The 288,358-nt window shown below is 38.6% G+C and overlaps 3 protein-coding genes across 12 annotated transcripts; all 3 read left to right on the forward strand.

The window, feature by feature from the left end:
- Nucleotides 1-727: 727 nt before the first annotated feature.
- ARHGEF10 (Rho guanine nucleotide exchange factor 10) lies at nucleotides 728-117,558 on the forward strand. Of its 2 annotated transcripts, XM_071548437.1 has the most exons (29): nucleotides 728-880; nucleotides 14,240-14,315; nucleotides 34,051-34,221; nucleotides 35,484-35,780; nucleotides 37,348-37,411; nucleotides 38,415-38,494; nucleotides 39,588-39,644; nucleotides 41,741-41,904; nucleotides 45,110-45,226; nucleotides 46,432-46,546; nucleotides 49,558-49,670; nucleotides 52,825-52,902; nucleotides 53,127-53,306; nucleotides 54,436-54,552; nucleotides 56,529-56,621; nucleotides 58,039-58,209; nucleotides 60,002-60,147; nucleotides 63,070-63,245; nucleotides 78,792-78,907; nucleotides 80,512-80,639; nucleotides 81,126-81,226; nucleotides 82,601-82,722; nucleotides 86,059-86,145; nucleotides 86,923-87,146; nucleotides 88,323-88,480; nucleotides 97,913-98,055; nucleotides 102,373-102,547; nucleotides 109,050-109,172; nucleotides 111,130-117,558. In XM_071548437.1, exons 2-29 carry the CDS (start codon nucleotides 14,279-14,281, stop codon nucleotides 111,642-111,644), a joined length of 4,068 nt encoding a protein of 1,355 aa, XP_071404538.1. In that variant the 5' UTR covers nucleotides 728-880; nucleotides 14,240-14,278; the 3' UTR covers nucleotides 111,645-117,558. The 2 variants fall into 2 exon arrangements, with proteins under 2 accessions (XP_071404538.1, XP_071404539.1); XM_071548438.1 differs by lacking the exon at nucleotides 45,110-45,226 and having other exon boundaries at nucleotides 111,130-117,557.
- A 1,834-nt stretch (nucleotides 117,559-119,392) lies between these two features.
- On the forward strand, nucleotides 119,393-146,525 carry KBTBD11 (kelch repeat and BTB domain containing 11). 9 transcript variants are annotated; one of them, XM_071548440.1, is made up of 5 exons: nucleotides 122,181-122,380; nucleotides 122,450-123,178; nucleotides 123,599-123,775; nucleotides 137,780-137,912; nucleotides 138,353-146,525. In XM_071548440.1, exon 5 carries the CDS (start codon nucleotides 138,419-138,421, stop codon nucleotides 140,183-140,185), a length of 1,767 nt encoding a protein of 588 aa, XP_071404541.1. In that variant the 5' UTR covers nucleotides 122,181-122,380; nucleotides 122,450-123,178; nucleotides 123,599-123,775; nucleotides 137,780-137,912; nucleotides 138,353-138,418; the 3' UTR covers nucleotides 140,186-146,525. The 9 variants fall into 9 exon arrangements, with proteins under 9 accessions (XP_071404546.1, XP_071404549.1, XP_071404541.1 ...); XM_071548445.1 differs by lacking the exons at nucleotides 122,181-122,380; nucleotides 122,450-123,178 and adding an exon at nucleotides 119,393-119,874; XM_071548443.1 differs by lacking the exon at nucleotides 122,450-123,178.
- Nucleotides 146,526-183,548: 37,023 nt separating this feature from the next.
- Nucleotides 183,549-250,165, forward strand: MYOM2 (myomesin 2). Its single transcript, XM_071547814.1, has 36 exons — nucleotides 183,549-183,655; nucleotides 184,673-184,792; nucleotides 186,434-186,572; nucleotides 186,733-186,890; nucleotides 187,778-187,870; nucleotides 197,058-197,146; nucleotides 197,226-197,276; nucleotides 197,553-197,717; nucleotides 201,915-202,076; nucleotides 202,542-202,683; nucleotides 204,256-204,455; nucleotides 205,163-205,216; nucleotides 207,772-207,899; nucleotides 210,644-210,827; nucleotides 213,927-214,101; nucleotides 214,843-214,964; nucleotides 217,120-217,307; nucleotides 219,794-219,920; nucleotides 223,375-223,553; nucleotides 223,704-223,818; nucleotides 224,408-224,564; nucleotides 224,669-224,775; nucleotides 226,640-226,684; nucleotides 227,154-227,290; nucleotides 231,576-231,720; nucleotides 231,830-231,889; nucleotides 233,373-233,440; nucleotides 237,172-237,285; nucleotides 238,644-238,731; nucleotides 241,751-241,789; nucleotides 242,457-242,562; nucleotides 245,306-245,469; nucleotides 245,803-245,839; nucleotides 245,956-245,978; nucleotides 246,891-246,946; nucleotides 248,847-250,165. The coding sequence occupies exons 1-36, from the start codon at nucleotides 183,549-183,551 to the stop codon at nucleotides 249,171-249,173; spliced, it is 4,371 nt and encodes a 1,456-aa protein (XP_071403915.1). The 3' UTR covers nucleotides 249,174-250,165.
- Nucleotides 250,166-288,358: the final 38,193 nt, after the last annotated feature.

Raw genomic sequence — 288,358 nt, forward strand, 5'->3', positions numbered from 1 at the left:
GGATGCTGAAATCACTTAATAAAATCACTACCTCTTTTTTTAATAAATGCTATTAACCTTTTTTTCTCCTTATAAAATAAAATAAACGTTGATTTATCTAGCTAATGCCTTGGTGCCTATAACACCAGGATAAGGATTCCATGCTTGTGTGGCACAGGCTTTGGGTGGCCGTGTGGTTGGCTTGGTCGGTGGTCTGCAGTGATGCTCAGTGAGAACCATCACACGAGAAAGATGGGGAAAGAGCGAAAAGGTTCGGTGTGAGGTGACAGAGTCTCCAGTCAGTCTTTAATTTTGAAAATAGCGTTTGAAGTGATAAATGAGATTAAATTCCAAAATAGCGCCATGGCCCAGTGTGCACCCTGGCGTGCTCAGGCGGCATCCGTGAGCATGAGGCGGAGGCGAGCAGAAGTGCCGTCACTCGTGTGCCCAGTGCCGCACCAGGGACCGGCTGCCCTCCCGGAACAGCTCCGCTGTCCTCCGTTACCCCGACCCCCTGGGGCCGCCCCCTCCCGCAGGGCCCGGGATGCGCTCCCGGCCCGGGCGGTGTCACGTGCGGCGGCAGGAATGCGGCGGGGCCGGGGGAACACGGGCTGCCCGCCCCGGCCCGCCCGGCTGCGCCAACCGGGAGCCGGCGGGGCCGCAGGGCGGGGGCCGGGCACGGCGGCCCCGGGCGGGCGGTGACGGCAGCGGGGGCCGCGGCGAGGCGGGGCCGGGCCGGGCCGGGCGGGTCCCGCCGGCGCTCAGGAGCTCCGCTCGGCGGCTGGAGAGAGCTCCGCGGCGGGGCAGTGACGTGTCCGGGCAGCGGGGCAGCCGCCGCGGCCCCGGCGCAGCGGAGCGGAGCGGGCCGTGCCGGGCGGCGGCTCCGGCCGCGCCGGAGGAGGTGGGTGTTCGCTCCGGTCCGGGGTCTCGCTCCGGTGTTAGTCACGGAAAGTTTGGTCCTGGGAGGTGGGCTCGGTGTGCGGTGCGGAGACGCCCCGCGGGGGCCGGGGCTGCCTGGCTGAGGCTGCGGGGCCGGGGAGGCAGCACCGCGGGGAGGGGAGGCAAAACCGGCCGTCAGGTCTGTCATTGCGCAGGTTTTGCCCGAGCGAGGGGGCGAGGGGTCCCCAAAACGCATCCGCGCCTTGTCCGGACTTCTCGCTCTTGAACTGCGGCGAAGGTTCTTCCCCGAGGTTTTCGCGGGGGTTTCTCGCGTGTACGCCGCCAGCTCCTGCTCCCTGCCCTCCCCATCAGGTACGAACAAGGCTGTGGAAAATCAGCCTCCCGAGAGTGCTGGAGTTTCTTTCAAAGCTTGTCTTTTTCCAAGCTGGTGTTGACCACATTTTCTCAGTTGGTATCTGCAATTAAATTGTCTTTCTTGACACGAATGAAAATGTACTTCCTTACAATAACAACTGTGCTTTTATCTATTTTTTCCAATGAGGTTTTAAAATTGTCCTTGGTTTCTTTGTAATTCACGGTGCAACTATTGGAGAAGTTACATAGTTGGTTGTGGTGATCCCTGACTGTAGTTTTTGCAGGATGCTCTGTGCTTACAGGGTACGGCAAGAACAGCTTTCAGAGATTGCCCAGTCATTCACCTGAGCAAGTGAGCAAGCAGGCTGTGTCAGTAGATAGTACCAGGTGCTTGGAAAAGCAGCTATTAATAATTTGCCCACAGCAGAGTCTTATTTTAAAGGCCTTGAAGATGTGCTTGTATTTTTGACTGAAACGATTTGTTCCATTTTAAGTTCTGCCCTCTTTTATTTACATATTAGATCCTTTTTTAATCGTTTGTTTATTTATTTCCCAAAGCTGCTAATATTATGACTTTAACCTTGTGCTGATAGATTTGAAGGTGTTTAGTTGCAATGTAAAGAGTATCTTTTTCTTCAGTCATGCAATTTAACTATTAGCATCAAAAGTGTAGGGTTTGTGTGGAGGGTTTTTTGTTTATTTTTGGTTGGTTGGTTGGTTGGTTTGTTTTTGTTTGTTTGGGTTTTTTTGCGTGACTCAAGAAATAAATAAAGATTGCTTAAAAGCTCTTTCTTGATAAATAAATACAGTAAGGTTATACCAGCATGTGTTAATTAGTGGCTACTTTTATTCTAAAGAAAATAAACTTTTCCACTATGCTTGGTGAACCCCATTGAGCATTCTGAGCTTCTGTTTTCTTCATTTCTGTTCTGCAGTAGAATTGAAGTATTACAGTTTTTGAATTTTCTGTTGCTTGGGAGACACAGATTTATTGCCTGAACACAGGACACATTGGGAGCCTACAAGTTCAAGCCCATTATTCAGGCAAGGGTTCTGGCTGTTCAGCTGTTTTCTTCAATGGGCCCTTCATTCTTTTCACTTGGGTGATCTGTTTGATCTTGATAATCTGTCTGACTTGCTTTGTTTAATCCATCTTGTCTTTTTTTTTCACCCTCTGGCTCAGTAGTCCATGAACTAGTTACATATGTTTATCTGGTTATGAACAGTAGTTCTGTAGACACTACCTTGAAATCTGATACTTCTGAAGGCTTTACAGTGAAATTTCAGGATTTTTATAATATTATTCTCTGGATTTCTTAGCTTATCTTTGGCATTGTATGTGTGATGTGACCTCCTGTGTAAGGGATGACAGGTGTCTTGTGATGGCACTGGGTGTCCAGTGGCGTGGGACTTCTGTGTCTGATACCCACAGATGGATGTGGTGGGAGAAGGGACCACAGAAGCAGACAGATGCTTGAGAAATGTGCTGTCTGTGATCTCCTGCTGAGTGCCTGGAACCAGCAGGATCCTCTGGATTGGACTTCAGAAGTTCATGCACCACAGGCTATGGAGAGGAGTCCCAGTGTCACAAGACAGGTGTGTGCGGGCTGGAATCGCAGCTCCAAGACGTGGAGGCCAAATGTGCAAAGCTTGTGCTATTGGCTCTGACAAGCCAGGGGTGAGCATGCCAAAGTACTGGAGAGGAAGTTGCTTCCCTTTCCCTATGCCCAGGAGTTCTCTCTGACCCTATAGGCTGTAGTTTCATGAGTTGGTAGACGAGCATAGCATAGAATACTGTGCAACAAGCTTCATCTTGCCAGGCTGGGCTGGATGGGGCTGTGAGCAACCTGCTCTTGTGGAAAATGTCCCTGACCCCTGCGTGGCAGGGGAGTTGGAACTAGATGATCTTTAAGGTCTCTTCCAACCCAAACCATTCTATGATTCTATGAAAAAAGCACCGAAGGAGTACTTCAGTTGATTCTGAGCTGTTTAGAAATCCTTGGATAGTTTATAAACATTTGAAGGAAAACAATCAGGTCTAAAAGTTGACAGGCTATTGTCAAACTTCATAATTGTTAATGGGATTTAATGCAACTGGGAATAGCACATTACTCATTTGTAAAACAGGAAGTCTATCAACTGCTTCTATATAAAGTAGAAATTATTTTTAGAATCTGTTGTAGAAAATTTGTAAACTTCAGTCTATTTCTGAAGAAGCCAGGAAGCAAAATCTGCAGTCGAGAAGGAGGAGCAGTTTTGATTCAGACTTTGAGATTGAACTTTATGTATTGTGCAGAGCTGTAGCCAGTTTATCTGTAGTACTATACTGCTCTTAATTTCGTATGTGATGGAGAAATGAGCAGTGTGTAGCACTTATTTTCCTCATCTTTTTTTAGTAATTCTTAATGCTTATGTAAAGTGTCTTCTGTTTCCCTTTTTTCCTTTAATTATGTATTTCCATTTTACAGTTTTAGTTTAGAATTATAGAAAGGATCTCATGGAGTTGTCCTATCGCCTCTAAATTTAAAGGTATTCTAACGCAATCTTGCTATAAGTTCAGCTGTCTGAAGCTTTTTTTGAGCTGCAAGTGCATTTCCAGGCTATCCTTGGATACTTCTTGTGGGATATCTGTTGCAGCAGTTGTATTTTAGAGAAACTTCTTTGGAGTTACACACTGTGAATGCAGTTGTTCAGTGGGTCCTACTTTTTAAATATTTTGTATGTTACAGTGAAGCAATAAATGAGGCTTCATTAATAGTGTTATGAATTAGTCTTTCATTTTGTGTATATTCTACATGTGAGGGAGGCATTTTTCATATCCAAGATCACATTTTGTTAAAATAATCATTCATTGCAAATATCTTTTCCCATTCCTATTCATACAAAGTCATTCTTGTTATTGCTTCTGTTAGTGGGAAATTAATATTGATAAATTAATTTCTGAATCTAGAAGTATTTTTAATGAGTGGAAAAGCTACAAGCCTGGATGCTTGAAAATTATCAGGGATTCATGCACTGAAGCCTCAGAATTACTTAAGTAGCCTGCAGGTATGTTATGAAGGGGTAGTGCTGTTTATAATAAGGAGGGGAGGCACAAGAGCAAGGTAAAACAGAATTCTCATTATGGACCTATAGAACTATGTCTTAATATTCTTTCTGTGTTTTTTTTTTCAAATCTTTCTCAGTAATGTCATTGTATGTGTGCATATGTGGTTTGCAGAGAGGAGAATCTCAGTGACTCAAGTTCTGTCACATATCCATGGAAGGAAACTGCTGACTTACTAATGTCTTTTGAGATTTAAATCACTTGGACATTTTCTTACAGTAAAGAATCCAAAATACTTTGGATTATTTTGAAACCAGCAGCATGTAAAAGTATGACTTGTTTTTAAAGGGGTGATGACAAGTAATGCTAAAAAAGATTTGAAAAATATGTTTTCAAACTTGTGTTTTTAGATCAAAAACTTGATTCATATTTTATTCTGAAATGCCTGAATCAGCAAGACTGTGGGAAGCGATGCATAACTGCACATCGATTCATGTCCTACATGTTCACTGCTCAGTCAGGAAGACTGAAGCTTAATGTCAAATGCGTGGGTGAAGCAGTTAAGCAGAGCAAAATAAATTGTTCTACTTACGTGCTGCTGAATAGGGGCATTATCTTGGGAAAATCTGTTTCAGTGACTTACTGTACTGTAGAATACTTGTTACTTGGGACTGAACCATGAATGTGAACTATTAGGATCCAATCTCAAGGTCAAACATTCACTCTTGGTTTTGTCCTGTAATCTCTTTTTTTTCTTGAAATGCATTTAAAAATTGCAGAAATCATATGAATATTTTTTCCTTAGAGATACAGAATATACATCTCAGAAACTTCAGGAAGGAGAGTAAACATTATTTCTTCATCTCTAAGGTGGGATAGTAAGTTATTGGGAAGTGGACAATATCTAGATTTCCTACTAGGATCACAGTGTGTCTTGAACTTATGTCTCTTGTCTTTGTGTTTTTCACCTTTTTACAGCACTCACTGACTCATCCTCAGTGTTCTTTTAGAATATTATACATAATATTTATATTGTTGCAAACCATGGACTGACTTTTGAGTTTTAAAACCTTCTCTTTCAAACTGTAGAAGGTTGAGAAGAAAGAGTTCTACTAGATCATTTGCAAATGAAGGAAAGAGCGGAGACTGCTGATGTTAGGACCAGATACACAACTTACACTTCCATGGGAAACTATCTTCCATTATATGGTTTTTGAAGACAAGGGCTGTTCTTTGCATGTGCTATTACTATTTTTCTTTTATACTGTAATTGATGATTTTACAGTTGCATTGTGTGATTTCTGATTTATGTGAATAAATTTTGATGTTATAAAAAGAAAATAAAGTTGTGTTGTTTTTCTAGAGCATGCATTATGGCTTTGTTATTAGAAATGAATTTCCATATTTTGCTCCAAATATTTTTGAAACTCAGAAATAAGACTCTGTATTTATATTCTTTATATAACTTTATTCATAGGGTGAAATAAATTTGTTCAATTGGATGCTTTTGCAATGGTCAGATGTAATGGGTTGTCCTCAATGAGAAACAACATAGTTATTTTTCCAAGAACAGTAGTACCCAAAGAACTGAAAATGTTTAGTAAAAGTGTCTCTGTCAGAACTTAGTTTGCATGTAGCAGTAGTAACTGAATATTCATTTCAGTGTATTCTTTCACTTGTATCATTGGAAAGAACTTGGTGGAATTCTTCATTAGTTGTCATCAGTATCTTGAAAGACAACATATGCCTTGTAAAACTAGAATGCATGATTTTAATGCAATTGTGAACAGGACTTTCTGCTTTTGTGGTGGATGTGTCACTGAAATGCAGTTGGAGGGGAAAAATGCTTTGTTGACTGTATCCATAAAAAAACGTTTATGCCACTTTTAGTTTTGTTTTGTTTTTCGAAGCTAAGATGGTATTTTGGCAGTCCCGTGGTGTAAAGGAAAGCACTCTGGACTCTGAATCCCAAGGTCCTGAGTTCGAGTCTCAGTAGGGACCGTCCTCTGGCAGTTCAATGCCTCCCTGCCATCCAATCCCATCAGATCTCGGATGCTCAGCAGAGTCAGCCCCAGTTAGTACCGGGTGCTGTGACAGTCCCAAGGACTTCACTGTCACTGTCCAAGCTCGCTCGGCCGTGGCAGATGGACCTTTAGGACTTACACGGTGGGGCCAGTTCTGCACACTCTGTGCCTCACCTAAAAAATCCACTGCACAGGCTGTAAGGGCACACCCACACGGGGAGAGCCCTTCCCAAATCTTCGTTCACGAAGTCTGGCCATACAACAATACAGTACAAGATGGTATTTTACATGTGAGGCTGAGCAGAATCACTAGAGTAAGTGTTATTTTGGTGCATTTTTTAATAAACATTTCTACAGTCTCTGTATAATAATTCTAATTACATGTATATTAATATGTATGGCACTAAACCCTGTGCAGGTTTATATCACTATTGAAGTGTTGTAGTATGTGAGGATCTTCTCTGACTTAAAAATAGAAATGTTGATGAGGATATTTCCAATTAAGGTAGTATTTGATATTCAGTGTAGAAAGGGACTAATTTGAATTAAGTTTTAAAAAGGAGGTTGCAGAAATAAAATTGGTTTTCCAGATGAAGTTACTTGATTGCAATCAAGTTATAAAGCAAATGAAAAATGCTCTTACTATTGATATATTTTTATTTTGCTTGCATGTGCGACATGGAAGATCACTGTGTTGACCCAGTAGCACAGTCCTGTAGTTTGTGTGGCACGGAACAAAACAAATCAAATCTGTCTTGACTTAAAGCATGTGATGCCAATGCTCACTTTTAATTCTTCAGATTCTTGCCATTTATTTGTACTCCTGACCTCCAGGATGGCCTCCAAGACCTGGGGAGATGCCTGTCTTCTTCCTTTGGGTATTCAAACAGTTGCCAGGACAAAAGACAGAAGCAAGGCTTATTCACTAAAAGTCAGGTGTCTTATATACATGTTCAGAAACATCTTCCCTTCCCTAGTTTCAATAAGTTTTTATCCATACTTTTCTCATTCCTTAAAATTCTGTAGGTCATAGCTTTTGTATTTGTAAATGAGGTATATTCCTACTGAGCTTAGTAAAACCACATGCTCGTGTTGGGTTCAGCAAGGTCTTTTGCAAAATGTCATTGTAATCTGGGTGGGTGTGCTACTAGACAGGTGGAAACCTTGTGGAATGGTTGCTATTAGAGATGACTAATTGTTTATAACTTGAGGTTGGTAACCAGTGGAGTGCCCCAGCTGTCTGCCATGGGATGTGTCCTTTGTAATGTTATGCATGACGTGGAAATCCACCAGCCCTTGCTCATGAAGTTTGTATGTGACACCAAACTGGAGAAAAGGGGTGGGAGATGGATGTCCTTGAGATCTGGGTTGTCATTCAGAGGATGTGGGCAGGTTGGAGGAGCTGGCTGGCAGGAACTCGGTGGAATTCAACAATGATGAGGGCAAGGTTGTGCCCCTCGGAAGGAATGTCTTCTCTGAGGGAAGGACTCCTCTTCACTCAGCACTTGTCAGGTCACACCTGGAGAACTGCGTCCAGTTGTGTGTCCACACCCCACCCTGCCCTCATACAAGAGAGATGTGGATGAAACTGAGCAAGTTCGTCACATGGCTGCCACAATGTCAGGGAGTGGTAGCACTGCCTCGGAGCAGAGTCTAAGGGAGCTGGGCTTGTTCAGCCTGGAGAAGAGATGCCTCGTGGGGGCCTGATGGCAAGCTGCCAGTAAGGTGACAGAACAGCAAGCTATGGTCATAACTAAAGTAAGGGTGCTTCTAACTGGATTTAAGGGCAATGTTTTTTTCTAAGACAACAAAGCAAGCAAGACAACAGGATGCCTGGCAAGGTAGTGCAGTCTGTCTTTAGAAAAGTGAGAAGTAAACTAAAGTGTGTTTTAGTGCAATTAAAATTTATCTTCACTGATAATCCCTTTAATATGCTTTTTTTAAGAGATTCAGCAATGGCAAAGTAAAAAAATATACAAGTTCCATTAGTTTCCAGTCAAACTTCTTGGGATGAGAGAAAAATCACACAATACTTTATCTCCTGAGATTTTCAGTATCTCAGGAGGTAAAGCAGCCTGGACTCACTTGGTAGCTGACCTGGCTTTGAGCAGCAGGTTGGACTACATGACCTCCTACCAATCTGAGTGAGTCTGTCAGGCAGTGGTTCTGTACTTTGCCTTGCAATAATAATCTGTAGAGGAAAAGAACATAAATATCAAAAGTTTAATAGTTCTTTCTCATTGCACTGTGATCAGGATCCCTTGCACAAATCTACAAATGCAATCTTTGCTTTCTTCTTTCCCTTCTTCTAGATGATGTACTAAGCAGGAATGCACTCTAGATGAAGAAATGTTGTAAATAATAGCCTTTAAAAAGACTAGAAACCCAGTGTTCAGCCATGCTTTTCAGGTGTCTCTGTAGATTGCTTCTTGTTCAGGGCTTGCTGCTATTGGGTTGTTCTGGCTTGGAGTGGGATGCTGCTTGGTGTAAGAGGGTAACAGAAAAAGAAGCCAACTAGATTTTGGGGAAATGGATTTTCTCTACATTCTGAAAAATGTGCATCTCTGCAGATCTGACCTTGTTTGAATTGCTGCAGGTAATAGAATTTCCCCCAACTTTAACTGAACAAGGAAGTGAGCTTCATATTAATTTTCTACCTAAACCTGTGTACTTCCTTTATTATTCAATTGTCCATGATTTGGATAATTTTCTATGATAAATTTAAGAAGGAAACTTGTATAGAATAGGACTGTTAGCTATTAATAAAACCAAATATACTTTAAAAGAAATAATGATCCAGTCTTGATACAGATTTCTTCTGTGGCTTACAACATGTGATGGGAAGCTGTCATAATATGAATGCCTGCTTCAATCATACCCACTGTAGACACCTCTGGAAAGAAATCTACATTCTGTGTTTCTTAGGAATAACTTGTATGGAGAACAAACTGTACTATCATTTTTTGGGGTTTCTGTGTAGCAGAGTTTTCTTGTGTGTCCTTGATTCAGGTTCTGTTTGTGATTATATAATGCTCATTGGCTCATTCTCTCTTCAGTGTTAAGAATGAAGAGTCCTGATGTTGCTGCAGTTACAATGCACACACCCTAAGGAGAAGGTATGTCAGTCATCTTAGAGTGGTAGAGCTGAAAACACTTGGCAGCACGTGTGCCCTTGGGAGCTCAGTGTGTAGATACTGTGTCCCCAGACTGGAATGCTGCACTGCCTCATAGTTTGGCAGAGTTTGTGTTGGTCCTGTTTCTGTTACCTACTGACCTCTGCACAAGTAATAACTTATGGAAAATAGTTCTGTTGAAGTGGAAATACAGATGTTGATCAGTATTTGTAGTCCTGTAGCTGAGAACTGATGGTCTGTTGTTTATCCCACAATGAGAGGAAATCATTGAACAAACTGTGATGTACAGACATAGCTGAGAAACCTAGTCCTGGAGGCAGAAGGAATTACAAGAGGTTAGGAGAAGGGGAGACTGAGTCACAGAGAGGAATGCTGACATTCTTCTGTAGTCTTTGGGCAAGTATAAAGGTGCCTTTGTTTCCTTTGCTGAAACTGCCATTTGCAGTGAAATCAGAATTTCAGTCTTATGGATTATGCAGGCATTAGCCCTCTGGGCTACGAGGTCTGCTGTGGAACATCAGAGGCTCCCACTTCCTTCCGTACCAGCTTTCCAAGGTACCTTCAGTACCATGGTCAAAGGTGAGCGTTCTTGGTGGAAAAACTGAAGTAAATGCTGGGAGCTGTCCTTGGGGATCATTTCATACTTGGACACTTCTGGTTTCTTGTGTGAGTACCATTGGAAATCTGAGTGCTTGGACTGTGTGGGGCTTCTCTGCATCAGAAACATTGCCCAGGACCATCTGATATTAATATGGCAGTTTAATTATTTTTTTTTCCTATGTAGCAATTTAAAATTTAGAAATTTAGTGAGGAACTGAATATATTGCAGTATAATAAAGGATATGCTTTTCTTTTTCTTTCAAAATTCGTGCATTTAATATGATTAGTCCTTATTTTTAATGCCAAACTTAGAAAGTTACTATCTAAACACCTGGAATGAAAGCATGCTACCCTGCTATAAGTAGCAGTTTTTTAACAGAAGTAGTCTCCTAGGCTTGGAATAATTGGGGTTTGCCTAGATGGACTGGTTCAGTTACAAGTGGGCAGGTAAACTGTGTTAAAAGATTGAAAAGCTATCTTTCCTGTTTGAGTCTGTGAATAAGAGTAAGAATTACATGTTCCTCCTAACAGTTTCATAGGAAAGAACCAGATAAAAACATCAGGAAACAGACATGGGAAGTGTGGGCCGATGTTTTGACCAGAGAGGGTCAGCTGCTTTTGATAAAAATGTCCAGGAGATTCTTGGTCTCTCTCTCTCTCTGCACCTGATGTACACTGGACACACAGGGTAAATGTAGGGGAAGAGAGGGAAAGGAGGCAATCTGTAGATCACCACTGTGGTCCACACGGTCACTGCTACCTCTACCCTCTACATCTGAATTAAAGGAGGTGATTAGCACTGAGTCAGGTGAATTGGTCACGCATCTGGATGCCAGTGGGACTCTGGGTGAGGTAACTTCAGTAGCTTCTTTCTGTCCCAATGTTTCTGTGATTGCTGTGGAGCCTGCAAGGGTGCAGTTTGAGTCATTAAATAGAGGTTATATCATGTTTATGAAATCAGTTTTATATGGGGGGAAAAGCTCCATATTTTTATAACCTCGGTGTCATGTCCAGTAGGCCAAGGAAGTTGTTCAGTTATTCAGATTCATAATTTTGTAATGGAATACACATGAATATATTAGCATACGTGTTTCATGTTTAATAGGGAATTTTTTTTATTGGCAGTTTTTAAATACTTTCAGAACAAAATTGTATTACTCTGTCTTAAAAGCATTTAGCTGTTACATTTTTTATATTATTTTATGTTAAACCAAGTTCCATCTAGTCAGTGGTCTTGTTATTGCATCTAGAATTCAGTGTTCAGTGTGGGGCCCCAGTAAAAGTGAGGGACTGGCAAACTGGAGCAAGTCCAGTGAAGGCCACTGCTGTGGTCAGGAGTGGGAACAGGTCAGAAGAGGCTGAGGGAACTGGGTTTGCCTCTTTTTGAGAAGAAAGGACTGGGAGGGATTGAATTGCAGTCCTTTGCTTCCCAAGGTGGAGTTAGAAAGAAGATGGAGCCAGACTTTTTTCAGAGGTGCACAGCAGGACAGTGAGAGGCAATGGCTGCAAGGGTAATTCCAGATGGGCATATGAGAAAATCTCTTCCTGGAGTGGCTGGTTAAGCACAGGAGCAGAAAGCTCTGGGAGATGGTAAAACCTCCACCTTCATGGGGTTTCATAACTTGGAGGGATAAAGGCCCTGAGTAACCTGATTTAATTTTAAAAACACCAGTCTTGAGTGTATGAAGGAACATTCAGAAGTCCCTTTCAGGTTAATTTGATCTGTGATTTCCATGGTTATTATCTGAATGCACCTGTTCAGCTCTGTTCTGTGTAACTCTGTTAGCAGCAGAATCAATGGGGAAAACACATGAGCTACAAGTGCAAATATATCATATGCTGCTAATCAATAAAATCATCTGCCTTAATCTTGATTTAAACATCTTTAACTTGAATTAGTTCTGCTGCCTCTCAATAGAAGAGTGAAAAACTTCTCTTTAAAATATGGTCCTATTAGAGATTGTTCGTAAACGTGTGTCTGCTACATAACATGACAATTATTTTAATTTTGTGGAGAGTATTGATGGCATGTATAATACACAAGTGCTCTTTGCTGCTGCAGGGTTTTTCTCGGCATTGAAAAAATAGAGAAAATATGTGGAACTTCAAGATGAATTAATGCAATGTATAAATCAACCTCTGAGGCATTCTTAAGTGAGACAGTGTATCTTTCTTCTTGTGAATAACTGCACTGTTCAGATAGGAGCAAGCAGGTCAGTGACTAGAACTCTAACACTGGGTCTGTGTCCTTCCTTGACACAATTCTTGTGTAATTTGAAGCATGTTACTGTGAGCTAGATCAAAATGAGAATAAAGTTCCATAGCTCAGCTCTGTGTCTTCTTCATATTTGGTTGTGAGGAAGAAATTGGTTTTAAAAAAAACAGTGTTGAAGTTAACTTTCATAGATGCCTAAAAACTTGCATCATATGTTTAAATTTAAAAAACCCAAAACATTCTCAAAGCCTTGTAGCTACTCTTAAAGATGCATTTGGAAAAGGTGCTGAGTCTCACTTTCAGAGATTTGCTGGTTATTATGTTTCACACTTGAAAACCTATGCTCCAGTTAGATGTAGCTTTAAAAGAATAAAGAAAACACCTTTTTTTTTTTTTTTCAAACTGTAACTATCACTCATTCTGACTGCCAGTTTTGGTGTGGCAAGATGCATACCAGACATTTATAAGCAGGAACACGCCTTGGAGCTCTGCTGATAGAAATTGTAGAGAGGCTTTAGAAGGGGCACTGTATAGTGAAAGTAAATAATGGAACTTTTTCTCTGATATGGACAGATGTTGTGTACATGGGTGAATCATTTCGGAGCCTTAGCTCTGCCACTTGATTTTATTCAGGACTCGATTAGGAATTACCAAAGCTTAAGAGACTTTAAAAGAGAATTTTGTATGCTTAATTCATAACAACTTACATTTACTGTTTCATCACAATAGGATCTTATTCTACCAGAGCTGTTACACTTTTTGATACATCTGTCCTGATGATTTGCCCTTGCATACCTAATGTTAGGGAGGTAAATTTTGGGCTGGATCCTTTTTTGAAGCATCTTCTTTCATTCACTGCCACTTCTTCTGTCACTGATGATTCATTTGACCTCTGCATCTTGATCCATTTAGTTTATTATTTCTCCACTGTACCTTGAATTTCACTGTCTCCTTCAGCTTACTCTTTTCATACTTGGGCTGTGGAGACTTTCCAAGGGCTCCATCTGTTTTGTGTGCAATTGCCAGCAGAAGTGGTAGCTTCTTCAGTTTAACATCTATGGGCTACTCAACAGTAGGAGAGAAAATTCAGCATTAACTCTTCCACTGTCTTGTGAGGCTTTTGGAAATTCACTTTTCCTCCTCAGCCTTGCTCTAAAATCTGTCTTTTTGGCATGCTGTCTTTTGAGTTAGTGTGAAAATGGTTTGGGGGCAGAGTATATGCATTGCTTAGCACAATGGATTTTCCTTCTAGATGATACTGGAATGTCACTATTAAACAGTGTTATGGAGAGGGAAGGAAAAGAACTCATGGATTCTGGGCTTTGCTCTCTCCCAGGTATTCAGGACTGAAGTAAGGGAATGCTTTGTAAGGTTATTCTTTTTCTTAAAACATGAGATTGATGCCGTTTGAGAAAAAAGGAGGAAAGAAAAGGTGCTCAGGAATCTGCTCACTGGTACTTCATTCTTCTCAGGAAAGGTGGAAGTAAAGGGGCTCAAGTAGAATTTTTAAGATTGGGGAGGAATAAAAAAATCAAAGAAGCTGTGTACAAAGTGTATAATTAGAACTTGTTATTTTTGATTGCCAGATGGAGAAAAGTATCATCAAAACTGAGTAGCTTCCTTGAATTTTTATTCTTAGCCCTTCTTCAAGATTTTGAAACAGAGTATGTGCTCCAAACATGGAAATAACATGTTTTAGTAATCTGCTTGTGATAGTCACAATGGGAGCTGCAGAGTACTGAATGGTTTAAAAACTTCGTCTTTCGTCAGCTGGCTTACTGAGGTCATTAAAAGAATTGGCTCCAATTCTGAGGGCTGTACACATAAAAGTTTGGACTGTATTCATATTGAAGCAGAAGCCAGGCACATTTCTTCTCTTCCATAATGGCATTAGCTAATAGATATGAGCTTGGCCAAAGTGAAAAGGAGTGTCTCAACATTTGGAAATTATGTTCATCTACAAAACATGTTCCTTTCATTTTTGCAGGGTTTTACAGTCTGCTAAAGCTGCAGTGGATACATTAGGATGGACACAGAGGATTTCCCTCCCCCACCACCAGAAGGTAATTGAAATAGTTTGGAGTTAAAAGCCAATGTTGTTGTAACAATTTTATTATCTTTCCAAAAGTGTTTTTACTTCTCAAACATTCCAGTTCCCCATATCACCCTAAGGCTTAGTCTCAGTGCTATTCTGCTGAAACATGAGCTCCTGTCATCTACCCAGCCTACCCCTTACTGCTCTATGCTGGTAGCTTGATGGCCACTGGTGTAGCCCAGGTTTCTGAGGCTGCAAAGGCAAGATCTACAGACACCATGTCATTGCCTTCTGTGTTTATGCTCTCTCTAAGAGAACATTGCATGTAGTTATTTTTTTATCCTGTTCGATTTCCTGTAAGCACACCACTGTATAGTGCTTGTTATTACGTATTTTAATTCTTAATAGGATTTGGCTTTTGGTAGTTGGATGCTGGGGGACTTTGTAGAAGTATTATGTGCTTGTTCTGATCATCCCAAAGCACAAATTTATGGAGATGTGGGTTATGGAGACCTGTGGTTGAACCCCGTACAGTTGCTCTTATTTTGGTAAAGTTGCCACTAACGTTTGTATAGATAATGATTTTTCCGTAAAATTTTACCTTTTTCTTATGTAGGACAATATTACTTATGGGCTTGTACTCTATTATATACATTGATGTATGTATATGTTAATGAAATGCCCTATAAGCAATAATGTATATTCACTTACTGTTCACACAGAGCTTAGACAAAGCCATTTAAGTATGAAAGAGGATTTAATCATAGTTTTTTTCAGCTGTAACTCTTAGGAATTTGGAAATTGCCATCTTAGATCAGAACTGCTTTCTCTCTAGTTTAGGCACTGCCACAGTCTGTTACTAGATACTGACTAGGAAATTTGGAATGTAAAAGAAGCAGGAACCTGTGAAATCAGCTTTTAGTGGATTAGATTTCTGGCCAGCATTACTGGCAGTTTCATTAATGCTCTGAGATGTCACTGAGGTTATTGTTGGCAAAAATGTTTTGATTCTCCTTGTCCTAATCCATGTGGTCAAGATCCTGAGTTTAGCTCAGTTTTGTTTAGTGACAGTTACTGTGAAACTATCTCTACTGGATAATCCATCTCCAAAGCAATGTAGTGCTGTGAGGGAAGAGTCATCCCTAAGGAATCAATATTTCCACTTGAGCAGGGGCTGCTCTTTTTCAAAGACAGCCAGTAATTGCAGCCACAGCTCAAACTTCGTGCAGCATGTCAGTTTGTGGCATACTGTGACAAGATTTCATAGTAGTTCAGTATGATTCCAGAATTCAGGTTCTTTCTCTTCAATGCTCTTTGTGACATGTGAAGATATATGTGTTATGTCCTCATAGACATGTCACTGCTTAATAGGCTGGAATTAGATTTATTTAGCACAAATCGAGATTCTGCTCTACCTGATATTGTGTCAATTGATGCCTTTTTTTTTTGGTTTGGTTGGTTTTTTGGTTTGGTTTGAATCATAGAATTGATTAGGTTGGAAAAGACCTCCGAGATCCTCCAGTCCAACCCTCGATCCAACTCGTCCGTTTACCAGATCATGGAACTCAGGGCCATGTCCAATCTCAGTTTAAAAACCTCCAGGGATGGTGAATCCACCATTTCTCTGGACAGCTCATTCCAATGTCTGATTACTCTCTCTGGAAAGAATTTTTTTCTGATATCCAACTTAAATTTCCCCTGGCAGAGCTTGAGCCCATGCCCCCTTGTCCTATTGCTGAGTGCCTGGGAGAAGAGACCAGCCCCCACCTGGCTATAACTTCCCTTCAGGTAGTTATAGACAGTGCTGAGGTCACTTCTGAGCCTCCTCTTCTCCAGGCTAAACACTCCCAATTCCCTCAGCCTCTCCCCATAGGACTTGTGCTCCAGTCCCTTCACCAGCCTTGTTGCTCTTCTCTTGACCTGCTCCAGCATCTCAATATCCTTTCTGAACTGAGGGGCCCAGAACTGAACACAGCACTCAACGTGTGGCCTCACCAATGCAGAGTACAGGGGAAGGATCACTGCCCTGGTCCTGCTGGCCATGCTAGTTTTGATACAGGCCAGGATCCCATTGGCCTTCTTGGCCACCTGGGCACACTGTTGGCTCATGTTGAGCTTCCTGTCAATTAGTACCCCCAGGTCCCTTTCTGCCTGGCTGCTCTCCAGCCACTCTGTGCCCAGCCTGTAGTACTGCAGGGGGTTGTTGTGGCCAAAGTGCAGGACCCGGCACTTGGCCTTATTGAACTTCATCCCACTGTTTTTTTTTTCTTTTGGAACAGGGTCCCCAGGAAGCAGCACCAAGCCTGACAGAGTTGAAGAAGTTTTGAGTCAACATTTTCAGGCACATGGTGTGATTCCTGGGGCTGACCTGTGCAGGGACAGGGGTTACACTTTGATGATCCTTGTGTGTCCCTTCCAGCTCAAAGTATTATGTGATTTTCCTTTCATCCTAAGGAGTTTGTTTGGAAACTAATGGAACTTGTATATTTACTTTGCCATTGCTGACTCTCTTAAAAAATATATTTAAGGGATTATCAGTGAAGATAAATTTTAATTGCACTGAAATACACTTTCTAGATAATTCTCATATCCCATTTTCAAGAGGAAGTAAAGCGAGGATTTTAGGGCCAAGTACAACTGCAAATACATATCACAACTAAAGGAATGCAACATACAGTATATTTTGTAATAACTGAGGGGTTTTATTTGCATGCAAATGCACTGGCCACCCATGGGTATGTTCAGGAGGAATGAGCAGGACCTGTAAGTGCTTTCAGACAGTGCGTACGTGAGTGAGTTATTGGAACTTGTAGTGAGAGTGTCTTGGTTTGAGATAAGCAACTGCCAACCCCCCCAAGCACAGAGAGAAAAGCCTCCCTCCTAACACCAGGGAAAGGGAGGAAAAGAGAGGGGAAAGAAAAAAAAACACTTCAAACTGCATTTATACTAAATCTACATATATTTTTCACAGAAAGAAAGAGACAATTAGAAGAGAGTACAAATATACACTCACACAAGTCTACAACAACAAGTTCCCCACCTCAACTTCTTAACGAACACACAAATTCTACTATCTTAACTACACATTACTTAAGAAGAAGCTTATTCCCCAGGGAGACAAACCCAAGCAGAAAGGAGAGACCCAGAACAACGCAGTTTACTTTCCTGAGGTACCCTGTGAGCCAGTGGTGGGCCTGGTCCTCTCCATCCCCCCTGGGACAGCATTGTGCGTCCTCCCAAGAGGAGGGCTGAGAAGCGACTGCCTTAACCACTCCCACACTGGTTCCTCCTTCCCTGGAGATGATGTCATAATGTGGTATGGAATACAAAATTACTGGCTAGAAGAGGTCAGCTGTTAGCTCAGCCCAGCTCAAGTCAGCTGACAGCTTCGGCCTAGTCCACACTTCAGGGCCCAAATCTAGGCCCACCTAGGTGAACCCATAACATTCTCCACCCCTTATTCCATACCATATTATGTCACTCATATCTTAGGTTCTCATGCCTAAACATTTATTGTTTCAGGGCTGATTTCCACCCCTCCATAATGTGGCTAAGAGTCCATTAGGATGGGGTAGATATTTCAGATGGAAACAAAGCAGGTCAACTCAGGTTATCTCATCTGATGGTTCATGTCTTTCAGTAGGGTTACCATCCTCTCTTCAGGAGTCTCTAGTTTCCCACCGGGGTTAAAATAGTGTTCACAGTCAGATCCACCCCTTGGCCTCATCCACCTACAGGTGGTCTGAGGCATCATAGGCCCACTGAGCCAGGAACAACCCTCCCCCAGCCAGTCCAGGGTGTGATGTTCTTCATTGGCTCGGCTCTTGGGCACATCAACACTCACACGATGGGTTTTCAAAGATTCAACTCAAACGGCAGTGTCCCACCACACGTCAACAGCTTACACAAGCTTCTCTTCATGTCTTTCTCCTCGGTCACACAGCAGTACTACAGTTCACCATGTGACCCATCCCCCTTAGCAGCAGTCCTAACAGCTTTGGCAGCCTCGGAAGCAGCCCCGACAGCAGCACAAGCAAGCAGCAGAGGCAGGAGCAGCCCCGGCGGCTCGCCAGCCCTGGCTCGCTTGCAGCCCTGGCTTGGCTCGCAGCCTCTCACGGCTCGCGGCCTCTCATGGCTCGCAGCCTCTCATGGCTCACAGCCTCTCACGGCTCATGGCCTCTCATGGCTTGCTCGCAGCCCTGGTGGCAGCCCCGCCAGCGACAGCTCTGGCTCCTGCGGGTCGCTCAGCACTGCGGGCGCTGGTTCTGGGCGCCGCATCTGTAGGGTTCTCTGCAGGGGGTTCTGCGGCACCTCTTTTCCTCATTCACTGGGGTCTCACAATGGCAAGCACGCTTCACAACTGTGGATAACCTTAAGAATAGTGTTCACGGTTAAATCCACCCCTCGACTTTATCCACCTGCAGGTGGCCTGAGGCACGATGGGCCCATCAAGCCAGGAACACCTCCTCCCCATGCCAGTCCAGGTGAGATGCTCCTCATCAGCTCCTGGACACATCAGCATTCACATGATGAGTCCTCAGGGATTCAACTCAAACAGCCGTGTCTTGCCACACACGAACAGCTTACATGGGCCTCTCTTTTCTGCAGTGGCTGCATTCACAGCAGGCACCAGTCGAGCTGTTTGAACTCACAAAGACAGTGAAACAGTGAAAACGAGCATTCAACAGCAAGGGAGAGTTGTTTACATTTTCTGTTCTGGATGTACTTAAACAAGGCACTTATCAATCTATGTTTCTACAACAATCCTCCCGGGAAGCCTGCTAAGATTCTGGGACACCTGCCAAGGTCCTCCGTCGCTCCCGAGTTTCCCGGCCAGCGCACCATTAACTGTCTTGGTTTGAGATAAGCAACTGCCAACCCCCCCAAGCACAGAGAGAAAAGCCTCCCTCCTAACACCAGGGAAAGGGAGGAAAAGAGAGGGGAAAGAAAAAAAAACCACTTCAAACTGAATTTATACTAAATCTACATATATTTTTCACAGAAAGAAAGAGACAATTAGAAGAGAGTACAAATATACACTCACACAAGTCTACAACAACAAGTTCCCCACCTCAACTTCTTAACGAACACACAAATTCTACTGTCCTAACTACACATTACTTAAGAAGAAGCTTATTACCCAGGGAGACAAACCCAAGCAGAAAGGAGAGACCCAGAACAACGCAGTTTACTTTCCTGAGGTACCCTGTGAGCCAGTGGTGGGCCTGGTCCTCTCCATCCCCCCTGGGACAGCATTGTGCGTCCTCCCAAGAGGAGGGCTGAGAAGCGACTGCCTTAACCACTCCCACACTGGTTCCTCCTTCCCTGGAGATGATGTCATAATGTGGTATGGAATACAAAATTACTGGCTAGAAGAGGTCAGCTGTTAGCTCAGCCCAGCTCAAGTCAGCTGACAGCTTCGGCCTAGTCCACACTTCAGGGCCCAAATCTAGGCCCACCTAGGTGAACCCATAACAGAGAGTGAGGCTGGGTGCAGAACCCTTTGTGACATCATAAGAAAATATTTTTAGGTTTTGCATAATGATTATAAAATCCTACACTGGGGCCACAGATTAAATCAATGGCTTTTATTTATTTTTAATACATTCTTATGATATTATGGGAGTTTTTCACTTTTCCCTATTTGCTGTCCAAACAAAGGTAGATGTAGTGCTGAAAGTTGTGTGGGTGCTTTTCCATTTACAAGTGTATACCATGCACTATAATTCTCAATTTTATTCTTGTCAAGTAGGTTTTACTGTGGTTTTGAGAAGTAAATTCCGCAGGTTTATTTGTATCAATCCTAATGTATACAACAGGGAAAAATGATAGTGAACTTTCATCTTTGTCATGCGGATGTTGTGAGAATGAATTAATTGTGTAGCTTTCACATGCAATGTTAAATAATGTCTTTTCATTAGCCACAGCTATCCGACACTAGACCTTGTTTAAATTAAGATGCAGTTAAAGTCCCTAATAAAGCTGCTTCTGCCACTACTTGATAAGGAAAAAACTACATGAGATGAAAGAATGGAATGTAACATATTTATTTAATTTATTATGCTTATGTAACATATCTTTTCTTTGGTGTTTGGACATTCTATTCATGCATAGCTAATTAGGCAGTAGCAAGTCTGTGCTAGTTAATTTCCCTACCTCAGAGCAAATTGAAATACTGAGTAACTTGGAAAAATTAATTTCCTTATGTTCTGTCCTCTAGACTGCTTTAAAAAGTTTCTTCTTTTAACCCATGATTAAAAATTCCCTGGTGTTTTCCTCTGTATATGTTGAGTGAATGTATGTGTTAGCACCCAGGAAGGAGCTGGAGTGGGCTAGATGCTAAGGCTTCCTTGGCAAAGAGTAAAATCCAAAAATACTTCCAAAATGGTCAGTTGAGATGATATGTCTAGTTTGTGTTTCCTTCTTTAGTATGTCTGTGCATATGAATTTATGCATGAAGAGTGGATATTTAATATTTCAAACATGAAAGATTTCCATGGGTATTTTGTGAAATAAAATAGGGCATTAATCTTGTTCTATCAACAAAAGAAAATCCTTTTTTAAAATCTAAATGGAAATGGAAAATTTTATCATGGCTGTAAGTTCTGTTTTTAATTGGTTACTGTAATGGAGTGTCCTTAACCAAGCCTATTTAGATAAGAAAAGGATATGCTGCAGACTATGCAGGGAGGGGGAATGGCAAAGCTGGTAGTTCTGAGAATTGGGGATCACATTGTGTCTTTCCTATAAAGGACCTACCTTCACACTGACCAACTAGGACTGGAGATTGGATCTTTAATGCTAGGATAGTGTTCACGTGTGATGGCCTGTGCTTGTGCTGCTACTTTATTAGAAGATGTTGTCTCTGGCTCTTTTTCATTCCTTTTCTTGGAAAACACCTGGTTATCTTGCAAAGTCGAAATCCTTTCCTTTAGGTGAAGACTTGAGGGGTGTTTATCCGGGCCTGTTTCCAAAGGAAAACCAGCTTTGTTTGCTTGGCCGGATGGTTACCTGACAAATACCTTCTTGCCCAAGGGAAGATGGAGAATGGAGAGCAGAGTGTACTTTCTGTGTCAAATAGGCTACGTTTTGCATTTTCATCTCTGAATCTCTCTCTCTCTCTCACTGTTTGTGGTACATGGCACTATGCCTCATGATTTCTGTGTGAAAATTATTAGAAAGCACTGGGTGTATTTCCTCATATTGAGTATACTTGCCAGCAATTCATCCCAGTTGCCCTACACTGAGTTGCCTTTTACAACAGTTTTAGGACTTAAAATAAGTTTTAATCTCTGTTCTGTAATTAGTTGAGTCTATCAAGGTAGTTTAATATATTGTGATGAGATTTGGAGCATGGCTGCAATGCAGTATGGTTATTGAGTCATGAATGGGTGATATGTTTTGTTTCATATTTACAGAAAATTAACATATGATTTATGTTAAAATTTAAAAGTCAAATACTGAAATTTCAGTGTCTGTACAAGGACATTATGAGAATTCATTTAAATGCATAGTCTTCATATTACTGCCAGTACACTCTTTACCTGAGAGAGAATCAATTGTAACTCTTTATTTCAGAAGTGAGAGGTGTTCTTAAAGACCAAATGTAGTGGAGTGCTGGGTGTCCATCACCCACACCACTGTCCCCAGTTCCTTGGGAGAAGCTGGGTGAGAAACCTTGTTATGCTGAAATTTAGGATTTAAAATGTTCTTCAACGACGTGGAAGTTGTTCTTTTTAAACTGAAAATAGGCTGAGGATATTTCCTAGGAACCTACTGTAAAAGTATTTTGTACACATTTTTATGCAAACGATCAGCTCTCTAGAGCTGTGACTGGGATATTTCCTGATGTGGAGACACACAGAGCAAGGAGGCCAAGGACTTAAATCTGGATATCCTGTATGCAATTCAGTGCTGTGATTGTATCTTTCCATGGTTATTTTTTGTCATTTGCCTGCCAGTGCTGGAACACTAAAATAGTCCTAGTTCCTCTGTCCAAGAGAAGGAAGTCTATCTTGAGTCTGTGGGTTAGAGTGAAGTTGAAACAACTGTACTCTCATAAAAGTTTCCAGTGGGATGACTTTACATATTCTATCAACAAAAAACAAACAAACAAAAAAAAAACACAAAAACCCAAACCTTATAAGAAGTTTTTGATTATCTCTACTAGAGCTGCTAGACAGCTGTTGTCCTAACCCTAACCCTAACCCTAGTTGCTGTAGAGACAACTGTATTTTTCTGCTTTGGGAGATGCTTTTCCTTCTTTGTTCTGTACGTATTTATTTATTTAACTTTTGTGCTGTTTTTGGAATGATTTTTTAACTTAAACTGTAAGCTGTTTTAAAAAGCTAATTTTTGACTGAGAGAAGTGGTGGTTAAATTTTGGCTTTTATAATATCAAAAAGATGTTTTATGATTTAATTTATGAAAGGGGAGAACACTGGCCCGAAAATTGTATTTACTTACTCTGATTGGGGGGTTGAAATAGGAACATTGCTTAAGTTAAACTGTATCTATGAATGGAGTTGGTCTTGGGCTAAGCAACCCTGTTAGGTATCTATTTTCAGCATACAGACAGTTACAAATGATGCTAAAAGGAGAGCCAAGATTTCAGAAGAATGAGAACAGAATATGAATTGTAGTTATGAATGGTTCCTTGTCTTTGAAACTGGCAATAGCTTGCTGGTGTCTGCTATCCCATCTGTAAAAGAATAGTTTATTTATTTCTGAAGGTCACATTTCTCTCGGTAAATGAAGGAAAATGCATTGTTTAAGGTAAGGATCAATTATTCATTGTGACAATTCAGACAAGTTGTGTAACAAAGAGTAACAAGAAAATTCCTATTGCTAAAACCATTTATGGTGTCACATGTCACTCCTAATTATGTGTTTTTTCTTCTAACCAAGTGTATTTGAGTGTTGGGGAAAACAAAATAATAGAAAATAAATAGATTAATAAATGGCTTGTTTCTGGTTTTAGCCTCCACAAAGAAAACACAGTATACATAGATACAATTATATCTTATTTTATTTTGAAGAAAAACAATAAAAAAACTTTACTAGGTGTATATAATGTGTTAAATGATCAAATATGATTTACTATTATGGATTTCTTGAATGTTGACTTTATTATTGTGTATTACTTGGTGTTTTCTTTCTGAATAACAAGTTATAGTTTGTTTTTTCTTTCCCTGTTTACTCAGCTGCTCTGTAAGGTGATTTTACTGCTGAGCTTAACTTGTTAGCTCTGTGCAGGGACAAGGCCCAGACATGTTGATCAGAAAGAGTACCTTGATGATGAGATAAAGGCCTTTCAAGGGTTTGCAACAAAGCTTGATCATTGATCTGGAGTAACTAGTATTGATTGCTTAAAAAACCAACCAACCAAGCAAACAAACAAAAAAATAAAGGAATTTGTGCTGAGTTTTAGGTATTCTTTTTATGAAAGTTATCTAAGCTAAGCTCTGAAATTTTAATTTCAATTAGTGAGCCAACATATGGAGAGGGATGAGTTATTTTTTAATTTGCTTCTTTTGACTGTTTGGGGCTTATATGTATCATTACCTGGCTGGGATAAATTGCTGGCAAAGAACTGAAGGATTTTTATTTTCTTTTTGGGGTTCTTTAATTCTGTTTCACTAATCCTAATAAATACTGACTAACTATGCCTAAAGCCTCTGTAAAGATTCTACTCTATAGTTTACAGAAAGATAAGCTTTTTTAATACATTATTATAACTTTCTTATCTTGTGCATGAGCACAGGTAAAAGCTTGTTTGCATTATGATAACCTAAAGTGTCTGAATTGTTCAGTGAAACATATAGAATCATAGAATCATAGAATCGATTGGGTTGGAAAAGACCTCCAAGATCATCGAGTCCAACCCTTGGTCCAACTCTAGTCCATTTACTAGATCATGGCACCCAGCGCCACGTCCAATCTGTGTTTAAAAATCTCTAGGGGTGGTGAATCCACCACCTCTCTGGGCAGCCCATTCCAATGCCTGATTACTCTCTCTGTAAAGAATTTTTTTCTGATATCCAACTTAAATTTCCCCGGGCAGAGCTTAAGCCCGTGCCCCCTTGTCCTATTGCTGAGTGCCTGGGAGAAGACACCAGTCCCCACCTGGCTATAACTTCCCTTCAGGTAGTTCTAGACAGTGATGAGGTCACCTCTGAGCCTCCTCTTCTCCAGGCTAAACAACCCCAGCTCCCTCAGCCTCTCCCCATAGGACTTGTGCTCCAGTCCCTTCACCAGCCCTGTTGCTCTTCTCTGGACTCGCTCCAGCACCTCAATATCCTTTCTGAACTGAGGGGCCCAAAACTGAACACAGTACTCAAGGTGTGGCCTCACCAATGCAGAGTACAGGGGAAGGATCACTGCCCTGGTCCTGCAGGTCACGCTATTTTTGATATATTAGGTGCTGGTTGCTTTTGCTGCAGAGAGGAACTGAAATTATCCCTAATCATCTGAGGAAAACATACTTGATAAACATTTTTGGGAGAAAACTCCTCCAACCTCCTATATAGATTTTCTTTTTTTTCTTCCTCATTGAAATAATCTTTCGAGGAAATGTGACCTTGTCATAGTTTCATTAAAATGAATACAGAAGACGATTTAGTCTGACAAAGGAGGATTGTTGCAGGAATGCATCTCATCGTTAAATAGTCTGTTGTTGTTGAGCTCAATAACTTTGTTTAGGTGAAAGAATGATGGTTTCTGAACAATCTTCTGTTAAACTGGTGCAGGTTTCTCTAGGGGCAGTGTGCAGACCAAGGCAGAGTTTTCTTCCCACTCCATGGCTAACTAAAAGGAGGTAGTGAGTAGGACTCTGAGGCTGATGGACTGAAAGGTCCCAAGAAAACACCATTGTTGCTCAGCTTAAGCCAGTATCCACTAAGGTGGTACAATTTCTGGTAGAAGCTGTGCTAAAAGGGTGTTGTAAAACAGTATTTCAGAGAGTTCAATCATGTAACAATTACTGTTTTGATGAGTTTGCTTGAATTCCACAGGTATCTTTTTTTGAGCTGTAACAGGACCCTACTATATTAGGGCAAAGAAGAGCAAGATGTATTAAAACAATAATAAAAATGCTGAGAAAGGGGATACTATTAAACTCCCTCCCCATTACCTGCTGGGATAATGGATTTGTTAAATTTTGCATATATTGTACTTTGTTTACAATTCAATCTATCTGAATAGTTCTCTTTAGGCGGGGTGAAGTGGTAACAATAGAAATGAGTAGGTGAGAAGCCAGCTGAAATGCAAAATATTTCCAGTGTTGTCCTGGATTTACTGAACGTAACCATTCTGCTCTATGTATACATTTTTGTGTAGTAAAAGATACAGTAAGTTGCTGTAAAAAAATTAATTTCCAGCTTGTTTCTTGTCCAGAATACAATGAGGAGAAAATAGTTGAAGTTATTTTTAAGTGCGTGAACAGGTTGCATGTGGTGCTTTGGGTGTTAGATGGAGTTATCGTTGGGAATTAGGAACTTTTGTCAGTGTATCCAAAGAGATAAACGGATCCCTGAAACTGTGTGCATCTTCTGAGCCCCACCTGGGCAATCGCTGTGGAAGGAGGCTGAACATATGAACAGTCAGTGTCAGCATCTGTTGGAAGTCAGATGCTTTTAGATGTTCCAAGTTCTGCTTTTGCAATGTGCCAGCAAGTGCTTCAGTTCTGACATTGCTGGAGAAAAGCTTGGACCAGTGACCCAGAATTTAGGCATCTCCTTGCCTAGGTCATCTGAAGGTTCAGTCTAGGAAGTATGTAGGGTTGCTGGAAAGGTATAGGAAGAAACATGATCCAAAAATTAAGTCAAATCTCTTGCTATTTCATATCCAGAATGTGTCACCCTGGTAAAAAGATGTTGCTAAACGCAATCCAAGAGCTAAGATAACTTGCACTTTTGCTCTGGTTGGGTTTCAGCCTCCTTTTTAGTACAATAATCAGTTTGTATACCTGAACTTTATGTTTTCTTTTGGTAGAACTGGGATCTCTTGCTCCCTGTTTCAGGTCTCCAGGGTGTCTTTTTGCAGCTTTCTGCTTCATGGGACTCCTAATTACTCTTAAAGAGCTTTCAGGCCAAGGTATTATCAGATGATACAACAGTTTTATATTGCTAATTAGAGTTAAACAGACTGTATTAGAGAAATGTATATGTATGAAACCATTAAACAGAAATTGTTTCAAAGTAAGGGTAACTGTTTTGAAAACTAAATATTTATACAGGAAATCTGATAGGTAAAAGAAGTGTAGAAATAAATAACAAGCCAGACTGGTCTCACTAGTGGAAATTTCCTTAAAAATAGTTACTTTTTCACAAATATGTCAACTATATGGTCAAAACTACATTTCCTAGAATTTTTTTTTTCTTCGCATGATATTCCTGTCATTACCCAGCACACTCTGTCCTTTCACTGCCAGGGCTGGATACTTCATTTTCTCAATGACTTTGCAGTTTTCTGCCGTTTGATTTCTGTTTTATTAAAGCTCTCTGTTTTTCCTGTTGCATTTGACAGCATGTTGTAGGTGAGTTCAGTGCTTCATGCACACACAAGCTGAGGGTGAGCTCGGCAGCGCCTCTGTCATCAGCACTGACATCACCAACAGGCACATCAGGCAGTGACGTGGCTTCTGTGATGTGACTGCTGTGCCTCATGTCGGGTGTCTCATGGCATTTATCCCAGTTCAGACTGGTGGCCTCGGTATTAAGTGTATTGGTATTCCTTTAATACTAGTAGAAAGTTAGTAGCCTTAATACAGATAGATGCCTTTCAGCACAGAGAGGGATCTCCCATGTATTTATGCAGATTTCCACATAATGTCTGTACATGGTTTCGTTACAGCATCAGCAAAATTTTTTTGTGAAATTTCAGTGTCAGTATTGACTAATAAGGTGCTGAGGTGGAGAAGACCTGCTCGGGACCAGGCCCAGCCTGTGTTTTTGACCGTGCAGGCAGTACCAGTGTCACCAGTGTCCTGAGTATGGAGGCAGCTAAAGTAAATGGTCATAAAATGCTGATTCTTACATGGCAGCCTTTCTGGTTATAGCATAGCCAGCACTGAAACAGTCTTGAGGAGTTACAAGGGAGTGCAAGTCTGCTGGTGTTCCTGCCACTACTCTCTGGACAGTCTGGTTCGTGTCTAATGTTTTATTTTGATATTTTGATTTTTTTTTGCAACTTGGTTCTTTTAATTTTTAGCTAACTAAAGCTTAGATTTTTAGCACTGCAAGTAGTTTGTAAAGTTCAGGGGGTTTTGCTATTTGTCAGTCTTTCCTAACATCCAGAGATCTGGGCTTGATTTCAGGGAATGCAATTTTTTAGTATTAGACATGCTGTTGTTAGCAGTCTGTCTGAAACTTGAGCTGGCAGACTCATCGCTCTTTTGACTCTGGTTTTGTTTTTTATTCAGAATAATAATATCTGTTGTACATGCTTGACTACATAATTAGTATGTAATGTGTGAATTTGTGAAATACTAAAGAGGAATTTGTACTTATTTCTTTGTAGTTTATTTGCAGGTAAGTCTTGTTAATTCGTGTGGTTTTGCTTTTGTTTCCATCACTGGAAACACTTTTTGCATGAATGTGTACTGTTTAGTTTGGTTAGGGTTTTTTAGTAACTGTTTTCCACAGAGACTTGTAGCGCTGACGTTGCGGTCATGCTTTGGGTGTGTGTGCAAGCTGTGTGTAATTAGCAGCGTGCCTGGACCGCAGGGACCTGGGCTTCCTGCAGCAGCAGCTTAGCACAACTTCAAGTGTAAGGGGAATGAAAGTCCTTGGCTCTGATCTGCTTCCCATGGGAAGGAGTGCTCAACGCATGTGTTTTTGCATGCACAATTTTGTTTTAGATGTTTCTTTTTCCTCAGCAAAATAGACACTTTCCACCTGCATGACTGTGTGAGGAGCTGATTTTTGGATGCCAAGAGTATGCTGGTGGATGTCAAACGTGACTTAGAAGTGTCAGTAAAGGGCAGCATTTGCAGAAACACTTACTCCTAAAAGCCAGCCTTCCTCCTCTGGAGTTCCTCTTGCCCTGCACCTTGTGCCTCTACCTACCTGTGCATGTGCCAGTAGAGGAGTGCTTTGGGAAGGGCCTAAGAGCAACGTAGCTGGGTACCAGAGTGAAGAAATGTTTAACTTCAGTTTTCTCTCCTGATACTGAAGAACCAGTGGTCACAAGTGGGAAAGGAGAGTGGGTTGAAAATAGCGTGGTGCCTCCTACCTGTAGCAATGCAGCCTAAATCAGTGCTTAAAAGCTGGGAAAAATGACAGGCTGTCCAGTGGTGACTGAATTTCTTAAAATCTGTCATCGAGGTTCCTCTGTATATGAAGCAGTTGCCATTTTCCAAAAGTTTACAAGTTGCCCAAATTGGGGAACTTCTGCAGGCATGAGTGTTTCTTAGCACAAGGTTTACCTTCCTGACAAATGTCCAGCCTCTTCTATGAAACTTCACCTGAAATGAAAGGTGAACAGTCTGAGATCCTGTTCATTCTGGAGCACAGTCAGCATGATGTATTTGGACCCAAATGGTTAGCTTTACAAAAGTAATTATAACTTTAAAAATTCAGTCATTTCCTGATATCTGAACACTTCCAGTTCTTACTTCTATGTAGTGCCTTGTACACTTACTTTTGAGGAGCTGGGCAGATTTTCATTGTCTAGAAATATGGGTCGGTAAAGGGAAGCGTATCTTATCAGAGAAATAACCAGATATATCAAGGTTAAAAAGTACTCAGATTGCTAAGCCTGCTGGTTTGTTTTGACTTGTAAACTGTATGTTATCGAATTTTATAATTACTAAAAGTAGTATGAAATGGTAAACTTTTAAATATTTCTTTTACTGAAAAGGTTTGTGTATTTCAAGGTGCTCAAGTATTTGTAGAAAGTTGAAGTATTTGGGGAATTCAGTTTGAAGGAAGGTGTGTCTATGCAGTCCTAAGTGTCTTGTTGCAATCCAAAATGACATAAGTGAAAAAGATAAATGTTTTAAAACTGCACATTGTAATAAGAGCAAGCAGGTCCTGCCAGTCTGCTTTAGGTTCAGTGGTATTCATATTTTTTCATTAAAAAATAACCAGATGTGTTTCATTTGAAGCATTGTACACTTACTTTGCTCAGTCTGTGTAAGGTATTCATATGGTAGAAGTGACTAAAACTGTTTAGTGAGTCTTTTAAAATATGATCGACACACTTCCTCTTCTATTATTTTTATTGTTTATTTTCATTATTCTATTTCTAAAACTATTTTGCAAACCTTCAAACATAGCTTAAAGTATTCACGTTTCTTGATGGCCATGTGCCTGTTCATGTCCACTGCTCCCAGGTCTGTTGTTGCTGGGCTCCAGACTGCTGAACTGCTTGTGCCTGAAGTTCTATTTCTTTCTTCCTTTATTGTGGTTTTGCATTGAAGTAACTCAGATGACTTCTTCAAGACCATCTCTGATTTATGCAATTGCAAGGTTGGATAGAGATTTGGGGTGCTTTTTCTTGCTCCCCCTTTGAGTTCACATTTGTATTGAAAGTGCACATGATAGTAAGTGCAGAGTTATTTGGTTTTACTTCTGTGTCACTAAAATAAATTAAGAAAACAATAAATGAAGCTTCACTAGCCTAATCTGGCCTTTAAAATTAATGTCACTCTTTTAACTCCTCAGCTGTATTACATTGAACTATAAATAATCTAAGGATAATGAATGGAAAAGCACATGGTGCCAAGAATGCTTCTCAATTGGCAGAGTGGCCAAAATTTGTTTAAATTTGCTTATGCCCCAGCAGGTCTCTGTAAACAGAGCCTAAGTGAGCTTGTTTTTGAAGGAAGCGTAAGAAAAGTCATTTTACTGAATAACATATCACAGAAAAAAGTCATAAATCTGTGTGTTGTGCTAACAATTTTGAGAGTATATATTCCTTTTTTAAATTCTACATTAGCACTTTCACACTTAATTTAACTTGAAGACAATTTTCCCATTATATCAGATTTTTTTTCATGCTTTAACACTCCAAATAGAAATTTTTAGAAATGCAAGAATTTCCCTGAAGCATTTGCAGAGCTTCAAAGGGGTATTGGCATAAGATGAAAAAGTTTAATCAATTACTGTATTCTCATTGCTCTGGTTGGCACACATAAAGTCATGGATGCGAGTAGTGGTAAAAGGGCAAATTGGATTTTTAGTAACTAATTTAATTATTTGAAGTAATTCCAGACAGATTCTGTAATGCTAAGTAGTCTGTGATTATTACATTTTTTAAAAAGTGAATTTTAATAGTACGTTAAAAAAAAAGAAAAGAAGGTTGTCCTTTAGGTGTTTTCTACAGGGGAAAATGCCTTTGAAATTTCCCCCCTTCACACAGCCCTCAGCCTCAGTTTTTTATTGCAACCACTGTTGCCCTGAAGTGTACTTTTTGTCTTGATCCTTTTGATTTGCAGGTAAAGGTTAGGTGGAACTGGGGCTTTCTTCATGAGCATGAAATTTTGCAAGATTTATGGTGGGGTTTAGTGGCCAGATTCAGCCCGACTCTAACTCTGCTGTTTTCCTAACTGTAGCATTTCACAAGTGCTTTTGTCTGTGTGGTGGTGTGACATAACACAAAGAACGGTGGGAAAAGTACATATTTTTAAAAGAGGAGTTTGTCTTTTTTTGAATGACATAATCTGTATTTATCTTCAGTGATAAGCAGCTCTTAAGTTGAAGCAAAAAGCCCCCACTTTGTTTTTATTTTTGTTGTTAAAACACTTTTTCTGTCAAATAAAATAGTATGCCCTGGAGATTAAAAGTTTAAAGGAGAATATTTTTGTTAAGTATGAGTGGAAAGAATCTGCAAATTTAAAAGTTTAAAATTTGTACCTGCAGAATTAAGCAAACGCAGAAGTGATGTAAAGCTAAAATCAAGCTTTAAAACTTTCTGAAATGAGGATGTTTGTCTCAGTCTGCCCTTTCTAAAGGGCGTGTAATCTGAGAAAGGAGTTTCTCCCTTTTTTCCTTTTCTCTATCTTTTGTAATCTTGACCTGCTGCTCCCTAGGTGAAGTGATTAGAGGATCTTTCCAGGTGCTGTGTTCAGTTATAGGGTTTTGTGTCTTGTTTATGATGCAAAGGAAATGTTTTGGAATGAATGAAACAGGGCAGTGTTAACAACCATAACAGGAAAAACATTAGGTGGCACCTCCAATTTTTGTTTTACTCTAGTTGAGAAAATCAATTCCAATGTTGAGATTTCTTTTCACCATTATGAAACATGGGTTGGTTGCTTGTTTTAGAGGAAGTAGGGGGGGGCATGTTGAAGGGAAATTATGCATTGGTTGACCAGATTTTGCTCCTGGGTCCCAAGTCATTAGTTTTGCTTGTAGTGTCTCAAATTACCTCTTTTTTCCCTAGTGCCAGATCTTGGCTGTCTGACAAACAGCACTGCGCTGGACTTGGGTGCCTGGGGAATTGTATCAGAGGGAAAGTGTTGGAGTGGAGAGTTACCAGGCACCTGATACCTAAGTTACCATTATATACCTAAGTTACCTTTTATGTAGAATCCAGATACTCTCTAACCTAACAGTCCCAAAACCTCAGAGGTGTCTGCTGCTCCCATGATGTTCCCCTGCATGGCTCAGATGTTTTTTCAGCATATACAACAGTTTTTCTTTTGCCAATGTTGAGAATTCACTTCCACTGAGCTGGGGGGTTCATGCCTCTCAGATGAGCCTTTCCCCAGCAACGCCCCAGTTTCCCAAGTGGCCTAATCCTGCAGATACGATCAACTCATTCCAGTAGCCTCTTCTTCCCCCTTCTCCCACCATACAGAGCTACTTCATGTATTTGAAGTGGTTGTTGCTGTGGTTCACTTACACAGTACAGTGAGAGGAGGGGCAGAGAGCAGCACAAGTACATCCAAAAGGGTTCTCAAGCACTGGAAGAGGCTGCCCAGGGAAGTGGCTGAGTCACCATCCCTAGAGGTATTTAGCAGGCACGTAGATGTGGTGCTTGGGGACATGGTTTAGTGGTGGACTTCATACTGTTGGCTTAATGTTTGGATTCAATCTTAAGGGTCTTTTCCAACCTAAATTCTATGATTCTGTGAAAAAATGTGGCTTTGTGTCTCTTAACTGCTTGTATCTGCCATCTACTTATTTATCTGCCTAACCTGAGTGAGTAGCCAACACTTCACACACTGGTAATGTCAGAAACCACTTTACCTGGCATTTCAGGTGTTTGTGTTTTCCAAATTTGAAGTAGGCAATAGGCATATTGAAAACATAAAAAACTGAAAAAAACCCCTGGAGATAAAACATTATCTCCCCCTTTTCTTTCTTTTCTTCATTACAGTCAAGCAACAAGTAGTACAATCTAGTCAGATGAATGCTGAATCAGGAGAATGCTGTGTTTGTCTTTAATCACTTCGAAGAGCTCTGCAGGATTTCTTGCATCTTTCAGGGTAAAATAGAATTGCTAATGAACAAAAGCAAAAAATGAGAAGCCTTAATCCAAAGGCTGAGTTCATACAGAGGGATTTTTAAAGGGCATCAAAATGAAATTAAATGTCCTGCTGCCTGAGCTGTTAACCATGACAATAAATGCAGAATAACTCTTTTTTTTGTTCCTTACTATTTTTTACAATTAATTCACTTTTTCTCCTGCAGAGAGCCTGCATGAAAGATCTTGTTATTTGTGGCTATGGTAAAATATGCTGGCTCAGCCTGCCTGAAGAAACAGAAGCCTTGGCTGGAATGCTGATTACCATGACAATCTAAGCAGTCTAGAGCTGTGGTGTGTGTGGGTTTTATCATAAAGATAAAACACATGTCCTGGATGGTAGAATAGCTGATAATATCATCATGACTCAGGAGATCCAATTGCCCTTGCAAGACTTTTATTTTTCATTTTGTTACCTGAAAGAGGAGGCAGGGAGAACCTTTTCAACTTCAGGTATATTTTAATAACCCATTAGTGTGTTTGCGTCTTTATCTATTTTAGTAAATGGTTTTATGATGTAGATACATGAGGGGGCTTAAATATTTGTGGATTTTCCACAGTAGCACGGAGGGAAACTGCCTTGCACTTCTACCTGTTCCTACTCCCCAGCCCCATGTACAGTGCCAAATCTGTGCTACAGTGTCTTCACAAGCAAAGACAAAAACCCTCCACATTCGTACTTCCTACCTATACTAAAGTGTAATTATTTCAGCCATTATTTCTTGAAAGGTAAGAACTGAAAAGTCAGTCCTCCCCCCCTTCACCAGAGTGAACCTTGTGGTAGTAGGGCTGCATGAAGTTGTTGGTTTAAATCTATTGCAGATTGGAGTAGAAAAAACAGTCTGCTGGTGTCATGAAGTATGTGAAGAAAATTACTGTCCCTGGCATTGGACACTGTTAAGAGAGAACAGATTTAGGAGTTTGAGTTAGAAAGGAAAAACGAAGTTATAAAGTCCCAAAGTCCCTGTACAAATAAATTGACCTGTGAACTTTTCTCATTTAAAGAATTGGCTGTTAAAGGGTTTTCCTGAAAATGTTTTGGGTCATTACAACAAAACCAAGAGTATTTGCATTATCACATCTTAGTTGCTTTCCAAGTAATTTTCTTGTTTACGCTGAAGGATTTATTGAAAACTGCATGAGGTTATCAACACGTCAAGGAGCTTTTGTTCTGTTCCAGTAACCCAAAAATCTGAGGGTTCATTGTATAAGCTTCATTTGTAATGTGGAGCACTTGCTCCCATGAAATCATTATTAAGAATAAACAACCAAAAGCATGACTTTCTGCTCAGTTCTAGAGCGTGAACCAAAAGCTGTGGGTACGAACAATGAGGATGAGGATGAGGGAGAACAGTTCGACTTTGATAGTGGAGATGAGATACCAGAAGCCGACAGGCAAGCCATTGTGCTGCCCCCTCCTGATTCTGGAAATAACATAGAGCACCAAGAGGCTGATGCCACAGGTAAGTCAGCCTGTCAATCTGCACCTCTACTAGGCTAAAGAGCCAAGACTGATCACAGGATACCTTTTTTTTACAGTGCGATAAAAATACTATAAAAAGAGGTTTCCATGCAAATACAATGCAAGTGTTCTGAATATTCCTGCCAGTTACACTCATGGTAGATTTGACAAGGCAAATGGCCATCACATATAGTTTGTGAAGTTTCCCATCCAAGTGAGACACCCAAACCAATGGATTGGTCACAGTCACAGTGTCATGCTACAGTAAAGCTTTATGCCCTTGCAGATCTTAAGGCATTTTGCTGATTGCTGATCTTAAGATGTTGTGCATTAAACTAAGTGGAGTTTGAATGTAAGAATTTTGTTCATAAGCAGAAGTCTTACTAAACATTAAACCATTTGTTACAACACTTGCAGATGTTCCCATTGCTGAGGTGCAGTGTAGAAATTGCTGTATTTCTTCTCAAATCACTAACAGCTGGTTTTACTTACTTCGATCCAGTTTCATTTTGTAGGCAGAGTCATTGTTCTAATGGCAATTAAAGGTTAGATAACTCTTCGAGTGACTATGCACTTTGATAACCTGGAACTTCAATGACATCTTTTCCCGAAAATTTGTTGCTTGCTCACCCATTTGTGAAGTTGTGCTTACAGCTCAAACTATGTGATTGCTTAGGATGCAGTTCTGCAGCTCACTTCAGAGGGGCCTTTCGTTCTGCTGTGTCTCAAAAAATACCAGGAACTTTTCATGAAAGAAAAAAATTACGTTTTCAAAGATGAAAACTTGGAAAATTATTTTTTTCCTTAACAGAGTGTTTTCAGAACTGTTCTTTGAGGAGTGTCCTCAGTGAACTTTTTCTGTCCTCATGCCTATTCCTAAAATGTTTCTTATATGTGTGAGATCCAGATAATCTAGAATCCAAATTTTAAACTTCAGGGTTTAAGCCTGTTTTGAGCCATGTGCTTATGACAAGCAGAAGAGGACCTTGGCTACTTGTCAGATGTTCTCCTATGCAAAATTTGCAATCCAGTTATTGTTTTTCCATGGACGTCCTTGAAACTCACCTTGTTTTGCTACTGTTGCATTACTCATCTGTAAAATGGAGAGGATGGCACTTCTGTTTGGGAGTTTTGAGCCATAGATTGTAAGCAACTTGTATGGTAAATATCAGGTCAATGTTTAGGATACTTGCAAAGAGTGATATTAGGACAACTTGAAGAGGTATGAAAAATAAAACATTATCTTTTTGTTTAATTTTTCAGCTAAAGGAGCTGATCATTTAGAAAACAGTGAAAAGCTGCAAACATCAGAACCTGCTGTGGAAGGTGCTCCAGCCAAAGTAAATCCCTACTCAGTCATAAATATTTCACCAATCCAAGAAAAGGATCCATCCTCATCACCAGAACCAAGTCCTCAAGATGAATGTGCAAGTCCAAACTTGTCTGCTGGATATTCTGTTCCTGTCCCTTGTGGATATGCTGTGCCATCTAACTTACCTTTGATCCTGCCAGCATACTCCAGTCCTGTCATAATTCGCAGTGTTTCTGTAGACGAAGAAGGTACTGTATTTAGGCACCTTACTTTATTTGAAGGGGAATTCTTGTTTAATTTCATGTACCTGTGCTCCTTTGTTAATGCCTGTATAGCATTCAGCCTGGATAAGTGTGGAAATGATTAATGCTAATTCCTTTTTAATGTCATGAAATAATTTCCAGAGCCATAGTTAAGTGTTCAAGCCAAATGGCTTCTTCTTGTACCTTATATTGCTTTTTCAAGGTTCTGGCAGAGTTCTCTCCCTTTTACCTTTTCTGTGTGTGCTTCTCTTTTGTTTATTTTCAAGTCCTCATGGATTTAGAATTGCTGTGGGATTTGATGTATTCTGTTTGCCTTTTAGTACAATTTTAAGACAGAAGAGGAAAGTAGAGAAGGAAATAAGTATGGATTACTACAGAAATAGGAGGTCACCTGTTTTGTAGAGTTAGCAAAGCTGGCAGTTTAATGTCAAGAGAGTACTAGGAAGAGAAAGCTCCCTATATCTTCCTGCCTTTTCCTTTTTCTTGTATTTGGAATATACTTTTCTCTACCTAGGCAGCAATTGTACTATCATTCCAGGCTTTTTTCCAGCTGTTCTGGGTTGAGCTGGCAAATCGCCAACTGTCCAGGACAGAGTGAAAGGGTTCCTCCTCCCCCCAGCCAGCCAAGGGAAAAAGAAGAGGGAGAGGGAAAAAAAAAAAACTCAAACCAGGTTTATGCTGAAACTAACTACATGTATTTATACAGAAAAGAGAAAATTAAGAGGAAACTACAATATAACACACACTTACACAAGTTACATATATATAACAAGGCATAACTTCCCACTCCCCAGTTAATACAAAGCAAAGTCTATTACACTAGATCTGTAAGTACTCTAAGAGACACATAGCAAGAAACAGAAAGAGTAACAACAAAGATGTTTCTACTTCCCTGAATGCAAACAAAATGCAAGCAGAGGCAGCAGGGGCAGAGCAAGGCTTGCTCCAAGACAAAAGCTGGGTCACGTCCGGCTTGTACCTCGCCCATGGCAGAACTGACCAAGCCACTCCCACACACTGGATTTTACACCCTTTGAGATGATGTAGTATGATATGGAATATAATATTATTGGCTGGAAGAAGTCAGCTGTGAGCTAGCTCAGCCCAGCTTAAATCAGCTGACAATCCTAGGCCTAGCTGAACTTTAAAACCTAAGTTTAGACCCACCTGGCTAAACCCATAACACCAGCCTTTGCTTTCTACCATCATTAGGAATACTGACAAGTAAAAGCAAATGTATGTGTGGTTGTTATTTCCTGTAGAGGCATATGTTTGAGAGATTAGAATTAAATGCAGCAAGTAATTGTCATTTGCTCTTAAGAGCTCTTATAACAAATGGTTGTGTCTTTGAATTATTTAATTTTCAAAAATTGATAGAGCGAAGAAACTTCTAAATGGATTTTAGACACATTTAAGAATAAAAATATTGTGTAGAAGTAGATTATTCATTAGCAAGGAACTAGTAAAATTGGTTTCTTGAGCTTAAATGTGCAACTTGAACAAAAGTGACATTTCAACCATTTTCATGTTTGTTTTTTTTTCTGCTTGACAGGTATGCAGTCAGCAACTGAAGAATGTAATTATAATTCTGTAAACTCAGAGGAGCCTCAAAATAGGTGATTGCCAGTTAGCATTTTTTAGTGATTTGTAAAACCTTAATTCCTAGGGAAGCTTGCATTTGATAAATATCTTATTTTTTCTTGTGTGATGTTTCCATGTTTGTTTGGGGTTTTTTTTCATTTTCTTAACTGTAACTGGTTGTGTACCAAAATCAGCACTAACTGAGGTCTTCTATGTGTTACTATGCATGACATTTTTTAAGAAACTGAGTTTAGTTTTTGTTGAGTGATAGCGATGTCAGCTGCAACAGACTGCCATAGTCTTCCCTGCTGTACTATTTTTATCCCCCCAAAAAGTCTACACCAAATCTTACGATGGGCAGTTTGACCATTCCCTCTTCCTCTGGCACTGAGAAAAAAATGACCCCAAAAACCCCTGAAGCAAACACAAACAAAAAAATAACCCTGATTCCATCACCTCTGTAGTTCTCTTTCAGATAGCTGTAGCTGCTGTTGAGTCACCCCATTTCGTCCTTTTCACCAGACTAAATAAATCTCCATGACTCTCCTTTTCTTCCTTGTAAGCCACGTGCTTTAGTCCCTGACTTTAGTTTCTCCATATCTCTCTAGAGGTGGTTTCAATTTTTCCACAACCCTCTAGAAGGGGAGTATTGGGTAGCCAAAACTGCTCATGCTGCTGCAGGTTCAGCTTCACCAGCACCCATCAGAGGCTGGTAACAGCCTTGATAAGCCTGATTGGCTTAGTCCTATTTACTATGAAAAAGCAGCTCTCAATTTGCTGCTTTCTAAGACAATTTTGTGTATTCTGATAGAACTCAAAAGTGAAGTGTTTTCAATTTCCTGACTAAAATTGTCAGACTATTAAGTAGAATAGATTATTAATATCCTAACTACATGCTGAAGGGAAAGTTTTGAATAATCAGCAACCTTGGAGTAGGAACTGGAAGGCAGGTAGATATTTATTGCCTTGTCTTTGCAGCTGTTTAAAAACATTGTGTTGTAACTTTTAATGCTTTTATTTTATGGCCTTTGTTTCAAGTGAAGATAACCAGACCAAGAGAGAGGATGATGCCCTGGCCAAATGGGTTGCAGATCCTGCAAATACAGCATGGATGGAAAGTGAGTATCATTGGGCACTGAAGTACAACTGTAGAAAAAGTCCAGTTTTAAGTTGTGATCCACAGATACGTGTGTCTCTGTGTACCAGTACATTTTGCAGGAATGTCCATGTTCCCTTTTATTGTATTTTTTCAGATATGTTCCAGAACCAAGTCGTACCATTAAAGCATTCAACAATGTAATAAAATTGTCCATTTTAGAATAAAGTTAACATTCACTTTTCCATGGAGCACCTTTTGGAGTCTGTGGAATTATTTGTCACTGTCCTGTGGAAGTCATTTGGCTCCATCAGTGTGTGTACAGTGGAAATATGCTCCAGTTCAGAGTCTGTTCTGTGGCTGTATATGAAATTTCTCTTCTCATGAAGTAGTTGGCAAATAAGTACTTGGAGAAAGTGGAAAGGAAGGAATTGCCACTTTTTCTTGTTGTGTGCCATTGGCTTTTGACTGAGAACTGCATTTTAAACCAGAACAGAGACTGTGTGGTTTGAGGACACGTTATCCTGCCTTTTCGCAGCTGTTTGTGCTGGGCTGGAAGTTTGTCTTGTCTCACTTGAAGAGACTGAAGAATATGCACCCTCATTCTGCCTCTTAATGTACTATGATATGCTACAATTACATTATTTAGTTTTGATTATTTAAAAAGTCTATTACAGCTACTATACAACCATTTAGTATGGCAATGAGCAGCCTTTGACAGGCACAGATCATACCATACTGCTGTAAAAAGGAGAGAGAAATGTTGGCTATAGAAGTGGATTTTTGTTTTCAGACTGCCCAAGGTCATCATAAACAATGCAGATAAAACTGAAATTTCACAAGTACTAAATACTACTTTGTGCATTATTGCATTATTTGAATAATTAGATGTACAAGCAGAATGCTTGTGGAGAATGTCATATCTCCATTGTATTCATATGTGCCAATATAACCAAAATTCTTTAGAATAGAATATTTCATTTGGAGGGGACCTACAGCATCTCAACTGCCTGATAATTTAGGGCTGACCAAAAGCCAAAGTGTTTTAAGGACTATTGGTTCAATTCCAGTTTAAGGAAGTTTCTCATTTGTTTTTTTTTCTGTTTTGATTTTAGATACGGATGAGGTAATTTATGATGATGTACCAAGAGAAGATTCAGACTCTGAACCAGGTTTGAGGTCTTTGTAATACAGCTCACACTGATAGCAATGTCATATGGAATTATATGAATGTATACTGAACAGATTTGTTCATTAAGTACCTAAAATCATTTTGTCAATAATTGATAGGTCTTAGAAAGTTCAGAATTAAACTGATGCTTGAAAGACTTTATCTTATGAGGTCTCCTCCACTGCTCTTCTCAGAAGCTGAGTTCTGCTTTATTCTATAGATACTGTCCTAACTGCTTGAGTATTCTGCATAATAGAGAGTTACGGTGTTGGGCATTGTAGCTATGGTGACCTAAACACGGCAAGGGAGGTAGGAAAAGGGTGTTTTAAATAGTTAAATTATGAATGATAATGCATCGCTGTCATGACTGTAGAAAACTGCTCTTTTCTTGAAAGTCCCCTTCATCATAAAAATGCTTGATAGATGGAAGAGGAGATTCAGAGAGACTGTTTGCCATCTTGACTGTAGCTCTGTGAAGTATTTTATTTCAGCTTTGGAGTGGTCTGCTCCTGATGGTGTGACCATGTTTGGAGGGAGCAGAATAGATCTCAAAGTAGTTGCTGGAGCCAAGAGTTTACTGGGAATGATGGAGCTAGGGCTCAAGAAGCTTATTTCAGTGAGTTCTCGCTCAGATTTGTTGTACGGTTTTTGGTTATAGTGAATTCTGTTTAAAGATTGGTTGCTACTCACTGATTTTGTGTTCGAGTGGATCAGCTTATTAGACATTCAGCATCTACTCATCATGGCTCTCATAGGGTGTAGGCGTTTGTTACTGAAGTTGTTAATGATTCAAGAAAACACTTAAGCTTTCTTGTGTGAAACCACATCAATATTTAAAGCTGTAACATTTTAATTTCTTGTCCTTACTGGTGTTCAGGCAAGGTGTTACAAATTACTACTGATTTTTTATTATCATTTGTTATTGGAAGGTATTTTGTTACATTCATAACTTGAATGCTTGTGTTACTGGAAGGTCCCTCAGTGGACTATGCTACTGTGTGTGGGGACATCTTTGTGCTGTTGCTACTCAGTCAGGAAACATGTAAACCAGGCCCAGGAGGCTGAGCTGGGTGGGATATGGGATATGGAACAAAGCTCTGCTGAGCAGTTCAGTCAGAATTTTTAGCTTAACACAGAAGACATCAATATAATTTCAGCTTTCATTTTTTCACCAAGGACGTTGAAAGATTCAGAGAAAACAGGTAGTAAGGGAAGTTTCATCTTTGTACATTCATACTTTTGATGTTTATTATTTGTTTATTTTGTCAGTGAGACACAACTATTCCAATAACCTCTGACTAATGATTCCTGGCAAAAGTGTCCACACTTTTCTACTTGTAATGACAAGTGATGCTGCATGTAAAGCACATTCCTGATAAGTAATTGGCACTAAATTTTCCATTTTGTTTTGAGTCAGTTTGTTGTACTTGACATTTGTGCTGGTGAAAAGACCAATGTCGTTAACAGGAGGTGCTTTTGTCAGCCTTTGCAATACAGCTTTCCATATCTTGAAAAGGTTAATACTTCAGGTTCTTAGACTAGATTATGAGCAAGGTAACCTTCAGATGTGGAAGACTTCTAGGGGCTGGTGGAATTGCAAGAATGATGAGTCATAAAATATCATAGTGCAACACATGTCTTGCTACTTTGGTCTGATCTGTTTTGGTTAAAGTAGTGACATTTTCGTTTGATTCTTGCAATTGTCATTTGAGCTGATGATGTTCCCAGGGACAAATGGCAAGCTTGCAAATGGAAGGATGGTGCTTTTCAGTGTAAATGTTTGTTCGCAGCTACAGTTCAAACTTCCTTTGAAGTTCTAAAATGTGTTGTGGGATTTGTTCATAACACTGTTGTTTGAATAGTGCATGTTTTTAAAAGGATTGTGGTGTGTACCCTTAGCACTGCCCTCTTTTAGTACTCTGTTTCAACAAAAACAACCTACTTTGGCTGTTTGAATGTTGGTTTTAATTCAGAATTTTTCATGTATGTACAAAATTGTGCACAGTTCTTTATAGTACACCCTGAAAAAGATTTTTGATATTGAAACAAAAATAAATTTCAGTGTAGCTTTTTTTAATTTTGGTTTAATTCTTGCAGAGGAAATGATTTATGATGATGTTGAAAACGGTGATGATGGTGGAAACAGCTCACTGGAATATGGGTGGAGTTCAAGTGAGTTTGAAAGCTATGAAGAACAGAGTGATTCTGAGTGTAAAAATGGGATTCCCAGCTCCTTTTTGCGAGGCAACCACAAGAGACATGTATGTATCCCACAGTGCTGCTCAGTTGTTGAGGTTATCCTGGTTTTCAACACTTGTTTTTCTCACCTGTATTTCTCTTCTTCTCAGTTTTTCAAATGCCAACAGCATCTTTTTAAAGGAGATGTGGATCAGTGTGGAAGGGACAGTACACAACAAAATGTAACACGGAAAAGAAAAGATGAAAATATTAAACAGAAGCTCTTTTAAAAGGAGAGAAAAAATTAATTTGGATAAAAGTGAAACTAAAAATGAGATTATTTTTGCTTTTGGGTTGTTCCTTTTGCTGCTGCTGGATTAGTGTAAGTGGTGAATAAATGTGGAAAATAATGTAAAGAACAAATGGGGATAAGCCTGACAAGAATTGAAGGTTTGGGATCTTTAGTGGCTCTAGTCACAAAACTGTTCACCACCTTTCTGTTTTAGATCGGTATCACTTTTGTTGTTTGAAGGTGACAGAGCTTAAAAAAACTCTGAAAATAAAAGAGTTTTGTAATCAAAGAGAACTCTGTTCCATTTACTAAGCAGAGAAGAGAGGTGGCATGATTAAAATGATCCATCTGTGACACTTCTCTGGTCTAGTGTCTTTGGATACATCTGTTCTCTGGGACGCAGGAGGACACCAGTGACATGAGTGCCTGCCCTTGCTACATCTCTCCTGTTTCACACTGGGAGGAGCCCTGAACTCGACTCCTTTCTTCCTGCCCTTTTGTGCCCTCTCCATGAGAGGAAAGTCTTTTCTGACACCTTGGCAGTGTCCTGAGCCCTGCCCTGAGTGCTTGGAGTAGGGAGTGTGGTGAGCAGTGGGGACAAGCAGGGCCAGACTCAGTGCATGGAGTCATTGCAAAACCCTCACTGCTCTCCAGTGTGTGCTGACTAGGGACAGACCCCTAAGAGCCGCTCCACAGCTGTGTGCTGTGAGCTGTGTCAGCACCCCATGGCTGGAAAGTATAGGGGTTGTGGACAGGGTGTTATTTCATGGGACCCTTATTTTCATTTTGCAGGTTTCTTATCTTGGTGAGAATAAAAGCCTCGCTGTCTGTGTTTCCCTCCAGAACATGTTGTCTACTCTCCCCCTTCCTACATCCTTGCTGGCTGCCCTGTGGAAATCAGGGAGCGAGCAATTAACTGCAAGACTTGAGCCCACCCAAATCTGCACTTTGTAAGCTGAGTGCTCATCCTTTTATCTTGGTTTTGTTCTGACTAGAACAAGTTTAACCTTCTGCAGCTGTTTGTTTCTGGGGAGTTTTTTAACAAGACTGAAGAAACTGAGTTTGGTTATTTTTTAATTTTAAATATCTCAGAAAAGACTAGGAAATTACTTTGCATGCGTGTGTTTAAGTTTAACACGGCTGCTGGTTTGTTCTTCTTCTCTAAATCTTTTCCTGTTATCCATAGCTTCAGCTTTGGCCGAAGTCATAAGGATTTATTTATACATATGTGCAAAGCTAGCTTTAAAGACATTATTTTTAAACACAGGCACAGGAAACTGTTCTTAGTGGTTGAGCCTGATGGTGCCAAAATGAGGCACGAAGTGTTTGAGCAAGAGGTTGAGGAGTGGTGGAAGGAGAGAGGTGTGCTCCTGAATACTGCCTTGCAGCTGGCTTTTCCAGGCCTGTGACAAAAGGTTTTAGGGATTGCCTTGCAGGGATGGGCATGAGGAGCCTAGGAACACTTCAGTGGGTAGCTGGAGAAGTCTGAGAGGCTCCCGCCTCTAGATGGGTTAGTGGGAGATAGAGAAATCAGGAAACTAGAGAAGGGTTTTGTCAGAGAATGAAGAAAGACAGAATCTTTAGGACTACTGAAAAAACCCGAACAACTAAAAAGCCAAACCAAACAAACCCCCAAAACCCCAAAACAAACACACACACCCCCTCCAAAACCAAAACAACCCAACCAAAAACTCCCCAACAAACCAACCCCAGCCCTTCCTACACTGGCACTTCAACACAGGCAGAAACCATTCCACTTTATATACCTTTTCTCTGTATTCATTCCTTGCACTCTCAGTTCTCCTCAGGTCTTGTGATGGATATTACAGTATATTTCCAGCACATTGCCTTGTGTAGCCTTTTAGAACTTGTGAGGGACTTGCCTTGCTTATTATCTTTAGTGTTGATTGAAAAGTATTGCAGGTTGGAGGTGGGATTTTTAATTTAGAGTGCTGGTATGACTTCTCTCAAAGTCACTTTTTTCTTATGATTCTTATTCTTTTATGTATTTACTAATATAAATTTAAGTTGGGAAGTTTTTTTGTGCTAGTAAATATTTCTAGTGTGTGAAACAGATGCTATTCTTCATTATACTGCTGTAATGCCAGAATTCTCACGTTGAATGTAATTACATCCTGACCCAGCCTGGTGAAGCTACATGCTGGACCTGTCCCTTTGTCTTCAACTTAGTGGCCTTCTCTTTCCTGAGGCTGTGATCTCTTGCCAAATAACTCTGTTGACATCAAGATGATGGGTTTTCCATTGAACTTCTATTACAGAGCACACCAAATACTTTCCTTTTTTCCTTTCCTGGTTGCATTTTAATCTCTTTTGTCTAGCTTTCTCATAATTATTAACAAATGTTAATTAGTATTCCAGAACATTTCTTTCTCTGTGATAGTTTCCTTAGCTTGCAAATGGATGTATTCATGTACAAGGTGGTTACACCCATGGTCATACAATGAGGCTATGATAGATGCATGTGGAAATTACAAAACCATGCATCCTGTTAGTGTCTCCTTACCTGACTGACTGCACCATCAGTCTCACTCTTCTCAGGTGCCAGCAACCTACGCAGTTTTTTCAGTCTCTGAGAATTCTTCCAATTCACTGTTTTGAAGGATGGTCCAAAATACACTGGCTAGGGCTTGTGCTCCAGTGAATAATGTTCATAGTTAAAGCTGATGTTTCCTTGCAGCTGTTAAGATACGCGCAATATAGTTAATATATATGACAGTAGAGTTAGCTTAGCCTAAGCGGCTTTGCCCCTGTCTTTGCATAGTTGCCAACGTAGCAGAAAAGTATCTGGCTGAGTTCGGCACTGCACAGGAGTGATGGTCCATTTGTCAGACTGGACTTCCCTAAGTGATAGTTTTCCCTCAGTTGTCTGAGTACCAGTAGGTGGATGGGACAACATGCATGATTGATGCGAGTGCTTTAGCATGAAGTTTGCACTACAGCTTTTTGAAAAGATTGTGTCTTTTTATACACTGTAGCTTTCTCATGACCTAACGCGTTTAAAGGAGCATTATGAAAAAAAGATGAAAGATTTGATGGCAAACACTGTGGGAGCGGTAGAGATTCAGCAACTAAAGCAAAAACATGAGCTGAAGGTAGTGTAGTTGATTTTTGTAACTAGCTATATTTAAATAATTGCTTTTCCAACACAGACAATGTTGTCTTTTATTAATAACTTTTCCAAGTGGACAATAATTTCTATGAAATTAATTCTAAATATGATGAATTGTCTTAAATTAAAGACTATAATATTGCTATAGTCGTAAAAGTACTTGGTCAAGCATCTTTTTTGATGCATACTTTTAATGTTTACAGAAGATCTCAGAAGATGAAGTAAGGCATTGTCTTTCCCTGCGAACTGGTGCCTTTATCCCAGAGTGTGAGCCAGGTGTACAGCCCCAGTGCCTCTCTGAGATCTGGATGAGCTCCATGGAGGTAGCCTGACCCTGGCACTCCAACCACATAGGATCAAACTGTGGGAGTCAGAACAGAACCAGTATGAAAATGCTGGGTTTTTGCTAAAAGTTTCATCTCAAACCAAGAAATTGCCTGATTGCATCAAGACAGCTTTGTTTGTGTTCTGACAGTAGTGGTGATTTTTTGTTGTGGTGGCATTTTGGAAAAGCAAAAGTAGAAAGCAGGTTTTTAATAAGAGTTTTCTAGCAAAACAACATTTCAGTGGTTTATTTCTTTTTGTTTTTGCATGATATTTCGTTTGGCTCTAGCAGTGTACTGTAAGATTAAGCAATTCTTAGTTAAATCAACTTATTCAATGAATATGATTAATAGTTGTAACATTTTCTGCATTACGGTGTTTATTTAAGAATACAGTTAATATAGAACCAAGTCTAGGGGATTATCTTGAGGCCAGAAATACTTTGGAAGAGTTATTGGGACATGGAAAGATGGATAAGACCCCCGTCCATTAATGACTTGTGAGTAGTAGGTATTTATTGCATACTGTAAGCTGAGCATTTGAGATTACTTTGATTTCATATATTTGATGCAGAAGGGTTCTTAAGCATTTCTGCTATTTTAGACTTGGATGCAGTATTTGCCATGAAGTCCCTGTCTCCAGGTTTTATTTTGTTAAGAAATACAGGCACTCATATCTGAGCTTTGATGGTCCTGTCAACTTATTATATATTCCTTTGACTTTGGACTATATTTATAGTGTAAACTGCTTGACAGTTTTTTTTGTCTTACAGATATTTTTATCAAAAATATTGTATATCATGTACAGGCTCAAATGTGTTCCTATTATTCACTGAACATGTAGACTGTATTTTTTATCTTACAGATGCAAAAGCTTATGAGAGCTGCTAGAGAAGGTACCAAAGATGGACTTGAAAAGACAAAAGCAGCTGTGAAGAAGGGCCGTAGCTTCATTAGAACAAAATCTTTCATTTCTCAAGGTATGTGCCTATTATAGTGTTTCTCTTTGTTACTCTCGCCAGTAACTTCTGAGAAAGAAAATGAATGGCCTATTACATTTTTATTAGATTATTAGATTTTTGTACTGGGAGTTGAGAAATAGATGTAAAAAATCAGATTTTTATCAAAAATGTGTGATATAATATGATGACAGTATGGTCAATACATCTTACGTAGTTTTATGTTTGGGGCAAGAACCTCTGTGACCTGAGAAGCCTGAGGACCACAGAGAAAGGTCATCTTAAAAACAGCAACAAAAAAATTCCCACCAAACAGTATCATAGATGCTGTCTATGTATTGGTAGATGGAAGCATGGAAGTTAAGTTACTGTTGTGGTTTAAGCCCAGCCACCAACCAGGCCCTACGCAGCCACTTGTTCATTCTCCCACCAGTAGGACTGTGAGAGAATCAGAAGGGTAAAAGGCAGAGAACTTGTGAGTTAATACAGTTTAATAAGGAAAGAAAAAGCCATACACCCAAGCAAAGAAAAACAAGAAATTAATTCACTGCTTCCCATGGGCAGGCAGGTGTTCAGCCAGGAGAGCAGGGCCCCATCACATGGAACAGTTACTTGAGAAGACAAAACGCCATCACTCCATGCATTGGTTTGGCCTGAGTCTCCCTGCCGAGGCCAGGCTGCTCCCCTCTCTTCTTCTCTCTCTCTTTTAAGAAAGGGAAAAAAAAAATCCAAAAAAACCCTGAAAGCCTGAGAGAAGCCTGAATGAAACTGAATTATATCAGAATATATATATATTTTCAGATATTTACAATTATATATAAAATTTGTACATACAATAGGGAGCTCCTGAGGGGAAAAGGGAAAAAGGTGAGAGAAACAAGGACAAAGGAGGGACAAAAAAACCCCAGAACAGACAAGTACAAACAACCCCCCCAAAAAAGTAGAACAATACAATCTCACCAACTCCTCTCAAGAGAAGGCCAGCACTCTCTTTGATCTCCCATATGGCAGATAACAGCAGTCCCTGCAACAGGCCTCAGGCTCTGATAAGTGAGACCAACACAGAGACCAACTGCTCCCAAACCTTTCTGGAAGTAGAAGAAAAAGAATTTCCTATCTCTCTTATGTGTACTCCCTTGTTATGTAAAAAACAGTGTGGAATACCTGGGAAATGGGCGTTCCCTTAATTACAACTGGTTACTAAGGAAGGCCTGGATCAAAACTATCACACTCCAAAGGTCTCCTTATTTTTTCTTTCTCCAACTTTATGTACTGAGGATGATGTCATATGGTCTGGAATATCCCTTTGATCAGTTTGGGTCACCTGCCCTGGCTGTGTCTCCTCACAACCTCCCATGGACCCTCAACCTCCCTTGCCAGTGTGGCAGTGTGGAAAGTAGAAAAAGCCTTGGCTCTCTGTAAGCCCTGCTCAGCAATAACAAAATATCTCTATATTATCTACCCTGTGTTTAGCACAGTCCAAAGCATAGCCCCATACCAGCCACTATGAAGACAATTCTACCTCAGCCAAAACCAGCACAGTTACTAAGTCTGTCCGGTTGTCTCCATCACATAACTCCTGAATGTCAGGAAAATAAGTTGTTAGGGCATGATTTTCAGTGGAGGGAGAGCTGACCATTTAAAAAGATCATCATTGTCAAGAAATAATGCTTTCTGTGCTTAAGACTGTTCTGCTTTATGAGTTTGATTTTTAGTGAAAGCTGAATTTGGACTGGGAAAAGAGAAAGTCACCTAAAATCAAACTCAGAAGTATTTATGTCCTTTCTGTAGTTAAGAGCACGAGACAGCCCTTTGAGCCTCAGCAGCAGCTGTCCACAGGTAATTTTTTCAAGAGGCACTGGGTAGTAAAAGAAACTAATTTCTTCTTTGTGAGAAGTCTGAGAGGTAGTATGTCTTTCTGGTCAAGTTTCTGCCCAACTACTTGAATGGTAGTAACTTCAAAGCTTATAAAACTTCAGTTTTAGGAAGCTAAAACCACAAGACTGGAACAAGATATTTTTAGTGAGTGAGCTGACATAAAGCTGTGTCCTATCTGTAAGGACCAGCACACATCTTACATCCCTGTCATGGCCTCTAACTGCTTCTGAATTTACTTAATTGACAGATAGAATATGGACAGGTTATTTGCACAAACTTTAGTGATCAAAAATGTATCCTTCTTGCAGTTGCACCTATGAAAATGATCTGCAGGGCACAGTGGACCTTGCACTCCTTACTTTTCTGGAGATTAGGTGGCAGACACAGTGTATCTGTAGGTGGTGTAATCCCATAACCACTTACCAAATATGTAGGGAGCTAGTGACAAATTTGTTGAATAAACTCATGAATTTCTTCTAGTTTTCAGATCTGCTTCCCTTACTTACCTTTTTGTTCTAAGACATAGTTTCTCATTCTGTTCTCTCTTTATCCGTCCTTTCCTCATGTCTGCTTATGTGGCTGGCTTTTACTGCCACCTGTCACTGCACTTTGGTGGTGCTTTTTGTTGGTAAAATTTGTTCATATGGAGCCATGCAGAACCCCTTACTCCTGTTTCTGATGAAAGCAAACATTGGCAAATTTCTTTACTTATTTTAATTCAGTTATGGAAGGGTGTGTGGAATATTTTTAGCTGGATCATATTATGGGTGTGTGTAATTTCTGCCCAAAATTCACTTAGTTTGAAAGTGCTAACCCTGGAGCTGCAGTGCTTTAACCCTCCTTTGTCATGTTCTGCACTCTGGACAGCCCTGTTCTCCTTTCAAAAGATGCATAGGCTGTTGCCTGCTATGTGAATTTTAGGATGCCTTTGAAAGATGTTTTGTATTAGAGCGCCTATTGGTGGTGGTGTTTGTGATTTCACAGATGATACAGGAGTGCTGGGAAATTTCTTTTGGTTCATAAGATAACATGTATATCTGCTGTGCTTGGATGATAGGATCTTTGCTTTCTGATTTTTGTTTTTGTTTGGGGTTTTTCTTCCTTCTTTTAGTCCACATGTGTTAGAAGTTGACATTTTGGTTATTTAATTGTAGATCATAGATCATCATGTTTGGAAGAAGAAGAGCTGAATTTATTTATTGATGTGGACTGTTTGCATACAGAAGCAATTATGACTCCTATGCCTGAAGGATTATCACAGCAGCAGGTAGTAAACTTTGGGAAATATGGTCCTCTGCCTCTTTTTCCTCCCCTTCTGCTCTACATCAATGGCTCTTAGGTGCCTTTGCTCTCCAAACAAATTCAGAACAGAAGTAGTTTTTTGAAAATTGGTATGTGTAAATGTAAGTTGCATCAGTCCTGAATTCAACCAGAGATGCAAAATGCTGTTTTGCATGGCAAAATGATCTGTAATAACTGTATCATTTCACTAGCTGAACACTTCAAGTAGTGTCATAGTTTTGAGTGAAAAAGAAGCGAATTAAAGCATTTTTATTGAGTCAGAAGACATTGTTCTGGGTGCTATGGGAATTCCATTTTAAAAGTAGAGAATATTCTGTATGCTCACTGAATCTTAAGGTTTTTCTTGGTTAAAAAAACCTTGTCCCCAGTAAAGTCAAGTCTACAGAAGAATATATTTTGCTGTTCTCCCTCTCAAAGTCTGTAGTCACTGTGGAAACTACTTCAAAAAACACTGAAATCAGCATCAGTTAGAGATTTTGGATGAAAATAAATCCAGTGGTTTCATTTTACTGTATTTTTATGACATCTAATAACTATATGAGTGTTTTTAGCTTTTTGTTGTGTCAAGTCATGAGTTAGTTGGTCAGTAGCTTCAGAAAACAGCAAACCCACCAAATTAAGGGGCAGTTGAGGAGAGTGATGTGTTTTTTTTGGTTTGCTTGGTGAGGTTTGCTTTTTTCATGTGTTTAGCACAGAAAGGTGCTAATCTTGTGACAATGCAACTGCCAAACTGTGTTACATTACCATAAGATTTTATTATAATGTGAGACTTCAGTATCAGTCTGAATGCTGTCTTTTCCTCCTTTCCAAATAGGAATTTCAGTTTCACTGAGATTTTTTTTTGTAAGTAATTAAAAATAAATTTACCCTCTTTTACAAAATACCATAGTGCTTCTAGTTTGGAATAAACCAGTAATATTTGTGTAAATCATGATATGTGTTGCTTATCTACCCGGGAGGAGTTGTCCAAGAGGTCAGAATGGAGTTTGGAAAGCTAAAGCTCAGCTGCAGCTGGTGAAGTGTGAGCGTTTCTTATATTTGCATTGCCAACAAAAGGAAGCTGCGAAAAACATGAGTAGGTGGCTTAGTGGGGTAGGGACATAGTGAGAAAGGGTCAATGACTAAGGTACTCTGTGCCACTTTTGCCACCCTTGTGGGTGACATACAGGTTTGTATGGATGGACTAGAAGATGTGGGGAAAACAGGTGAGGATGCCATGCTCTAAGGTTGTAGTCCATGCTGCAAAGTCCAGTGGGTTCTCAATGCAGGAGCAGATACAGGCCTGGGCATTTAGAGCCTGTATTAGCAGTCTGGATGGCACCTGCACATCTGGAGGTGACACCAAACTGCTGAGGTGCAGCAGGCCATACATGGGAGGGGGGCTGCTGGTCATCGGGTCTCTGGTGGGCTGAGGTGGACAGAAGCTTTGAAGCAGCTCAGTGGAGGCCAGCATGAGTCCTGGCTGTGGGAGGGGGTCAGAACCCTGGGCACCCCAGGCAGGGAGAGCCTGTGTCAGGGCTTCCTTCCCGCCTGGCTGCCCTGTAGCAGCGCAGGGATGTGCTGGCTTCAAACAGCAGGTGGCATGATGGCTTCTGTTTAAATTCTGGTGCCTGTAAATACTGTCTAGGACTGAGTCTTGTATCTATTGTAATAACTTGTAGGCAGTATTTAGTATCCATTCTGCATATTATAAAGCCTGAAATTTTCATTTCTACAGATGTTTATTCTTTTCGAAGAATGAACTGTGACTAAAAGTGGAGTGTTAGTATCCTTCACCAGAGCAGCTGATACAATATATCAAATAAGACACTGCTAAATCAATTCTAAACACAGATTAGACACATCTAATTTTACTGTATATGTCTTTAGGCAAAGCTTCAGATAATTTTGAAGTCTGCCTTTGAAATACCAATACTTTGAAAGAAAATTCTCACATAACCTGCAGTTAATAATGCAAAATACAAGTGTGGAGAATTAAAGGCAGCCATGGCAGAAGAGGTGGGAGGCTGCAGGGTTCAGGCAGAGAGAAGCAAGCCTCAGATTTGAGTTTCATGGTCATTTAGTCTAGCTTAAAATAGCAAAAGAAACAACTTTGTCTTCTCCTGTAGTTGTGGAAAGTGGTTTGATCCTGCCCTTTGTGCTGTCTTTTTTCCTCAGAGTCCCACTTTTGAAAGCTCTGGAATAAGATGGATTAGGAAATAGATTTGGGTGAAACCAAATCCTTATAACCAGCAAGAAATCTAATAAATGACAGTAAGAAGTTTAAATTTTAACCCATATCAGTTTCCCAATCCTTCCTGTCCTGTCACCCACACATGCATACAAAGTGCCTTTCAACTGAATTACAGAAGCAGAAGGTGGAGAAGGAGGTGTGATAAATAGCCTGTAGTTTGTAAACATGATGTATGGTAGCATTTCCTGAAGCTCTTACAACTCTGTCAATGCATGTAAATATAGATGAGATGAGGTTATCACTTATACATGGTAATGCCCAAAAGAGAATACTTGACTTACTAGGTTATTTCTCAGTATGTGTACATTTTTATATAGCCTTACCTTTAAAAGACAATTTTTATTTTCTTGTTTTTCCTTCATGTTATTTCTAATAAATTTATAGCACATATTAAAAAAATAAAATTGAAGAGTGATTTTTGAAAACTGGTTACCTGTTTTATTGCAGCAGTTCACTGAAGTAGTTACCATCAACATACACCTATAATTGTTTCATTAATACCTACTTCTATACATGTAGAGTTTATTGGTCATAGAATATCCTGAATTGGAAGGGACTCGCAAGGGTCATCGAAGTCCAATTCCTGCCTCTGCACAAGACAGCACTAAAAATTGCACCTTGTGCCTGAGAACATTGTCCAAATGCCAAAGTTAAAATGCAAGTTTCAAAAGTAAAGCTTGGAATTGCAACAATCAGAAAAATATAAATACAATAACTTGTGTGTTCTTTAAATAGTTTTAGAGTAATAGTAAATTTAATTAGTTTTGAAGAGGCATGGGCAGTATTTTTTGTGTTTTATTAGTGTGAGAATTTTATCATCACCATTTCCAACTGTGATGAATGTATTCTGATTAGAGCTTTGGACAAAACTTTGTTGTTTCAACAGGTTGTGAGAAGGTATATTTTGGGCTCTGTAGTTGACAGCGAGAAGAATTATGTGGATGCCCTCAAAAGAATCCTGGAGGTACATTAATATGCTTTGCATTTTTTAACTTTGAAAATTTGAAAAATAATCAGATCCTTAAAGAATCTGTCATGTAACTCACACAGATTTTGCTACAGATGCTTCATGCCAAATGTTCAGTGATTTTGTGTGTGTGTACGGTTACATAAGTTGATTTTTCTGCTTGCAGAAGTCCAGTTTTTTGCTTGTTTGTTTTAATCTATTTTCTTGATTTTCCCTTGCAGCAATATGAGAAGCCTCTTTCAGATATGGAACCAAAATTATTGAGCGAAAGAAAACTTAAAATGGTCTTTTATCGAATTAAGGAAATTCTTCAGTGCCATTCAATGTTTCAGATTGCCCTGGCGAGTCGTGTATCAGAGTGGGACTCTGTTGAAATGATCGGTGATGTCTTTGTTGCTTCAGTAAGCAAATGTGTCAGAGCAGATAATCTGTTTTTATTTTAGTCTTGTTATTCCATCTCCATATCTTTTATTCTAACTTGGCTGCTTTATTCCTCTATTCACCAATGCCTATGGCAACTGTCAGAGTATGTATGTACCATCCTGGCAAGGAAACTGACACCAAACATCTTCAGCTTGGTTGGCAGATGAGACAGGATTGTGGGTAAAATTTTCAGGCTTTGATCAAGATTTCAGACATCTAAGTAAACAGTTTCTTTTTCTGAGAAATTAGAGATTCATAAACTCAGCAAAATTAAGGTGAGATTGAGGCTCAGCATCTCTTAAAATGTAGGTTGTCATAGATAGTATCTTCAGAATAAAAAAAAATACAGTAAGCGATGTCCTGAATTCTTGAGGTCTAACTGAGCCTGAGGCACATGTAAAGACTATTTATAAATAGTCTTATTTATTATTATACCATCCTTAATGGAATTCCTTTCAGTAAAGGACCAAAATACACACTGTTTTAAGGTAGAGAAAATAAGTAGTGGCCTTATACCATCCTTAATGGATTCCATTCAGGAAAGGACTGAAATATACACTGTTTTAAGGTAGAGAAAATAAGTAGTAGCTTTGATTGGTAGAAGGACGTTATTTCCAGTGTGAAGGTGATGGGCAGTGATCTTAGCATTCACAAAACTGTTTGCAGGCCACACAATCTGTCTTCTTTCTTGTGAAGTCCTCACTAGCTAAGGTCAGGGCATGAAGACCCTGGGCCTTCTCTGGCTCACCTAATCTGAAAGACAGGCAGCAGTGAGAGTATTAGGGGATCCCAGTTACCACTTGGAATCTCAGCAAATGCCCTTTGATTGCTCATAGTCCTCAGGTTCTGCCCTAGTGTTGTAGCCAAGACAAAGCATTTCTGTAATTATGTTATCTTTTAATTCACAGCTATTCTCTAATTTTCCAACCTGCCTTCTACTGAAAGATTATTTTGGGTATCACAAGTGTTTCTGTAGATCCAGCACTAGGAGAAGCAAAGATCTTTAGGTCCAAGTAAGGTGAATCCTTGATGGTCAGAGGTCTGGATAGCTATGCTCTCAGGGGTCTATTGTATTTATAGTTAAGGCTTGTCCTTTTGTCCTTCCAGTTTTCTAAATCTATGGTATTGGATGCATACAGCGAATATGTGAACAACTTCAGTACAGCAGTAGGGATTCTCAAGAAATCATGTGCCACCAAACCTGCCTTTTTAGACTTCTTAAAGGTGAGTTCATTCAATCTTAAAACAGCTGTGCATACAGTATAGTATAAAGTATAAGTTACAAGTAAGGTATAAATCTAGAGCTGATATTGTATATTGCCTCACTGTTTTTATGGATTTTGTGTTTATATTTTATGGATTTGGCACCAAAAATCCATTTAATTCACTTCCACTACTGTATTTTCAGGATAATAACATAGTATTAGATCTAGGATGTGTTCTGAAGTACAGAGTAACTTTTCAGTTGTTTCAGTTGTTCAAATCAGTTATTGGTGTTTGCATTACTGTGCTTGGCAAAACATTGGGATTTTTCTGTATCAGGTGAGTTTCAAATAATAGTTCACCATATGAAGCCTCTTTTTGGGGGGATTTTTTTTTATTTTTAATTTATTTCTCCTGAAGAATGTAGTGTAACTGCTTTTTTGTTCCACAACACTGTCCTAGTATTTTGAAAATCGTGCTCCTGATTTGGGGTTGAAATTGACAATTTCTGTACAGAATGCATACTACCCTGTTGCATATGGTGCTTATAATGATGTGTATGGAGAGCCTGGTACAGGCAGCAGAAGGGCTGTGAATCCCTAGGGTTGATACCTTACAGAGGGTACACAGAATCTTTTGCAAGGCTTTTAGGCTGTCTGTAACACTGCTGAGAGCCCAAATCTCCTGCTTGTCCAGTTTCCTGAGGGTTCTAGATTGAGTTGTACCTTTCAGAGTTGTTGCCCTGTCGGGTCTGTTGCAATGGTCCACCAAACACTGAAACTGGGTACCCTAGGCAAACTAGGGCAGCTCTTAGGTTGCCTTGAGAAGGGTGGCAGGGCTTTGTCTTCAGATCTTGAATTTAACTAACAACTTCTTGGAGTGGGGCCAACATTGCACAGGGTGGTACTCTGGAAACCTTAGGCATGCTGAAGTTGAGACTCTCTAGTGACCATGTAGACACTATACTTCTCACATGGTTAAAAGCCTGTTGTTCCAATGGAGACATAGCCTGCACCTCTCATCACTGCTTGTCAATACCACACTGGTGCTGCTCAGAGCTGGGGACTCATGACCAAACTCTGATGACAGAAGACATTTCTGTACCTTTCTTTTTTTTGTTTGCCCACCAGCAATAAAGGCCAGAATCTTCGCTACTGCTGGTTGGGCAAAAAAGTACTTTTGTGGAGATAATTATGCAAATAAACTGCTGTGAAGCTGGTAGTTGTAGCAATAAAGAACAGTTCAAGCACCACATCAGTTTAATATTTACATTTGCTTTGTTTTTAATATTGAGTATTTCCTCTACTCTCCTTATTTTGTGTCAGCTTTGATTCCAGTCAAAATATTTCCAAATGTCTTATACAAAGAGGGCTTTTCTGCATACGCAAATGAAATCTGTTTGGTTTTATCTGTCATTCCTCATAACTAAAGTAATGGATTCTTGCATTTTTATTTCCAAACATAAATCAATGTTCTTTCCCTTAGTTTCTTTTAATAAAGAAGATAAAAATCTTGGTTTGCATGGCACTGAGATTATTATGTTTTCCTTACATTTCCTCTTTAAAACCTATAGGTAAAAAACACATGAGTAGTTAGAGATTAGCCCCAAGGAACAGAACAGCAACAGTAAGTTATGGACTATAATCAAGAGATAACTTAAATTTTTTACATTCAAGTCAGATGTTTTAGTGCACTGCTTATGTAAGAAGTGTGACTGTGGTCTATCAGTACTGTGCTCTCTGGTTGCTACATTTCTGGTGTGGCTTTAACCCAGCTGTATTTATTTAAGAAGGAAATTTCAGTTCAGTGACAGGCCATCATTTTAATAGTGATGGGTTTTTTTAAAAGATTTAATATTTTTAAATCTCTACAGTAAGTGGAATTTACAGTCCTAATATTATAATTAATGTAAGTGATATAGAAGAACTGTTAGTAAATTCTGTAACTCATGGAAATGCACTCGTGGTAGTAAACTTTGTGGCTTTCTTGCATTGCAGCAGTGCCAGGAGTCAAGCCCTGATCGCATTACACTGTATGGTTTAATGATGAAACCTATCCAACGTTTTCCACAGTTCATTCTACTGTTGCAGGTAAATAATGCTTACCAAAGGGATGCTCTTGTTGCATTTTTGTGTAGTTTGCCTTTGGGATTACATGGTAGCTATCTTCTGCTGGAGGAGCAGAAGTGCTGTGCTGCAGTGGAAATGACCATCATATCATGGGGAAATAACAAATAAAAAATTTCAGTGCATTTAGTGTGCTGATCTCATAGTCTGATTGCAGGGACAGGCAGTATGTACACTGCAGGCAAATCATAGCAAACTAGATTTTCTCTAGATTACTTGCTAGGTTAGATGTAGCTTTTAAGTCATTTTGTAGTAAAGATGTAGGTCAAATGTGCTACTTGTTTGTATCAGTTTGTTGGCTAGTAACACTTCAAAGCATCACTAAGAACTTGGTGACATTACTTTCCATTTAAGAAAAATACAAGAGGATTTAATTCATGCCTTGGAGAGTTCAGAATAAACATGGAATGCAGAAAAACAGCACGCTCTCTCCCTGACTACTTAGTTCACAGGACCTGCTAGAGTGTGTTGCAACTTCCTTCTGACCTGCAGCAGCATCTTTTCTTTCTTCCCATGGAAACTGGGGATTTGACTGGGAGTCCTTGGGTCTCATCTCAACAGGCTGTCAAGTTGCAGAAAGAGCACCGTTCTCTCTATAGACCTGCTCCAGACCAATTTACATTGTTTTTAACTCTTTCCAGACAATACAGATCTACCCTAGTGAGGACTATGTGTTTGTTGTGTTTTGTAGGTGCCATGAAGCAGGACAGGCTTTGGGATGCAGGTCTGGGAATTACTGTGGGTGGAGGAGCAGGGATAGTTGTGAGGCAGTCAAAGCTATGGAAGCTATGGTAGGAGTTTTTTAGGTCGCAGGAGTGATGAAGTATATTGTGGCAGAAAGACAGACTGATTATGTAGAGATTTTTAAGTGCTGTGGAAATGAAGAAAAAGTATAATTTCAAACTGTCCCCACTATATGCCTACAAAAAGGAAAGACTTTGAGAAGTTGTGATCTTCATGAAGTAGGGTCTCCTGCTTTAGGGTGAGCATGCTGTTCATGTTTTAGTGAGGAGTAACAACAGTAATAAAGATAATATTATTAAAGCAGGAAACATCAGAAAAGTTAATTTTAAATCATTGTTCACAGACATTGACATTATACTATGATATTGATTTTACAATTGTCTAATATTATGTGCCTTCTCTGTACTTTTGTCCTTTAAATAAGCTGTATGTGATCCCATTCAGTACCCTTTTAAAAATTATTAAGATATTCAGGAAGGTAAGCGAAGTGTTGTCTGACTATTCATTAGGTGTTCACTAGTCTTACTCTTTAGAGTACTCAGGTAAAGAATGTATTTATAACTTCACATCATGCAATCTTTTGAACTTGCTTTGAAATTAAATCTGATTTTTGTTTTGTTTTATAATTTCCCCTCAGGATATGTTGAAGAACACTAATAAAGGACATCCTGATAGATTACCTCTACAGATGGCCCTTACAGAACTTGAAACACTGGCAGAGAAGTTAAATGAAAGGAAAAGGGATGCAGATCAGCGCTGCGAAATAAAGCAAATAGCAAAAGCAATGAATGAACGCTATCTGAATAAGGTAAGGAAGGTAGGAAAGTGTGATGGAGGAGTCAGTTTCTAGGCCTTGAGCAATCTAAAACATAGACCAAATGGACACCTGCGTTTTTTTCTATAGAGCTTAACCACATGGGGTCATTTTAGTGGTAGATATGAGATATGACCTACCTCTGGGACTGAACAGGCTTACTTATTAAATCACATGCTGAAGTGGGCAACATGCTGAAATAGCCACAGCAATGTTAGTGTTCTGTGGCAGTGTAGGAAATTATACCATATAGTACTTATGCCACATCTTCTGCATGCTAAAATTCAACTTTTAATTTATCTTAGAACTGAGAAATTACTCCTGTATAAAGAAAGGGACCAGGTCTTTTTACTGCAGTACTTCCAACTCCAACTACGGAGCAGCTCAAGATGTGCTATCAAATGGGTCTAACAACTTTCTTGTTTTAAGGAGCATCCCGCTATATTTCTTTAATGTATTTGTATCATACAATAGAAATATCTTTAAAGAACTACAGAAGACATTCGCTAAGAAAGAAGGAAGAATCTTCTTCATTTGAGTTTGTTAGTAGCTATCTGTACAGTGGATATATGCAGGCTTGTCTTCTTTGTATCATAAATGATTCTTCCTTTCCCATGAAATGGGGCATAAATCTTTCAATTATTGGTTTTGTGAAGTTACAGATTTTTATACTTTGGGCTCTTTCTGGAATGAAGTGATGGGGACATACTGAAGGAGTGGGGGGGTTTTTTTGGTGATGCATAAAACTTAGCTTTTAGGAAAACAATAGTCAACCAGAATACGCTTGTTTTAAACTATTTATCAGGAATGGAATACTGAATTTATTTTCATACCAGAGCAGTATTTCCATTCTAAGTGCATTAGAAGATGGATTGAGACATTTTACTTTCTTGTTCTCATACTCCTGCTTCTTGAAGCAGCTAGTAATCATCTACAGATATTTAAAGGAGTTCAAGACACAGAATGGGCTTTGGAAGAGGTGACCCAGGCTTCCTTTTGTCCATCAATATTGACTGTAAAATTGTATGTGGATAATCTTGCCATATCACATAGGACTCTCTGTACTCTGTGGGTTAATGTTGGCCAATACAATTTTGGAACAGTGCCAGGCAGGGTGAAATAGATGATGGAGGTGAATGGATAGCCAAAAAGTGAGTTAAGGACCATGTTACGCTTTTGGACATACTATGGAGGTGTGTTTGACCTGTAAGGGATTAGTTCATACTTACACACGGTGCTGATCCTCAGCCCTGGAAGGCAGATGTCAGGAACAACATACATGTCATATATCTCTTGGACATGTCATATTGTCTGCAGTCTGTGGCACCCTGCCATCTGCACTCCTCAGTTAGATCTGTGAGCCGTGGGGAACAGCAGGCTGAGCACACTTCTCCTCCCACCCTGGCCTCCTGCTTTGGGCAGCTGGAGCTATGTGTAGTGTTTCAGTGGGCTGTGAAAGAAAGGACAAGGGAAGGAAACCACAGAAATTGTGGAAGCAATCATTTTTTTCACCAGGGAGCCTTTATTATTATGAAAGATTCCCAGAGCAATTATGGTCTGCATTAAGACCCAAAACCCCTGCAGACTGTATTGGTGGCAGCAGAAATTACTGTTTCTTTAAATGAAAAGCAAATTAATAAAGAGGCTTAATTCCCTTAGCAAATCCACCTGCAATCACTTGTGCTTGCATGGCAAGTGAGAACGTGTTGTATTTTCTTTTAATTTTTGCACTGGATTTTAGATGTACCATGCATAATATACAATGCTGATTGTTTTCAAAATCTAGCTACTCAGCAGTGGAAACAGGTACCTCATACGGACTGATGATATGGTTGAGACAGTTTACAATGACAAAGGAGAAATTATCAAAACCAAAGAGCGACGACTTTTCATGTTAAATGATGTGCTGATGTGTGCAACAGTAAATACTCGGTAAGAATCGATTCATAATTTTTAGATGATCCTTCAAGCTTCAGTGTTAAAAAAAGACACTGACATTTTATTATTGTTGTTTTTACTATGGTTAATGATTTCTAGGAGCAGCCATGATAAATGGATAATTAGCTTTGTTACAGTCCTCTAATATTTTTGTTACAGTCCTCTCAGTCCAGTTGATATTTAAAAGTTCTAGAGTAAATTTGTAAGGAGATTACATCAGTTGCAGATTACGGATAGAAATGCTCTGTAGTGTCTAGGTATTGTTGTGTATTAGTGCTTAGTGAAGTACAGGCATGCCAAGGTAAAACTTTTTTCTCTTTCTTAAATTCATACTGTTACACACATACAAATTTGTAACTTGACAGAATTTGCAAATAAAAAAAAATCCAAAGCAAACCACAAAACCTACAATGCACATAGCCAGAACAAACCTGGAACTCACTAGCAAAGTACCAGATGGGGTAGGGTTTTTCCTCTGAGACTGAACATTTAAGGATTAAATTGAGGGTGCTTTGAAGAAAAAATTTTTCCTAGTACCTTCTCTGCTTTTGTTGGCTGTAAGTATTCTATTACTAAACCTTTCTGTATGCCAAGGTCCCACTCAAATTCAAATGCTACTTGTATTATAACTTGCTGTATGTGATAGTACATTCTGTCAGAGAAAATGTGGATCATTAAAATTTTCAAGATCAGATTTTCTTAAGAATAACGTGAATTGATATCTTACTATGAATACAGTACATATTTTTTTAACCATGTGAATGCTTGATTTCATGCTACTGAGTGAGAAGTGCCAGATAATAACTGCACTTCAGAAAATGAAAAAAGGTTATGTCATTTATCCTGTGATTTTTTTACTTTAAAAATTCTTCAATTTCTTAGTAACACCTGGATATTTTTCATGTTATTTTGCAAGAGCTTTGCTTTTAACCATTTATCTTTTGTCTCGTACCATACCGTTGTAATCCTGGATTTTCTGTATTTGTCCTTGAAGTGGCAGTATACAATTTGTTTTCATTTTTCATGTGAGAAGTTCATGATTATGCCAAGTCTCTGTCTTCCTCATTAAGTCAAGAGTTTTGGTTATTACAGCACTGTTGTATTAACTGGTGCTGAGCAACCTCCTTTGGCATGCATGTGTCATGGGGGTTTGCTAACTCTGAAAAAGTTTAATTAGGGCTTCCTGTAGCAGCTAAGGTTTGTTTTCCCACCTGCTTATTTAAAAAAACAGTGTTTTTTTAGAATAGTTGAATGCACTTCTTGCTTTATTCAGTATCAATGAAAAGCATTTGTGACTTCGTTGGGGTGTTTTGTTGAGGGAGGTCCACCTACAAACTGTGTGTATGTACTTAAAATTCCTCCATGGTTTCCTGGGCTGCTCTTAGTTTTTTACTGCAGAAGGAACTACCTTTACATGCCCAGTAGAGTTAGGGACTGAAGAAAATTGTCTGCCAGACTTCATATATGACACCTGTATCAAGTCCAGAAGTTTTTGTTCCAAGCAAGAGGAGTATGCTGTAGAATGTACCTCTTGCCTGTTTGGCTCACACAGCATGAGCTGTATTTCTCTTCATTTTAGCTGCACAGACATTAGGCATCTTACCTAAGCTAGGCTTCTGTTACAGCAATAGTTACTGGTATGCATGCCTGCAGATTCTTGCTGGAGATAACACGTACACATCGCTCTGCAGTATGTATCAACTCACTTTTCTCCACCCCCTTTTGTTCGACCTTTACAGGAACGCTCAGACATCCCAGGTGCCTGGGGACCATTAGTTCCAAATGTATTTTGAACGGCTTGCAAAAGATACATGTTTTTACAGAGGCCATGACCCTTAGAAGGTCTTTCTTCGTATGTAGTCCAGATGACCAGCTTGAGCTGAAAGCCTGTCTTTGAAGTAGCAGCAGTTGTACAGGGTGGATGGTATTCCTAGCGACTGAACAACTATGTCCTACCTAGTTTTGTTTTCTTTCTTCTGAACTAGATCACAAATTTATAAATATTTACTTAAGTTGCCACCTGTGGTTTTTGTTCATACTTGCTTCTTCATGGAAACAAAAGTATGACTGTTTTATGAATAGGTAGGTGAACATCAGCATTTAGGTCTTGTTCTCAAAAAATGCGTTTTTCTGATTTCTCCCAAGCATTTAACTTCTGTATTTCAGTCACGCTTTCTATGAAGTAAATGTTTTTTGTTCACTTTAACATCTATTTTGTCCTTTATAATAAATAGTTGTTACGTGTGCTTGAATGTGAATAAGGAAATGAGGGAAACAAAGTAAGATTAGTACTATTTTCATTTCTATTCCTAGTGAGCTTCCTCAGCATGCTCTTTCTCCTGAAATGCATGTTGATACACACTTCCTCTAACAGCATCTCATGTGGGATTACTCTTGGAAGCCACAGCATTTGCAGAGGTCTCCTGTACAGAACATTCTGGGCTGTGTGGCTTGGCAGAAATGTTGGCCTTTCAGCCCTTGGGAGGTTACCTTGTCCTTCCTGTTTCCAGTCGTCATTCAAAGGTCCTATCATCCATACTTCCCTAAATGTAACAGTCACTTCTTTTGAGCACTCTTTCAAAATAATTACAAAAATACAGAGCCAAAGTGTAATCCCAAACACTTGTATTAGGATGTCAAAAGATGGTCATTTATGGAAATGTATATATGCTATTGAAATATAGAGACTGCTGTTGGTGGTCCTGTGGTGTTTGTAAACAAGATTATCTGCACCTGCATAGCTGTTCTTTGCACCCCAGGAAAGGTCAGTCTCAAAAGTCAGCCTGATGCACGTATTTCTTTCAAGTTGTGCACTGTGCTCAAGCTGATAAACAGCAAATTTTAGAAGCTAAGATAATACATAGGATGCCATGAAACATACTTGCTTGTCACAGTAATAATTTGTGCCTCTTCCAGCTCTTCCTGTGAAAGCAGTGGCACCATGACAACTGGCCAGAGGTATTTACTGAAGTGGAGTGTACCACTGGGACAAGTGGAAGTCATAGAGTACGGCAGCAGTGAGGGCCAAGGAGAGAACTGCAGGTTTCCACCCCAGCACTCTGCCGAAAACATCATCATTAACTCGAAGCCAAGTAAGTGACAGGACATACTGACTTTTTCAGACTACTTTGTTAAAATCTATATTTGAAATTCAATGGGCTACTGAAAACAAAGGAAGGCATTTTGTGCATGAAGATTTCTGTAATATGAAGAGAATACAGCATCTTTCTTTGGAAACAGAGAATCCACAAAGTGATAGCCAGTCTCCTGCCTTGCAATGTGAATTACTTATATTTGTCCTAGTTTAGAATTTTATGCATGAATGCATAAATAGTTTTAAAGCATGAGAGTGTTTGGACATGCAAAAAGGTTGTTTTAGTGTGGTGTGCCAGCGGTCCCATGGCAGGTGGCTCTGCACATGTTCTTTATGCCATATTTAAAGTGAAGAAGTTTCTCTCAATAAAAATGACCAGCTACTCTGTTGCTGTGGAATAAGAGTCTGCACACAAGTGGTTATTGCCAGGTGAAATTTACTCGCTTATCTCAGGCCCATAGTACCTTGCCCTTCAATCTAGAACTTCAGAAAAAAACTTTAAAATGTTTTTGAAAAAATATGCTAATAGGTAATTTCCTCCTATCCTGTCTCCAAAAATGACCTCAAGATCTCAAGTTTCCAAGTTTTTTCCATGCTTGTTAATTCCTCCTACAAGTCTGCCAACTGCCCTCAAGGGATGTATGAATTTTAAGAGTTTACTCAGTAGCTAGACTTTGATACATAAGGAGTTATTTTTATATCCTGTTTTTTGCCTAAATACTGTAAATATTAAATGCATTTAATATATCTAGATTGTGACTGTATTAATAGACTATAATCTACATGTATTTCAGTCCTAGCTCTAGGCATTATTTCTCACTACTTTTATTTAATATTGCACCTTGGGCTTCATTAATTTTCCCACAGTTGTGCTGTAAGGAGGCATAAATGCTACACATCAAAGTGGTCTGAGGTGCAGCTGCAATATTTAATACCCCTCTATTCTCCAGAGGTTATGGTTAGGTCTTCTTGCTCTAACTTTTGTAAACAGCCACTTTTGTCTCAATTTCAAGGATTACTTCATTCTTGTAGCTGCTTTTAAGCATTAATGGACTGCTTAGGCAATGCGATTAAAGCCTTTATATTATAATTTACCAGCTTCAGTAGCCTTGCAGCTGATTAGACTAAATCCCTGCACGTCAGCAAGGTCAGATGGGGAACAGAATAAAAGCATGAGAGAAGAAACAAAAGCTCTTGACCAAAAAGTCCTGTAGAACCTACTTGAACCTCTTGGCTTTGAGGTTTCTCAGCTTCATCATGTTTGGTGACAGTATCACACACACAAAAAAAGAAATGACTGTGTTCACATTTGTAGCTCAACCTTCAGGTTAAATGGTACACAGGAGGTAAAAGATGAGCTGAACTAATTTTTCTTTTGGTAAGCTCTGTTTTATTAATTCAGTTATCTAACAAAAAGGATCAAAAGATTAAGAAATAAAAAGTATGTGGCTATACTGAAAAAAATCCTCCCTCAGCTTTCATCAAACATTTCTGGCAAATGATTCAACTAAATTGAATATAACCAGCCATGAAAGAGGAAGAGCATAGCCTTGCTATTTGTAGATACTGCTGTGTCTGCAAGAGCTGTTATTCTGAATGCAGACTTGTTTGAACTGGCCTTCATAGGCAAGTTTGAATGCACACTTAATTCTGTTAGTTATTTTATAGAGTTGCCCTCTCAGTTCAAGTTTTAGTTGTCTGCTAAAGATTATGGAAGCTCAGAAAATACAGCCTTCCTGCAGAAAGAAAGGACTGGTAAGACTTTGTGAAGTGGTTCATTGTTGCTTGTTTGTTTGTACACACCAAGTTGCTGCATAGTTGATGATGAGACAATCTTTATTATGGTAGCATTGCATCATTGGTGAGACTGCTAGGTATTTACTACAAGTTGCAAAGCTCTAACAGATAAATATTGTCATTTTTTGCTGGAAAATTCATAACTTTGCAGTCACCATAAAGTTATGTTTCCCTCTGTTTTCAAAGTATACAAGGAAATCCTGTCATGAAATCCCAGTGGCCTCATACTGTGTGGTTTTAATAACATCTAATGATCACGAAAATTTGGGGTGCTGCAGGCAAAATCTGCAGACATATAAAACCATGTCTCAGAGCTGATTTTCAGCTCACAGTGCCAGTTTGTGGGTACTGGAGTGATACAAAATAATGGTGTAAAAACATTAAGTAGTGGAGGGATCACCTTTCTGGAGGATAGAGAAAAGTTGATTTGTATCTGCCACATGGAAGCTTGGGTGCTTGACCCTTGTAAGGTTAGTATTCTCACATTACTGCTGTGGTTAGCAAGGATTCTTAATGGAGTCAGGTTATGTTCTTGCGAGGATTACTGATTATTAGGTACATTTCTCTTATCATGGCAGTTTTTTCTCTGCCAAAACTTTATGAGGAGGCAGTTCTCATAAGCTTATCTAGCTAGTTTTTATTGGCTAAATGCAATTAGTGCTCTCCATTTTCTATGATGTTGCAAGAGAGGACAGTATAGTTTAAAGTTTCAAACTTAACTTTGGGTGCTACAGAGACATTAATAGCCAAATTTGAATTAATCCCATACAGGCTGTAATATGCAACTGCTGAAAGGTTGAAAGGTTTTATGAGTAAATATAAATCAAAGGCATGCTTTAGTACTGTTCCAAGGTGGAAAGCAAGGGCTGTGTGAACTTGATTTTCACTTGTCAAAATCATCAGTGTGCAGTTTTCTACCCTGTTGAGCTTTGCATAGCAGTCTTTTGTCTCTGAATTCTAGAAGAGAACACATTTAGGGGCTGTTATGTTCACGTCTTTGTTTCAAGCCCTTTGAGTTTTGGCAGGAGAAACTGTGTGGCCTGAGGGGGTTGTGGCCAAAAGCAGAAAAATATTCTTAGAGTGTATTCTGCTGCACTGCTCTGTCCTTGATGTGCTCTTGCCTTGTTCCTGTTGTTCTTCCCTAGTCCCAACAGTAGACTGAATTCTTTTAGTTATGAACGTGGAGAAGGACTGAAGTCTCAGCTGTTTGGCAGAGTCCTTTATTTTTATGATTCTGGTATTGTTTCCTAGTGGAGTGCAATTACAACTTGTGTTTGCTTCCTGCAATAACATTAAAACCAGAAAACGTTTCATATTCTCAGTCTTCAGAAAAAACAACATGTTTATAAAATCGCATTTCTCTCAGCAAATTAGTCAAAGTTCTGTTTCATATATTGGAGTTAGTCTTGGTTGAAAGTCTGTGAGTATAAGTTTCTGGTATCCCAACTGGACAGTTCCTGTGGAAGTAATCTTAATTACATGTGCCAAATGCTTGATGTTTTAATTTCCTTTTATAGAACTATTTGCAGAAAGATGCAAGATTCATTTACTGTTTCTGGTAGGCTATTGCTGTTCTCTTCTTCTGAATTAGTCCATGTGCAGAAGCACAGACACATGCATAGTACAGAAAAGTGGAATTAATAGAGGAATATTTTCACTGTGAACAGGAAGTTGTATATTCTTGGGTTTGATTTACTTGTGTTGGTAAGAAGTTCACCTCATATGACCAGCTAGCGATGCTTTGCCTTGTGCTCCCCAGGATATGGCTGACCCTCCTGTCTGCCAGGGCACTGCTGACTCATATTCAACTTGCCATTGACCACAACCCTCAGATCTCTTTCTGTGGGGCTGCTCTCCAGTGTCTCCTTCTCCAGTTTGTATTAACTTCTGGGGTTGCCTTGTCCCAGGTGCAGAATCCAGCACTTGCCCTTGTTAAACTTCCTACTGTTGGTGATTGCCCAGTCCTCTGAATTCTTGAGGTCTCTCTGCAGGGACCTTTCTGCCTTCAAGGGACTTGACAGCTCCTCTCAATTTGGTATCATGAAAAAACTTACTTAGTATACCATGGAGTTGTCTATAAAGACATTGAAGAGGACTGGCCATAAGATGGAGCCCTTCAGAACCCCACTAGTGACAGGATGGCAGTCTGATGTTACCCCATTCACATTAAATCTTTGTGCTCCACCTGTGAGTCAGTTGCTCACACATTGGTTATCCATCTTTTCCAGAAGGATACCATAAGAGACAGTATCAAAAGCTTTACTGAAATCCAAAAAAGTTTAAATCAGGGCTTTCCCTGATCAACTAGATCACCATGTCATAAAAGCAAATAAATTTTCTAAAGCAGGACTTTTCCCTCATAAACCTGGTCTGGCTGGGACCGATGGTTGTGTTGTCTTTCATGTGTTTTTCACTAGCTCCCAGAATAACCTTCCTAATTTTACCAGGCATGAAAGTTAGACTGACAGGCCTGTAGTTATCACAGTCATCCTTCTTGCCTTTTCTTGAAAACTGGGACAATGTTTGCCAGATTCTAGTTGACTGGGACCTCTTCAGATTCACAGTTGAATATATGGAAAGAGAGCATCAAAAAAGTTAAATGCGACCTGTGCTCTTCTGATATAAAAGAGGATGGGTGAAAGTGCAATGAACACAACTTGGTTTTCTAATATATCATATTATTATGACATATTTTAAATATACCTTCCAAAAATATAACAAAATATAGTCAAAGGCAAATTTGTAACTTCTTACCAAAATGGTTGGTATTTTCCCATCGAAGAACCAGAATTCAACCTTCCTTTGCAAGTCATCCATGTGTACATATAATCACTGCAAATACATGTATTTCTCTGTAATTTCCCATTTAAATGGGAATATGGGAGCAAAAGTCAAATATACTGTCCAGAGTTTCAGCTTCTCAGGCTCCTGGCAGGTGTTAAAAGTTTGCAGCACTTCATGTAAACTGTTGATGAGTTGGGAAACATGGTTTGTACCAAGATAAAGGCCAGTTTGGTGCTGTAGTGACAGTGACCACCCCCAGCTGCCTATTCTGGGGTTTCCAAGAATGAAAAGGCTGAGCTTATAGAGTTTTTCACAGCACTTTTATTTAAGAAGACCAGACTACAGAGATTTTGTAGAATCAAAAGGAAAGGGCTAAGCATCCTGGCATTTCTGGGTGGGAAACCAATGTTTGTCCGCAGTGTTCTGATGCTCTTCATGTTGATTAGGAGGCATAGACAGCGTAGACTATTGCTTAAGTAAAGAAACATTTAATTTGAGCCATGTGTTTTAGGACTGAAAGAGAAAATGAGGCAGGCCTATCTGTACTGTATGTCTATGCAGTGATGAGCATAGAAGATAACAATAAAGTGAATAAACAGGTTAGCACATTTATGGCTGCATTTTAGTTATTTTTTTTCTTCAACAGGTTTACAGTGAGATCAAGCCTGAGAACTGCTAAACCATGGCTGCTCCCCTTTCTGGCTCAAAATTCCAGGGATACATTAGTACTCTGTTTCTACTCTGCTGTGGTTTTGATCTCTGTGAGGTTTGTTTATTGTCAAATGTAGTAGTGACATGAGGCTGAAGTGCAGAAATGATTCCTCTCTTCTGAGTTTGCTTCTGCTTGATGAAGTCACTTTGTGTAGGCCTGTGAGTGTTGCCAGGGAAACAGGGAAGGATGTTTGATGGGCTACAATGTGTGCTTGTGTTTCTGTCAACATCGTGCTCAGTCAAAGGGCAGCTCTTTTCCAAAACAGAGATAGTGCTGCTCTGAGAGCCATTGCTGGCTTTTTGCTGGTTTGTCTAATGAGAAATACAGAATTGGGGAAGGAGAAAAAAATGTCAAGATTTGTCATCACTGTAAGGCTCAACAATGGTAATACAATGTCCAAAGTAAACATTACTAATATTAAGTTGCATATAAACTCTCACATTGGTGAGATGATTTTAGAAAGAATGATGTGGCATGAATTGCTAATTGAACCAGCTTTGTTGTGAAATAGATAAAGATTAATCATGTAAATCTTTATTTTAAAGGTATTGAAAATGATACTGTACGCTAAGGGAGATGTAATATGTTCATAAATGTAAACTGTCATTGATATATGCAAAGAAAAGACTGGAGATTTTAAATAAATCTAATGCCAAACAGCTTGTTCATCTGAGCAAACTGGGTGACATTAAATAGTTCACTTTTTAAGTGGATATAAGTTTCTAGCTGGTAGATTAGGCAAGAAATAAATTAGGTGTTACATGTTTGTCTCACCCACTTAGGATGAGATTCTTCTCTTTGCCTGTTGTATTTGTTATAGTGGTTATAGGACTTGACATCCACCTCCTGTGAACCCTGTTCTGTGTTGCCAGGGGTCTCATCCACATCATGACACAGAGTAGTAAAATTAATAGAAACATAACTGTAGGCAAGTGAGTAGGAAAGAGGGAGCTAATCTCCTCACAGTGCAATTTACATCAATTGTTATAGTCTGATGTGAGCTCCAGTGTAAACCTCTGGCAATTTATAATTGCCTACAAGCCTGTCTTGAGATCCCTGCAGTACTCTTATTGTTTGAGTGCCTTCATGCATGTACTTTCATTGTCTGTTTATGTTACTTTCTTGCACCCAGGTTCCTCTTTTGCCTCTAGTGCCCATGCAGGTGCATCCCAGAGGTCCTGTATGATCTCTCTCCCTCCTTAGGAGGGCAGGATCTTCCAGGTTCATGCTGCCCTCAGCTTTCCTCTTCAGGCCTTGTGAGAGAAGGGGGTGTGGCACTTCTTTTCTTTCACTGTAAAGCCTTTGCTTCCAGTGTTTTTCTTCCTTGTGGGAACAGAGCCAAGAAGTGCAGTCAGTACATAGTCCTGGAGGACACCTGACCATTGTCCTGGCTAGTGTGATGTTGAGGAGTTGGGTTGTGGGGTCCACTCTTGTCAGCGCATCAGGGCTCCAGCGTTTCTCCCTCATGTTCCCTACTGCTTTAATCTCTGACACTATACAGCTGCTTCTGTCAGCAGGGAAAATATTTATGGCCTTTTATCTCTGAAATTCCCTGTGTGCTCAGGATTAGCTGGAGTTTAATATAATCCTGGAGCCATGCGCTCAAAGTACCAGCTACTTCTCACTATCTCAGAGATTTTGCGTTTCCTTGCTGGTTTTGCATAATTTTATTCACAAATTTTTATAGCACTATGAATGTAATACCTTACTCAGTATTTGCAGTTTCAAGCTGTTGATTTTATCTCCCTCTTGCTCAAGCTGTGTGCATAAGCAGTATTGTGGTTGGATGATAGTTTTTGTGCAACCTGTTTCTTTGGTGTTCAGATCTGGTACAATGAGCAAGACAGGTCTCAGCATTCATGTAATACCAGTTGAGAGCAAGGTATTACTAGCTGACAGAGAGGTGAAGCACGTTAAAAATACCTTGTTAAAGTTGAGACTTGTGAGGTTTGTTTCCCAGCTCTGCCCTATGTGTGCTGGGTGGTTCTTTGTCTGTGATTAGGACTTGAAGAACTCCCCTGTCTTGCATGGCAGTGAGAATAAATACATTAAAGAGTTTCAGAGGCTCAGATTATTGGTTTCAATAATTAAGCTCATAGTTTATGTTTAGGTGCTTACATGATTAAAGTATGATTAGACTGAATAATGTCATGTCATGTTTATGATAATGCTCTTCATGTTGGTTGTTGATGGATCCTGACTGTATAGTTAATTAGGCTTGTTTACCCCATGTCTGAATTGAATAGTTTGCATTCTAGGAATCTCAGGGGATTTATTTCTTATCACTTAATACTCTGTATGTGCTTGTGCTGCTTCATGCTGCCCTAGGTTACTAAGCCTGAGTTAGGGTTATACTGTAAAGCCATGTGCAAGTAGCTTTGCATTGATGTTTGCCAACTAAACTCTTGCTTTCTGAGATATTCCTGACTTCCCATTTGTTTAAATTTCCAAATCTGGAGACTGATACCATTCTAAATACTTGTGTAGTTTGGACCTGAGAGTGTGATGTAATCTCACAAGACCTACAGTTGAGTTACAGTGGCTCAGATTTTTCAGGTGCATGCAACTGTGGAGATCATGAGTTGGATTCAGTATGAAAGAGCAAACCAGGGGGAGGCAGAAAGTCTCCTTTTCTGTTATGAACTTTAAATTGACCCATCGAATTGTTTAGGTTATAAACCAGGATTTCAGATTCACAAGACTCCTTTTTTTTTATTCCTATTTTACTGACATTCCAATTGACTGTTAAAATATTCTCATAAAGGAGAAACAAGAAAACTGAATCCACCCACGTGCTTTGCTGATGTGTCTATGGAAACAGGAGCAGCATGAGTGAGCAAGTTAAAAAACTCATATAGGAGGAGTGTGGTGCTGGGGGGGCTGTCAGGGTCTTTGCTCACATAACACAATGTGCAGGAAGTTTGTAGTTCAGTGTCTAAAAATACAATCTCATCTACTTTGTCACTGGTTTTAACACTCATACTGAATTTCCGGGGAGAATGTTCCAGAGGTATGGATGTGCCTCCCATGTGTATAACTGGTGCTTGGATTTGTCAAGTTCTGTGCAAGGGAAAATTTTAGTGCAGAATGGGACCCTGATCACCAGCCTTGCAGCAAAAGCTGGGTGTTCTGGGACAACGGAGTTTGCAATGGGAAAGGGAATAGTACTTAACAAACACTTGGCATCAATATCAACTGCTAAATGAATTACTCTGTTCCTGGTATTCACGATACTCATAATCCTTTTGCCAGCTCTGTTTATCAGTTGCTGAAATACCTTGATATAATAATGCCACATAAAAATCTCCTTTTCTATGTGCACTGAAAAAAGCAGTTTCACTAGACCTGCCAAAGGAGAGTGTTTTTCCTCTGACAAATTCTCTTCTCCATGGCAGCTGTAAGATACTTTTTCTGTGTGTTTTGCATACCAGTCTATCCGTAGGAGCAGTATTCAGTATCAAGTATAGGGAAAGAATTCCTCGATTGCCGTAATTGAATCTTGGGCCTTAATAATGGTTTCTGGTTTTTCTTTACATTAATTATCAAGGTTTTCAGTGAATAGGAACCTACTTTACCTCAGGTGTAATGTCTTTCACAGTCTCCATTCTTGTCCTTCCTAAGGTGGGCATTATAAACTAAGCAGTGGGATGCTCTCTACCTATCATTACTTGATGAAAAAAAAATCAGTAAAACTTTTCTAGCACAATCAAAGTCACATTTAAATTACAACGACTGAGCAGTTCTGACTGCAGTTAAGTAATTTTAAATGTATTACTGCTAGATCATCACAGTTTAATGTAAATATGTTAGCAATCTCATGAAATCTGTCCAGTTTATTATGAGCTGAACAAGAATTCACCTAGTATTATGATGCTTTGGTTTCCAGAACACTGATTTAAATGTAGACTTAAATATTGAAGAAGAGGCCTTGTGTTTTTATTTGTTCCAAGTGTTTAATTCTACACAAGTACCAGTTTGTTATGCCTTCTACAGACACAGCGACTTTTAAAGTTACCTCCCACATACGTAACTTCTTCCACCATCCCAGGTGACTTTTATGCTCAAGAGGAGGATTGAGTCTTTTCCAAATCTCTTCCTTTCATAACACTTGACGTTTCAGTACGCTGCCTGGATGCACACAGATGGCTCAGTGGGAGGAAGCAATACAAATGTGCTCAGCATCAGAGACCAGATTGCAATTGGCAAGTCAAATTTGGTCTCTACTAGCCTTTCAGAGTGGTCTTCAAATCTGATGCGTTCTTCAAGTGTATCATTAGTTTTGTGTTACCCCTCAGTATCGCTGGAACTATAGCCAGGAGAATAGCCTTTTTCAGTTTTGTGTGTGGTTTTGGCATGGGAGCATTTGTGAGCTCCCATTTCTTGTAACACCTAGTCTGACTTCAGGACTCTGTGTCTCTCAGAAGCCAAGTAATCTTTGTAAGGACCTTGAATTTCCATGATGCATCAGTTCTCACTTCATGTCAATATGGCTTTTCTCAAAGCAATTTATATTGATGAATTGCAGTTTTGAACCAGGTGGGGAAAAGGTCGTTACTATGTTTATACTCAAGGCAACTGTTGTCAATATTAGTTACTTTGCAGTAAAAGAGATACCCAGCAGTGCATCTATTAACAGTGTTTGGTTTCAGCATGATAGACAATACTGAAATGTTTGCAAAAGTAGTTGCAATATTAAGAGTATACTGAGAGAGGCTTTTAATTTATTTGCAGGATATGTGGATTTATACATAATAGTATTACTTGGAAAAATTCCTCCTAATTGGGAATAAACAGGAGTTTAGTGTGGGGAAGGGACCATCTGAGCCATCATGTTTGCTTACCCAGGAATAGACGTTTAAATTATGGGTGACTGTATCTACTCTGGGCATTGCAGCCCCTTTCTGCTTCTTGTTTAGTAGCATAAATATGTGATAAAATAGTAATTCACAAATGAGAATCAGAACACACAGGAAAAGCTAGTACAAAGTGTCTACAGATAACAAATCACCATGGTATATAAATGGGTCCCTTAGTAATTCTTTGAAAGAATAGGCCATGATCAGTTCAGGATTATAAATGTCCAATATGCTTGAGGTGCCCATGAAAATTTAGAGGAACTGGGTGGACAACAATCCCGAGTGAGCAGCTGCTGTGCCAGCACGTATTGAAGCAGCTGCTGCTGTGCTGCCTATGCAGGGGGAGAGCTTTGGCTGCTGGCTGTGTTCCCTAGCAATGCAGCCTTCTGCTGGAGGTGGGAATCCTCCCGCTCTGCCCACACACAGGCACTAGCACACAGACGCTTCTCTTGCATGTGTATGTTTATGCACAACCTTCCAATTCTACTTTTGCCTGAGCCAAGTTAAACTGACTTCAACCACACCCAGGGAGTTTCCTGCAGGCCCTGAAAATGCCTGGGCGTAAATAGGCTAAAATTGCTTCTATTTCAATTACAAGTACTGCTTCAAACCAGGCAAAATTGATGAACCTGAAGCTGTGGTGCTTAGAGTAACACTGGGAAACACAGAAGGTAAAATAAATGTTTATTATACTCAAATATATCTCAGCTAACAAGCAATTGTTACAAAAAGCAGGATTCCCCTCCCCCCATTTAGCATAGCAGCAAAAATCAATTTAAACTTTAACTTCACTTCTTCCCTTCTAAACAAGTGACATTTTTTTTCTTTTTTAACCTTGGGTATATTTCGTTTAAATGCTGAGCAAGGAATTAGGTATTTTGCATGCATTACTGGTTGTTGGCAGTAAATTTGCCTGTTGCAGGGAGGCATGAATTCCTCTGGTAAAATCTTAGCAACAAAGGAGTTGATGAAAAAAATTCTTGCCAATAACATTTGGCCAAGATTTCACCCTTGATCTGTAGGTGGAATGCAAAAACCCTTGCCTTCAAAGCCACATATTTGGTTATTGGTTTCAGCATACTGCCTTCTCTCCTCCCCAGGCACACTGTCTTCTGTAACGCAGAGAATGCACAGAGTTGGGAAGAACATTCTCTAAACTCATGAAGAGTTCTTTTCACATTTGGAAAATAAGTTGTTTTGGAGCTTGATAATTAGTAAGAGTGACACAGAAATGAGAAGGAAATGGCTTTATCACTTGTGAAACATTTCACAGTACAAAAAGAAACCAACCACATATCTGCTTTGGAGTAATGCCAAGAGTTTTTCAGTGCTCTCTATGCATAAAAAAAGGAGTTAACACCCACCCCAAAATAGCCAGCAATTGAATGGTCAGGGAACATGTGTGGGCTGAAACATCCAGTCTTTGGCTGTGAGCTGAGAAACACATCTGATGAACAGAGTGTGCTCCCCCACCTCCTCCACTCTAGAAAAACCCTCCATCAGATGATTCTCAGCCAGATCAACTGGTAGGCAAAGTTTTGTTAAGCCCTGAGAAACCAATTCTATTTTAAGACATAGTGAGTAACCCTTACAGGACCCAGTACAGAGGTGAAGTTGCTGTAACTTGTAACTCACCCAGACTATCCAAGCGGTCAGCTCTCAGAGAACTCTCTTGCGATGAGTCCATCGTTGTTGATGTCTGAAGGCCACTTATTTTTCTATGTTTTAATTTGTGCCCACTGAAGACCTTCATGAAAGACTGATCTTAGTGATGACTATTGATCTAGTCCTCAACTGACTATTAAATTGGCTGTTTTTCTTTTCTAGAACATCAGAGGATGGAAGCATGCTCTCATTAATTATTTATTGTTTTGCTTTCTGCCTTCTTTTCCTGTGCTAAGAATGTGGTCTTTAATAAGTGAACCTTAAATTACTTTTGTTTGTTTTTTCTGTGTGACAGACTTTCAGATGCCATGTTAGTTTATTTTCTTTGACATTCTTATTGAATCCTTTTTATCTTGATTTATTAAAAGCTTATGAAATATGCATGATGCAGAAAAAATAGACTCAGGTGACAATTACTGAATGAAATTCAAAATTTATGCCTTATTCCCAAGGCTGGAACAAGGATATTTGTAAGAGTATTTAAAGCTCCAGGAAGAGGAATATAGAGGACAGCTCTTTTCAGGGACAGTCAATGTATATACTGTACAGGACAAGTTCGTCTTTGTAAGCAGTTAAAGCTTGCTTTGTGGTCTCAGTTGAACACTAAGGCCTAAAATCCTGCAGCATCTAAGAGTTAGTTGAATGCTGCTTTTTATATGTTACATAAATGTCTGTTCTCCAGACAATAATAAACAAAATATCTTGTAACTGTCTTTATCAAGCTGCAGACAGTGACCCTAGCTTTTAAAACTTCATCATCATCATGGCTAGGCTTTGCAAATGAAGATTTGGGAAGGGCACTACCCACGCTTGCTGCAAGCGTGGTGATGGCTAGAAAGGCCGATTCGGGATAGGCAAGTCTGGTCACAAAAGGCACAGCAGAATGTCTCCTTTGGCAATATTGGTGAGGAACAGTTCTTTCTGCCCTGTCTTTTCTCCTCAAGACTCACTCTGCATGCATTTTCAAAGGAAGCAGCAGCATCATGAATGATGTGTCTCCATGAACCCCAATTAGAGGCCAGAGTGCACCATTGGTGGCAGTCAGTAGGCTCAGGTGTTGTTTCAGGGAGTCCTTGTATCTCCTCTTTGGGGCTCTCTTGCAGCAGCTGGTGGCGAGTTCACCATAGAACACAATCTTTGGAAGGCGGTGATCCTCCATCCTGGAGACGTGCCCTGCCCAGCGCAGCTGCGTTCTCATCAGCATGGCCTCGATACTGGTGACCCCTGCCTGTTCAAGAACAGACGCATTGGTCACATAATCAGTCTAGTGGATGGTTAGGATTGTACAGAGGCAGCGCTAATGGAAGCATTTGAGAAGCCACAGGTGGTGGCGGTAGATGACCCAGGATTCAGACCCATATAAGAGAGTAGACAGTACAATGACTCTGTAGACACTGATCTTTGTACTTTTCTTCAGGTGTTTATTGGACCAGACTCTTTTATGGAGTTTTTGGAAAGCTCTATATGCCTTTGCTAACCTATTGTCTATCTCTTTGTCAATCTTACACAGCCTAATAGTTGTAAATTTTCTCTTGGTGCAAACCTACCAGGTGAAATTTCAGAAATATTTCTATTACCTTTTTTTTTCAGCGCAGCTGTTTGGTTTGTTTAGTAGAGGAGTTTATAAATTGCAGGTAAGTGACTGGACTTCTGCCAAAAACATAACTAAACTGAAGTGTTCACATCTTTCAGATGTTGATTTTTTAAGCATTTGGATTGAAAAAAGTGAAAATGCACCTTAATGAAACTAGGGAGTGGTCTGTTCCAGAAAAGTGCTCTACTGATCATAATCTCAAAATTCTTCCTCCTAGATCTACTTTGCAGTCATTTCTTTTCATTGTGTACAATAAATATAATTATCTTTTGTTATGGACTGATTTGGTTTTAAGGATAAGAAAGGCTAGATTGTTGTTTTTAATTAGCATTCAGAACAGGCAAGGAAGGGTGGATGAAAGTTGCATCTATTATCTGGATGGGTAAACAATAGTAAGTGCAGTCATTCCGTTTGGTGCTCAACTGCAATGCACACAAATCCCTTCATTGATTCAATTTCCCAGAAGAGTTAAAGGCAAGACAATAATTTAAAATTTTATGGAAATGTGTAATATCTCAGGTTTATGTTGTATTTTCCTGCAATAAAGTGGAGAATTCAGAAATAAAGTAGCAATTAATATTTTCTTTGAGCCTGAAAATTTTGTGGTTTTCAAGGTTTAAGGCAGACTCCCAGCTAAATATAGCGAATTGCATTAAAGTAAAACATCCACTGATGGTCTCTGCCCATATGATGCCTCCAAATAGGAAAATGTCTTTACAAAATAGTTATTTGATGCCTAACTGAAAATATACTAGTGATTTAAGTAGAATTGTTTCATACATGTTTATTTTTCATGTTTTTGTCTGACTTAAACTATATTGACAGCTTTGTGTTTGGTTTGTCGTGTTTTGGTTTGTACACTGGTCCGTGCAGCAGCCTGAGGGAACGGTGGTGCCAGTGGTGTGTGGGGTGGCAGCTGTTCTGTGCCCAGCACCCACCTGCTCTGGCAGCCAGGCCAGGTGGCATGGCTCGAGCCTGTGCTCCCGATCCATCTGCACAGCCAGTAGCCAGCACTGTATTTAGATCATGTTCTTGCCAATATACAGTTGTAATCCAGAAGTGTTTGCTGCCCACAGCCTGTCTTCCAAAGCTGTGGTAAGGATGAAGGATCCATAGTTTGGATACTACACTGAGTGTACTAAATAATCTGCAGGAGTTTCCTGGAAAGATAATTCATTCCTGTTCTGTCATTCAGCCAAAGGGAAACATGCTGACTCTGTAGGAGAAAAGGTGGGGGTTTTTATGGGATAATGAGTGTTGTTTCCATAAGAATGACAGAGCCATTTCGCTCCTAACATCATGTCTGGGAGTCAGAGTATATTATCAGGTTTTGAAAGCTTTATGCATTTAGATAGACACCTTATGCTACTAATCAGTGTATTTTTCTGAGTTAGTGTTACCTTATACACATGTGTACTTACAGGTAAGAGAAAACTATTTCTGCTGCTGATCTCAGTGCAGATCCATTTTTCAGTTAACCATGATCACAATAAAATTTCAAGTAGTTCAGTGAAATTGCAGGCTTATGTTAGAGTTAGGATACGAATATATGATCCAGAACTGCCTCACGATCAATTAAGCAAATTTTGAGTTTCAAACCATCATAGGGAAAGCAACAAATACAGTTTTTTTGCTTTGCAATGTAACCAAAAACAACCTCCAGGAAATACGTTTAAATTAGCAAGTCTGCTGTTTGCTGCTAAGCAAAACTTCCATGTCAGTGAGAAATTTTGGGGCCAGTGAAGCTTTGCTATTTGTTACAGTTCTAGTGTGTGGTATTAGAACTGCACATAATGCTCTCTGTTCAACTAGGTGAATGACCTTGAATCTTAATTGTAGCTAAAAAGGCAATGATAAGGTGAACTAAAAGGAAATGCCAGTGGTAATGCCTGTATGTATAAAGCTAATATGTGATACTAACTACTGCCTATAATTTCCTGGGATGCATGTCACAATTATCTCTCTGCAGGGACATTAGAAGCTGCTGGAGCAGCAAAGTGGAGTCCAATTATATATGTATAAATAAACCACTCTGATTTTCAGATATATGTTATTTTTATGTTTGTCATGCTTTCCTCCTTCAACTGAGAATTGCAATTTTTATTATGTGTAACCTTACATTTTTATTTATTTTAGACAAGGTCTATATGGGACCAGGGCAACTGTATCATGATCTACAGAACCTTTTACATGACTTGAACGTACTTGGTCAAATTAGTCAATTAATAAGCAGCCTTAAAGGAAACTATCAGGTAATAAACAAATCTGGATTTATTTTTCAAGTCTGTTCCTGTTGTAAAGTATCATAATTGTCTCTCTCTAGGGTCTGTGCAAGACATTCTTTAGTTCTCTCTGCAGAGAGTGAAATAAGTTTTACCTCTGGTAATGCATTTACTTTTAACTGTTTAGCATTATAAATAGATTACAGCTGTCCTTTTAATCTTGTTTTTCTTTACTGTTTTTAAGTGTAGGTGGATGCTACAAGTGTCTGCATTTGTTCAGGAGCTGATAAGCTTATATGAAAACAGAATTACATTTTGATGTTAAGAAATTGGATTCTTGCTGTTAGACAAGGTAGTAGGAGGATGGTGGTTTGGAGAAAGCTCTTGATGCCCATCCAAGCTCATAATCCTGGCTTTTTGAGGAAGCTGTACTTAAAACTGAGTGTAAATCACAAAAATATAAAAGGATTTTCAGGGGAATTTCGAAAGTATTTTGCATTGGCTTTGTTCACATGCCTTTGATTTAGCATGTATTCTGGCAATTATAGTACTTAACACCAAATTTCAGAATGAGTTGTCCGCAGTCTTGAGACTTAAAAAATTTTCTTTTTTTTTTGCCTGTTGCTTTGTAAGTTTTATGTATGCTTATGCATAATTTTTAACTCCTGCCTGCCACCAAATGTTGTAAATATGTATGTATGTGTATGAAATGTGAAAGTGAGTTTCTCTTGGAATATCTTGGCTTCAGAGTCATGGCATTAAACAAAACATAGCATTTTGTAAAAGTAGGTACTCTGAAGGAAGTTTATGGAAACAATCTTTTTGGACAAAGTTTCACAAGTATTTGAAGGTGAATTTCATCTCCATAATTGGGAATATGTATAGCACAGGTGCCAAAAGACATTCACCCATTAACATGTACAAAACCTTTCTGCCTGTATTTCCAGTCAGAGTCAACTATGATTTGAAAACTTCAAATTCAGTCATTTTCAGGTAAAGGTGTGTCAGCTAATTACAGAGGCAAGTTGAGGAATGAGGTCAGCTTCTCTATTTTTGAAAAACTTTTAAGTTTTCCTACAATTCTGACTGGAAAATGTGGGGACTTTTGTGTACTTGTTAGTCTTCATGCTTTAAGTGTCACTCAGGTGTGCTTTTACCCTCTGTGACAGAACACTCAGCTTCCAGTAGGTCATTCTTTCAGCAGCTTATACAGATATTTAGTCCACACAGAGAGCTTTCATGATGCTCTGTAAACATTTTGGCTCAAAAATGAGGACAAAAATATACCGTCAGTACGATTTGTCAATGTTTTCATGAGATTTTCTTTAGAAGCAGAATTTGTGGATTCTGGAATAAAGTAAAAGGCTTGTGGGTGCACCTGATGCAAATTTACATTTTGTAATCTGATAAATGCTTGGGAATATCATTTGAGCTTCATCAAACACTGAGCAATGTGAGATTAAATAATCAGATAAAATATGTTAGCAAAAGTTCTACAGATATTTTTGAAATGTGTTTACAAATATGGCTATATTATCCAGGATTAAAATGTGGACTAATTTGGAGCCAGGAATTTTGTTATATGCAGAGGTCACCTTAGCTGCTGTTGAATTTCAGTTTTTTTAATTTTTCAGAACTTAAACCAATCTGTAGCCCATGACTGGACCTCAGGTTTGCAAAAGCTGATTTTGAAAAAAGAAGATGAAATCAGAGCAGCAGATCGCTGTAGAATTCAGCTGCAACTCCCAGGAAAACAAGACAAGTCAGTAGTGATCTTGATTATAAAACTTTGTCTATTGGCTTCTGTATTAGGCATAAATGTACCAGAGAGGATTTGGGAATCTGTAGCTCTTCCCTCTCTTCTGTCTCGGTGATTAGCCACAGATTTTTCTCTTATGCCATAATTTTGGGAGCTTGAATGTTCCACAGCAGTGCTGTAGTTTTTCTCCTGTTCCTCTACCCATCATTCCAGATGCAAGAAGCGAAAGAGGAACTGTAGCAGTGACTGTTAATGGGGAACAGCCACTTTTGTATGCCTTTTCTGGGAGGGAGTTGCTCTCATACCATTTCATGTGAAGTGCAGGAAAATGGATGTATGGTGTGTCATAGCCTGTATGCTTATATCAGAACTGTGTCTTTGCCTAAGTATTGAAAATAATGAAATTTCATCATGCTCAGTGTTTCTAGGCTTGGCTGTATCTCATGCTTAGTGCATTTGTAGTGGCTTTTTTTTTTTTTTTAATTGCAGGTCTGGGCGGCCAACTTTCTTTACAGCTGTGTTCAATACATTTACCCCTGCCATCAAACAGTCTTGGATCAACAATTTACAAATGGCTAAACTGGCCCTTGGTAATTCTTCGTTACTCAAATTTCCTATCAAGATAAAATAGCTCTAAATGTACAGTCTAATTTTTTATTTTTATTTTTTAGAGAATGATTTTTTTAATGAAAATTTGTCTACAGATGTTTGAAAATGCAGTACAGTAAATAGTAGTGATTGTGTATCACTATAAAATAATAACATTATAGATAAGATGGGGGATTCATTATGAAGGAATGTATTTTCCACAATATTTTAACAAAGTCTGGTAATCATTACTAATCGTTAGATCTAAATCTACAAGAATTAGATACAGGACAAACAGGCAAGGAAATTATTTGATTATAAACTTACTTCTTTGGATATTATGAACTTTTTATATTTTGAACTTCAGGCTCGAATTTCTCAGTTTTAGCTCAGAATTGTTTTAGCTAAGAAATAGCAGTTGAGACTGTTGAGTTCATTTGTTTAGCTTTCTAAGTGTGAAACAAACTTATGGGTGTAGTTTTAATGCAAAATTTCTGTAGCTGGATGTGTAAAATTCAATTTTTTTTGAGGGAGTTTTTTTGGATCAATTTTGGGTTGGCTTTTTTGACATGACACTGTGGTTTTCACTGGAGGAATTACCCCCAGCAGACCTGATCAAAGTGGGAGCAATAAAAAATGTACTATCCTGGGATGTCAGTAGTCTCCTGTGTTTGCACAGGGGTATAGGTTTCTGAAGATACCCAGGATTTTGAATGCCAGAGTTGAGAAACATTAACTTGCTACAAAGCAAGTTTCACCAGCACATCATCAAAATAGAGTGCTTTTATGGTATCTCACTGAAGGCAGGCAAAATTACAAAAAAGAAGAGAGAATGGATGTCGCCATCATTCCAGGAGGAGGATCCTTACAATTATGATATGTAGTAGACAGGAGTTACAGAATATTCTGAGTTTGAAGGGCCCCAAAGGATTATCAAGTCCCAGCTCTTAAATGGATGGACCATACAGAGATCAATCCCACAACCTTGGTGTTCTTAGCAGGATGCTAGTTCATAGTGATGTTCCTTACACAGGCAGAGAAATGCTGCATGCCAAAGAGATTTCCTAGAGTCTGAGGAGAGGTTTGATGTGCATCTTCCTCTTTCAATAACCAGTTGACAAGATCATTAAAAGACTACCCTTAATATTTTGCTAGTGTAAGGTGGTCTTTTTTTTTGCATTATCAGTATGTATGTAATCTACTCAACGAATTTTTTGCTCATAGCTTTATGTTGTCATTTATACATATATAGCATAAAAATAGCCTGATCAGTATTGACTGGTCCTAACAGAATTATTTTCTGTTCCAGTAGACATGTAAATGATTATTTAGTGAAAGTATTGTGGGATTTTTGTTGTTTTTATTTCCTATTGCAGTGGAGGATAACCTGTTAGGTTGGTTCTGTGTTGAAGATGATGGGAATCAAATCAAAAAAGAGAAACATCCTCTCCTTGTTAGACATATGCCAGTGATGATGGCCAAGCAACAGGAGTTTAAGGTGAACAGTATTTTTATATAGATTACAATTGGGGTTTTTGTGTGATACAACTACTAAAGAATACCATATTGTAAATACCTCTATCATTCCACATCTATTAGTTGTCTCTGAGTTATTACCTTGGTGTAAGACCAGTAGCAATGAAAGGTCCAAGAGGGTCACAGGTATGAAAAAAGCTGCAATCTTCGAGGCATTGAGGAGCACTGTGCTTACTTTTATATAGTGACATTCACTTTCAGATGTAAGCTCATCATTCAAGGTAAACAGAACTGCTGGGAATTTTTAATTCATCTTGAGGTTTCCTAATGTGTGTTTGGGACTTGGAAGTAAACTAAGTTTACAAAGTACAGAAGTCTAATCTCCATGATAGCTGTCCTATATTTACCAGTGTAATTATGTTGAATTCTCCTCAAATTTCTCATTTTCATTAATGCACAGAGAATAGTTTTAAAATAACTTTTAAATTATGTTTTATGGGATCTTATATAAAATAAAGTTCTGTTCTGAAAAATGATACAGAAATTGTCTGAACAGTTAATTTCCTGAAGTAATGCATCAGTTTGAAGTTATATTGACCACTGGCTTTAATGAGGAAAACAAGTAAAGCATGTCCAGACCAATAGATGGAAGGGAAGAGTGCTGGATACTATTTTTTTCTGTGCATCAGTGGGATTTCTTGTTGAACATCAGTCAGTTAGGCTTGTGCAAAAACATTAATGAAAATAAAATTGTGTATGTATCTCCAGAATCCCGATGTTCAATTAACATCATTGGATGGGCACTGCTTAAAGAGGGAAGTCTGCAGGCCCTAATTGTAGGACAGCCTACACAGAAGGGAAGCACAGCTGACAGCTTCACTCTGACTGAATATATAGGCCTGAATGTTGGGGATAAATAATTGGCAATTAGAAAAGCAGTTGAAATGTGTAATAGTATTAAGCCATTCCTACAATACTGGTTTTCAGAGCAGAATTATGGTTTACAGCAGCCAAAGTCTACTGAAACTCTGATTTCCCACACAACCATAGTCATTCTTGTCTTACTAAACAGTTAGCTTTTTCTATATTGAATACTTTCTAAAGTCACCACTGATGAAACAACCAGCTGTTTTTTTGCAGAAACCTAAAACACGTACGTTTCCTTAGAGTTCAGGCATTTTTAAGTCCTGAAGATCCATGCCAGGAGCTGTGAAGGCTCAGGTTCAACTTCTGTAATCACGTTAGAAGAGGATCTTCATTTTGAAAGGAAAAGTCTGTTGCCTATACATTTGAGTGATGGTCTTTGTCTTGGTATCTCAGGAGAGTACAGTGTGTACAGTATTTGCCTGAGCTCTGGGCTAATTTTGTCAGTTTTGCACCTTCTAAAGATAACATGGGTGTGAGCCCCACTGTCATGTCTCATTCTCCCAAGTCCTCAATATTACTAGAAAATAGGACTTAAGTGTTTGAGTGTCAGGCCACAGCTTGGGGTGGGAAGACACCCTTGACTTTGCTAATCCTCTTTGGTAGCTCTCTGTATGCTGCTCAGGCTGCACAGTGGTGTAAGGAGCCTGTAAGCAATTCTCTCATCAGAGCAAGTTCACACCCCAGGCTTCTGTTAAGAGTTAAACTATCAGGGTTTAACTATGAAAAAATATCAGTTTTAACTAAGATGCAAAGTGACACAGAGATGTAACAAGCACCTGGGAAATATCCATCATGCAGGTTGTCTTGTTTTTCAGTAGTGATGTATTTTGTTGTCACAGCTACTGTAAATCACCATTACAAGTAGATAGCTTCAACATGTGTTAAATTAGACATGTTAAGACTGGCATGGATAAGTATTTTTTTTCTCATCTACTTATTTCAGCCTTTTATCTGTTCAGTGAATTGTTTTGGTGAAAAAATAACATTTTTAATCACTTGGTAATGCCTTCTGACTTCAGGGAGATTTGTGAAATTCTTTGCACTTTGGAAAATTAAGTAAACTTTGAATTTACAACTCTAACTTCTGTCTGCTTGTTTCTAGTTTTTTCTAGTACTGCAGTATAATTGCAAGGACATTGATGTCCGAGGTGTGAACATTAGGGTGAATATAGAGAACTTCATATAAACATGTAATATCACACCTTATTAGAAACCTTTTTATTCTCTACTTAGTTATAAATTTCTTTTATATATTTTGAATTATTTACATAAACATTAGGGAAATCTGCCATGGATATTAAGGAAATTAGAAATCTGTGACTGGTCATAAAAATGTGTATTTCAGATCCTTGATGCTTGAATGATCTTCAGAGTTGGGATGGACTTAAATATAGATCTTGAGTGTGGCATAGCTTTCAGTTTTTTCTTAAATGGCTTACATGATAAAATCATGAGTATGGTTATTAATTTACTGACACTAACACAATGACATGAGGTTGGGAATGGAGTAGGAGTATTATGGATGATAGCATTAGCATTCAAAATGAGCAAAGCACCTGGGATAATAATTTGAGAGGAAAAAAATGCAAAAGGGATGACAGTCAGCAGGACAGACATATGTTATGCTTAGGGAGAAATTAAGAGCTTTACAAATACCGACTGAAGAGAAGGTTGAGTAGAAGGTCAGTTAAAGTCAGCAAGGAAGTTAAAACCATCAAGGAAAGGATTGGTTAGGAATGTAATATTGTTACAAAGAGCAAACAATCAATGAGTTTGATGTGTAGAAACCGACTTCAGGAGAAGTTACCATGGTGTAGTGCTGCAAACAGCTCTGCTACAGTGGCATGTACAGATGAGTAAATTCTGTGCTCTCAGATAGAGGAGGCTGATATATCTGCTGGAAAGATGCCAGTTCAAGAAGTGATGATAATTTTTAAAAGAAGAATTTAAAAAGCCTTTATTTTTAAAAATTTAATTAAATGTTTGATTAAGTGATAATGTTAATTTAGCCTAATGAAGAAGAGTCTCAGGCAGGGTCATGACATATATCAGCCTTATGTGTAAAAGGACGCTGCCAAAAAAGAGGTATCTGGTGGCTGAGGTGAGAGGTAACAGGCTAATGATTACAGCAAGGATGACGTCAGGTTGGATATGTGGAAAAAACTTAATAAAAACCATGAAGCATTTGAGCAGATTGGCTGGAGAGCTCATAGTCTTTGGCTTTGAATGTCTGTAAGAGTAGGTAAGGAATGTGTCAGGAACAATACCCATGCAGCTGCCCCTGCCCATGAGAAGCCGGATGGACTAAAATGACTCCTTACCTTTTGGGATTCTTTGATATACTTAAACCTTAGTTAATTGCAGACTAAAATCGACAGAAACAGGCATATCTTTCCAGTGTAGTAAGAGGTCTCTTTTCCTCTCTCTGAAGATTGAATGTGCTGCTTATAATCCGGAGCCATACCCTTCTGGAGAAACAGACCCAGATTCCTGTGCTACAGAACATGGTTTTCTTTGGGTAAGCATAATCTTCCAAAGCTGAAGAGTTGTCTCCTGTTTCCATTGCTTTTTGTGACTCTCAGCAACATACAGATCTGAAAAAAAAATTAGGTTGTGTTTTTTGTTCCTTTGTTTGTTTGTTTAAAGATAGAGTTCTGTAAAGTTTAGGTAGTAATTTGTCCATGTGATCTTGCTGTTCTCTGTAGGGGCCCAGTTATGTGTGTGTGATTTGTTAGAGCAGCACAGAACAAATTCCAGAGAGCTGAGCACATTCAGAAGGGAGTTATATGCTAATTTATAACAAGGGCTGCTAAAACCCATATGAGCTCATGCTGTCCTACTGTTTTCATATTTTAAGAATGTGTTAGCCATAAATAATCTGTTTAAATCTGTACATAGGAAAAAACTACTCTGGCATATTTTCATGACCCCAAATATGCAGGTATTTCAGCAGACAAATGAGGCAGCCAATACAGTTTGGGTTTGTTTGGTTTGTTTGGTTACATAAAGTATATACATTTGAGACAGACATCAGAATAGGCCATAATATTATTCCTACTTTCAAAAAATAAAGAAGTGATTTGTGAGTTTACAAGTCAATTTTGTGTACATAATGTTTTCACATCTCTTGTATTTGTGCTGAATTATTTTGTTGACTTAATGCATGGCAATTCATATTCACACATATAATTTGAGATGCACTCTTCAGTTAACATTCCAGCCATTCCTTCTTGTAAATGCTGATCTTCCTGGATATAGGTATCAGTCTCGGTATATTTTTATTTTTCCAATTCAGATTGGCAGTTGTACTAATCAGATGGGCCAGATTGCAATAGTCTCATTTCAAAGCTCCAGCCCCAAGGTTATTGAGTGCTTCAATGTGGAATCACGGATTCTCTGCATGGTCTACATACCAGAGGAGGAGAAGCTGAAAGAGCAAAACAAAGCTTTAGACTCTGAAAATGTTCTTCCAAAAACTTCTAATGTGCCTACTGTTTGCCTTGGCATGGAAGAAGGAAGGTGATTCTTTGTTTTGGTGTAATATGTATGATTTATTAATTATGTTTACTATTCTATGGCAAATTTGTGTGATGCACTTCACAGACATAGTCAATATCACAGGATATTCTGAGTTGAAAGGGACCCACAAGAGTCATCAAGTCCAGCTCTTACATGAATGGCCTATGTGTGGATTGAACCTGCAACCTTGGTGTTATTCACACTGTCCAACTGAGCTAATCTCAAGGTCACTTCCAAGAAAATGTTTACTTTTTTAAAAAGTATCCATGTGTTATCCCATTGACCTCAGTGTATCTTTTCCACTCAAATCAAGTTAAAAATACACTCTACACTATTTTAAAATATACCATGTGGTATTTGAAATTAAAGTAACGCATCTCTTTGATGAAAGAGGATGAATTCATCATACCTCATACCCGAAACATATAAATATTACTTTTGTAATGTTACAACATAATCTTCAGGTATTGGAAAATTTCAGAATGGCAAAGAGGAATCCATTAAACTTCTATGCTGTGATATTATGCAGGATTTGTCATGTGAATAAATAATAATGCTGTTTAATATGGACATGAATTATTTTACTCTATTTGAACTGATGGCTTCTGACTCATGATTTGATTTATATTAAAGAACAAGGCTACGTTTTCTAAACTTATAGGTCAGTAACCAAACAGATCTGGTTATAGCTAGTGAGGACATAAGTGTGTAACTGCATGCGATTTTGGAAGGTATTTCTAACCAGTATAAATGAAGAAGAACAAAGTGTTTCAAGAAAAATGCCATGTTTTCAGACATTAGTGCAATTAATTAATTTCAGATATAAATTTTAAGTATAATTGACATCTGGTAGTGGGTTTCTCTTTTCCCTAGTTCTTTTCCTTTTTTTTTTTTTTGAGTTTTGGGTAAGAATCATAATGAGGGCTTTGAGCAGAATTTTTATTATATCTCTTTGTTGAATACTTTCTTCTCCAGAGAAGATAATATGGAAGTGTTGTCATATGTCAATGCTAAGTAATTGCAAATTGTCTAAATAGACATACTGAAGTGTCAAGAATTGAAGGAGAAAATCTTTTCCCCCCAATACTTTATTCTAAAACTCTCTTTTGCATATTCTAATAAGAACTATGTAAAGCATAATTTCACAAGTCTGCTTTTTCTTGCTTCTTTTTATAGCATTTCTATTTACAAAAGTTGCCAAGGCTCAAAGAAAATTCGACTTCAACACTTCTTCACTCCTGAAAAGTCAACTGTTATGAGCTTAACATATAAATCTCAATACCTGTTCGCTGGCTTGGTAAATGGAAACATCTCAATCTACACAAAAGCAGAAGGTAATGTAGTGATATGATTTGATGGCATCCTGAGGAACTCACACACCAGTATATTTTGGCAGAAGTAGTTTTCCACTATTACATTTTCCAAAAATTCTTTGTAAAACTGCTGAACTAAGGTTACTGCACTTTCTGGTACATCAGAAGAGACTTGTTTTCTCCTTTTGAATGATAGTAATAACTTTGATACTGTTTCCCTTAGCTGAAACACTGAGGTCTTCAATGTTGCAAGAGTCGAGAAGTTTATACACTAACAAGCAGTATACTGTATTTCACACAGCACAATGATAATTCTACTCTAGTACCCAGTATTGGTTTTTATGAAAGACAAAAATTTCCTATTGCTAGAGATTTCTGTATATCTAATTTAGAAGGACAACCCCATTTTTACTGTACAGATAGGATAAGTCTTTCCTATGTGTGCAGTTCATGTATTTCACAGTAAGACTCCTTTTTTCCTATTAGGATCACAGTTGGTTGTTTTGTATCTAGCTAAATAATTGGCTAATATAATTTGAATAAAGGAGAATCCCAGGTTATTCTTCTGAACGAGAACTGCCTTCTCCAGAACTGTTTCAGGTGCTTGTCTGTATACTCCAGTACATCCCACTGACTTTTCTGCAGTAATGCATACATACCTAGTTAATTCAGTTTAAAGTCATCAAGGCTTTGCTCAACATTTGAAACCTGAGTTTTAAAGTGAGATGTTAGCACAGAGACTCATAATCTTGCAAAGTGCAGAGCCAGCAGAGATTTTGGTCTGCCTTACTTGTGTGAGCTGCATAATGATGATTGTTATGCTTTTCTAATGAGGTCGGCCTTGTAAACAGTTCAGCTGCATTTGTGTGGCACTGTACCTTGGCTCCTAAATCAACTAGTCTCAGAGGAACCAAGCTCAGTATCTGGAATCTTGTTAAAAATTACTTGTCCACTGTTAGATCATATTAAGACTTTGCTTGGGAAAAGTACAAGATTTTTTTTTCCCCCAAGCAACAAAGAATCTGTAAAAACGTTTTGGGAAAGAGACTTCCTTTGTCCACTTTCCTCTTCAGCCCAGTAGTTTTCCTATTGAGCTGTTGTCTCTGATCAGAAGCCAGACATTAAATTCCAGTTCCCTTTAAAAAAAACAAAAGAAAACAAAAAAAAACCCAACAAAAAACCCAAACAAACAAAAAAAACTACTTTCCACTGATTAGCATTTTTTTTCTTTGTTTTGGAGGCACAGGAGTGAGGTCTGGATCCTAGTCTCATAACATTCTTGGTGTTTCACTTTGTGCATGTAGCTGGGAAAGGTATTAAAGTGAACATGTTTTCTTCTCTGAAAGGGATTGGTGTATTTAAGGTGTTTTAAGACTGCAGTTGCTGTCACTCAACTTCTTCCAGAAAAGACCACCTTGAAAAGAAAATTGGCATCCTTGACAATGGAGCTAAGAAAGGATGCATGAGTTGCACATCTACTACAGAGAATGTTAAGGATGGGGTAGAACTGTTAACCAGATTGAATTACGTTATGAGCTGGAGGTTCTTGCACTGACTAGGATCACAGCATCCCGTTTATTTTATATCTTCTGAAGACAATGGTTTTGTGCAGCTAGATATTAATAGAGAGTCAGAGTCTAGGTCAGGATCACTGAAGCTTTGAGATGCCAAATAATAATATTTTTCTGACTCATTTTGTGATCACTTTCCTTACATCTTGCTCAGTGTGTTTTATTTCAGTTCTCCATATCCCATGGAAGTTGTGGGATTCAGCCGCTCCTATGTTAGCATCCCTCTTCCTTATAGCTGGCTGCTGTGGTTATGTGAGGCAGTCAGCCCTGGAGGGGTGTTTTTATGAGCACTGACCTATTTTACCAAACAAAGGAATCCCAGCAGTGGGAGGGAGGGGGAATTCAGCCTCTGAGGAGCTTTGTGCAATTCATTCTGTTCTACAGACAGGGGTTACTTTCCAGCCGTGCACTTCAGCTTGGGTTTTGGTCTGTCATCATTAAGGAGATTAAGAAAAGATTTAAAGTAAACATGATATATGTCAGTGCTTTACAATATATCTTGATTTGAAGCCTGAGGACAAATACGGTGAGATGCACAGATACAGTGGTTGTGTAACCTGTTAAGAGACTTCAAGAATAGAAAAAGAATAATCTTTCTTCTGGGATAAAAATCTACTTCACAGTTTCTGACAGAGTTGTGATCCTTCTCTCTTCCTCCCTGGGCAGAAAGTGTGGTGGATCAGTTCAGTCACTGGAGCTCAATGCCTCGACATATGTAGTCAAAGACGCACAACTTTTGTCATTTGGTTTTCAATACTCAAATAGCTCGAATTGCCCCTGTAGTTTTCAGATGGCTCAATGCATGTATATATCCAGCTTGCTTGCAAATAGCAAGTGCTTTCATCTGCCTTTCTTCACTAGAGAGCTTTGTCAGATCAACAGAATTGAGAATGCTCTCTGGCTGCAGAAAGTCTTGTCTGAAGTAACAAAAATGGAAACTGAGAAGTATGTACAGTAAACTGAGGAACAGGTAACAATTTAGTGGGAGAGTTAGAGGTGCACAGTGAGATTTCCTTCTTTCTGGAGGATTTCATATTTTGCTGAGACACCTCTGTATCTGTGTATTTTCACAAATGAGGTAAAAAGTAGTTAAGCCTTACTGTATTCGAACATAAATTGAAAGCAAAGTCAGTGAGGTGATCTGTGAAAATGTCACATAAAACCAGGATATAGGTCAGGTAAAATATTAATACCAAAAAATAATCATCAATTATCATCAATAAACCTTAATTTCATGTCAGGGAGAAGACTAGTTTGGAGAACTATGAAATAGCTAGTGCATTAAATGCTCTTGTATATAGAAATGGGAGTGATGCAGATTGCAAAATTTGTGACACCTCATCTGTTGGGAATTTGTTTTACAGGGCAATGAACTTTTGCACAATTATCAGTCTGAAAAATTCTGCATTTCGTGTTTGCCTTGGGCTTAATTATTAGGAATATTTCCAGGCAAAGCAGTTCTAGAAGAGGTTAAGGAAAAGTACATTGTATTGTTTTTGTTTAAAAAAACAAAACCCCTCTGTGATGATTGCAGACAGCCCAGCAGATGTGTTTTCTGAGTGATGTAATAGCAAAAAAGGTCAGCAAGTGTTTGACTTCCATTGACAAAAGTATCGTAGGAAAGGGAAATCACAATCTTTATACAATATAGGTGTATTGTTCCTGATATACCTTACTCAGTTCCAGCTACTTCCTTTCTTCTAGGCACTATAAAGGACTATAAAGTCCTTTAAAGAGTATGAGAGAAACAGAAAAAAAGAAAATAAAAAATCAGAATCATTTTGGCAGAGAGTAGAACAATTAATATATTAGTAGTTTCAGAATGAGTTTGATTATGATGAGAGAATGGATTCATAAAACAGACATGCTGCTTTGATTCCAATGGACATGATTGGTGTGTGTAACCTCTCATGTGTACAGCACACACCGCAAGCCCTTGCATGCTCACTCCCAGCACTGAGCATGTTTGGTGATCCACCTTTCTGCAGGTGCTATCTGAACATCAGGAAACACATGTTGTCGAGTCTCCATCCTTGTTGCTATTCAAAGCCATCTGGACACAGTTCTGGGCAGCCAGCATAAGGTGACTCAGCTTGAGCAGGGGCATTGGAACAAATAACCTTCCAACCTCAGCCATTCTGTGATGCTCTGGGTAGAGAAATGTCCAAAGAAACCTGTAAGAAATTGAAACAAGGCATTTTTTAACGTCATTCTACTTCCAGATGCAGCTGAGCTAGGGAAATGCCACTTGTGTTTCAAGGAACAGAGCTCGCAGCTATAGTGAGTTTCTCAAGCTGAGGATGAGTCATGCTTTTTTGTTTTTAAAACAGGCTAGGAGAAATAGGACGTAGAATCACTCATATATTGTCTTCATGAGTAAGGCACTAGATTCTCAGTTGAAGAGACCTCTGTTTCATCAAGTGATTCTTTAATACACAAACTTTTGCACTGTTGCCTTTCATCCAGGCTTTAACTCCTTTTTTTCCCAAGAGCAGCTCAGCTCTGACATGGAGGAGGGATGCCAGTGCTGCCATTGCCACTCCATGTCTGTCACCTGGGTAGCTAGATGTCTCTTCTGGAAGCCCAGAGATATTGATGAGTCATCTTTTGCCATAGAGAGAACTGAACCCACACACCCCTTAGAGGAAGCTTCTCGAATGTTTTAACAAAAGCTATATTTTCTAGTACGTTTTTGTGGAGCTTGTTCCTGTAGTTGTATCCTGCTAGTTCTGGCCCTGAGATTTATGAAAAGAAGAAAGGTTCAATTTTGAGGATTGCAACTGAATGTGAAACAATCAACAGCTGAGGCAATTCTGGCCATGCACAGAACAGAAGTTTATGTTCTTCAAAGAGACTTCAGTAGTAAAAATTTAGGGATCTCTGAAGTTGGTCAGAAGTTTTGATGTCTTACCTGTCCAAAGAGTCCTCATGATACTAATCAGTGAGCATTTTCAGAGGATTAATATCAAGGAAAATGAACAAACCCTAAAGAAAATATAAGAATAAGGGCAAGCAGTTACAACAGTGAAGGAGTAACAAGTCCGTTCATTGGCAAGATACCTTGACTGATTTGGTAAGACACTTTTGTCCTTTGAAAAATTGAGGAAGGGAGGAATATGTGGAATGTAAAGCACTGATGTCACAATCAGAGCTTGAGTGGACCCATGTACTACTCCAGCTTGTCTGAAGAGCGCAATTCTGGCATGTGATTGCCACTTAAAGTAGACGTGATGGGAGGTATTGCTGTGAAAAGTAAGGAGTGCTATTAAGCTATCAGGGAGAGGACTAGAGTAGTGATATTGAAAAAGAAATAAATACTGTTGTCTTGACTGCATTTTCACTGTTAGCAGTATCATGTAATAGTTGTTACCAGAAATACATTGACATTGCTGTCACTCTTACTTGTGTATCTCATGCTGGGACCTCCAGCACTATGCCCTCTGTAACTTTAGGTCGAGTTCTGTCAGCTATTTAGCATAAAGAATTTGATGAGTATGTGGAAAAAAATGATTATGCATGCATAGCATAGGACATTCCTAATTATATGTTATTTAGAAGAGCAGACCTGACTCTCTCATCTTATTTCCAAGTGATAAGGAATGTGCTAAACTTTTTACTTCTGTAGCTACCATTTTACTCCTCCACACTGCTGGTTTATGTACCATGTGATGGAAAAAATGTTTGTGCTCCACTGCACTAATTAACCAAGAACTGCTGTTCCCAGGGCTGTGTTGGCAACTTTCTTGAAATCATCAATAGTGCTGCTAAGCAAGAGAGGAAGCTGTCAACAAAAAAGCATGTTTGGTTCAGCTTGACTGAAAACATGAAGAAAGGGAAAACTACTACAAACTTCGAAAAGACTTTCTGAGGCAATAAATTACATGTTATTAAGTTCTCTCATATGAAGACTTGAGCTTGTCAATTATAATTATTAAAAATGCTAAATATTAAGAAATTAGTTATAAATTAAAGAAACTTTTTCTTACAAATTATTGTAAAATAATATTACCTTCCTTCACTGTTTTTTATGGAAACAAACGACAGAAAGATAAAATAGCCAACATTCTGCCCTATAAAATGACTATTGTTTGAAAACTTTCCCTATCTGATTAAATTGGAGTGAATATAAGGATAACTAATTTTCAAAAATCCATAAAAATCACAAGACTAATAACAAAGTGAACTAATGGAAATGTCCTTATACATCACAGTCTTAGAAGTGTTTTAGGAGCATGAGATACCTTATTTTGATGCAGCTAAACAGCCTGATAAAAGCACTGCAAGGTAACTGTTCAACACTGGGATATAAAATATGGCACATAAATACTTGAGAAATATAACTTACGGAGAGTATTAAAACTAGTGGCATAAACACAGATCTATTAGTATAAAAACTGTAATTTCCAGAAGTCCCAGATTCATTTCTGTATTTCCCCTGTCATCAAATTTGTAGATGCATCTCATTCCTGCAAGTACCTGTACCTACAATTCATATAGTTGTTTGTATTGTATTAACAGTAATGTTATGGAACTGATAGGCTGTCATATCTTGGGTACTCGGCATTTAGTGTATCTATAGTAAGAGTCTACACCTGGTTTGATAAGGTCAGTTTAAGATCCAAGTCAAATAAAACTTGCAATTGTAGTAATCTTTGTGTTGTTAGTACTTGTCTGGACTTTTCTCCGCAAAGCAGAAGGAAAAATCACTCTTTCTTCTCCCACAGTTTCTTTTGTGTTACCACAGGTGTTAGGCTGTGGTCCTCTATTTGCTTAGGGTGCAGATACCTGATTTCCACAGAAAGACTGGTCTCTGGTTAAAAGATATATGTACAGCATATTGCATCTCATTTGCTTATATATGTTTACCTCATAGGTAGAGGAAAACTTTATTGTGTATGGCTTTTCAGCATTCTAGAGACAGTAGACTAAAATGATGCTTATTTAGAGAACAGAAGCAAGGCAGTAATTGAACAGAATTTTAAGGCAAGCCCCACTTCTGTAGGCACTCCTGAAGGTAATCTCCAGCCAGGTCTCCAGGAGCCACATTATGTACATCTCCACTGCTTGCTTTTCTTCTGTGTAATTCCTGCTTTCTGGAAGATAGTTTTCTGGGGTTCTTGCACTGGAGTTCTCCTGTTGTATGCCTTCAGATTTTGTTGGCACAAGTTTTATCTTGGCTACTATTTCTTGCTCCTTTTCATTTTTGTTAGGAAAAAAGAAATTTATTCAGTCAGTATCTAACCAAGGATTTCATATCATCAAACAAGGTTGTTCCTTATCTTTTTGCAAGTGCTGGGCCTAACTTTAAGTACATGGATAGTGCCAGTTGTTGGAACCACTTACATATATTTTGAATCTCCAAGTGTTTACACAAGTAGAATAGGGGTAATGCTTTTCACTTAGATTTTAGAAACAATGAATGTTGGATCAGACAGACAAGAGGTAACAGCCAGCATCAAACATGAAGTCTGTGCAGGCACGTGTTGCTAGGATTTTCTGAGATCTGGAGAGAGAGGCAGGGAAGATTATTATGTTTTCCTAGAAGTGTGATTTTGTGTGTCTCGAAACAGCTTGTGCAGTAGACACAGGCTTGTCAAGTAATTTTGGGGATAGGTGATAAAATTCCTGGTCAGCAAAGTAAAGTCATGATCTTTCTTTTAGTCTGCAGCACTTACACAAGTATGTTGGATTAGCAGACTTAATCCCTTGCCTTGCTTGAGGAGAATTTTTACCCTTGCTTCTCACTCAACAGATTTCCCTGACTGCCACAAAACAAGAGAAAGGAAATGCACAGTGCTTAATTTCTCCTCCTGGTGTCGTTCCACTTTGTATAATTAATCAGTTATTCACTGAGGCAGGGAGCAGAACACGGCTGACCCATCCTTTAAATACTGCCCTAAATGCCAAACTAGAGAGTCTCCCCCTACCAGTTTTTTCCCCTCATCTGTCTCAGATGCTGTCTGATCTGAAAGATCCCTGTTTGTTTTTTTTTTTTCTGTAAAATTATGTGTTGTTCAATGTGAAAATATAACTACAAAAGAAAATACAGCTTTTTGGTCAGCATATCTCCAATTTGCACAAATTCATAGTCTTTATCCTTCAGAAAAGATAGCATGTACTAGAATTATGATGTGTTTATCCCTAATAAGGGTGCTACACACAGGATGCTGTTACAGCTTCTGCAGTCAGCATCACTTACTCACTGGAAGTCGGGACAACATATGTGTGCAGCTTCACCCTCTGAAGGCTTTTGCACTAACTACAGTGGTTACAGCATTCATAGAGTATGGGCGGCCTCCACTTTAGAATTTAATTTGAGGATAATGTGGCTGCTAGCAAATGAAAAAGTTTCCAAAAGTTTGTTTATTACTAATGTTTTGTATGAGTCACAAAGAACACTGAGTGACTTTGACATTGCTGGGAGAGTTTGCAGGCTAATAGCTGGAAGCACTCTTCTCTATGCAAACTAAAATAATGAAAATTATTTTGAAAGCTTGAAACTAAATGTCACTTTTACAAAGATGCTTTCAGAAGAGAGGCATATTCTGGGAATGACTCAGCAAAGGTTGTATCATACAGATGACAGAGGTATTGAGAAGTACTCAAGAACTGAAGGTTCTCATTATTGCTGCTGCTGTTATTGGTGAAGCAGGAAATTTCGTATGCCCTTTACATAAACAAATAATAGAAGGTACACTTGCTTTCAGGAGGGAAAAGAAAAAAATTATATTTAAGTACTTGTCTAAAGATGTGTTTAGTTTGGTCTCATCAGTCAAAATGGAAGTGGTTGCTGAGTTGAAATAAGTGTCAGTAGACAACTTTTCTGCAGTTTGTGCAGGAAGAAGGCTTTAAAGTCAGGAAATGGCACTTTAAAAAAATGTATTTTATCTTGGTGTAAAAAACCCAGATATTTTAACAGATTTTTATATTATTAATAAATCATAATGTATAGAAATGTGATCTTTGAGACTTTATGTTCAATGAGCATATAAAATATATAAACTTACATGAAGGCAATAAATTTATTATTGACATATGTGGTATGTCAATTTGTAGGTATAAAAGAGCTGCAACTATTTCAAGAAGCTTATGTTTGTTGTTCTTAAATTTGAGGATAAATAATCTGTTAATCCATGTTTCAAAGAGATGGCAAGTGCGAGTGACCAGAGCAGGAAGTAGTGGGATCCCTTTCTTATCAGAAGTTCTCTCAGTAACTGGTTTTGCCACATACAAATGCATAATGTAATTTGGATCTGCTAAATGCAGTCCAACAAAAACACTTTGGGTTTTGTAGTTGGGGGGAAAAGTAAGAAAGTGAAGATACAGCACAAGACTTGGTTTCAATTTCTTTTTTTTTTTAATTTCCTTGTTAAATGAAGCATCTAGTAGCCCAAAGGTCTATTCTATCAATATGTTCTTAGAGAGTAATCTGAACTCGTTAGAGCCTACCGTAAACATCTGCCTGACTACTTTTCACATGAAAGATGAATCTGTTCTAGTTGGAAATTGATTCACCTTGAAATAGGTTTGTTGTGAGCTCCTTCTGAGTTGGAGACAATTATGTTAGCGGTGGCTTTGTGACTGTATTTTTTCTGGAAAGGAAGGCAGTTCTATCCCAACAGCAGTGTGGGATTTCTGGATTATCACTTAATCTAGATAAATTTATTGCATTGACAGATATGTGAGTGGTTGGTTTTGAGGTTTCACCTTAATGCTGAATTATCCTTACAAACTTACCTAGAAGCTAAAATTAGCCCTATGTAATTTACAATGTAGCTTGAAGTGACAACTTGCAGAAATTCAAGCAATAGGCTTTCCAGAACTGTTTTAAAGGAAAGATCATACTTTGATCATTTATAACCTTTCTTCTTTTTTATTGAAGATGGGATGTGGAACACGGAACCTCAGAAGATAGTTAAATTGGGGGTTCTGCCTGTGAGAACTCTGCTTGTGATGGAGGAGACCATTTGGGCTGCATGTGGTGGACAAATTTTTATAATCAGCACTGTGACGCATTCCATAGAGGTAAATAGCTTTAAAAGCATTGCTCATGTATTATGCTAGAGGGTATAAGTGGTGAAATTTTAAAGATTAACATCTGTTTAAGAAGCTTCATGATTCAGGAAGCTTTTTATTAAATATAGTCTCAGTTCTCTGCTGGTGTCTCATTAGAACTTGCTTGCATTCACCCATAGATTTCCATAAGGTACTTGGAATTCATAGAGTATTTAGGGCAAGAGTTTTTCTTAAAAATAAAATCTGAGGAAAGGCAACAAAGAAGTGGGTGTTTATAGGAATTTCTTGTTAATTAAAGAAGAAAGTTTAATTAAGGGACTGGCTCTACATAGTTAGATGTTACTTTTATGTTGTGATGATTTCATAATATATTTTCTCCAAGTTTTATTTCTCAGTGGCCTACAAAATTTTGATTTGCATAATAACACTTTCTCATGAATAGCCATACAAAAACCATCTTTTTTAGTGTGAGAGAAGAGTGTTAAGTCCTGAAAGTGTTAAGCCCTTACTTCTGTCAAAATTGCAGCTTCCACCAAAAGAACATCCTAGTGGTCCAAAGTTAAGAGCTGATGAAACATTAGGAATTAAACATCTTCTTCAGGCTACAATACAGTGTCACTAAACTGCATGATGTTTACAGCCATGAAGTTCTTTCAAACAGGAGTTGTGATGAGCTCACAGCCTCCTTCTTTGTGTTCTTTGTTGCTGCTTTTTTGTTTCATTGATGATCGTGTTTTCTCCCAACAATTGTCTATTTGGTACAATTGATTCTGTGAGTCACTGTCATGGGTTTGCAGAGAAATAGCTAACATCCTAATTTCCTCTGTCTTTTTCTGTGTTTTCTGAGTGATTTGTTTCATCCAAGATGTTTGGATCATATATTTTCCACTTTGCTTTTCTTTAAGGCTTGTTCAGTTGATAGTTTGAATGGTGTGATTAGGGAAATATGACTGAAGAGTGATTTGAATGGGTGCTTGAAATGGATTTTTTTTAGCTTCACAGCCTCTGGGAGACATGCTTACTGTTCTACAGACTTTGATGACAAATCTCTCTGATTCTGACCAGGAAAAACATAAAGCAATGGTAAGAGATCATGGCCAGATTGTTGCCGTGTGAGGCTGCATATTTACAGCAAGATCTCAGTAAATAAGTTTGGCAATTCTGGCCTAATTCTGTCACAAAGCTCTCCCCAGATCAGGCAGTATGGCTGTAGTCTGGACTATTCTGGCTTGTTTGGCAGAGGAGAACAAACCCAGAATTAAGCTTTGAGGATTCAAGAATGTTTGAAGCTTACTCTGTCATAATGCCATGCAGCACAATGGATTGCAGTGTTGAAAACAGAAGCTCGGAGTGATAACAAATATTCTACCAACATCTCTGAGACATGGCAGTTTCATTTTTCAGCTGATACTACAGATTTTCCTACAAAAGCATCACAGAAGGTTTCTTCTCATTCCTGCAGTGCTTTGTAAACTAATCCATCCATTGTATTCAGAGATCAGGTCTACTGATTCTTATAGCTGTAATTAATATAAACGCAATGAATGCTGCAACAAACAACAAATAAGAAATGCTGCAACTGGAAATGATGCATGGGGATTGAGTAATGATTTTTCAATATAAATAATTTTGTTCAAGAACATGATAGGTTTTTGTATGTCTGGCTGTCTGATCACTGTCAAATATCCATGCCATAGCATGTCATCTTCCTCATAGAAATGGTGTTTCTGTTGCCTCTTTATGGGTCATAGCACATGTGGAAGTACTGGTCTTTTTCTCATCTCACCAGATGAAACAGCTCACTAATGTTTTCAGTATTGCTGCCTGCTCAGTTGTCTGACTTGTTTTGATAACTTTCTGGGTTTATATTTCCAAAAGTGATCTGCTATGATGTCCTTACCATGTTCATTGACAATATTGTTTCAATATTATATGATACAAGGCAATTTAAACTCGGTCTATATCGAATATTTTAACATCAGCAGCAGAATACGTCTGAGCTGCCTGTTCCTTACTGTCAGGAGAAGCAGCTTTGCTGTATGAAGGGAAGCAGCAACAAGGAAATGTTTGTTCTCCCTCTGTGCTCTCTCTTGTTGAGAGTTAGCAGTAATGATTTGACTCAATATCTTCTGCATAAATTTAATCTTTGCTTTATCAGCAGGAATTCAGGTTTGCACAGTGCTCAACTGTTATTCTTCCCTCTTTACTGAACTCCTTCATATCTCCATATACTTAATGTGGCGATACTGCATATATATACTCCAATGCAGATGCTTGTTAGTTCATTGCTTCCTGCTATCATGCATACATACTATATGCTTTGTTACACACATTATTTATAAAGGCACCTGACTAGTTTCTAAGGCTATTTGTGCAAGCCCACGAGCATATTCAAGACCATGTTGTAAACTTTGTCCATGTGAGGCACTCTTTGCTTCATAGGTATCATGTGTTTAACTGTGCGCTTTGCTAAGTGCAAAGTACATTATCCTTGAAAACAAGCTCATTCCATACCTCCTTGCTTCTCTAAGATTTTTATTTAAGCTTTTTTCTTTATTTAGTAATTATTAGCAAATGAGTATGTTTGGCATCCTGTATATTGGGTTTGAATACTGTTCCCTTTTCTGGCCTCTCCCCCTACCCACCACCCCCATCTGATATGGATAAGCCTCTCAATTCACTTGGTCTAATAATATGTTACTGTCTAACAATATGTTACTCTAATGGAATGTTTTAGGTAGTGTATTTTATTGGCACAGCCTCCCAAACTGGCACAGTGCCTCAAGATCCTTGGCAGGGCACATATGAGAAACACAATTGCTGTTATATATTAATTACATAGTCTGATACTCTTTCTGTGAAGAACTCTGTCACTTAGTTTCACCCTAGATCTGACAGCTGTATTGCTGTTGGGCATAGACCTACATCCCATAATGGTCTTTGTGCCTGTAGCCCCTTGCACTCTGCAAAGACAGTTAGTGGGTTTTTTTAAAAACTTCAAAAAGTGCCAGAATATTAAATTGAATAAAGTCACCAGTTGATGTCATTCCATCCTGGTCTGTTTTGTCTTGTTTTTAAAACTTGCCTAACTGTACAGGAGTCACACTGAAATGTTCAGTTGAATAAAGGAAATGAAAACCCCTATATATGAGTGTATGTTGCTTGAGTATTATAACTACTTACATTGAAGACAATGATACCCATTAGAAATTTCTCATGAAGCTTGAGATATAGTGGTTCAGGTCTTGGTGCAGCTGTTTGGTGTAAGTGAGCAGCATTCCCTCAAAGAAAGGTTCCAGCTATGCCCCATGCTGCTGGAACACAGTGAACTGCATCAGGCTGAGGCATCCACAATGTCTTCCGCAGCTCCTGTGTTGCCATAGAGTTGGAATGAGACAGCCTGAGGGGGAAAATGCCAGGCTTTGAATAGAGAGGAATGTAGGTATGAAAACTAAGAGGAAAAATTAAGTTCAATTCTTTTGATAACAAAGGGAATAAGACATCTTTGTTCCTTTGTGTCTGTATTTCTTGTTATGAAAAGAAAAAAACAAGAACAGAAAGGCCAGCTATTGGTTTTCTGATAGACGTTATTGAAACAGATGTAAAAGCTATACTTTATACAAAAATTTATGCATAAAAAGGTACAGGTTTGGGGATGTTCCTTCTCTCTGGTGGAGGACCCTTTCAGTGAGAAGAATAGTTCTTTTTTTACAGGTTTCTTGTGGTGTTTGCAGTATTACAGTTTTACTTTAAATGTGTCTGTGTTTCAGCAGACAGCTGTACCTATGGCAGCACAGGCTAAGTGGGAGTATAATGAGTTGGCTGGTAGAAATGGAATGTGACAAAAATGCATGGGCAAGTTGTTTTCAGTGGCAGCAACAGAGATTTCAGCTGTGGCCAGACCACTCCAGAGAAAATTAATCTCTTACAATCTGCTTCATTTTTCTTCTAATTTCAAACAGTGCAAGTTACTGGTCAGGTTCACTTCAACATCCTTGGATCTGTCCCTGAGAAGTTCTCAAAAGCCAAGTGATCATCAGTGTAGGGATGTATGATCCCATAAACAGAAGTTAATATTTTAAAATCCTTTTTGCAGTGAAACATACATGTGAGAATATCAGGAAATCTCGTCATAAGAGCTGTTTCTGACCTTGAAAGGTCTTTTTATGGACAAATTCTTCTGTTGAATAAATTGTATGATTTTCAAATGATTATTTTTCCTTATCAAAGGATGAAGATATGGTGCCTATGCTTAAAAGCTGATAAGAAAGGTTGAATGATGTCCTTGAGCTGCATCTCCCCACAGAGTCCTTGTTTTTCTTGCAGAACCATTTTGAAGCCCACCAAGAGGAAGGGATGGTAATTTCTCACATGGCTGTTGCTGGAGTGGGAGTCTGGATTGCCTTCACATCTGGATCTACCCTTCGTCTGTTCCACACTGAGACACTGAAACACCTCCAGGATGTTAACATTGCCACACCTGTTCACAATATGTTGCCAGGTAGTTGAATTGCATTGTATGATAAGAGTTTTGTTTTGTCTTTATCACTGTCATTCTCCAGAATTGTAAATTGGGCCAGAATGAGAAGGTTCATCTTGGACTTTGAGCCTTATAATGATCTTGTGACTATTTGCTTTAGTAAGTCACAGTCCATCTTCTGCCTAGGCAACCAATGTATGCAGTGAGCTGGTTGAGTAAGAGCTCTCCTCATTATAGGTTATAAATGTACTTACATAGATGGGTGAGTTCTGCTGTTTAGGCCTAGTTTTTGTGTGACTGTGAAAGAGTTGGACAATGTAATCTGCCATGAAGATATATTTAGATTAGCATTTGCTACTGGGACTTAATATCAAGTACATGATGAATTCAATTTGCCTAGGATTTGGACCAAAACAATACTTGCTTAATTTAAGTTACGTCAGTAGTCCTATTGAACTCAGCTGAACCACTCACAAGCCACCATTTTGGAGTGTGTTCAGTATTTTGCTGACTGGAGTTTTCATTTGTTGAATTAAATGGTTGGTCTCATAAATTAAGATGAAACCTGTGGTTGTTAGGGTAAAGTTTTACAGCTCTTTAAGTATCTTAAAACAGCCACTGTTTAATCATCTCCCAGGTGTCAGTGTCATAGGCAGTTGCACTGGCCTGTATCAGTTTGGCAAGTGAGGGACAAGGACCTCAGTGTCAACAAGCACATCAGGTGGGAGCTGTGGCAGTGCTGGGAGAAGAGATGGACAGAAAAGTGGTACTGGCATGGCTAAGCATGAAGTATCCATGAGTGGACAACCATTCTTTCTGTCTCTCTGTAGGCTGGAATAGATCAAGCTTCTGCACTTTTAATGTGTCCCAGCTTTATTGCTTATTTTTTTCTAGCAGAAGCCAGTTCTTCCCACATTGGGATTATATTTAGATTCTCAGGAGTTAGGTATAAATCTAACATCAAAAATGTTTCACTTTTTCAGTCTCTGTATTCTTACTGTGTTTTTCTTCAGATGACACTAGTTTTGCAATAAAGCTCTATTATATATTTTGTTGGTTTATATCATGTTCTAGACAGGGTGTTTTTTACATGTGGTGTTTGACCACAGATCCAACACTGAACAGGAGCAAATCACCTGCCTCTAAATAGAGCATTTGATTGAATTCATCACAGTTATAAAAAGAAATCAAGATCAGTTGTAAAAAGATTAACTTTTAATATATTCTGCTGTTCATAGCAGAAGAAAGGGAAGTAGAGCCTCCCTTAAACATATTTTCTGCATATAAAACTCTTTCAAAATTTAGCTTTGTGTTCATTGCCATGGTAATAAAACTGCTGATGTAACATACTATTATTTTTGGAAAAGAGTTTTAGCTAATTATATCTCTTTGGTGTCATTCTTACCCATTTTAGTTCCTTTTTTTTTTTCCCTCAGTGTCTTCACAAAAAGCACACCATTGAATGGAAATGGAAATTTATTTTGGGAGTAGAACATTATTACAGCAAATGCTCCAAGGGAGAATCCATTCTAAAAATGAAATGAATTTCAATTATTTAGTAGCCGCTCTTGGGTCTGTTTATATGATCTCAGAAATGCTGCAACAACAAAAGCTAAAAGAGTAGGAGGTTTACATACTAAAGCAGCAAGTAAAGACCTTTTGGAACTAAAAGCAACTAAAGAATAAATCAGTTTCTGTGTAGCATATACTGAGATTTAAAAGGAAAAAAAAGTCCCGAAAATGAAACAGTGAAATACAACACAGTGAAATAGCTGTGTATTTACAATATATGTATTTGCCTTCTCTGGGGATTTTTAGGACTTCTATTTTTAAAGGAAACAGCTGTTAGTTTTCTGAAATCTAACAGCAGTTCTTTAATACATAAAAATAATAAATAAGTAAAAATTCAAGTGTTATTGAGAAAGAAGAAATTGGTGTAAAAATGTTGGTAAGAGTCTTAAGAATAGAGATTAAAATGGCAAGATATCTGTATAACTTTGAAGAAGTTGGACTTCTTTTCCCAGGATTTTTGTAGGAACAATATGTAATATATGCTCAATAGGCTGCCTGGAGATGTCATCTGTAACTTTGCTTCAAGTAATGTAAATGTGAGGAATGTCACTCCATGAAGTTAATTAAATTATTTTGTTGTTACACAGTAGAAGTAAAAGAAAAGCTTGCTGTCAGGAATGGCTACTGTGAGAGTTAAAGCGCTGTACTTAAAAGACAACGGTAGTAACTAACTAAGATAGAGGAGTAGGAGGGTCTCATAACCTTAATAATGAGTTCTGCTAACATTAGATTTTCCCAATTTTGTTCTTAGGAGGAGATGGGTTTTAAATATCACTGCCTGCTCTTCTTGTTGTAAGGGATGTGCCTCCTTGTACTTTGGGGAAGACAGCCCTGCAGCACAGCAGGCAGGACAGAATCACAGAGGAGTGAAATGGCACAGGAGGTGATTGTCCCTACGATATGGTTAAGTTTAGTCATGTAGAAAAGCAGACTGTGTCTGGCAGGATCTTTTATCTGCTGCATGTAATTTTAAATGTGGCAATCTGCTTATGAGGAGTGGAGCTGGGAGGGCTCTTGCTTTCTGGAGTTATGGGAAATTTGTGTGTAGGATTGCAGGACTTGAAATTAAACCAGGGGCACAGAGGCAGCTGTGTGGGTGGTAGACATTTAGTTTAGGCTGTTCTGCAGAACCTTTACTTCAAATATCATCAGAAATACTTCTTAATAAAGTTTAACAAGATTGTGTTCTATAACAAAAGACCAAGTGCCATATGAGAAAGATAGAGAATGGCTGAGAAGAAGATCATCATCATTGTGACAACTACTTGGACGTATTTATTTCACTGTCTTGTAATCCACTGTACAGCTGGATTGCTTTTAGCAATCCAAAGCACAGCTCTGTTAGCTCAACAGAGGGCATACTGAGTAGCATATTAACATTTGAAGACAAATACACACCCTTCACTAGTGCAATGTACTTCATCTGTAGAGCAAGTTTATGCTTAATATTTGTAATCTGTAGTTAAAATATCCACAAAGGCAGTTTTCTGCCAGCCTTTATCATAACTCACACCAAAAAAAAAAAAATCCTACTGTACTTGAGCAGACAGTCCACTTGTTTGTTCACAGTCACAGTATTTCATGATTCAAGAACATCCTTAAACATGTTTTTGCTTTCAGCTCTGTAAGAGTTTGTCCGTTTAAACTGATTACTGTGACCTTGATACTTCATTGCTCATATGGATGATGACAGGCTACCTATTTAACAAAGAGATGATTTCTGCTTAAGTTGCTGTATTCTGTTTATATCCATATATCCTCTAATGGCATGTGTGTTTCCTGGAAACAGATGAGAAAAGCAAAGTTAAAAAAAAAAAGGAGTATCATTTCCTCTCTGTGGAAAACAAACTCTACTCTGAGGCTTTAGAGCTTTTTTTTGTCCCCACCCTACCAGGTGCCAGACCATGAAATGCAGTTGCTTTATGATCATACTGCTGGGAAATGATAAAAAGATTGGGGGAAACTGTATGTCAGCCCAACAGATCTGTACAGTGAGCTGGGTTTTTTTATATAGTAAGAGCATGTAAGAGGATATGCAGCAATATCCTTGCACCTACCTGGGGTTGACTTCAGAAGACCTAAGAGGATTTACCCAGGTGTGGTGATTGTTGCAATGGAGACCTGAGAAGGGTGAACACAGAACATAAGCAATTAAATAATTTCTCCATGTACAAGCTTGTTGGCTTCCGTTCTTTCTAAAGTTAAGATCTTGGTCAGACTATTTTACGGATTTCAACAGTTTTATCCACATGGGACAGGGTGCTCTAAAAGTTTTCATTTAAAGATAAGTATTTTATTGGTATTGGCATTGGCATTTAACATTTTCCCATCTCAACTTGTTAATTTCTGTGCTTACTGCATAATGCTTTCTGGAGAATTGGTTTGACTTTTTCATCCCTCTAAATTTGAAATACATATATATAAAAAAGTCAGAAAACAACAAAGAAAAGTATGATTTCAAACCTTGGATAAAAGATAAATTAATATTTTAAATTAACTATTTTTTAATCTATATTTTTTTTCAGTTGATTCATGTTATTTCAATGTATCTGTTCAGATGCAGATGTTTCCTGCTTTTCTGAGATTTCACAGCAAGGGATTTTCCTTTTGACCTTGTTGTAGTTGGTTCATGCTTTAGGTTGTGCTCAGTGTTTAAGATTCTAAATTGCTGGGTGATAATTTGCTGCTTCCACCTATGGAAACAGTAACTTGTATTGCCAGTTTTCCCAGGTGAAAATTACTGTTTAAAAGTTGATCAGGTTTGAAGTATGAAATCAGTCATATAATTATAAATTTAAAATGCTTAAAAAAACGGTAAGGATCTACTGTTCAAAAATATAAGCATCTTGCTTCTGTGAGGGGTTTGAGACACAACTGCACTTACAGGTTTTGTTAATTTTAAAAGTTAAAAAAAATGTCCTTAAGTATTTCTGTAGCTGGTAAAACAAGCTGTAAGGGAAATGGAGGGAGGTTAAGGTAACTTGTACTTGCCTTGCACTTGCTGTGGCACTGGTTTGGGAAGAGGACTCCCATGTTATGTATAACTTGAATGAGCCTGAGCTCTAAATAACAGAATTCAAATACTAGTTTTTGAAGACTCCAGTACACAGAGGTGTTTGGGCATTATTTTTTGAACTTCTTTTGTGCTGAAGGAGCGCCTTTGTGTGCTGTGTTTCAGAAACTAAGTTAATCCCTTTAATATCTAGAAAAAGCCAAAACAAACAAACAAAACAATCCTAACACTATATCAACCAAACAAAAGAAAAAAATCAAAAAAGCAAACACCAAGCTTCAAACTACTTGTAATTTGTGTACAACATAGATCATCCCTGCTTATTTAGCTGAGGAGGGATGATGCTGTCCTACCAGCACAAACACTTACAGTTTATGGAAAACAACACAGGAATCTCAAGGTCTGAACAATAAATGGAGCCTTTTAAACTTACTTGTTCTTGCTACACTTTTGAGGATGACCTAGTCATTGTGCCTTAATGTGCTTTTATGTGGACAGAGCTTGGATTCCAGATCTGACCCCTTATGTGTCCCTATTAAAACACACCATTGCTGGGTTAATACTTTGTTTTTCTAAAGTTCTGTGAGGGAAGACTTGAAAGCCTCCTGCTTTCCAATTGACTACTCTGGGCTACAGTCAAGCTGCTCCTTTCCTGCTTTCCCAATGAATCTGTAATCCATATATTCTTGGAGCTTCAAGGGATGACATTCAAGTCCTTTTCCAAAGTGTGGAACATGTAGGTTTATTCAAGTTATATCAGATGTGAAATCCAAATTCCTGACTTACTGATGAACTGACTCAACACTTGAGAGATATGATGGAGTGACCTCTGTCCTACATGTAAAGTTAATAATAAATCCAAGAATGTGTATGTTTTGAATCTGAAGGCTTTGAGCAGAGTTCAAATGTTCCTCCTCATAAACTTGGGCAAAAGTTTGGGCAGGCTGTGGTTTCTGTTTCTAAAACTTGTCAAGGCCATTTTGAAAATCCATATATACTGAGTCAAACATAGTAGCATTGCAAGCAAAAATTACTTTGTTTTCATTAGAAAAATAGTAATCACATAAATAATGTTGTAGAAAATCACAGAATCAGAGTCATTTTGATTGGAAGTTACTCTGGAGGTCATGTTGTCCACCCTTCTTGAAGAAGGCCAGATTAGAACTGGTTGTTCAAGGTCTTGTCCAGCCAAATTTTTAATATTTTTGGATAGGATGAAGATTCCACAACCTCTCTGAGCAACCTATTGGAGTTTTTGACCACCTTTATAATGAAGCAGTTTTGCCCCACTTAGAACACAATTTCCCCATGCTCCAATTTGATCTGTTGTGTCTTATCACTGTGCACATCTGAACAGCATCTGACTCTGTCTTCTGTGCATCCCTCCATCAGATAGGTGCAGACAGCACTTTCACTCTTCCCAGTCTCCTGATCATCTTGGTCACCTTCCACTGGACTTCTTCCAGTAGGCCAATGTCATTGTTGTATGAGGGGAGCCAAACTCAAACAGGGGGACACAGCACTTCTGATACAGTTGCACCAAATAAAAACTAGGAAAAAAAAGTAATCATGAACAGGCTTGAGTCTTGAGTATAGTATGTTGCAGCAGTATAATTACTGAGTATTGTGAAGTGAAATGTCTGTCAGTTTCATTATTGGGAATATACAAACAGCCTATTCATAAAAGCATGGTTGTAATCTGTGATCACCTTTAGATACTGTGGTTCAGAGATTTAAGGCAAAATGTTTCAGAAGTTCAATAGTATTTAAATACTCATGTATGCAAAGTGTAATCTCCATAATCCAGCAAAATATTTGCCTTTGTGCTGAGTCCTTTGCTGAACGAAATAGTCCAGCTGATTGTGTTTGCTTGAAGTTACTTTGATCTAAGCAAAGGTCATCATTCTTCAGTAACGGGGCACTTCCTAAACTTCACAGGGCAGCAGCGTGTCTCTGTGACCAGCCTCCTGGTGTGCCATGGCTTACTGCTGGTTGGAACAAACCTGGGTATAATAGTAGCGTTACCAGTGCCTCGCTTGCAGGGGATTCCCAAAGTAACTGGTGAGTGAAATTTCTCAAACGTCTTAAGTACTTGAAGATGCCATTTCTCTACTGTCATTAACTTAAGTGAGCCTTCTAAATTATATGTATTGTTTAGATAAATGTCAGAGCTTTGTGATGAAATGATACTTGTTGTTCTTCCTGAACTTTACAGTATATCCATACACTTGAATAGTTTTGTCTCAGTTGTATGAGCTGGGAAAATGTTTTTTCTTTAAGGCATAACAACAGGATAGGCATTAATCCTGACAGAGTACAGTCAAATATATGGGGATGAGAAGAGAATGCAGTCTTTCTTCCAGATTTGGGGAAGATAGATGCGTTAGGCTTAGAGACATAGATACTGAAAATTTAGCATGTTGTGTGACTGATTATTGAATAAATTGGGTTTGTTCCCTTTTCCCCCAAACAGGAGACTTGGAATACATGGGTGTAAATATTTCTCCTTTTTTTCCAACGGTCAAGGTTTTTGCATTTTGGAGAGATGCATTCATTGAATTATTTTCATATTACCCCATTTGAAATACAAATGCATGAATGCTTCTGTATCACTATACTAATGTTTAAACTACAAGCAGAAGTAAGATTTTAAAAGTGTGTTTAAAAGGGGCTTTTCCCCAATGTTTTCAGTTCAGAATTCTGTTCGAGCTTCTGTGCTGTGGAGGGAACCTGGCACATTTCATGAGGCAAGCTGTTTGCAGCTTCCTTCAGGGGGAAAAAAAAAAGAAAGCTTATGTAACTTTGCAAAATGAAAATGAAATCCTCTGTGTTCAGCAAAATACGCAGCAATAATCTGGTATGACACAGGATAAATGCTCCGTAAAAATCTGGAACCTCTGTTAGATGAAAATAAACACAATACAAGAAAATGAATAGTTGCAGAATCAAAAGATCTCTCAATTTATTCTTCCATTTTCTGGTTTGATTATTGTAGTTTCTGTCATATATTCTTGCATTTATTTCAGGTGAAGATTTGTCAGATTTCACAGATCTAGCAACATTTTATTTAGCGATCGTGTTTTATAGTCTTTGATAACTGTATTTTGAACTTGAAACATTGTGGCTTTTGACGTTGTGCTTCCAATAGTGATAATTCACCTTTATATGATTGTACTTTTTGTAGAAGAGTGTGTTTTCTTATTACCGGGAATGCATTAGGGAGTTAGGGATGGACATAGTGATTTACAGGGTTTGTGGGCTTTTCCACTTAGTAGCCTATCTCTTTTTCATATGGTAGATTTTCTAGAACTCTACCTTTGGGGTTTTTCCTTTTTTTTTTTTTTTCTCTGCAAAAGTCATATATTGTGTTACAGGTTCTGAGTTTGGCCATATGCAATTTGTTTTTCATACATTCTAATGATTTGCACAGTGTAAATCTTCCTTGTGCCCCCAGTATCACACTGATTAAATACTTAAGAAAAAGGAGGAAAAACTGATAATTTTTTAGTCATTTCCTTATGAATCTGTCATGGTAACTGGACAACCATCCAGAAGGATGAGTTTTAGTTCCTGTTGTATAGTGTGGAAGGGTCTGTTCCAATGAAACAGATGTTCTAATGCTGTTCTGGAGACGTACAGAGGTAGAACAGGATTGTTGTGGATTACTGGGGAAAACTGAGTGTTACATTTGTGTTGATGCCAACAAAGAGAAGTTAGCAGTGTTTCTGTGCTCATGCTGTTCCAAGAACAGAGTACAAAAGTATGTCAACTAAAATTCATAATGCCATGTTTCAGCTGAATTATTAGTACAGTTCTAAAATACTTGTGGTAGAACACATTATTTGCTTGTACTTCATTTTTTCCTCTAAATAGTGTACACACAAGGCAAAAGGCTGGGTACATGTAAGAGGGTTTTAAGAGTTGTGCTTTTCTGAGAAAATTTTGTGAACTAATCATGGCAGAACACTGTGGTCAAATAAATAATGTTCTTTAATTGCATATTTTCTTTTGGCTCCAGGAAGAGGAATGGTGTCATACCATGCACACAATAGCCCAGTCAAGTTTCTTGTAACAGCTACATCTGTAAACAAGAAGAACAGAAACAAACTGAGGAACAGCCTGCCTCCTGGCTCAGAACCTCAGGATGATGACCAAAAGAACATTCTGCACAGTGAAAGACCAGGCTCTTCACTTAGTAACACCCATGACACTGCAATTTGGCTGGGGGGTTCAGCAGGGTCCATTGCACAAAGAAGTGACTTGTCATCATCTTCTGGATCCCTTACTTTGTCTCATGGATCAAGTTCCCTAGAACACAGACCAGAGGACAGTACCATTTATGAGCTTTTGAAGGATCAAAATATCTCATTTAAAAGTAAAAGACAGAAATCTAAGAAAATGAAAGCAAGTTCAGTATTAGTGATTTCTGGTGGCCAGGGACACAGAAGAGTGAACAAGAAGACCAAGCAGCAGCGACAAGATGAACTAGTGTCTTCAGTGATGGTCTGGCAAATCCCACTCTTAAATATATAACTGAACTAAATCTAAGATAATTTCTGCTATTAAAAAAGTCTGATATCCTTTTGAAGCAGCTTAGGACCCAAGTGAGTAGACTTTATACACCTGGGAGCAATTTCAGTAGGCTTGGATCACAGGAGTAAGGGTTCAAGGCAGCCTTCACGTACTTAGAACATTCTGCAGTGTTAGAGTATTGGAAAATGTTTAGCCATTGGTGCTGTCCCTGATACTTAGAACAAAAAGCAACTGTTAGGCACTTTTAAATGGTTTTAGAATGTCTTACCTTATTTATATTCACATTTATAAATATCATAATTATGTTTTGTAGCACTTAGAGAAGGCAAGGAAGACATGCCATATCTCTTGCTGGTTTCTCTTATGTAAATCAGCTATTCTTTCTTTTTCCAAAGTGACATATTGCATGGAATGTAGATTTTTAACAAATTAGCAAATAGTTTTAAACAGTAAGTAGTCTAATGCAAACTAATATTAATTTGGAAACAAATATGGTAGTTTATAATATCATTCTGCAAACCAGAGTTTGGTCAGGCTAAAACCAGTTAATTGATCAGTATTTGTTTATTTCAACATAGAACATAGATTTTTTAAATATTAATTTCTAATACTCAGTTTTATTAAAAATGTTGCATTACTAAAAGCACATTAATTTTCTTGGTAGGTGCAATGTGTCTGCAACTTGCCTTTATTATACAGAGAAAGTTGCAAGGATTCGATGTCTTTGGTCAATTAGAAAATAAAGATACAGGACAGCTGTGCATTGTAGTGCTGCCAGCACATCCTCCCACTGTCAACTCACTATCAAAGCTAAGCATGGATTGTACCATTTTTAAGGAGGCATGCACATCCAGTAAATTAATAATGAAGTTATTCATTGGGAAGAAATAGACTAATATTGGAAATCACTATAGGTCCTACATGAGTTTAGTGGTGCAAACATCTATCAAACAATGTCACAGTGCCACAGCAGAAATGTGTGGTCATGTCTGAGTGGTGGGCACCTCTTTTCACCCAGTTTCAACAAAGCATGGTCATGTAAATGGGTATTGGGAAAATAGTGTATAGAGCTTCATTCACTCAGACAGGCAGGCAGTTGCTTTGGTAGTGCTAGAGCACTGAATTCCAAGTAAAGACCTACTTGACATTTTATTAATGAATCGATGTATTTCCAAAGGAAAATCTAAATTTGGAATTCCTACTGAAATTGCCTTTTGCACTAATCTCTGCATATGTGAAATATAAGATAAAGGCTTCAGCTCACCAAGACATTGCCAAAAATGATGATGAGACACATCCTTATGTCAAAATCTCTTTAACACAGATAACAAGTTGAATGGAGTCAATGGGAACATCCTTTTCCCTTGTCAACAGACTGAAATACAGAGAAATTAGGGTGACTAAATTTCAGTTGAGTATTTCAAGAACTTCAATGCTACCTATCTGTTCAGTGAAAAGCAAATTAAATATATCTGAAGTAGAATGTTTGTCAGATGTATGCGTTGACTAGAACCAAATAAAACTTTTGTCTACTTTGGTACCATTTTTATCCCAGTAAGGGTGTGGTTTGCCCTGAAATTATTTCTACAACATCTAATATAAACTGCTTGATTCCACCATGTTTTGTTTCAACCTGCCTAGTTTAAATCAATATCAACCAAAATGGCAGTGTTTCCCTGCACGTGCCCTTTCATGGTCAACATTACTAGAGTCTGAAGTATCTTGTTTGATACAGCTGTAGGGTTGGTGCTTGTAAAATGTTACTGAAATTTATTTTCTTGATTTTGCAGCAGATTTTCAGTCTGTTTGCTTTAAAATTCAAAACTCTGTCAAGGTGACCCCAAATTTGGTGGGTAGACTGACTTACCAAGATTGACAGAGTACTGTACTAAGGTCAGGTCTTCCCTGCTGCCAGACATGTGGGACAGAGGGATTGCCAGTGCAGTCAGTCTTTGCCTGCTAGATGGTACCAAAATAGGCACCTGAAAATCAGGTACCCATCCTGATTTCTTTTCAGAGGCTTTGCCCACATCCTACATTCCTGATTAGAATGAGATTCTTGAGCCATAATAGCATGGACTTTGATGAGTCACAAAGGACCTTTGTTACAGATGGATTGTAGGCTTGGGATCTTCATTACTGTTTTGTGCTTTTATTCTGTGTCTTTTGCTGTGTATCTTGCAACTTCAGTTGGGTATTGTCAGTGTTGGCATGGGCTCAGTGTTGGCGTGGGCTTAGTGTTGGCATGAGTCCTGATAGAGAAAAAAAGAAAGAAAAAAGTAGAGTGCCTCTAAGCCAGAAAGCTGGTAATATTTTCCCAAACTTTTCCTCTTCTGCCTGGCCTACTGCCTAGGCTCACCTGGCTTGAGAGATCAAGGCCAGTTGCATTTTCTACACTCTTCCATAGCTATGGCCCTGGGAGCTGCTCTTTTCCCACTGTGTGGAAGCCCTACATTGTACAGTTTAATGTAAGTATATTGAAAAACAAGTTAAAAGATTCCTCTGTGTATTAAACATATATCATCTAGTATCCTTTTGTGAGACTACAGTAACAAAACCCACAGGTTTTATTCTGTGTTCATGTCTACTCTCTCATGGATCTCTGTCACTAAGAGCAGTAGAGTCCACAACACAATTCAACTGGAAATCGATGCATGTGTTATTACAGGACCTGCTATCAGTAATGCATGAGAGTTGTAAAGTGAAATCCATCATGTCTTTCAGTGAAGCATAATTTTCTTCAATTCTATCAATAAACAGTAGAAACAAAGTACAAATCTGCTCTTCTGAAAGTCCATTGGAGTTTTGCCAGTGACTTTGATAAGAACAGAACTGGGTCCCTCATTTACATTCTCCTATTTTGAAAATACTTATCTGTTTACCTTACTAAGCTGTAAAGCAAAAGAGAAGCTGTATGTCTGTCTTGAAAAATACATATTGTCATGAACTAAGGTTGTAGTAACTAAATGAGCACAAGGTGCAATGTTTCTTTCTGACATAGAACTTATTGGTATTACCTTACTATGAAAACAGGTGGGAACCAAAGTTTCTCTGGCAAATAGTCTTCATAGCTGTTGTAGACTGTGCTGCTAGGAGAATGGATTTTGCTTTCTGATACTGCTTGTCTAAATTAATAGAAGTTATGAAAATAAAAGGAAAAGAGGGGAACAAGTGTAACCACTACAATATATTCTATATATGTTTTCTAACACGTAGTGTCTTTTATAACAGGAACCATAAAACTTGTGTATTTATGTTCAAAGTATAAATTGAGAAAAATGTTTAATAAAAAATATGATAAAAATTAACTTCAGAACAACATCTCGGGTTGTCATTTTAACAAGAAGGCTAGAATTTGGGGCATGCATTAATGAATAATATATATATTAATGGATTCATGAAAGGGAAAATAGGATATGTGATTGCGATGACAGAGATGTATATTTTTTTAGCTTTATAGTTTCTATTAAACATCAGCAAATGCAGTTTCTAAAAATGATGCTGTCATTTATTATAAAGCTTGATTCCTGTATCAATGCACCCAAACAGGGTTTAAGCAGTAGAATTTCTACTGTGTGGAGTATGCATCAGCACTTGGGCAGCGTGCATGCTGCATAAAAATGAGTAGTATTAATATTCAAAATGAGTACTGCAGAGCAAAGCATTAGCAGAGGAAATTAATTTTCAGTTGCTAATGGGCAGTTCTTTCTAATTAATCTGCCCTAAAGGATATATACATAATACCATGATTGTGTTTAAATACTAAGACTTTTATTTATCAGACTCAGGAACAGCCTTTTTGGGTGTACCTGCGCTATTATAAACAAACAAGAAGAGTTACTGAGAACTGCTGTGTTGCTAGGAAAACCTGCTTTTTTTGCTCCTGGCTTTATACCACACCTCTTCAATATGTGGGTTTGAAAAACATGAAATCCCATGTGTGCAGGATACCATATGTGTGCACACCTGAAGGCAGACTGTGTCCCAATGGCAGTTTACCACTCATTACTTAGGGGTGGCAGTCTGAAGGTAAGAAATTGCTTATTGCCCCCCTCTGAGAGAGGCCTGAATATTACGAAGGGTTTCCTGAGCTGTGGTTCAGTGTTTAAATGTCACTGTTCCTCTCTCTTCTGTCCTATTTAATTTTCTAATGGCATAAATATAAATTAGTTTTTGTAAAATGCATTGGGAGGTGAGAAGTATCAGTCATTTGAAAGGTGCAGCTGTAATGGAGGGTTCTGTATGAGTTAATCTGTATTGCAATGAGTGATACCATGATGCTGATAATAGTATTTTTAGATTGCTTTACATATTTTCATAGTAATAATACTTCACATAATAATAGTCCTGTTAAGAAGGCAGATTAATATCATCTGTAGCTAGGAAGGAAATGAGTTAAAAAGCATTTGCCTGACTTGAAGCTATATGAGTCTGTAAAAAGGCACAGATTAAAGCCATAGCTGCATTTTAAGTCCATGATTAGCCCTTTAAACTGCCTTCTCCTTGCAGGCATCCTGTGCGTGTGGTTGTGGAAAATGTCTGTGCTAGCAAACTGGCCAGGCCTAGGGCAACAACTTGAATGCTGACCTGTAATCACAATTAGGAGTTGACTGGGGTTGAGCCTGGCCTGGACTGCTCCTGTCAAACAGCACTGACAAAGCCACTAATCTGGGATATTTTAGGGACTGATTAACTACATGGATGTAAACTGTGTGGTACCATTTCCAGAATAGGCTTTCTGCCTTTGGTTTCTTGATACTGATGCAGCCAAGCATGTACTCATATAACCTTCTTCCTATGGGATGGTTGCCTAGCAGTCTGGAACTTGCGACCAGTCTCTGACAGTCAGAAGGTAGAAATATGTACTAGCACAGAATTGATACGTACCATACAGGTACCAGGCTGGTTCAAGGAGTGTCATTGTTAATCTGGGATGGTCCATCAGCTGCTTGCACCATGCCATAGTTCAAAATTCTGGTCTACTTCCTTCACCTTTAAGATGTAGGGTTTTATAGCTATATGTAGAATCTATATCCTGTTTCCTCACAAATGCAGCATGCATGCTGCTAGATCTATCTGCTATTCAATTTGAGAAATCTAGCTCAAGATTTTTCAGAATTACTTGCCTTGCTGCTGCCTTGTGCTTATTTGATCATAGCATTTTCTTTAAATACATGCCCAGCTACCAAACTGCCAAAAACGCTCTTTGCCTCCTAAAACAAAGAATCAAGAAAGCAACACTGAAACAGGTTCAGATGAAAGGGTCTGAAAATTTCTTAGGCAAATGAAGATTTACTGTGTGACTCTATTTGAAATGCAACAATGCCAACATATAACCAAAAGCACTTCAAGAGCTTTGGCTAAGCTCCATAAACCACACTATAAAGGCAGTTAGTCTTTCACAGTATGACCTTCAAAGGTGTTCAAAGGGAAATTTTTTTCCTCCAGCAAAACAGACCTTGACAGCAGAACTGCAAGTTGTACATATTGTTATACTCCAGTGGTAATCACAGTTACCATTATTGTGTGCCCCAATCAAGAAGAGGAGCCAGAACACCTAGGATTAAAATGACACACCATGGAGAAGATGAAATCATTGTAAGAATTCACTGAAAGTGAAATAATTTCAAGAACTCACTAGAAATCCAATTTAAGGAGTATTTTGACATCAAAAGATTCAGGTGAGCCTCCAGCAGTTTTCTCAAAGCACTGAAGTGCCTAATTTCCACTGAAATCTATGTATCTTGCAAACCCAAATGCAGATAATGAAAAAGGTCTTATATTCTAGAAACTATATACATCTTAGCTACAGAGTTACAGAATGTTCATTTTTTCTTTCTCCTACTCCACACCAGAGAGAAATTCTGTGTTTCAACTTCAGCAGCAGGACCACCTCAAATGTCAGCACAAAAAATCTATTTGCTCACGCCTTCCAAATAAAATCGTATAAGTTGTTTCCTGGAGTCTTTTCTCTGTGTGCATTTCAAGTTGCAGAACATGCCTGCCAGTTCACACTAAATGCTTTTTAATGTTCCATTTTATAAAGAGATTTTTTTTTTAGGGTTGGTAAGCACAGACTGTGTGCATTAATGAGGATTACCCCTAGTTCAGCCAAGATTTGTAAGGGCAATCACTTTTCTGCAATGTTGCCCAGAGAAGCCTGTGATGCTCTTAATCCCAATCACAAGCAACTGGCACCATCAGTTAATTTAAACTGCTGAACTCAAGAGCACTTCAGAGATTACTGACAAACACCCTGAGGCGGTATCAGGTGCGATCCGTGTGCCAAACTATTCCCTGCTGTCCATGTGAGCAAAGCTGGTTAAAGCCTACACCAATACATGATGATATTTCATAGGGTATTTGGGGAGAAATGTACTGATCACGAGGTATTTTGCTCACAAGCCATAGACAGACGCATGTAGATGAGACAGGTGATGGGACAATCCATGGCTAACTATGGCTGGGAAGAAATGTGGACTGGAGAATCTCAGAGCACTGTAAAGAGCAAGGGTAGGCTTTCGTTGTATTTTCCAAATCCTTTTGGTTTTTATTTTAACAAATTAGGAGATGATGTGCACATTTTCCCAAGTGTTCATCTAAATAAATGCCATGTGTTCCCCATTTTTTAACCTTATGAGACGCTTTCAACCTCATAAAAGCTGCTATGTGTATTCAGAACACTCTTGAGTGATGAAAGTCTATAGTAGTACAGTCTTTCTTGTTATGCTGTTTTTTTCTTAAATTAAACCAAACATTGATCTGTCTTTGATGCACAGAAGTATGCAACCCAACACATAAGAAATCTTGATGATCTGCTTTTCCTTATGACTACTATGGCCCTATCTGCTACAAGCTGAAAACCCTCATGATGCAACTAGACCTTTTCTTCCACTTCTGCTATCTGGATGTATTACAGGGATGTGTGAAAAACAATACACACTGGCTGAGCAGTTTGACTCAGCATCAGATGTATACAATATATCCTGTGTAGCATGTACACAGCATTTAAAGATCTTGTATTCTAAATATAAAAAAAGCATTTGGGGCATTTTTGTTCAGCAGAAATAGAATAAGCATTTTATCTGTTCCAGCAATAGCACTAAACCAGTCCTCAAGGCTGTTGTGTTATAACACTAAGAAGCATTTCACACAGGAGTGTTCAGCTGTCACAAGATGAGCAAAAGAAATCAGGTTTTCTTTGTTTTGGTTTGGTTTTACATTTTGGCTTCTAGCTGTGACCTAGATCTTTGGATACTGTAGGGACCACATCAGCTCAGCATCTGATACTCTAGCGTTCACGGAAGGAATACCAGCAAGTTTCAACTATGTCTGTTGCAGAATTTTGATGCAACTTTTTTTTCCAATACATCCTTGTGCCAATCTAAATAAATAAAAAACCCCCAAACAACCCAAACCAAAACCAACCAAACAACAGAAGAACCCAACACCCAAAAACCTGAAAATAGCCTACCAACCACTTTGCGTGTGCACAGATGTTGGTAGCCAGTCTAGTCTATGCAGGCTCACCAGTCCTGCCTAGTGTGCTGGACATGTGCCCACAATGTGATGGGCTCAGTGAGCGAAAGCTGCAAAGCCCACCTAATTAGCTGGGTAAATAATTGAGCATGGACCCGTGCTCAGCTCCATGCTGCCATGGCTACACTACCTGCAGGATTCTACTTTACTTCCTTATAAAAGCAAGCCTGCCTATGCTGTGAACTACACTCTGAGCCTGCTATCTAGGAAGGCTTAAAGCCTCTTGCTTCATAGGACGTGAATTGAATATTTCATCTGGATAAAACAACGTTTTTGTTAAATGATTCTGTAGCTTCAGTGGCCAAGAATCAATGCCTCAAGACTGGGCTGATTAATTTTTGATGTGACCTGCTGGCTAATTTTGGCTGAGGAACTGTGTATTTGTTCCAGCTACCATGGTAGCCCAATCCTGCATGACAGCCTCTGAACTGGGAATGGCAGCAATGCAGCTGCTGCTACAGCCAGAGGGAGAAAGAAAAGAAATGCTGTACCTCTCCCTGGAAGAGCAGGGCCTTGATAAGCTCTGAGCAGATGTACTCTGGATTGGGATGCCAGTTGTTGACCCTGTAATGAGAGTGGCATTCAGCTCTATTGCCCATTTCTGCACTAGAGACATCACAATCCGATGCCTTCTAGAAAGAAGATATTGAAATACTTTGTTTTGGCTGATGTGGATTAAGCAGACAAAAGGGTGAGTAAAACGAAGAAACCTTCCTATTCCTGTGTCCTCATCTGTTTGGTTTTTGTTTGTTTGTCTGTTTTGTTTGGTTTTTGGTTTTGTACGTTTTGGGGGGGTTTAACCAGAGAAACATCTGATAAAAGTATTTTTTCCAAGCTGTATTCCCTTCTTCTTACTGAACACCACTGCTGGTATGTGAGAAACAGAGAGGACGGGCTGCATGTCCAGAGGGAAGGTTGCTGCATGTGACTGGGCAGGGGCTAGCTGATGTTTCTGAGACAGAACAGAGCAAACACTTCCCTTCCTGCCTTTACTCATCAGCTACTGTTGTTGCCCCAGGCTAATTGCCCTTGCAGACTACAGGATCTTAGCCAGTCTGATGGCCAGTAGCAGCACTATAAACTCTAAGTCTCCCTGAATATTGTCACCTTGGCTAGGCTACAGAAATGCATATCAGGCACCAGATCATGTATCATGTAAATTGTGTGATACCTGATTCCTTTAGGATAAGGTCTTTTCTATGATGGGGCAATGATCCATCTCATGTAATTTAGGTGTTTAAAAAAAGTTGTCTACAGCTGTATCAGTCTGACTTTACAGCTAATGGAGAGAAATATGAAATACCAAAGGATGATTCACCTCATCCTGAGAAGTCAAAGATAGGTGAGAAAAATTGCCTTCAGACATGGTTGTTCCTGTACATTAATTATAAATGGAGCCTTTGGAACTCAGGTTAAGTAGGGAAATCAAACAGCTAGAACTTGGATGATTTCTACAATTGGTGTCCCAGTTTTTAGCATTATCTCCAGTTCTACTAAAAACTGAAAGCCTAGTCAACAAGCAGCCTTATTCTCCATGGCAAGTGTCCCAGCCTATGATTCACAGAGCAGCAGTATTTTGTAAAATTTGTGCTAAGAGGTCAGCAACTGTCCTTGGTATTTGTTTTCACTAATAGGTTAATGACAGAGGGGCAAGGGGGACTGGAAAGAAACTTGGAGAGAAGAGACTGGACTGAGGCTTACAAAGTTAGGGAAATGCTGCCCAAAGCTAAAATTCCATAAAGCAGAACTGAGGTAATTTTACCTGATCTGCTTCTGGCAATGTTCAGTGAGAGCAGAGGATAAAGTCTGCAACGGCTAAGGGCTACCTGACCTCTCAGGATAGAACCTCTGTGGAGCTTTGATTTTGTATAGATCTTCTGCTGGCTTCAGCCACAGGGGCAAGTATGGCTCATAAAAACACAATATGCTACTTCCTACCCATCACTGGTTTTCAAATTGTCTCCACAAAGCGTTACTCAGACACTTCTGTGTACACCCAGTCTGGGCAGTTAAACCTGAAGATGAGTTAAGAAAATCCAGTAGTGGTTAAAATTGTCATGTATTCAGCAAGCATGAGTCAGAACCATCTCAAATGATCTCAGATATTATACTGCTACCACAGTCACATAACTCTAATCAGTGTGAACAGACATTGGGCACTTTAAGGAGAGGCAATCCTCCACACAAGAACAGAACAACAGAGATTACAGTGAAAGTAATTTTCCACATCTATATCAGTTGTCTAATTTCAGTGTCATCTTGAAATATATAGTATTTTAAGTAACGTGAAACTGCAGGAAGATTAATTCCCAATGTCAGGAGAGAGGAGCTATTTCTGGCAGGTTTTAATGGATCTGCTGCATCACATGGAAACTTCTTCCAGCTAGCCAGGAATAAAACCATGTACAGAAACTTACAGTCTAACCTTGTAAAGGACCCAAATCAGGGGACAGCAGGAAATTTGCAATTATACTAAAGCCACATGTTGTGGTTACCAACTACTCTAAGACCCCTGTGACACTGAATGATTGTTACTTATCTATTTTGTGGCACCCAGAAGCATGCTGGCCTCTCTTAGTGGAGCTCAGACATGACCTCAGCTTGAAAAGCAGCCTTTCAGTTAAGCCTGGCTCTTAAGAAAGGGCACATGAGTGGAGCCAAGGATTTCAAGGGTTACAGTTACCTAGCACTGCACACAAGCACTTTAGTTTATTAAGTGCTAAGTCAACACATCCGAGTTTTAGCAAAACCAATGTCAAAACGTAGGAGCGATGGGACAAAATGAAGGACAAGACACACAACCACGCTTATCCATCATTGCCACAAAGTTGGAAGAACACACAGATGCAAAGGCTACACTGCTGGTATAGAGCAATTAATTGTCAGATTAATTTGAGAAAGGAGACTGAGTAGTGGCTTTTCAAGTCTGCTCAGGAGTGTCTCCCAGGATTGGGAGCCACTCGCTGGGCACCTGCAGGGGAACCAGTCTGACGGGGCCCAGGAGTCAGTGCAGAGGAGGAAACAGAAAGCCTGTAGATGAGTAGTGTTGAGAGGCAACAGTATGACAGGAAAACTGTACGTTTCCATGGCAATGCGATACATCCCGGCACCAGGAATGGTTCAGAAAGGCCGTGAGAGCAGGCCACGTCTGCTGTCTTGGCGTAAGAGGCTGCAGCCCGCGGTGGGACTGGAGCAGGGTAAGTACCATCGCCCGCGTCGGGAGCAGACCCAGAGTTCAAGTAACGCAGCGTGAGGGGTTTTTCAAGGAACGGAGAAACGGGTCTATTTCTGGGGATCCTGCTGAGTCTCAGACTTGAAGCGGAGGTGAAAATGTGACTGGCGCAAACTGCACCCAAACAGAAGCCACCTTGGCCTCCACCGTGTTGCTCCACCGCGGCAGATACCTGAGGCAACGCAGAGGCTCCGCCTGGGAACCCACCCCATCGCCTCCAGCGGGGGCATGGCCGGCCCCGGGCCGTGCCGTGCCGGGAGTCGCGGCCACTCGCGGCTCCAAGCAGGGCTGCCGCAGCAGAGCCCCCGCCCTGCCCCACGCCGGCGGCCCGGGCACGGCCCCATCCGGAGGTGAGGCAGGACCCGCCGCTCCCCGCCCGGCGCCGCCCGGCGCCGCACGGGGAAGGTTTCCCTCAGCAGGTGGGGCCGCTCCACCGCCCGCCCCTCCTGGTCCCGGCGGGCAGCGCCGACACCCCGCGGCTGCCCCCTCGGCGGCTGCCTCTCGCCGGGAGCCGCCGCCAGCAGCAACAGGTCCGTGCCCGCTCCTCCCTCCTCTCCTCCTGCCGGGCGAACAAAGGGGCTGAGCGCGGCCCCGCGCCCGCCCGGCCCCTGCGCCTCAGCCATTCGCACCGCCTGGCATCGCCGCGCCGCTCCCACCCCGCCCCCGCGGCCTCCCCCGCCGGCTCCCGCGCCAACGCCGCGCTGCAGGAGCTGCCCCGGAGCGGCGCGGGGCTCGGCGCGGGGCTCGGCGGCTGCCGCGGAAGGTAAGCGGAGAGGCAGCGCGGGGGGAGCGGGAACGGGGCCGGGCACGTCCTGAGGCCGCGGCGGTGCCGGAGTCCCCTGCCCGCCCCGCACCGCGGAGCCTCGGGCAGCCCGCGGTGAGCATCGGCGCCGGGATCTGCCGATACCTGCGGTAAAAACCGCGACGCGGAGCGACGGTAACCGTGTGTCTGTGTCTGCGTGTGTGTGTGTGTCTGTGTGTCAGCGGGGATGCTGGAGCGCTGTCAGGTTTAATCGTGCTGTTCTTCTTCCCTCTGTCCCTCTTAATCCCCCCTCCCCTGGGCAGCAGGGAGGCCGGGCATATTCCCGTATTCCTTCTCCATATGTCGCAGAGGAGCCAACCTTGCGTATTTATTTTTTTTTAATCCCGCTGACCTATTAAAAATCTAAACGACTCTTTACAGGAACGTTTAGGGATGTGTAAGAGCAGCAGATTGCTTCCCGCTATAAATTCTTCATGGCGCGCTTCCCCATCCTACTAAAAGCACACGCAAGCCCTGGGTGAACACATGCGTGCAGGATTTTGCAGGATGAAAGATGCCTGAAGAAAAGTCGTGCTAAATTTCAGTTGTCTGGAGCCGGTAGGTTTTTGTGTCTGGATCTTTAAAGCAACAAAAAGCTGACTCCTGAACCCAAACTTACAGCAGAGAGAACGATAGTATTAAATAGTACTGCCAACTTTTTTAACCTATCAAGGAAAAAATAAAACCCTCTAGAAGTAACATTCCATAAAGCTTTTCCACAGCAATTAAACTGAACAATAGAAAACTAGAGCAAAAAGCTAGGAAAAAAAGTAGGGCAATAAAAAATAGAATAGCAATAAAATAGAACAATCCTGCTGTATGATCTGAGAAGCAAATTAGCTTTTCCATTTTACGGAGACTTAACCATCTATCTCCCAAAAAGGAATTAAGTGGAATGTGTGTGGAAAATAATAATTAAATTGTCACTAATATTGACAAAACAGTATTTTCTCCCCTGTTTAGCTTTCTGGTCCATCCTGCTTGTTCTGCATTCCTCTTCCCAGGGCCCATCACACAGCATTTATTCACTCTTTAATTAGGACATCCAGTGCATGCCAATGGGATGCTCTGGTCATCCACTGCTAATGGCACTGTCTGAGGAGAACCTGCCAAAGAGCCAAGGACTGTTCCCTTGTCTGCCCCAGCTCCTCTCTGCTCTCCAGGACTTGCTTGTGGCAGTGGCAGCACGGAAGTCAGTCTTAGGAGCTGGAGCTTGCAGGACTGTGCCTTGATAATATCAAAAGACTGAAATCCTCAACAGCTTCTTTTCTATGAATGCTGTGTTTGCATCTCTTTTCAGTATAATAAACAGTCCAAAGAGGTGGACAGACTGGAAATGTCAATAAATATTAAAGCACTGTTATTTGGCAGGAACATTCAATGAAAGCCATTAACTGGCTTTACTATAGTAAAGCAGGATTATAGTATTTAGGACTGGCCTAGGTTTCCGTAGAGACAGTGATGTGGTTAGATGACTATTTACCAGGGGTTTCGGCATCTTGTAGTGTCCTGTTGCAAGAGGATATTAGGGGCAGCTGAATGCTAAAGAAGGTTATAATAAAACATGAAAGGAAATCCTTCAATTTCTTTTAACATAAATTAAGCTGGTTTTTATTATTTTTTTCTTGGTGAGATCCTGTATGTATTTTGCAGGCATTTTTCTATTTATCCCTACTGACGTTGTGCAGCATTGCAGCTGGGAGCCTGTTTCTTTCTTGTGGACAAGAAAGAAGAAAAGTAATTTTATACCGCTTCACATCCTTAGAATTGCCCATTTTAAAAATGAGCTCATTTTTATTAGCCTTCTGAGGACATGACACTTTCATGTCTGCAGTTTTATTTTTTAATGGAATTGTCATCATCCATTCTTTCTGCTTCATTTTTGGTCTCAGCATTGGTTTTTCAGGGAAAAGGCATGATTGGTTCCTCTAGTTGAAGAAGAATTACTTAATAGCAGTTCAGGATTTGACAACCAGTTTAACCTGATCTATGACTGAGCTGCCACTGTGCAGGAAGGGACCCTGTTCCTTCCCCAGCCTCAGCTGTACATTCCTGCCCAGTTCCCTGTGCCAGCACTCATAACCATGTGACAACACAGTGGATGGGTAGAGATTTTGCCTTCCTCCTGCAGTTAATTGAGCAAACACTCAGGTGACACATGCAGATGTTGGCATTTTGAGTGTGGCTGGTCCTGGGACCAAAGCATTTAAATCTGCTTGTAACCCTCTGCAGGCTCAGTACCATACATGCCGTGTTTTCCTTAGTGTTGGCAATGCTGCAGCCTTTTTTTCTGTCCTCATCCTAAAATGCTCCTTGGATGCTAACTGGCAGTTATGGCTTTGAAAGGCTTACAAGACTGGTCAGTATTGTGTATGGGGAGTTGAGTGTTACTGCAAAAAAGAGTTGGTGGGGTCCTTTGTTCTGCACTGCACATTTGGTACTTACCAGTTTCTTACACCCCATCAACAAGGATGGCAGGAATTCATGATCGGTTAAGTCAGTTTATTTAATGCAAAACAAGCTAGAGAAAAAAATCCAGCAGTTCTACAGATTTTGAGTCTTGTGTCAGAGGGAGAAGAATGATGTGTCACATAAGTGCTTTTCAGGTGCGATGTTTCATGAGCTGCTATTGCTTTGCCTCTGGCTAAAACAGACGTGTTGGGTTTACAGCCTTTTTTAACATGCTTGGAAACACTCCAGCAACCACAACCTTTCTATACAAATTGACATAAGTTGGTCAAGCAGATTCCATGCTGTTATGTTGTCTGTCACAACATGATTTGCATTAATTGAAGTTATTTTACATGTACACATTCCTGGATTAACACAAGCTGTTTGTTGTTTTTCTGGACACTGATTCCTTTAGGAGTACTTAAGGAGCAGAGTAAGCTTTGCATGTGGATCTCTTAACTGCTGTAAGGCTCCTGGACTTCTGAATCATTTCAGACTATCAACCTGTCAGAGTTAAACCATAGTGTGTGGGGTTTTTTTCTTGGAAGCAGTTCTGCTTTTCTCCCTCTCCTGTAAGTAGATTTGAAGAACAGGCCCTAAGCTTTGGAGATAAACTATTATTTTTGCAACCCATATTTTAGAGTGTTAGACAGTAAGAACTAAAAGCCAACCCTTTGCTATGGGAATGGCATGCGAACAACAAATATCCTGATTCCATCAGTCAAAGACAAATCTATTAATGGGAAAGTTGTCCTCTTATCTTGTAGCTTTCTTTCATTTCCCCTTTACTGCAACTCCCTGCATTGCTTCAGTTAAAAAAAACCCCTACCATATACATTTGTATGTACAGTTGTGGTAGATTAACCCTGGCTGGATGAACATGCCCACCAAAGCTGTTTCATCACTGCCCTCCTCAGCTGGACAGGGGAGAGAAAATAAAATGGAAGGCTTGTGGGTCAAGATAAGGAAAGTGAGAGATCACTCACCAGCTACTGTTACGAGCAAAACAGACTCAACACGAGGAAATCAGAGTAGGATAATGAGAAATAAAAATGAAATCTTGGAAAACATCTTCTCACCACACCTCTCTTCTACCCAGGCTTAACTTTACTCTTGAATTCTTTACTTTCCCCTCTCCTCCACGGGAACAGGGAATCAGCACTGTGGTCCATTCATCACACGTTGTCTCTGATGCTCCTTCGTCACAGCCCTTCCCTGCTCCAACAAGGGATGTCTCCCACGGGAGACAATTTTCCATGAATTCTCCAATGTGAGTCCTTCCCATTAGATGCAGTCCTTCAGGAAGAATCTGCTCCAGCATGGGTCCCCTGTGGGGTCACTGGTCCTGCCTGCAAACCTGCTTCAGTGTGGGCTTCCCACGGGGTCATGACATCCACAGCATCCACCTGTTCCATTATGGAATCCTTCACAGGCTGCAGGTGAATATTTGCTCCACCATTAACCTCTATGAGCTGCAGGGGCACAGCTATCTCATCGTGGTCTGCACCACAGACTGCTGGGGAATTTCTGTTCCAGCGTCTGGAGCACCTCCTCCCTCTCCTTCTGCATTGACTGTGGTGTCTGCAGAGCAGTTTCTTTCATATTCTCACTCCTGTCTTCTCTGGCTCACATTTGCTCCTGCACAGTAACTTTTTCCCCTTCTTAACTATGTTACCCCAGAGGTTCTGCCACCATCGCTGATGGGCCTTGGCCAGTGGTGGGTCTATCTTGAAGTCGTCTGACCCCATCAGACATGGGGAAGCTTCTGGCAGCTTCTCACAGAAGTCACTCCTGCTGCCCTCCCTCTGTCAAAACATTACCATACAAACCCAATACAGCAGTATTAAAAAATCCAGATGCTCATGAAGTTAATGGGAATTTTCCGTTGACTGCTGTGGGGTTGGGATTTAAAGTGATGTCAGCCTCTGGCTTTATCAAAATGCTCTGAAACTTAGGTGGAAGTTTCTAGCTGCAAGTTACTAGCACAAGCCTCATTCTTTCCAAAGCCATGGAAAGGAGCAGTACACAGATGTATTTCTTGTTTAGTAACAACTGATAATAGAGTCCTGAAGTTTGGTTTCCACAGCAGATGGAGAAACAGTAAATGTCGTTTGGGTGTATTGCTTTGTGAGCTTTGGAGTTAGTTAGTGTCATTTGTCCCAAGAAGCTTTACACTTATGAAAAGGAGGGAAAAGACTGTTCCTGTGCATTTGTTTCATAACATTCACTTATTGTTCAGGGTGAGGTCTATACCACTCATTCACTGTGACAGGCAGCAGAGTTTCAAGGATCTATCAGTTAGCTTAATACCTGGACAGTATTCCTGCCATGACATTTTGCAGCCTTACAGGGGATAAATGCTTGTATTGCACCCCCAAAATCGGGCAGCTTTTCAGAGTACAGTGGCTGAAAAGCCTCACTGTCTGCTTTGAGGAGATGTTGTTGATGTGTATCTAAAATCTTTCTCTAGTCAGAAGTAACCACACCTTAGACTTACGAATGAAACATCAAAACTGGGACCCCTGAATTTGTGCTTCTTCTCACACCTCCCAAATCATAAACAGAAAACCAAACATGTCTCTGCCTTGCACTCTGATTTGAAGGTCTGCCTTCTTACTCTAAGTCCTGACAGTACAGCTCTGCCCAGATTGTTGACTAATAAATGCAAAGATAGCACTGTGACTATTGAACAGGATACATATTTAATGGCATGCATTAACAACCTTTTATTCTGTAGCACTTGAAAAGGATAAGTTTGAATCATAGTCAGACATACTGTAGTCTTTACATCTACTCTGTTTCAATAAGTCCAAAAGGAGTCGGGACAGTCCTGAAGTAGCTGTAGTCATCATCGCTCTTCACCACCGTGTTGCCAGTCTGGTATATCTCTTCAGAAAGAGCATGGATCATTTTGGGAAAACAGAATGCTGCCAAATCAGCAGATATGAAAGTGCAGAAGGCAGAAATGTGAATTCTGAAGTGAAAAGCAGCATGCACATTTCTTCAAGGTATTCAGGATGATCCATTTGACACCTGATTTTCCATCAAGGTCATTGGCCAAAACAGAAAAACCATACAGATGTGAGATGGATGACCTGAGCAGAACAGTGCTTTGACCTAATTCAGCCAGAAGTTATTGGCTTGGTACAGGAGTAAAATTCTTTGGCCTGTTCTTGCAGAAATAAGATTAGATAAACAGGCAGTCTTTTCTGTCCCTTAATTTTAGCCTCTTAACTGTCACCTGTTTATTTAACTGCCCTGTTAAATGCTAAAAAAAAATATTGTGAGAGATAGTGAATTGTTTGCCCTAATTTCTTAATATATAAGTTGAGTATATTCAGAGAAATCAGTGCAACCAGAAAATCTTTGACTGAACATTCAGGCTCAGCATATGAAATTTGCATTATAGTAAAAAATGTTAGGCATCCAATGCAGAAAATATCAGGCCATGAAAATAAGACTATTTTAATATAAACCTCTTTTATTTCTGTCTCAGAATGGCCAGCAAGTGTTAACTTCTAATGTAAACAGCATGTATTACACTCATTTTTTCTCTTTTTTCCCCGTTCAGTTACATCATTGCTGCTAAAAGCATTTCCATTGCTTGGTGAAATCTGTGCTGACACTCTACAGGTACTTCTGATAGTAAAAGCTTGCCTAAAGAGTCCCTCTGAACTCCAACATGTGTTTCTGCTTTTTGATCAGCAAAAGTGTTTTTCAAGCCAGGATGCCTTGGATCTCCAGGCAATACAACTGAACCCTCCTGACCCACCAAAGGCACTGGGAACAACAGAATCTTCCCTTTTTTCAGGGAGCAGAACCCAGGATTCTTCTTCCTCACCCTCAGAAACATTTTTATTGTTTTTGTGAAAAGTAATACAGCTTTAGTCTGAAGGAGAGTAACCTTTCTTTCATAGACTTGATGATTTGGGCACTCAGTTGACTTTTGGGGATTTCAGTGTTATCAAGCAAAAGAAGGAGCAGTGGCAATTTTCCCATGTAGCTTGGTCAGAGCTCTAACTATTGTAGGAAGGTAAAGTAGCAGCAAGAGTCAGTAGTGCTGTCTTTTAAAATAGTCTAGGTATATTTTGGAGGGGATTCTGGGCTAAGACACCCAAAGCAAGAATTAATGTCTCCTGATTGTACAAATTAAGCACTTCATCACCATGGTCTTTGGTACTTTTCTACTGGCTAGGCCTTGGTAGCTCTAATATTCTGGTTTTGAGGATCCCGATCAGTTGGCATCTTAGCTGTACCCACACAATACATATGTGTACAGAATCTCTGTGTGTGTTCCCAGATTCCACTCCAGGAGCTTGTTACAGGTAGATTGGCAGTGCTGTACAGCTCAGACAGCGTCAGTCTCTGCCCTTGCAGGAGAACTGGGAGGTACATCCCACCCAGAGATCAATTCCATGTAGGAATATAGCTCCATATCTCTCCACCTTAGCCTGATTTTTGTGAAATAATAAATAAAAGATGTCAGACTCCTATGAGTCACCGAATAGTTCACAGTTACAGGCCCAACAGCAAACTCTACCAGCAGCATTTCTGCCATGGCAGAAGTCTGCTGCCTGATACTTTCCTCCTTTCAGATTAGGGCTGTCATGTTGGAGGTTTTGCTTTGCTATCTGATCTGGCTTAGGTCTCACATCTCTGCTGCATTGCCACCTGCCAGCTAAAACTGCCCTCAAAGTCAGCCTTTGCCATGTTTAGCACTGCGGCAGGTCTCTCCACCTTTGAATCCAGTCTAAAGTCTGTGTACAGAGACAATGTCTGCAGAAACCTGGAACTATTCTGTAAATTGAACTATGTGTAGTGTAATTTTTAGTTGCAGCTAGAATGATTGTAAACCTCAAGTCTGAAGACATATCTGGGCAAAGAAGCAATACAGGATCTCCAAAAATGAGAAGGTGCCTTTCACCATGTATCTGAAGGACCTTTGCCTTTTTAAGCATCGCTTACTTAGTCAATAAATCAATGAGCCTGTTCAGCCTCTAGAAGTGGGGCTTTTTTCTGTTAAGTACCAAATTTAGAGTTTAGCTGGAAGAAGAAGTATTTTCATTAATTGCCTCCTCTAGAAGTTTTTCTTTCTTTTCCTAGGTGTTAGAAAAATGGGACTGTTTGCTTCCCGATGAAGTCTGTTGTTACCTCTCACATTCTGTCTTTCTCAAGCAGAATGCTAACATATTTTGGAAGATTCTAGTGCTTTGGGCTCTTTAATCTGTATGTCCTTTCCGTAAGGATACTGAAAGCAAAATCCTGTTTTAAATCTTAAAACAGAAATTTAATTTCCTCCAAATACATTGCCCTAACTTCTGTATTAAATACAGTACATAGCAGGTGAGTTGGAAGAGTGCAGTAAATTCATGAAGGTCAAGTTCTCTTCTGGAATGCAAAACCAAGACTGACTACTTTGATTTTCAAAAATCTGTCTGAACTAATTTGCTGATTTACTTGACTTGGCTTCTCAGTGGATATTCTCCTTCTCCTTTATTTGTACCAACATTGCCAAAGTGTTCGTAGAGACTGAACATGTTTGCAATTGTTGACAATACAGTTTAATGCTGAAAAGCATTTCTGCAATCAGCATTACCACATTATACATTAATGCTTAATTGAGACTTTTAATCACTAAAGGCTGATGCTTTTCTTCAAGTCAGTGCTCCAGAATTTGAGGTCAGAGAGGATTATTAGATCAACTAGCCTGCTCCTGTAAAATTTCATTGACCCTGGACTCCCATGTGCCTTCCAGCAAGGCACACAGTCACAATCCCCTTCATGGCATCAGAATAAGGATCCTTCCATATGAGATCAAATGTCCACCTAGACCAGCATCCTGCCTCCCACATGGACATAATCCAGTACTGAGAGAAGTGTGTAGCAGGATAAAAATATGTATTTCTCCATGTGCTGCTACTTTACCTTTGAATATTAATAACCTGATCATTTACCCATGCAGGATCCTCGTAAGCTCGATACACTTTTTGTGTTTATTGTGTATTTAGTCACAGTCTATAGATTTCTCTTCCTTGAGCCCTTTCTTCACTTTGCTCATCAATTAATGTAATTTTTCAGTATCCACAGTACTAGTTGGGTTTTTTCCCCCTCAGTAGTGTAAATATTTTGCTTTGCTTACACTTACACTTGGTTTGTTTTGGTTTTTCTCCACCAGCCTAAGAAGGCCATCGGTATGCAGGATTTTCATATGCCTACACTTGTGCACAGTCATCAAGTCGGAGAACGAACATACCAAGGCTTGATGAAATGTCAGCACTGCATTTCTTGGGCTGACTACGGCTTGCTCTGCTAGTTCTCTAAGCCACTAGCACAAGTCAGCTTTTCTCCAAAGCCATGGAAGTATGGCTTTTAGGGCTTGTCTAAGCTAGGTATCACCTTTGTTTTTGGGATAAGGGTGGAGTGAGTTATGGCAGTCAGAAGAGGTCAAGGCAGACTTAGGCAGCAGCAAGAACAGGAGGCTAAGAACTTTATTTTTAGCTACAGCTTCACTTTCTATCTACCCCTTTTCTCCAACGTGTCATCACATAATTGGTTAGTCAGTTCTCTAAGCATTGATGGAAACATTTTATTAGCTACAAGGTCTGTTACATTCTTCAGGGGACTCCCTCCTCCTTAAGGGTGCACTTCAAACTGCTCTTCTTTCAAGGATGCACCTTGAGCTGTTAAAGATCAATTTCCTCATCAATTACCTCAGACATTACAGGATTCACAGACCCACTGTCACCCCTACAGGGTGTTGGCTCAAGACTGCCATACAGTGTGTGGAGAGAGAGTAAGCTTGTGACTGGTTGCAAACTGCTGTTGCAAGTCTCTCACTGAAGCTGTTTTTTTATATATATCTGTGAAATAATTTGGTACTTTTCTCTGTCCTCACTGATTTTTTAAATGCTATTTCCAAAATGTAAAGCCTGGAACATACATGCTTCCATGCATTCATCCACCATGTCCCATTGCAAACCTACTAATGCTATAGATGAAAGGTAACATTTTCCCTACTGTTACTGCTTATTTCCCAGTATACACATTCAAGGACTTTATCCTTTCAGCTGTAGCACCATGCTGGTATAATTGGTACTGCTGTTCACTAAGTGTAGCATTAGCTGTGCCCAGATACGATGAAAGCAACCAAACTTCAGTTTATTCACAGATGTGATCGCATGCTCTCACCTTATATCTAGAACTGTAGTTGCCAGCCTGTGTCTAGAATTAGCCAAAATTCTGCATAAAAGGTTTTGTTACGTTCAGTATGGTATTGCCATGCCATTATCTCCTGATCTGTAGGGCATTAGTGATAAAGACGCCAGCCCTGTAGTTTTTCCCAAAGGTTATTGTAATCACTCAAAACTTGTTTCTGACTGCTCTTTTTTAAGAGATACTGGAGAGGACTTGCACTTAATTTTTGCTAGATTTTGCTTTTGGGGGAATGTTATTTCCTTTCTGCTGTGAGAACTCCTGAGAGATACTGCTTGTCCCTAATTATTTCAGAAGAGTCTAAACTGGAAGGAACTCAAAAAGATAGTTTCCTTTTTAGAGAGTGTTTGTCTCTGTGGATATTACTGTAAGGAAACCTTTTCTCTGGTCATGATGCCTGTTTAGAACTTGTATATTTTTAGTTTGAATTTTCTAGCTGTAAAGTCGATTTAATCAGGCTTTTGATAATATTTTTATTATGACTTACTTCCTCTCTGTCTTCCTCCCCACCCAGACACACACAGCCTTTTCTTGCTCAGAGTTTCTGATGAGGAGCTGCTGCCCACATGTTTCTTGTGTGGTCTGTAATCATCAGCTGCATTTCTTTAATTTTTTTTTGTTTGTAGTTTTATGAAAATTGTGTAGTTATGAGATAAAAACATTCATACCTCTGTTACATATTGTGACAAAATTACAGCACCTTGAAAGGTCAAAAGGAAGTTGCATAGGCAACTTCAGTGTGAATTTGATGCAACAAAAGACATAGATCCAGCAGTCAGGTCAAGACACTAGGGTTGTATTGTAACCCCAGTTTTGATCTCTTGTAGTTTTAAAAAGGGGAAAGAAAAAGAATTATTATTCCTGCTATATTTCTTCAGGTGGCACATTGAAAGACAAAGGTGATTTTTACAAGCAGAAGGTTAATCAAGTGGCTAAGATTTAGAGTTAAAATCTGTAATAGGATTCAAGAATTCAAGTGGTGCAAGCACTTTCAGAGAAATGGCATCTTTGTGCTTCAGATGTTTTCCCCACCTACAAAGAGAATATTTTTTCCTCCAAACTTCACAATCTACTCGATGAGCAGGAGTGTAACAGACTATTTTTTATAAAAATGCAAACCAGTCTACATGTGACTATTCACCTCCTAGAAGATTTTGTCTTCTGGCCTGAGCTGGATGTCTTCCTGCTGGCCAATTCTACTTTTAAGTAATCGTTTAGTTTTTAAAATAAATACAAGGGATGTTTTTTCTCTTTTGATGATCCTGCCTCTTTGGAGTCCTTAATCATCTCAATCAGATGACGCCCATGTCCCAGGGGAATTTTCTACTGAAGTAAAATTTGGCAGTACAAGTTTTTACAAGAGCATTTTCTGGACTAAGGTGGAGCAGAATGACATTCTGTCTTTTCTGAACAGGTGGGTCTCTTGAGGAGGACAGCCTGCTTATGTAAATTAGAGTTGCTTATGATAGGGAAAGCACTGTTTTTATTTACCCTGAGACTGAGTCAGAGCAGTTTCCATTTGTGAACTGTAGAGCAGTAACCCAATTCCTCCCACATGTGCATATTCCCCAGAGAAAGTGGGTTTTGCTAGAGCACAGGGTTTGGGTCAAAGGCTATTGGCACTGCACAAAAAAAAATAAAGACAGAACAATGCAATACAAGCATTTAATTGGATTTTATCAGAAGGATTGCCAAATGAATGCAGGAAACTTTACCTGCAGCTCTTCACTACAGTTTCTCTGTCAGGAAAACTATGCCTTCTTATCTGTGCTGTTACTTGAGCAATGTCTCTCAGCATTTGAGGCTGGGGCCACACATCCAGGATATTGTAACTGTGTCATTGCCAAGTCTGTAAATACAGTTCATGTTTGTTGGCAGCTCCTCTGTCCATTAACATTACATCATCCCTAGACAAGCCCATGATAATGAAAACAGTTTCAGTACAAGTAGTTCAGCTTCTCACTTAAAAGTCCTCAGCTTAAAAGGTGATACCTGTCCACAGATACCATGTACTGTAAACAACTTGCTTCCTTTTCAGTACCTATCCTGTTTCTGAGTTTTGAAAAAAGTGCTAAAACTTAAGTTTGTTTTAAGCCAAGCAAGATTGTTAGGGCATCAGATTCTTCTTAATCAGCACAGCTATCAAGTATCTTCTGCAATTCTGTAATTTTTGAATGTACTGTATTGTCAGAACAGCAGTACAACTCTTTGATCATTGCAGATAAGAATGGAGAACCATTGTAATTTCCATCAGCCCCTTCCAGCGTCTTCCTCTTTTATACTAAATCCACGACCTTTTCACTCAGATCAGTTGTGTTGCTCAATAATGGGAGGGTTCCACAACCGGATTGTTTTTTGAACTTCATTTTTATGTAATGCCTATATTTTGTTTTCAGCTAGACAGAGGTGCTGAGATTGCTGGAGTGGTCATTGCTGTCATTGACAAAGTCTTCCAAAACCTCTTTTCAGCTTATCTAAGTCTTGAGCTTCCCTGTGCAGTTCCTTGTTGCCTTAATTGCATGTGATACTTTGATTCAAGTCCTTACTATACTCAGCATAAAATTCAGCATATTCTTGGTAATCAGCTTTAGCTATACCAGCAGATAATTTTCTTCAGAATTCTGCTGCTTGCCATTAGCAGGCCATACCATCAGTCCTTCCTTCTCACTCTGATTGCTTGGAAGGATGCCAGAACAGGTGTTTGTTATGATTTCGGTGGGTGGCAGCTTCTTTCTCAATAATATTTCAGTGTTCAAGTCAAATTTCTAACCCAAGCAGATACCTGAATATGGTGAAAGGTATGATTACTATGCCTAAGGAGGATCTCACCATTATAATTTTTTTTTCTTTAGTTGAGAAATATGAAAAGATCACTTTTTTCCTGGTTGCTGCTTTAACGACTTTGAATATTCTAAATTATGTTTTTTTCTTTGAGACATAGTGCAGGAAATACATTTCACCATACAGAGATATTACTAATAGTACAGTTACCGGTTTTTATTTCTCACATTTAGTCACCCACACTTTTAATTTTTGGTAGCATTCTTTTTCATTCTTCCCTTATAGTTTCACTTGCAAAATCAAGCTGTAGACTGAGAGTTTGAAACTATCTGAAGCTACTTATTCCTTCTTGTAGAGGGGAACATAAGTAGAAGTGGTGTCAGAAGTGAGGTGTGTCAGGAAAGGCCAGAATACTGAGAGCAGTGGGAGAAGGTATATTAGCACGCACTGAGTGTTCATGATTGTGGAGGTAGCCATCCTGAACTGTATTAAGATAAAGGACTGAATATTGGGGAACTCAGCTCAAAAAAGAGCAGAGGAGAGACAAAATGTTTCAATTACTTACTTGTGTCACAAATTATATACTTGTAGCCATTTTCTTACTATAAGTACAGTGGAGCTTGGCATTCTAGGTATTTTCCTTGCCACCTCCGCTGGACCTTTGTCATTTCACCACTGTCAGTTACAGTAGTTGCTCTTGAGCAAAGCTGGGTTTTGGAATGCCTGCAGGAGAAAGAAATTAATCTCAGTGTCTACAGCATAAAAACAAAAAAATGTTACATAGTGAATTCAGTACTGTGAAGACATAATCACATCAACAGGGATGCTGACCAGTTTAAGTTATTAGTGAATCTGTACATCTTCTACAGACACACTGAGTGTACACACAGATCACTGCACTTCTCCTGTTCAGTTAAAGCTGCAGAAAACTCAGTAAAACCTGACCTACAGGTGGGTCTGGACTGCAGCAAATTTCCTAGTAAGGCTATCCAAAGTTCATACAATTTCACAGAAAGTTTCTGAGTGCCAGATTTTAAACACCCAGATGACGTGTTTGTTAAATCTACACATTCTCATAACTAATATTCAATGCTGTTGAAACCTTGTTATGGTGTCAAAGTCTCAAATACCCAGAAATCAAAATCAGCATTGATTAAGTCTAACTGAATGGGATCAAATGTAGTAGAAAGCCCTTCACAGGGCAAGTCCACAAAATAAAAACCCATAAGAGATGAGTGATACTACCATTTAAGGAAAGTTTACATGTGCAACTATGGGTATCTAGGTTTCATGTCTGTGTCAGGGGTTTCCAGACAATGTCACTTACCAATTATGCTTTCAGTAAAATAAAATTAAAAAAAAAAAAACAGAAAGTTAGATTTTCCTAACATCAATAGGGTAAAGGAATCATCTCTGCTGAAAGGAAGTTACAATGCATATTTTACACAGAAATGAGTGTTCCTTGAGAACTGTGAAAAAACTGCTAACAGGGATTTTAATGGAAATTAACAACCTCTATAAAAATAGAATTGAGCTGCAGATACTTATTAAATGAAATTAAGTACATTTGGACAATTTTCATGTCATTCATCAAAACTTAAGTGGAGCCTGGGAAATTGATAAACAAACATGAGGCAAACAAATTACACTTTGTTAAATTCTAAAAACTACATTTGTGAAATGAAGGTACAACTGTGTGGTGATTGTGCTGATGGGGACTAACCTACTTCCAGCCATGCCCTGTAGCCTGACATTTCCCAGAATGGACTTCATGTTCTAATTATCTGTTGTGATTTTTTTGCTTGTTTCTACTTTTCATTAATAGAAGCTATAAATCTTACAGACATGAAGCAGTCCTTATGAAGTGTGATTTACACTTTGCTAGTCCATTACAGCTGTATATGGTGCTACGTAAGTGTGAAATTGCTTGTCCTAACCACAGGAAAAAAATCCCTTGATATGTTTTGTAAACAATTAGAATTATTAGCATACTTACAGTCCCTTTGAGATATTCTAGGTATCCTATTAAAGATAACTTTAATAGCCCCATACCTCTGAGTGAAGAGAGAATCTATACATTTTAAAACTAACCAACTTTTTACGCTTTCTTTTAAACAGGTTGAATGCATATGAGAAGCAGTGTTATGAAGAAAGCTTTGGAAAGGTCTTGCGAAGACAAAACCTGACTAGTGGGGAATCGTCTTCCAGAATACATTGCAACGGCCGCCTTCCACTGAAATAGTTGCACAAGGTGAATACATTATGATAGTACTCCTAAGTATCTCCCTTTAAAGGGCATTTTTCCTCATCACCCAGAACAGCGTAGGGACCAGTTGTCAAGAAGAGGTTGCAGTGCCTGAAAACTGCTTAAAATTTTTGCATAGCGACAGGAAATCAGAATTGCTTTTCAGGCTGTTAAGGTGCTCATCGGGGCGATCCCCCGTCCCACCAGAAGAGCTCAGGTTTTCGGGGGCTGAGCTAGCGCAGTGAGCCCCGGCAGCGGGAGGCGGGAGAGCTGCAGGGTGGATTCCCCAGGGAAAGCAGAAGTCGAGGTTTAGCCCCGGAAACCAGAGACGGCCCCGCCTGCGAGAGCGGCGGCTCCGAGTACCGAGCTGGAGAAGCGGGGGGAAGGCAGGGGCGGGCGAGCGGGGTCAGGCGCGGATGCTGAGCGCTGTCGTGTGTCCCCTGCAGGCGATGGCGCGGCCGGCAGCGCTCCGCACGGGCCCGGCGCGGCGGCGGCACAGGTAGCGCGGCTCCATGGAGGGCAGCGCTGCGCAGGAGGACGAGGAGAGCGGGGCCGCCAACGGCGCCCCCCCGGCCCCGCCGCCCACCCCGGCCGCCCCCTGCGGCTTCAGCTCCTCCCTCTGCTTCAGCGCCGCCGCTGCCGAGCCGCAGCCGCCCGCCGCTGGCGGCAGGGTGGTGCAGAGCCAGTGGGAAATCAACAACGCCGCCTGCCAGCCGGAGGAGGAGGATGAGGAGGTGTTGGGGCCGCGGGACCGGCCGGCGGAGGAGCCCGACCTTGTGATCGAAGTGTCCGGGCGTCGCATTCGGGCGCACAAGTCGGTGCTGGCGGCCAAGAGCGACTACTTTCGTGCCCGCGCTTCGCGGGACGTCCTGCGGGTGAAGGGCGTGAGCTACGGGGCGCTGCGGCTGCTCATCGACTACGTGTACACGGCGCGCATGGGAGACGTGCGGCACGACAACCTGGCCGAGGTGGTGAGCGGCGCCCGCGTCCTGCAGATGCCGTGTGCCCTGCACTGTGCCGCCGAGGCCATGCGCGCACAGCTCTGCCTCGGCAACTGCTACCAGCTCCTCTGCCTGGCCAAGAAGCAGCGGCTGGCGGAGCTGCGGGAGGCTGCCTATCGCTTCATGAGCGACCATTACCTGGAGGTGCTGCGAGAGCCCAGCGTTTATGGCCGGCTCAGTGGCACTGAGCGGGACCTCATCCTGCAGCGGCGCATGGAGGCCGGCCGGCCCTGCCTGCTCGTGGCCGAGGTCAGCGACGCCTTCGAGCGGCCGGGAGGAGGCAGCCGGCCACAGAGCCGCGAGAGCAGCCGGCCGCAGAGCCCCTCCTCCGTGGTGTCCCTGGAGGAGAGTGGCTCCCTCATCCACTGCTACCAGGAGGACAGCGGCGAGTGGAGGGTGTTGACACGCCTGCCCGAGGAAGCCAATGCTAAGGGCTGTGCCATGTGTGTCCTGCACAACTACCTCTTCCTAGCGGGGGGCATCGTGACAGGGCCGGTGGGCAGCGAGCCCAGGGCCCGCCTTTCTGACAAGGTCTTCTGCTACAACCCGCTCACCGACACCTGGAGCCAGGTGCGGCCGCTGGCTCAGCCCCGGTCGCAGCTCAAGCTGCTGGCCCTGGATGGTTACCTGTACGCTGTGGGGGGCGAGTGCCTCTTCACTGTGGAGAGGTATGACCCTCGGGCTGACCGCTGGAGCCCTGTGGCACCTCTGCCCAAGGGTGCCTTCGCTGTGGCTCATGAGGCCACCACTTGCAACGGAGAGATCTATGTGTCAGGAGGCTCCCTCTTCTACCGCCTGCTCAAGTATGACCCCAAGCGTGATGAGTGGCAGGAATGCCCTTACAACAGCAGCCGCCGGCGCTCTGCTGACATGGTGGCCTTCAAGAGCTTCATCTACCGCTTTGACGTGAGCAGCGGCCGTGGTGGGGAGCAGGGCCCAGGCGGCGGGACTGCTGGTGGTGTTGAAGTTTTCCGGTACAACACAGTGGCCAAGTGCTGGAGCCAGTGTGCCAGCCTGCGGCCCAGCAGCGGCCCCATCCAGCCCTTCCGCTGTGCCCCCTTGGGCAACACCATCTACTGTGTCAACCGGACCGGCACCCTTCGCTTCAGCCTAGCCCAGGACGGCGAGGTGGAAGCGGATGGTGGACTCAAGGGCACCTTTGACGGGGAGCTTCTTAAAGCTCCCTTGGACGTCAAGGGTGTCCTCCTACCCTTTGTGCTTACTCTGCCTGAGAGGCTGGACAAAGCAGGAGACCAGGAGGGCTCTCTCCCACTGTGAAATGGCCAGCCTGGCTCTGGCTTCTTGAGAGGGGAGTTGGGTTGCCCCTGTGGGAGACCCACAAACTCCCACCTATAGAGGGGACCTTCTTTGGTGTGTCTGCAGAGAAAAGGGGCTCTCCCTTACCTTTTTTCTGCTCCCAAGATGTTGAGCTGGTTGTAACTCAGTTGTAACTATTCTCATGTTTGTTGTGCTTTGTGTGAAAAGCCAAGCACATAAAAGTAAAAGCTGCTATAAAGGATAATCTGGATTATGTTTGTGCCAATTCCTAATCTGAGAAAAATGTTTTTACACCTGGATTTCTAAAATACTCCTGACAACAGTGTCATAATGGGACAATAGTGTGGACTGTGTTTACACATAGTTGCAGTCTGGGCTGGAGGCTTTTCTGCCATTTGGGTTTTTTCCTTCTGGGATGATAGTGAGGGATAAATGCTGCTGGCAACGTAGCATAGCTGCATTTGTTTGTATGTTAAACCAACTATTTCCTGTGTTAAAAATGTATAGGAAGAACATCTCCATCACAGCCTTTCATTTCTGGTGTAATAGATGGTTTTAGGAAGATGTGGCACTGTGTGGTCCCCGGAATTTCAACCACAGATGATTTAACAGATACCAGACAAAGTTTTGAGTAACACAAATGAGGGCCACATGTTTTACTTGGAATATAAATGAAAAAAAAAGTCAAGTTACCTTTTTAAAATGTAGCATATTACAGCAGATATGAAATGTTGATATGTTCTTTATTTGAAAGAGGCAACCATTTCTATATCAAAAGACTTTGTTTTATTACTTTTTTATCAGAGATTTTATTACAACAAAAATGAACTGAAGTTCTTCAGACTACAACCGATTGGCACAACCATGTATGCCACTAGAGTTGGGGAAAGACTTTGTACTTCAGCTGCTCTTTAATTAACTGCAAGCCGAGGAAGGTTAACCTAAACCAAATGTAAATTCTTTGAAACTGACTGAAAACAGCTTGAATGTTTCACTGTATGTTCTGTATCCTGTGGCAAGAGACTTTTCCAACTTAGTTCAAGACCATCAAAGGAGGACATGGAAAATAGGAATGCACAGCACATGTCGATTATATTGTGCACAAGCATGATGTTACTTCTCCATCTTTTGATTGAGAGACTGCTTTATTTATTTTGATTTAATGATTGCTGTAATCAATAAGTCCTTGTTAATTGCAGTACATGCTGATGGCATATGCTGTCATTGTGATTCTAAGCTGCCCAAGAGAGCTGTTTGTGGAGCAGCATCCTGATGAGACAAAACCATACAAAACTCCTTCCTGGCTGTGGAAAATTGGAGTGTACGTTTTGTTACTTTACTCAGAACTGGAAAAGAGAACATTGTCTACACAGACTATATTGAAAAGGGCACATGCATTTATTTTATACATTTTATATAAAAAAAATCAGGCAAGCCAATATTTTAGCTTTATGGTAAATCACTGAGAAACCTTTTCTGAAAAAGGAACCTGTGTTTTTGCTAGTACATTGCTGCACATACAGTGTGGAACAGGCATGGACTGTGGAAGAGAATTGTTTATACTCAAAGTTCTAGTATATATTCGTATTTTAGAAAGACATAGGGACCTTACATCAAAGAAAAAGATCTTTTTATGTTTTATTAAGATGTTTTTGTTGAACAGGACTTTAGCATTCTTATATGTAATTGCTAGTTCCAAAGGAAGGCAGCAGGCTCTGTCCTAAGAGACATCGTCTTTACAAAAGAAAGTAGTGAAGTTTATAGATGCTTCTTTCCTTAATTTTAATATTTTGTGGGGTTTTTTTCTTTTCTCCATCTGTCTTGCACAGGGTTTTAATGCAGTTGATCTGGTTAGCCATGCTATAGAAACAGAGGTCCAGTCTTAGAAGTTCTTAACCAAGTGAGCCTATTCCCTAGTGAACTAATTAAAGCATCAGCCAGGCTGGAGCTGTAGGCCTGCAGAGTGTGATGTTTATCTTAGCCTCAGCCCAGGTTGGTGCAGTGGAATTTAATACCATTCACAGAATGTTTGATTTAATTCTCAGACAAGAATCCTTGGAAATGTTGACTCTAAATTAAATTACAGCATTGTAGCTTGAGGAAGAAAGAAAAAGTATGTGTTTGCCTTCAGCATAATTTTTATGTTAACTGTAGAAAGTATTTCAAGCTGGGTTAAGGTGCATACTCAGCTAGCATAAGTGCTAGGCCAGATTTTGAAATAGTAGAGTCAGCAGCAACACACACAAGGAAATGTCTGTTTTATCTTTCAATGCATTACAATTTCGTAGTTCAAAGTATTACATAGTATAGTCCTTCTACTACAGCATAGCGAGGCATCAGGCCAGCTTTTGCATTCCTATTAATTAAGCATTAATTAAGCAGTTTCATTCCTGCTAATGCATGAAAATGCTTCTAAATGAGTTTTGGGAAGTCTCCATGATTTAAGCTGTGAAAATATGCTGCAAACTTCCATGAGAATGAAACGTATCCTTTCTTCCAATATTTGCTGCTGTACACTATGAAGAAATGTATTTGGAAATAACTTCTACAGTAATAAGCATTCAGTGAACCTGCAAAGGTTGGGATTTTTGCTAGCTCCTATTTTTAGATAAGGTTGAATCAAGTGCTTTCCAGCTTTCACTGTTCACACAGTGTCAGTGGGGGCAAAATCTGGGCTTCATTAGTATCTGTCTGTCAAACCTGTTTCCTTTGTAAACTCTGTGTAGTCACAGCCTGATGATTGACAACAGAGGCATCTTTCTAGCCAGATTTCCTGGTCTGTGGCCTCTGTTTCCTCCATGGTAAGCCTGAGGCAATTTCTCTGAGAGTTGTTTTTCCCCCAAATATATCTTCACCAAAAGGTCCCCACCAAACTTGGGTACAAAACCCAGAATTTAGATAGTCCTCAGGCATTTGAAGAACAAAATTATCATCCCAGAACTCTTCAGTTTGATTTAAACCTAGGAACAATTGTCCCTTTGACACGTGGAGGTGCTCAGCAGTTCTCCACCCAGTTAGAACTGTCCACCTTGGAGCAGTTCCACACTTACCTACCCACCACCTCAACTCCTTTAAGACTAGATGACAGGATACCCATAAGCCACTGATGTAACAGGGTTTTGTGGTACAAATTAAAGGGCCAGGCCACCCTCAAGTTCTATTTACATATGTTTTGCTTTTAAGTCACACCTATTTTATCTAGAGTAGCCTGAAGTCTGCTGTGTTTGCATGGAAACATGGAGATCTGGGTGTGCTTTCATAGCCTACAAGCATTCAATCCATATCTCCTACTGCCTGATCATCAGTGGACTAAAGAACCTCTTGGGATTAGTCCCTAATCTCTAAATATTTATGCATTTTCTATTGTATTTTAATTGGCTAAAAAATCTCACAAATTATCAAGGTGGGTAAATTCAAACCCTCATCAGAGACCAGCTGGAGAGATGTAGTTTGCTGTGCTGTCTTTCTTCTCCGTGAATCTTCAGTACTCCTATTTTAGTGGGACATGGAGGAAATGATTTTTCTGTCCTAATTTTTCAGACAATAATTTTCCTGCCTAGAGTACTCCTGCAATCAAGGTCATCTGCTAGAGGATTTAGACGTGAATTCCCTTTAGCTGAGTCAGGGCTGAACTGAGGCCTTGTATTTCATGTCTGTATGTGTGTGCACATGCTCTCAAATCTAGATGGCTGCTTAGTGTATTGGGACCACTTCCTAGGCTCATTATCAGGAACGAGCTTCACGCAAATCCTCCAAAAGCACACACAGAGGCTCCTGCACATTGAGTTCTGGATAGATTCCAGGTTCCATCTCCTGGCTGGGTTATTCAGGACATATTTAGTACATGTTGGTACAATTGAGCAAGTTTTCTTTGGAATGCCTTTGCAGACAGGCTCTGTGTTTTGGGTTACCACTGCAGGGTGAACTATTCCATACACTGTACTGGGAGTCCAAGCTGACAATTTGAATTCTCAGGGTTGCTGTCTTGGTAAAGAGGCATTGTAGTGCCTAACATGGGAATGCCTAAAGCCTGTACTGGATCTAAAAACTAAATCCCAGCTTTGATAAAGAAAGGCTAAAAACAGATGGAGCTTTACTGTTTCTATCTATTAACTGGTTCTGTAAAAAGAATCTTTAATTGCAGCAAAGGCATGTGTACAAATTCTGTTTACACTTGGAAACTAAGTCAAACAAATAATTGGCAAAAGGATAACTGTGTTTGATAAAAACCAGCACTGTTAAGCAACATGGCAAGGATGCTAATCATACCCTAGTAATTAATAAAACTGTGCAGTAGCTGATGTAAATTCTGTCCACAAAAGTTTCTTGTAAATAACTACCTGGTAAAATTTAAAAGTGATAAAAGAATAAATTATTCACATGAAAGCTGTAACTCTGCTGTCCTGTTTGATTGGCTCTCAGTGTTGTATTCCAATTACCACTGTTCATGAGTGGCCATTGCTTTTCCTGATTTATGGTATGCATTCCATTGACTGCTCCATAGAAGTGGTACCCTTCATTATCACAAAACTTAACAGCTGTGCTGGTGCTTTGTGTCCGGACTGATGTGTATTGTTTTCTACTTGAAAGAACTCAGAAGATTTAGATGGAGTCATATCTTCAGCTGTTTGTTTTTTTTTTTCTCAGTAGCATTGCTCCTGGGAAACTTAAGAAAGCATGAGAAAGGGAAATGGTGGTACTGTTGAGCAGTTGTAGTAACAAGCATTTTATTAATTTCTTTTTTGTATAGTGTTGTTCCACGCACCAGATTCATACTGGGCTTAACAGAACAGCTCTGTGTGGCTATTATCAGTATGAGTCCAAGTACTATTGTAGCAAAGTACATTTTTACATATTTACTGCCTCAACTCCTCCTCTGAGATAATGTAATGCAAGTTTGTAGTAGTTTCACACATTTACTGGATTACTGTAACTATTCTGACTTCACATTACTGCTACTAAAAGCTGAGATTGGCATACGAGCTCAGTAAAATTTTGCACTCAGAATATATAATCAGAGACTTCTCATTTGTTTCAGCCTATTGAATGCTGAGAGCTGCTGGAATGAACCCATTGCTATTAGAAATCAGCAGGATTGCTGGTTTTGGCTGGGGTAGCTAATTTTCCTCACAGCAGCTGGTATGAGGCTGCATTTTGGATTTGTGCTGAAAACAGTGTTGATAATACAGGGATGTTTTCATTGCTGGGCAGTACTCACACAGCATCAAGGCCTTTTCTGCTTCTCTCCCTACCAGCAAGGAGGCTGGTGGTGCACAAGGAGTTGTGAGGGGTCATAGCCAGAACAGCTGATCCCAGCTGACCAAAGGGGTATCCCAGACCATATGTTATCATGCTCAGCATGTGAAGTTGGGTGAAGATGAAGGAAGGGAGAGACAAGGACATCCAAAGTGATGCTGTTTGTCTTCCTGTGTCATTGCTGTGTATGTTGGAGCCCTGCTTTCATGGGAATGGCCAAACACTTGCCTGCCACTGGGAAACAGAATAAATTCCTTGTTTTGCTTTGCTTGTGGGTGCAGTTTTTGCTTTACCTGTTAAACTGTCTTTATCTAAACTCATAAGTTTTCTTGCTTTCCCCCTTTTGATTCTCTCCCCCAAATCACTGGGAGGAGTGAGTGAGTGGCTGCATGAAGCTGAACTGCTGATGGGGTTAAACCACAACAGCAGGCTATTTTGGAGATTGTCTAACTTTCATAAATTATGCAATGTGAAGAAATGGGAGGGATAGGAGGGATGAGAGAAATTTGGAGTCAAAAGTATCTACTAAATGTCCAGTTGAAACCAACAAATAGCAGAGAAGGGAAACCAGAGTTGGTACTTGAGACAATGATGACTATAGGGCCATTTTTTTGTTTTTTTTTTTTTTTCAAATATTTCTTAAACAGGCTGAGTTTTTACCAATTATATTGTTAGTCTTACCATTTTACACCTGCAAAACTTCTCGAACCACCACAATAAACCACCAGATAAGTTGGCTTTTGCAGGAGTCTCTTGCTTTGCTTGTAAGTCTTAGTAGATAAACCATGGACAAATTTGTGAAATCATGAAATAACAATGTCAGTGCTACCACTTTCAACAGATTACTAATGCAAATGCTTTAGACACTGCTCACAATTCAGGTGAATTGTATGTAACTGATGTATTAACAGTTTAATTTTTGAAGTATATATAGGTAAAGCTTTTTATGTACACCAATTTATGTTGTAATGAAATAAATACTTTAAAAAAAAAGCTTATGCTGCCTCTTAGGAATTTCTGGGTAATTGTTGGGGTTTTTTTGTCATCCATCCAATCAGTAAATGATATTGTATTTGTTCTTATAAAACAAAGAAAAAATCTATGGACTATGACACAGGTAAATATTTAGGAAATGTTTCTAAGGCTAAGCAAAAGGGAATATTTTCGTTTTACAGAGCCATGGGTTTTGGGAATATGAAGTATTCTGCAGTGAAAACACTTTCCTAAGCACAGATTAGCATATACTCCTGTTAATTTTTATTTACTCTTTTTTTTTTCGGTCACTGTGTTAAAGTACATTATTTAAGAGTTATGTGTAGGTTTTTCCAGGATACTCTTCTGTATTATGTTGCACATGTCACATTTTTGGCTGGAGTAGATTTACAGCAGTGTAAGTTAAAGCAGAATCAAACACAATTTCATTGCATTTTGTCTCTTATTTTTTCATCAGATATTTTGATTGACAAGAACTCTCATAACCTGTTTGAAAACTCCAAGATTCATAGAGAGAAAGAGAGAATAGGTGGTGTTGGATTTGCTGTCATTTCTATTATTTCCTTATCTGTTCCAACATGCAAGCTCTACCTATTTCAGCTTTCTTACACTTTCCTAAGAAGCACCAAATTCTTGTGCTGATTAAACTGGCAGAAGGAGTCTGGAATAACAACAAACCTCTTGGTTTGCCAGAAAACTTCTTCTATTCAGCTCCAGGGTTTTGAGTCTGTTGTAATTTACTAGGGACCTTCATTGGAAAAGAGAAAGAAAAGCTCTGATAGAATAAGACTCAGGCAATCAGTAACTTGAATGTGTATTTTTTTAACTTCACCAGAACATAAATACTTTACTATTTTTCTCCGTGTTGTGAACTGGACATCAGGAAGTTTAGTGCCAATGAAGTTGTAGCTCAAGTATATAGTCCTGCTTGATTCACTGAACATTTTGCACCTATATCTCTCAGGATGCTTAGGCCCCAGGCTCAAGCTTCAGGTGTATCCAGTCTGGTAAATTACATGGCTGAGTCCAATAACTCGTGCCATGATTAATTTTCCAGTTCTGAAACACTAAAATCACCAATTGTAGCACAAAGGTTTTGGATTCCAAAGTCCTCTCGATTTGGGTACAGAGAATGCCCTGTTGGTCATCTGCTTCCAGGTACAATGCCTGGTTTTAGCATCACTTGTGTCCATGTGAAACTCTTTGTTTTCGTATCAAAACATCTGCAGGTAGATGGTGTTGACTTGTATTTCCCCTGAAGGCAGAGAAGTCTTGCTGAAAAATAAAAACTTCTTCAGTCCCTACATTGTGCAAGCAGGGAAGTCTTGCATGCCTGGGAACTCCCATGTCATACTGAGTAATTATCAAATGAACAAAACAAGCGTCATCAAACATGAGTTCACAGCCTATGGACAGGAAGTACCTATTATGGTTGGGGAAAAAGGAAACTCAAACTGGTAACTGTTAGTACTGGGACCATGCCTGGAAAAAACCCAATTCCTGTTTCAGGATTCCATTGTCTAGGCACCTGTCAAGAGATGAGAAAAAATTCCTGGGCCAAATTACACCATGTGTCTAAAAGTAGGTCAGGGGAGCAATAGATGTGGTAGTACCTGCAGGCTTCTTTTTGAAATGGGTGTGAACATCATCTGTGTCTCATAAATACCACCAGGAGCAATTGCTAGTGAGCCAGGTCAGGCAGAGGGAAGGGAGTATGACTGTGCCTGGCACAGCAGTGACACCTGCCTGACAGATCACTCTGGCAGTGAGCAGTGACAGGAAGGAGCTGAATGAGCATCTTCTGAATGACAGCTGTCCTGATGCAGAGTCCTTGGGAAGAAGAGAAGAAAAAATATATGCCTGATGGTCTTGCACTGTGCCCTTCCTTGCTGTGCTCTCTCCGTGTATTGACAGCACCAGTTCTCAGTGAATTCCCTGCTGAGCAGCTTATACATGGAGAGTTTTGAAGGTGGTGTCTTCCTTTTTTTTTTTTTGTTTCAGTTCATGTGTAGTGCTCTCTCTACTCAAACATTCCAATAGGCCATATAGGGGATCTGCAAATTTGGAAAAATTACCTATTGGAAATCATTGAAACTCCTTTTCCTCAGAAGGCAAAGTAGCCTCAATTCATTTAATAAACACCTAAATTTTTAGATGAAGTGAAGAAGATTTATTCTAGCTGCTTCTTGGCAGAATGGTGCAATAAACAATGAGCTGTTTGCTATTAAGGAAATAAAGTTGTAAACAATTTATTAGTCATAATGCAGTCTTAAGGCAAGAGTTCTGCACCTTTTGTTAAGCTTACCTGAGCTTTGAGTCACTGCAGACTGCAGCTACAGGGAAAAGTAACTGCAGGATTAAAGCAGTGACCTGACCAGGTAGGTCTCTGAGGATGAAGTGAGAGCACAAACTGCTGCAGAATTAAGTTAATTCTCACACCATTTAGAAACCATTATCCCAGTGATCAGGGACTAATTTATTGACCACTTAGTGCATTACAGATAAAGGTGGATCTTTTTTCTTGTGTCATCATTATCCTCTTCCCGATGTCCCATCCCATCCTGTTCCCTGACCCACTGCTTTGCAGTTTTTCCCACACGTGAAAAATCACTGCAAAGTTTGTGAGTAGAAAATTTCTAGAAATTTTTATCCATTCTGCATGGATTTCCCATATGCCATGATGGATAATTGTCTCTCATCTTTTTTTCTAATTAAAGAAAAACATAGAATCATTCTTAGAATAAGAGAAATAAAAGCTGAGATGAATAGTTAGGAAATGCAAATAAGAAAATATTCTTTTTCCCCTCACTGCCAGTGTCTTTTCAGATTATCATGAAGTCCTAGGCAGGCAGAGTCTTCTTGAAAATACACTTTAAACCATTAGGAAAACTCAAAATCACATAGGTCCATTAGAGATCTCCTGCGTTGGGAGCAGCACTGTGCAGGAACTTCCACGGGCTAACTATGAGAAGATGAACCTCTTTCGTTTGCTTTCTTACTGTAGTTCTGTGCTCCTAAATACCTATTGAAAGCAGATACTGATTCTGACTGTGTGATTTGATGTCATACCTTGGAGATGCAGTATTCTATCTCCCTATCCTAAAGCAAAATGAAGTGCCGAAATAGTAATTAAAAACAAAGAAAAAGAATCCTCTTAGTTAATCACTAGATTCCTTCATATCTTCTTCTTAAGTGCTTTTTCACTTAATCCAGTGTTATTTAAATGTAAATTCTGGCTGTGCCCAACTCTGCTTTGCGTTTAACAGAGTTGGAGTATAAAGGTATGATGGTAGTGCATATGTAATGTTTGTTTGACAAGCCTGGTCCATGAAAGCCCATGCTGTCTCACTCAGCTGACTGGTACACTGAAGAAAATAAGTCCAGCCTGCCATTTAACTCTACATACTTTCTGTCATTACTGCATTAGACTTTTCAAGCAGGTTGTTGGTGTATAGACACATATAAGTCTATACACTGACATATCTATATCAATGTGTCTGTAACACTTTTTTGTCCCAGTCTAGAAAGGGGCATTTTGCTTCCAGGCAAGAATAGGAAGGAGCAGTCTCTTGCTCACCTCATGCTTTCTGTTCTAAGCAGGGACTGGAAAGCCATGGAGACCAGCATTTGCTCTGGCTCCCACTGCTTTCCTGGCCAGACTGTCTGGCTCAGTGCCTGCAGAAAGGAGTGAAGCTGCATATTCCCTCGCTCAAGAACAAGAGAGGCACAGCAGCTCAGTTGTTACTCCTTTACAGCTCTCCAGGGAGATCACAGTTCCAGGCTTCCTCTTACTCGAATTACAAGATTGCCCTTCATTCACAAGAGCCAAGGCAAAAAGCTCAGCTTACATGTGGTAAAAGGGAACTTGTAAAAAAAGTTATTTTTGACGGGGCAATGAAAAAAATCACTATATGCATTGGCTACTTTTGATGTTGCTACTGTATTTGAAGCAGATGGAGTGTATTGTAGGTCCCCTCATCAGACTCAGTTTCTTCATGCACAGTTTAAATGCAACAGGATCGAGGCAATAGGTTCATTTCTTTGAACTTCGTCTGCTCTCTGAGGGCACCTAAAAATGCCAAACGAGTCATTTGAGTGACTGCAGCAGTTCATCTTCTACAGTGCGGCAGAGACTCTGTGTGCTGCTGCACTAAGGTGGATAACAGCAGATGGGGAGAGAACATGGGAAGCTAAAGGAGACTTAAGGAAAGCCTTCTTAGCAAGAGAAATCATGGATCCAGATTACCAGGAAACAGTTCCCTGTTAAAGTTTTTTTGATTCTTACACATGTTTGCACACGCTCAATCCAAAAAGACAGGTACTTCTATGACTGAACAGTGGAATTGTGATTAGTTCCTGCTGCTCTCGGAGTAGGAAATAGAGGCAATAGGAAGACCTAGTTTTAGTTCTAATTCTGCCATAAAATTCCATTTATTACTGGGGAAAAACTGTTTAAGCTTTAGCTTTCTCAGAAGAGAAAAGTGGAGGTGGGGAGACAGAAATGTGATTAATTCCATCAGGTATTGGAATTATTTTTTCTTTTTTTGCATTGGTAAAGTCCTTTGAGACTATTGGCTAATTCTGTGGAGTCCATTTTAGTGTTTTAATTTTTTACTGTATTTACTTCATGTGAATAGAATATTTCCTTCCTGTGGAGATGACCAGAATAAAAAAGGTGGAGTGAAACTGTTCCTACTTTTATTCCTGTTTGTGGTCTTTTGCAGTATCATTCTTGGGCTGTGAGAAGGCAGTGGGATGCCTACTTTTCTGTTGATGGAGAGATGTCTGTGGTGGAGGAACCAGGTAAGTAAATCCATGGACAAAGTTTAAAAATGGTAATACCTCTGCTGTGACTGTTCCTCCACCTTCACCTCTTGCCCATATATTTCATACTGAGAGGGACATGTAGTCTGGGGATAAGTGGGACGAAAAAGTGGCATTCTTTCTCACAGTCTCTTCTTTGCTCCCTTTATCTGAGGTGATGTTCAGTACTTTTTCACTGCACATAATTAAGATTACAGATGATCAATTTTTAACTTTATCACTTCAAATTTTTAAGATTTTGGGGGTGGTTATGTCTTTAACTCTCACCACTGAAAGCACTGGTCATTAGTCCTTTGTGTGAATTCAAACAGCTTAGGACCTCCCTTTTTTTCTCTTTCAGATGAAGTCCTAAAAGAGTAAAATTTCATTATCATGTTGAAGTGTTTCTTTCTGTAAACTTTGTAGAATGTAGAATTCTGTCAGAAAAATAAATAAAAAAAAGAAATGTAATAACGTTACATTCCCAGTACTAGGGAGAATAAAGCCAACTAAACACATTCCCTGTAAAGGGCTGCATTTTCATTAGATTTCATAGGTCTTTTCAAGGACTGCAAATGTGCATCTGAAGTTGTAAAAATATCTAAAATGCAGTAGCCATCCCTGTGTCAAGATATTTTAAATATTTTTGGTGGTGTAGATCACTGAACAGTCAGTTCTTTCCTCTGCCAACAAGCTGGTGATTGCCACAGCACCTCTGGTTTAAAATTTCAAAACAAAGTGTGTAGAAACCCTCACCAGTTCCTCTTGGCAGTGTGGTAACTTCATCCAAATTAGCTAGCAAAGGAGCTTTGCTCTGTTTCAAGGGTGCAGTCTGCTTATGGAAAGAGCTGCTTCCAGCATCCTTTTGTATATAGCTTCCTCTTCCTTTCAAAACTGGAAACTTGAAGGTCGCTGTGCTGGAAGCTGGAAATACTTTACATACACTGGGGTTTAGCAAACAGAGCAAATTGTTTCTTCTGGGTGCTCAGGCATCCTGTGTAGCCTCTTGCATTCACTATTGCAAGCTGTTTGGAAGGAGGAAAAACCCACAAAAAGGCCTTACAGTCCCCTCATGTCTGCATGCCACTCTTCTCCTGAGCAGCTGGCCTACATCTAAATTAAAGCCAAATATATCTAAGCTTACCTGGGTTCTTTTGATAGTTGTAAGACCCCAGGCTCTTCTCACAAGCTTACTGAAGGGGTTTTGCATTAAAAAGATCCAAGGCCCAAAACCCCACCCCATGGATTTATTAAAAGGGCCTTCAGTTCTTTTAATACCTTGAGGCTGTGCACAGGAGAAACACTGCAATGATGCTCAGGGGGCCCAAATAACACATTTTTACTGGCATACTTGGGAAAATACGGGAACCTGGCAAAATTTTAAACCATTTCACAAAGCACTGACTTGGCAATTTCCAACCTATCCAAGTTTAAGTTATCCAAATATCAAGAAAAGGAAATAAGGAGAAAAGGAAGAAGTAAAGAAAGAGAGAGAAAATTATAGCTACTACCGTGGATCCAGCATGGATCCAGCTTAGATCCAGATGCCAGAAGTCCAAGAATGGTAGAGCTGTGTGATGACTCCTGTAGCCACCCCCAAGCTCAGGTGGGGCTTCTGCTATGCCAGCCTTTTGTGGTCTGGGTTAGGGGCTTCTGGGAGTGTGGTGTGGGGCAGTGTTCTTGGAGTAGCAGTGACTGGCAGCTGCACTGAAGACTCTCAAGGAGGCAGAGATATATGGTGGGCAAAGCACCATCCCACCTTGGCACAGTCTGATCTGCCTTCTCCCACACACAGAGTTCTGAGCCAGTAATAACCTTAATAACTTTTTTCAGTACCTCACAGTAATAAAGAAGGTGTTTTCATGCGGTTGCTGGAGATACAGAGCACAGTGTGTTGATCCAACCCAGCATTTGTGGATATTACTTTAGACTGATTACAGTTTCAGCAGAAATCCTGCTTAGGAAACCACACATTGTGCAGGTAATTGGAAACAGAACCTGCCACAAGCATCTTTGAATGTTTAGCACTGGCCTTTTGAATTTGTAAATAGAAAGAGCCTGTGGCTCTACGGTAAAACTGTGGCCTCTCAAGAAGGAAACAGACCTTCTTGTTTTCTGCCCCCATATAGTTTTCTTTTTCTTTTTTCCTCTCTTTGATCCAAGAAAGCTCCAGGATAGCTCCTTTAATTAAGAGGCAGAAGACAAAGCTTTGTCTGCTGGACGATGTTTGTGTTGATGCACACAGCTAAGCCTATCGGCTCTGCTTTTCCCTCCACCCTTTTATTCTATTTGGATAAGCAAGACACTTTTTATATGAATTTTATTTAAGGATTTAAAGGATGCCTCCACTTTTGGTGGTGGTTTTATGAGCACAGGACCAATGGTAATAGCTTACATAATTATATGTGGGAAATATAAATTTTACTTCTATGCCTGTTGTTAAGTGACTGGGATTTCAGTCATTTCCTTAGCCTGTGTTACTTCTCCATCTTTAACTGTTCTTCTCTTTTCTTCTTGTTCCAAACTCCTTTCACTACTCCTCAAAATGTCAGATGTGATCACAGCTGCGATCAGCTACATTTTCAGGAAAGATTATTTCCAATGTTTTATTTTGCACTAGTCACATGGACACCTTTCAGCTAACGAAAGTATCACCCTAGAAAATATGACTCTTCAAAATCATCTGTGGCTAAACTCCTACTCAGTCAGCATCTCCTAGGTGACAGTGACTGCACATACTTCAAGATATTTTAAAATAATATATCCTATACTGCAATTACTGTTTGAATTATGATGATGATAGTGGGGTTTGGTATCTAGCCCAAAAAGATCCAAGAGATCATGGGGATTGTGCATACTGTGCTTCTTAACCCAGCTCAAAGATCCATGGAAAACAGAATCTGATGTGCTAGTGGCAGTATTTTAAATTAGTTTGTCTGTCTGACCATTGTAAGCATCAGTGGAACTGGACTGGGAAAAAGGTGGGGAAAAATCAGTCAAAAGTATCCCAGGATAAAGAAACAGTATTTTGATTCTTTTGATGAATATTTCTCCGACTGTTAAAATATCAAATTCTTCCAGAAGTTAGTTGCTTGTTATGGGCGGAAATGGAGCTATTGCCTTACTGCTAATAGGTGGCATATAAATCTAAATGAAGCAGGCAGTAGTATAGCAAATGACAGATGAAATGTGCATAAACATTCAAACTTATGGGTTGGATGACAAATGTGGTGGTGGCAGTGCAGAGGTGCTAGGACAGGAAGCAGGATAATGATCTCTTACAGCAGATGAGATGTGACTGGAGCATAAGAGTCAAGGAAAGATAAGAACTGTGCTCAGAGAGAAGGCCTATTTTCACACCCAGCCTGCAGTTTCCTTTGCCAGCATTACTAGCTGCTTCTCTAGTAATTCCTTCTTGGCATAAACAAAGCAGAGGCTTGAGAGAAATGGATGAAAGATTTACAGTCTATTTGAGAGCTGTGCGCAGATCTTGTTCAAACACCTCCCCGGGTCACATACTTGGTTTGCTGTTACCTATTGCACCTCCTTGAAACAGGTTGTTGCATCAGCTTAAGACACATTGTATATTGTAACTTCAGATCAGGATATGAAGGAAAGACTCAAACGCTTGAAAAAATTAAAATGGCTTGGTTTTCACCTTTTGAAGATTTGAAAGAGTTTGTAATTTTGGATGTCCGGGTGAAATAGCATTGAGTGTTACCCATTGCAGGGTTAATCTAAATTTAAAAGCACTGATGGAATAACATTCAGTCAGTTAGAAGTTGTGTGGGAAGAGGGCATCAAGCCTGTCCTGCCTCTACCTCCAGTCTATCCAAATTGCTTAAATCCAAAGGTGAAGAGAGATGTCAGACAGCCCTACTTGATCTCTCCAGCAGCCTGTGATGAGCAGGGAGAGGGGCTGGGAGCTGTGGTCCACTCTTCCCCATCTTCTTCTTTATGGTTTCCTTTTACTGTCTAGAGTACTGCTCCTGTCTCCTCACTCCACAGCAGCAGCAGTGGGCAGGGGAGCCTGAGGGGTGAGGGCAGGGAGAGGGGGGAGTTTGTAGTAGAAGAAACATTGCTGTGTGGGCTTGTTTACTCATGGTCCTTATTACAACTACTCACTCTCCACACTGTTCCCACTCTCTAGGCTCTAAAAGCAGATCAGCCCTAATAGTCATGCCTTGAGCACCCAGTTCTCCATAAGGCTGCAGTTCCCTCCTGCATGTGGAACTCCTGACACCCTGAATCCCTCCTCACCCCCTCCTTCACTCCCACATTTTTTAATGGCAAATTCATGACAGTTATTAAGCACTTATTAGATGGTGGTGTCCTTCCTAGAACAAAATAAACAAATGCTTCCTATTCATATGGCTGAGTTGTAACTTGTCTAGACTCATTTATTCAGAGGCAACATGGACAACTGTGAAGTACTGATTGTGGGAATGGCCTGGCAGAGATGGAGTGAGTTAAACTGGCAGAAGGTTGCTTTGCTTGTATGATTGATTGTGAGGACTGGAAAAGGTGCAAGAAGACAGTGTTTTCTGCCAGGGTAAGGTACATTTTGCTTAGGGAGGCTTTATGGCAGACCTAACTAGGAAAGGTGGTATGAGCAAAGCCTTATAGTTTAAGTCCTCAAAATGCTTGGATATGCCAGTACTCCAGGTTATTTTTAAATGATCCTGAAAGAGTAACTTACATCTGACTTTAGTGTCTACTCTCCAAACCAGGCTATAGAATTATTTCCCTATTACAGTCCATCAGATATTTCATTATTTGATGCTATATGCAGCAGTTTGCTGAGAAAAGACTGAGAAAGGCATTTAGAAATACTTCTAGACTGCTGGTTGCATAAACGGGATGTTGTGATAACAGCTCATATTTCCCTGGGCAGAGAAAAGGATGAAACTGTTTTCCCCTGATTAACATTAAAGTTCTGACAAATTGCCTGTGATACACAGGACTAATCTGTCTCCCTGCATTTTGAGCAGTTCCTGACCCCAAAATGAGGTTCTGGGAGGTCTGTCTGAATGAGAGCTTCTTAGTGTAGTAGGCCTACTTGGTGGAAGTGGAGATTATGTGGAGCTGTTACAACACTGTTGTACTTTTTCAGTTGTGCCCAAGGAGTCATTTAGGGTCCCAGAACATATGGACTCATTCTGTAATGCAGTGGAGATGAGTAGTTTGAGTGTGCCTGAAAAAAAGGCTGATGTTGATGAATTGGTTTCACAGAATCATATAGAATGGAAAAGACCCTTAGGATCCTCACAGTGACTGGTATATTTAGAGGGATGGCAGTGAGTACAAAACTGGGTTTGTCACAAATCTTGTCTCTATCTGGAACAGAAGTGCTCTGGTTCACTGGGATTTATTGTTCACATTCCTTGTTTTAGGTGCCTAAAAGGACTGTTTGCAATGTGATACTGCCTCTGTTTCTTTAAGATCTGTGGCAGTTGTGCTGCAGTACAGTTTCTTAATAGTGTTGTCACTAACACTTCTCCTAATGCCTTTTGTACTTTAAGAAGTTTAATATATTGTCCTACACCCTCCAAACTGAAGACAGTTTCATCCTCTCATGTTACAACTGTGAGTTGATGCTGAAAGATTCAGGGAATAAAGGACAGGACATAAAAAGGTGCTGTACACTGCAGTTTGCTGCAAATGGATTCAGACTCTGGGTCCCTCTTGGTTGCATATACAGCAGTTTTAATGTAAAAGACCCAACAGCCCCAGGATCAGGAATAAAAAAACACGATGGTTGATTCTTGCTTGGCTGTGGGCCACAATTGCTGCAGGCAGTGGTGTCTCTTGTCATCTGTCTGAACTAGAGTTTGCATTCCTCTCAGCAGAGAAGCCTGGTTGCAGCATTGCATCTGTCTAGCTTAACAAATGAAGTCAAAATGCAGCAGCAATTAAATGTGGTGTGCAGGATTAGGCTTATACTGAGTTTTTCCATGTTAGTTTTACTTCAACTTTAATTCACACCACCTTCTCCATTGACTGCTCTGAGTTCCTGTAGCATCCCATATTGTGTCACCAGTGTGGTAAATCAAGCTCATCACTGGAGAGCTGCTGCAATTATTAAAGCAGCAGCTGTACCTCTTATTTTCTTACACAGCTCTCAGAGCTCTCCTCTGCTGTGTCCTTTCACAGCAACTTCTCTTGCTGTGTCAGGTTTGTGGTAAAAGGTATCACTAATCTCCCAGGCTGGAGCCCTGCATGCAGGATGCTTCCTCCTTGCTGACAGCTTGCCTGTTAGCGATTTTGTGCTGCAAACCTTGGAAACAAATAAGAAAAAACAGAAGAGATAAATGTTGCCCTTCCTTCTTTGTCTGTGTGTGAAAGTGAGCATGTGGGATTCTGCCTCTGCTGCTGCACAAAGGAGCCTTTCTCTCTGCCCGTCCCCAGGCTGAATTTCCTCACTGGTCCTACTGTTCTTCCCTCTGGATACTATTCAAAGGACAGATTGAAGTAACTAAATGTCCTCTGCTGTTCAGAGAGGTGATGCATAAAGCACTGACTCTTTAAAACTACAACCAATTCATCAAAGTCATTATGCTGTGTAACACTGGGGATTTTTCTGCATTTGAATAGCTTTTAAAATGCTTAGAGATTATTATATACTATCATACACATGTAATATCTTTATTCCTAAGTAAGTATAAAATACCCTTGAACCTTAACTAGAATAGCTGCTGCATCAGCAAATGCTTGTGCTTAGCTTTCCTGTTTGTGACAGCGTAGTCTTACTGCTGAAATGTTGTACCCAGGTGAGTTTATGAAGAACAGGGTTTTTTTTGCTGTAATTTGATCAAATTTCACCTGTGGGGTTCAGTGAGATTATTTTGTGTGGAAACTAAGTGTATATCTGTGCCACATTGGTATCATATTTGCAAACAAGCACTGAAAGAGAAATACCTTGGGGGAAAATCCCATTTAAAGACTGGTAGATATATTACAAATGTGTCTTTTCTTGAGAACTTTCTCTATCATGTTAGAGCTGAATAATATGCTTTATCTTTATATTTCTTCTCTTTCAGAATGGCTTTGTAAATGTATAGGAAATTCCAGGACAGATTTGAAGAAGCTGATTGCAATGCAGTCAAAGGGAGGTAGCCCAAAGATGGCAAATAGTAAAACATAAAAGAACTGGAAGGTGCACCAGCAAGAGAATGAGAAGACTCTTAACTAGAGACCATAGGGTATCCAAAATGGTAACAAATGGTGTGAATATTTTGGTAGATGGAGATCTTGGGTTTGCTTCCTTAGGCTATGACTACAGATATGCAGTTTTCAGGGAGACACACCTGAGACTGCCTTGTGTTGTACATGACATTCCAGGTGGGCAGCAGGTAACTCATGTGCCCCATTTGGCTTTCTAGGTGCCCAAAGGGAGCTCACGCTGCTGATTTGAACACGATATTCCTCTGAAAGGCTTTGAATTTTGAGTTTTCTTCCCTCAGACCACTAGAAAAAAGTTAATCTCCTGGACATAGGGAAAGACTATTTTTCTACCATCCCATTCCCAGAGTATTTAGGCAATGTGATACTTGATAATCTTTATTGTTTGATTGGGTTTTGTTAGCTTTGGTTTTGGATTGGGTTTTGTGTGTTTGCTTTTGCTTCGTTTTTTGGTTGGGGTTTGTTTATTAATTTTTCAATGCCATATAATCTATTTCATCTCAGCTTTCTGGACAAGATCCTGGACATTTTATATATACCTGGATTAGCCATTTGGTCAGTTTCATGCTTGTTCCTGTCTTGTAGTAACAAGTGTACCGGTTTCCTCCTGTTTCCTCCATGGATTTTACCTTTTGTGTCACCCACATAGAGGCTGAATGTGTCTTTTTTCCCATATGCCATGGTTGGCAATAAAAATGAGCTTCATGACAAGGAGGAGTTCGCTCTTCAGAAGTGCTTTATCACACAAAGTGTCCCAGCATGCATCTTTTTCTGGGGATGGAGTCATGCAATGATTAGATATTGCAAAAACAAGGGGCCTGCAGTACGGCATGAAAACTGTGGGCTGTTCCCAAGTGGAGTAAAAAGCAGAGCATTCTCCTCACATCTTGATCAAAAATAATGAATGGTACTAAGTGTTTCTCTTGTTGATGTGAAATGAAATGTGAAATGGAGGTAGGGAGCAGCTGGCCAGGTGGCAGAATCCCACGAAGTCCCTAAGAAAGTACTGGAAAGCAAAAGATATTGGGTCATCATCTGAGTCTGTTGTGTGCCAAAGAGAAATATGCCATTTAGGTAAAAGTCTGAACAGCAGCATTATTTTTAAAATGAGTATTAATTGCACTTCTTTTATTGGCATAGGTGAGACTGACTGAACTATTGACCTTACTTTCAGGCATTGTTCATGACTGGAAATGTGGATTCACTGGAGAGGGCTGGAGAGAGTTCAGAGGGCTGCAAAGGGAACATGATTTTTAGGAAATGAAGAGTTTCAGAGCACTGGCTATGTTTGATTTAGAAAGTGAAACTCTAAGTGGGGGACATGAAAAGTCATTCATTATGTAAAAGGCTGTGATTAAATATAATGATCAGTTGATATCTTTCTTCATTTAGGAAGTGCAAAAAGAAATCAGATTAATTTTTGCTTATTCTGCAGCTAAAAATATTCAGGCTGGGTACTATAAAAATGTATTAAGGTGGTAATATTCTTTTTAGTCTACCTAAGGTTGTACAACATCTTAATTTCTTTAGTAGTTTATTACTAAAATTCTCAATGCCTGAAATGCATGACTCTATATTTGGTAAGTTCTTGAATGTTCTTCAGTACTATCAAGTAATTTCAGGATAAATTGAACAAAGATGATAAGTTTCTAACAATATAAGCTTCTAATTATCTTGAGAGCACTGTCTGAGAGCTTATGAGCTCACCCACTCACATGTAATCTCATTCTGAGTTTTGCAGAGAGCTAAGTGTGCTATAGTCTAAAAAAGCACAGGACAAAAGTAACTTGGAAAATGAAAAACCTTAAAAGAGGATAATATAAACATGGAAAATTATTGATTGATTGATTGATATAATGATTAATGAAAAGAATGTGTGGAGAAAGAACAGTTGATGGTATGTGAGAAAGTGACCTTGGCAAAACAAGGCATTCAGGTGACGAAGGAGTATCTGACATAAAGTGGTAAAAGGGCTCTGTGAAAGGGGGAGAGTGGGCAGATTTAAGGCAGTGGCAGATGAAGCGTGGGAGGCAGCAAAGAAAAGCTGCCACATACATGAGAATGAAGTAATAGATCTCCTACCCCCTCCTTTATATTAATGAATGGGAGGATAGTCTGGTTTGAAAACACTGTAAAGAAGAGAGAAAGCATTCTTCAGCATGGACCTACTCTGCACAGCTGCTGAAGAAGACTTGACTATCATCAGAAATTCAAGGGTCTTCTATGCCTGTCTGTTCAGAAGCACTTTCCTATTTTGGTCACCACAAATATTCAGTGTTATCTGGAGCTCATATTCATTCTCCTGTGCCAGCCTGTGTGAACATAGAACAGTCTTGTCTGTTTAGTTTCTTTGCTCCAGTTAAACCCTGAACTTGCACTTTAATTATTCCATTCCTTCATTTTAATTTTGTCAGTTCTCTTATGGCATGCTGTTCTCTCCTGCTGCAATTACAGTCTTTCACGATTGTTGGTGACTGTGTCACAATATACACAAGCTGCTCCACCTCCATACTGCTCCTGTGGTACTTATCTCTCACCCTGCCTTCAGTCCAATATTGCTTAGCCATCTTTCATCCTCAGCAACTGATCCATTTTTAAGTCTACCAGGTTATGTGATCGATCTATCTATCTATCTATCTATCTATCTATCTATCTATCTATCTATCTATCTATCTATCTATCTATCATCTATACTCTATCTATACTCTATCTGTCTCTCTGTTTCTCTATGTACTAATAAAATTAACAGGATTATGGCTGTTATGGCTGACCCCTAGAACTACTGGCGTGCCTTCACTGCACTATAAAGCTATCTTAGCTAGCAGAACAAGAGTATTGCATCCAAACCTCCATGGGAAATGATGCCTTGCTCAGGCTGAATCCTGACTGTACCCAGAGACTGATTGGGAAAGTGCCATGTGTTCTAGTCCAAAAGAGTATCAAGGGGCGTACACAAACACTGTTACAGTACTGATGGCTAAATTACCATGCCTGGGAATCTCTTGTTAGATTGATGAGTAGCCAGTGTGTTCCATCTTCAGAAGTTGCTCTTGGAGAAGACTGGCATTCCAGTGGCTGATCCACGCAGACAAACAGGATAACAACTTGGCCAGTCTCAGCTTAGCTGTTATCCACTTTGGCATGAACAAGTTTAGGCTGTCTTCACCCAGCATGGCTGGTGCCCATTACCACAGTAGTTACTGTGCAAAGCTGATATGAAAAACTATTTTTCCTGAATTTTGTAAATATCAGGTGGCTATTTTTTCTTTAGAACACAAACAGACCATAGAGTTGACAGAGATTTGTGTGAGACAGTTTACGGCACTGTCTAGCTGCAATGGGGCTAAGCTTTCCTGGAATAATTAACTTCAAGGTTTATGTTTCTCTCTCCTGAGATGCAACATGTTAGTAACCTCCCAATACACAATTTTTAAACATCAAATTTTGAATCTTTTGCAATTAACACTTTTTGGCTTATCTTTGTAATTCTAGGCTTATACATTGGCTAAAAATCTGAAATTTTGACACTTCAGCAGTGCGAGGCTCCCAGAGAAGAGTCAAATGGTTTCAGATAGATGGTTCTGATAAATCTGAGAGAAAGCTCATGGTTTTATTCAGGAGGGTACCACATGTATTGTTAAACAAAAACTAAGTCTCCTCTGAGAAGTAGATGCAGAGGCCTTTTTGCATGCTGCTAAGACCTCTGGAACTTTGGCATGTATATCTGAACTACTTACCCTAGGAGGACAAATTTTAGTCAGCTACTTTGAAATGGGATGAACTGCAGTTGCAGAATGACTTTCTTCACTGACAGTGAAGAGAGTCCATGGTTATGAGTTCAGGTACAAATGTGGGGATAGGCTCAGCAATAGCATTCTGCATTCACACTGTAGGACAGTTACATACAAGATAGTAAATCATCAGCTGAGAATTGACTTTGCAAAGATTAAATGAGAAACAATTGTTCATCAAAATGAATGTATGTGTGTGCATGTGTGGCTGGGCTTCGTGAACAAAGATTTGGGAAGGGCTCTATCCACGTGGGTGTGTCCTTTGAGCCTGTTTCTTTTACTTCTAAGGATGTTGGATTTTAAGGATTAGGTAGCCAAGAATTTGGGGGATAGGGGTCTGTGCTTACCTTCTGGTGTAGTTGCTAAGTAGAATTCAAGTACCCCTATGAACTAAATTACAAATTCATCTAGAGCTCATAAAATCAGTTGTGACTCTGATATTTCTGACCACTTTTTGCCCTTATATTATAGTTCTCTTCTGCAAATGCAGCTTTTCAGAGCAAACACGGTGTTGTGAGCTGAGAACTTCTTGCCTTGGGGCCCCATCTAGTGGGTAGTGGCTTCTAGTGAGCAGCACCAAGAGCAACTTCATTTGTGTTCTGAGAAATGAAAAGCAGGAAAAGGAGGTGGTACAAAAATTCACTCCAGAGCTAATAATCACAAATCACATTCTTCTCCTGCTGTCACTTGATTACTTTCTCTCTACAAAGACAATGCTACTTTGCATTTTGTGTCAAAGCATTTTCATAACAGCAAAACATACACCAGTGGTGGGGAAAAACTCCACAAAAAGCAAAACATGACAAGAAGAGAGGAGAGAAATCATGCATTTCTCCTCCGTATGCCTGCATTTCTTGTTTCAACGGAATACCTGCATTCTTTCACTGAGTATGCTGAAGTCATTGGTAAATGATACAAGTATATCAACCTTCTTCTACAAAGTTATCCATAAGGTAAAAGTCTTTTCAGGTAAACTTGAAAATAGGAAGACTTACAGCCATACTAACAGGTCTGTGAGACCCAAACATTTAAAATCAGTATTTTGTTTTGACAGAACTGCTTTTATGCCAGATGTTAAAATGGTAACCCTGTTCAGACAGGTACTGTTTGATATATGTATGTATAAGAAAAGGTCTTGATAAATGGAAAAAAGTTTATGGCTATATCCAAGTTATTTTTGCAGAAGACATTTTTCATCTGTCAAATGAATTTAGCAAGCCAAATTTGGATTTCACTTGCACTTAAGTCATTCAGTGTAACCCAAGGGAGTAAGATGGATAGCTAGATAGAATATATGGTCCTAGCTGTCTAATAATTTGGGGTTTTTGAAATAAAAATAAAAAGAAAGAAGGAAATAGCTCAGTTTTCTAGTAAGGATAAAGCTGTTTTCTCTGGCAAATGTATTTTACAGAACTAGCTGTGTTGAAGAGGGTCTGTAACATAGCTTTCAACTTAAGAAGAATCCTGATGCAAGCACTTTCTGAAGAGTTTCTGTGTTATCTGTGTCTTCAGAGAGGATCCTAAGGGATGGGGACTGGGTAGTCCTGAAATGGTGTAACAGAGTTATTTTGCAAAAAAGTTATTTTGTACAAGATGGGCTAATTATTTTCATTTAACTGTATAGTGGAGTTATTTAACAACTCTGCATGAAACTCCCAAGGTAGAGATATTGAAAGATAAATGAGAGTCTGGCTGAAATGAAAAGTGCAATGTTGAGAAACAAGGCTTTTTTAACTTTAACTGTTGACCTTGCATACATCTTTGTCTTAAGGTTTTTTTTTATTATTTCTTTTTTTTTCATTTTAAATTTAGTATGTGTGGGTGGAAAATTGAAGTAGCTTTCCACATCTTGAGAATCTGACTCTTCAGTTGGCTGTTTATAAAGGAGGAAGAGTTTTAAAAGATGAATATGTCTGTGTTTTAGTATAAAATAGTGATAGACAATTTTTTCCTTATTATTATCATATCTATTTGTATTATTTTCTATCAGTTTTCAGCCTCTCTTATTTTGTTCTTTAACTGCTATAGCTGACATCCCTTTTCCAACACACCTACATCTCCCTGTTTTGATAGCCTACTTTGGTTTTTTGTTGCCTCAGTAGTCATGTAGAAAGTGGGCTAGATCTTTAGCTGTGCAAATCCTGAGAAGCTCTAATTTTTTTTCCCCTTCACTGTGTTTCTTGGCCTGTCAGGACTAAAATAGTTTCCAAAATAAATGATCCTGGAAAAATTTACTTTCAAAATAAATTATCTGAATCACAGTGATGGAGTTACAGCAGCTGGAATGGTCCTGTAAGTCCCAATACACTGACCAACAACTGACCTAGCTCAGCTCCCCAGAAAAGGCCTGAAGGTCTGACAGAGGAGAATGCTGGTAAGACTTTTAGGAAATAGATCATATTTTGAGAGAAACTTTGTATCACAGATATATTCCACTCTAAACTAGCAAATGCCTTTTCACTAAGATTTCTGAGTTTTAGAAAAAGGCCTTGAACAGAAACAATACTGATACTAGTGATAAATAGAAGTCCTTCTCTTGTCTATATTGAGTGTCATGTGTCAGGTTTATCCCGTATGTTCTGCTGGTTAAACTATTTCCATTTGATATTTGACTATTCAAATTTTAGAGATATTTGGCATAGTGTCAAAAGCAGTCATTCCAAGAGGGATGACTTAATCCCTTTTTATTCCATGCAGAAGTTAATACCGAAGAGGAGGAGTTGCAGTGGAGGAGCAGAGTCTTTTGCCACCCTAAACAGCATGGGGATGAGGGGACAGGCAGGTGCAGGGCACAGTGCTAAATCTCAGGCTGCCTGGCCAAGGGCCATGTCTGTCTCCAGCTCAGAGTCCAGGCTGTCTCTGAGCAAAATGGTCTAATGCTCTCTTCATGCTAAGCAAGATCATCTGACCTCGGTCTCAGGCTTGGTGAGCCTGAGAACAGTAACAGCTACAAGGCTGGTGGGAGCAGCATCATGTGCAGACACTCTCCTGGGATTCACCTGCCCTCTTATTTATTCCTCAAACCACGTGGTACAGGTGGGGTCCCTACATCCATGGCTAATCTGCTGTGTTGCGCTTTCCTAGTGTGAAAGGGAAGACAGAAGTATAGCCCAAGAATTCATAAATGATGTAAAAACCTCTTCATGTGTCCTGAAAGTCCTCTTTGGACCTGAGAAGCCTTTCCTAGCAATTCCATATCAACAGATGCACTTATGTGGTGGAAATTTCTGTTGAATGCAAGCTAATATTTCATATACTATAAGTATGATATTTAATATGAACTTGAATATTTATTAGGTACATTGCAGCATAAAGTTTAAATAATTTGCAACATTGAATTAATTACCACTGAAACTTGCATATTTGAAACTGGAGTTTGAGAGTTGTAATCTATTGCTGAATGAGGCTTTAAAATAAAATCCAGCATCTTAATGGGCTGGTTTGGTTTTAAGTACAGATGCACTGTCATGGAAGCTTCACTCTGTTATTTTTGATTCCTTACTCATAAAAAATATATTCTGTTGTATAAGGAAGGTAATAGATATATCCTCATTGATGCAGTTTCACTGATGGCCTACACTCTGAAATGTGTTTGAAGAGAAGTCAGAGGTGTAGAGGAAGCTTTCACCAAATTTTCTTTCCAGATGTAATTTTGGATTTAATAAGAATCTCCCCCTGTCCTGCTCCCCAGGGCCAATCTATAGGTCACCAGATCCCTGGGCATCATTAAGAAGTGCCTGGCTCTATCTTCTTTACAATCTGCCTTCAGGTATTTATACAAATTCATACAATCCCCTGAGATTTCTCTTCTCTAAGATGAACAGTTGACCTCTTTCATTCTCCCCTGGTGTATCAGTTGCTCTAATCTCTTAATCATCATTACAGCATCTCAGTGTAAATGTTTATGTATGCAAATTTTAATAATGCACATAAAAATTATTCCAAGGATGGTAAATGAAATGCTAGTTGGTAGTCTTGTAAATGGTGGCCAGAATCAGGTCATGAGACTTCCTTGAATGTTTAAAGAAATCAGAGGTGATTCTGAATATTATTAATTTTAAACAACTTTTACAGGCAGACTGTCTTTGGACAGCTACTATTTAAATTATTTCTGGAGGAAGCTGTTGATCTTTGGTGTTGATCTTTAGCTGTAATTTATTTACCTAGAAAGATGTCATCATATTTGGTTCCCCTTCTGATCTCTTTTATACACAGTGATCTATCTTTCCTCCTTGTTTGGTTGCTGTTTCCTAGTCTTTTCTTTCAACAGATTACATTTAAGAAGAAAATGTTCATTAGCTTCTGGAATGCAAATCAATTCTTTGACCTTTTCTTCTTTAATATCCCTGATATTTTATAAGTGTTGTCATAACATAAGAATGACTTTATTAGACCAAGCCTAACGATACGTTTAGTGTCTTCACCAGATGGCAAATAGCAGGTCCCTAGGAAAGATTCAAAGAAAAAATGTATATGTTGTGCTGTTCCCCAGAGTAGTGTCCATCCTCTCACCCAATTTCAGATCAGGTCCTCTATGGGAGACATAAAATACCTCTGCACCTATGAGTTCAGAAGGGCTGCATATGGAGGGCTGCTCTCAGGACTGGAATTAGCCCACCATGTTCCAGGTGCCTGTAAGGTCCATCACCAGTAAGTGTGACTGATGCATGTAATGATTAGAAATGACAGTAAGTTATACCTTACCCTGCTTGTCATGTGTCTGTGAGTGATTTGAGATTGTGGCATTGTCTTCCCGCTGCTGCCTCATCCCCTAGGCTGGCAGAAGTAATGGGACATCTGGATATCTTTCTTTTTCTTTCTGGGGAGAGGGGCAGGAGGAGAAATAGCAAAGTGTTGAGACAACTGTTCTATATTACCTGGGGCTAGAGCTTTAATGCACTATTTCTATGTGGTTCTCTTAAGGCACAATTGTTTCCCAGGGCATGTGACACATGAGGAAATTGCTATCATACTTCCACTGGAAAGGGAGTGACACTGCACCAATGTGTCCTTTCTGTTATTAGAGCAATACATGTGTGGTGGTATGTTCTCTTTTCAGTGCCATATTTCTTTAAAACTGCAAGTGGAGGCAGTATTTCTGTTCCAAACCTATCATACATAAGTTAAAAGTGTGTGACTGATCTGATGCCTCAGATGCAAAGAAAACCAGCCACTATTTTTTGTTACCCATCTAAATTTACCAGTTCCAGAAAAGGGCTCTTACTTTCCCTTCCACAGGCCTCTGTATGCTGGCTTCTTTCATGGTTCCTGAGAAGACAGGTAGCCTCTTCTCCATCAGCTATCACCATCAGCTTTTATATTCTTTACACCTTTATACTAATTCTACCCAGGATTAGGCAGGAAAAAAACATCTGCAAAGTATATTTCTTATTTTATAGGCACACAGCTGAAGTTCAAGTTGAAGCTTTTATATTACAGTATATGAATGCAATGCAGACTGTTCAATTAGCATTTCCCAGAAAACTTCTGAAAAGGTCATAATCCTAAGGTGTCTTTTTGGTGAGGTGCCTTTTTCTGCATGCCTCCTCTTCCTGGAAGGTTCATTTTTTTTTTTTTTGTAACAGAATCACAGAATAGGTAAGGGAGGAAGAGACCACAGTCATCTGGTCCAACCTTCCTGCACAAGCAGGGTCACCCTAGAGCACATTGCACAGGATTGTGTCCAGACAGTTCTTGGATATCTCCAGTGAGGGAGACTCCACAACCTCTCTGGGCAATCTGTTCCAGTGCACTGTCACCTGCACAGTAAAGAGGTTTTTCCTCATGTTCAGGTGGCACTTCCTGTGTATCAGTTTCTGCCTGTTGCCTCTTGTCCTATTGCCTGGCACCACTGAGAAGAGCCTGGCTACATATTCTTGACACCCTCCCTTCAGATACTTATAGGCATTATAAAGTCCTGTCTCAGTCATCTCTTCTCAGGTTATACAGGCCCAGCTCCCTCAGTACCTCCTCGGACAAGATGTTCCAGGCACTTAATCATTTTCATAGCACTCTGCTGGACCTGCTCCAGAAGTTCCTTGTCTCTCTTGTACTGAGGAGCCAAGAACTGGCCACAGCACTCCAGATATTGCCTCACCAAGGCTGAGTAGAGGGTCAGAATGAACTCCCTTGATAGGCTAACAATGCTATTCCCAGTGTATCTCAGGATACTGTTGGCCATCTTGGCCAGAAGGACACACTGCTGGTAAGTTCACACTGCTGCTCCCATGTGAACGGCTGCAAGAAAAGTAATGATATGCAAATTTCAACTCAAGAAAAACCAGCACAACTCATTTACACTAAATATAATATAAAGTTGCAGAAAAGTACAAGGGCACACTACTGGTAATGCATCACTGCAAACTATTTCTTCAATTGCTTGGTGTTTACCATGACCTATGTCTATACCCCCTCTCTGACTGACTACCACTATTATGTCAACACAGTGCCAATTTCCTTGTTACTTCATTGTCTATTTGCAATATTTTCTAAGCAATCACTCTTCTCTCCCACATCTGGAAAACTGCAATTACATAAACATCTAAAAAACAGACTCTGGGATTTCTACCTTTGTTTACAGAAGTCCTTACTGCTTTGTGCTAGCAGGCTGCACTGACAGCATACAGTCAGAAACTAATATTATCTCTAGCAATTGTAGTGCAGTTGCAGTGGGAAGGTGAAGTTTGAGAGTTAGTATGTGAAAAAAAATATGCTGATTTATGAAATCTAAGAAGCCAGCAAGAACTACTGCATGGAAGGTAGGAAAATTTGAACTCTAAAAAAAAAACAAGGCAAGTTATTTTACAATAAATATATTTCAGCTGGAGAAATGTCTAAAAGCAATACATAAGGATTAATCCCTGGATATGTCCAAATTAAGACAGATTTCCTTTTATAGTACAAGTACTTCAGCCATTTGGTGTTTTGACCACATGTTTTATCAATTGCATGGTGTCACTGCACAAAAGTAGCCAATACAACTGAATAGACTGTGAGGTATAAAAAAGGCAATGATTATTATGATTCTAATGGTCTCATACTATATGTTTCCAGTCAAAAGTTCCCAAGCACTGGAAACACCAAGCAGCTGATTTTGGTCCCTTTTCAGGGAGGGAGCAACGATCTGTCACCCCCTGAAGTGTCCTAAGCAATGCCAGTGGTTGCTGTGATGTTATGATGCCACTGTTGTCCTGTCGTAAATGCCCAGACATCTTGACGACCACACTCAGCTCAAGATTTTTTCCTCTCCTGTGCTGCTGTAATATTTGTGTCACTTAGGAAATGCTGCCAGTGGAGGGGATTGGGTACAAGTGTAATCAGAAAGGCCACTGAGGCAGGGAGAGAGGACAGCTGTCCTAAGCATTCAAAGTTTTACATTCTGTGCCTCTCTGATGTGACATGACCCTCAAGATATTTATTAAGCTGGATGAAAGCCTGCTGTGGTCTTGCAGCTCTCTGAATCTGCCTACCTGTTATGTAGAATATGTTACAGAAGTACCCAAAGCAGTACTTAATTTTGCTGTATTGCAATGGAAAATCAGGATATAAGAAACAGGCTCTTACTGTCTGTGATGCAAAAATGTTACTGCCATTTCAAACTATCTGTGTATCTGGAACCCTTAACTTCCTCAGATCACAGTTAAGAATAATTGAAAAATTATTTTATTTGTATATCAGTAAGGTAGGAATCAAAATATATATATTTACATGTGTAAGTTTTTCAGTCAGCAATGTAAATATTACCTTATGATTAAAATGCAGTTGCAGACGAATACTCAGGAGGATGGTATGTGAGATGAGATACAGGGTAGATGAATTATGAAAAAATTTAAAAGAATAAAATGTGAGTAACTTGTCTAAGTTGATTTCAATAGGAAGAATGTGTGGGGAATCTTACAGTCTTTATTTGGGGAAAAGCATCTTTTCAAATCAAATGAGTATTTGATGTTATGACAAATGATTCCAGGACACTCGTGGGTGACTGATTTAGTGATAACTGAATCCCAGTGAGTGAGAGGGGTAAATAATCCATTAAATGGCATGGACAAAGAATTCAGCAAAACCTCCCCATCAGGTACATTTGCAGCCATACACTAAGTGAGGACCAGTAGCAGGAATGGAGACAACTGGTGATCTCCAGGTGCATCTTGATCTGAAGCACCAGCATATGGTCCATGGACAGAAACAGTAGTTGGAGACTGTGATGAAATCATCAGGTAAGTCTCTTCAGTCTGCCTTCTGTAATAAAATACTGCTTTGCTTTTGCACTATAGCATTGCTCTTGAATACCTGGAGAAGAAACTATTGAGCAGTTGAAGAAGGATCAGTGTGATTCATTAACACTTCTGCTAAACAGGTCTTCCTTTTTTCTTACTAATATGAAACTCTATTAAAACTGTAAATTTGGGGCCTGCCTGAAGCCGTCAGTCTTAGCATACTTCTTGATCTATTCACCTATGGTAAACTCATTCCTTTTGCTTATAGCAATCAAAGAATCAAAGACATCCGGCAGTAGTGAGGAACAGGAATTATCCAGCTGATACAATTCTTAAATAAAATTGTGCCTGGGCTGCATTTGCAATAGTTCTTACCTGTTTACAACAAAGTCTTGTAAGATCTCCACTGTATCATTCCTTGAAGCTGTTGTGTATGTAAATAATTTGGTCCTGAAATAAAAAAAATATAATGTTTCTAATGAAAGTTACCTGCTTCCAGAAATATAATAAAAGCTTATGATTCTAGAGTACAGCAATGATCATGTATGTCAGGCAGTATATCATTCCTGGCATGGGTCATATGCATCATAGCTATGTGCTTTCAGTGACATGAACTGTTAGATATGCCATGCAAAGTTCAATGACTCTAAATAGTGGGATATGCCTGAACTTGATACCATTTGATGTTTTCACATCAGCTCTCACACTGGACTTATCATGCAGGGGATCTGCCATGTGATCTGTTAAGTATTCCTTTCCTTCTCCTTTTTCCCCATGAAACAGTAGTAGGTAATTTCCACAAATTTTTTTTCTATAAGATTGTCTGACTCAGGTCCAAGTCAAATGATGATAGGGAAAAGGTGAGAGACAAGCACACAGACACAAAAAGCATGACTGACTAGTGATAATGAATTCAATAACCAGAAACAACCTTAGTTAGAGGCACTAGTTGAAAAGGATAGTGAAGTGTCAGAATGCTTATTCCATCAAGATGATCTGATTGAGAAGCAACTAAAATCAGGTTGATAAGAAAAGGTAATAGCAAAAAACATACAGAGACACAGACCTGACAAACAATGATGGAGACTAGGAGAAGAAACAAATCTTGCTGGTCACACTAATTGATGGGTTATTAAAAAAAAAATAACCTGGACTTTGTAGATGCTGAAATTGTACCTGGAGGTGTTGGGATAGGGTGATTGAAGATCCTGAATGCTGCACCAGAGGTTTGGGAATTGCTAGATCTGCATAAAGTGATGAAGAAGTGTTTTAGGGGAAGAAAACAGTAAGGAACAAAGAGAGGATCAGATAGAAAAAGCTGATTTTGTGTAAAACACAGTCAGTCAGTATGTTTATCTGACTGAACCATGTGCCCGATCATGGAAGTCTGTCCTGTCTTCTTTTAACCTTTTTTTTTTAACTATCTCTCTGTGTAATCTCACTCTTCATCCCATCTATGTGAGTGCTGCATGGACTGACTGCCATTTGCTGGAGGGACTGACATGAATGGACTGGCTGCCAGCTACTGGAGTCAGACTGGGGGTGTAGTGCCCCTACACTCTACATGGAGGTATCTGAGGGGAACTCACAGGTGTGGGCTGTGAGATTCATGTGTGAGTGTGTGCATCTGCTTACAAAAAGCACCAACCTAGAACAGAGAGAGATACAGCAAATGGGTGTGTGCTTGTGAGCCTGGAGTGTAGAGTGTGTACCTTCACTGTTGACCTTCAGTTTCTGCCATGCCAAGAAGGGGGCAGAACCAGAGTCCAAAGGTCTCCTCCTTATTTCTTCTTCCCCCAACTTTATCTACTGAGCATGATGTCATATGGTCTGAAAGATATCTTTGATCAGTTTGGGTCACTTGTCCTGGCTGTGTCTCCTCACAACCTCCCATGGACCCCCAACTTCCTTGCTAGCGTGGCAATATGGAAAGCAGGAAAGGGCTTGGCTCTATGCAAGACCTGCTCAGCAATAACATAAACATCTCTATGCTATCCACCCTGTGTTCAGCACAAATCCAAAGCACAGACCCACACACGCCACAGTAAAGAAAATTAACTCTACCCCTGCCAAAACCAGCACAAATCTTCATCCTTGGAGATACTCAAAAGCCATTTGGACATGTTCCTGGGCAACCAGCTCTAGGTGGCTGTGCTTGAGAAAGTGGGTGGGATAAGACCTTCACAGGTCCCTTCCTATCTCAAACATTCTATAATTCTCTGCCTCAGTTGTCTGTGCTTGTCTGGTGTGAGTAAATGCTGTTATAAGTAGTAGCCCCCACAGCTGACAGTTATCAAAGCCTGAAGACATTAAAATAGGCTTTGGATGGTGCTACTCAGTGGTGGATTCAGGACTGTAGCTGTCTTGCCTATATTTCCCAGGATGGTGAAGCCTGTAGACCACACCACCACAGTGTAAGTAGTTCCTGCCTCTGCCTTCTTACAGCCTGTGGTTCTGTTTAGATTTATTCTGTTGTTGATGACATAGGGGTTATTTGATAGACATAACTGTTGCTGCAGCAGGTAGCTGCAGAGTGTATTCCGTGACACTGGAATAAATATACCAGAGTTAGACAAACATCTTTATGGTCCTTGTCTTTGCACTTGGTTGAAAAACAGATCTCATTGTAAAGGTAAGAAAAGAGCTGTCACTGAGACGATATACAGCCAGTATATATCTCTATGGCCTGGTTTGCCTAGTTAACTCAACAAACTGTACTAAGTGCTGCTATGTTCATTATGGTTTATCAGAAACACTTCCAAAATATTTGTTAAATTATAAAAACCCAACATTTGAAATCTGAGCTATACCTCCATGTCACTGGAGAGAGACTGTAATTTGCTTATCTCACCTTAAAATTTAGCAAAACATATTCAGCTAAGCATTCCCACTGGTTGAAACCCCAATTTTAAATAGAATATCATTACCAGATCTAGAGTATTTTATTTGCACTGCTGTCCAAAGCAGTGGAAAATACACTCTTGCTTCCACTTGCAGTAACTCAAAAAAGAAGTTGTTGAAACATTCTACTCCATCCGGCAACCCTGTATTTTCTGTTTGCAGCTGAGCTAACGCTCTGTCAACTTTTTAGAGAGGCATTAAATCAAGAAGGATATGAATCTGAGCTTTTCTGAGTCAGTAAAACCTTACCACTGACTCTGATGTGCTCCACAGTGAGTCCTTGGGCAAAAGGGTTGTACTTGATGATCTCGGAGGTCTCTTCCAACTCAACTGATTCTATGATTCTATGAAAGGCACTAATTGAAGGAAGAGCATGATTTATTTTTCATGTGACTGAATTTCCATGCATTGTTTTATCTTTCATTTGTAATGCTAAGGGAGATGCTAGGACTTGGATAGCTGGAAAGAAAATCCAAGAGAGTTCTCTATGATCACCAGTACACAGTATCCATTGTTCTAGCATAGGTTTAGACATCTCACCACAGGGCTGTGTGAATAGTTAGGACTGCTGTAGAGATGGGAAACTTCAGTGTTGGTTACTAGTCTTTTAATTTATATAAATCTATAAATATGCAGGAGGCATTTGAAGAAATAAAGAGCTAATACACTAACAAAGCCAGACTTCAGAAGCTGCCATGCAAAAATAAATTTCTTGGAATTGGAGAAAACTAAAAGCACAAGGTTGCGATTAAGGGATGCCTACAGACTAAAAACATGCCTCTTCTAACACCATTACATTTAATTTCATTAATGTTTTGATATCTAATCCAGTAACTAACTCCTCTCTGATCTCCATTTCAGTTCTTTGTCTTTGCCTTTGCTGGAGCAGTTGTACCATTACTTAAGCCTGTATCAATTTAACAACCCACATCAAGGGACTGGTATAAGATAAAGACGTAATTCTAAAATACCACATTAACAAAGGGATTTTAGCACATGCTCAGTTTGAAGTGCTTGAATAATCCTTTTGATACCCTGCTAAACCTCTGCTTTAAAAAAGCATTTCTTAGTGAAGAACTTGTTTGGGAAGTGGAGGGATCAGGAGAAGGCACCTTCTATGTTAGGGAGGAAGTTTGTTTGAGAACATAATATAAGTTATTTAATGATTAAAATGCTGGATAATTTTGGTGCTCTACTGCCTAAATTTCACCACCAGTGAATAACAAAATGTTGCAATTTTCCTTTCTATACTATTTTGCAAATATCTATGAAGAGAAGGATAATTTATTTATTGACTTACCTGGAGACAACCTGGGACGGGCCCCACTATATGGCTTGTTCTTGCCTATGGCATGTTCTCCATAGCCCTTAGGATGCACTTTCACATTTTTGTCATCAAACCACACCCTGAAGAAAGAACTTAAAATAGAAGAGACCTCAAGTGTAAAGGCAGACAGACCAGGCTGTACATGCCTCCATTTCTTTGGAGATAATAAATATAGAACAAGAAATTAAAAGCAGCATGTAATGAGAACTTTAAAGTTTTCCTGAAAACTGACCTTTTACCTCCCCCAGAAAAATGCAATAGGAGAGAAAAGACAGAGCTGGGTAAGTAAAGTGGGTTTGCTCTGGATTATTACATGTTAATTACTTTGACAGCTGCTTCTGAGGCAACATCTACATTCAGGGCATATGCACTCATTCCACTGCGTCTGTCTCTTTAGCTATAATTCTGTCAGACTGAGTTATAATTCAAGATCTGTGGGAGGAAGGGAGTAGTCTGTTTCAAGCAAATGGTAGTCCTAGATGATACAAAAGTAGAAAAGATCCTTACCAGAGCTCCTTAGAGAACTCAGATGAATATTGCAGAATCAGTTAAGTGTTTTCCTACCTCTTGTGCTGCATCTCATAAATGTATCCAGAAGAAGAAAGCATGACTTATAAAAAAGAACACTGTTCATGTATCAGAGTTTCACATACCAACCAATGTAAGAGATTGTCATTTAGTGACTTTGGCCTTGACCCCATTCAAATATAAGAAAAACTGAAAATATATCTTGTTATTTTCAAGTAGTTTTAAGATCAATGAATTCCCTACCTTTTGTATGTTGCTGACTCACTAATTATTTAGAGTCATTATGGGCCATTGTGAGGTGTGATTAGGTCTGCCATATCACCAGGTTTTCCCAGACACGTTATCCTATTTTCAGACAGAATAAAAGGACTAGGTTTAATTACACTTTTCACAAAGCCTTGTCAGAGTTCCTACCCTTCCTTCTATTCCCCCATATGGGTGCAGTCCCTGTGGAGTTGCCTACCACCAGAATGAGGCAGAGTGACTGAGCTCAAACTTACCAGTTCTTCAGAGCCAGTGCTGCTACTCCATCACATCTGACATGTCAGAGCCACCACAGCAGTGCCTTGTGGTTTTTGGATAGAAATCTAGGAGCCCTACAGGCAGCAAACATCCATTTTAGCTGGCAATAATCAGGAAACTCAGGGACCATGAAGGTCTCACAGAATTGAGTACTTTGGCTGTGTTATTTCCCTCTATCTCTTTACACCTCTATGCATATTAATTCTTCCTACTTTACTTACAAGACACAGAGAAATGTCTCTCAGATTGACTGGTGAAATTATAGAGATAGAAATAATAGTTTTGTTATGCAACTACTATGCCTTCCTATGTTGCAGCTATATATGCCTTCCTGTGTTGCAGCTATATTCTCAAATCCATTGAACTCTTAAGGAAGCAAAGGGGAGGCTCATTTTACAGCCTGAAGCACCAAGGAGATCTCATGTCTCTACTAATAATACTCTGGAGTTTGCGTCTCCTCACTGGTCTTCTAAGTTACTTATTATTTTAAAACTTCAAACAATTCTAAATAAAAAAATTAAACTGTTTTCTGACATTAAATGGTTTCCCACGTCCTTGGTGTTGCTGGAAAAAGAAACTCCATTTTTAATATTAACAACTTCTTTTTTAAGGAATGAGGTTTGTCTTTTACTAAAATATAGTATAAAACTGAGTAAAGAGTAGTGCTTTTCTTTTGCTTTTATATCACAGCCTTATTGCCTATTAGGCAGATCCCAGTTTTGGGAGAATCACTTGGTTAGTTCTAAATATAGCACTGCATCTGCCCTTAAATGGGAGTGAAGGGGCAGTAGCCTTTAGAGAGGGGAATTATTTTTGTTTTCCTCAAGCAGAGTTTACTAAGCTGGGAAAGACTGGTCTTCCTCTCTGTTTCTATATCCCTTGGTAAGTCCATTTTCTATCCAGGGTTTTCTTGTTCAGAAGAAATGAAAGTGCTACTAACAGGGTGTTTGGTGCTTTTCTGTTAAGAAAAAAAAAATTACATTCCTCAGGAAAACAAGCAATAAACAGGACACAGATTGATCCATGAAAAGAAAAACAAAATAATAAAGTAGAATTGTTTTATTTTGTGCCTAGTCACCTTGATTTTATTGTGTTTTACATTTCCTCTCTTTCTTGCTGCATATAAAGAACTACATTACAGAAATCCATAGCTCTATTTGTATATGTGTTTTTCCAATTGCACGAATACTGGAAATGCCACTTTCTTGTATGCTTATACTATATAATTTATCTGAAGCTAGTGTGTAAATAATTAGGGATAAAATCCTATAGTTGCTGGCAAAACTATTTGGCATGCTGAAGAGAAGGATGTAGCTAGGACAAAAATGAATGTTCTTTTATTTTTTACCTGTCATGCTTTCAAGTACATGTTTCCAGAATATGTATTTCTAGTGTCTGTATTGCTCTAGACTACTTGATGTTTTCTATGCCACATATAAATTCCAGCTAAAGACGACTGATATATTCTTGGGAAATCCTGTTCATGCTCTTGAAATTATGTCTGTGTGCTGATAATACCCATGAGTCAATGAAAGTATCATAATGAAGGATACTGAATATTGGGATGGTGGGAAGTGACTTTCACCATCTCACTGTCCAGCAGTCTCTGCTGTCCAGTGGATGGGACATAATGTATTTGCCAAGTGAAGGGAAATCTTCAAACTTCATTAGAATGTGTTGGAACTCCATGAATTTGGAATGTTAGATTGGCAAGGTTTCAAGTCAATGTGGACAAAATCACCATCACTTAATTCCCAGTCTTGTATGACCATGAATTCATAAGATAACATCCACATCAGTACCTTTTCTGGGATATATACTGTTTAGCTTCTAGCAGGGATGTGAAAAGAAAGATTGGAAGCTTCCACTCCATTCCTTCATGAGAGTAATAGAAAAGCCAAAATCACATTTTTTTTTACTCACAAAAGTGCAGGAACTGGTGCTCCCCTCCAGAATGATCTTGCTGGAGGGAAGGGTACCCATGGCTCTGTCTTCTCTCTACCTGCCAAAGAGTAAAGCTCTCTCATCAAGGGTTGTGGATATGACTATGACCACCCATGGTTTATTTCAAATTACCTCCACAGTAACTGTTCTGGCTAGAGTGTGAAGGAAACCATTCAGGGATTATTACAGGTCAAAGTGTGAATTCTAATTAATCATAGATATGCTATAGACAAATGATTGCATTAAATTTCTGAATCTACCTGTATGTCATTGAAAACAGTATCATTGGTGTTGTGAAATGTTAAAAGTCTACTCATTCAAAATATATGAAATAATTAAAAAGTGGATGTGTCAGTATCACCATCTGCTTGAAAATGTTTCTTTGTTGAATATTCAGATGACTAGAAATAGAGGTGAGAATTTCATTTTTAGGTTTAATAACAAAAGTAATAGCTGCACTTCTGAGGTCATTTGAACCAGGTTGAACTTGTCCACAAGATTTCTGTTTAAAATTAAATTGGGAAATGAGGAAAATATTATTTCCATACAAAGGATGTGCTATCAGTAAAACGTAAGATCAGCTCGGATGTAGCTAAAGACATCAGAAAAGACAAGAAGTCTTAAAGCTTGATAAATAATGTCTGGAATTTGGTAGTTTTTAAGCAAATGAGAATTCTATATGCTTTTTTTCCAAAAATGAATTTGATAAGCATTTTTATTCTGTTATCAAAAAAGCTAAAATTGAATTCTTGTGCTGAATGAAAAAGCTCTTCAATGGGGAGGACAGGAACATCTTAAAATGACAGTGGTTTTGAGTGGTTTTTTAAGTTCATCCTTTTTCAGGCACAGGACATGAATTTCTGTATAAAAAACTAAATATAAACAGTGTATGTACAGAGTTAAGCCTGAACAGACATATTAGAATTTTGGAAGTTTTATTATCAAAATGGAGAAGATTTTAGCAGATCCTCCACATCTCATTCTGTTTAGACTGCAGTGTCTATGAGCTACATAATTATTCATGATGGTTTTAGATTTCCATCAAAGTCAGTTTCTGGGAGAAAATGCTACTATGTTATTAAATCTACAATTTCTACACCATGGATATAATCATCTAGAAAGGATCACATAATTTTTGAGGCTATATGGTAATTCTTGAAACTGGTCATTAGGAGTAACCAATTAATAGAAGGTGTGTTGGTTTGGGGTTTTACTTTTTTTTTTTTATCTTTCATTGTTGTATGTAAGTGATATGTATGTAAATCTATTTTTATGATTTAAATGTCATGGGCTTTAATGCACCACAGAAGTATAAGCTGGCAAAACAGGGCTTCCTAAAACCACTTAATTTTGAACAACATGAAGAACAACAAGTAGAACTACAGACAGGTAGGGGAGATAATGCTTAAGTTGTGGTAAAAGCAGGACAACCCCTCAAGTTGATACAAATGGCCAAAGATGTTTCAAAAAGATGAGACAGGGTAGTATCAGCAATGTGGATATGCATGTAGGAGCAGGATGTACTGATCTTTCAGTAGGAATGAGGAGGATAGACTACGTGAGGTCAGACAAGAACTCATGAATCGCTTTTGGCGCTTCTGCAGTTGGCTAAGAACAGAGATGAGCCAATAAAGTGCATGTTACATGCGATAGTATTGTCAGGGCAGGCTGAGAAAGTACACGGTGCATAGTGCATTGCTCATAACAGGAACCTTCTGAATCTGGGAATGCAAGTTGTCTATCTATGGTGAGCACAACCACATTCTTCCCATGGCATTTGTCAACCCATCCATCAATTCAGTTGGTAGTGTGAGTGCTCTTTCAGGCAATGTAAATGATCATGCTAGAATTTACTACTTGTCCTTTAAATCTTAAATTAACTCACTTATCAAAGTAACAATGTTTATATCAGACCCTTGGCTTCTCTGCTCAGGAATGTGGCCCCTTGTCACATGGTCCTAGATTACTGCTTTCTATTCAGACCAGTATTACTATGTCATGAAGCTATGCATATCCTGCCTTTTACTCTTGGTCAAGTATAAATTGTTATATACATGCTACTAAGCATGAGAAAATGTGTATTTATGTAAATTGATTTGAATAGTCTAATTTGGCTGTGTTTTCTATCATTAATACTTAAGCACATTTTGGCTGATGTAATATTTTTCTTTGGGTTTAACAGTCTTTTGAGTGGTTTATACAGCACATAGTTTAGTGCACTTTAGGTCCTTCTGATATTCCAAGCATTTATGGTCATGGAAAAAAATAGGAATAATAATAATAAAAAGGTAGGAGTACAATGGCGCTATGTTACCTCAAAAAGGTAAGGGTCCGATGAGACACTAAAGCTTTTAGGACCATGTTGTCCTGTAACTCCAGGTCTTTTTTTTTAAAGTCCAGGGTCTTTATTAGGATCTGCTTGGATGAAATTCTAGGATTTTTTTTGTTACACACAGGCTATATATTTCAGTTAGGTCTCTGTAATTCTTGCAGTAGAACTTGGTGAATAAAACTAGAGATTTGCTTTTAATTTTCTATAACTATTCAGAAAATGAATTTGTTTTTCTCTAGACCTAGTTATGTATTCTTTTATTATTGAATTCTGAATTTCCCACCAGGATTCTTTTTCCCACAGTTCTTCTGCTAGACCACTGCCTGCATCTTGCTTTTGGGTCAGTTTAACCAACTGAATTCCCAGTATAACTAGGTCTCCAGACACTGTCAGTAACAAAATTTTTGTTCACCTAAATCAATAAATGCAGTGAGGATAAGCTGTCACCTGCATATCATATTCTCTATTATTGGTAGGTTGGCTAAATATTAGAATATTTTTCAAACATGTCATAAAAATGTGTACCAGTGAAAACCTGGGAAAACAGACAACATATTGCTCCTAGGAATACAACAGAAACATCTTTTATCAGGAGGTCAATACCATATATGCTGCTTTTATAGTGGCATTGTGATTTTGCTTTTCTGATGCTTGTCTGCACAGCACTATTAAGTATTAAATACATACTCTGGAAGCATCATTGCAATTAACTGATGATTATTATTACATTTGGAATTGTTGCCAGGCAGCTCCCCTCTGTGTTAACAGAAGGCAAAATGAGTCTGGCTGCTAACAAGCTCAGTTAACTGCTTGTATAGAGCATGGGAGTGCATGGCTAACCTTGTTTCTATACCAAGGGTGTTTAGATAAATGTGAAAAACCTATGAACCCAAATTTTGAGAAGTCCTGGGTGCTGATGAATAGATGAAGATACACTAATTAAAATGTAAATGGAAAAGTCTGAACAGTAAATGACAAAAGATGTTCTATCTCGAAAATGAAAAAAACTCAGACTGTGATCTATCCAGCTAAATGGGCATTACTCTGCAATCCTTATACACTGAATTTCACTGTGAGTTATATGCATAGCAACATGCACATTGCATGTTGATAAATTCACAGAATTATTTAACTTGGCCACGTAAATGTGAGGGGAACTTAACAGTGGAATCAGCTTAATCTATGGGTTTGCCCTTTGCACCTTCATTTTGGCAAAAAACTAATTAAAAATAAAAAAGAAGGAACATGAGACCATTAATTGGCTGGTTAATTCAAGAACTTATTAGGACTTCAAAAGTCATGTACACAATAGTTCCACAGTTAGATAGCAGGAAGAAAACCAGAATTCAATATCTCTAAGTGTAGCATCACATGATGTACAGATATCAAAACTAGGAGAAGCCAAGGCTGCTCATGGGTCTGTTCAACTCTGCTCATATAACTAAGACATTGTGTTGTGATGAGTTAATAGGTCCATGTGTCCTTCTCAGCTGAGCATTGTATGAGGACACTTAACTAAGCTAGCATCTCTGTGAAGGTGCTGAACTAACTTGGGTCACATTAACTCTCATTTCTCTAGAAATGTGGCAACATAATTTTTTAATGCCTCGTAGAGATGTTATTAAACCTTTTTCATTTTTGTCTTGCAGTGTCTGGTGTTTTGCCTAAAGCTCTCATTCCTGAACGTGTGACTTGTCATTCTCATATCTCTTGAAAAAGAGTTGGAAAGGTAATTATAAACCATGCAGGAGATGCAGCTATGAGGTGACAAATTGTAACAATCTCTTTAGATCCCAGAACTGTGTAAAATAACATATGCCTGCTATTAAATATACCTACTGTCTTCTCCTTACTTCTTCTTGGAAAAGTAAGACTAGCTGATGTGATAACATTATGACTTGGGAGCATCCGACTCTGTTCTTGACTATCTGAAAGTAACAATCAGACAATCAGAGTTGAAGTTTATTACCCTACTTAATCAATGACTATAATTTCCTTGTCTTGGTAAATACTGTATGCAGGAAATATGGTGTATACTGCTATTTTACCTTGTTATATGTTGTATCCAAATGAGTTTATAAGATTTTTATTCAAATCCCTCTGAGCTTTCATTTTATATGCAACATGAAACTGCCTATTTATGCCTTTTAGTTACAAATGTGGACTTTTAGTTTGGGTCTGAGGCAGGTTCTTCTTGGCAGGCTCCACACCCAGGCAGGGACAGCCTGTGAGGAGCTGGAGACTGGCCCTGCTGCATCATTGCTGGTGCAGGAGCTGATGGCCCTGGGGGCTGACATGGGGTCCTGGGCTGTGAGCAGGGTGGAAGGAGCCCTAGAGGAGACTGGGCAGAGACAGTCAAGTCCACTGCTGTCCCCATAACCCTGATACACTTTTAACATGGTTCTTGATTCTTCACTTGATATGGGTACCCATAGGGGGTTCCCAGGCCATGCTTTCACCTATGCCTTGGCTGCTGGAGCAGAGCTGGCAGCCTGCACCCTATAGGGCAACATAACAGCAGGGATGCTCCCCTTACCTTTTGGTAGATAATTAGATGTTATTGCAGTAATTTGCCTGACTAAATCTAGTGGGAACTTGTTTCCATTGTCACTGAAGTGTAGCTGCCTCATGGGAAAGGTGTTGACTGTTCATTTGGAATCCCTTCACCCCTGTTTAGACTAAATGGCCCAGAAGTAAAGACCTCCATGTCCAAGTCAGACTGCAGTTACATAAGCTGGCATCTACTTAGGATACGGCTGGTGACATTCCCCACTTTTGCAAGAAGTTTTCATCATGTTTCTAATGAGCACAAAGGGATGTAGGCATCTCTGTGTTCTTTTAATGACATAGTTGGGAATCTGCTTAACTCTAACTCAGTGGGAAATATGCACTTCCCACCCACACTGCTTCTTAGGAGCAGCCTGAATGCTTCTGAAAACCTTCTGTCTGAATATCAATCAAACTTTGGAGAAACTCCACAAGAAGGCAACCAGAATTATTTGTAGTCCAGGAAAAATAACTCAAGAGTAAAGATTTTATGAGCCATCTTTATTGAATTTAAATGAGAGCTGAAAGGAAATATAAAAAAAAACCCCTTCAACAGACTTCTACAAAGGTGGGTGAATACAGTCTGATTTTGTTGTCATGGTCAATTGTACAAGAGATCATGAGCATAAATTGCAACAATGGATAAAGTAAAATGGAGAGTGGAGAACTGAAATGCCTAACAATGTTAAAAAACTGTCAGATTTCCATCCCTGAAAATGTCTATGTAGTCATTAAATGACATCTGCAAAGAAGGGAAAAAACTATCTGACAAAATATTAGCTATGATTTCATAGCTCACACTGTATGACCAATAAGATACAGCTCGAGGTATCCATGTGTGTCATCGATGTCTCTGTTTGTCACAAGTTGATGTAACTTTACGCATTTGTACATATTCACACACATGTCTATATATCAAAAATATCAAAGTGTCTGAAATACATGGCTAAATGTGTGTATGACTGGCTAAATACATGGCTAATTTCAGTCTCTGCAGGAATTACTTGTCACAAACCGAAGTATGTCCTCAGTAGCAGTGCCATTTTACCAGAGGAGACACAAGCATTTTGATCAGTCCTATCGCAACATTCAGACAAGATACGTGCTTGAGGAATATGCAGCAAGAAAGTAAGTGCCATGAATTTGAGTACAGACAGGTTTCTACCTTGGGTAGTCAGTTCCTAGAATAAAGATACTTACCTTCCTCCATCCCTCATCCCAAAAAACCCCAAACCTGTGATTTATTCAGAATGATTGTTTTCCAGTTCCTTACACTGGGATGCTCCTTGTGTAGAATCTCTATCAACGCAGCTAAATTTTCTAGTGGTGTTGGAGCACACCTACACAGACCTTTTAACTTAGGATCTGCCCTGTTTGCTACCTCCAAATTGAAAATTCTTCCTTTTAGGCTAAAATTGAAATTTTGACTTACAAAAAAAAGGCATTAAATTTATTGTAAATCATAGAACATTTTTTACCCATTCTTCCCTATTACATGATGATATTTCTTCTCCTGAAGTTGGTTATTCTTAGTTATGGGTTTTGTTATTCAATTTTCTTTTTTAGAGTTAAATGAAGGCTTAACCCTTCTCATGTGAATTCTTAGACTTTTGCCACTAAATACACATTCTTTGTATCTCAAAGTCAGGAACTTTGTGTCTTGGTTGCTTTAAAATCACGGTTCTACCTCCTCAGTAATTAAGATTCCTATCTACCTGTCTAGATTGCCTGGCTTCCCCTGTGAAAGAGTAGAGTTTACAGAGAAGGTTTTGTGAAGTGTAGAAAGGCAGGAATACTTAGAAACAGACAGTGCTGTGGGGATTCTTTGTGATTAGTGTATTAGACAGGCTGGTACTCTTGTGGTCCACTGAAGTGCTATTAAAGCACCTGAATGATTGAAGACTGAGATAAGTATAAATTTAATAGAATGAAATAAAATGCCTAATGATCCTGAGTGAAAAATGATGGACATTAAGCCCTTGAAGGAATAGTGCGAATCAGCACCTAGAAGATGCAAAGGTTTCTCACTGAACAGTGCTCAGTCATGTTATTCAGCTCATTCAGCTCAAAGTAATTTCCTTGACTTTGGTGAGTTCATGTTTTAACTGAATTGCTGGGTTATAACAATGTCTTTTACATTTGAAGGGCTGCTTCCAGGCAGGCTGCTTATTATGAATCATCCGGCTTGGGCAAAACAACATGTAGACTCTGTGCCAGGAGGGCGCGCACTTTGGCTCATGAAACAATGCAAGAATCCAGGAAAAGGTAAAGCTCTGTTGGGGTAATCTGGTTTATGTAGTGGCTCTGGTCCCATTTAGTATCACTCTTTTGCCAGGGCTCTTTTCACAGCTGACAGGACTGGAGGCTTCTCTATCACTGTTCTTCACTAATCTATTTTGGCTGGAACACTAAATGACTGAGTGTCACTTTCAATCTCGTATTTCAACCCAGAGTTGCTCCCCTAATCCCCATTCTGACCCTGGAAAACAGATTTAAAACAAAAATAAATTAGAATCCACTTAGTATCCAAAACTCATTTTGAACAGAGTTACTCCACTATTCCTAAATTTCTAATTTTAATCAATATAAATTTTTTGAGTTCTTTCCTTAATATCAAGAGGTCTTTTACTGTCATATCTCAGTTACAACCTTGATATGAAGTCCCATAGGAAGTGTGCTGAGGACAATATTCCTTTTAGTGAATTTGACTGTTTATGCTCTGCTGATCTCTACAGTGGCTGCACCAAAGACACAGAGAATTTATACTACAAAAAGGAATTCTGCCTTGTTTGTAGAAAATCATATACATCCTTGTGTTGTGAAAATCATATGCATCCAGATTTTTTGAAATATATAACCTCAAAACTGAATGTTCTAGGAAAATCAAATTATTTTATATATTTTAATTTATTTTTAAAGTACTTTAAAGGTAGTTAATATTAAAAATAATGGCACAACAAGGCTGGTATTTAAAGTATCTTAAAATGGTACAAAGAAATGCTTTTTAAATACCAGACAAATAATGTCTTGATCTGCTTTCACTGTATTTCATTGAGGTTTTCTTACTTGAGTTATGCTTTCAGAATCTTGCCATGTGTTGACTATGTTGACAGATGTTAGAAATATCTAATATTCAATACATTTTTTGTCCTATTGGGAAGGAAGAGAGTAACATAGGCTGTTTACTAAATGAGCATGAGTGAAGACTAGCTCCTTCTAAAACATCTATGGGATAGGGGTTTTTTTTCAGCAATTCTGAAATCTCTGTGGAGTTGGATTTTCAGGGAACAACTCACATTTTTTTCCAAACATATTTTCCTGGTAGTTTCTCTAGTACTTCCGTCTCCTCCTTGTCCAAGGACATCTTATTTTTGCATGCAGTAGTTCATCAAATCCTTCTGAAAGCCTTGGTCTGAATCTTTCAGGTGAGGTCAGAGGATACAGCCCATTTTGCTAGCAGAGCTCCCAGGTTCTGAAGCTAAAGGGTACAATGTAAGCAAGGCACAACTTTTACCAGATGTGAACCGGCAGGGAACATGCCTTCACTCCTCTGCCCTCTTGTGTCCGTGGGAAGGAAAATTAGGAGTCAGAAAGAAGCCAAATAGGTTCTTGATTTCAATTACCAGAGGACTGAGACTGTGGGGTACCATGTCAATGTGACCACAGCAGATTTCAAAACCTGTATTTATTGCACCACAAGTACAGGTGGAAAGAAAATGAAGAAAAACTCATATTGATTTCACATATTCATTATTAGGATAGGCAGATAGATGCTAAGAATAATTCCTAAATTAGATTTTATCCTGCTGATATGGTTTCAGTGCCCTCAGTTGCCTAATATGTATGACTGACAAATTTAAATATTCATATTGGTTACATTTACTTGACTTTTTTCTTGTTCTACAGGAGTCATGAGCAAAAGTCTCATTCAAGTGATGAGAAAAGAATCCGTTTTGCCAGTGAGTTGTCTGCTTTGGAAAAAGAGATTCACACAGCCAGGCACCGTGCTAGAGAACATCTGGATAGACTTGCTGTGCAAAGGATGGTACCTGCAGAATCTCTTTGTTCTTATCCAAACAAAATTACAAGATGTACTGAAATTTAGGTCTATGCTTCAGATACAAGTAGTGTGGGTTTGAAATTAGTTCTTCTGCCGCATTTGAGTCTGGTGCCAGATGCTTCTTCTCATTTCCTGTGTTTAATAGGTAGAAGAAAATATGGCACTGGAAAGACATATTGTTGAAGAAAGTATAAGTCGAGCTCCCGAAATTCTAGTGCGTCTGAGGTCTCACACTGTCTGGGAAAAGATGTCTGTGAGCCTTTGCTTCACTGTACAAGGATTTCCAACCCCTGTTGTACAATGGTAAGAGACTGGCCTTTCCTAGCCCTCTAAAAATGTTGTTAAGCTTTTTTCATTTGAAAGTTATGCCATAACTGATGTGTCACATACATAATGACTATGTTAAATCCCCTTTATAATCCTCATAGATGTGCTGGATTGTAGCAGTTGATCCTGCATATAAAGGATTGGGAGAACAACTTGCTGAATGGTCCTGTGCAACGTGAGAAGCAAACTCAAGTATTTTAGAGGCAGACAGTGGAAGGCATTCCAGTCTTTCTGGCCACTGAGTTCCCTGACGATGAAGTAGCAAATGGCAAAATAGACAGAGCTCACAGGCTACTTGCTAAGCCTGGATAAATGTGTACAGCACCACTGTTGTCATGAGCTGTATCTATGGTCACTTTGTGTTATCTTCTGTTGAGGAGGACATAAAGGAAATATCCTTGCAGATACCCTCCTCTCCAGACAAGTGCTGTCTTTTATATGTGAGAGCCTCAGGCTGAACTCTGATGACCTTACATGAAGCACAGTTCTGTTGCTGTTTCCCTTATTTATGCTGAAGTGCTTTGCTGTGGTCCAAGATAAAGTTTGCTTCACTTTTTGGGTCAGGACTAGTTGCCCTGAAAGTTCCAGTCATATGCCATCTTCTCTCTACTTCTCTGCCTGCTCTTCCAGATAGGGTGCACATCTTCTCTTTCTACTTCCTTGCTGCAATGATGGTCCCCCTTTGTCTTTGTGATCCAGTATGTTTCTATCCATACATCCTGGAAAATACTCTGTGCAAGTACAGAAGATTTATAAAGAGGATTCAGACGATAGTAAATGGTATCTGGATCCAAAGATCTACCAAATGAATTAAGTGAATAGTTGCTGATATTTATGAGTTTTATTTTTTTCTTGATTGTCAGGTACAAAAATGAGGAGCTGATCACCCCTGCAAGTGATCCAACAAAGTACAGAATTGAAAGCAAATATGGAGTACATGTGTTGCATATAAACAGGTAAATCTTTCTGGAAATACAAAAGTTTATTTTATATTCCACACAAAGTATTTTGTATCAAATACAATTAAAAACACACAAAGGTTAAAAGAATTGTTAAATTCAGGATTCTTCTCTGTTGGTACTCACATTTAGCCAGAGAAGGTTCACTGAGAAGCTGAATATTAGATAATAAAAATGAAATTAAAATTAGATATTTGTATTCATTAACTTCAGCAATCTAGAAGATACAAAAGAAAAGGCAAGTAGCTGGAAGAATGGTAGTTCCTTTTTTATTAGAATTATATCTTATCAGCATTTGAAGTGGAAAATTGTATGTTCTTGTCATGATGAAGCTTTCTAAGGTAAACAAAATTATAGCTGGTCAGGGCAGGGATACACATTCATATTTATTTTAGTAGATGTTAGGTTCTGTTTACTTTTTGAACTCCTTTTTTTTTGTCTTCTGAAAACTAAAGAAGTATAAATTATTTTTTTAAAAGTCATAGTTGAATTAATTTTATTTTTTTCAAAAAGTTAACCTTGTGATATAGAACATGCCTGGGTAGATTAGCTTCCCAAAACTAATTCCATGCTTTCCCAAACAATTGAAATATTGCATGTTTCATGTGACATGGTGCAAGCTTTTTTAAAAAGATATAAAAGGCCAAAGAAAAATGAGGATATTACTTGGTATTTAAAAAGAAAATTAATATCTAGAGAAAAGACAAAACACTTCCTTTTAATTTCTCCAGAATGTGAGCATCAGCTGTGCTGAAACAGCTGGAATATTTGTGGCTAACACTTGGCTGGCCAAACATTCAATCTTCTACCCTGCCTCCATCTGTCAGCAGTGGAAGCAGCCATGAGTACAGCTTTGTGGCCTTAGTACAGAAAATAAGTGCATCATTCCTTCTGCTTTTGGGAGAGACTACTTGTCTCTGTCATCCTGCAGCCAAGTCCAGCCCAACTGTCAACATTTTCATAGCTCAGGGTGGAAGAACCTGGCAGCAAGAATCACTATGTGTTGCTTCCTAAGGAACACTTCAAGGATACCCAGTCTTCCACCCCCATGCTATGAATAACTTGCTAACTGCTCTCTGTATTCATGAAATGTGCCAACACTGATGATTCTTCCCACCGGACATTACTTCTGAAGATAAGAACAGGAGATTACAGGATAAAAACAGGTTGTCCCTCTTGCAATCCTCTCCCCTTCAGCAGGGAAAATGGAAAACTCTCTCCTTTGTCTGTTTGTGGTGAGTGCCAATCAGGACATGAAGCTTTGGTCATTTCCTGATGGTGAGTGACTGTAGCTGTTCATGTTCCTTTGTTAGCATCCATGAGGAACTGCTTGGTGAGTCCAGATGACAGTTATGTAGGTTCCTTTGTGACATTTTGGCTGTAAATGGCTTCTAGAAGAAATGAGATGCTTTCTGAGCATCTGTAACCATCAGGCTGAAGAGTACTAATGGCTTCCATCCCCTTGGTGCTTTTTTACTCTTTTCTCTGCTGGTTATCTGTAGACACCATCCACAATCAGCTCTGGAAGTGTTCAGACACAGACATATTTTGGACACATTCAGACATACCACAGAGTCACTTATTGGCACCCATTAGGGTTCCTACTCCCACTCATCATCATCCCCTGCTTAATTAGTCCCAGACCTTCATGTATTTATGCAGATTTCCTCACATTCAACCCACCTGCCATCTTCAGAGACTTGCTCCATTTCTCTTTCATTCTGTCAGGCAGTGTGGTCTCTTTGTAATCTAAAGATTCCTGCCTGCTCTCCCACAGGCTTCCCTTCTCCACTTAAAAGAATACTGGAGGATTGTTATGATTTATAGAATTTATTAAATCAAAATTTCTAATGTATTTTTTTATTTATTGCTAATTTATTTTATTTTAAAACTTGACCATGAGCTGTATTTTCTGTCCCCAAAAGACAGAAAATGAACATGCATGAAAGGGAAGAACACTTTGTTAGTGCATAATTAACATTACGGGTATCTTGTATTGAAGACAATGGATGTATAGGCAGTAGTGAAAATGTATAAATTATTAGTGTTTTTATACAAACCTGTATAAATTAACTCTGGATCTTCCATATATATTTTTGTGCACTTGTATTTTTACTTTATGAATAATTTGGTTTTCTGGGAGGTGGAACCATTGATATTTTCTTTCTATCCACTTCTGTGCTCTTCTCAGCTGTTCATACTAAAGTGCTGAGCTACATGTCATCTGATCCGTAGCTGCTCAGAAAGGCCTTGGAATTTCTTGGCTACCTTTCTATCACTTCAGCAAAGCTCAGGGAGTGAACTTTTTCCTTCTTATGCAAGTGTGATATTTACTCCTAAGAGTATTCCCTGATCTCAGTGGAAACATTCTTGAGGCACCAAAACCCTAACATCACCTCGTTGTCTTAAAGTAGTAACAGGACACAATTTCATCCCCCACTGTCTGCTCTTCTCCAGGGCCCAAAAGCCTATGCAGCAACCAGATAATTTTAATTTCTTTGTCTTGTATTCTTATGATGCTCTGGGCTTAATTTGCCACATTTTCTGCAATCATTCAGTGCTATTATTATAATATAGTGTCTCTTTTTTTGCTCCTTTTAGACTTGTTCAAATGGGAGCTTTTGCTCAAGATGTCCCTTGAGCAGTAAAGAAAAGGGGGTTGGAGTTTAATTCTATTTTTTGCACATCTCATAATTATAAAAGAAATTATATGCATTGCAGTAGTAGTTCATCCCATCTTTCATCTCACATTTGATAGGTGATTAGGAGAAGAGAATCCTTGGAGGGAAAGCTAAGAGTAGTTGAAATGATTCATACATGTCTGAGAATGTGAGGGTTTGTTTAAAATATATTTCTTTATCCCATATTATTTAACTACGGAGAGGTACATAATGCAATAAAAGACTTCTATATCAAAAGTAATAAAGATGAGGGTGGCCCACTGTTCTATGACACAGCTAAAAACATTTTTTGCCTTAGTGTATATCTTAATCATTAAAAATCATAACATTTTAAAGTTCTTAGTTGCTGATACTTGCTTAGAACAGGTTTGGGCTTTTTTATTTCTTTGTTTACTCTTATGTCTTTGCAAATGATTCACTTAGCTTTATTCGACTGTGAATGACCATGACTGTTTCCTGCTATGTTGGTTGGCACGTAGAGGGGACAGCCTGGAGGTATTCCTGACTCCCAACGCTCTGTGAGCAGGGGTGTGAGCTGAGCTGGAAGGTAGAAGGAGCAGGGAAGGGCGTTTGACTTTCCGGAGCACTGCCAATGTGGTGTGACTTCACAGTTTCATGTATACAGGGCTCAAAGTTTCGCAGGATTTTCTTTTATTAGGGTCCTCTCCGTTTCCTGTTTAACAAAGTCACGGCTTAAAAAGTGCATGTAAATGCAGCAGAGGTTTTGCGGCTGCACCAGCAGCAGTGTGGCGGAGCCAGCAGAGTGCAGTGTAACACCTGCTGGCAACAGCAGTGCCAGCCCTCAGACTCCTCAGCAACACCAGCGCTGCCTGAAAAAGAAAAGCTTAAAAATTGAATGAACCTTCTCTTCTAACTATTCTCATTTAACAAATGACACTGTGCGGTCAGTACAGTGCTATTTTAGTTTGATTAGGCACAAAAGGCTTGAGATGATTTAATCTGGAGCAGGAGAGTGCGAGGTCTGCTCTTGCTGCTGCAGGAGCGGACTCAGAGCAGAGCGGAGGCGCTGCGGCAAAGGCATCCTCCGGCGTGGCCCGTAGAGCCTTGGACTGTGCAGGGATGATAGGTCATAAACTGCAGCATGTATGCAGTATGGTATGCAGTGCCAGTGAGTATATAGGCAGCATGAAGGGTGTATCACTCTTTCCTTGCTGAAGTGCAAACAGGCCCCAAATAAGAGGGTATGTGACTTTCTGACCTGGCAGTCACTGTCCCCTATAAGCTGAAGTAGTTGGGAGCTTGAGAAAGTGGCCACTCCATAAGAGAGGCCTCCTTTTCCCTAAATAAAAAAAAAAAAAAAGAAAAACAAAGAAAAAAAAAGAAGGAATCAGTCAGATTAAGATTAAGTCTGACTGGAGAACCAACACATGAGGTGGCAATTCTCTAGAGTATTTCAACACTTTGATGTCATATAGCCTTAACACTGAAAATTTTGTCATTTGGACTCAAAGGAAGTGTTTTTAACTCTGCGATTTACTACATTCTGCCTCCTGTTCTTGACATGCACTGAATTGTGTTCTAATTCAGGCAAAAATGTTATTTCACTCAACTCCTGTGTTTAAATCTACACTAGGCAGATGGATGAATATATGCATTTTAAATAGATTTATCTGCCTGGGGAATATTCCCCACATAAACATTAGCACTTCAGAACCTCATGTGGATTCAGAGCAATTTAATTTTCACAAAAAGTATTAGTATCTTGGGAGAGATACAGCTCTGTACTCACACTTCATGTTATCTAAATGTACTTTATGCATATTTTATCTGACCTTTGTAAAGGTTGGAAAACACGTTCTCCATCATGATGCAAGAATAACTTTTGGAGAGACCACACCTTGCCTTTATGGTACTCCAAATATAGTCTCTAACTGGTCTTGACTCAATGCATTTTACAGTGCAATTTAGGAAATATAGGGGATTTAGCATACAGGAAAACAGATAGTTTTCAGGATAATCCTCAATCTGAGCATTATCTGGCACAAAAGGAAAATCAGAACCTTATGTAACTTGCCATCATGTCCATCTTTCTTCAGAGTGGGTATTAAACAAAGTGCTGTCTAGCTCTAACCCACAACCCCCCTATACTTCCAATATAAGATTTAAAGGCATTTCAATGAATACTAGTTTATCTAAGATGGTTTATTTCTTTCCTGGAGTGTCAGGTGTGTGATGATAACAAGGAACTGTAAATGGCTTTCAAAGCAGTAACCTCAAGAAAATGGATAGAGTTGTTATGACCTCTTAAATAGCAGAAAATGCTTGGCGTGTATGTTCATCAAAGCTCTAAGTAGCTCATCTCTCTTCATAAAAACCAAAGGATGTTGTTGAAGTGTGATCATATATTTGGTCAGTAACTTCCTTCTTTTGTTCTCCCTGAGTAACTGAATTATAATTCTATCATTTACTTTTGTCAAATAATTTCTTTTCAGATACTGAGATTCTTTGGGCTAAAGATATAACCCTTTTGTGAATCTCCTGTGTGTTCTAGAAACATTTAGGGTCATATTTTGTTTTCTTTACCTTGGACCCCATCACAAACAAAGATCTCATCAAGAGATGTATTTTGCTCTTCCTTATGAGAGCAAAAATATGAGGAGGGGATTGAGACGAGCATATATAAATACATATACATTTGAAAAGTTAGTCAGGTGTCTGCCATTCTGCTTTTTCATTTTAGGGAGACAACTTTTCAGTTATTATAACTTTAAATTTCTGACACTTTTAATGGTCTAACAGTCTGGGACCTCATGTTAGTTCATAATACATGATTCACTAGTTTCTGGATTATTTTTATGCCACCTTTTGTTTAACAATAAATTGCTCTTTACATACTAAATCCAATGTAAGACAACCCTGACAGCAGATGACAACTGGTTTAAAGTGAGATTTAATCAGTGTTAACCTCAGTCAAGCTATGCTGATTTTTTATCTTTGTTGTCAACAGTCCAAAGTAACACCAAAATATTAAAGAGCAGTTAATTTGGATCTGACAGACACTAATGCTTTGTTTATGTGAGGGAATGGCCTAATGCAGCAATGGTGGTGTACATGTGTGCTGTATGCTGTCTAAATCATGTACAACCCAGGGACAGATCAGCACCTTATCAGCAAACACAGCTTGGCTCCCCCAGCAATACCTTTCCAGGTGTAGGTGTGCACCATCCTCCTGGAGGGCCTTGCTCATCCAGGAGAAACCTGGACGTGTAGATGGTAGGAAGACACTGTGCACCTTGGTAGGTCTTTAGCAAGATGGTGAGTTGGCTGAAGGACAGGAAGCCTTCATAGGGCATGTATCTGTGGACAAGGCCTGCAGGGCACATTATGGCATATACCTGCCATCAGTGCCTAGGGAATCTACTCCTGGTATCCACCTGACAGAGCAAATTAAAGACATCCTCTGCCACAGTGACCTCCTGGCATGGGATAGACTAATTCTCTTATCCTTCAGAGCAGGACTGCCAGACATCCAGACTGTTTTCTGGAAAAGTTCCCTTACTGTCTCCTGAGCTGTGTGTGGGAATCCTTTTGGCGAGCTGTAGTACACCAAGGCATGCCAAGGGCTGTTCTAACACATCAACACTAGCGTGATCAGGATCCAGTTTCTGGGGATGAGTGATCTAACACTGTTTAATTTGCTAATACTACACCAGGTACTATATAGTATATTTATAAACTATTTGCTGCATATTCTATATGTAGATCCTTTAAATTAGGGATGTAGTGCAGAGTGATGAAAATGCTTTACAGTTCCAGAACAGTTAATTCTGCAATGCTCTGCTTGTACGACATTTTTGAGCTGCTTTGTTTGTTTTTAACTTGTTATATTATAGCAAAACACTGTACCTGTTATAAATTGATAAACTATGTATATTTCAGTATAGAGACATTATAATATGCCTTAGGAAATAAGCCTCTGCTGCAGTTTTACATTGCTTTTTGACATTTTTTTACACAAGTGTTAAATAGCATGGAACAGGGATAGAAAAAAAGTTCTTTTTTAATAAAGATAGTACAAAGAAGTCTGACAGCATTCAAACAAGTCCAGAAACAATTAAGCTTTATATAGATCTGTGAACAGGTATTGCAATTTTTTAAAAATCCTTCATAAAAACAAGCCAATAAAGTTAAATATCATCCCTGTTCTGAATGTTGCATCCAGCTGGCAGTGGTGTTCCTTGGGGCTCAATACTGGGGCCAGTCCTGATTAATGTATTTTTCAGTGACCTGGATGAGGGGATTAAGTGCACGCTCAGTTCACAGATGACACCAAGTTGGGTGGGAGTGTTGCTCTGCTGGAGGGTAGGAAAACTCTGCAGAGGGATCTGGATGGGCTGGATGAATGGGTCAAGGCCAATTGTATGCAGTTCAACAAGACCAAGATTTCTGCACTGGGTCACAACAACCCTGGACAGCACTACAGGCTGGGAGCAGAGTGACTTGAAAGCTGCCCATCAGAAAAGGACCTGGGGGTGCCGTTTGACAGCTGGCTGAACATGAGCCTGAAGAGTGCCCAGGTGGACAAGAAGGCCAAAGACGTCCTGGACTGTATCCCTTGTACTTATACTGGTAACATTGCACCTTGAAACCTGTGTCCAGTTCTCGGCCCCTCACTACAAGAAAGACATGGAGCATGTCCATGTCCAAGAAAGACATGCTGGAGTGTGTCCAGAGAAGGGCAATGGAGCTGGTGAAGGGTCTGAAGTACAAGTCTGATGAGGAGCTGCTGAAGGAGCTGAGATAGTTTAGCCTGGAGAAAAGGAGACTCAGGGGTGATCTCATCACTCTCTACATACAACTACCTGAAAGGAATTTGTAGCCAGATGGGGGTCGACCTCTTCTCCCAAGTAACAAGTGACAGGATGAGGGAAAATGGCCTCAAGTTGCATCAGGGGAGATTTAGTTTAGATATTAGGAAAAGTTTTTTAACGAAAAGGGCTGTCAAACAGTGGAAGAGGTATCCCAAGGGAAACGGTGGAGACATCATCCCTATAAGTGTTCAGAAAATATTTAGATAGGGCCCATGAGGACATTGGTTTAGTGGTCTAACATGGTGGTAGTGCTGGGTTGAAGGTTGGACTTCATGATCTTAAAAGTCTTTATCGACCTTACCAATTTTATGAATCTAAGATTTCAATTCTTGTAAATTGATTTTCAGACTTACTCTGCTTGTAGAGACTGTAGTATGGATTCCTACCTGGCTGCAGAATTCTTGTTTATGTGTTCTAGTCTTAGGACTAACTGGTATGTCTTTGGTAATGAATTGTGTGGTAAACATTGTATTTTACTGCTATGCTTTGTGAAATATGTCACTGAAGTGTTGCCTCAATTTAATATAACTTTCATCAAGTTGTGTTTAAGCCATCACAGTACAGACAGTATTGTTTTCATGATATGATCTTGTCCAGAATATATGCAAGAATGCATATATTGGTGTCTGATGGACCTGTGATAGGTGCTACATACTCTAAAATTGACATCCTATTATGCAATTTGCATAAAACACCTTTACATATTCCTTCTCCCACACCTGAGTATATGACCTCTTAGAAGAAAAATGCAAGCAGAATTTCATCCCCTTCATCTGGAAGTTGCCAAGAAGATGTAAATTTGTTCTTCTGAGGGGAAACTAAGTGCATGCATGCACAATATTTTATCTTATAATTAAAAATTTTTGAGTGACCTCTATTATATGTACTACTAAATGAAATATTCCTGATAGACTCCATTTTAAATCAGAAAAGAATTGTGGCATCAAAGTTCATACCTGTATCTTAACATCTGCTCAAGTAACTTTTGTTTAAAGGAAGGATTTAGTAAGTGAGGCAATCCATCACAGGGTCCTATTTTGCAAGAAGTAATTGTTTTTTGCTCTGTATTAGTTTATATTATCCTTCCACAATAAATGTTTTTTCTTGCTAAAAATATAACAAACCAAACCATTTATGCACATAAACAATTTTGATCAGTCTTCCTGTTATTTTTTCATTTCCTCTGGACTAAGAGATATGAGAGAGGTGAAAAATACCAGTACCTACCAAGTAGCAATAGCCAAAGAAGGAGTAATTTCTGCAAGCATCACATGTACTTTTCTTCCATGTGTCTTTCTTAAAATATGTGGCAGAAAGACAAGACAGATTAAGGAAGAAGGTTATATACAGAAAGAGAATGGCCTGACTGGCATTCTCCAGCTATCTTCTTTTGATCATTCTCTAAAGGTCATTTCCAGTTTGCTCAAGTTAATGCAGCCTACACACTAAGCTGTGATAAAACTGCAGTTAAGAACAGCAGTGGCTTTCTCATTGTCTTTCATCAATGTCTTGCACTGTGTGACACCAGCAAAGAGCTTTATACACTTTCCTTACCAGTAAATAGCTTTATACACTTTCCTTAGGTTGACATAGCTTGGCTTGTAGTATCAATTATTAAGAGAATTTTTATTTGCTTAAAGAGACATCTGCTTTTATCCTTCCCCTATTCAGAGCTGACTTTGATGATTCCGCTACCTATTCAGCAGTTGCAACAAATGTCCACGGTCAAGCATCAACTAATTGTGCTGTGCTTGTGAGAAGTAAGTCCTACTTTATAATTAAAACAATAAAGAAATATAATGCTCATGTCATTAATGTTTATTGTATGTTTATTTATAGGGTTCAGAGAGGATGAAGAGCCTCACCCAGCTGGGATAATGCCTTTCCACTGTAAGCCTTTTTTCCTATTTCCATAGATAATTTTTGTACTCTGATCAAAGTAATGTTTTACCGATGAGAAAAACAGATGCAACATGCTTCTTCTGACTTTGCTTTCTAAACATTCAGTTACATTAGGAGCTGTTGCAAGATGCTCTTGGTTTCCTGGATGAATTTCTAGAGAAGCATACAGAAAGCTCCATCTCCTGTTCAGATCAGACAGCAATCTCTTTTGTGCCAAGTACAATTGACTTGTACTCAAGAATGTTTTCATTTTCTCATGCATAGTGCCCCTGTCCTATGAAGTTTGCTTCACCCATATTGATGTCCAGTTTCTGGAGAAGTTTGGAGTCACTTTTGCAACTGAAGGTGAAACACTGACCTTGAAGTGTTCTATGTTGATCACTCCAGAGCTGAAAAGACTACGACCTCGTGTTGAATGGTATAGAGATGGTAAGTTACTACAGTGAATAGAAGCTACCTGGAAAATGCTGGAGGAGATACTGAGGACACAGGTCAGGCTTAGAACAACATGTTCTCAGAATTAAATGTGGAATAGAGCAACCAGGTATCTCTAGCTAGAATTTATAGATGTGCATTATCAATTGAGTGACCTGGTCAACATTTTCTTGGGCACACATTTTACAATAACAGGAGATAACCTCATATTATGTGATAACACCATAGTTAGAGCATTTGTTGACTAGGTGGAGATCCAAACTCAGTTCTCATATTTGACCATGGTTCATAGTTGAATACTGTGACTACTGAGCTGAAGGGTACTCACAGAACAGTAAACTGAAGTTTGAAGGACTGAGGTATGGTCACGGGTCTCCACTTTCATCTAGCTTATTGTGAGCTATATTAAAATCACATTACATACAGGTGGGAAATGCTTATAGGATCCAGGCCTGATACACATGCCTTTGCTCCACTGTTATGTGCCGTGTTGGTAGGTTCCTTTCCTTCCCTCTTTTGTCAGTGAAAAATTGTTATACCAAGTGAAGTAGTCTTACCAGAAAGTATTAAAAATAACATCACTAAGCATATTATATAGTCCAGTGGATGGTACACAAACCCTGCATGAGCACCAGAAAAGGGTTTTGAAACATAAAACCAGGTGCTTAGTCTAATGAATAGCAGCCTGTTATAGATATTTAGGTCATCACTTTTCACCCACCACAATCTTTGTGTAGGATTCTAAAGTAATTATTCTGCCTAAGGATTTGAGGAAAGCCTTGATTATTTGTAAATGGTGGGACTTTCTGCAAAAGGGACTACATTTGAGAATGGTGGACTCCCAAGACTGCTTTTTGGACTGTAATGAATAAACTAAAAAATGACAGTAAGATGAATAAGACAAGAAAAGAGAAAAAAAAATTCAAGATTAGGAAAATCAGAAAAAGGATGATTTGTTGCTGCTCACAATGCCTTTTGTTTCATGTATGTCATAGTTTTACATAGATTTACATATGATCCTTCAGGGAACAAACTGCTACTTACTCTTCCATTCCTATTTGTCTATCACGGCGGATATTTCATTGTGATGGACCTATTAGATGTTAGTAAAATAAAAAAATAAAAGGAAATAATAGAAATTGTGTTTTTTTTTCTTTTTGGTGATGAATAACCTAAAATCTAAGGGTCCTTCTTGAACCCAAATTCTGTTCCCACTGAAGCGTACAGGGATTTCACTGTACACTTTAGGATATTTATGACTATAAAGAATCACTCACCTGACTCTGACATGAGCCATAATTTTCAAGGGGACCTTTACTTTTTGTCCTACTGGGCACAGTTTCTCAAGGTACCAAATCTGTCATATTTTGTTTGAAACTGCAGCAATGAAGAACGGCTAATTTTCAAGGCATACCCAATATTGTTCCATTTTTTAGCAATAATGAGGTTTTTTGCACTGTGGATAGGTGAACAAAAGTTGGTAGCCCTTTCTCTTTGTGCTTTCATAACGCCAAGATAATTCCCTGAGATGAATACTTGATCTGTTTAAAGCCAACAGGTTTACCTGGGTAGTTAGATAGAGTGTCATTCCATTATTCTATGTATGTTAAATGAATGAAGATGCTACAAAGAAGCTTAGGTTTGTTCTTCATTGTATGTACATGGATCATAATATTTTCGAGAGGTGTACAGGTGCACCAACCGGCAGAACTTTTTCCTAGACCCAGCAAGAACTGATGCACTATGAACCTTTGTTATATGCTACAGTTACCTTTGTTGAGTCTTTTTAGAGCTGGAGGCAATGCATAATTGTAAGCAATGAGAAGGGTAATAATTTTTTCAACATTATGTGCTTTTGACATTTTGGTTCTTTTGAGAGATTTTACTCTTTCATTAACACAAAGTATTTTTTCTTTATTTTCCAGTTTGTGTTGAGATGGATATGTATGATTTACTTCTAATAATTATACACACGAGAAATATGTGTTTATCTAGCATAAATAAGCTTCATGCTAGTGAGCCTTATTGGGGATGTCTACTAGACTCCTAGGGACATATAAATCAGCTGAATTGAACCCTCTAAAGTGATTTTGGATTTCACAAACATGAATATGATGTCTATTTTTCATGACTCACTTAGAATAATTTAAGATACTAAAAGAAAAATTTAAGATACTGAAACTAAAAATAATACTTCAGGAACCTATATCTAATCTGGATATGAACTCAGTCGGTGGCAGGAACTTATTGATCTCTAGTCCAATATAAACTCTATAAAGCTATATGCACCAGCATTCTTCAGCCATATATACTGTAATCTGGAATAAAATAATTGACTTCAGAGGGAAAAATCCTGGTGGCAAAAATTTAGCTAAAATTTCAAAGAACAAAGTACATAATGAAAAGAAATTTCAGTATCTAGTAGTTCCCCACTCTTTGTATGAATTTTTATTAGAGTAATGTATTATGGAAGTTGTCTCATGCACTGAAAACAGTATGTGGAGCTTGAGACATGCTGCCTTGAGGGTTAGCCTGCTGCAGGTTAATCCTTTGATCAATTCTAGGAGAAGTAACAGAACACAACGCATGAATGGACTGTGAATTTGAGTGCAGTAGTGAGAACTTGTAATATTACTGTGATGGCAGGTGTACGAATACTTTTGCAATTAGAACTTCTAAATATGTTTGTGACCTCCAAAATTTACTCATACTGTCTTGCCTAGAAAGTCATTTCATCCATCCTTCATTAAAAAACAGAGAGCAGCTGCTGACTTCTGGTGGGTCTTTGGCCTTGTGTCAGGGAGACAAGTTTTTCTGCTCTTACCAAACAGAACTGTCTACTCAATTTCCCATCTCAGGTACATATAAAGCACGGAAATGGATTCTTCTGGCCTTAATAGACATTACAGCCTTGCTTAAAATATCTTTATGTTTAAACCAGGGTGGCTACCATTCAGCTCAAGCTTGGAGTCTAAATAAATGACTAGTTTTTCAAAGGGGCTTTTCAGGTTATTTTTTCTTCAGGATTTTCCACAGAGCTCATGCATTGGTTGAAGTTTCTAGAGGAAGATATTTTATGATTTAGTTTAAAATACTTCATGTCTCTCCACACAAAGTCTGAGTACCATTGTGACATATATGACAGAAAGGGAACACTCAGATTTTCTAGGTAAGGATCTCATGATTAAGGATCTCATGGGAAGGAATGTGGTTGAATTTACTTTGTATGCTTCTCATGAAACAACTACACTTAGGTGATTATGCAACTTACTGCTGTAAGTTTTAGAAGTGTGTCTTCCAGATGCTTTATTATCTGAATATGTGTCATTTTTTATACCTTCTTATGCAATTCAGCTGGTAGGTGGGTAAACTGATTTCTTTGCAATTGTTTGAGTGTCTGCTCCAAAATGTATTTAAGCAATAGCGTAATAGATATTCGTAGATACTCAGCTCTTTTAAATACAGTTCTACTGCACTGATTACAATAAATTAGTATGTAATAGGTCTTACGGAGTTAAAAATCAAAATTAATCCAATCAGTTATTAAAAAGGATAATATCAGAAAGTCTCTTGGCTAACATAAAATATCCTGTTCATTCTTTTGCTCTGGTTTCTCTAGGCAATCAGCTTAATTTGTATTAATCATGGGTCACCACCTCTCACCTTCGAGAGATTTAAATTTAATTTTATTCAATGCTCAAAAGGCATGGCTTCTAGATTAAAGTTTGGTGTATATTTATAGCAGTCCTCAGATCAAACTGAAATCTAGTTTTTAAATTTGGAGTAAGAAATTGAGTAATTTGACTTTTGACATGAACAGGAAGCCAAACTTATTAAAAATTATATAAAGTTCTACACTGTATTCATTAAAGGGTATGGCAGGTTTTCCTGTTGTTGTTTCAAAATGTGGATAAAATTTTTCTCTCTCAGCGTATTAAAAAATAGTGATGGGCATTATGTTGTTGGCACTGCATAGCATAGTATTTTACCTCACATTCTCTAAAGTTCACTGATCAAATAAATTTAGAAAGATGCAACTTACTCTCTAGAGTTTTCATATGGTCCAAGCAGTATCACTCTAAATAAAACTGGCATAAATGTTGGCTTGTTTTCCTGACTAGCAGAGAACTGCACTAGGATGTAAGTTGTTCTGGCAGCATAGCAACATGTCTGATGGGCCCTCTCTTCCAGATGTGCTGATAAAGGACTCCAAGTGGACAAAGCTGTATTTTGGAGAAGGCCAGGCAGCTCTTTCCTTTACTCATCTGAATAAAGATGATGAAGGTTTATACACCCTGCGCATGATTACAAAAGGTGGAATCAGTGAATGCAGTGCCTACCTGTTTGTAAGAGGTAAAATTCTAATCTGTTTCTTGAGGAGAAATGAAAAGAAGTATATAGGATAGTTTTATTAGTTTTATTAAACAATCCTATGTAATGATTGAAATACAAAAGAAATCCAGGCTTATGGTATTTTATAGTCATTTGGTTTGTATATAGCAGTCTGTACTAGAAAAAATAGCAAATGGGGAGCTTCAAGAGGAACATGCTCCTGAGGACATTTTGTTTCCTGAAGAACTTAATTCACATGAAAAGTAATAGGTGTTTCATGCCTAAACAGCTTTTCTGTCCTCAAAAATATCCCTGAACATTTTTATCTATGTGTATATATAGACATTATGGATCATTATTGCAGTGAATTTAGGCTTCCATTCATATAAACAAATAGCACACTGAAATGGAAATCTTCACTTTGCCTTTATGATGTATTTCAGAGGAGTCAGGGCCAAAACTGATTTATTTTTATTTGTGGTCCAGATGCTGATGCATTGATTGCAGGAGCACCAGGGGCACCGATGGATGTTAAATGCCATGATGCTAACAGAGATTATGTAATTGTTACCTGGAAACCACCGAACACAACCAGTGAGAGCCCAGTCATTGGATATTTTGTTGACAAGTATGTAAACATTAGGATTTATTTAATTTTGTTACTTGCCAGAAATGTGTAGACTGAAGAGAAAAGGAATTACCATTATATTCCGCAATGCTTGTGTTCTTTAGCTATGTTTTTACAGACCCTTGGCACTGGAACTTAGTTACATATTGTGTTAAATTACTAGATTGTTCCCTGGCAAAGTTTTAGCCCAGATGATATAATGCTTTCCCAGGCAATTCTGGGCACAGTCTGGGAGTTAGCAGGGGCTGGAGGCCATTCCAAGTAATCATTTGCAAGCAGACACATTTCATCAGACACTTTAAATGTTCGATAGTATGGATGTGGACGAATCAGAGAAAGAGCCCTGACAGTATTTAATTTATAGAAGCTAGCATCCATGGGCACCTTGAATTAGATTTAGTCTCTTTAATCTGTATACTGCAAAAGCTGAAATCTAGGAGTTATTGCATTATCTTTTTATTTCTGTCTTAAATGTAGTACATCAGAAGCTCAAGGCCTGGGCTCCCGGGAGCTGATAGTTTAAATCAGAATAGCAGTCTTCTCTCCTTGAGTCAGCTTTGCGCTTTGCTGGGTTTTCAGCTCAGTGCAGGCAGCTGGGGAACAGAGGATCCAAATGCTGTTTTGCATGTCTCTTCCACTGAAGTGCATGCTTAGCCCTTTTAGCCAGAGCAGAACATCTGACCCTTATGTCTGAAATGGGCAGTCAGCAAAAACATTGCTGAAATTACTTCATACTGTATATTGCTCTTCACTTAAAAGCAACATTTGCAGATCATTACTGTTTGTTACCCTGTAATTTGGTCTGGTTGAGTGGTAACTGTCTGGAATTGCTGGAAAGTGTTGGTTTGTAAATGGCAGTCAGCATGAGGAAAAGAACTGGAGACCTGGGGCTCTGCCATCTATATCCGATTTGTGTAGTGCATATATCATAGGAGTGTTTCACCTATTTTGTGTGTAATCTAGTTAGATGTGCCTTTTGACATGTTGCTTGGATTACTGCAGTGCCAAGGAGCCCTTGATCATGACCCTATTTTTGCCTGCAATATCAAGGCAAAAAGTCTTCTATACAAAAGTTTATGGTAGTAGGACACAAACCATATATGTACACATAAAGAAGGCAGCATGAGGACATCACTCTGCTTCTTGATGACTTCTAAATTCTGTGGCCTAAGCATTTTGGCATGAAGATGTTTGCTTGAAAATATGACAAGGAAAAGAGTGAAAAGATTAGGTGAATGTTGCAATTTCATCATGTTCTGTGAAGATGCACGTTAAAAATAAAAGTGAATAATTTATTCTTTATAAGACAAGAAAGAGAAGCAAACAGAAGGGAAGAAGAGAGATTTGTAAAGGCCAAAACCATGGGAAAAAAATGACCTTTGCATTATGGAAAAATACGAACAGGTTGGGAACTGGTAGTCTGATTAGAGAATAGTGTGAACAGTGTGTGACTTTCATTAATGAGGTGTATGGTTTAGTTCCTCAGCTTAGTGAGGATTACTTCTGTGGTGAAAGATGGTGCATATTTATTGTGAGATAATACTGATAAATGCTCTCTTCTGCTATTCCAAGATGTGAAGTAGGTTTGGAAAACTGGGTCCAGTGCAATGATGCTCCTGTAAAAGTCTGCAAGTACCCTGTGACTGGTCTTTACGAGGGTCGGTCTTACATATTCCGTGTAAGAGCAGTGAACAGTGCTGGCATTAGCAGACCTTCCCGAGCCTCTGAACCAGTTGCAGCGCTTGACCCTGTTGACCTGGAGAGAACGCAAAGTAGGTTATGCAAGGCTAAACAGATACTGAATATTTGATGTTCTTTCTTTTTAAATTTATTTTGTTTAAGATTCTGTTTGCTTAGTTAACCTAAGGAATAGAGGTTATTTCTTCCTTTGATTGAATATCTTGCTACAGACTACAAAGTAGCCTTATGAGAGCTTCTCCATGAATAGTGTAAGCTGGCTTGCTCTGGGGAGTAATTTTACTGATTAAGCCTCGTCCTGTGCAGATTCTGTATATAACCTTCTGTTTTGTGTGCTCCTTTAATTCAGAGGAGAATTAAAGTAGTTAGGAAGAATTCAGAGCACTACCCCAATGCTGCCTGCAAAATCTGAGTTGAATATGCACTGTTTCCATACGTATACCTTATTTACATGTGTCTGCTTTGCTTTTCCTATAACACAAGTCCAGTTCATGATACAGTTGTTACTCATCTGCTCCAGAATCAAATCCATAGACTGTGACTATGAATCTTGGTTTTTAGCACAGTTTTAAATAGCACTGTCTTATCATGCTCTGTTTTCCTATGAAAGTGAATAAATCAGTGTACAACTTCGAGTTGACTCCATTTCAGGAAAGATTTAAAAACAACATTATAAAAAAGGAGGTATGCAGACTTTTGAACAGGTGATGAACAATAATTTGCAAAATTTGTAAATATATTGAACTAATTTGAAAAACTAATTGAATATTTTGATTGACAGCTATTCATGTGGATGAAGGGCGAAAGATTGTGATCAGTAAGGATGACCTTGAAGGTATGTAGCATTTCTATAATTTCAGTCCATCTGTTTATGCTCCAGGAATCTAGCATTTTAATTAGAAACATAGCTTGAAAAGAAATCCATCTAGTGAGTATAGTCTTTATATTAATAAATAAAGACAGAAATTTTGGCTGCAAGGCTGAAAGAGCACAAGTGAAAGGTGAGGTTTAGAAGGGCGGAGAACATCACACTCTCAACTGCACAACTTATATTACATTTTGACAGCATGTCCTCACCTTTTTGCTTTGACTAGTGCTAATCTGAGTTTAAGAGGCTGAACATTGCATTTGATTGCCCACCTTTCCCTTCTTCCTGTATTTCTGGGAGCTGAATATAGTCCTTTTGTATGTATTGTGATGCTCTGACCACACCATTTTCATAAAAACTTATGCAATCCATCTGAACTCTTTAACTAATATAACTATTTTAACACAGAAGTTGTTCTTAGCATTAAGGTTATAGACTATATATACTCTTTCCTCAGGAGAATTAGAGAGATCACTGCCAACTTTTGAGATAAAGTCTGAATTGCTTCTGGTTTTCATTGTTTCCCTATATGGTGCTTTGTTTTTTAGCCTTGAATAATGATCTTTACACTTAAACTGTCAAAACAGGTAGCTATAATGGCTCAGCAGTAAAGAGGGAGTCTGTCTGCTCTCTTGCACAAAGGTGATAAAGTTGTAACTCCAATAGTAACATAGTAAAAGAGAAACAACCTGAGGACAGATGTAGTTCGAAGGAGAATCAGATATTAAATGGTTTCCCCAGTTCATGGACAGGACATATAAAGTTTCTCTATCTTTACAATGGTACCCTAAATAAATTGACATGGATATTATAGGACCAGAATCAAATTATGGGATCAGATTATAAGTAATGTACTTGTTTGACTTCTCAGAATGTCCTTCTGCTCTCAGAATCACCTGACAATGGTCAGAGGCAGTAAATGGCCACTCAGACATAGGCATAAATAATGATATTTGGATTTCTGTTACATGGATATGTGTATTTAATAAAGGAATATGAATATCCAAATACCACTGCTTATATAGATCATTACTTTCATCTGCAAGATTGGAGGCTATTTCTGAAAGAGCGATCTCATAGGTCACAAATGGTTTTCCTATTTAGTGCAGGATGATGTTTCATTCTGAGAGTAGGTTGTGCCATCATGTTATATCATTACAAAGTATGGTAGCTTTGGTTTTTTCAAGAATGTAAGAAAACATGTTGAGATTTAGTTATGTGAAACCAGTTGGAAACCTTTTGACTTTATAAAGTGAAGGATTATTGTAATTTTCTTGACTGTATGTTGGTAATTTTTTCTTAAACTCAGTTGATTCATGTGCCTTTCTGAAAGAAAATATAGAGTTTTAGGAAATCAAATATAGAAAGCATCAAGAGAAATAAATTTTCATTGGATATGTCAGTTTGCTTTTAAAAAATCTGATTTTGATTGGGAAATATATATGATGAAATAACATCAGTGTACATTTTGAACCTGGTTCATTCTACAGATGTTTATAAACTGTTAAAACATAACTTCCATGATTTAGAGATAATTATTGAAACACTTTTCTCTTTTTTAATGTCAAATCTTGAGCATTTAGGGGATATATGCTCTTTGCTAGCCTGAGAAATGGAAAATTGTACCTTCAATGAACAAAACTTTTTGTTTTCTTCATCACAAGCCATAAAATAAAATATTTGTAGGTGTCTTGAGTTGCTATTTGTGACGTGTTACCAAAAGGAAGCTTGTGTAGCTCTGCCTGTGTAGTGGTCCTTCACAGTTCTGAGCCTCTCCTATCTGGAGCTGTTTTACACCGTTGTAATTCCTTGGATTATGGAACTAGCTTTTTCTCACATGCTTGTGGGTGAGTGGGACCACAAAGGGCCATGCAGAATTCTTCCAGCCTGGCCCAGGGTAGGCAGATTCTCTCTGACACTCCTGGTAACCCCTGCAGAGTGAGAGGGGTTTGATCAGGCCACACTACCTGTTGGAGCCACCAGAGGAGTGGTGGCATCTCTGATTCACAGATTTTACAAGAGCTTTTGACTACACAGCTGGTAATATCATCATGTTACAGGATACATTGCTAATAGGTTCTACTCCTTTTTCTACTTTCCTCTTTGTTTTAAAGGTGCTTTTCTCCTTGTTGTACTTCCCTTCCAGATATTTTTTCGATTCTAATTTCTCATACTAACTCTTTAGATTTTTGTCTTTGATCGAAAAATCTCATGTTTGCATACAATGAGGCTTTTTACCAGCAGATCAAAGTAATTAAGATGTGATCAAAGAAAAAAAAATGAGACAAATGCACAGGTTTTCAGGGGGCATGTTTAACATTTATTGAAATAGTAAGTAACCAGCTATTAATACTGCAATTTTATTTATCAAAATTTAATTGAAGTGAGCAAGTGAATGTCAAAGATTGACATCCAAGCCCCTAATAGCTGGGCATTGCACTGCAGGTTGGGAATTCAGCATGAGTGCTGACCCTGGGGGTTCATCTGCTGTTTAACACTCTCTACATTTATTACTCTTACAGGGCATGTTCAGATACCAGGCCCTCCCACCAATGTACATGCTTCGGAAATCAGCAAAACATATGTTGTACTCAGCTGGGATCCACCTGTTCCCCGTGGCAGGGAGCCGCTGACGTATTTCATTGAGAAGGTACTGTACTGTGCAGTGGCATTCTGCTGTAAGGTGCTTCATTGCTGTGTGCAATTACCTTCAACCCATTTTCAGAACTGCAGAATGAACAATAAAACTAACACTTTCTGTGGTCTTGCAGGATTTGGAAATGGGATATTAGACAAGCATGAATAATCAAATGTCTTATTGCGTGATTTAATAAGCACTGAAATTCAAGGTCTGGGAAAAAGGATGTCCCTATGCTGTTTGCTTTCTGCTGTCTAAAATGGGAACAAACTACTTGTGTAAATTAGCAGTTTAAAAAAGTGGAAAAGAAACATTTTAAGTTTCCTACAGGCAGGATTGTAAGTTTTCAGTCTGTCTGTAATAAAGGGAAATTTCTGGTAGTCTGGTGGAAGGCCAAGAAATAAAATTGATTCCTAGTTTAATCTTCACTTTTGGAAAGCAGATTTCTGTGATCACAGTAAAAGAGGTTTGTTCTTTACCCACCTAAGTGACTAAAATTTAGATAAATCTGTCCATGAGCCAGGTTTCCAAATTATGGTGGGTTACAGCGGGCTGTTACAAAGTTTTTCCAGTAGGTAAAATGAGCCTTGTACCTGACCTCTAAAACTCTTACTTGTCAAGCTATACTTAGCTCTTATGAATTATGGTACTACCATATCCTCTCTCTTAACTATCCACAAACACTAAACCTGTCCATAAAACTGCCACACATTCAGTTTACATCTTGAATATCGTTACAGCCTTTTCTCAGGCCCTTACTATGCAGGTTGTTTTCTTACATCTCGAATTCTGCACATTCCTCCACAGTTCATCTCCCAGCCATTCTGTTCCTATCACTCCTCTTTCTCCAGAACTCATCTTGTCTTTTCCTTCTTAGATAAATGAAGAATCTCCACTTCAAAAGACCTTTATAGCTCATTTCTACATTCTTGATCATCCATTAGCTGTTGGATGTTGAACAAATTGGTGTAAAATGAAGACCAGTCACTAGTTAAGTTTTTCAGCAAGCATGGCCGTGATTTCTCCTACTCTGCCTTTCACATTCAAAAGAAGTAATGAAAATTTCTGTAGAAATAAGTGTCTAGTTTTTCCTTCTAGCAATAAATTAGCATGTCTTCCTTGCACTTATTCTCAGCTACATATGTCTGCTCTCATCTATAAAAGTCAAGCATATTGACTTAAGGATTTTGAAGCAGCTCATGTCATGGAAATACCTTATTATTTCTTGAAAATGCAGAAATAGCCCAGATTAAAAAGCTCAGAGGTAGATTTCCATTGAGTGGACACCTACACTTGGTTATCTGAATTTCATTCTAAGTATGAACTGAAAAATATACATTATCTTCTTGTTTTCCAGCAATAACTTTTTGTTATACTAATTAATACCTCAATCTAAAATATTTCTGCATATAAATAACTAATATATATAACCTAGTTCATAGAGGAATGTTTGCTTTTTACTATCCACAGTCATCTGTTAATTTAGAAAACCAGAGTTTCTAATTATTTTGTTTCAAATGAAGAAGACTTAGTCCTGAAGAATAAAAATTTATTTGTAAAGGCTTCAAGAACCTCAAAATAGAAATGAGTTTTCTAGGTTATAAAGGGCCACATTCTCTTAAAATCATTATTCAGCAGATAAATCACATCAAACAGCAGATCAGAATGTGACACTATTTCATTCCTCTGTGAAAATGAAATGCAATAATTAATGATTTTTATGGCAGGAAGTAAAATATATAGCAAAATAACATTTATTTCATACTTTCCAGGTTTTTATTATGAAGGAAATGAATGTTATGTTTCTTTTTTCTGTTGAGAACACTAAGTGGGTTGAGTATCTATGAAAAAGATTTTGATATATGGACTCCAGTAATTTACATTTTATTATATCTGTAGTAGTCTTCATTATTTACAGGTTAGTTTCCAAGCACACATGAAACACTGTTCCTCCTCTAAGAAGTTCACAGTCTATCAGGTTTGGTTCCCAGGCTCTCTGTTCCAAAATTTTATAAACATATGATTTGTATGCACCTTTCTGTACATCAAAGAAATTTTCTTTAAGCTGTTTATTGGGGACTTGGGTTTTACTAAAATTTCTGAAAGATTCCATGACTAATTTTTGGTTAGAGTAAACGGTTTATGTGGGAAATCTAATGGACAGCAGACTTCTTTTGGAGTGCTGGTTTGCTGGCACTCCTCCAAGTGCAGTTGTGGTGATGATAAGCTCAGCTGCTGCATTGAGAATATTCAAAAGTAATTACTTCATTTGATAAATGCTTTTCGGGAGACGACATTACTCAACAGAATACATAAAGTAGTGAGTAAAGTAACATTTCCCTCTCTACCTTTCTGCAGAATTTGGATTAGACCTCTCTTGCTTGATACCACACCTTTGGGTATTCAAGTGAGTTTTGCAGGAAATGAGAGTAATTCTTTTGAGATCAATCACAGTATGAGAGTAATTCTTTTGAGATCAATCACAGTTGACAGTCATGGCCCTGACTGAAGGCTGGCTGTATGTACAAGTGGGCATGTATTGAAGTCGAGACATGCAGGGAGACAGTGAGGTATTCAGACCTTTTGAAGAGTAATGGCATGCATGAGCTATGGGAATTTGCATATATTTGAGGCATTTGAGAGTGATCCTTCTCTCATAGCTCTTAAATAAATTCATGATAAGATGCAATACAGCAATATGTTCAGTTTTTGACATTTCACAGAAATGATTCACAGATTTTTCCTTTTTTTTTTAGTCCATGGTTGGCAGTGGAAGTTGGCAAAGAGTCAATGCACAGGTTGCAGTAAAATCTCCTCGCTATGCAGTGTTTGACCTTGCAGAAGGAAAACCATATGTTTTCCGAGTGTTGTCAGCAAACAAACATGGCATCAGTGATCCATCTGAAATCACAGAACCCATTCAACCACAAGATACTGTTGGTAAGGCATCAATTGTAAGACATTAATATTAAAACCAGTAGATATTTTGCAAAATGGAAATAGCCCTCATTATAATTAGATTAATGTAACTACAGTAATACTAATGGACTTTATTTCTTTTCAATTCTGTGAAGGTTTTCAAAAAGATCAAGTTGCTAAATTTTAAAAACTTTCTAAAATTTTCCTAAAGTTCACAATTCTCCTTACTGAAAACAATAATCACTAAAATGTGAAATTATTTTTAGTTATTCGCTCTTCAGTGCTCTATTAATGTGGCTTTCCAAAACAATAGGATAATTCAGGTTAACTGCTAACTTAGATAATTATATTGTCTGACTCAGGTAATTATATACGACCTAAGTCCCTACAGTTTGAGCTAGATAAGGTAGCCTTTCATTTCCTTATTAGTATTCTAAGTTGAAAATTACTGCTGGTGAAGAATTACTGTGGCATGCAGATGAGTAGATTTCGGGGTCAGGGGAAGATACAACTACATATTCAATGGTAATTTTCCAAAAGAAAATGAAATGTTTATCCTGGGACCATATTCAGAAAAACAGATGAAAACTTAGGGAGTGACTATTCGTCTTGTTTTTCAAATATTTGTTTTGCTCTTGCAATTTTGAAGAGATCACATATGACAGCTCCATGTATTGATAGCTGTTACTGTTAAGTGCACCTAACTCACCAGGACACTTGCTAGTAATATAAAAAATATTTACTGTATCTGTTATACCATTGTTAAAAAATATAATCCTTCAGCTTGATCTGTACCTCTGCATGATAAAAGCATTTTTCTTTTATATATTCTTGATTTGATGTCTCATTAACGCATATAAATTATTTAAACCATTCAAGATCTCCCAAGGTAGTGAAGAAAAGCACTGTATTTATTTCGCTTAGTACATAAAATAAGATAGCCACTAGGGCTTAATGCACTTCATTCTGAATAAAAGACAGCTTTAAATAAAGCCCAAAGCAGAAGACCTATTTTAAAGAGAAACTGCAGGAGTATTTTCAGAAATAGTGCTTACCACTTGAGCTATAAAAAACCAGACACATGGCTCCCTTTAGTTGCCTTCATGTAGGGTCGTTTGCTGTTCTTGTGAGTAGTTGAGTCAACTTCATGGGGATGGTAATAATTACACAGCAATTATGGGCAGCTTATGAAGAGAAAATAGAGAATGGATGGGAGTATTTTAGGCCATCCAAAATGATGCTTAAAATGATGCAATTGAATTGAGTAGTAAAAGAGTATTCAGTTTGAGACTAAAATCTAAATTTAGGTGTTTCCATGTAGGTACCCACAGGTGCACTAGATGCCTCTGCTCTCACTGTGGCAATTGGAGCATGGAAAATAAAGTGACTGATATTGCCATAAGTTGCCCCATGGCACCTAGTTGTGGAGTGTCTGCATCAAATTTCAGGACTCAACCAACCACTGTTCAGAGACTCAGTTTAACTGGCTAAACAGACATCTAGTACCTTTAAAAATGCTTTAGGTTTGTCATTTCAGAGGACTGTAGATATTATTTCCTGGATCATATCTGACAGCTGCACGAAGAAGTGTCAGATGCTCTAAAATGGCCCTAAAGGAATTTGTTTGGGTAACTGAATTAAGCCCTAGCTCTTGGATTATAATGCCGGTTTAAGAACATGTGGTTTTAGACATTTACGCTGAACAGCTCTAATGTAGGTATGTTTATCTCAGATTGAACACATTTGATCTCACAGATTTATTGCATAAAGTACATTAGCTTGTAAGTATTAGTTTTTATTCTAATATTGAAGGACCAAGTGGAAAAAACTGATACCTTTCTTTTGTTCCATGCTGCTTGTAGTTCTCTGCAATATATCAATCTGAGCAAACTAAAATGCCTTAAATAGGGAGGTAGTAGTTGCCTCTCAACCTGTCATGCTAGGTTGAGTCATTGCGTTAGTTTCTTAGATTTTGAAACCTCAGATTAATATTTCCTAGGGAGAACTGTGGTTAACAGATCAAAGGAAGCTTTATCCACTTCTGCTTGTTGCTGCTAAGGCTGGTCCTGGAGTACTGGTTCCAGTTCTGGCTTCCTTATTCTAGAGAGATGATTGTGGAGGAGCTGGAGAGTTCCTCTGGATGACAACCAAGATGGCCAGGGCTTTAGAGACTAAGGCCTCTGAAGAGAGGTGGAGGTAAATGGGCTTGTTTAGTTTGGTGACTTACAACGATGATGGTGCCAAACTGTTCTCAGCAATGCCAGATGGCAGAAGAAAGAGGAAACAGCCAAAAATTTTAGCTTAGTAAGTTATACTGGACATACTCATTTAATTAAAAAGGTGCAAGAGTGAAGTGATGGAAGAGGTTGTGCAGGGAAGCTGTGAAATCTCCATTTTCAGTAGTTTTCAAGATTCAGACAAACCCTTGACTGGAAAATCCAATTAATTGTTAGTGATAATTCCATTCTCTGTGATAAAATAAACTAGATCATCCTCAGAGATCCCTTCCAACCAATACTCCTATGCTTCTGAAAATTCATCTAGCTAGGTTTAGCTAAACTCTTTGCATTTAAATATATGTTTAAAATTGTCCTGAAAAGCTCATATTTTATAAATTAACATTGTCATTAGTTGACTGGAAGGCAGCATTTCTTAACACTCATGATATACCTGTACAGTGTATGTGCATGTTTTACTGATGCAGTAGTGCTACAGGGATATGAGCTGTTCAACAACCTCTTATTTGAAGGAAGACTTTTAAGAGTGAACATTTTCATATGTATACGGCTTCACCCACACTGATATTTAAAATATATTCTAACTGAATTCTCAGAAAACCTATAAAAAAGGAGATTGGTAAGGAGCCTCATAGCTTAGACTATTCTGAGTAAACAAATAGAAAAATAAATATATTTGTACACATGTATATATCCAGTATCCAGATTTAGAGTGAAAGAAATATACTAATATATAGATTTCTCATATAACAATATTAACTTGGTAGGAGAAGTCATAACTCTAGTGATGATATATGATAAAAATATAGAGTGTTTCATCTAGCTCAAATTGCTTTTACTTTTATGTATTTCCTAATTGCATGTTTTTTCTTCATTTTCTTAGTTGTCCCATCTGCACCCGGTCAGGTGGTGGCCACAAGGAATACAAAGACATCAGTTGTAGTTCAATGGGATAAACCAAAACATGAAGAAGATTTATATGGCTACTACATTGACTATTCTGTGGTGGGGTCAAATCGCTGGGAACCCAGTAACCATAAACCTATTAAATATAACAGGTATTGGCAAGATTTCTGTATTTTTGGGAGGTATGAAAGTTGTAGGATAGTTTTAAGCCAATTTACATGCTAAGGCATGGTATTATAATGGAAAGATAATATGGAATGAACGTGAATTAAAACAATCTGCAGATTTAGAGTTAAATTTTCAAATTGTAGGGCAGATGGCAGACTTTCCACTTCTCTCTCTCTTTTCTTTTTTTTTTTTCTCCAAAAAGAAGCATTATTTTTTTATTCCATAACTTCAAGTTATATAAGCAAGTTTTAGAGACATGATCTGGAGTGTCTTGGACATGAGTAAGCATAAAATAAATACCTTTGTTAAAGTATGAATCATGTTATGAGGTAAACAGACCTGATTCACATGAGTATGAGAAGAAGAGAGAATTCAAAATCTAACCCTAATTGAAAACTATTTTTAATAGTGACTATAAAAGTACAGCAAAAAATACAGTCTCTTCCCAGAATAGATTACAATTTAGCAAGCCAAAGTTCAGAAGGACTATATTATATTTTATCTCACTCTACCTGCTAGATCAGCATTAGCAATCCAATGAATGACTTTGGTTCCAGTGTCCCATTCAATTATATTGTAGTACAGCATATCATTGTATTACAGTTTCATCATGGAAATATTTTCCTTTGTGAAGCACTCCTGAAATCAAACTCTAACTGTTACAACAACAGCATAGAATGGTTCCTGTAATATAATAATCCATAATGCTATTTTTTTTAACCCAGGTTTGTTGTTCACGGTTTGGAAACTGGAGAGCAGTACATCTTCCGTGTGAAAGCTGCAAATGCTGTAGGACTGAGTGAAAACTCACAGGAGTCGGAGGCTGTTACAGTACAGGCAGCCCTTAGTAAGTGTGATTCTGGGCAACTCAGCTTCTTGTTTCTTGATTGAATCATATATTTTGAGCAAGCATCTCCTTTGATCTGATTTGCTATAACAGCCATATTGCAGCCATTGAGCAAAAACTTAATGATGTCTAGGCTCTGGCATCTGGCTATTCTAGAGAAAATAAATTCTTATATAAAAAGCATTATTTATAATATCTATTAGAAATACTGGGTAAATGCACTATAATGACAAGGTTGCCTTCTACTAGGCTGTATGCAAGAAGGTTAAATTTTGAATAAGTTAGGCAAGTAGTTTCTGAGTGACTTGGAGTGGCAAAAAAGTTTTGCAACAGACTGCTCCATTTAGAGGAGTCTTGGGAAGCTTTATTACTGTGTGGCTGAACCAAACATAAAATTCCCTTTATCTGCCTCAGGTTGAAGCACAGTGTACCTCCACTGGTGCCCTGTAACCAAAATATCAGTGTAAAATCAACTGTGCAACCTTCAATGGGAATGATACTGAAAGGCTGGATAATTATTTAGAATAAAAAGTACATGGGTCTGGGCTACTATGGTCTGATTTTCATTTCTGGAGAGTTTCATTTCATACTGAATAATTTAAAAAGGAATTTAAAATAGAATTTAAAATAGAACACCTTTTCCCCAGCTGAGTGGCCTCTGTCTCTTGAAGAACATCAACAGACATACTTGTCAGAAAAAATCCTCTAAAAGTTTATAATTCAGAATGGCTAATAGATGATAAATTTGGTTGTTACTGACAAAGTTACTCTATTTGATATTTTTAGGACGAGGTGTGCTTCATATGGGTAGGTGGTGCATGAACACTTGTACAATTATCACCACTATGTTGTAAATGCACTTGCACCTATTGGTCACTGTGTGTTTTGAAGATGAGGGTTGCATGGGGTATATCACTAGACACAGAGCACATGGATCTTACACATTCTTATGGGATATGGATGGCTTTTATCCATTTCGGTAGCCTTAGCAGGAATTTAGCAAGTCTGTTAATAGGTGACTTACATTGGCATGGCCAGAATCTTTTTGTAGTATTATTTTAAGGGCATTTATAAGAGTTTTCTATGGTCATTCTTATTTACCAAGAGGTGACAATAAATGCAAAGGATGCATTTCATGACTCTGAGGAAGCCTACTTGAAAAAAAAAAGAATAAAAGGCCAGTACTGCTGATTATTCTCTGTTTTTAAGCTGATTGTTAGTACCGCTACAAGATCAGGGACTCTACTAAGGGCTTTTGCTAATGTTGTCTCTTCCAAAAGAGGTACGTTACATTCTCTCAAGTTATACTGGTAATCCAGCTGAAAATATCAGATGAGCTTCAGGGCCAGGTGCTTAGCCTGCACTGACTGCTGCACACCAGTGTCAAGAAAGGGGTATCTTTGGGCAAATTTTCAAGCATGGATGGCAAGTGCAAAACTGTTTGACAGAAGGAGTGCTTGCTAGTAGCAGGGGAATAAAAGGCTCAGGAAAAAGAGTTTTCTTCATCTCTAGGAAGATGACTGGGTGACATTTCTGCTTGTGCTACTACCGATGAAGTAAACCCATGCAGGTAAACTCATGAAGGAAATTATTTTTCTACCTCAACATAGATTAAATTAGTGAAAATCTAAATATTTTCTATTTCATATAGGACAGAAAAGTAGTCACAATCTGAAGAAGGCATATAGTACAAGGATAGGGTGGAAAAAATATGATTGCCATAGATAAGTCAGTCATATGACTTAATTTCTTTCAAGTTCATAGCCCTTTTCATTATTATTGGATGCTTTTTACTGTATTCTATAAGAACTTGAGCAGCTTATTTGTTTCTTAGCTGGAAATGTTCTGATCCATCTCCATCTTCTAGCATAATATTTGGTCTGGAGGGACTTGCTGAAATTACTACTTCCATAACAAAGATTATTCTTGCTATTTCCTGAGTGGACAGAACATTAGTCAGATGTTTCAAAAGTTTCCACATTGATATCTGGTAACAAAATAAATGTTGTTTATCAACTTTCCAACTACTTTGCTACCAATATGCAGCTGACATCAGTATGCTGCAGAAACCAAAATCAATATAAAAAATGCTAAACAACTACACTGCTGTGTTTTAGACTCTGTCTTAACTCTCATGTTGCTTGATTCCTTATAGCTTGCCCATCATATCCTCATGCTATCACACTTCTGAACTGTGATGGTCATTCAATGACTCTTGGCTGGAAGGCACCAAGATACAGTGGAGGTTCACCAATCCTTGGTTATTATATGGATAAACGGGAAGCTAACCATCAAAACTGGCATGAAGTTAATTCTTCCCTCATTACCCAGACAATTTATACGGTTGGTATTTTTTAATCCTTATGTTTTTGGAGTTGATTTGTATTATTTTGGGGAGTTTACACAGAAATTCTTTAAATCCTTACTACAACAAAACTAAGTGCTTCCATTTGGAGAGTAACAAAGCTAAAAACTGGGGCTGACAATCAGTGCCATTCCCTGCTATGAAATTCTAAGCCAAAGGGCATTTGGATGAGAAAATTTTTGAGGGAAAAGCATGAAGCACATTCTTCACAAGGAAGAAGATGAGCTATAAATTTCTTCACAAACTGTATTCATTAATGATCACTACATGTAGCACCACTGTTAGCGATACACAGGGGATAGAAGCATTTAGCAGGGCCAATGAGTGTACTGTCTGTAGAACTGGAGACTTGTAAATGAAATGAAGATGGGCCGAGAAAAAAATGTAACTGTCCCTGTTCTTACTCTCAAGATCTGCCTTCACCTGACAAAGGATGTATATTAACAAACCTAGCCTTATGTCTCATAATCTCCTTTACAGACTACCAGTTTTGAAATAAATTACTTCTGGTTGCACTTACAATGTATGAAATGTTTCTTACAAGATAAAAATTTGGATGTGAACTTCCTTGAGGAAAAGTTAAGGAGATAGGATACAGCAAGTAGTGTATCAATCTGATGCTTGTTAAATTAAGTTAAACAATCAGATTTAATTCACAGGTACTTAAAATTTTATTTCTGCAAGTCAGCAAGTTTCCTGTAAACTTCAGGGCAGAAGTAACTCTTGCTGATAATCAAAACTACAGTATAAAATAATGCTGCAGATGAGCTAAGGAAGAATGTTTCATGAACAGAAGGCAGTCAGCAATACTCAGGTGTCTGTGTGCTTGTGACTGATTTTATGACTAGCCTCTCTGTCATAGCAGATGGAGCATAGGCATTGAGAAATAAAAAAGGGCAGGTAGGAAAGGCTTGAAAGAGCAATTCTAAGCAATGCTTTTCAGTTATTTTTATTTTTAATGCATTTGTAAACAAATGAGTAATGTAAATTAGTGGCCACCGTTCAGAATTTAATTGGATATTTAACTCTCAGTCCTGCCTGTAACTGTATTTGTGCCTGAAGGTGCATCTTCATACATTAGTTTGAATGACTGGAACCTGAAATACTGATGGGAAATAAAACCAAGACAGCTTTTAGTAGCACAGAATATTTTATGACATACTGCAAGCAGAGAATGCCCCAAGATATACAGTTCAGTGCTGGGAAATCACTAAAGGTTTAACCTTCTCTGATTAAATAATTCCATGGGAACTCCACAAATATTCCTTCCCTTAATAACCTGGGATTTCAAAATCATTTTTACAGTCTGAGCTGTTATTCTGTCTTGTGAGTCATATATATAACTTTCTGGCTTCAGGAAATGACTTCTAAATTATTTTAGTGCCTGACTTTTCTATTTTACCTTCTTTGCTTTGGTCTTGTGCTTATGGCTACCCCATCATGACATGTTTGCTACCACCCTTTCAAATGTTTTTACCACTAAAGGAATCATACCAAGATCCTTCTTTAGCTCACATTTTCACAGAGAACATCACTATAGTTGATTTATTCAGGAAAATCTAAAACTTTTTGGTATCTCCAGAAGAAGTACGACTTTTAACTCTCTCCTTCTCTTGTGACATATGATTAAATATAACTAGGATATAACTAGGAAAATTATACAGAGGGATGAGGTGTAGAAGACTTGTTTTTTAGTATTTAGGAGGTCTGAAATAGAGCTGCTACTATGAGGTGCTCAGAGTATCAAGACATTAGTGCCTTTTACTCCTCTACTTTCATATCAGAATCTGAAACGCTGATGTGGGGATGGGCTCATTAGATAAGTCAGGGTTCATTTACCAGAGGTGTTTGCAGAGGAATGGCATGGATTCTGATCATCCCATTGCCAGTGCTTCCTTTCTCCTTCATAATGGTAGGTTATGTTAACTGAAAGATGCACACAAGCCAGAAAATAATTACTGAGGGACTCTTTCCCAGAGATATATCAGCACACTGTGGAACCAACTGGATTGTTTTTACTCCATTTCCTGTTGCATTCCTTTCTACCTTGGTCAGTCCACTGCAACTTCTTTAAATCAAAGTGCCATTTGAACCCTTGCAGAAGTGTTTGGCTTATGAGTAGCCATTCATATGCAATGCAAGAAGATATTTCATATTAGAACACTCACCCATTAATATCTACTAGTGGTCATTCATTGATTGGGCTCCCCGGACCTTTGCTCTTACAGTCTTTCATGCCAATATATGAGTGCTCTTATACCCAGGATAATGTGACAGAAATGTGAAACTATAATATAGAACTCTGCAGAATGTTTGATTTAAGAATAAACTCTTCAAATTAGATCCTCCAGCAAAACTCTAAGGCCTGATAATTAATTAACCAAGTCTTTTATTCAAGTATTTATTAAATGAATATAAATTGTGACTTCTGATATATTGAAATATTTTTCTCAAAATAAAACAGGTAGAGGATTTGACAGAAGATGCCTTCTATGAATTCAAAGTTGCTGCTGCAAATCTGGTTGGAATCGGTCAACCTTCAGATCCCAGTGAGCATTTTAAGTGTAAAGCCTGGACTATGCCAGAACCTGGTAAGTCTATTAGTTCTTCATGAATCTCAATTCCACATAAACTCCTTAAAACACAGCTAGTGTCATGTTCCAGCCAAATTCTGCTGAATGTCTTTTGCTTAATTTCTTCCATATTACCTGTTGAGTTGCCCTTGCTTCTGAGATCTCTTAAAAGCTACCTCCACACTCCCACTGATGACACTGAATCTCCTGGGAAATAGTTGACCTTTACTCCGCTTGCTGAGTGTCCCTTTCTTTCACTACCCACATCATCTCAGAGCAAAAAGCCTTGAGCCTTTAGTCTGTGTTTGCATCTCTGTCAGCTCTTCAAGTCCTACAGACTCCTCTTTACACTCATCACCTGTACAATATATAGGTGTCTCTGCACAATAACTGCAGTCTATTAAGAATATTCCCAGAGTGCCAGACTCCAAAACTATGTTAGTTTTTGGTCATAACTGACAATATAAAAGAGGACTGCATCGCTATAGTCTCCCAGTCTCAACTAGTGTGCTTATGTACATGTGTTTCCCCTAGGTTGTACTTAGGTGTTGCCTGATAGATTATTATTAGCCAGATGTTAGATCAAATGTGTTAACAAACATACAGTAGGCAAGACTATGTGCTGGTGCTCAAAACCTGTGTCTAGGTTATCTGTAGTTTAGCAGTGAAGATATAGCTGAGGATTGTAAATTGCAATGCCAAGTACTGTGAATTCAGGATCTCTACGAAGAGGAAGTTAAACTGTAATCTACCTCTTGTGAGCATATAAATATGTGCCTAAATATTGGACATCTAAGTCTCAGTTCTCTGGACAAGACCTATTCCTAATCTTACTATGCTTACAGTTTAAATGTTTCTTGAATATTCCTGAATCTTTCTTTCTGCAACCTTCTCCATAGAGTATGTATTCACTATTGTTAAAAAAATACCACATTTTTTGCTCTTCTTTTAATGTTTTCTAGTTGGTTCATTTATTTCTTAAATGGCAGTGAAAAAATTAGAGACGCTATTTCAAATGAAGATTTTTTAATGCTGACATAGAAATATCACCTCCTACAGTTAATTTGCCTGCTTACATATCCCCTTCTATTTGCCTTTTAAAACAAAATTTGCACTGGTTTGCTGAGTTGAAAGTTTAGCTCTCTTTAATTCCCATATTCTTTTCTGCAAAACTATTTGTCAGAGAGTTGTTCTCTAGATTTTATAGCTAAATTCTTCTAAGTTCATAAATATTGCCATATGGATTTAATGACATGACAAAGCTGCCAACACTAAAATGTTTAATCTTCTGACCTTAACTCAATTTGTGTTAATTACATTTTCTTATTATCTTGTAATATCTAGTATAAATGCATCATCAGTTGAATAATTGTATTTCTTAAAGAAAGGATCTGTGATTTATACTCTCAACAGTGTTTTCAAAACATCAGTGAAATTCTCTAGCATGTAGGCAAGTGAAGATAATCCTTCATTTTAAATGATAGATAAAGAAATTGAATAAAAGGCACTTTCAGGAAATGAAGAGAGTGAAATTACCGTTTTCATTATGAATAAACTGACCTTTTACTCTTTGGCTGATTATGTTCTTATTACGAAACGAGTGGAACGGACAGTATGGCATTCCTCCCGCTTAAAAAAACCCACCACAAGCAAACAGCACTGCCCTCCTTCTCCAAAAAAAAAAAAAGAAAGAAGAAAATTCCAAACGTGTTATAATATTTCACAAGTGGTTTTCTTTGTTTTGTTTTGTTTTTAATACAATTTTAAACAATGGCCTTAGCATTAATGAAAAGAAGTAACTGAGATTTAAAATCAGGAGAAAGAGCCTGACCCTCTTCCCTGACTTACAAAAGATACAGAAGATTAATGTTATGTGACTGTAATATACTCCCAGTGTCAAGGAAATATTCTTTCACCTTTTGATATGGAAGGGAGGTTTCCTTTGAAGGCCAAAACCCTTTGCTGCATTTCCAGCATAAATGAATTCCTTGCCTAGAGTCTATAATTATTTCATCCTGCAGAACTCTAGTCTTAGAACTCCATGAGTTTCTCTGAGCTAGCAATGATAGTTAATGGATTATTTTATATTACTTTGAATAAAATGTAATGTCTAGAGTCTCAGAAGTCTCAGAATACTACATGCACTACTTCTATTGCCTAGATTTCTAGCAGGTGCATTTGACAACTGAATTTTAATTATCTTTGGATATGTAGGCATTTAGATTGGGATTTTTAAAGACCCCTGAGGGAAGGCTTTAGGTTCCTTGAAAATTGCAGTATTTCCATAAGAAATCTAGAATTTATCCTTATAAGAACTGCAACAGGCATTTACTGTTTCTTTTCTGAAATATGCATAGCCACTTTGGAGAAATACTTTTCTAATTTTTTTTTCTTTCCACCCCTGTTTATTTCCTGAATATCATCCTTTACAAATCTTATGTTCATTCATCACTTATTAACATCATGTAGGCTGGAGTGGCAATCAGATTTATTTCTAAGTTTTTTTCATTTTGTTTTTTTAAATATGCTGTAGGGAAAAGTAATATCTTGAAAGCAGAGAAAATCCCTAAGTCTCAAGAACTTTCAATTTTCCTTACTTTAAAGCACAAGAAGGAAGGTACATAATTCGGCTGAATATGAGTATTCTGTCATGGGTGTTTTGACCATGGTAGGAAACTGTCATGACTATGCCTTTACTCTTGCTACTTTTTACTGATGTAAATAAATACCAGGAGTATAGTAAAAAACAATTGATATAAGCTAAACTGAGTTGCACTAGAACAGTTAATTGAAGAAGAGGGAAAGTATAGTAGGGAGAACATAATTTGGTAGCTGCAATAATATAAACTCTCACTTATTTGTAGAGCATCAGGATGTTTTTGGTGCAAATTGTTCTCCTAACAGATATCATCTTAAACAGCTCCTCTTGAATATAGCCATTCACCTCATAATAAAATAATCTTCTGTCAGGGAACGAGAAGCCTGATCCAAAGTCCCCTGCTGCTAGTGGGTTTTGGAGTATGCTGAAAGCTCAAGGCTCACGTATGTCAAAAAAAAAAACAAACCAAAAAACCCCTGATGTTAAATGGGAACCTGAATCAGGCTCGGTGAAGCAACTTTGATGTGGGGCTGGTGAATTAAATAATAGACCAGAAGCCTCTCTTACATGTTGGAAAATCTTAAACTGCATGGATTTTCCACATGATTAACTTTCCCTTGAAATAGAGTTACTGAGATCTAGCTAAGCATGTATGCTTCAGCATACTAATGCCACTCGCTGTATAAAGGAGATATTGTTGTATACAGCCATGAAGAGAAAATGACCTAAATACCACACATACCAAATTTATTGTAGAGGATGAGATTTTTGAAATTGGAGTCAAAATTATAGAGGTGCATTTTGGCTTGTACATGGACAATTAGCAAAACTTCATTATAGTAAAATGAACTTCCAATATTTGAAATGTCTTAGGTCCTGCCTACGATCTCATGATATGTGAAGTTAGAAATACATCACTAGTTCTTCTGTGGAAAGCTCCTGTGTATGAAGGCAAAAGCCCTATTACTGGGTATTTAGTGGACTATAAGGAAGTAGATACAGAAGACTGGATCACTGCTAATGAAAAACCTACTTCAAAGCGCTATCTTAAGGTAACATTTTTCTTACTGAGTTCTGAAAACTTCTGGTTGAGTACCACAAGATATGTATTTGAACTCTGGCTTCTGCTTACATTTTCATATAAGTAAACAACATAGTTTGCATTGTTTTTCAAGTTGGCTTTGCCCTTTATTTTGTTCAAGGTCACTGATTTACACGAGGGTCATACCTATGTTTTCAAAGTTCGTGCAGTGAATGATGCTGGGGTAGGCAAGTCATCTGAGATATCCAAACCAGTGCTTGTTGAGGCACGGCCAGGTAAAATAAACTGTTTAACCTCTTCTGCTTCTAAAATATTAAAATACTCAGAACTGAATTTAATCAATCAGATTCAATATTGTATCATGGATAAATATTTCAGGAGTTGAGAAGCTCTTAGCCTTAAAGAAAAAATCATATGGATACAGAGACAGTGATAAGAATTTTTACTTTACTTACTACAGGAATTATTTGATAATCAGTTATTTTAGCTTTTATTCTAACAAAGCTACTACTTGTTGTGAATGAAAAAAAGTATGAAAACATATTTATTAAAGCTTCAAGCGTGACAATAGATCTAGTTTATTTAAAATTTCTTATCTTCTCATATTCACTTACATCTTAGTGATATGTTTCTCAATAAGCATTTATTTGTTTTAACATTCCTTTTTTGCATGTGTGTAGAGCAAGAAACTTTCTAGGATGTGATGCTAAGTCATAATATGATACAGATCTGCTTTAAAATCCATTAATAAAACCAGGATCTGTTAGAGAAGATGGACAAATTTGCATGGGCTTTGGTAATTTATGAATTGCAGCTTGAAAGAAAAATGCAGCCTTGACATTTGGGTTGATTCTTATTTTGCAGGAACAAAAGAAATCTATTCAGGTGTGGATGATGAGGGTAATATTTACCTGGCTTTTGAGTGCAAAGAAGCTACAGATGCATCTCATTTTGCATGGGGCAAATCTTATGAGGAGATTGATAACTCTGATAAGTTTAAGATTGAAACAGAAGGATATAAGTAAGTCATGCATATCTATCAAATTGTTAGAAATTTGTTATGTTAAAAAGTTCAATAACATGTGAAACCCAACTAATCATATTCTTCTTTATTGGTGATTCTAGTTCTAAGCTGTACTTCAAAAATCCTGATAAATCAGACTTGGGCACTTACTCTATCGCAGTTAGTGACACAGATGGGGTTTCATCTAGCTTCATTATGGATGATGAAGGTAAGGTCCCTAAAATCTCACGTCTTTCTTCTTTTTTTCAAGTCAAGTGTGCTAAAAGTTGCCCAAGGAAAAAAAAAAGAACCCCACAGCTCTGACATCCTTTTTTATGCATTGAGGAAAACCAAAAAAGACTACACAATAGGCTTCATGTGATTACTTATTTTTCTGATTATCATAATGATGAAAGCTGCAATCACTTCAGGCAATATTTTTTTTCCTATCTTTAAAGAAAGATAAAGAATATGCCAATTAGAATAGATTGCTTTACGCTGGGATTGAAATGATGTTTGCAAATATCTGTTACACTTTCAGTTGCTCTTAAGGCTCTAGATACAATTTCATACAACTGAGATACAGGAAATTATTGAAAAAAGGATGATGCTTTAACAAGGTCTGAATGCATTGGGTAAAATTATCGCTTAGCTTGCATTTAGTTTTACTTTATTTCACTGAAACTATTTTGTTTCATTGGAGTGGCAATGAGTTTGTTTCAGTCTGACTTTTATCATTGAGAAGTGCTAACATAAAAAGCAAAGAGGAGAATTTGCTATTTTCCATAGCATAAAAATTACTTTGGGTGCTTTCCCAGTCCTCAGGCTGTACTTGCTATGCCCAGTTCCTTCAGAGTGAAAATCACTCTGCTTATAGTCTTTCTAGGTCATTTAAGGAGAGGAGATGAGACTCAATGGAACGTTTATAGTAGGCCGAACTTTTATCACAGTAAGATACATGTCAAACCACTGTTTCCAAGTAGGCATTGAGAAGAAATCCATGTGCAGGAAAAAATAAACAACAAAAAACCCCAAAAAGGTTCTGCAAGACTTAGTCATTACCAATATCTGAATCTTCTAAGGAAGATAAACTTGTAATTTTTAAAATTTTCTGATGTATTTTATCATGAGAACTGCCTTTTGGTTTAGTTTTGAAGCGTCACTCTGAAATCTCGCTCTAAGTCTTGTCACCATCAGTTCTACCTTTGAAGGTATTCTGTATAAAAGCATTGAATGTGTTTCCATTCTCACACTTGGCTCATGTCTTCCTTGGTCATATCTGTCACTTAAAATGACAAATTTTTTTTTTACTGGATCACTTCACAAATATCAGATTTTGCATCTTGGTACCGAAACTCATTATTTCACTGGTCATTTGCTGACTCTAATGTTATAAATTCTCCTGTAATTTTGCTAGATCCTCAGCCATGTCATAAATCCATGTTAATTTTCTCTGATCTTTACATTATCTGTAAATTTGGAATTGGCAGTAATGTTCATTTTCCAAATCTTTATTGGTTATTAATATGACAAATAAGATTAGTATGAAAATCTGACAAAGTGATTTGTAGATTCTCACACAGCCTTCATGAGGATATAGTGCATTAAGCAGAACTTTCTGCACTGCGTTCGGACTGACCTACACTCAATTTTGCCTCCTGCCACAGTAAAACAAACTTTTGAGGAACAGGGTGAGAAAGGAAGTCAGCAGATAAAAGAACTTCATACACTGCTTAGAAGCTATTGTTTCCCATCTTTATATTGCTGCTTTTAAAGTTTAAAATAGGGTTTGGCCCTTGTTTAGATTCTCTTACATAAGAGAGTGTACACAAAAATGCATAGAATAGGGACATTAGCAAATAAATAATTAGCAAATAAATAGGGATTTAGCAAATGCTAAATCCATGTATCAGAATTTTAAGTTTCCTAAATCTTACCTTTTTAGTTATGATTTTCTGAAGGGAATGGGGTATTTCGCATATATGACTTAAGGAGATCATTTTGCTGATGCTGACATGTGCCTTCTTTGACACTCACTTTCTGGCTGTGTTTTTCAGAGTAAATTAAAACATGAATATTTTTCTTATTTTCAGAGCTTGAACGTTTGATGGCATTAAGCTATGAAATAAGGAATCCAAGTAAGTTGAAGATCTGAAACTATAATTTGGTATTCTAGAATAAATATAATTACATACTAATGACTGGATTTCCAGAAAGATTATTCTTGAGACAATGGCAACTGCATTTTTTCATGGCAGCTTCATTTTTCATGAAACAACTTGCTCGCTTATCTTTTAGTTTGTTTAGAAGAACATTAGTTAACACTCAATAAAATCATCATTCCTAAAGGTCTTTGAAATTTGACTTTGACAATAGACTATAGATTGTCACTAACCAAATCTTCACACAATGTATAAGCTGTAAATTCTTTTCTCACTTTGAGAAATTAATTTAAAAATGAGCCAAAGACTGCATTAGAGGCCTTTCCCTGCATAAGTTTTATTTTATATCCATAAATAAAAGGGAGTTGCTAGTATTTTACTAAATTATTCCTATTTCTCACAAGGTTTCATGCATTATTAACTTTTGATTCTTTTCTTTCTGCAGCAATACCTCTGAAATCAGAATTGGCTTATGAGATTCTCGACAAAGGAGAAGTTCGTTTCTGGGTTCAGGCTGAAAGCTTATCTCCAGATTCTACCTTCAGATTTGTTATTAATGATAAAGAAGTTGAAAACAGTGATGTAAGTATATATTGAGTCATACATAAAAGTGATTTTGTTTATAAACCTTTATGCAATAATTGGCATTGTATTGTTATCATAGAATCGTGGAGTCATTTAAGTTGGAAAAGACCTTTAAGATTGTGGATTCCAACGGCAAACCTAACACTGCCAAGTCTGCTACTAAACTACTTCCCTAAGTGTGATATCTACATGTCTTTTAAATGCCTCCAGGGATAGTGACTCAACATGTTGACAGCCTGAATAGCTTGTTCCAATGCTGGACAACTCTTGCCCCAAAGAATTTTTTCCTAATATCCAATCTAAATTCCCCTGGTGAAACAAAGCCATTTCTTTGTGTACTATTGGTTGTTATTTGGGAGGAGAGAATGATTTCCACCTCACTACAACCTCCTTTCAGGTAGTTGTAGAGAGTGATAAGGTCTCCCCTGAGCTTCCTTGTTTCCAAACTAAACAACCCCAGCTCCGTGAGCTGCTCCTCATCAGATTTGTGCTGCTGACCCTTCACCAGCTCCATTGTCCTTCTGTGGATGTGCTCCAGCACCTCAATGTCTTTCTTGTAGTTGAAGGGCCCAAAGCTGAACCCAGGATTACAGGTGTGGCCTCACCAGCACTAAGCAGAGTGAGATGATGCTGCCTTGGTCCTGCTGGCCACATATTTTGTTCCAGTCCAGGATGCCACTGGGCTTCTTACCACCTGGACACCTGCTGGGTCATGTTCAGCCAGCTGTTAACCAGCATCCCCAGCTCCTTTTCTGCTGGACCACTTTCCAGCCACTCTGTCCCCCACCTGCAGCACTGCATGGAGTTGTTGTGACCCAAGTGCAGGACCTGGCACTTGACCTTGTTGAATGTCATGCAGTTGGCCTTGGCCCACCTATTCAACTTGTTCAGATCCCTCTGCAGAGCCTTCCTACTCTCCAACAGATCGCCCTCCCACCCAACTTAATCCCCTCATCCAGATCATTGATAAAGACATTAAACAGGACTGGCGTCACTACTAAGCCCCAGAGAACACCACTTGTGATGAGCCGCCAGCTGAATGTAACTCCATTCACCCCCACACTCTGGGCCTGGCCATCCAGCCAGGAATCAGTGCAACCATTCAAGCTGTGAGCAGCCAGTTTCCAGGGAGAATGCTGTGGTAAATAGTGTCAAAGGCTTTACAACAACATCCACAGCCTTTCCCTCATCCACTAAGTGGGTCACCTTGTCATAGCAGATCAGGTCAGTCAAGCAGGACCTGCCTTTCACAAGCTCATGGTGGCTAGAACTGATCCCCTGGTGGTACCGTGCATGCTGCACGATGGCTCTCAAGATGATCTGCTTCTTAACCTTCACTGGCACTGAGGTCACCCTGACAGGCCTGTAGTTTTCTGGATTTTATAGTTGTTTAATACCATGTTATTAAGATGTGATAATACCTGAAAAGAAGGCCAATCTTTAACTTGAATCTTTTTTGCAGTATAGAATTCCTGTTGCAGAGTGAGCCTACTTACACCAGACAAATAGAGCAAGGTTTAACTCAGAAATCAGCCAAAGGGAGGAGAATTTAAACTCAGACAAGTAATAATTATAAATATTTTAGAAAAATAGCTAGAGAAAAAGGCTGCTTCAAGTACAGTTTTGGACCCCAAACCAGCAAGACAGGCTGTTCCTAGAGACTCATGCTACTAATTTTACATATAATGTGGGAGGCACTTGAGAATGAAGCAATGTTCATAGACTAAAAACATTTATATGGTATCACTTCCTATTTTATTTTTTAAATTTTGTCTTAGAAACTGAATGGGCACTGGACAGCTACGGAGGTGAAGGGGCAGACCACAAGCTTCCTGCATTTTTCTAGCTCTAGGAAGACTTTTCATTCAAAGAGGCACAAAAAGAGCTCTCAGACTGGGCTGAGAGGAAAGCAAGGTCATGCCTTTGCAGGGCAGGAGTATGGTTCATTTACAGGCCATAAAGCACAGCACCAGGAATACATATTGCTGTGAGGAATCCATCTTCAGTGCAGCTGTTTGAAAGATACAGTTGTTTTTAAGAACTCAAAACCCAGTTTGGGTCAGAGAAGCTTATCAGCATTTTTATACCATAGAAAAGCAAAGAGCATTTACTTTAATTACATATTGACAAGTGCAAGAAGTAGTATTTCTGAGTAAAATACTTCTCATTTTTTCTTGCTTTAAGAAGTAATAAACTATAGTACTAAACCCCTGAATATTACTGCCTAGGATGTACTGAAATGACAATACTCTGCCTTGGCAATGTTCATGGAACAGAACAAGCTATTTTTAGTTCGCATATGTTTTGGAAGTGTTGACATCAGAAAGTCTTGAAGTGGAGCTGCATTATTTCACCTCTTTAATTAGTAACCCACAGGTGACATTTGCGTCTGGAGACTGATGATATTTTTGTGGAAAGTCGCATAAAAGCCTAATATTTATGGTGCCCATAAAATCATTGAACTTCATCTTGCTGCATAATGGCAATACTTAGAAGCCTAATTGCACTCTAAAACCTGTCTGGAGACTGGGCTACAGTCACTGAACATGTTCAATAGACCATTATGCTGGTGAATTGTGGTTTGATTCTTGACATTGTCTGAAGGGACGTATTTTTCTTCCTAGGTCCTAACAGGAAACATTTTTTGGTAAAATTTCCAAATAAGCTGAAAATGGAATGAACTGAGCCCCATTTACTCAGCTATAATTTTATTATTTTAATATTTTGTTTCCTTTACCTAAAAATAAGAAAACAAGAGAAAAAGAAGCTTTATAAAGGATCAGATAAAAACATACATTTCCCACCCGCCCCCCTTCCTTTTCTGCTTCTGGCACATTTAAATTCAATGTTCTCCCTGACATCTCAGGAAAGTAAGTGCCAGTGTGGTCCTTTATCTCTGTGGACTAGAAACTGTAAGCAGGAATTTGAATTTACAGTTTTTGATAGTTTAGGTAAGTTTATAAATGCTCTTTTTAACCTATTTGGCCTATCTCATTAATTCTTACAGATGAACTCTTAGATAAATAGATTTTCTACTTAATTTCCTGATAAATTTAATCTCTTTTTTTTTTTTGCACTATATATGGGAAATTGCATATCCAAATTGTATGTGCATTTCTCCCTGCTATTTCATATAATTCCTATACCTCTGTTTCTTTCCTCTAACTCATTTATTTAAGAAATTATTATCCTGAACAATCTGTTGGCTACTGCTTTGTGAATTCCATATCTTTTTCTTCATCCTCCAGTTACCCCTCTAAGATTTAAAAGATTTGTATATTTGAAAATACCAGTAATGAATGCTAAACATCTTGACTATTTCTACACTGCTCACTGAATAAAAAAGGATATTACTTAGAAAAAGGTAGCTGTAACTAAAACAGTACCGTCAAATTTAGAACACATAGTTTGCAAGGATTGTCCAATAATTGCTTGCAATTTTGTGTTTCTTTGGTGATATCTGACAATAATTTACCTTTCTGGAATATTTAGTAGAAAGCAAACACATAAAGGATACAAACAGTAAAAAACATATTTCACTTTGAATTCAAGTCAACATTTGGTGTTTTGAGTATTCTGCAAACACTTTAGTGGGTAACTATACGCTCTGACAGAATTCTACCTCTCTTTTACTGGACTTGGTTGACTGGATTTGGTTCCCAAAAGCTTTGATGGTTTTGCTCAAGTTACTTTTCTCATGGTCTTTCACTTTGGTGTTCTTTGAAGATCACACCTAGCATTAAATGAGAAAACCGTTATACCCTTCCTAAATAAACTTTTTTAAGTGAGAAAATAAGTTCAACTATTGAACTGCTATGTATGTTTCAGATGTTTAGTAGTGATGACTTTTTGGATTTGGTGTGATGGATTTATTTAAAGATCCACATTTATGTTTGCAAATATTTCCAGTTATTTCTGGACTCTGATAGGATTGGTGCTTCAGCCTAGCAAATCCCCTTGTTGAACTGGAAGCTGTAATGCAGCTCAAGGCTGGCTATGTAGGCTCTTCTTCAAACATGCCTAGTGCCATAAACTATTGTTTTCAAATCCAAACCAGCTGTATTATCATGACTCAAGGATTCCAAATGCAGCTGCACACAGAGATTTGTGTCACCACTGGGATCCTGTTGTACAACCGCAAATACAAGCACGCCCCTGTTTCCATAGTTTAAAAGGATGTGGAAAAGCTTGAGTGTGGAGGCAGGAACATAAAACATGACTAATTTGATGGGAATCATAGGTAATTTTTCATTGTACTAAAGTTATTTTTTGTTTATTTCAGAGGCATAAAATAAATTGTGACCGTTCCAATGGCATTATAGAAATGGTGATGGAAAAATTTACAATTGACAATGAAGGTACCTACACAGTACAGATTCAAGATGGAAAGGCCAAGAACCAGTCCTCATTAGTTCTCATTGGAGATGGTATGTCCACTGAAACACTGAAACTTTGACTCTGATGAAGAAGTGAACTTCAAGTACTTGAGTAATTTTGTGACTAAATAATTTTTCATTCATCTCTTCTAAAATTTAGCATTCAAGGCAGTATATGCTGAGTCTGAGCTCCAGCGAAAGGAATTTCTCAGAAAACAAGGTAAGACAGAGTACATTGGTGACTCTGGGCCCAATGTGCAGCTAATGATTCATCCCTGGTGAATACTAAGAGCTTACACTTCCATTCTTCATTAGAAGATGGGTACATTGTACAGTTTGAGAAGAAGCTCGAACACTTGGTGGATCTTATTGTCCAACATCGTCAATTTGTGACAGGACCTTCACTAAGTAGAGAAATAGAGTGGGACTCCTTGCAAGAGGTTACCTTTGCTCAATATTCATGAGATGTATGCCTACTGTAGGCTCTGATCCAACCAAACATTTAATCACATTTAGTTTCAAGTATACAAATTGTCTGTTCAGTATAACTGACAGAAGAGTAGACAGCCAAGACAAGTAGTGCCAGACAAGGAAGATTAAAAACTTGACCCTGTGGTTTCTGTCCAGGCAAACTTCCAGGAACTAAGTGTATGTTTGTTGCATAGTTGTTATACAATTGTTGAGTTTATTATACACTCATTATCAATATTGTTTGCAGCTGAGTGAGAAAATTACTACTGAATACCTAATTCAGAATTCCATCACTGTGAAATCCTAGAAAAATTGATTCTGAGCTCTAGTTTATAATTTTTACTTGAAAGCACATGGCTTTTATGATGAAAGTAACAATAATAAAAAAACCCCAAATATTTATTCTAAATAACTTAAATAAGATTTTTTACAGAAGCAATGCTTTTTTTTTTTTTTTGAGGGCTGTTTAAAACTGATTTAGGAAAGAAATTTTACCACTTGCAGCATAAACTCACAAGATCTTTCAGTTCTCAAAATTTAAGTGAAAGTTGTACACTTTGCTACTTCCTGGGTCTGAATATTGCAATTATAGGCCCTGATCCTGCAGACACTAAAACACTGACATTTACCAAGATGAGGAAACATAATAACTTCAAAAAGGCTATGTGTGTCAGCAAATTTTCATCAGGATGTATTTCTTTCCAGGATTGGAACCTTAGTGGGGAAAAGGAATATTGCCAATTCTGCTTGTAATATTTAATACATTTTTAAACTTTATATTTGAACAAATAATGTCTGGCATGGGATTTTTGCTTTGAGTATTTAATTGGATGTTTGGATGCATTTGTTTATTCTTCAGTTGCTTTTGCATTAAATGCATTGTTTGCACACTTGTTTGTAGGTACTTTGTTGCTTTCCTCTGCTTAGATGGCAACTTGTCACAAACGTATTTAGTAAACTAACTTGTCTCACTCACCATTTTACATTTTGGAATACTACACGACTTACTTACAAATAGAGATGAGATTCAGCTTTCTAAGCTGTAAGGTAGAAGCCTGGGTCAGTATGATAAAAACTTACTGCAAGATTTTTTTTCAAGTGCATGGGTAGTTCAGGAATTCCCTCTTGTTCTGGTGTAAGGATGTTATAATTGTTACAATTTTTCTTTCTTTCACTGGATCTCTGATAGTCTTCATTCTACAGCATTTCTTTAAGATGATTTTGTTTCTTAGGTCCTCACTTCTCAGAGTTTTTGTATTGGAAGGTTACAGAGGAATGTGAAGTTTTACTTTCTTGTAAGGTAAGGAAATTTACTTGAAATTATTTGTTAGGGTATGTTGGTTAAAAATTGAAGTAGGAAAATGTGAGGAAAGATTTAGGTATTTTTAAAATTAGAAGTTTCATGGAAAAACTTCTTTATTATTTAGAAATTTTTAATGTGAACATTTCAGACTGATTATTCTTCAGCAGAAGATAATAAATAAAAAATAAATAAACAATAGGAGATTTCTAAATGTATTATTAGGTGGTCCTATTCTTCATAATAACTGTGAGCCATAAAAATAATTACACAAAATATGTATCCTTTAATGGTCCTTCTTCCTTCCTCAAAAAAAAGCCACAAAAACCAGTTCAAAATCTTTCCTTACCATTTGCTTATTTAGAGGCTTCTGTAACAAAGCTGCTGTTATATAAACAACTGTAATCAGATATGAAACAAAGGCTTCTAGAATTAAAGTTATAAAACCTAAATTTTTATTATGCTTGGCTAATGACTTTTGAATCTTAAGTAAAGATAATGTGTATTGAATTCAGTGTAACTTTCGCTATCAACACCTTTATATGCCTTGCAGAACTGATATTTTTTCATTGTTGTTGTTCTTCTAGAGTTACTAATTAGAGGTCTGAACAACTAAGTTAATTGAATTTAACAGGCATCAAATTCTTCTTCATTCCCCTTTCCTTTAATGTGGACTCTTTTATATTAATTTTCTCCACTTCTTTTGAATAACTTCTGGCTTTTAATTAGACCAACTTGAATCATTTATTATGAACAATTTACATGCACATTTGTGGGATTATTTTCCTTTTATTTTTTTTTCTGCTCACTAATTAGGAGACCTTTAACCTCAAATTATTCCCATCAGAACTGACCTGGGTGGTGAAGCTGCCGTTCTGTGTGCCCACATTTTAGGTCTCAACACTCATTAGCTAACATGGTATCTTTTCTGGTACTGAGCTCCATAGCTGGGGTACTTTATAATCTCCACATGCATTTGCCTCAGGCATGAACCCTGCTTATCCTTTCATTCACATGGGGAATTAAATGTTGCTGAACTAGTTATACTAGTGTTAATTCTCTACAAATTAATCTGAAATTATCCTTCTTTTCATTGACTCTTGAGCCTGTTTATATCATTGGAGCTGTGAAAGGCTGAGCATCTGATTATTTGCTTTTCACCAGTGTGCTTTTTGTTCACAAGGTCAGAACATTTTATGTAAATGAAATCTAAGATGTGGGATGTTTGCACACTCATCATTTTAACTATGCTATTGACCTTATAATGTTTGTTACTGTTAGTATGTGACTGGCCATTAGGTTCACACAGTACTGTTGTTTATGGCTGTTTAACTGATATTTGTACATGGGAAGAGTTTGGACAACAAAGCATGGATTTGTCCTTCAAACTGCAGATACCTGACATGCAAGTTAGAAGTGTGGCCACACTGGGCTATTTCTGTGGTAATAAAAACAATCAAGGAACTGTCTCTGCCTCCCCAGGGCATATCACAGCACTTGACCCAGCTCTCTTCCAGGGTCTGTTCCTCTGCAAAAACAATTGTCAAGGGTGTTTTACCTCTTGTAAAGCCTGGGATAATGTGAAGAAAGTATCTATAAGAGAGAGCATTTTGCCTTGATTTTCTTAAAGGAATGACATAGGCCTGGTAGGAAACAATGCCAACTGGAAGCTTGTGTAGGGCGAAGGACAGAATGTATGATTCTGGCACATAACAGTAATAATGATCAAATATGGATTGTATTATAAAAGAGTATATAAAGTGTTACCTCATATACCACTTATATTTCATATGATTTGACCTGATTGACTTTTGATTGACTTAGTATTTAATTTCAGATTAATTGGGATTGATGGCCATGTTCTTGGTATTGTGGTCCATCAATGCCAGTGAGACGTGGCTGTCCATTTGAAAGACAATTTGATATATTCTTTTTGCTTTTTATTTTTTGTTTATTTTTCTTCATATGCCAGAAAGTACTGTCATTTTTCTTCCAGTAATTCTAAATTTCAGAAGTTACCCATTCTTGAATAACTTTGACTTTTATTTGTACTGTGTCTGTTAAAAGCAAGATTTTTGGTGTGTGGCTAAACAGCAAAAAAGTAACTTTTCATAGTAAATGTCAACATGTGGTAATGACAGCACTGCAAACTGCATGTGTCTGAAACTCAGTCTATTTATTGTCAGACTGAGTGCTAACAGCCTTTGATGAAAAATAGTTGAAAAGCATTAAAGGCTTATTTCTTTAGGCTTTGTTCAAATCAAATTGCCAGTCATGTCATAGTACTACAGTAACAGCCACTTCATAGTCACTGGTAAATATAAAATGCTGCTCACTTTTCTCAAGCAAGTCATTGCTTTGGGCCAGGTTGTGATCTCAGATATTCTGTCAGAGATCCATAGCAACCACACTGGTTATTAAGCAGCAATAGATGTGATTAATTGGAGCATGTTTCATAGAGATGCCTAGGAATCACTATAGAAGACTCTCCTATTTATTTAATCACCTCTGTAGAAAGCTTTCATAGAGCTGTTCATCTATGGAATGCCTTCTGTAATGTGAAAGAGTTAGAAATTGGTGCATGTTTTTTCCTCCAGGCAAGCCAGTTGAAAACTACTGCAGATCTGTATTAACTTCTGGGCTGACCTCTATCCATTTTTTCAGTTTCTTGTTTTTTTTTTAAGGACTCTTTTTAGAGCAACTGCCTCAGGACCGAGAAATGTCTTGCCAGCTCTGTCCTTCTACCAAAGCCATGCTGACTGAGATTGTAGACTACACATGAGAATATCATTGCATTTTTGTAATATTTAGAAGGTTATAGGGACAGTGATATCAAACAAACTACAGTATTTTTGAAAGTAAGGAAAAATATAAAATATATGTATATTGTCTGGGTTCCTTAAAAGATCTACGCTTTTAGTTTCTTTAAATTCACAGTTTGAGGTAATTTATCCAGCAATGATTTAAGCTTATCCAATACACAATTTTATTTCAAAATTAGAACGGTAGTTGAGGTATAGTCGTATGATTTATGCATTATTTAGATGAACTGCTACTACTACAGAGCAAAATTTTGGCTTTCCAGTATTTGCACCACATTGTGAAGCCCATTTGTGTTGGGAGAGACTGCAATTTGCAGGATTCCTCTGGTCTTTGTAAACCCCATAGAACACAATGTAGTAAGGGGAAAAAAGAGGATTCTTGGTGCAACTCGCAATTTTGAAGTCTCAGATGCTTTTACAATAGTAATTTCAGGTGCCTTCTGCAGTTTAGCCATGAGAGACACTGCCTAAGTAGCTGGGATAGATGTCCAAATTGGCCAAAGACTGTCTAAGATAGGGCCCAGATTCTGTTCTACAGCTCTCTGGAGTTGCATGGCAAACACAAAATGATAAAGGAGAGACCAGCAGCTTTAATTTCAAATGTGCTTCTCACAGCTATCTCTAGACAATCTACAACCACAGAGCAAGGGTGTAAAACCATTTAAGGGAAGAGATTGACAGGTTTTTCTTTCAAGTTTTTACAGGGCTCTGAAGCTGTAGACTGTATACTGTGCTGCAAAGATATTCCATAGGACTAAGATTTGCTTAGTAGGACTTGGTTAAAATTGATTTTTTGCTTAGCTTTATTTGAAATGTCTTATAAAAAAATGATTTCTCTTGAAAGTACCTGTGTGACTCTCTAGGGTGTGACACCTGGACATAGACCAATGTGCCTTTTCTGTTGGACAGGTTGCGAACACAAAGAAGGAGACTGATTTCAAGTGGTATAAAGATGGTTCTGGGGTTGATGTTGAAGAAGTACCTGATCTGCAGAAGGGAGAATGTCACCTCAGTATTCCCAAGGTCCAGTATCACCTACTGATTAGAAATGACAGTTTCTGCTTGACACACTAAGGGTTTGCCAGGCAAAGCGGTAAACCAGCTATCATGAGTTCTGTGACCAGTCTTAAGAAAAAACATATTTGCTACCCTTCAATTAGCTGCTGAGTAACTAATGCCTGTAAAATATATCTATTTTTGTTATCAGCTCAGACAGTTCATGCTTAAGTTGCTTCAGAGTCCTTAGGTGAACTCTATCTCGTTCTTTCTTATTGCTCCTTAATTTTTCAATTTGTTCAAGCTCCTCAGTTTTGACAGTGTTTCAGTTTTATTAGATAAAATGAATGTTTGAAATGTATGGCTTCTTAAAATTTATCTTTATGCAAACAGGATAACCCAGTTTGTGTCTGAAACTTTAGCTTGCATAGTCGCTGCGTTTGTCAAGTGAAAAAACCTCTCCAGACTGAGATTTTCTGCATTCAGCATAATGTGCATTCCATCTAATTGATTTATTTATTCTATTTAATGGCCTCATATTCTTCTAATTTCCTTCCTTCATTTCAATTGCAAGAGGATACTATCTTTCCAGTGGTTTCACTTGTCTTGAGGAAACTTTTTATTTGGGAGAGTGGTTTCTGCTTGTCTGGGATTGCTCCTGTTATTTTTCCTTCAATATGATACAAGTGCTATGGTTTACTTGCTTGTGGATTTGTGTAATTCCAACAATTAACTAATATCAAATCTCTATATAACTGCTAATATAGTCTCCTTCAGGTTTTACAATAAACTAAAAAACATCAAAACCCCCTACTGCCTTTAATGCAGTATCACTGTGGTAGAGTTTAGAATGTAAACTCTCTAAGGATAATGAACTAATTATTTACTTAGCATAGATTTAATTTGACTACAGTTGCTGCTTGAATGAAAACAGCATGAATGAGTTGATATTTGGACAGTTATAGGATCTAGATCTGTTTTAATGTTTTACATAATTAAAAAAATATTCTTTTTGGTTGAAGAAAAGTTGCATTTCTGAAGTTTGTGTGAGTTGAAGTTATGCTCTGTCACATCTTACTATGCTGCTTGTAGTTTCTATTGACCAGGATCAATTCTGTTTGTCTTTTTGTAACAAAAAAAGTCCAACAAGGTTTCTTGAGGCGACTGAACTGAAATCAGAATATGTTTTAGGCTTAAGAATTAAATACAGCTCCCTAAAGAAAACATGAACAAGCTATTCATAGTTTTTATCTCATCTCTGGTAAGATTATTTTTCCAGAAGGCAGTAAAGTGTGCATTACTTTATTTAGAAAATTATGCAGGGGTTGAACAAAACTAGTATTACTATCAAGTTTGTCAGTAAACATCTTGTGTTTCTCCTGTAGCTGTCTCGTAAAGATGAAGGAGTTTATAAGGCGACACTATCAGATGATAGAGGTCATGATGTATCTTCTCTTGAATTATCAGGAAAAGGTAACATTCAATTTACTATAATGGAATAATGATATTCACATGTTCTCAAGAGGTGTCAAAGATATATCCATGAAAATGGCATGTTAGCAAACATTTTTGGGGTTCTCTGCATTTAATTTATCTTCTTATGTTACAGAGACCTGAACTGCAGATCAGTAGTCTAGAAGGGGTGACACTGGTCATTGTAATGATTCATCTCTAGCACTCTGACAAGCAGGAGATGAAGTATGTTTCTAATCAGACAGACACTCTATTTTATGTGAGATAGCTCTCTCAAATTCGTAAAGCTTTAATATAAAAAAAAAAAACAAACACAAACCCTAAGGCAAAAATTGCTGAATATGTTGATGTGGAGCTGTCAGTAGGAACTGAGAGTGATTTTGTGGGTTAGCGTCAGCTGGCAGCTCAGCCCCATGCAGCCTCTCCCTCACTCCCCTTCAGTGAGATGGGGTAGAAAAGTGGAAGGGGAAAAGTGAGAGAACTCCTGGGTTGAGCTAAAGAGAGTTTAGCAAGTAAAGCAAAAGCTCTGTATGCAGGCAAACAAAACAAGGAATTCATTCACCTCTTTGCACAGGCAGGCAGGTGTTCAGCCATTTCCAGAAAAGCTGGGTTCCATCGCACTGTGACTTGGGAAGACAAATAGCATCACTTCAAATGTTCCCCACCTAATTTTTCTTCCCACAGCTTTATATACTGAATTTAATGTCATATGGTATAAAATGTCCCTTGGATCAGTTTGTGTCAGCTGTCTTGGCTCTGCCCCCTGCCAGCTTCTTGTGCACTGCCTGCCCTGCCTCCTCCTGGTGTGGCAGTCCGAGGAGAAGAAAAAAAGGACTTAATGCTCAGCAATAGCTAAAACATCCTTTTATTAGCTGCTATGAATAAAATTATCTCTAACCCAGCTAAAGCCAGCAAAATTTTCATCCCTTATTCCATACCATTTATGTCATGCTCTGGTCCCACATTATGAAATATTTTTCTCATTAATCAATTTCTCCCTTCCTGTCCTTTGATATGTACACAGATATCAATCCATTAGTCTACAGCTCTGTGTGTGTGTGTGTGTGTATGTATCCTGACCACTGAAATAACCAGTAGGTATCCATCAGGTGATCAGGGGTCCTTCCAGTTTCCAGTGACTATATTTCAGGAATGACAAAACTGTGCTGTGCTGGAAGCATACAGTGCAATGTCTATTTAGAGAATTCACAGTATCTAAATCTGTGGGTCCAGGTTTTGAAGATGTCAACCAGAAAAAACAAGCAACTGGTCTCCTAAATGGTGGAGTTAGCCTTGAAACATAAAGGATAAACAAAGAAGCTTGGCATGAATGGAGAAGACTGCATATTCTGTGGGGCAGGTTACTTCAAACTCAGTGTGCACTGACATTCAAATGAAGATAAATACAAATAAGAGTAAGAGAATCTAGACTAAAATGAACCCATGGCAGGCATTTAAAAAATGACAGGCATTCATATGATATCATTGAGATATTGTAATCCTACATATATCTAATTTGGGGTGTGTGTGTGTAAAAAGTAGTTATTTTACTTTGGTCCTGAAATTAGCTCAGTGGGTTAGGACATAGTGCTAATAATGCTGAAGTTGTAGGGGCCGTCTACTTAAGAGCTGGACTTGGTGATCTTTGTGGGTCCCTTCCAACTCAGAATATTCTGTTATTCTGAGTCTATAGCAAAGACTGATCTGTTGCCAGTATGAGCGAATTTTACTTAACTTTGATAGAAAGATCTTGCCTAGGCTTCTTTGCTTAGGTCCTACCAACTAGGCCTAAGTGAACCTGGGTTCATCCCACTTGCATGGGCATTTGACCCAAATAATGAATACTTTTACAGACTCCCAGTAGAAGGAGAAAGACATGTTAAAGAATTAACTCAGTTTACCGAAGATCTTAACATTCTTTTTCAACAGATGGAGGAAGTGCCTGAAATAAAGGAACAGATGAGTATCAGGCTGAGTTCTTAAGCCATGGTTGACCGCAGAGGACTGCATTTTCAATTGATAATCTTCTAGACATTTTTCCTCTTCATAAATTCTTTGCCCATTAATCTAATTAATCTAATGAATCTAATTTTGCCCATTATTCTCTCAGAAAGAAAAAAATCTCATTTAGACAACACAGTTGACATAACCCTACCTTCTCAGACATCCATAATATAATGTATATATAGTATGAAATTCATGTCCTCATGTCAATGTGTCAATAGAACACACTGGGGATTGCAACGAGTTATGGAACTGAATCATAATTTATTTTAGCAAAGACAAAAATGTACATATACAGATCAATGCAGAACAAATATATAAGTATAATTTTCTGATCTGCATTAATTTCTCTGTCTTCCTCATTCATAAAAATTCCTCATCCTAGAATGTACATCCTTCAGTCTTGACTATGCATTTTTCAGATTATGGTTCTTTTTTTCTCTCTTTTTTCATCTTAAACAGTGTCACTGAATATGATTCTTTTGCTATGAAAGAGTTCTTCAATCTTCTGCACTTGTCTTCAGGGTTCTCTCCTGCAAACCTATCAGCAAAGTGATATTTCAAAAGCTTGATATGATACCTAGTTTATTTCACTTAGTATTAAAGACCTTTAAATTTGTCAAATGCCATCACAGAGGCAGTGGAAACTATTTTCATCTAGAATGTTATATTATTTCCCCCCCTGCACTCTTCTTTGAACGTGAAATATCCAGTTTTTAGTGACACCTCCCCACCACCCCCCTCCACCGCCTGAGGGATACAGAGACAAAGATTTGGTAGTAGACAGCTGACTCCACAAAAGGCAGAGATACTCAGTGACACAGCACAGAATTCATATGCTGTACACGGACAGTTTCCAATTTTTCCCGTACACCTGTTGCAATTTTAATGGTTTTCTTTGCTTAAGGATATGAAGATTTCCCATATTGCTTTAATTAAAATGAACATAAAAAAAGCTATATTCAGACTGAATTTTGATGGTACATTTTCTTCCTTTTTTTTTTCCTCTCTGTAGTTTATGATGATATAATTCTGGCACTGAGCGGAGCAAGTGGTAAGTAAATGCTGTCTTGAATTTTCATGTAGGTTTTTTATGCTGAAGTCATTTGAGACTGAGGCAGAAAATTTTTATTTTAAGTGGTAAATCTCTAAGAGTCATGATGGTTATGTTGCTATGGACATGTTATTAAGTTTCTGAATAGTCAGTTGACCTAGCTAATTGACAGTATTAAAAGTGAACAAAGTATTATTCCACCTGACTTGTTTGGTTTAGATACTCTGGAAGTGTCACAGCAATAATTTTCGTCCTACTCCCCATTAATAAGTGAACCTTGATATAGAGAGAATGAGACTCTGATCCTTTTCCCAGTGAAAAGCTGGGAGTCATTCCACTGAAAGAACAGGGTTTGCACAAGTATAAAATATTTATGCAATTAGAATCATTAAACTACTGTTTCATGGCAATTATATAACTAGCTTATTATTATTTCACAATGGGTCTTGCTAGTCATAATGCTTTTATATCACAATAAAACCATAAACTTATAGTGAACTTTCACCTTATATAAATCAGCAGATGTCCCATGAGAGGTAGGACAATTGCCTCTGTGGTACTTGAGAACTGTGGCCCAGATCCTGACAGTACAACTATTCCATTGGACTGTTTCCTGCTCATTCCACTATCTCTTCTGTTTGATTCACATATGTTCTATTTTATGTAGGTAAGTCAGCCTCTCCACTGAAGATCCTTTGCAATGAGGAAGGAATAAGACTCCAGTGCTTCTTGAAATACTACAATGAAGAAATGAAAGTCAACTGGTGCCACAGGTAGATAAAAATATTTTTTTATTTTATTTGAGAAAAAATGCTGTCTTTTTATTTAGTATTTATTATTCTGTGGCATTCATTTAGTAACTGGACCACATTAATAAATTTCTCTTTCCACCACATTACATTCTTTTTTAACATAGATAGTACATGTTGTAAAAGAAGCATTAACAGACTTGTTCAAGAGTAATCAGGAGGATTGCAGAAGACAGGTAAAAGGAGTCCGTGGTGTTATTTTCTCTTATTCAACACAATACTGTTTGTTGTCAATTGGTTGAATAAAAGATAACAAAATTGGGCATAATTTCCTTTTCAAGGCTGCCCTTCACTTGAAGTGGATGAAACTCTCCTCCAGTACCTGGTGAATACCAAGGATCTGCTCTGAGTCTAATAAAAGCCAGTATTAAGAAAGGAGATTTTTTTCAAACTGATACACTCAATAAGTAACCCAAAATATTTTAGTTTTCGTAGTGCTCTCTGAAAAGATGTTCAGTGGGGGCCACAATACTTTGAAAATAGTCTTCAGAGAGGAGAATATGGCCAAAAATAAGCTTTAATGTTCCTGATAGTTTTCTACTCTTGTGTTGCATTAGGATTTGGAGATGGTCTAATCATCTGCACATCTAAACTGTGTATTTGCAGTTAAATATGTGTCCAAATGCTTTGCTGTGTAAGGCCCTCACTTGTTTGAAGCTGCTGGTAATGTTTGAAAGGATTTTAAAACACTTGAGGTGGTTTAACTATTACATTCCTCGATGGCTTACAAAGACGACACACAGTGAAATGCTCTGACTTGGACAGGAAAAGGCTGCTATCCTAGTTTGAATATGGTATCCTAGATTTACAATGTTGTCCAGCCTTTGCCTTCTATGAAGACAGGAACACATATGGTCAATGAAAATGAGGTCCAGGGAACTCACAGACTCACAGACTATTCTGAGTTGGAAGGGACCCACAAGAATCATCGAGTCCAACTCTTATGTCAATGGCCCACGTAGGGGACTGAACCCATGACCTTGGCATTATTACAACCAAGTTTTAACCAACTGAGCTAATCTCCGGGTCTACTCAAGAACATATTTACAAAGGTGTGCAAATGTATTTATTATTACATTAAATTGTATTTACTAAGTTCTGCTCCTTCTTTCATAATTGTGATACTAATATTATGAAAAGAAAAAGGAAAAAAAAAAGCCTCTGCATTTTACTATATGTGATTGAGCTTTAAATGTGATTGAGTCCATTCCACCACTCATTTCATAGAAATATAAAATCAAAGAATGCTATATGGCTAATATGGAAATATCAGTGTCAGTATTTATATTTACATAGACTTCCCCCCTTCCCCAGATATTTCAGATTTTATAATGTTATTGGTTTTCTTGAAGATCACTGAACAGAGAATCTGAACAAACAAAACTTAAATACTTCCATGAATACAATGACTATAATCAGAGCTGTTAAAGCTAAAACAAAGTCTAAGCCAAACAACCCAACAACTTTTCCAAGCCTCTCCAAACTTCCCTTCTTTTTTAAATGAAATTATAGCAATTTTTTTTTCCTGGAAAAATTGAAAAGCTACACAAAGCATGAATTTTCTTTTTAATCATGTAAATTTTTATCTAGCTTTGAATTATCCACTGTCTTGCATAGCACAGAATGCAATAAAAGTCCTAAACCTAGTATGCATCATCCACTCATGGCACAGTGGGGAATATTATATGCAATATTTTCAAATATATAGCAGTTTCTATCCAGGAATCTAATTTAGTAGGCTGAACTCATGTCATTGTATTACAGGAAGGGAAATTGTAAAAATACCTTTTCTTCATTGAAGTTACTCTCTCTAGCTACAAAGCCAAATCTGTTGTGTCTGGGCAAATAGAATGCGTGATCAAGGAGAAGCTAAAACTGACTTCATCTATTAAAAGTTCCAGCCAAAGATGCTTAGGGAGGTAAAATGAAAAGAAATATCTCTTTGGTTAATGCTTGAAAGAGGAAAGTTCCCTTTGAACCTTTGAAAGTGGTTTGGTTTGCATGCTCATTAAATATCTTATTCTATTTCCACTTTTGATGAGAGATTGTGAATCAGAAGACCCCCTGATGTGAAGCCATAGGGCATTTCTTTTATTCTTAACTAGGAAGTGATGATAAGTCAATATAATGCCACTGGCTTTTTTATTACTAATCTAGAATTCAGAAATTTTCTTGTGTTTTTTTTTTTTTTTAAAAAAAAAAAAACAAACAAACCCAAAGGTGTATTTTGACTTGATGCAAGAGGAATTCTATGCAAATCTTTTATTGTTTTCTTAATGGAGTCCCTGAAGTTAATGAAAGACAAAAGATGTTTTTCCATCATCAGAGAAGGTGATCTGCTTCTAGTTTATTTTTCTCACGTATTCTATGTTACTATGTATGAAGTGTACAGAACTCTAAACACGTTCACATAGAGTCATGTATGAACATATAGAATAAATACACAACTTACAACTGTGTGGAGAGAAGGAGAATGAGAAGAGCGATGAACAAATAAATGTTTGAAATGAAAATTCAATGGTTTCAAAGTGTTTCATATCCCCACTAGGAAGTAAAGAGTCTTCTGGGAAATTTGTCCTATTAGTTACAACCTATCTGTAGTTTAGGAATAGTATGTTATCCTTTGTAACTTCTTGTAGATGATCTGCTACGGAGATTACACAGGAAAAGAATATTCAAACTCATCTCTATTCACCTTTCTTTCCAGGGAATCTAAGATTTCTTCTGGTGAAAAGATGAAGATTGGGGGTGGAGAGGATATCGCCTGGCTGCAGATAAATGAACCCACGGAAAACAATAAGGGCAACTACACCTTTGAAATCTTTGGTGACAAGGAATCCTACAAACGAACACTTGATCTCTCTGGGCAAGGTATATTTATAAGACCAGATTTATATGGTGCCCTTTCATGTCTCATGCAGATTTTACTGGCAATAATCAGAGGAATGAGTAAAAGCAGAAAGCCTTTGATGAGAACCAGTTGTAATTCAGTCTTATAACTCTTATGATCTTTTTAGTCTTGTATCTGCTTTCAGGACAATTTGAATATGGTTTCAGGGGTCTGATTTCTTCGTTGTGCTATTGAGTAACCCTGTATGGGTTTTAAAAGACTTGTAACATGGATATGTGTTTAAAAGTTTCTACTGAACCCCAAGTGCAAGTTATGGTCAAAGAGAATAAGCCTCTCAAATTGTTTTGTTACAGCTTTTGATGACGCAGTTGCAGAGTTCCAGCGACTCAAGTAAGTGCTACATCTTTTGCATTTTAATGCTGTAACAACAGTGTCTTTACTTAAAAAAAAATTACTAATTTCATCAATAACATTATGTATTTCTCTTTCTTCTTTAACAACTCTAGGGCAGCTGCGTTTGCTGAGAAGAGTAAGTCTATTTTGCATTTTATCATAGGTGTTCTACAATGTAGCCTAGTACTCTTTTTAAGGAATTCATCATGATATGCTGCCACAATTTACTGAGTTCTGTGACTGCAGAAATCCCGTTAGCTCAAACTGCTGCAATAATAACCGTAATTTGTGCATTTTGTTGTCTTTAATTCCAGTCGAAATCCACTGAAAGCTTTGCATATTTTGCAAGCCTACACTGTATCTTCTGGTGTCTGCAGAGATTTGCTGAAGTGTGAATTGTGTGTCATACAAGGAAGTGTTGACTCTCAAAGTTGCTGATGATACTGAATATTGGGATCTATATATTAAGTACAAAATTTCCTGCTGATGCCTATTGTGCACTGCTTGCTGAGACCCAAACAGTGGGGAAGCTTGTTACTGATAGGGACTGTAGGAGTGGTGGAAATTATATCAATTCCCCTGGTAATGACAGGATGCTTCTGCCCACAAAGGCAGTGGCAGAACAAATTTTCCTTAGACACCACTAAAATGCTAAAAGCATCCTTCTTGCTTTGCTCTAGGCCTAAAGCACAAACTGTCAAGGTCAGCAGTAGCTTCAAGGTTGTTATGTGTGTAAGTTTAGAATACTATAGCACAATCTCTGCTAAAAAGATCTGTGAGGACCATACCATACAATTAAAAAAACCCCACCATACAACATCACAAAAGTTGTATAGTGTTTTTTTAAAGATAACAAAAAAAAAACCCAAACCCAAAACAAAAAACCAACCAACCAAAAAAAACCAACAAAAAACCCCAAACAAAAACCAAAAAACCGAACCCCCAAAACCCCAAAACTGGGACTCACACCAATTGTAAAGTCATTAAGAAATGAATGATTTTGAGGTCTAAACTTCACTCAGGACTCATCTTTTTCTTTTACTCCTAGATCGTGGTAAAGTCATTGGTGGTTTGCCTGACGTCGTTACTATAATGGATGGGAAGGTAAGGACAATTTTTGCCAATGAGTCAGTGCTGAGTGGTGAGAGGTTTACTTTGATGGCAACAGGGGAAGGAAGTTGAAAGCAGTAGGAGAGTAATTTGATTTTAGGTCAGATCTAGAATTTAATAAATTAGAAAAGACCCAAATGATCTAAAATGACTGTGGTATATATGTGTTCTCTGCTAAGTTTTGAATATTAATTTATTAAGATGATTAATTATTAGGAGTTAATTATTAATTGCTCTCAAATGAGGTAACTTCTCAAACCAATAGTAATTAAATCTTGCCCATGTTAAAGAAAGGACAGAAAGAATTAAACTCACACTATTAGGCAGTAGGTTATTTTCCCAAAATTTTATTTTCATGTTTGCATCACTACTATTTTAAATATCTTATAGTAAGGCTGGTTCCTATATGCTATTAATTAACTTTACGTCTTACATGATGCCACAGCTTCAAGAACACTCACAAATTTAGCTTGTCACTCAGTTGTACCCAGAGCACGTAAATCTTCCTTCAACATTGTTTCTGATTTTGGAGGCATGTAGTATGCAAGACTGTCTCTGTTTGTGAACATATGGTGCTTTTGATCACTTAAAAGTTCTTAGTTTTATTTTTACTCTGAGTTTTATCACACCTATTCAGTCATCATCAGTCATAGAAAACATTGTTCAAAACACTCACATGTGGATATGGACATTCTCAGCCCTCTCTAGATCAGGATTTGGTGAAATCTGAAGGGTAATACAGAGGGAATACATGGAAGAATTCTGGTAGAAATTATTTTGGGTTATTAATTGTGGTTTCTGGGTTTTTTTTGTTTGTTTGTTGGTTTTTTGTTTTGTTTGGTTTGGGTTTTTTTTCTCTAATACAATGCTGCGTATGTGGAATTCTTAAGGTGGCTTAAATATTTAGGGCAGAATTTTGTGCAGAATGAGTTTCCAGCAAAAGTGAATGAAGTAGGCACTAAACTAATCTATGCAACTTCTTAAATAATTCTTTCATTTATTATGTGATCCCTATACGTAAGTACATGAAGATTACATACATATACCTAGGGGATGGCCAAAATGAGGTTCAGCAATAAATGTATAAAAATTTGGAGGAATGACCATGAAAATTTTATAAGCTACTTCATCCTCAGTTCAGTACTTGAAAAAGGCCTAAGCTGTCAGGAATGTCTATTAAGTAATTTCAGCTCTTTTCTGAATATGCTATACATGCATGTAGCACATGATCACGTTGGATAGGACTTTAAGCAACTCTGTCTAGTGGAAAGTGTCCCTTCCATTTTAGGGAGATTGGAGCTTGATGATCTTAAGGTCACTTCCAACCCAAACTATTCTAATATTCTAAGAGCATTTTACCAACATTTATGTATTATTTATTCTTCATAAAATATTTCCACTTTTACTAATCAGCAGCACCTGAAATCAATGTCCAGTGATTCACTTTATGTGCTCTATTTAAAGTGATTTTTTTTTAAATCATCTCAAGGAATAACCTCAGGAGGCTTTGGTCAGAAAAGATTTTCTTAGTCCTGCTCCCTGCTATGTACAGGGAAACCTTAAGGATGTTTTTAAAACTATCATTGCCTGAACCTCATGTCAGACAAATGGGTTGTCAGGAGTTTCCTGCAACCAGGAATGCAATGTCAGTCCAACTTACCATCTTCAGACACTGTAACCCTGGGGCTAATATTGTATCACAGTAAGACAGTGGGAAGGAATAAAGACAAAAAAGAAATATTACAAAGACTACATTTCAGTCTTCAAGAACATGATACCAGGTCTCAGTTTAACTAACTAGGAGTAAAAAGTGTCTGAAAGCAAAACTGAGAATATTCTGGTTAAACAAAACTGATTGACAGATCTCAAAATTACTTCTGTTTTCCTCTCTCAGACACTGAACCTGACCTGTACTGTATTTGGAAATCCTGACCCTGAAGTTGTTTGGTTCAAGAATGACAAGGCCTTTGAAATTGATGAGCACTACGCATTTTCACTGGAACAAGGGAAATATGCCAGTTTAACAATCAAGGGAGTGACCTCAGAAGACTCAGGCAAATATAGCATCCATGTCAAGAACAAGTATGGTGGGGAAACAGTGGATGTCACTGTAAGTGTGTACAGACATGGTGAAAAAATGCCTGAAATTAAGCCTGGCCAACTTGCTAAACCCAGGCCAATACCACCATCAGAAGAAGTCCTCAAACCTGAGAAAAAGTGAAAATACGATACAGAATGAAGCTTGACACCATGACAAACAAAATAGAACACATGAGCTGTAGTTGAGCTATTCTCACACAGAGTTAATTGGTAATGTCTAAATGGAAACTGAGATTTTAAGAATTTGCTTTAGGGAGGGAGCTGTCCTATGGTGCTGTACATGTCTGCAACAATCACATTTTGAATACATCTTATAAACTGGGACTTGGAAATAGCAAAAAAGCCAAATTCCTGCCAAGGTTCCTATATGCAATGGTAAGTTTCACAAACCTACAAACCTACAGGAAACCTTGACTTTCACACTTTTCAACCCTCTGCAAAACCCCCCAAAATTCCAAGTAACCCAGCAACCCTCTGAGAGCAAATGTCCAATCAGTATATTAGTGAACTGCAGTTGGATAGATATTCGGAAATGGTCCGAATATCTATTTGAAATTTTTGGTCCTGTAAGTCTGGAGAATAGTCTTGATTTAGTAGTGTTACTGTTCTATCAATAGTGTGACTTTGGTAGACTTTTACAAATGTTCATTGTTTACTCACTGAACCATAGGTCATGTGGTTGTATTTTGGTTTTTTCTTTGTGCAAATAAAATTTTAAAAGTCACCTTTTTACTCACTGCTCCAAAACACACTAACAAGTTCTGTTTACTCTTTTACATTGTTTAATTATTGCTTATTGCACAATTTCCCAGCTGGTAGCATGCACACTATCGACTTTCAATAAAGTATGCAAATTACAGTTAATCACAGTCTCTGGGTGGCAGTTGCAACATTAATTTTACTTTTTACAATACAGGTCAAGCTTAAACTGATACCAAAAGATATGTATATGACTCAGTCACTCCAGATAATTATGTCTTTGATTCTCCTCTAACTAAAAAGAACAAGAGAACTCTTCCATGGGTGAAGTGATGTTCTGCTAGGCAAAAATTTCAATATGTGCTTATCATGAAAAGTTCAAATAGGATGGGCTTCAGTGCTATTGCTTGCATGTCTGTCACACAATACAAAACAGAGAGTTTGCAGTGATGGCTTTTGCAGATCAGTTTGCCTATTCAATAAAACTCCACTTATCTACCCAGATGAATCTTTGTTATTTGCTAAGGAGCTTCCAACAAAGTTCTAATGGTAAGTAACACTAGTGATACAAACATATTGCATGCAGCCCTCCACTCATGGGACTTCTCTCAGACTCTAGGATAAATGAGAAGAAAAAGGAGCATCGTGGGAGACAGAGGGGTTTGAATGAAGGGTGGCTGGAGAAATGATGCTCTGAAAAATCTTCATAGGGGAAGCTAGCTGAAAGTGTTTGGGACAAGATTGGGTCTAGAGCTTGTGTTTGGGGTCATGACTGAAAGCTAGTTCTGAGTCTCTGACTCTGAGCCTCAGCTTCTGAGCTTAAGTGTGGGAATCACAGAAACAATTGTTCTGACTTCTACCCTTTCACCACAGCAGACAAAATGAGAAAATCCCAGCAAGGGGGATAGTTTCAGAACAAACGTAATCTCAGTGCTTTGTTCCTTTTTAAAACATTTTATTTTATTTCATCTTAGTAACACAGAACTTTCATTGCTTTGCTGGCAAACAATTCACTTGATTCAATTTTTCTTGTTTCGAAAAAAAGATGAAGAGCAGACTAAATGATAAACCAATTTACAACCTGTTAGATACAGTCTGTTGTAGCAGTCATCTGGGAGATGGGAGAGCAGCAATCCTCTTCCTCCTTGTCATCCATGGAGATTTGAACGTGTATATCTGACCACCAAAGATAGTGCACTAATGCTGAGTTTGGCCTGCATTTGGAAGTGCTGCTTCTTGAGACTTTGCCTGACTGGGTAAACAGACTGAAAAGGAGACTACATCTAGGCATCCTGCCTCTCACATGAGCTTCTTAAATGCTAGATTTGAGAGGTTTTCTCCCTTTTTTATAATTTATCTTAATTTTCAGTAGAGAAGGAAGGATTTATGGCATGATAGTATAAATAATTTAGTAATCTGATGGTTTGAACAGGTCATGATGAGGATGGATTCTCTGCAGTTTCAGATTCTTCAAGTAAGAAAGACTGCAAGCCTCCTTTGCCATTCATGGATATCTGTGAGTAGTCAAGATAAAAAACAGCGGGCTCCGGAAAGGAAATAGGCTTTATTCACACATTATTAAAAATGCTTTGAATTAAGATAAAAAGTTTTTGAAAGATTTGCATACCTAGAGCAAATGAACAGTGAGTTTATATTTAAATACAGTATAGACAGCCAGGAATTATATTGAACAGTGGTGAAAAGTGCTTCTTTTAGGTGAAAATTTGTGGTTATGAAACCGTATTCTGCATCTGCTCATTGAATGAAAACATCAAGAGGGTTAAAGACTGAAGAACATGATAATCCTATGAAGTAGTCTAGTTAGGAGATTTTAGAACACAAAGAAAAGCAAGGATTTATCATCCAATTACCTATCTTAAAAGAAAGAGATACTTCTATATGATTCTGTCATCATAAGAGCTTCAGCACGTATCTCAAAAATATAAACCATATTTTCTTCTTTATTCTAATTTCTTATTAAAGGCATTTAAGATTTTAAAAATCTTACTATGACAGGTTCACAAAACATCAGAGTCAGTCTCTGCAGCATACAGAGTGAGCACCAGCAGGAAGTTAATATTATTCTTATCTCCTTCTACAGTACACAAGTTAATTTTAGCTGACACTATCAAATTACTGCATGTTATGGCAGCTTTTCAGAGGTATCCTTGGGCACAGGAGACAAGGTTAGTCTCATCTCTTCTGCTGTGCCTTTAGCTGGCCTTCTTAGTTAAGCAAGCTTCACTTATTTCCTTCTAGGCAAACAGAAATAATTTATTATGACAGTTAATCCTCTGCTGAAGTACAGAAATTATCATTCACAGGAAAATTATATTCAAAAGGCAAAGGACTTCCTAGAAACTCTTGCACATTTTTCAGTGTTCAGTGCACCTTTGGTTCCTTTGTACACATTTTGAAATTTTGTTATCAGTGCAACGAAATTAATCGGGTCAACTCTGTTTAAAACATCTTTTCAGAGTGAACATGCATTTAGTTGCCCAGAGTGGCAATATCATTGGATGGATATTAGAGGGAAAACCACAATGCTCTGATAATCAAATGAAATGGAATACACAGTGAAGCATATTAGCATTTGCACACACCCTCCACAGACCTGGTGTTAGCATTAGTTTAATTAATTTTGAAGGGGGAAAATAAGAAGATAAAATCTGTTGAAGCAAGGTCTGATGCCAAATCAGCCAATTCACACTAAGGTCAAGGGAATTGACTCATTTATACTGGATGTGAATCTAGTCTATTATTTCTAAAAAAACCAAGACCCAATTACAGTGAATTAGCTGTTTCTGTTTCTTTTAAGAGAAACGTTTCTATTAGAATGATTTTCTGTCACACTGGTGAGTTTTGTGTTGTCTGAGCTTCATGTTGTGCTTTTCTAGGCAATGCTAGAGTGAAATGGAGCATTGCCAACTTGTCATGGGAGGCAGATAAGATGTCAGCCAGTTGTGCTGATGGGCTGAAGTCGTGGCTGTGCTTGTCATTGTTGGCATTCTGCTACAAGGCTGGCAAGGCTGCCTTTTCTCCAAGCACCTGCTTCCTTTTGAAGCTGCTTTCATATGTTGCTGTTTATTTTCTGGAAAACAAGTCCTATGAAAATTCCTCCTGAGGCAAATTTACAGGTCCTTTTCATGAGGAAGATTTTTTTATGACAATATTCACCTCTAGTGTAAATCTTTCTCCAGCCCATAAGGCTCACTTGCATCTCACAGCTCAAAAACTTGTACACACTTCATTAATCTGCTCTTGTATGGAGATGGAGTTTTAGTGATAATAGCACCTTAAGTGATGTTAACTCACAGATGTATTTTAAAGGAAACTTTGAAATATAATAAAGCACTTTATTTTCAGTTTTATAAATCAAAGAATAAAACCTCTAGATGGCACCAGAAGAACAAGATAGAAATGAACAGATCTTAAAAAATTCTACCAGCTGTAGCATATCTATCATTTGGATGCAACCACATCACTTAGGCAATAGAAGATTATTAAAAGCATTATACTTATGCCAGTGACAAGGATAGGTCCAGCAAATTACTGTTTCCAGGAAATAGCAGGTGATTTTGCAAGCAATAACACTGTCTCTTAATGTTTGCATGACACACATTAAGAGGTTAAGCATGCCTTGTAAATTATTGGAAGAGTCATGTTACATCAAGTTTCTCCTTAGGATATGAAAACCTCACCGTATTGACTATATTTATGAAGGAAGATTTGAGTTCAACCTCTAAATGCATACGTCTGTCTTGGTTTGAGCCTAGACTTAGCAGCTTCCACAGGTTTCCCAAACACTGTTTCCAATACTGCAAGGCTCATGCCTTACAATTTTTATTCAGCCTTTAGAGGGGGATGATTCCATTTGAAATTAACATGAGGTCTGTGAGCAAAAAGCACAAGTCTGGCTCTTAACACGGCCACTGCAAGATTCAGTGATGTCAAGACCTGTAAGAAACTACCACTAGCCTCCTATATTAATATTTAATTTCTCATTGCAATGTGCAGTAACTCAATAGCTTTGTCCTTGGGTATTAGCTCAAGGTTTATCAGTCTGTTATATTTTAAAAATAGCACACTTCATGTCATTTAGTTTGTGAACATTTGAACTTCATGTGTGTGCAGTCAAGGACTGTGAACTTGTAATAAACTTGTCTCATTTTTTAGGTTCATGTAACTTCATTTTCTGTTATTGTTGCTCCTCTGTTTCGTTAATGTTGTACAGCTGACAATCTGTTAGGAAAGAGACACCCCACTGCAGTTAGAAGTGATATGGTTAACAGCTGAAGCTAAAGCCTTCCCATTGTATCCTAAACTATCCAGCAAAGTTGTGCCATGCAGATTTCACTGACACCAGTGCATCTCTTGAGTGAATTTGCCCTCCACCCTGCAGAGGGCCTCTGTGGGAAGCCATTATCCAGCCAATGACATTGGTGCATACAGAATGTAGAAGAGAGGCAGATGGAAAGAGCTACAACTTCTCTTAAAGACAGAGCCAGTGCAGCTCTTTACCATTTTAAATCATGGTACAAATCATGATCAAAATTTTAGTCTGCTGACTTAGTGACCTCAACTGGACCATTTTGAATGAAGAAGTGCACTAAAAGCCAATCCAACAATTGTAAATCAACCCAAAGCCAGCCCTCCTGATTGCAAGATAGTATGCGAAAAAGTACCCCATATAGTCGTGTGCCACTTTAGCTGTCTGAGAAAAAAAATGCCTTCCACATATGAAAATGGCAATCAGCCTCCTGCATGGTGCTTAATGGGAGGTAAAACACAAGACAACTCCCTGGCTGGGAGTTATGAGGCCACATGCAGCTGTCTCCATCTGAGCTAATCACTGAAACTCCCCTCTTGGAAACAGAGAAGTAAGTACCAGTAGGGCACAAGTCATGTCATTCTAATGCAAGTGTCTCAAAAGTGAGATGAATCATATATATTCTTTCCAGTGATGGTAAAGAGAGCTTAGTATAACCTAGCTGGATGGGAGACATCTGCATGGTGGATGTTTGAAATCAGGGGTCATAAATTCTGCACCATATTTCTCTAATTTAGCTCTTTAGTTGAAACATTTATTTACAGACATGCTTCATAATAGCTGAGTTTTTTGCTGTGTTTTTTCAGGCTGGCTTCCTCTACTGAACTCTTGTCATTTTCTTCCTTCTCTGTGATATCTATGTTATTTTGAAATCTCTGTGCAAGTATTTGCTGACTTTGAGCAGTGGCTTGGTCCCAGCTCATAGCTGACTGTTCTCATTGTATTAGGCCTTCTATTTGTTTAAACAGGTAGGTCTTCATCCCAGTTTTTGATTGGCAGTGATGCTGCTGTTAGTGTGGGATTTATTTCTGCCTTTGCTTCTCTCAATGCCATCTTTCTGTGGCAACATCTCAACCAATAGATGCCATAAGCCTTTCATGGTCTATTGGTGTCCTTTTGCTAAGCCTACAAGATGTGCCTTGTGATGTTTCTCTCTCGTGCTGGCCAAACACACCCTCTGGCTGGAGAAACACCATTCTGTGCTTCTCGTAAGTCCAACTTCTTCTGCCTAAGGCAGTTCAGTGACTGGCAAAAGCTCTGAATCCTCCTGCTCCTGGGCTGGAATCTGTCTGCGTTATTTTTTTGTTTGTCTCTGACTGGTTCCAGTTGTCTTTCTGTTCAGATCAGTTACTCTCTAGGCTTTGTGGTTTCTTGGTATGACTTCTCTTCCTCTGTCATTGCATTTGCTCCCTTTCAATCGTGCTTTAATGGCAGAATCTGTCTCCATAAATAAAACAGACCAAGGCTAACTTATCTAATCCCTAGACCAACACCCCATACACATCACATTAACCTCTTCTAGTGTCCACCACAAAATGTGGTCACCTGAACTACCCCCTAGAGACAGCACTCACCCACCCTATCTTCAGATCAGGAGGTGTTTAGGAGCATGTAAGCTGACCTGCACCAAAACTTTGCTAAGGTCAGTCCAAACAAATAAAAAATACTATGTAATTAAGTACAGTGCTGATGCCTTAGCATGAGTTAATTTACTAGAAGAGGTTGTAACTGAAGAAGCACCAGTAGCCACATGAAATGTGTATGGGATGATAGCATCAAGACTCAGTGACCTATTAGTAAGTAAATAATTGAGGCTATGTGGCCTGCTGTCCTAATAACCACTTTCAGAAAGCAAACTTATCCTAATCAAAATGAAATGATTGGTTCAGCAGCCTGTGTGTCTTTGTACTGTTGGTGACTGAACTCAGCATTTATGGTTATTGACCCTTTCCTGTTCATGATGCCTTTTTATAATCATCCTCCACTGACTGTTTTCCCACTAATTTTTGGTAACATAGGGAATAATGGGTTATGGTTAACCTGACATATTTATGCTTGAACTCCTCTGCAGTATATATATTACTTTGCAGGCTTAAACCTTAAACTTCATGCTTTCCTTCTTCGCTTTTGAACAGACCTCCAGGTCACATACAGTAAACACCTGTGGCAGCTTTTGCTGTTAAAGGTTATGTTCTGACCTTTCAGGAACAGCTTGGACTCTCCTGAGACCCTTTTCCTTATCTTGGTGCATACCCCCTGCTGCTACAGTCTATTTGGCTTTTACACCTGCTCAGTGGCCTTCCAGGTTTTCTCAGATGTGTCTTTTTTTTCCTCTGAGCATGACATGCAAACTAGTTTCATTTTTTTTGTGAGGTCTTAAACCTGCTTTTATGTTCCCTTTAAACACAATCACTTTTTACACCCACAGCTCTTCTTTTGGAGAGGCAGCTAAATTCCTATGGATCTTATTCTTTTCAGGCTTACTTATATGAAATAAGCCTGCATCCTATCCTGTTTGACTGCCTGAAGTGTCCCATTGCAAATCAGAGAGTACCTCTTGCAGACCTCTCTGTCTTCTGCATCATCAAGTGTCATGATTTAGCACCATCTGGCAACTAAGCACCATGTAGCTGCTTGCTCACTTCCTGCAGCTTCCCCCATCTCAGTGGGAAGGAGAATGAGTAGGAAAAGGTAATTTTTTGGGGTTGAGATAATTCAGTTTAATAATTTAAACAAAAAAAATTACCGATACTACTACCATTACTGCTACTACTACTGCCACTACTAATTGTGATGAAAAGAAGAGAGAGAGAGAGGGAGAGGAGGAAAATGGAAGACAAACAAGTGATGCATAATAAAATTACTGACCACATGCTGACCAATGCTTAGACCGTTCCTGTGCAGCAATCAGCAACCCCCAGCCAACTACCTGCAGTTTATATGCTGAGCATAACATTTTCTGGTATGGAATATCCCTTTGGCCAGTTCAGGTCAGCTTTCTTGGCTGTGTTCCCTCCCAGCTTCTTGTGCACCTGCTCACTGGCAGAGCATGAGACACTGAAAAGTCCTTGATTTAGGGTAAGTACCAATAACAACAACTAAAACGTCAGTGTGTTATTGACATTATTCTCAGACTAAATCCAATCCACAGTACTTTACTTTGCAAGATACTAAGAAGAAAATTAACTTTATCCCAGCTGAAACCAGGACATCAAATCACCTGTATTTAAGCCCATTTAATTAACCATGATTTCCTTTCTTAGAACGTTATCCTTACATTTTAGTACAAAAGATTGAGAAACATAATTTCCATCACCTTCAGAGCTCAGCACAATACATTCTGATGGGCTCTGATCAGGCCTCATGTCCATCCCATGCCAAAATGTACAGCTATTTCATTCCAAAGAACATAGCTAGTAATTCCCCTTCCATCTGAGCACATCTCGTTGGGCCTGACAGGCTTTAATTGAAAATGCTATGGGCCAATGATTTTGCAGTAACTATGCTCCCAAGTCTCCTCCTGAGGCCTCAGGCTGTAATTAAAGATGCTCCACAGACATTTCAGGTTTGGCAGCTTGCTTATATTTGTCTTTATTCTTTCAGATGATCTTGTATTTTGATGTTAAAGAGACAGAGCAGAGATATTCTGAGTGGCAAAAGGGACTTCTGTCCTTAGTCTAAGCAGTTGAGTCTCTAAGGGGTAACCCATCTAGAAAAATGCAGATGAAACTTGTAGTGTTTTCCCTTCCAGAAATTATACTAGGAGTGATGCCAGCACAACTTCTGTAGTTATCCTTTGGGTCATCCTTTGAAGGTTTACTTATCCTTCTTGCAGGAGCAATCATAACCAGCATAAGCCAAATCCTATTCACACATCAAGAAGCTCAACCAACAGCCTAAGTGAGCCTTCTTTGAATTCTCCCTGCTAGGCAGTGTGACTCCACGGCAGTGATCTCTCCTTGAGGTGGGGTACCTCAAAGTTCCTCCCTGAGACAGTGAGACCTTTTGCCAATGACCACTCTTTGGTAAGAAAACAATGCTTCACATGACCTTGCAGTATAGTCACTTTGATTTAAGGCTTGATAACCTTGATTTTGGTAACTTTGATTTGGCTTAATAACTTTGATTTTTGTCTTGATAAGTGCTGAATCAGAGTTCAAATGATTGTGCTGTCCAGTAGTAAAACAAAGCTTGTCATGAAGCTTTGTTACGTCAGTTTTACAGCATCATATTAAAACTGCTTTTGCTGATACCTTTGACAGTTTTTCTTTAAGCAATCTAAATTCATGACAGATTGAATGGAGAGGAACAGGAAAGAGGAACTGCAAGAGAAAGTTCTCTCTTGCTGTTCTCTTCAAAACCTGTCTAAATTGGGCCAAGTAGGTAAATTTTAGTTTGCACTTGAGTAGAGTTTTCCTAGAAATAAAAGTCTCAGTTCTGTTCACACAGGTCAAGCTCTAGCCAACAGCATCTTGCCCTTTCCCTGAGATAACCCCACTGGGATGCCAGAGGCAATGCCTTCTCTCCTCCTAACTAAATGCTGCACTGAAGAGCATCTCTTTTCTTCCTCCTGCTTCCCTGTGTGATTCAGGCAGGGTAGACATTTCAGAGCCTGAAATCATAGATATCTCAGTGTATCTTAGAACAGTATTTTATGAAATCTCTGTTGATTACACAAGAATTATTATAGGTAGCAGCTTCTAAGAGAGCAGAACATGGCTGGTGAGTGGTGTAACCAGGGTCGATATACAGGATAGTCAAAAAATCTAAGCAGTAGGATAGAGTGACAGGAGGAGAAAGACTGGTGAGAAACTGGAGATGTGTTGCTGTAACTGAGGAAAACCATGCCAGACTACAAGCCATAGTAAGATGGAAAGGTTTATCAAATACTCAAATACTAAGACTCAAATAGTAAAACAAGGCTCAATAATAACACTAACCATAGTATGAAGGAAAGAAAAAGAAATTAAACATGCAGTGATGCTTGTAAGCTGAGGAGATGGGTAGTGGGTACGTTCAGGGCCATATGAGGATATTTGCAGTGGGAGTGTCAGAATTTCAGTTCACAAGTGTTAGGTGACAGAAGACACTGACATCAGAGGCAGAGATGTGTGATTGAGCTGCACAAGAAGGTTCAGTCTAGTCAGATGAATGTAACAGTTGTTCTTTTAGTTATGACGTATATATCCCTGCACAGCTCTGTTACACTAGATGTTAAGACTTCCAAGGTCACTAAGGGGCTCAGCTACGTGATTCTAAATAAACAAATGCAAGTCTGTGACTGAAACCTCAAGTCAAACTGGCAAAATATCTATCTGGTAGCTAAATCTGTCCCCTTCTCAGGATCTCAGTACAGCACTGGACCTGATAAACTTAATATATAGGGTGATCTGAATGTTATGCATGATGAGAAGTGGGACACTTCTGAGATGGTGCTAGTCAGGAATTCTTTAGTTTGGAGAGTTTCTGCTCCTTACCAGCTGTTCAAACACTAATAACAGAACTACCAACAAAATAAAGCTTATGATTAAATGTTCTTTCCTGGTTGACTAGCAGTGGGATGGATGTCAACTAGGGCAGAGCAGGAGCTGTACAGCTGTCAGTATTCTCTCTGTAGTGATTTCACCTGTCAAGTTGCACAACAGATTTTTGATTTGGTTTATAAAATCAAAATTTTTAATAGAAAAAAAAATAAGGGTTACCATGACCTGGCAGTTTCACTGATGTGTTTCTGATGCTCTGTACCCAGCTCCAGTGACACATTGTGGCCATAACCTCAGTGTTTATGACTCTCTTGGTCTTCTAGCATGGTGCAAAACAACCCCCAGGAATCTTGAATATATTTTTCTCACCTGTAGCAGCACTTTGTTTTCAGGGTTTTCTTTTATTTTCATTGCCTTGCCATTGGGACCATGAGCTATTTTGTGAAGAATTACAGCACTGCATTTGCAGAAAAAAAAAAAAAAGAATTGTATATTTTAACTGCCATTTTATGATTTTTAAAGCTCTACTCTGTTCCACATCTATTTACTTTTCCAAATTATAATAAATCAATGAATGATGAACCTACATCTAATTTGAAAGACTAAGAAAAGCTATTTCATTATCTCCTCTTTTCCTTTTTTTTTTAAATTGTATTTTATTTTGATGGCTAATCCCAGATGGGACATGAGTATCACATCCGTTTTTTATAAGAATTTGGTTGAGTGTATAAACTCTTCTACAGTATGAATCACATTTGAGAATCTTGATAACATTTACTGCAGTATTCCTATTCAACCCAGAATGGCAACACTTTAGCTGTCATTTACTGGAAGTACATTGTATAGTGAAAAGCTTTAACAGACCAGAGTTTAAACTCTTCCCAAAAAACCAAAATGATGGGAATAGGATAGTAGAGAAAAGGTAGTGCACTTTAGGCATAAGAAATGTGATGGGCAACTGCAACTTGAAAAATTTGAAGTTGTGAATGGGAGTAAAAACAACAACTAAAAATATATAAAGCTCTGACAACACAACCTGAAAAAAAAAAGATGTTTTGTAAACTGCCCCACCTGTAGTTCTCTACAACAACCTGAAGGGAGGCTGTAGAAAGGTGGGGCCCAGAGAAAATGGCCTCAAGCTGCGTCAGAGAAAGTTAAGGTTAGCCATCAGGAAGAATTCCCTCGTGGAAAGGTGGTTAAGCATTGGAAGGAGCTGCCAGAGAGGTGGTGGAGTCACCATTCCTGGAAATGTTCAGAAAATGACTGGATGTGGCATTTGTTGCTCCGGTCTAGCTGACAAGGTGGTGATTGGTCAAAGGTTGAACTCGATGATCTTGGAGGTCTTTTCCAATCTAACTGATTCTGTGATTCCCTTACAATTTAAAGAAGAAATTCAAGGAAAAGAATTAAAAAGTTGAGCACTTCTATACAGCAACTAATCCACCATAAAAATCTCAGTTTATTTCAAAGTATCCCTCCTTAGAGAGAGAAATTTTTCATAGGGGCTGCAGCACATACACCTCTAGAGACAAATACATGATTCTATGTTTCTTATGATGCATCATGAAGCATGCAAAGAAAGCAATGTGTGAAAATATAGGCAGTACTAAAGTCCAGCCATCCTTCTGTTACTTGGAAAGTGATGAACTGATAAGCATTCCACACAAGGTATTAGGAGGAAATAACTCTCCCTGATGCTAGCAGAATTCAAATTGAAAGCAAGTAACTAATTTTCAGCAGCAAGAATCAATCAACATATGGGGCATAACTTTCAATAACAGTTGAGAGAGGGTCTTTCTGAATAGATACAGATTAGTTAAATTATATTTTATTTAATAACTTCATGTCTGGTTTTCTTGTTTGTTTGTGGTTTGTTTTTTTTTTTTTTCTAGGGGGTGAGGCAGAGGTTGGCCAATTTTTTTTTGGTCAGGCTGGTCAATTATTTTCTTTCTACCTTAAAAATCCACAAAGCTATTGCAGTAGACCCATATAATTTTGTCCTATATAGTGAAATCTTAATTCTGTCTTCAGCTCATGGATTTAGGGACAAGGTCTTGAACAAAAGAATGAGACCCTTTCATCATGAAGGATGTACAACTCAAGAGCAGTGAGAAGTAACTGAAAGGGGAAGTTCAACTAGATGTTACAGTGAGAGATCTCTTCCCTTACTGGGGAGGTGAGAAGAAGTTTTCCCTTTTCTAAGATATATGACAAATACAGCTCTCTGTGCATTCAGAGGTGGGGATCATTAAAGATCTTGAGATGGGTGCAACTCCTTGTATATCACCAGGCTGAAATTTTGAGTTCCAGGCTTGTCATATGATTGAAATAAATGACATGTTCTTGGGCACTGGGAAGGACTATGTTCACCTGTGCTAATTCTGCTTATCAATCAACTGGTCATTCACATTTAATCCTGGCACTAAAACATTCTTGCAGGCAAATATTAATTTGTGAGCTCTTTGCATTCACTTGTGAGTCAAGAAGTTAAACTAATTTGATATTGCACTCCCTTGATAATGAAAAAGGCTGATGAGAAGAAGAGAGAGTTTAAAGCAGTATGTCTCATTGAATAATATTTCATTTCAGTAGTAGGATGGTTTATCTTTCAGGTGGTGTTTGTGATACAGGACAGACAAAAACTGTTCAAAAGTCATACTAAAAAATGTAAATGTTCATCTTTTTTATATCAATAAAATTAAAATTTCTGCTAAAAATCTTGGCTGAATGGTGATAGAAGATGTATAAAAAACCCCAGATGCATCAATGAGATGGAATGTTGCCAATGGCTGGAATTTCTTCTGCATCACCTCATAATTTTGACTCTAAGTCCTAGTCTGATGTGAATACCCCAGTTTTAATTTAAAACATAAGAATACCATTTTAATCTGGGGTGGTTGGGCAGAAAATCTTGAGAACCTGACCTAGAATAGGTTAGAAAAATGAGAAGGCAGCAAATAGAAAAATGTACCCTTCAGAGGCAGGAAGAAGACAAGTCCATTTAGTGCTTTCCAGGAGAACTATGCTTATTCTGTCCTCTTTAACCACATCATTCACAAGTGTGTTCCCCCCAGATGCCTTCAAAGAAAAACATCAAGGAGCAGCTGCTGTCTCTGGAGCAAACTGGCAAGCTATTTGTTATGGAGCTCTTTCCTTGGAGGTATCATGCAGTGGGGAAAGATCTCCTCTGGCTACATGAACTGTCCTTGTTACAGCTGCAACCTGCTCCTAATCACCATTTTTCCTTCTGATCCTTCCCTCATGGCATGACACAAGGAAATCAGTTTATTAGAATTAATCCATTCACCTTGGTAGCTACTGAACTGATGGAAGACAAAGGGGTTCTGAAAGCAACTCTACGCTGGATTCTTTTTTCTGATGGGCCACAGAAAGTCCCACTGGCTGTGAGGTGACCACCATTGAGTAATAATTTTTTCATAAAACTGAAGGATGATAGTTAATCATGTATGAACACAATGAGATTAATTTTATTTCACCTGCAATTAAAATGGTGTGAGGATCAAGATTTATAAGAAAAATAGCTGCTTAAAACCAGACCCAAGGCTTTCCTTCATACAGGATTTTGATTTCCAGGCACAACAATGTGATTATCTGTGCCAGAAGCCTTCTTGGGCATATTCACATAATAGTCTACTTACTGCAATATACAACAATGCAAGGTAAGATTCTCATGACAGAACACTTATCTTTAGCTATAAACTCATAAATAAGATTCTTTACACAACCAAATATGCTGTCCCTTTCATTGTTGCAGCTTCCTAGTCTAAAGCAAAATTTCATGTGCTTATTAACATCATTGTCACATAATATCCCTGTTCCTGACAAAAGAAATACAAAACATTATTTTTCATCATTTTTGAATTTTAAAAAATATATTCTAGAATTATTTTATAAAAATAAAGATTTTCCTTAAGTCAATTCAGTTTGATTTTCTGTATTTACTATTTATAGGGAAAAAATAAGATCTAGGAGATACCTAGTACTGGATGTAGTCATTAAAATGATGCATAAATCAAGCAGTTTAACTCATATTCACAGGTTAAAAACCTCTCGACTTACCAATATCTAGAATTATCATTTTAAACTCCATGAAATAGATGTTCTTTTATTTTAAGGGTGAGGGCAAAGAAATAAAAAGAAGATGATTTCTTCTCAGAATATGAGTAGGAACACTCTCATGATGCCAAAGAGATATGCTAAGGGTTCCCAATAATGAAGAAAAGTAGGTCACATGCATAGATGCCTAAGTTCAGGCTAATGAATATTTGGCCCCGTGTATCCTCTGTGCAGAGCTGCAATGTTCATGAATCAAAGAAAGGCTGCATCTTTGCAATGTACTGAATCCTGGAAATGTTAGTGAGGCAGTATGCAGAAGTCAAAACTGTTGCCACTGTCAAGTTGCCATGAAAACTATTATCTGTTAAGATATTGGAGGCAGAGCTACTATGCCCTAAATTCTCATGCAACTCATCTGATTTACTAACTTCTTGTTGCATCAAGATTTTTAGTTTGTCACGGCAACCTGGGAACAGAGAGGAGTAGGATGCCATCAGGCAGCAATCATAATGCAAGCATAAGTTAAATGCCTCTAAAGTTAATGATCCAAACTCTTCACTGAAGCCGCAAGGCACACAGTGTAACTTGGGGGAGGTGCACAGATGCTGTAAATGGCTTTGGATGCCTGTACCATGACCCTGGGCCAGCTGTGCATCAGACCGGACTGGTGGCATAAGTTACAATAATATAACTGCTGCTGTGAGCAAGGCTGAATGGCTGTTGTGGCAGACATGTAATGTCAGTGTCATGCTGAAGTGTAGGTCCTTTTGTATTTTTCCCTCTCCTTCATTACTCTGGCTGTAGAGTTGAAGGCAATCTGGGAACTGCTATATTTTTTCTGCCCCAATAGGAAATTATGCCACCCTGAATAACCTATGCATTGCTGCTGGCCCTTTTAATTCAGTAAAATTCTGTAAATCATCTTGAACTCATGGGACAAGCTAAGGAAATATACTTTCCCTTGATTTGCATAGCCTCCTGTTTTATATTCTATTGTATAGTAATAGTATGGACATTAATTTTGCTTTAATTGTAAAGCTTGGATCCAAGAAAATGCTTTTACCGGTATCGAATAACTATTCACCTGAATAAAAATGGTAACTGAAAAGCAATGTAATTGTCAGAATTATCCGTCAGTGCAACAGCATCCTCTCTACAACTTTCACAGTGTGATGTTATTAGTGCAAGTGAAAGCTGCCTCCTCTGCTGCTTGCTTTTTAGTGATAAGTATTATCTGTTATATTGCAGAGACTTTTAGTCAGAGCCTTGTATATTTTGCAGTTTTCTGAACATATTTCAAGATCTTCAGGTTTTATCATCTGCAGATAATTGTTACAGGCAAACTAACAAAATTATTCTAATGGAAAAACAGGAAGAAATACCTGCACCTAGGAACACTGACAAAGAGAAGTTTGGATGTAGCAATTGAACCATGTGAAAGTGGGACAGACCTAGCAGGGAACAGCCACTGTTCATCTGTGCAATAAAACTCACCCCAGTTTAATCCACAGCTGTACAATTACTGGAGTTTTGGTGAGCTGCCACTTTCTGGGGCTAATAGTAAACTTACATTTCTAGATTTCTTACATTCTCCTTTCCTTATCCTGGTAACCTAGGCTGCTGAAGTCTTGTTTATACTGCCCTCCTCTCTTTTCTTTTTTCTTTTTTTTTTTTTTAAGCATGGAATATGCCAAGACCTCTCATAAAGCAGTCACTGTATTAGGAGACAGAAACACTCAAAGCCTGGGTAAATGTCAGCACTGTGGAACAACTTTCACCCCTGAAAGGTCACAGACTGCAGTTCCAGCACACTGTGGTCCAGTCAGCAGGCAACCAGTCAGGCATATCAGTTCAACATAATACCACATTATTACATTTATCTGGCCAGCATTAAATGTGCTGCAGCTCCATGCTTTCTTTTCCTCAGTTTTGAATGAACAAAGTGGCTTTTGTAGGCCATCCTAAAGCCGTTCATTCAAAGATTAGAAAAAGGCCACAGTGTCTGGTGGGGGATTTAGACTGAACGGAAACACCTAACACCAAACCCATGATCCTCAAACCCTCATCCAACTTCTCTCTAATCTCACCATTTACATTTGCTAAATACCTAGTACAGAATAGAACATTATGGTTAACTGGTTGCACCTTAGTTATGATGGGACCAGGGAGCTCCTGGGACAAGCTTGCATCTGTCGGAATCTGCCTCTTCCTCCTGCACCCTCAGAAAGTATTTGCAGAAACCTGAGTCTTTCTTAAACTATCCCTCCTATAAAAAGCTGTACCTTCAAAGAACCTCTTTGACTGATTTGAGAGTAGAGGGAGAAGGGTCTTTCCAGGTTGCAAATCCCAAATGGAAGACTGGGAAAGCTGAGGCACTAACTCAGTGCAAACCCTTTAGGTTGCTTTGTGTTTGGTATCCTGTATTTTGTGGGTCTAGCTGTACTGCATTGGTACAACACTGCTTAACATTTTGCTTCCTAAATTCTTGTGGGTTCTATATTTTATGGGTCATGATTGGTTGCTCTGCATATAGAGAATATTTTGGAAGTCAGAATTTTCTTTCTATTTATCAAATCTGTCAATTTTTCAACTGAACTTGAAAAAGTATGCCAGTGACAAGTGTTTAATTTACTTGAATTTACATATTACTAGACTATTCATGCTCTTAATGATTATAAATCTCATTACAGTATATGTATATTATATCCATATTATATATGGATTCCATAATGTCTTTAATGATGTTTTCACAACAACCATGACCGGTTATTTAGAAGACTAGTGATAAATCACTCATCTGATGATTGCTCACTGCTAATGACTTCTTTTCCTTGAATGATCATGCTACAGGAGATTATTTCACAACCTATAAAAGTTTCTAAAGCTATGTTTTATGTGGGTGAGCCAACACTTCGTTGAAGGGCTCTGCATGTTACAACTTTGCCGTTTCCTAGGACAGGCTGCTGATATCCGCCTTCACTTTTCTGAACATTATCAGAACATCTAATTTCTATTATGCTTTAGGGTCATGCTAAGTTACCAATTTAAAACGGCTGCTGTGATGTTGACAGTTTTAATTTGTTCCACTTGACATACTAGTAAGCCTATTGTTTGTTCAAAGTAGATTTTTGTTGTTCTGGAAGAGACAGTTTCTGTATTTTATCAATGCAATGCAATTTGTACCCACATTGCAGCTCCAGACATCCCTTGAGGGTAAATCTAATTGAAGTTTCTTGATTTCTGTTACCAATCAGAGTTTTTTCAAACTGGGTTTCTTTTCATCTGTAATGCTTGAAGCTTCTCCTGTATTAGCAGGCTTGCTCAGGTGTAACATTTTGTCTGAATCTCTCTGCTTGACCACAGCCTTCTGGATGGCTTTAGTCAGTCTCCCAGCCCACATTCAGAAAGTGCCTGATGAGCTCTGAGACTAATTAATACTTATGAGAATTTACTTGTCCTTTCTTAAAATAATTGCATCTAAATTAAGCCAGAAATCTAGCTCTGATTCACCTTTCAGCAAGTTATGCCTTAGCCAGACTCCCAGCAGAGCAGGGCAGGATTCAGAATGGATGTAAGGGCCACAGTCTGGATCTCTGTAATTTAGTATTCTATTAAGCTGGTAATATTTGAACATCTACTAAGCAAATCCCTTTACTACATCAATGTGCCTTTTCTCTTGGGAGAAGAATTTATTGTCAGTTTCAACTGTGTAGTGGGTTATGCAGGCGTAAATATAAGTTTGTATGCACTGCCATTGGAATAAAAGTTTGTAAAGGAGAGGGAGAAGGTGGAAATTTCTGTGGTATGTATTATTTGAGGGTTTTACTTACATCTTTGATTTCAGCAAGATGGTGATTGCTTGACATTCATGTACCTCTTCTATACAAAACTTTGTCAAGTTTTATTATATCATCATTAATAAACTCATGATCTGTTGTTTGTTTTTTTTTTTATCTTGGATATGTTTTTACTGACTAGCTGTCAGAAAGAGACAAAAAAAAGGTGGGGAGGTAAGAGGGACAGGAGAACTAAGACATTTGTACTAGTGTCTTCAGCTCCCCTTAACATGAGCAGCCTTTGCAGTGGAGCAAACCTCTGCCCCAGGCTTCCCTTTCCTTCCACTCAAGGCCATTTTTTTCCCATTAGGAAAGGCACTTAATGAAGAATGTAGGCCGGAGAATTGCATAGCATACAGGAAGGGGAAGGATGAAACCTACAACAGGAGATGGTCAGAGTGGTTGGCAGGAGAGTGGTTACTTGCAATCTCAGCATGGTGGTATGTTCTAGCTGCAAAATACTACACTACACAACAATATTTTCTTCTTCCTCTTGACTTTCAGTCCAATAGGTGGAAGATTTATAATCTTCTCTGTCAGTCTCTATATGCTGAAACATTGTTCTGGCTATGAGTGTGTAAGACAATAGCAAATTGCAAGATTCCTGCAAATTGTACAAGTTCTGTCTTATCATCTTTGGAGACAGGAAAATAGGACATAAAAAAAATGAATGAAGTGATTCACCTGTGGGAACAAACACGGACAAAGCTAGTAACAGTAGCACAATTAAGGCATGCCCACTGATCAATTTTACCTCTTTTCATTTATGTTTTTTTGTGACGGTACATACAGAGACTTAAAAATTAATTTCCCTTGTGAAATAACTTAGTAAACTAATTCAGACCTTTACTAGGTTGGTGTATAGTTTGTGAAGGCAAAACCTTCCCAATATTTTAGGATTGCTTAGCAGCAGCTAAATCATTGATCATCTAATACTTAGATGTTGTGGGAACAGTCTAGACCAGATGCAGACCTAACACAGACCCATGCAATTCCACTGAAATCACACTCCCTGACCAAGTGCAGCATTGCAATATTTCTCTAAGTAGCAATATATATTAGGTAGAGTATTTCAGAAATTGCAGTATGGATATTATAAACAAAACTGCCATACATAAACCAATATTTTTAGTTCTTAATAAAATATTATATGCACAAGGGTCCAACTGTACACCGTAAAGAATATTTTCCTTGGAAAGTACTTTTTAGTGTGCAGTATTTTCATACAATATGTAAAATTATAAAATTTTCCAATTAAATAAAATGATGTGTAAAAATTATGATTTTTTGCAAGATTTATACTTAAAATGACAAAAAAATGAAAGATAGACTGAGGGAAGCTACTATTTTTGTTGCTTATAAATATAAAATTATGTAAGGAAAGCTTTCCTCCACAGGGTTGATGAGCTTTAAAGGTATGATTGTGGGAAAGTAAATTCTCAATAGAAAATCAGCATTCAAGATAAGAACATGAAGATGCATTCTGGTAAATCTTTGTTGACAAAATTCTGTCTATCACATTTTAACCCAAAATAATGATGCTTTGTTTCAATTTCTAAGTTGTGCAGTAAATGATTGTGCACTAGAAATGCATAGAACTATTGCAGTTTACTAAATCATATTCTGACAGATTAGAATTGTTCTGCAAAAACCTCAGGAGACTTGGGGTAGTCCATGAAGTTCTCATTGAGAATTTTCTTTTGAATTTGTCATGGCATTTGCTGACTAACTAGAGGTACCAACAGATTGCTGGCTATGTTAGAACCTCCCAAATCCAGAAAGAAGTGAGGGAAAACTGTGGTATACTTATTTCCTTGACAGAAAGGTTTTCAGAAGGTTCAGCTTTCTCATTTACATTAATTTCTAGGAAAGCATGTTTCCATAATAGGTATTTTATACTTTCAATATGTGGTAAACTGTACTACTTCTGCTAATGTTATTGCCAGTGAGAATAACAAGTATCATTCATCAAATGGTACTCGAAAGGACAGACATTTTTTCTTCCATTCAGCAGAACTTAGTAAATTGTTTCTAGAAAGGCTCTTTGCCATTAATATATAGTTTAAATATACTACAGCTGTTTTAAACCACAGAAACTATTTATGATACATATATTCATTACTGTGTGGTAATCAGCATGGCTTTATTGGATCAGCACACCAAACTGTAGTGCATATTACTTTGTTTATTTTTAATAGAGGCAGGAATGGAGATTTTACAGTCAGAGAAACTAATGATAATATAATTTATTAGCATTTACATCATATGTTGACATTTTAAATCCATAGTCCAAATTTATTAATTAAGCTAGCAGCAGAGCATCATAATCAGCTCACTGTTGACTCCCACAATTTATTGAAAAATGATCTTGCTTCACCCTATGTATCAGAATTAGTTTACAGAGAGCTTTTTTGCTGCAGAGGTATCTGTATTAAATTTGTACCACAGATTAAAAGAGAAGGAAATGTTTAAAATGCCATTAAAATTGAGCAGTAAATCTTTCTTTTTAAATATGAGAGGAGGAGGATATCTCATTTCTCATTTCTCATCAAAGGTAGGCAACTAATTAGCTTCACTCCAATTAATACTTGGGTTATATAAAAGATGATTGATCCTGTCTAGATTTTTATTCTTTGAACATATGGTAAAAAGGAACATGGTAAGTTTTCATCTGTCATGTTTGTACTTTTACCTAAAGTGTGAATATATGGGCTACGCACAGGCTGTGGTCTAGTGTTTTGGCTGCAAAGATATGTATATGTATGGCCAAACTTCGCGAACGAAGATTTGGGAAGGGCTGTCCCCACGTGGGTGTGCCCTTCCAGCCTGCGCAGTGGATTTTAGGTCAGGCTCAGCGTGCGCAAAACTGGCCCCACCGTTTAAGTCCTGAGGTTCATCTGCCACGGCCGAGCGAGCTTGGAGAGTGACAGTGAAGTCCTCAGCACTAGAACCTACAGCACCCGGCATTTCCCAGGAGGTCTCCCAGCCAAGTACTAATCCGGGGCTGACCCTGCTTAGCTTCCGAGATCTCACAAGATCGGATGTCAGGGAGGCTGCAAAGATAAGTGCATGCTATTCAATCACTTTTATTTTAACTGTTTGCAGCTGATAAAGGACAGATCTTGGCCATGTAGAAAGCATGTTGATCACCTATATGGTCTACAGATGGCTTTTGAAAGCAGAGTCCACAGCAGAGCGAAGAATATAACAATGATAGTAACAAGTAAAATTAAGGTTCAGGGTGAGATGCAGAGTCTGGACACAAAATAGCCTTCCAAAGAAACCAGCTAGTTAGTCTCAGTTTCCTACAGCTCTTTCCATAAGGCTGCCCTCCATCCCTCAACCTTCCCAATCTGATCCTGCTTGTCCCCCTTCTGTTAAGTCTGTTGTTTGAATTTTCACCCCCATGCACAAGCAGACAGGTTCAGTCAGGGAAGGCTTTGGTGCTGTAACCTGATTTCTGAAATATGAACATCTTCCATGTGCTCTGCAGAAATTGCTTGCCCAAAATCAAATTTATCTGGAGTTATATGAAAGAAGGCCTGGGGGAAATGGGTTGAACAAAACCACTTTCTGAAGACAGCATATGGTATGATGGAGGAGAAGGGTAATGGCCAAGATCAGCAGCCCAAGAATATGGGCTTTTGCACAATCTCTTGGACTGCTAATTCCTAAATGTGGGTCTGCCAATGGCAGGAGGACTGCCAGAGAAAGTTATGCAGTAAAGTTGTTGCTTGTGCTGTTGCTAACAGACCAGTTACTAGTATCAAATTTGGGGAAAACTTTACTTCCTTTTTCATCCACTCAGCCCTTCCTTTGAGAGACGGTGACTTAGAAAAATAGTTTGCTAACCGAGTGTTAATTTACTTTCGGAAAAGTTAAATACAAGTAGCTTGAGTAAGTGGGTATTTTAAGCTCTGTCATGTTCATTATAGGTCAGAATTTCTCCTGCCTGTAGAGATTTTGCCAGGAATAGAGGGCAGCTCTCCGAGAAGAAGGATGCACAACCAAGTTCCTGAAGTAAATGGATGTTAATCTTAGCATACTGCCCTCTTTCCCTTTCAATTACCTCCTATGAGCTTCATACCTCTGTCCTTCTCTACGTCGTTTATACATTTATCTTTTCTTTTTTTCCCCCCTAAAAACCACTGTTTTCTGGGAGACTGGGTAGGTCAAATTCTTACACACAGAAAGTGAGGAGATGCAGGCAAAAGCAACTTTGTCAATGTCACCGAACAGCGGTCCATGCAGACTTCTACAAGCACTGGCTGGCTCATCTCAGTGGTTTTCTTTATTTCTGCTTTTCAGAAATGTTTCCTGACACAGGTCACAGCAGCACTTACTGCAGCTCTCCGCTAATTGCCTCTACTGGCCTGCTGTAAAAGGAAAGTATTGCTGAAATGTAGACTTAACACGGCCAGACTTCTTTCCTGTTATGTATATTTTCCTCTTCCACATGTACAGGCCACACAGAGGTAGTAAAAATGTAGATTGTTACTTAAAAACAGCTGCTATGTGAGCCAGCAAAACTGCTGTTAGGCAATATTATTGGCTAGACACACCCTGTTCAATGTCATCATTCCAAAATCTAACTGGTCTCATAATCTCCTTTCTAGCATGAATTAGGACTATGATGCTTAGGAATGCATAACAAATGAGGAAAAGGAAATTCACTCATCCTGAAAAAATAATAAACTTCATAATTTGAGCAATATGTAATTGATCAATGTTACTTCTGTAACCATTTTGTGGGCCTTGCTTGTAAATGAAATCAATTCCTGGTAAAGAGGTAGGTAGGAATCCAATATCATTACTTTACTTGAGCATATGCTTTACTAGAAAATTATTTTTTTCTGTAACAAAGCATATTTTCTGCACTGTTGAACCACATCCATCTTAATAGGATCTGCCTCTTCTGAGTTTATATGTTTACTTGATTGGGTGGCTTGCCTGTTTGAGAAAGTGTTTTCTGAAATATGAAAAGAAGAAAATCTCATATCCAGAAACCACTCTCTACAATTTCTATGACATGATATAAATGTTAACAGAAGGGGTTTAATTTTCAAACATAATTGTCACTAACTATTCAGGCTTTTGCTTCCTCGGTATTTTATGAATTGGCAATAAATCTTACATTGTTTTGGTCATTCACCTGAATCTGGGAAGATCATTTCAGTGAATTGGATATGAAATAAGGTCTTTTCTATTTTTCCAGTATTTCCAAGGTACTTTGGCTTTTGCAAACTGCAACTAGAATTGCACCAACTGTGAACAGTTTGTTGCTCTGTGATGAGGCACTTTGCTGTCTTGGACTGAAAGGGAGCTTTAGGAGCCAGATCCTCAGCTGGTGTGAATATATGAATTGTGGAGAAGTAAATACACTGCAATTTAGGCTGCCTGCTGGTATTCCCTTTCATTCCCTTTGAGTGATGTGTGTCATCCCTCTCACATAAACCTAATGTGGCTGATGTTATTCAAGATGTTATTTGCAAAGCAGAAGGGCTTTTCTCCCTGTAAGGGTAACAGAGCAGTGGCCCTTCGCTGAATTCATTCTCTTTTCAACTAAAAAACTGCTCACAGGCTATTGGCTCAAGAAAATCACCACAACTTAATTATTTCCAAAGTAGAATGCAATGAGCTGCTACTCAAGGGCACAGCAGTAAACTGAAGACAATGGAATTATGTTCTTTTACTCTGTTTTTTAAGGGTATATTTTTAAGACTTGACTGAGACTCAATTTGTCTTATGTTAGTTTCCACTGTAAATAACTTATCTTCCTGTGCCCACCAATAAAGTTCCAGCTTCATTGTGTATGTAACACTGTGCTGGCTGCCTTTGGAACTCCAAAGTATTTTAGGTAACATTGCTGATGATATTAAACTGTGAGGAGCTGTTAACTCCCTTGAAGGCAGAGAGTTCCTGGGCAACCAGCTCTAGGTAACCCTGCTTGCACTCTGGGTGACCTAAGGCCCCTTCCAATCTCAAATATTCTGGTTTTGTTAATAACACATTCAATAATTGGGATTTAACAAATGTGTGACACTGTTTTAGTCAACCAAACACCACTAAGTATCATCTTGTTGCTAGTAATGTAGAAATGTTCAAAAGACTGAAGTGACAGCTGTCATGACATGTATTTCTATCATGCCTATAGAAAGAAGTGTCTACAATCAATTATATTTTTCTGTCTGAAGGACAAATTAAAAGAATATTCTATATGATAATGTCTTGGGTTGAGCTGGCAAAATGCCAGCTGTCCAAGACAGAGTGAAAAGGAAGAAAAGGAAGAGAGAAAAAAACCCTTCAAACTAGTTTTATGCCGAAACTAACTATATGTATTTATACAGAAAAGAGAAAATTAAGAGCAAACTACAATATAACACACACTTATACAAGTTATATATAACAAAAAATAACCTCCCACTCCCCAGTTAATACAAAGTCTATTACACTAGATTCATAAGCACTCTAAAAGACACCCAGCAAAAAGCAAAGTATAACAACAAAATGTTTCTACTTCCCTGAATTCAAACAAAATTCAAGTAGCGGCAGCAGGGGCAGGGGCCTAGCACAGTAGAAGAGCTGTAGCGCGTCCTTCTTCTACTTCAGCCATGGTGGAACTGACCTAACACCTCCCACTGCTGCACACATATCTTAGGTTTGCGTCATCTGGTATGAAATACTTCCTTGGTTACCCAGTCAGGTGAGAGCTGTCTCCCAATCCTCATAGATTCTCTGAGCCTGCTAATTTGAGGCCTAGGTAAAACCACTACAGATAAAAAAGCCATGGGTTACACCTAGTGATTGTACATAAATGTGGTAAAAATAAAACCAACTTTTTAATTTCTTTTTTTCCCTTTTCAGTGTTTGACTCATGTAGCCAATAATGCATTTAATAGGTATTGAACATTTAATGGAGTTTACTATAAGTTACAGTTATTCTTTTTTATTCCTAAAGGATAATTAAAATTATTTGAATTCTTCTCTTCACTAAACATGTCTGAAGTTAAAGAAAGCAGATGAACATTTTTCCAAGAGCCATTCAAATATGAATATAGCATTGCTGCCTTGGAAATATTTGTTTAATGAAAAAGAACTCTTGCTTTAAAAAAAAAAGGCTAATTCCTCTGTTCTTTATTGGATTATTCATTTTTGCATTATGCAATATCTGTATTGATATGGTTAGGGAAATAACTGCTGCAGTTTAATTTTTTAAACTGATTGGTAGGTATTTTGCATCTCTGCCAATTGCTCAGAAGAGAATAACCCCTAGAGCTAATTAGAAGAGGTAAAATAAACCTCAAAGCAGCCTGGTTTCATCTCAGTTTTTATAAAAGTGTTTGGATTCTGTTACAAAGCCAGAGTAAAGTCTACCACATAAATCTACCACATAAATCTATCACACAAAAAGTAGGTGTTGGTAAATGAGAATTTATAACAGTATCAAATGTAAATTTTAAAATTTTTAGACATATAGAAAATATAGTTATAAGTTAACAAAAAAACCCCATATCAATGTCTACCTTCTATGAATCTCTTTACAGGAGAAAATCTTTGTGATATGCCATATTATAAAAAGAAAGAACAGTCTTTTACTGTAATACATTCATATTGTAATATAGAGGAATCCAAAGCATGAAACAGATGGAATACCCAAATAGGGCACAGAACAGGTGACATTAAACTGCAGAATTGGCAACTGGGGTCAGTGGAGAGACAGGAAAAACTGAGTGTGTGAAAGACAGTGAGAGAATCCCAGCTAGCCCTGCACAACAATAGGTTTCATGTAACTTAGGCTTCTTGTAGCCAGTATGGCAAAGGAAAGCTTTAAAGAATATTTGAAAGAAGACACTATAGGAACAAGGATGACTTTTGCATCATTTTTTATACTGATTCTTATTAGTCATGGCAATTTAAGCTCTCAGTCCTGTGCTTTCCTCTCTCCTAGCACTCTGAGCCATCATCATGTCTAAATGCTGTCTGTGCTTCTCAGTATAACATGGCATTATACCAAAACCATGTGATTGCCAGGCATACCCACAGAGCACTGATTTTCCTGGGGTTTTAATTTCAGAAATACATTTGTTCCTGTGTATTTTTGTATCTATATACGCTAATGCATACTGCACATTCTTGTCCCTGAAGCTTATCCTTCACAGAATAAGGCAGATTTGTTTAAAAGTTGCAAGTTTCAGATTTCTGACATGCACAAATCTGCTGTGCTTTGGTTTCCAGTTGGAGGACTGTTATGGTTCATGTGGTTCAAGTGGGTGCTATAACTTTACCTTTCTTTGGTTTCACCGTCATGGTCTGTAGGCTCCAATCTGGTCTTCTCAGCACTCCAGTTTTGAGATCCAGCTACCCTCCTACAGCCTAGTGCCAATGCTCACCTTGGCTACTGTGTGGGTATTTGTCATCAAACAAACCTTTTCATGATCAATTTGAAATGCAACAACAAAACAGAAGGATTAAAAATGGGTTTTAGGACAACTGCTCTTTGATTGTGATGGAACAAATTATATGCAGATCTGACCCATGAAACAAACAACCTACATATATTGCTTGGTATACACAACAGCTAGAAATAACCTCTGGTATGTGGCCTGAGTCTTCTGTAGTGTCTTTTCTAAATGTGCCTTTTTTTCCATCATAAACTCACAGAATGCCTCCTCTTTGTTTGTTTTTTTTTTTTCTCTTTGTCCGCTTGTGTTTGTTCACTCATAGATGAATGAATAATAGAAAGAAATTCTCTCTGCCACAAGAGCATGCTCTTACAGTTCCTTTCTCAGTTCTGTGGTTTCAAAGCCTGCACTCATATTTCCTGTCCATGGGATGTCTAAACTGTGGGATTAAGTAGAAATAAAGCAAACTGCTTGGAAGCAGTTTGGCAGCACAGCACATTGCTAAATGAAAGCTAATTTACTTAAATGAGAAATAGAGTATGTTACTTCACAGATGCAATATATGGTATGGGTTATATCCGAGCTTAATTTTACCACAGCTCATCTGCTTTTAATTTTTTGATCAAGTTTAGACAAGAGTAGAATTGTCTTTATTTATCTTGTATATACTAGTTTTACACAGATAGACATATCCAAAAATGCACAGTTGTCACAGTCTGCTCAGCCTAAATAGATATGATATGATGTTTCTACATATCACAAAACATGGGCATACTATTTGCCACTTGCAGAGGGTGTCTGTTGAAACAAATTACTTATGTTAAATCACCCCACCACAATAATCAGGTAAACCAAGTCACTATACCCCATAGATGCAGTACAGAACTTCACAGTATTTTCACAGTGCTTTTAAATGTACTACAGTATCTCATGATTCATTTTGTCTGCTCTAAGCAACGTCAGAGATCCAGCGTTATTTTTGTAGAAGAAGGTATTGTTTTCATAGGAGTCTTTTGGAAAAATATATATCTGTCTTTTTCACTTTCCTAAGAGTGTTAGAGAGGTCTGATTATAAAATGTTTATTCTCTAGCACTTTTAGTTTATAGTAATTATTTCAGTTATATGTTACATTCTTCATGTACTTGGCAGCTTCTTTGTTTTTGCCTTGTGACAAAGCCTTGAAAAATACTTTTGTTGACATTAATTACAGAAAGAGCTTAGTAAGTTTGAATGTTTATGATAAAATATTTAGAAGACAATGGAAAGTTGGCCTTACGTGCCCTCATTTTTATTCCACATCTTAAGATGACCAGATATTCTCATTCCTAATGGAGTGTTCATTATTTGGTTTTGCCACTTTATTGAGGAGCTGTTTTATTGAATGTATTTCTGAATCAGCAGTTGTCAATAAGCCTTGAAAGACTTGTTTCTGCTCAAGGAGTCTTAAAATTTTTGAAGACAGTAAGTCTTGGGAGCTCTGGGAGCTTTTTGGTTTTGCAGTAATATTTCTGTCCCTTAGGAATACTATGTAAAATTGTGGAGTAGATAATTATACTTCTTCTGGAAGCTGGTGAAACAGGGGACAAACAATAACAACAATGACTTTCCTGTAGCTGCACTGCAAAACAAAGTATATATTTTCTATTCACAATACATCAATTAAAAACCACACACAGACCAGCTTCAAAAAGCTCTTGAGCATTTACTGAGGCTTTAATGCACACTAATTTTTGCACTCAAACTAAAGGTCAGCTCTAAGCCCAGACCCACAGGCAATCTCCAGTAAGAATGCCTGAGATTAACTCATGCCTGCAGTTCAAGGAGATGATGTGAAGTTCATGGTCAAGGGCAATACTTTGTCTTCAACCCATCCAGCCCAAGTTCTTAAACTCTAAGTGCTCCAACACTAAGTGACAAAGAGCAGATCTTTTGTTCCCAATTTCCTGCCTTTTACAGCCCATGATTATTTGCTTGGCTGAAGGTAGAAGACTGATCCTTAGAACGATATTGTGGGAAGAAGAGGAGTCAATGTTAACACATAAAATACATACATATATTCAGGTATAAATTGAGAGGCTTCATTGAACCTTCCTCCACTGTTTCTGTTTAGCAGGGTAAGCTAGATATCTACCATCCCAGGCCTTTCTACTTGGTTGTTTGGGCTAACATGCACTCACCTGTGAAAAGGAAACATCAACTGGAAATTTTATATACTTTTTAGAACAAATTTCTTATACTGACAAAGAAACCAAAAATAGCATAAAATAGTAGTGTCACCTAATGGTGTTACTGATACTATCCCAAACACACTCTGTTTTCAGTCAAATCATGGATCAAGTGTATCCTTATCACAGCCTTGGGAGATCTGAGGTTTCAAGAATCTAGATGAATAACAGAAGCCTCCAATCTGTGGCAGGTTGACCTCCACTGGCAGCCAAGGCCCTATGCAGTCACTGCCTCTACTCAGTGGTTCAAAGGAGGAAATGGGAAAAAGAAGAGTGACAAAACCCCTGGGTTGAGATGACAGCAGGGAGATAATTTACCAATTACTCTTGTGGGAAAAACATATTTGGTTTGGGGAAATTAACTTAATGTACTGCCAATTAATATGAATACTTAATTACTAATTTGGACATTGGGAAATAGCAACAAAACAAACAAACAAAAAAGAAAGTTAAAGCAGTTAGGGAAAACGCACAATTCCACTTTCCTCAGGCTCAAAAGACAGCTCTTCTCCTCTCCCTTGTTACTGCAGCTGTCCCTGCCATGATGGAATGAGGCTGTGGTCTGGACATTTTTGAGGGTTTTTTTGCCACTTCATCCTTCTTACATTTTCTCTCTGCTCCTTTACAGGTCTTCTTGGCTGCAGTCCATTTTGCAACACCTGCTCCAGTACCTGGAGCACATCCTTCTCTATTTCTCCCCGTCTCCAGCTGACAGGGCTGTTTCTCTCTTTTTCATCTCACTCCTCACTGCCTGTGTAGCATTTTTGTCCTTTCTTACATACACTTTGTCAGAAGAACTCCCACCTCAGCTGTGGGGCTCAGGTGGATGGGTTGGAGTCAGCTGGAATAGGGTCTGCCTGGAACGTGGAAGTCCCAGCACTTCATCACAGAGCCCCTCTGCATGCCCCACTGCTGCCAGCATCTGAGCATGCAACAAAGTTATCTCAAAAAGTTAGTGTGAGAGTTTCCTGTTTGCATTTCAGTTGAGGACATTGAGATGTTGTGTATTGTATGAGCAAACTTCTACTTCAGTTTTAAAAATAGAAATCATCATCATCAGGGCTAGGCTTTGTGAATGAAAATTTGGGAAGGGATCTACCCATGTGGGTGTGTCCTTCAAGCCTGTGCAGTGGATGTTTTACGTGAGGCACAGTGTGCACAGAACTGGCCCCACCCTTTAACTCCTAAGGTTCATCTGCCTTGACCATGTGAGCTTGGATGGTGACAGTGAAGTCCTCAAGACCAGAACCTACAGTCCCCACTATTCCCAGGAGGTCTCCCATCCAAATACTAACTGGCCCTGGGCCTGACCCTGCTTAGCTTCTGAGATCTGATGGGATTGGGTGTCAGGATGGCATTTAACTGCCTAAAAATAGAAATATGTATAAGTTAAATGCTTCAATGTTTGCCATCATCTTGAAATCCCTGTAATACACCCTCAGGTGTGCCTGGATGCACTGAGATCAGAACCGAACTTCAGAGTGAATGCATCAGTATATCAGACAGCATCAGTATATTCTATGGGTGAAATCAGTACTTTAAAAGTGTATTCAATTGGTACAAGGTAAATTTTAAACATGGAGAACTTCAGATATGTTTGGCAACTCTGATTAAATAGAAAGCTTAGAAAGCTTGGAAACTAGTTTCCTATTTATTGTGTCATTTTTGATAGATTCCTTCCTTTAGTTTTTTCAGACTAGTTTTTATCAGTAGCCTTATTGAAAAAGTACTGAGAAATATCCTGTGGATTTTCAAGAAGTTATTCTTTCCATCACCTCAGAATATTGGATGTTGCACCTTGCTGCTGGCAGGTCCCTGTGCCTGTCAGAAAAATAGAGCAGATAATAATTCTGGTAAGTTTATGGCTAAAAAGAGAATCTGAAAGACTCAAGAAAGCTTTAGAGACTGATAGAATAAAGACTACTAAAATGGTACAACATGTTTTTGGAAGCATGGAAGCACAGAACAATTGAGGTTGGAAAAGACTGATGGAAACCATCTACTCCAAGCTCAAGCAGGCCCAAAGCAGGTTATCCAGGATAATGCCCAGTTGCATTTAGGAATTGAGGCTCTATAACCTCCTTGGTCAATCTGTTCTAGTGTTTGACTACCCTTACAGTATAAAGGTGTTTTGCTGTGCTCAGATGTAATCTCAGGTGTTTCAACTTGTGCCCGTTACCTCTCTTTCTATTAGTGTACATTATTGAGAAGAGTCTTTGCTCCCTCCCATTAGGTATTTATGCACAGTGATAAGATCCCACTTGAGCCTTCACTTGAGATCTCTCAGCATCTCCCTATATTTCAGATCCTCCTTATTTGCCTCAGTAACTTAATCAGCTTCACAACTCTGTGCTAGACTTCTCAGACAACTCAATATTCCGTGAAGATCTCCTTCTGTCTTTTCTTGATTTCCTGTTTGTTTGGATGGATCATTCTGGAGTTTGGAGAACATGATCTACTTTCTGGTCATTGATCTTCAGGAAAAAATGACTGGGATTTAGCACTTCATGAAGAATTTTAGTGTTGAAAAATATTATTGTAGCCACATAGTAAGAACTGGTTTTGGATGGATTATGCTTATTGTGCTGGTTTAAAGGTGAACCAGCAGGGGAAATGAACTCACCACGAGAGAGATTATAAGTCAGAGCTAAAATTTAATAATAATATTATAATAAGTACACTGACACAAAAGGGAAATTGCTTTCAACTCACAAAACCCAGCAGTATAACCCAGTGTCCTGGGGCACAAATCCACAGGGGTTTGTTTGCCCTTGTGCTGAGACCCGCATGATTCCCCCAAGTCCAAAGCAAAAGAATGTGAAAAACCTGTTGGTGCAGGCGAGGGCTGTAGTCTGGTCAAGAGTGGTGATCTCCTCGTCAAGGTCCTGCTGCTGCTCTGGATCCGACAAGAAGTCCCTGAGGTCTTCTTACCCACCACTTATGAACCCTCAGGGAGCACCCAGTCCCTCCCCCTGGGCGGGGACTCACACAATGGGTGATTAACTCTGGGAGCCACAGGTTTTGTTGAACCGTTGATGGCCCATTAGCAGCCACACCACCCCTCCCCCCCCCCCCCCCCCCCCCCCCCTTCGCCCCCTCAGGCTGGGTGTGAAGGTGATAATGGCTCCCTGGGCAGCTGCTGCTAATGGTCCATTATCCTTGGGAAATGAATAGAGGGGGTAGAATACACAACTTCGATCACCCCCACACGGTGTTAACTGGTCCCTTCTGCTGAACTAGGACACTTATTTATATTGATAACTGAGTGCTTAATATGGTGTCCAATGTCAAATTAGAAAGTTTGACCTTAGAAATAACAGGAACTCTAACAGATGAATTAAAGGCTTGTCCACTGCAAATCTCTAAATTTACCTTTTATTTGTTGCAAATAACAGAAGTCTCTCCTTGGACTATTTTAGTATTTATTTATATATCAATTTTCTTTATGATGATGAAGCAATTTACCAGGCAAATCCAGTTTTGACATGACTATTGATGGAAAAATAAGCATTTCAAATTGCATATTCTCATACAGGGATATAAATAGCCAACGTAAGTGTACAGATACCCCTCAAAAATGCACTTAAATGCTGAAAAATAAGTAAGTTTAGATAAGAGATGAAGACAGTCTACAGGGGAGAATGTAAATCTTGGAAAAAAGGGCTTCAAGGTACCAGAAATAGCCAGGTCCCCATATCCTCCACACTGTAATGCTGGGGGCAAGAGGAACTAATGTGATCCTTGTGTAGGTAAAGAATAGAAATAGGGTCATGATCTTGCCTCTGGCTTCACCACTGTTAAGGCTGAAATGACAGTCCATTGCATCTGCCTCTATAATTTAAGGGGGACTTATAGAGACAGCTTGAAGGAAGACAGAATTATCTGTGAATTACAAAACAGTGTGAGACTTATGGCGCTCAACCTATTGAGCTTATTGAAAAGCAGGCTGTAGGATCATTTCACACTTAAGCAAATCTGATAAGTGGAAACTTTCTACCATTCCTAGGCATTAGTCAAAACAGGATTCCATGGCTAGTAGTTAACATTAGAAAAAAATCAGCCTCTGGGTAAGAATTTTACTTGCAGTGCAAGTAATTAAACACTGGGGAGGTGATGGACTCACCACAGTTCAGAGAAATATAAACAAGTTTGGATAGTTAAAAAAAATAGAATAAAAGAAAGAGAAAAGCTTTACTTTACTTTCTGAGACCATTCATATTTCCTAAAGAAGTGTAGCTCAGTGCCAGGACAAACAGGATTAAAAGTCACCATTTCTAATATTTTCTCCAGGGTTTGCAGGAAAGTTTTCCTCTTGACACTATCAAGAAGGTTTTTGTTTTGTTTCATTTTTGTTTTTTGGTTTTTTTTTTGTTTTTTTTTTTATTTTGTTTTCCTCATTTTCACCTCAGAGGTGACCAAGAGAGTGTAAGGCATTGCCCTCAGGTCAACTGTGTCCTCTGTCTGGGGAATAAAATAATCACTTCTGTTAAAAAAATACAGCCTGAGCAACTGTCAACACTAGAGGGAAAAAGAAATATTCTTGCAGCTCAGATTCACAAAGTTCCACCTCCTGTTTTTCTCCTTGGCAACCTGAAGCACAGAGTACCTGTATGATTATTGAGGTGTATATTTTCTGCTTTGTCCTCTGCTATTTTGGGCCATGAATTAAAACTCTCCCCTGAGCTTCCTTGCTTCTCCACTATGCTATTTAAGAGTCTCAGCTTCTGTGAAGCTAAATGCTTTAGCATAAAGAATTTGGGACTTTTTTCTTTTTCTTTTTTTTTTTTTTGGTAACTAAGAAAAGGGTTGCTGGGTGAAAACAAATGGTCTGTGTTATTCAGAAAATCAGCCTAGATGTTCTGAATCTCCCTGAAGCCTCAAATTCCATGAAGCGATGGAAGGTTAATCAAAGCACTGCATTAAAGCATAATAAGGCTCATTCCTTTAAAATGGTTATGACCCATGGGATTCAAATATAAATTCTGAGTAGCACTCATTACTCCTCTCCTATTAGAGGACAATGTTTGTGTAGGCAAAATTTCTATTAAAGTCATCATCATCCATTTGAATATACATAAAAGCCAGTGTCTGGTTTATCCATTTAAACCATCAATCCATGACTGCTTAGTGGTTCTTCAAAAGACATTGAAAGCAAGGGGTTTGCATAAGAAAAGCCCATCAGTGATATTAATAATGACTTGTCCCGTACCAGTAGATACAAGTATAGAAAGTTCTGTTATTTGGGTGTTTGTCAGTGAGCAGAGAGTTCACTCTAAGGCAAAAATGCCAATAAGTTTAGAAACTGAGATTTCTAATTAAATGTTAACTTTATTTGCTTTGGGCTTGGAAAAGAGATAAGAAGCTGCTTCATGCTGATAAACAAATATGCATGCAAAACAGTGGGACAATGAGATCACTAACTTTGCTTTGCAATATGTGGAATTATTACTTTTTCACTTGATTTAAATAAGATTTATAATATTTAAAAGAATATCTGTTTATACAGGTCTAGGGCATGCTCAAGGTTACATTGATGAAAATGGAAATCAAACTTGATAAGGTGGTCTGTTTGTTGCTTGGCGAAGTGGTGACAGATAATCATTACCATATTTTCAGACGCATGACCTGTAAATTATTTGTAAATCTATTTTTCATGATCACTACAGGTGATGTATGTGTATGGATTATGTAAAGACCTTAGCTGAGAAGTCCTTTCTCCTAAAATCTTGCTCCCTCCTCATTAGTACTACCCTTGTATTTGAATTTCCTCCTTTTACTTCTTCCTTATTATTGCAGCCTTGTATGGGTTGTCCTGAAGACTTAGTTACATGGGTGCAAACTTTATGTCTATATGCAGAAGTTCATATTTCCTTTACAGCAGACTTAAAAATGGGTAACATTCTAATGCTTCTAAGTGCTTGATCTTTCTGTTTGCATTTTCAACTGTATTTGGTATAGATTTTGGAGAACAAAGACTTACAGCCCTTTAGTGAAAATATGTGACTTGCAAACATGCAGTGTCTTTTTTGTTGTTGAGAAGTCTGGTTCAGTAACGGAAAAGAAAACAGGAACTAAAGTCAAGCACTGAATAAAACCCCATAACTTTTTTCTTGTATTTATGTTGCTTTAGGCAATCACTAATGTATTTTTCAGCTCAGTTTGATCCAAGAAACTATTACACTTGAATAGTTTGCACATTATAAAACTACACAGAAAATAGAATATGTAAGTGGAGCAAAATATTTTGTTTTGGGAGGGGAATTTAAAAGCATGTGAGTTTATGTGTAAAGCTGGTAATTGAATTTCAGAAAAAAAAAATCACTTCATTTGTTTATTTTTCTTCTCTAGTCAAAGGTTATGGTGTCAAACTGTGATGAAAGAATGTATAAAAGAAAGTGGAAAAGAAGTGGAATTTGATGCTATTCTTCTACTGCTCTCTTGTGAGAATCCACCTGAAGTGGTGTGTCCTGTTCTGAGGTCCCCAACATATGAAAAATATGGACCTATTAAAGTGAGTCCAGAGTAGGACACAAAAATGGTCAGAGGACTGGACCACCTCTCATATGATGATAGGCAGACAGAGTTGGGGCTGTTCAGCCTGGGGAAGAGAAGATTCTGGGGAGACCTTGGAGCAGCCTGCCAGTACCTAAAGGGGGCCTGTAAGAGAGATGAAGAGGGACTTTTTACAAAGATATATAGTGACAGGAAAAGGGGAAATGGCTTAAACTGAAAGAGGGTAGGTTTAGACTAAGTATTAGGAAGAAACTCTTTAATTTGAGATTGGTGAGGTACTGGAAGCTGCCCTGAGAAGCTGTGGATGCCCAATACCTGGAAGTGTTTCAGGCCAGCTTGGATGGGGCTCTGAGCAACCTGGTCTAGTGGAAGGTGCCCTGCCCATGGCAGGGGAGTTGGAACTAGATGATTTTTAGGTCCCTTTTGACCCAAATGATTCTATGATATTCCACAGAGATCCAGGTTGACTGAGCAGCCTTTCCCTGTATCTGTAAAACCAATGAAGATGTAGGCATAAGTGATTTTTTCCCAAACAAGTCTATAGAAACCTGATTCAGGCTGAATTTTCAGAGTGTATCCCAACTCACACCAATAGTATCTGGTACCTCACAAGTTGTAGTCAGCTATCTTATAGTGGAGAATAATTTAATAGAATAGATGAGAGCCACTTTACTTAGACAGGTCTTTCCTAATGTTTCTGCTTGGAACATGTTGTGTACTAGTAAAGTCCTGGTGTTAAATGTTCTCTGTGGGTCAAGCCTAATGTTTACAAAGACCACTCATAGCCAGGAAACTTTCAGGGCTCAAATAGTCCTCTTTCAAGATTAATTCTGATTCAGTGAAAGAGAAGACAAATAGACAATCATTAGGTATTTGGAAGCTTCAAATAGTGCAGAACAGAAAACCAGACTGCCCTAAGCAGGGTAAATCTTCATGCTAATCTCTATACTATCTTCCTCTAGAAGAGACTCAATGCACTTCATTGTCTGTCTGCTGGTATTTTTGGTTGCTCAACTCAAATGAATGAAATGAAGTTCCTGTTTTATCCTATAAACATAATCACAGAGAATTTTTAATAGTTTCCTCCTTATTTCAGTTTCTTTGTTATACATCTGGTATGAAGAAAAATTGAGAATATCTGGATTTAAAAATCATTTTGCTTTGTTTACACATAGATGTAGGTTTTCCTTTATTGTTCCAAGATTTTCTTGTCAAATATCAAGGTTTTATTGAAAACCATAAGTACTAAATTTGTTCTAAAATGTTTAAATAATGGGAACATAGTATTTGTTTTGCTCACTGTACTTAAATAGTTGTCAAATTGGTCATACAAAAATGCCTCAAGCAGAATAGAATGCAGAGTCAGAACAACGCTATTATGAAAGTTTGAAATTTGCTAATTTTGAGCGTAAGTATAAAAACATAATTTTCTAACATAAAACTATGCCGTCTTAGCTACTGAGGCCTTCAGTTGAAGTAGGTTAGGTTTAGATTACATATTAGAAAGCAATTCTGTGCAGGTGGTGAGGCACTGGAACAGGTTTCTCACACTAGTTGCAGACACTCCATCCCTGGATGTGTTCAAGGCCAGACTGAATAGGGCTCTGACTAGCCTGCTCTAGTGGAAGGTTTCCCGTTTCCTGGAGTGGTGGTTGGAACTAGATGATCTTTAAGGGCCCTTCCAACCCAAACATCAGATGATTCTATAAACTACAGGAAACTGGGAAATGACAAATATTCAGATTTCTTTTCTTCAGAGTGAGAGATGATCCTGTACTGTGTTTCTAAATGCTGGCAAGACAGAAACACTTCCCTTAGAACTTACAGTCTTTCCTCTTTCCATAGAACCAGCATTGCTGGTCAAGGCTGGGGAAGGTCTGAAAAAAGAGTCTGATTTGAACTTGTGTACTCTAAATGCACAGTGCAGATGTTCAAATGGCAGAGTGCATGACAACTGCTCTGTTGTGGGGAGGGAAAATAAATGTGCGCAGCAGGCATCAGATGTCACATGTGGTAGATGCTGTAAGTCAACTTGTACTCTAGGATGAAGAAGGTACTGTCTAGCTACACATGTGTTTTTTTTTCCACCTGTGATATTAAAGAGTTTCAATGCTAGAAAAATTTGTTTTGTCTAGAAAACTAAAAGCAGGCATTTAATCTGCAACATCAAACATCCTTTCTGGATGCTAGACTGGGTTATCAGTCTGCCTAGAGCTCTTTCCACTCCTAACAATGAGGCTGAGACTTCCTTCATTGAAATCATTGGCATTCCTGTGAAGTTTGATGAGCTTTTAAATTTTTTCTTAGCAGTGTGTCTTTCCTTTTTGGCAAGACCTCAGGTGCTTTTTGTTGTAACATGGTGGTCCAGGTAAATGAGAGGTTACCTTTTAACATGAAAACAAGCAAACACTGATGTGTGATCTACACATGCGGAATATGTTTGGTTTTTTAATGCCTATGGTCAAGTTCCCGCTTGAGAATGTGCTACAAGGTCAGTTTATGATTGAACATTGCTTAGTTTGGCTCTTCTGCAGCATAAACACTATCGTGATGATCTTGAGAGCATGGCAGTCAGGGAACTAAATTCCTGGAGCACAGGACTCATTATGTGTGAGTCCCAGTGCAACTTGCCAGGCTGATAAACCCTTTTGACACGATGGAGAGTATGCCAGCAGGAATCTATATCTCCTCACTGCATCACACCCTTTCCTCAGCTAAAGTCAAATACCAGAATTTAAAGAAACAGGGCTTTTTTTAAGCTTGCTACTTTCTATCCTTCAACAAAATAAATGAATCTAAAACTGGTTACACCCTCCCCCCCTCCCCCCGGAATTTAATCCAGTCTGCAAGAAAAACTGATTCATGTTGATTTCAGGGCCTTGCAAAATTTAATTAAATATATCTGAAATTTGGCCTTAAATTCTGGTTATCAAACAAAAAATAAGGTAGCCTGTTGTTTTACCAAAATAAAAGGTTCAATTTGCTGCTTTTATCAAAACTGTACATATTCTTTAAAAGTTTTGCTTCCTGTTTTTGGCATACATTAATAGCTGTAACGAACAAATTTCTGATTTTCATTCTAACCCTTGGTAAAGATGATATCTTTATTAAAGATAATCTCTGCAGACATAAAGAACATAAACCATCTGATTTTGTATGAGATTATCTTGCTTCAGAAATCCTTCTTCTCAATTCTTCTTTTCATTAAATACATGAGACTACTCAGTTCCAGTCCCAAATTTTAAGAATGTGTAATATTTGCTGTTTCAATAGCTTTGCTGTTTACAGTTAGGCACACATATTTAGAATCAGAAACAGCAGTAACAGCTGCAGGTAGAGCTGTAAATTAACTGCAGATACATATTTATTTTAATTATGTTTACTGGAATTACTGTAATGACAGGAAATTAACATATGTTTACATCATACAGGAATTAAAATTGATCACAAGGTGCTGAATGTTGACATTTGTCACTCTCTGAAAATAGCTTAAGATTATTTTTTCTTCTTTGCACAGAAAGCATAAATTACAGACTGCACTGGAATACTTGCTATGATGAAGTAGCATATGACCCCTTCATCAATAATTTCTGTATCACTTGTTCAATAAGAGAAGAGAAAAAAAATGAATCATCTACAGTTTTGATAGATTTGAAAGTTACTAATTCCATGGCGTTTCAGTTCTAAACTTGCTGTCAAAACTATCTGAGAGAGAAGGGGAAATTTCCCCCAAGCCAGTG

Source organism: Pithys albifrons, chromosome 2, assembly GCF_047495875.1.
Source record: "Pithys albifrons albifrons isolate INPA30051 chromosome 2, PitAlb_v1, whole genome shotgun sequence".
NCBI lineage: Eukaryota > Metazoa > Chordata > Aves > Passeriformes > Thamnophilidae > Pithys > Pithys albifrons.

Excerpts from the sequence above, each read along its gene's own strand:
- ARHGEF10 (XM_071548437.1), top strand. The coding sequence starts at position 14,279 with ATGGACACAGAGGATTTCCCTCCCCCACCACCAGAAG. Across the intron at positions 63,246-78,791 it reads CATCATTAACTCGAAGCCAA|ACAAGGTCTATATGGGACCA; the intron begins GTAAGTGACAGG and ends TATTTATTTTAG. Across the intron at positions 81,227-82,600 it reads AATGGCTAAACTGGCCCTTG|TGGAGGATAACCTGTTAGGT; the intron begins GTAATTCTTCGT and ends TTCCTATTGCAG.
- KBTBD11 (XM_071548445.1), top strand. The coding sequence starts at position 138,419 with ATGGAGGGCAGCGCTGCGCAGGAGGACGAGGAGAGCGGGGCCGCCAAC.
- MYOM2 (XM_071547814.1), top strand. The coding sequence starts at position 183,549 with ATGTCCTCAGTAGCAGTGCCATTTTACCAGAGGAGACACAAGCATTTT. Across the intron at positions 238,732-241,750 it reads TCTTGAATTATCAGGAAAAG|TTTATGATGATATAATTCTG; the intron begins GTAACATTCAAT and ends TCCTCTCTGTAG. Across the intron at positions 242,563-245,305 it reads AAAGTCAACTGGTGCCACAG|GGAATCTAAGATTTCTTCTG; the intron begins GTAGATAAAAAT and ends CTTTCTTTCCAG.